Here is a 283,302-nt window from a genome sequence, read left to right as displayed (position 1 = left end):
TGGGGACATCGGGAGGAACATGCATGTTGAGGGTTGTGGTGGCCGCGTCGAGCTTGATAAGAATTTACAGAGAAGGTGCACCGTGATTTGAGGAATTGAACAGCATCTCTAGGGCTTGTAGAAGTTTGTGAAGCATGAAGGAGATATACGTACGGGTCTATATATATATTTATATATAGCTGGAAACCCTAGATTGTGGTGAGAAAGATCAACTTATGGGATTGGATCCATAATTTATAGTGTAAGAAAGGGGCACCCATAGTGGGCACCCCTTCACCTCCTCTTGGGGATTATGAAGTGGCTTTTAAGCCACTTCATGAGGCTTGATGGCTGCCTTAATGGCCAACCAGGAGGTTACACTAGAGAGACTATTTACATAGTCTCTCCCCCTCTTTGAATGATATATTGAGAAAAACAAGCTTTCTCTCAAAATGGTTCTCTCTAGTCACGACATCTAGGTTGTGGGATGTGTGAGTGTTGTTCTGGTATTACCATGTAGCACACTCCACCATCGATGTGAAGATCGTGGATGAACAACGATACTAGAGAATCTGTGGGACAACCGAACTAGATCCGAGATATTTTCTATGAGGTAATATCGCTTCCGTTGTACATTCTGATCTGGTATTTCTAACATTGGAATCAAAGCCTACTCGGTTGTTCCCGATTTGTGTTTTTGACGTGCACATTATAATTTTATTTTAATGAAATATTTCTGCACAATGAGAATTTCTTACCAACAAGATGGTTGCCGTTACGGTGGTAGTGCCGCTGTGGAATGGCTGCAACCACCCATTCGAATCAACAAGGACACGACCATATGTGGTAGCAGCGTTCACTAGAAAAGGTTTGCGCCCATGTTGCTTCGACCCCCAGCCGCAAGCAACATTGCACTGGGTGTTGCATCGCGTGGAGCCATGCACCAGGGTGGTGCCAAAGGCTGATCTGCAGTGGGCAGATCTGCATGTAGGGCCGCACGCAGAGCTATGTGCTCTGCTGCAGGATGCGGCACGGCACGGCTGAGAGTAGCACATCAGCTGTTGGAAGATAGGTGCAACGCAATGGTGAAGGCTGGATCAAATTGATCTACTACGCTTTTCAAATGAGGGGCTGTCCTCTGCGCACACCAAGGTGGCGCAGCAACTCGTACTGCCGTGCACAGTGCTGCGCATGAGAGCAGCGTAGCCAATGGCACTGCGCCTGCCCAGGGTGCTGTGGCAAACTCTGTCGCACATCAGGCCAAACGACTGTTTCACCATGGAGAGCACCACAGTTGGTGGCTGGCTCCTCGACGGAGGCGCTGTGTTCTATTGCGAGCAAAGCAACACGCACCATGGTGGTGCTACAAAGCTCTGCATTGCATAGAGCACGACAACTCCATTTTCCTAAGCTGCGCTGAGCAGAGGAGGCCAAGCCAATGAAGTGCTTACTGTCGTGTGCAGATCCAAGCCCAGTTGTGGGAAGAGCCGTTCTCATGGCCAAGCACAACACGTTGCCATAAGGGGCAGCGTTGGGTGGTGGCGAGCTGGAGGCTCTGCTGCTTGCAGAGGAGCACCACGAGTTTCTGCTGTGTTACTGAGCGCACCAAGAGCAGGGTGCTGCCAACTCTACTACAAGCAAAGGAGCACGGCAACTTCGCAGCTCCCCAACACGTGGTTGCGGCGCTTCTAACTGTCAGGATGTGGTGGTGATGCAGACGGGGCAGCCAAAAGCTGTTGTCTTCCATGGTGGACAGAGCTCTTTGGAGTGGAAGAGAGGGTGGCGGCAGTTACAAGTTGATGATCCATGTTTTTAATTTTTCTTCCATGACAAGAATAGTAACATGTGCTAAAGGAAGAGCCCAAAGATGAACAAGAAGTGAAGATCTAATTATTAGCGTTTTCAAATCTAGAGACTAATTGAGTAAAAGTTGAAATCCCAAAAAACCTTATAAAATATAGAGAAATGACATTTGTAATTATATAATGCACAAGTGCTATGTATTCTTTTTGAAAAAAATGAGAAAATATGAGAGTTATATAAAAAAAAATTAATTATAAATCTCATATTTTTTTTAAAAAGAGAGTGCATAATACTTTCAACCCATAACTATATAACGTTACTCGAAAAAAATAAGTGAGAATCCAACGATGAATCTTGCAATTAATACTTTTCTATTTTCGGAGCTGGTTGAATTTCTAGGACATAGAAGGAGAGCCCAGAGGCTGTTAGGCCAGAGTCCACCGATAACAGAACTAGCGAGCCCAACTTCAACTATCTACATTCGACAATTACAAAGCAGTCCGAATGGGGGGTTGGATATAAAAGGGATAAGGACTCGAAACTCCCTCTCACGAGCAGTCGAACCGACATGGCCGAGTCTTACTTCCTGTCCGAGTCCGGATCACCGATTTCTCTTGGGCGTATTTATGATCTTCTCGTCTCAGTCGGTTATGCCGACGCCGTAAAAACCGATATATCTGCCTCCGAAAAGCTCCGTTCTGGCATCGTCTGGTGCATCGCTGCCGTTAACGACGAAACCCTAACACACCTGGAGGAAATGCACGTAACCCTCTCCGAATCATCTTTACGCGCCACGATATGATTGCAATCAATGCCGTGAATAATTTTCATAACTGAATAAAAAAGTTCAAATCTCTCTTTGATGATTGATGTTGATGTTGCCTTTTGCGTTATTGGGGTGCAGTGAGATTGAAAATCGCATTGGGGAAGCTCTGAGGTTAATCGGTTGTCCACACCCTCTTGAAGCTTCTCAAATTGAAACTCTAGACTTCAAAGCCATTTTTCCCGTTGTACAGTGGCTTGTTAATCGTGTTAGGACCTTACAAGATGATGACAGGGATCATGAGGTAACTAACTCGTTGTAACCTAACGCTTTTGATTATTATTTTACACGACTGTCATGATTTATGTCTCTGTGTTATTTTTCATTCGAAACAGCAACAGGCTTTCCAAATATTCGGTTGATTTTGAACTGCTATTGTAATTACATTTTGTACGATTGAAGTTGCTTGGTCCTTGTAAGGATGTCTAAACTCCACAGGGTTAAGAGGCGATTTTGCTTATAATATCATAATTTGAGCGTGAGATTACTGCAATGCGGAAAGGTTTTTAAGAGACGTGCATAGGGATTTGGGAAATTATTTTTTAACAAGCTTTTAATTAGTACAAAAAAGACTATTTTTAAACAATTGAGGTTTCGGTGGGGTGGTCGGATTGATTTGATTTGCCTCTGGTCATTTTTACATTCTCATGTTTGTTCTTTTCTGTGCTCCAGAATCAAAAAGAGCTCGGGCTCGATATTATGAACAAAATTAAACTTCTACGAGAGAGAATAGATAAGGAGGGTGCTACTATTGCTGTACAGAAATTGATACCACTTTTGGGGTCGTTAAAGGTGGGGCTATGTTTCTGATCTGTGAATATATTCAGGCATCTTACTCAAGTAGGAACATTGTTTGTGTTTACATCTTAGTTCATGTTAATGCTAAAATTTGTTATTCACACACGTCTGAGAGAAGCCTTGCAAGAACTACATCACCCGTAGTTTCCTCCAATTTGAGAGGAACCTGATCCCCATCTCCCTCTCAGACTGCCTCTCTCATGAAATTTAAGAATGCTTTCCTAGATGGACTTCTGCTGTAACTCCACATCAACGTTGGTAGTTTTTCCTGTATATAAGATGCTGAGATTACAAGATGTTTCAGCATAGTTAAGACAAAAGGGAACTAATGCTACCGTAAAATCCTGAACAACAGATGGTACATACGGACATCACTTAGATATTTTGCCACTGATGTTGTGACCGGTCTGTCTTAAGCCAGTTGAAAAGAGAAATTCTATGTGTATTTTTTGTATCTTTCTCCATTAAGCTTCATTTATGCATTTTATTTAGTGATTGATGCGCATTAGTGGAATGTTTGTTCAGAATCTGGAATTGCAAGAATCTGAATTCCAGTCCAATTGTAATGTAAAACGCTCTGAACTGCAAGCTGATATTATTGAATTGGAGGGAAGAATAGCAAGTGACTGGGATGGCAAGATTCCCTCTGATTGTCTCAGTCATTCTTTGGTTGAATCTTTGGAGGAACTGCATTCAGCAAAAAAGGTAAATTGTAGTTAAGAATATTTATTTATTCATCTTCCTTTGTGGTGGAAGATTTAAGGCACCACAATGGGCACATCCTGCAGGAACATCATAATAAACAATCTGCATGAGATCTCTTCCAAATTGGCGGTAGTGAACAATTGATATTTAATACGCATGAACTAATTGAGCTGAGTTGCTTCATTTCCTTTCTTATAAGTACTTTTTACTCTAATCCCTAGAGGTTGGCTCAAGTGGTAAAGGTCTTAGGCTTGGGGGTATGCTCCCCCCAGGTCTAAGGTTTAAATCCGCTCGGATGCAAACAATCTCTAGGAGTCATCGTATTGAGGGATTTTTCCCTTGAATTACCTGAGGTGCATTTGCGGGAAACTCCTTGCCGATGGCCTGTGCACTCCCGGGATTAGTCAGGACGCTGTTCTTGGATACCCGGTGCCAATAAAAAAAGAAAAGAAAAAAAATTACTCTTCTGCCCACTTCCTTATTTGTATTCTAGAAAACAAGATGTTTGAATTGTCTCGAAAGTTTCTTGTTTCCATTTCTTAATGCTCACCGTTCAAGGAAAAAAATTTATCTCTACCAATCCAAGTGTTTTTTTAGTAAAGTAAAGCTTTCCTATACAATCACAGCAAATCACCCCTTTGCAGCAGACTTCCTGTTCAATTCTGACCTACCAAAGTTCAGTTTACTTGTTCTTTTGTTCGTTTGTTAATGTTGGCAGTCAAGGTAAGTGACCAATTATATGATACAATGATTGACTTTTGAGAAAGTAGATTTTTCTCTCTTGATCCCTATCTGCAAGTTTCCTTTTGCAAGAAAATCAGCCTGATGTTAGTTTTCCTTTGCATAAGAAATAGAGAGAGAGAGAGACCATTTTTTTTTATTTTGTACTGATCACTAATAAAAAATGCATGTATGCTTCTTGTAGGAACTTGCAGCTAGATGTAGGGCAATTATTGCTGTGAAGCGGCAGCTTGATGACGTGCCATCCCAATCAGAACTCATCCAGTATGTTGTTATTTTTTCCTGACATTATTTTTCATTTTGCTTACAATACATTATTACCCCTTACAATATATGGTTTTCTGCTACACTGAGACGGTCTCAAACTTGTATGGAGTTTTATAATCAGTTTCTCTTAAATACTACTGAAGGCATAGTATTCTTAGGGACTGACACTAATAAAATATTGAGTGTTTGATAAAGCAGAAGCTATTACCCACCATTTCCTCTTCATATCTAAATAATCAGATGAAACATTCAACACCTGACGAAAAAAAGTGATCGTAATCCTCCTGATACATTTCTTGCCTCTTATTGTTATTCAGCTTATATCCTCCTCATAAATTCTCAGGGTTTCAGTCCATTTCTCATTTTCTGTCATGAGAACATTTTGGAAAAGTTGGGAGCTAATGGCAACAGTGAAGTTGGCTTATAGTATCATTTATAGTCATTTGTCTTGCCATACTCAATATGGTTGCACTTGTTTTTTAACATTTTCTTTTTAATCTAAGAGGCCCATGAGATACTGTAAATCAATATCACTTATCTGCATCAACGTTTATGGCCCTCTTTTCAGCCTTTCATACCTTATAGCTTTAAGACAATCTCTTTTGGATAGTCTGCTTACTTTCTTGATAAATATGTTGCAGGTATGAACGCCGATTTTCGGAACTGTATGTTCATATCCAGGTTAAATAAGAATGGCTCTAGCGGTTGATTGGACTGCCTTTTTTATTCTCCTTTTCTCCTTTTACCCTGAATCTGTTTTTTTTTTTTTCCTTTCGATTAGCTCTTGTAGAGGTTTATGTGAGTCTTTCTGCTGTGCAGAAAAAGCATCGCCAAACTCGTCAATATTATGGTACCTATAATGCTCTTTTGGAGATAAAAGAACTGATGCTAAAGGAAACATCCTTATTGAATTCAATAAGTGCCCAGGTTGGTCAAATAAGTCGAGGAAATGTTCTATCTTTTATGAAAGTTCTATTGTATATGCTCTCTCTCTCACACATGCGTGCATGCGTACATTGGTGCTTGAACCAAATCGAGTGGTTTTTATTCTTCAAATTTGCTCATTATTTAAATGTCAGAAGCAGCAATTGTTGTTGGTTACACTGCCAATTTTGCTTTATAATCTCATAGATACAAAATCCAGACCACTGGGTCTTGCATGGTGCAGTTCTGCTTTTGATATGGCTATATGCTAATTAAACGGAAAGATTGGAAATAGTGAAGTTGTAATGCATGTTTTTCAGCCTCAGGTCTAGTATATTGACATATCACCATGCAAGATCCTACTTTTGAATCCTCAGTGACTGCAAAATCTTGGTCACTGGGTCGTTCATTGCCCTGCTTTAGATGTGGCTGTATGCTAAGCGAGCGGAAAGAGTAGATTGTAAAGTAGAGCTCACATTTTGATAGTGCATGTTATTCAGGCCTACTAGATTTACATGCTAAATTGCAAGATCGTTACTTTTGAGTTCTCAATGACAAAAATACCATATAACTAAATTTTTAGAAGGATCAAGTACAGTTTTTGACTTATGGATGTTTCATTATAACTGAATTGCTTAACTACTAAACAGTATTTAGAAAGAAAGAGTGGGAATCTATGGTCTGTTTTAGGTGATGCAGAGAACAACCAAAATAAAGGCTCAGGTTCAGCTGCATATCATTTTCATTTAGATGGGGTGTACTTCTTTTTTTTTTTTTAATTGCATGTCATTTGCCCACCAATGGGATTGCATGACTTGAGATCAACATTGTGTTGAGGCCAGGCAAGTGCCTCTAAAGGGATCTGCTGCTGTTTTCAGTTATTTAATTATGTGCTGAAGGTTACAGCCCTTTCTGTCACTGCTTAAATCTCACTACCATCTCCTTCTTACATGTGACTTTGTGAAGTTCCAAGAAGCCATTACTAATGCTGCTGGTCGCATGAAACTTATTGATTCCATGGAGGGAATTGTGAAGAGCAGTCAACAGGTACTTATCACTTCTTTCTCAAAGAAGATACAGGGTTTGATTAGGGTCTTGGGCAGATTTAAAGGAGGAACCACTGGCTTTATAATTTAGATATAAGAAGGCTGTCAAATTTTAAAATATCATCAAATTTACTTCCTACAGAGTGATTTATGCTGTTACTTGTTTGGTAACAGAACTCCTAATATAGATCTGTTGCTTGAATAATGGCCTTTGGAATGACTAAGGGGAGGGGAGATGATTAGAAAAATGGGTGGTGGGGAGGATATTTCTTTGGCCCAATTATAAAACTACATGATTTTTACAAAAAGACTTAAATGATATGTACTAAAAGGTGTAAAATGATACTCATATTTGTGCTTCTGTAGACTTTTTTTTTTTCTACTCATTGAAGTTCTTACTGCTGCATCCATTTTATAGAAACAAGAAAAGGTCCAACTTGGGTTTCAAGAAGAGCAGAAGGTTTGTGATGCTCTCAAACAGCGAAATGCTGCTGCTTCTGCAGAGCAAAGACGCTGTTACACTCTGTTAAAAGCTTTCCAGGTACCAGTGTGATAATCATGCAGCAATGTAGTAGTCATATTGTTAGCAACATCAAATACTATTAATGGATGTTTTTACGTAAAAAGAAAATGTGGTCTATTGTTTTTGCTTCCTAGTGTGGGTTCAGAATGGGTTTGTGAGACAGTAATGTCCACTTGTTACTTGTAATACTGAGGAACCCAAGACCTCCTGTTTTGACGGTTTGTGGATTGGTCCTTTCTATGCTCAACCTCTTTTGTCATTTTTGTGAGATTCAACCAAGGTTTGAGAATTTCTTTTCGGGAAAAAAGGGTGAATTGTTTGGTTGAAAATAAGGTTCAGCACAGCATCTAGCATAATCTATAACTTAATATTTTTTTGTGCATTGACTGGTAACAGTACTTCGTTAGCTATAGGTTAGATATTAACAGCTATGCACTATTGTTTTGTCACCATTAGTTCCTAGACTACTGACTGTTCGTTATTTTGGCTGGGCTCTGTTTTAATTGTCCTACTCCATGGCCAATCACTCGCATCACGTAACCTAATCTTTCGATTTCCAGGAGGAATGCTCAAAGAATGAAAAACTGCGCTGCCAAAGTTGTACATAGTGCTTACCTGTTGTGTCAAGGAAGAGGAGGTGATTAGTATTGCAGGTCAAATTTCTATGTGAGTTCTGTTTTTTTCTCCTGTTTTTGCTGTATATATCTGTAATTTTTATAAACAATCGATCAAGCTGGCTTCATTATTTATTAGTATATGTTGTCTTTTGCTCACTTGGAAATCAATAACTGGTATACCCATAAAAGAAAGATAATAATAATAATTAAGTTGTAATAAACAAAAATTTAATTCAGTAAAAAATTTTAACTTTTTTCTCGTATTGATCTCCGACTAGAGGGTGGGGATTCTTCCTCAACTCTTTTAACACCAAGACAATACAGCAACTATTGAATTTTGTTTGCATTCACGTATGCACGTGATTGCCGACTCCGTGCTGATTAAAAAAGACATTTGTTATAGATAATTTAAAAGTGGCAAAGCTGACAAAATGATCTTTATCTGAAGTTCTGAACTGCACTTTGTAGAGCACTGAAGCGAAGCGAAGATGAATGAGATGAGTTCAGAGTTGAATTTGAATTGTGAGTTGTGATAGTGGAGTAAGTTTTGTGGAATTTATTTAAGATGAATTTAGATGTGTTTGGATATTAAGATGAGTTTATATGTATTTATGAGAAGTTGAAAAAGATTACGAGTTTTGTGTGTAAAGAGGTGTTGAGTTAAAAATATTATAGATCTTAGGTGTAAAAAGATCTTGAGTTAAGTGATATTTAATGATTTAAAAGTTATGTATTTAAATGTTGAATTAGAAATAAATTTAAATGGAACTCAGATGAAGGTGTTTCCATGTTTCGAACGTAGAAATAATATTAGTGTGTATATTAAGAAGAGAAATTAGAAGCCTCTCTCACTCTCTCTCGCTTGGTATTAATTAAGTAGCGAAGGTCCTATAGGAATCCTGACAATTGAAACAAAAAGGACACGGAACTTTTTGAATTTAATATAAGAATTTGTCGTGTATATGATGAATAGGGAGAGGGCGCAACTAAATCCATACAAAAAGGAGATGATCTTATATATATATATATTTAAATTTCCATATGACAATTTGTCGTATATATGAACTGTCAAGAGAGCAACCAGCCAATGAACGGCACCCATACACACTCGGTGTTCGATGCCCAAACAATCCGTATAAGGACAATTTTAGATGGGCCATAGGAGTTGGCAATATAGGACCACCACCCATGTGTCCTGCATACTCTTATTAATCGGAAGGAAATTTTTAATTATGTGCACTAATTCGTATATTTATTTAATATAATTGATTAAAAAATAAATTTTATTAAAAATAATATTAATTTAAATTTAGAATATGAAAATAATAATATTAATATACAGATTGATATATAAACTTATATGTATATAACAAAACTGAGATTTTCAATCATTTTATACTCTATATTTTAAATTATTAAAATCGACATATTATATCATTTAACTACTAGAAATTTTGTGTGTAAAAAATATATTTATCCCTTCTTTTATATTTAGTTATCTTTTTCAAAATTTTATATTTCTATAAGTAGTTTAAATCTATATATACTATAAAATTTAAAACAAAGAGTAATATTAATAATGGCCTGTTTAAAATTTTCTATTAATGACAATTCCAATTAATGGTCGGACCCGTTTAGGATTTTTAATTTGCCCCAACACTTTGTTAATTTAATTGATTGCCTGGAAAATATAGTTGAATTAGATTGCTCCTTGGCTCCATTTCATTTCATTGGAAAACGGCAATTATCTATATGGACATAACGATATCTTTTTCAATTTTAAATATCCCTGTTCTTTTATTTATTTATTCTTTTTAAGATTCGTTTGCATTCTAAGCAAGAGATCTTCTTTGTACTCATTTGAGGGATTTGATGAACCCTTACGCAACCTACCGTATCTCTTCTCACTTTGTCTAAGCCTATAGTTGCAGTAGGCTGACGCAGACAGAGATTGATAACACAATCACATAATCAACTATATTCTAACTACTAGAATACAGTGTTCACTTACTTTCTAAGACGGTAATTTTCTTTCTTCTTTTTGTTTTAAAAACAAAAAAAAAAAAAACAAAGAGACACGAAGGAAAGATAAACATCATGCCAATGACAACCCATCACGATTATTTTTATAGCTTATCTAAAAGAGAAATTCTATAGATTAGCAACTGTAGTTGATCTCACGCCCCACACTTACACACCTCTATTAGGCCCTGAAACCTCTAGAAAGATGAAAGGTCGTCATTGTCCATGATCAGCTCTTTTCTATTGCAATCCAACAATGTTCTCTTCAACTCCGAAATCTCAGGCATCATTACCTTGACTTTCTTATCGCTCTCTTTTCTCTCATCCTCCATCCTCATCTTTAATCCTTCTAGTTTCATTCTCGACATCTGGTTCTCAATCTCCAAACACTCAATTTTGTTGGAGGCTCTTTGGAGCTCTGCATCCTTGGCAAATATCTCGTTCTCAAGGATAGGGACAATGGTGACAGACTCCTTCAAAAGCTTGTACTCGAGGAGTTGGGTCTTCAAGCGTGACTCTTTCTCACGAAGCTCCTCGACTAGACGAAGCAGCTCCATGACATCAGTTGGGCGAGGCTGGACCTGAGCTGACGAGCGTGGGAAGTAAACCCCAAAGGACCTGGAGAACACCGCTTTCTAGGGAACCTTAGCCTAGCTCGGTGATGGCAATGGTGGTTTTGGGGGCATCTCCTGTTTCGAGCAGGATGTGGAATTCTGCAGCCCCATGGATAGTCTCACCTTCCCAGCCACCAATGCAACTCACCCACTATATATCTCCAAAAGAATATAGATGAAGTGAAACCACTAGGTTCTGATTTTTCCCCAAAGGTTTTTCTTTGGGCTCTGTGTTTTTTTTCCAATTCTTTTAGTTTTCAATCCACTGGGATAGAGTGAAGCCTACAAAGACGACGTTGTCTAGGGGAGAGAGGATAGAGTTTGAACTTGAAGTTTCCAAGTGATGAGAAAATAATTGAAGTGAGTAAAGATAGAGAAAGTTGAAAGTGTATGCGCAATGAGGTTGGGGGCTTCGGGGTCACAGGGGGTGGGGGGGGGCTGAATGGGGGCTTCAGGAATGAGAAATCGCAGTAGAGGAGAGGGGGGAGGGACCAGAGGAGTTGAGGATAGGTGCATCGGTTCACTAAAAAGTGAACCGGTCTGCCACATGGGGTGTGGGGTGTGCACCCAACTACCGGTTGATATCAAAATTTTTTCTATGAAAAAACTTACCTTCAATAAAGCTCGCCATCCTAGGAAATTATCAAGAAATCATTTTCGTCCTTAAAAATTAAAAAAATATCAAATACAAGTTTATATAGATATTTTTATATTTGCGAGTTGGACGATAAATGAATGACATAGATTGATGATATAGTAAAATTTAATTTAAAAAATAAATTTAAAATTCAATTATTTTAAAACTGTGTATTGGCATGTCGGAGTATAAACGCATATCCTTTATACGCTTGTAAATATAATAATTTTTCCTAAAAAAAAGGCCACCATTGTTACAAATCCTTCCATATTTTTATGTGATTTTTGTGACGGCAGCACTTATATATAGTCGTTTGTTTATGCATAAAAATATATCTCAAGTAAAAACACGCTCGATCCCCTCAAAGATGGAAACTTTAGGTCCTTTTCCCTAAGACAGTTCCCTTTTACGTGACATGAACTTTTAAATTCCAAATTCATAGCCTTTAAGTACTATTTCTTGTTTTATTCTTTTGTTTGTCGTTACTGATTGTGCTGTTTATCCGAAAGAAAAATTCTATTCCTAAGCCTCATACATCACACACTATTTTTTTATAATTTTTTTAATTTTATTCTCTTACTAAATATGTGATATTTAGATTATGAGTAGAATAATTTAATTATTTTAAGAATAATAAAACCAAAAAAAATTTTAAAAAAATTTAAAAAAAATAAAAAAAATTTGGTATATGGTGTATGAGCTTATGAATAGCAATGCACTATCCGAAATCATGTAGTGAGAAATAGGTCTTAGGTTTCTACGAATTTACACGTGCCTATGCCGTGGTTGAGCGCAAAAGACGTGTTGTGTCTTTTGGACGGTTTTCTGCTTTATTTTTTCCTGCATGCTTACGCTGATTTTCTGGAGTTTTGTGGGTGCCTTAAATTTTGTCTGTCACGTATCCTGAATTCGGTGTTCTTCTTAGGTTTCCTACTTTCTATTTATGTGTCATTTCATGTAGAAAAATGTTCATTTTTTTTGGCATGAAATTGTTCGATCCAGCTATATATCTATATATATAGTAGTGTTACATGTACTTATAATTTTATTTTATGTTATTAATTTTCTTTTAAAATTTCAATTTTAAATTTTAAATTTTATTATTTTTAACGTATTAATAACTGATATATAAAATTTTTTTTTTATAAATTTTTAACATTTTCTATATATATATATATAATATTCCTTCCGGCCTAGCCTAGCTTCTTTTTATATCTTTGATTTTAGGACTACTGATCGGGATCGATACATGGTTGCGAAGTGTTGCATTGTATATACGTTGGATCAACATCTTTTTGCATGCGTATGGAGCCAAGATAGTTCTTTTCCCAATCGTAAATTAATTGAACTGACAGACATCCCATTTTCTCGGTTCTAAACAAGACTTGTGGCGTATCCCTCGGCCCATGTGTAGGATGACTCATTGACTTTAATACCGACGAATGCATGCCACGCATCTCGGAGTACCAGTGCTCACCACATTAATGCTTGTTGAATTTAAGATATCTTTATTCCTTGTGTCTTTTCTTTATAAGGATAGATTGACATGTAAAATAATAATTAAAACATTTTATATTTTTCTCTAAACGAATATTATATATGTAGATCATTTTTATACCACACAATATATATAGTTTTTTAATTTTTTAATTTTTTTCTTTGTGGTTTATGAATAATGAATAAAAGAACTAAATTATTTAATTTAAAAAGAATAAAACTAACAAATTTTTTAAAACAAATGTATGTTACGTGCAAGTGTGTGGGGATGATGAGTATTTAAACTCATATATATACACTTGATTCATTTCTAATTAATTGATTGAAGGGTTGCTTATCTTAGATATAGCATGAATATTATAGCATTTTATTAGATACGATGGCATAACAAAAACATAATGATAATATATTTTAAAAAGAATGAATTATAACAGAAAAAACAGATTTGCATCATGAGGAGAAGTACAACAAGAAGTTAACTAAAAGGAAGCGGAGGAGAGAAAAGAAGTTTTGAGCTAGCTAGCTTTCGGTGTATATAGATATATATGTGTGTGTGTGGATGTATTAATCATGAATTTGACATGGTCATTTGATGATGATCTAATTGCATGAATGGTAATTTCTCTTGATATGACCAATCACGTGTTGAGGAAATGACTACCACATGATAGCTAGCTGGTATACTGAGTGATTCAGCGTGTTAAGGACGTACCATTAATTTTATTTGTTGTCTGTTGCAACTTGCATGGGTTGCAGTGAGTATGTCGGGACATGAGAGGTTGTACGTACCTGATCTATGAGTTTGTCGTGGTGATCAATTATACATTGGAGGATTCCACGTGGTAAAAGAAGTAAGAATATCATAGGCAGGTACAATGGATCGATCAATCCAATCAAAGCATTGTCGACATCCAAGATACGATACATGAGGCAGTACTGGTACTGGTTCGATCGAGCATCGATACTAATATTACAGATCTTGAGAATTATTTGAAGGTGTAAACTTAATTCATCATGATGAATTGGCGTACTGGTGGCCGGCTCCAGAATGCTAGCTAGCTCGTAGCTAGACGTACACAACGCCGCTTGAGACTTGATCAGCCCCTGGGGCTCATGCGCCTATAAATTTGATGTACCTTGTTTCATTTTGATTTGTAGATTGATAGCCTAAAAAGTTGGTGGTGCGATGCTTGTATCAAGGAGATGATTGAATAATATTGATCATCACTCGTATAATCTTTAAGGAGAAGTTTAGATTTAGAGATGTGTTGAGATGAGTTGAGATAGTTTGTAAATAATAGAATAAAAGTTGAATTATTTATTATATTTGGTGTGAGAATTTGAAAATTTTGTTTTGAAATTTGAAAAAGTTGAATTGTTTATTATATTTTAAATGGAAATTTAAGAAAATTGTAATGATGAGATGAGATGAGTTAAGGTGGGTTTTGAATCCAAACCTCTCCTTAGTCTTAGCAAGCTGGAAGAGACCGCGCGTGCGGAAATGGTGGGTAAATGAAGATCAAGAGCTCCTCTCCCCTCACCGATTGGCACAAATTAGAGAGGTTAGGATCGATTGAGATCACAGAGAGATATTCTGATCAATTCAAGCGTCGATGCATCGTCTAAAATCTTGAACTACCCGTGGAAAATTAACTACTAAAAGGTTTTAACTGATATAATTAATCACACTACTGCAAAGACAGAACCAAGATCAGAACTACATATATTATATTTATCCAGGGATGGCCATGCAGTCTGATTGGCTCGAACGTCTATGGCCAGGGCAGGTGTTGGTGGGGGTGGCCCCCTCGATCGCTAGGTCCGACGTCCCTGTATATATGCATGGTCAAGTAATTAAACAGTTATATTATATGCATGATATCGATCTAACGATTTTTCATGAGTACACGAGTCAATAGAAAACACATAATTCGTAAGCATTTTTAATGCATCGAAATCATGAAGGCCGATAAGAAAACTTACTTTATATATATATTATATATATATATATATATTAGTATAAAGAAATGAATGGTTAATGAGTACTGCATCATGATTCTAATTATAAAAACCCTTTTCCATACATGAACTTTCTGTCTAAGCTTTTTGCAACTGAAATCACAATTATAAGCATATATATATATTACATGCATCACTTTGCCGGCCTAGCTTGACTTTTCATCCATCCTCTTCTTCTTTTATTCCTTTTTTTTTTTTTTTTTTAATTCTTCATTTAGTTTAATCAATTCTGATAATAGAAAGCGCATTCTCCATATGTTTGGCCTTCAGACTAACATAATCTTTCACTGCCACAGAGCGGTAAAGAGGTACTTGTCCTGAATTCAAACCCTTACACAGAGGCGACACGACAAACTCCGTTGGCGGACCATAAAAGTAGGCAACGGAAAATCTTTGCCGAGTGCCGTTCACAACCACGCGATGAAGAACGTTTGAAAATCGGGCATTGGAGATAAGGTGGAAGAGATCTCCCATGTTAACAAAAAGTGCACCAGGGAGTGGAGAAATAGGAAGCCATCCGACTCCATCCCTGGAAATTTGGAGGCCATTTATTGTTTGGCTTTGGTGGAGGATGGTCAAGAGGAAGGTGTCGGTATGGGGGGCTAGACCCATGGCCTGGTTTGGGTCCGGACAGGAAGGGTATGAATTTAGCTGTAAAGCTGTGGAAACATTGCAGCTTGAACCTAGCCAGCTTATCTCTTCTTCGGAATTAATGCTTAATGACCTGAAGATTAGACGGATTATTCGCTCTGCTAGAGACTTCATCTCCTTCTGATATCTTTCCATTGCATTGCTGTAATCAAACAGAGACCCAAAAAAAAAAAAAAAGAGAGAAGTTTGTGATCAGAATGGTATAAATTATGAATAACATGAATGATTATAAAAGATGTTTGAAATCATCATCTTTTTAAAGGCGCTGAGCTTCGAAAGTGAGATATATATATATATATATATATATATATATATATATAATATTGTTTAAAGGGATTGCAGCTAATTATTTTTTAGCTGATCTGAATTTATCAAACTAATTAAAGGGATTTATTCGTAAAGAATCACATGTAGCATGAATTTTTGGGTCAGTCGCCTGAGAAGGAATATTATAATATAATTGCAGCCTTTAATCTTACTTTTAGATTCTTAAAAACTATATTAACTATTATTCTCGAATTAATTACTACTGTTTGACACGAGATCATGAGGACAGCTAGATGATCATCGATGAGATCATGGGATACGTACGATTCAATCTCAACTTAAACAAATGAATGGTTATTGATCTAGAGTACTAGCTAGGAAAAAAATTACTTGTAAATAATTTTTTAGATTTCAAGTTCTAAGGCTAATTAATTAATATATATATATGTGTTATATATATAATATATATCGTGCTACTCACAAATAGAACGCAAACAGCTAGCTTATATAAGATATACATACATATATATATATATATATATATATATAAAGAATTATTCCTCAGTGGCCACTTCTACGTCTAGTACTAGTACTAGATAAAAGCTAAATTAATTGTCACTCTCTCTCCATGAGTACTACTTTTTCGATTGAACTAAATCGTATAAATATTTTTGAAGTCCGGGCCTTGGCCATGTACTTGTGAAAGGCCATCACCATTGAATACCTATATACCTCTATATATATATATATATATATATATATATATATATGCAGAAGAAAGGCAGAAACCAAACCTACTGGGTTTTTTGTCTGTAAAAAGTAGAAATAATAATAAAACATTGCTAGCTATATATAGCTGGCTGGCCAGTTCCAAACAAATCCGAAGTATAATTAATAAAATAATAGTAGAATTAAAAAGCTAGCTAGCTCTAATTAGTATATAATCTGTGCAAGTGTAAGGGCCACGTGCATGGAAGTGCATGGATATTGGATCAGTTACCAAAACCGTTGGTGATCATGGGGCCAAACTTCCCTTGCATGATCGAGTGGAGACCCCATGATGGTGAAGCCTTCATGCCACATATGCTTGGAGAAGAATGGCGTAATCCGAGCGACGCCGTATCCTGTGGCCCCACCGGGAGACCGTAGCGCCTTCAATTTCTGTTGAGCTGGAAGAGAAAAGAATCGTTCAGCCTCGTGCTCAACCTCTTCTATAAGCATCGGAGATATCCCATGGTTTATCAGCTGGAACACACCCCACGCCTCGCATGCCCGTCGGATATGCTCCGAGGCATTGGGATCTCTCAGGTCAATGACCGGCACCGACGACCGGTTGTACTCCTCCTCCGATGGTGAGAAATCGCCGGATCCAGGCCAGACATGGGAGTCCGGCATGAGAGATCCAACGGAGGCAAAGTCTAGGGGGATGATATGCTTGAGGTGGAGAGGCTGCTCTTTGTAGGCTTCAGAGAGAGTACTCATGATGATGATGGCGATCGATGATAATTATAAGGTAGCCTGGAAATTTGAAAGCGAAACAAAAATGAAGCAAGCTGCTAGAAAGCTTAAGGTTTAGATCAGGGATTTTGGATAGATGTCTGACGATGGAATACTGAATTATATTAACAAGAAAGAACATGTAATAATCTTGATCATGAATAATAATATATATATATATATAATATAATCCCAATGGGATTAGGTTAAAATATTGATACAGTTGGGAGAGGGTGGCTCTTGGAGGGACTTGTGTCTGTACGTGGATTTGGGATATATGGGTATTTAAGTGAATGGTTGAATGGGACAAAGGAAAGAACAAACAAAACGAGAAAGTTGTGGCATCTCAAAGACTGATCATCAAAAAAATATTACATGTTTCTTTGTTCCATGATAGGGGGTGGGGGGTCCTCTTTTTTTCTTTTTTCTTTTTTCTTTTGCGATCAAAAGGACTTGCCTAAAAGCTTGTTTGTCCGCATGCTAAGTTGGAAAATTGATCGGAGAAGATAGGGTTGAACGACGACTAGCTAGCGTATCCGGAACTTTTGCCCTTTAATTTGATGCTATTTGAGGAACACACCTAGCTCGAATGTATTAAATTAAGACGTCGACCGACCCATTTTTCAGATCAATCCCATATATATATATATATATATATATACACACACACTTTAATAATAATAATTAAAAAAAAATGGTACCCCAAGTTTAATATATATATATATATACACACACGCGCGTCTTATATAATAATAACTAATTAATTGTCAAGGCCAGTAGTCTAATTGGCATAACTTTCAACTTCTAAAATAGAGATTTGAAGTTCGAAACCCCCTCTCCAAAATTTTTTTAAAAAAAAAAAAAAAAAAAAAACTAGTTAATTTATTGATCTCAAGCGGTAAAATTTAAAAAATCGAATAATATGTACGTAGGGGATAAATTTAAAATTAATTAGAAATGATTTGTATTGCCAAATACATGAGAGTACTACTGTTGCTTCTATTATTTTTAATTTTATATTTGGATGAGCTAGCAATTCTAAATATATAATATTTGCTCATGATGCATGTGAGAACAAGAACAATAAGATTTTGACAACTTTTTTTCTTCTTTTTTCACTTTCGATGCATGCATCGATAATGTGGAACTTTAATTTGACATATTATTCAGAGTTTTTCACACATGCGGGCACGTTTAATTACATATATATATATATAAGATTTCTCTGTAGGCCAGAGACCCATGCATTAATTTGAATCTGGGTGGGTGCAGCATGAGGCCAATGGGAATTAGATCAATGGGAATTAAAGGCTAGACTATTGTATTTTCGTCATGATAATTTTGAATACCTATAATACTCGATCGGAAGTTGACATGAAAGTTTGACCATTTGCATAAAACAAAAAAAAGGAATTTTGATTTGAGAATTTCTTGTAATTAATGGACCCCATTCATTTTCAAAATCATAATTGGCCAACAACAATATTAAAAAGACATGTCTTTTAATTATTTTTCACGAAATCACGATTTTTTATTTGTGATGATAACAGACTCATTTTGACAGAAAATAATTATTTACGTTAAAAATAACTAATCACAAATAAGTAATTTTCTTACATTGATGTACGTCCAAGAATGATCCGTCTATTCTGACCAAACAGAAGTGAATTATATTATTAGACAGATAATTGGGGAGGCAGCTTCTTATAATTGGACGTCCAAAAAAGAGTCGGTGAAGTTGGGGAAACCTTTTAGTTAGACCAAGAAGAAACCCTTTAATATTAAGCTGTTTTCGTCTGAGGCAAAGAGCTGTTCCAAGTTGACGGTTTTTTCTGACTAAACCAAGTTAGATGGTATTATGCGAGGCTTGTAGATCTATTACGCCAATATCTACCCACAACATTATTAATATATACCTCTTATTTCCATCATTGATTATAGACTTCAATTTTATTTGGACGTAATTTTCACGATACCGATGAGAAAGTGTATAACAAAAATATACACCCTAAGATGTATACTAATAATACTCTTGTCGGACCAAAACAAAATACGCAAAACGACGTAATTTTAGTCAATAGTCTCGAGGAAAATATGTGATCGAGCTATATAGCTAGCTAGCTTGCTTGTTAGGCTGAAGTCAAGCAGCACATAATTATTAGGAGAAAGAAATTTAAGTTTTTTATGACCGAGTTTCAAAGGACCGGATCGAGGATCGATCGAGGAGTTAGACAATTCTAATTGAGTAGTACTACATGTATTTATAATTTTACTTATATTTTTATTTACAAGACTTATTTTGTTAGTTTTCTTTTGAAATTCAAATTTTAAATTTTGAATTTCATGATTTTCAGTATATCAATAACTGACATGTGGAGAAATAAATTTTTTTATAAATTTTTCTTAAGTATATTTTGCATTTTCCATTCCAATTTCTACTTAATTTAGAATATTATTATTAATTTTCCCTTAACTTAATCTCTTTAATTATCTATGGATTTCTTAAGTACCACCTTGAAGTTGACAACCTAATATTTTAATAAACATTAATGGTAGTTGAGAAAGAAAATTAATATTTCAGAATATCCCTTCTACTAACATGATATCATGATATGAATTTAAAAAGTGAAGACTTCGTACGTAGACATATATATATGCAAGGGATCGATCGAGATCATCAATATAGAGATAAACTTCAGTAGTATTAATTAATCTTATTCCCTTTGTTAGAATGAAGTCAAACATGATTGATCTTTTAGAGAATTTTAAAAAAAGGTTATAAGAATTCATATTATATATATATATATATATATATATAGGCCATTTAGCCTTTTCAACATAATCATGTAAATATTAATAATTATTAGATTTAATTTCTCTAACTTATATATGTGGAATTGCAGTGTCTATACAATTTTGGGTAATGAATTTTTCCCAACATATATAACACTATATATACATACATATATATATATATATCATATTGGTTGCTAGCTTGTACATTAATATGACTTAATCAAATATAAATATTCTTCAAAATTTCAAATTGCATCCACTGCAACCAAGTCATGTAAGCCGGTTAACAAGCGAGTGAGAAGACTAAAAAAAAAGTATATATATATACATATGGAATTAAGTCGCTGATCTCTCTCACCTAACCCATGAGGGTGGTGGCCGCGGAGGACTATAGAAACCAATAGAAGTATAGAGGGCAGTGATGAAATGGGATTCACCCTTTGAAAATCCTGCTTAAATGGGATTCACCCTTTGAAAAACCCCCTTATTGGGATTCACCGTTTGAAAATCCTACTTAGGACAATGATAATAGTAATATATCGGATTTTTTTATTTTCGAAGGTGGTGTGTGAGCGGGACACCAACTGAAGTGGGACAACCTTTTTATTTAGTATTTTTGTTTCTCTTTTCCTCATGGGGCATGTTTCAATGATTATGCCTTCTTTTTCTTTTTTCTTTTTCTTTTTTTGTCTTTTATCCAAGTCATTAGAGACGTACATACATTTTATATGGTTATTAATTTATGGTAATCAAAAACCTTATAATATATGTTATAAATCTATTTTTTATATATATATACAAGAATGGATTTCAGAATGACGAAAAAGAAAATGTATAGTGTTTTAATCATAATGGATCCCATAACAAGTCCAATGAGAAAAGTAGACGGGCCAAGGCTCATCAAGGCCATGCCGAATGATGATAAATAATCCATTTGATGTGCGTTCATTGTACATCACGCGAGAGAGACGGACCCCAAATCCGAAACATATCCAAGCAAGGCCCAGGGAGTACAGACACAAGAGGAAAACGTTTGAAAGGACATGAAAAACGAGGTTGTTGCAGACACTTTCTCCTACCTTCTACGCTTACACAAAGTGGCGAAGTGTCTGCATCTATGAATTTAATCGAAGAACACTAGATTTGATTTTATTACACACCAACTCTCGGTCTCAGAATGAGAAAAAGATAAACACATAAAGTAGATCCTACATTTTGAGTATTTAATGTTATCTAAGGGATTTACTCGGATAACTCTATATATTATAAGACACGCAATGTTTTTATCTCTCTCCCACGGTAAGCCCTAAGAATTTTATGAAATTCAAATCCTGCTGCTGAACAACATAACCAACTCCAGTCCTTGATAAAAAGTGGTAACAATATGTTCCATTGATAAGAGATAATATTATAAACTTGTACGTAAGGATTTGAAATGGTTTAATTTCCAAGATGCATCGAGCTAAAAGCAGATTATAGAATTGGCAAGTGCTGTATCTGATTATGAATCTGATAGCTCTATTGGATCCCCCTATAAACAATGAGAGTACCGTCCCACCACCAAAGAAGAAAAAGGTAGAAGCCCGAAAGATATCAGAGGAATAAAAAGCTCAATTACCCTATCCTGTATATTGATTATGGGAAAAAAGAAATTAACGCTAATTCCAGACTCAACCATCATAGCTCTCTTTTTGCTTCTGCAGCTTGAATAGGGTTGCTTGGATCTTTTGCTATGATGTTGTATTGATGTCCACCTACAACAACAGTTTTTAGCAATCAATAACGGTAAAATGGGCAGGTGATAAAAAGAGAGAGAGAGAGAGAGAACGAGGGATTTGGAAAAAGTTCTCATGCAGAACCTATAATGACCAAGTTTGCTGATATGATTCTTAAAAAAATAAAAAAATAAATAAAGGATAAGGATCAATACTTCACTTGGAAACTTCCCACTCGTAATCTGTCTACTTTCCTAATAAAAGACTCAGTCCTTCATGCCTGGACGACGGAATTAACTCATTCATGTAAACCAAACTGGATGTCGCATATTTCAATGTGTCAAACACAGCACCTCCAGTACATGTAACTAAATTAGAGGGTCACCTGGTGGCGTGGATATTTGATCCCCAGAGCCAACTCCGTGATTAGAAATGCCACTGGCAGATAACCTTCCGCGAAACTCACGTAATAGTGGCGTATTAACCGCCATACCTGTTTCATTGTCTCCACCAGGCTTGTTACTTTCACCACCTGGCCTCACAGATTTGGAGTAGGTTGTCGACCAAGATCCTCCATTGGATCCGGCTAAGGCCATTATAATGTCTGCCTGAAATATATGTGGTAATCAAATAGTGATCATGAATTTTCATGTCCATTGAATTATTTCTGGTACTCAACTGCATAAAATCTGATGACACGAGAACTGCCTAAAAATCCTAGGAAACTTAGAAGCAAGTGCCAAATATTCGTGTTCTTCAAATGTTCCTTTAAGTTTTGCTAGCTTTAACTTCAGCTGTCCCTTGAGAAGTGGACAAAATGTGCATTTTGGAATTTAATTTGTGCATCCAAAAACTACATAGTATTGCATACTCACTCTGAAGTAGGTATAAACTAAGGGCTTTATTTGGTAGAGCATATAAAAAGCTCAAGAAAACTGAAGTTTTTTCAATTTTTTTTATTTTCTTTAACAACCCAGTTTACTTCTGATTTTACAACAAGATCCTTGATGTTCCACATCAAATTATGGTAACAACGAACTACGCCCAACTTTTGTGTACTTGTGACAGAGGTGGAAAAAAGAAAAATTATCTTTCCAACAAAAAAAGAAAACAATTTAAGAAAGAATGATAAGTGGCATATGAATAAGCAATTCTTGGCCCTAAAAATGTCCAAAACCATGCCTCATAAACACCTTGATGACCTCAAGGCAGTAATTGCATGATTCTGGCGGTCATTGTCAAGGAAAGTCCACATCTTCCAGATAAACAATCTTCATAAAGCTTCATCAAAAGTTCTATTGTCACATATGCAGTGTCATTGCTGCGTAATGAATTCTTAGTAACAGCTGAGGCCCGATTCTCATGAGTCCAACAGCAGCACCAGGGTAATCTAATAAAATTAAGTTATGTATAACAGCCATGAGCTTATGGTGGCACCTAAGATATTAAAAAGATGTTCCAATTTGATACAACTGATGTGTACTGAGCAAGTCACACATGGTACACTAACACATGCTGAGAGAATGAAAGGCTAGTTTACCGACACCTGGGAACTCATTACAAGGAAATGTAAGCCAATATTTTTCAACGGAACAGTTGAGTACAAGGCCCTTTGCAAGTTATGGCACATGAAATTGATTCACCAACATAATCCAATTAGGTCAAGCAAGCACCATAAGCTTATTCAACTAGGAGACAGCAGAATAACATGTTAAAGATTTATTCATCTTCCTGACAGTAAAAAACCAATAATAGCAACCAGAGATGCCTCTGCTATTGGTAGAAAACCAGAATACAAACCTTGTTGGGATGAACATCATCAAAAACATGAGCTTGACCACCATAAAATATAGTCATCTGTCTACCAGCAGATGCCGACCCAAGTCGACTGCAATCACAACAGATGCAAATACCATCAAGTATGCCCCCCTCTTGAAATGAAAATGCAAATGAGATATGGCGGAGGATAAATAGTATTAACATTTACCTAGGAGGAGCAGAAGATTCTGGGTCTAACGTGTTAGTCCCAGACTTCTGTCTGCTGCCACTTGGCAGCACACCAGATGAGTTTCTCTCGGAGGCACCACTAGTGGCATTGATGGAACTCAAAACTACAGGGCCTTTAATCCCAGTTCTTGATCCCTCATCAGCAGCTGACTGAGAGATACTTGAAGGACCAGCAGTGCCATCCCTGAATCTGTTTGAAGGCACCTGATGCAGGATAGGTCCAAATTGACCCCCACGTGGGGGGTATTGTACAGCAGGGCCAACATTCATAGAGGCAGGCCTTTCCCATTTGGAAACATTAGCATCAGTTCTACTGCCAGCGGGAGGCTGAAACACAAGAGAAGCAGAAGTTGGCCTTAGTGGGTGCATTCCAAAGAATACTTCATCATCATTGGACCTTCTGTGTTGCTCCCCCCCAGTTCCATTTCGAAGTAACTACAGTAGAACATTATAACATTATTATAGAAGCACGAACCCCTTAAGGGTTTGTGGCTTGTTCTGAGAATGGGGAAACAAAAGTCATTACAATCCAAACCTTAATCAAATGCGAGTTCTCAAGGGGATCATGATCCAGGTTTATGATTCCATCCCTAAATGACCCCAAAAATGCAGAGTCGGGATTGCTTCGCTTACTTCCAACTATTCTGTTGCTTATTTCATGCCCAGAAATATCACTCCTTGGACCATAGAATGGAATACCCTCAAGATGATTTCCAGCCTGTCTTTCTACTAAAATTGATGAAGAAAATGAATCAAACTTTGATTCAGATGGGTAAAATCCCGAATATAGAAAATAATAATAATAATAATAACAAGCTTTCTTAAATGCCTGGCAGCTGAGCAAAACAACGAGAACTAAACCTTCAGATAAGTAATGCCCATTTAATGAGGTCTAAGATGGAAGAACCCACTTAAAAAGACAAAAAAGGAAAATAACAGAAACAAAACAAGGCATGCAAATCATATTATCATCAGAACGCATAGGCAAAGGAGCATAGCTGCATAAGAAGATGCTTAATTAGACTTCTTGCTTTCTAACGAGAAGAAGTTATCAGAGAAAAATAATAAATCGTCCATACTATACTTTCAACATTTTAATTCACCAGGATTAGCAAACAATAAATAAATAAAGAATCACACGAAACCACATTGAAAAGGGAACACTAAACACTACAAAATTAGACCCGTTCACAGCGAAAAAAAAAGGGGCATAGAATAATAAATCATTGTCCCAGAGAAAGGAAAAATAAAAAGTGAAAAGGTATAACAGATACAATCATACAACATATCCGTGTAAATAAAGCAAAGAGAGAGGACCTAGAAAGCAACCAAGCCCTGACTAACTTCACTTGAACCAACCTAAAACAAAGGCACCCACCACACTATGACTCCTATGAGAGAGAGAGAGAGAGAGAGAGAGAGAGAGAGAGAGTTTCCTACATCACCAGATGAACTCTCCACTTGATTATAGGGAGACACACACACACACACACACACACACAAGCACACGGTGTTGCCTCCAGAGAAACAAATAAATTTTCTACATTCCCCAGATGACTTAGTTAACAAGAGGGAAAAAAAACATCTTTTTAAAACATCAAAATAATAAGAAAGCCAAAACAAAACCACCCAAAAAATACAGAGGACGTGAGAACAAGCAGTTGTTGAAAATAAAAAAGCAGCCACTAATCAACAAAGAGGGGAGCGAGTTTGAGTGACTCACCGGAACCCAGATCAGAGGTGGTGGAGATGAGGCCACGGCCACCACCAGAGGAAGCCCCTAGAGAGGCCGAGGCAGAAGGCGACTCCGCAGCTTTGGGGGTTAGACCCACAGGCGAATCGGTGGGCTTCTTCATGCCCAGAAAGTCATGGAACATTGTCTTAGATAATTGTTCTTGTTGGGTGTGGCTTGTATTGTTACCACTAGTGTTGGTACTGGCATTGTTGGGCATAGTGTGCTGCTGAGCCATTATTTGCACGGCCATTTCTTCTCCATCCGGACCAACCCCATATTGCTATTCTGCATAACTTCTCTACAGAAGAGAGAGAAACAGAGAGAGAAAAGACCGCACGATTTTCTGAAAAGGATAAAAAAAAGACAGCGAAAAGCAGAGAGAATCAGGCTTTCTGAGAGAGAGAGAGAGAGCGCAATAAAAAGCAAAAGGTTCTCCTGTCTCTGACTCGCTCAGTCTCCCTCCCTCTGTGTCTCTCTCTCCCTCTCTGTTTGTAAACCATATAATCTCAAATCGGAGTAAAAAAATGTACTTGTTTGTTGATTAATAAAAATATATATAAATTTTGTAAAAGCATATAAATTGTTTGTTGAATAATAAAAATATATATTAATTTCGTAAAATCATGTAAATTATTAATTTTTCCTACTAACAAATCATTAGACAACGATACAATTTAACAACTATTAGAAGCTTGGATTATTATAAAATAGTTTAATTGAAAGTATTTAGACCGTTTTAACTCTCAAATCATCACATTTCTTTAGATTTGGAATTTTTTTTTTTTTTTTGTGAGCTTATGTTTCTGAAACACTTTGCTCTTAACATGATTTTTTAGCTCAGGTTTTTTTTCTAAAAAAATAGTTAAAAAATGGGAGTAATTTTCTCATGGAGGCCAGAGAATATAGTTTTCTTGATTATCATGTATAAACCAAAGAAAATAATTAAAAACCCTGTTTTAAAATGAAATGGGAAAGCGCTTCTTGAGGATGGTATTTCCATGTGTTGGTTCAGAGGCATACATCCCTTAGGACTTGGGAGTAGAGGATATCTACTAAAACAACTGCATCATATTGCATGAGCTCAATAATCCAAACAATCCCCTTGTTCAAGTTCTCATGACTCTTATGTGAGCTGTTTCTCCAAAGAGGAAATCACACAGATGCAAAAGCACTTCTGCTAAAAGCTTAATATAATACCAATTGAAGATATACCAATGGCGCTTGTGCCAGTTGCCATCTCCACTCATGGATGGTGCAAGACTAGTGGGTTTGGATATACAAAACATCTCATTTCATCATTATAATATTTTCAAATTCTCATATAAAAATATAATAAATAATTTAATTTTTTTAAATTCTAAAATAAAAATAATACTAAAAAATTATCAATATTTTATTTAATTTTTAATAAAACATCTCATCTGAACTGTCTATCCAAATTCACCCGAATCTTGGCATGGGTTTGATCCCTTGATCTTCCCAATTGACTACAAAAGAAATGCATAAAAATGACCCATAACCTCAATTCCAATATAAAAAAAACACGAGGATGGTTATGATGTTTTAGACTATATATAAATTGATCATCTTTATATCCTAATCTTAGAAAGATTGCAATAATGTGAGAGGACAAAGACTATATATATATATATATATATATCTTATCCTTGGAAAGTCGAGTATTAAATAATGAATGCCCTATAAACGAAGTGCTTGGAAAAGTAGAGGCGTGTAAGAGAGGAATTGGCGTTGGTACGATGTGGTTGTGATGCATTTGCATTTTGCATTAACAATTTGCAATTGCAAGTAGAAGTAATGGCCACTTTGGAATTTGGGTACACACACAGATTCTCTCAAGTACACTTGTTGACTGCTACCACTCCTTTCTCCAACTCCAACTCTTGGTGTGAAGCTAAGCTCATCAGCTGCCATATCTTTCAATTGGTTTTTTTTTTAACAAAACTGTCCTCGATTGTCTCCGTCAGAGTAATGTTATATACAATTATATAATGTATAAGTATAGAATAATCGTTTTGAAAAAAATAAAATTTATTATTAAAAAATTAATTATTTTTTTTCATATAGTTCCCGTATTTACTCATTTTTTTTAAAGAAATTACACGATACTTGCACAATTCACAACTGTAAATATCATTTTTCTTCGTTACATGATACCAACCCATGCAATTAATCGGACAGTTGGAAGAGGGGGATTATTATTAGCCATCAACATCTTGAAAATGAAAATGAGTTGAATGTGTTTCTGTTTCTTATACCCCCCCTCTTTACGAATTCCCCCAATGTGGACCATACGTTTGTTTCATCAGAGTTCTATCATTTGGATTGGATCGGATTCCCACCTCATGCACGCCATATTTGAAAGCGAATGAAGGTTACGCCGAATTGATACAAATCAATCATTCAATCTTAAGAATTTTAAGAAAATCCTTTCAAAAAAAAAATCGTTTTTACTGATGATTGACAAACTTGGTCGAGAATTTCCACAGAATCCATGACGCATCATCCATCCAAAAACCAGAACAGTTTGAATAGCGCAGTTTTCCTACCTCCATTATTTCAAAGTTATATTTATTCCAAAGTAGATTTCAATGGCTTAGATTTTTCTTGTTTCTTATGTCCCACGTACTTGGGGGCATAGGAGCGGGGGTAAAAACTAAAAGCACTTGAAGAAAAGTAAATGATTTGAAATCTAAAAAGGGTCCCAACAGATCTAAACAGTCAAAGCACTTGAAATAGAATTTTATTCAAATTTGAGAATTGAGAGGATGTTCAAATAAATATGGACATTCAAGTATTTAAGTATCAATATAAAGGATGATACGGATAATACCATACATCAACTTTACAGGAGCCAAAGACACAGCTAGACTTCAAAAGAATCAGATAGAAAAACATTTCATGCTCCACGGGCTAGACTTCAAAAGAATCATTTGGTTGAGATTTGTCTACATTCTAAGCTACATTTTCAACTTCTGCAACAGAACAAGCCCTTTTGCTCTAGATATCTCACAACTAAATAAGAACCATGGACTAGCCAACGTGCCCTTGTATTTTCTGCAGAATCCATCTTGTTTACAAAGCTTGGCGCTTGGATATAATCTATTCTTCTGGTTACACACCTCGTTCTTTGGAGTTGTACCAATTCCACATTTTCTAGATGCTAATAAGTAGAGCATTACAAAGCTAGAAAGATAAGAAGAAGAGTAAGCGTAGCAGAGATGGGCCTCCACGATACATGAAGTTCTGCAGCTTCCACCACCTCACAATTCAACACCAGTTGGATCCTGCCTCTACGATAGATGCTGCAAAATGTAAGCAAAGCTTCATTTTTAGAAATGCTTCAACCTGATGCTTTTCTCCTCAAATCCAAGTAGTTCTGTTTATGCTCCTCATGATACTGTCCCACTTGTAGTCTGTTTAGCCACGTAAATCTGATTCATCTTTGAAGGGGGAAAGCTTTTTTCTGCATCCAAAGACTGGTTCCTTGCTTGGAACACCATTCTGCGATGGGACCATTCGGCCCCCGAACTATTATTCTGAGAAACACCACCTTTTTTATATTTGATACATGTGCTTAACAATATAGAAATAAGCGACAAAATGTCAGTGAAACAAAAAAGCAAAAACGACATAAGCACCTGTCTGTATTATAGTTGTTGGCTTGATATGTTATGTGATTGTTTATTGGGATCTTGTGGGTAAATTCTATTAATTAAAGCTTTATGGAGGTTCTACTTTTTGCTTGTTTAAAAGGCATACATTAGCCGCCAATATTCCTGTTTATATATTCTAAAGGCCATTACAATCAAAGTTTTTATAAGTTCTTATGATCCCTACATTATCCTTGTGGTGTCGGTTTTTCAGATGTTTGTTGGCTATTATGAATCTATGATATGATTGCATATGACATTTGCTTGGTAGTTTTGGCAGTCTCTGGTTCATCTAATTGCAAAAGGCTCTGGAGTGGCGGTTTAGGTCGACTTTTTTTCTTGGATCGGATGATGCTCGAAAAATGGGTTCAGAGTCTGTTTTTGCTCGTTGTTGGCATTTTTACCCATAAATCAGGTAATTTAATCCAGTTCGGGTTTCTTTTGCCACACTCGTTTTGATGTTCAAGGTCAAATGTGTCAATTAAACCATGCTCATAATCCAACCATGAGCAAAATCTGGATTTTGAATTGGGACCTTGTCTTTTAGGTAAGAATTATATATAGATATCTTCTCTCTTATATAAGCAGCTATTGCCCAATGAGCATTGTTTTTTTTTGTTGTGATGGTCATTTTTACGTTTTGTCCCTCCGTCTGGCTGAGTGTTGTGTATTTTGTTTTGTCCCTGGCTGTCAAATGCTTCTTTCTCCAATAGAAACCAAATCCAGTAGAGAGAGAATGTGAGGCTTCTGAATGTATTCCTACGGCTCGACGGAAACCACCTCTCCACGGCCGACGACAGCTAGCTCGACATAAACTCTGCATTTTCAGTTAATCTAGACTCCGTTTTGGAAAAATTAGGAAAGTGAATTATGGGGAACAAAAAAAAAAAAAATCTATAATTAGTTGAGGTTATTTTGCCAGTTTGTATTATTAATTGCTTTTGGAACTTAGAGGTGATGTTATGAAAAAATAGCCACTAGCACACTCTCAATTAGTTTTTTAATAAACATATTTGCTCTTAATTTAGTCTAGGTTAATTTATAATAAGTCTCGATATGGTACTTTTGCAGCTTTCTATTAGTTTACACAACAGAAGTTCCAAGCTTGTAAACCAGTACTAACTGGGTAACTTCTCAAATACTATTATTTGCTTTTGGCTTTCATAATCTATTATTCATCCTAATATGTGTGCTTGTGGAGCTGAGAATCTCTTATGCTCGTCATTTTTATATTTCTATTGATGGGTACCATCTGCATCCCCATCGGCCTTGTTGCTCTTCATGCTTCCCAAAGTGTAAGCGCTCTCTGTAGTAAACTTATCGTGTTGCTGCCTGCATGCTCGTTTGTATCTTCATAAGTGCAATGATTATTTATTTGAAATTTAGCGTCTAGGTTGTTGAAGTTATGGACAGATATGATCTTGAATGCATACCAAAGCATTTAAAAGCAATAAGTTGGGATATATCGAAGACAGCTCAATTCTCAAAAACTGTTCTCACTTCTTAAAGGTGTTTTATTTTATTTTTAAAATTCTGTTTGCCACATCTCATGACAATTCATGTAAGTAGTTAATCTATGAGTTTCATAAAGCTTTTGAGGATTTCATCATCCAAAATTTTTCAATACTCATTCTCTAATATTTGCAAACATTTATCCTCAATATTCAGCCATTATAGAGTTAGCAGACTGCAAAGTACTGACATACATCTCTTTAGAATCCCAACCATCTTGTCGTTTTACCAAAAAAAAAAGGCTTTGATACCATTGAAATTTGTGGAGTGATTGCTTCCAGTTGTCCAATAAATTAAATTACATTGTCTAATAGGAGTGAGTAGAAGAGCTGGGAGATGGACTTCTATAATTCATCAAATCTGGGAAGAGAGATTTCTTGAAGAGGAAACTTCTTATTCGCTATTAGTATTGATTCAATAGCTCTTGAAGCTAACCCGATTTTATTGCTATTTTTCTTTACTACAAAAACAGTCATGCAGAAGCTTCTGAAAATGCCTCTTTCATTTGCTATTTTTTCTTGTCTCGTCTTTTTTGGTTTTTCTCAAGCTTCCAAATGTATTCCTAGGGCTTGACAGAAACAACCTCTTCAAGGTCGACGTTGGCCAGCTCAACGGAAACTCTGCTCAGAGGCTTCCGATTCTTCACCTAGGATTATTCACATTCGATAGAAACTAGCTTTAGAATCTTAACCGACCGAATCTTTGCCTAGGGTTTCTCTCTCACCATGCTATCTCTCTCTCTCTCATAGCTTGTGTTAAATATCATCCCAACGTGTGAATATGAATGTGAAATTGTCTTGTATAGCTGCCCCATAAATTAAGCTTGTCCTCAAGCATTTATGGTGTCTCCAAAATATCAGAAATATCTCTCAACAAGTGCCTCAAATTGTCAATGGCGGTGGCTGTAGATTAGTTTGTCCCCTGAGCTTTCTCCTATAAAAGGAGATCAGTTGTAAACGAAATGAGTGTGTGGAAATACAAAGAATGCAATGTAGAGATAGTTTTTGTTAGAGTTTGTATATTTTGAAGAAATTTCAAAATATATTGTTTTCGCTACAGTGGACGTAGGCAAGTTGCCGAACCACTTACATATTGTCTCTATCTTGTGTTTGAGTGTGTTTCTGGATGGTTTTGGTACAACAGCTTGTCTCCCCCCCCCCTCTCTCTCTCTCTCTCTCTTTTTTTTGTCTGATCCGCTTGTGATCTAATGATTTTTGTGACCTGATGGGTTTTTTGGTTTATGTGATTTGATGGTTTTTTTGTTTGGGGGATTAACCATGCATTTTACAAAGTTCCAACTGGGTTGGAGGATGATTTTAAGGGTCTTGCGCAACAAAAAGCATTTTATTTTGAGTAATGTTACATATAAGCAATGAATGATTAGTTCCTGTTTATTGCTGTAGCACACGTGACGTGTTTATCTTCTTCTTCTTTTTTCTTTTTTTTTTTAAATGCAAAACGTATCACTCAAATTTATCTACCCCCTCTCTCTCATCAGCTCTATCAATTCAACAAAAGCCTCCATCCGATTCTCCTTTAGCTCAGCCCAGCGTCGCGGCAGCCTCACCGCCACCATCGGCAACTCCCCTTCACGCCAGCGACCAAGCCAGCCGCTATCAATCTCCCCATGTGCAACCCTCTCTCTCCCCTGCGGTAACCCAACTGAAATGGGTTTTACCCATTTCTTTCCCCTTGCGCCGCCGTACGTTACCACCTGGACCACCGCACCTCCACCACCTCACACCGGCGACCACCTCTCGCAGACCCAGCTACCACGAACCTCCATCTCCCTCTCTGTCGCACACACGCAAGCTACCCATAAATGGTGGGTTTCATACGAGCTCGGGGTCAGCGACGGCCCTATCGCCACTGTGCGTTGATTCTAACCCCACCGAACACCTCCCCTGACCACCGCGACTCCTCCGAGCCAGCCAAACCCTCCACCTCTCTCTCGCTCTCTCTGTCTCGCCCTCCACCTCTCTCCTGCTCTCCTGCTCTCATCCATCAGCTCTCTCTCTCATAAGCTCTCTCACTCCCTCTCTCACTCCTTCATCAGCTCTCTCTCAAAGCCCGCTTGGTACTATTTTGAATTCGGGCAGTAGGGGTGGAAGGGAGGACTGGCGACGGGGGAGGAGAGAGAGGAATTTCAAAAATGAAATGTGTGAAATGAGAGGGAAGTGGGTTTTGTTGTAAGGATATTTTTGTCATTTTACTATGGTATGTTTTAGATGATCACAAACAATGGCTAATGCCAATATTATTTCTTTTATTTTCATGGTCCCAATGGATCAGATTCTAAGGATATGATATTTGTTTTGTTTTATCTTTATTTTTATTTTGTTTTTGTTCTTTTTAGACATGGTCTTACATTCAATGCAGGGGGCATACTAAGCTTTCTGGATCTAATCAAGTGAAGGTTTTCATTCCATTTCAAGATTTCAGTGGAAAAACAGGTACCTCAGATCCGATTCTATCGCATGTAGGGAGTTATTCTGTATTTAATGTTTTGGTAACACTTTCATAGAGGGATTTTATATTCTGGTAACACTCTTTTTCTTCCAACCGCGAAAATGTGCCTCACACCTAAAGCCATTACTATAGACTGTAACCTTGTATTTGTTCTTATATATGTTACTACAGTAGAATAATTTGTTCATTCACTTCTAAAAATTCCAAGCACGCTTGCTGCATAATTAAAGTTGATTCTTAAATCTTTGGTCTCTTTCTTTCCTTTTTCTCAAACAAACGAATATAATTTTATCATTATCATTTTTCCTACACTTTGTACATGATAACTCATTTTTCCCTCTTTCTCCTACTGCAGCATTAGGCTTACCACCTTTGACATTGTTAAACACCTAATCGAGGCCAGTGAAAGAGTTTCAGAGGATCGTGGAGGAAAATTGCAGCAAATTTAGCCAGGATGACAAATAGCTGAAGAAGCCTGGGTTTTATGTTTATAACCATTATTTTCCTGCACATTGTTCTTGTGGAGATCATGTCCCCTCATAGAAGTAGCCATTACTTTTGGAAATTGTATTTGCCAAAAGTTCCCGTATTATTGTAGTATGTAAGATTTTTTGAGATATGAGAATCCCAAGATTGTATTTTTACAGTAGTAAGGAATTAGGATGCCGGTTCTTTATGTGAAAATCATTTTCCACCAAGATACCAGTTTTTTGTGTGGATTTAACTATAATCTGTCAAGACTATTTAGCTATATAATATACATGGAAATCTGCCTGCAAGTGTACTAAAAATGAAGTAATTTGCTATGTTCTAAGCTATTACAGCTTTAATACCAATATGAACACATTTCTTAATTAATTTGTGCTATTATCTGCTTCTACAATTGGACTTCTATATTCTGGAAAATTTTGTTTTCTTCCAATCGGACAAACGTGCCTGTTAAGCCACTGCTAGTGTGTATGTATGTGTGTGTGTGTGTGTATATATATATATATATAAATTTACAACTCTTTTGTAATTATTTTGACATTTTTGTTCAAATAAAGAGTAATTATGTAAAATTGAGATTAATTTTGTTGAAGTTACACAATTATATCGATTTAATATGCATTGTAAAATAATTAAAAATATATAATTGTCTATTTTCTTCTTCCTCTACTTATCTTCCTATCTTCCAAACACGCTCTTCCTCTTATTAGGCACCAAATTATATAGAATTATTTTTGGGTTATAACCTCCATCTAAATAAAAGAAAATTTATATTAACAAGTTGACATTAAAGACACTCTCTACATTACTAAAAACATAAGAATTTAATTTATAAAATAATTTAATTTAAATTTGTTTTATAAATCAAATTATGTCGTCCCACTCTGTTTTATGTGATGCTATTTATTAATCCTTGTTTTTTTCCTAAAAAAAATAGGTGATGAACCAAAAATTAGGATAATGTCAGATCATCAAAATGAGATCTGGAATCTGGATTTTTTAATAAGGCATCAGTTGGTTACAGAATCTTATAATCAAAAGCATGGCCCTTCCCATAACCTTTTAGAGGAAGCAGCCTAAGTTCCTAACACCTCTTCCCCCACGGTAGCAATGGAAAATATAGGATCAAAACTAAAGTTACAGCTGGGCTGTCATTAAAAAAATAAATTCTTTTAACCCAAATAACAGCCGTTTTAGTACATTTCTGTTTAAGTCCCATTTCTTCTGGTTTCCTAGCAGTAACATCAGGAAAAGAGAAGAAAGGAAACCTTGAGAATGAGAAAATGGATTTGTAACGGCACTTAACAGGCAATTGAGGTTGCCAAAGGAGCTACCAGAACAGCAGCATTTCCGGTTATTGGCTGGATACTGGCTTTTTTCTCAAGTCGCTCCCATGCTTCCTTCCGCTTTTCAGCTTCCAAGCTTAGCTTTGCTTCTTGCTCCTTAAAGTGAGCATGACAGGAGGCAAAAAGCTCCTCGTCCATCTCCATGAACATCTTTCTAACATTTGAACTTAAGTTGAGCACTGCTTGGTTCCAGTGGGTCTGGGCATTCCTCTCTAAGGCTGGAAATACCACAGGAAGAATCACAATCCGGTTATGTGCAATCAAGTTGACAATGTGATCATTGTTCCACAAGAAAAGGGCCCTTTCCGCGACCTGAAAAAATTAGTTGGGGGAAAACGTTGTGATTTCTTTCCTTAGTCGATGAAATGACATGCTTGATCAAAAGCTATTAAAGGAAAACAAAATACATTTTTTTTTCCCAGTGGCTGGGTGGGGACAGTTGCTCAAATAAACCAACAGAAGGAAGGATGAAACCGCAGCACCCAACTTAGAATCTCATGTTTCATGTCACAAGGAAGAAAATCTGCATCATTATTGGCGGATGTAAAAACCCTTGAAACTGGAATCAACTAACTCCAAAAAACAGGAATAATCCGCATAAAATTTTGGCATTTGCAGTCCCGAAAGACCATTTCTGCTCAATGTGCCTAAACAGAGAAGACAATCCTCGATTATCGCTCAAAACTCCCACAAGACACAGAAATCACCACAATATAGTTTTCACAAGCTTTCCACTACTTGTATAAGTAACCCAGAAGATGGGGAGGGAGACAAGAAGAACGAGAAGTCCAATAATGATGGTCGTGTCTGACTATGTAAGATTGCAGCTCTTTTCTAATCACACAACTTTAATAAGTTCCTTCAGAACTTGACACTAAATCCCATAAAAAAACCAGTACAAAAAAGATGTACTTCCTTCCTCTAAAGACGAACCAAATTTTAGCTAAAGCTAAATATTTCATTAAAACCTTCCACTGAAGCCCTCTAAAGTGGTGTGACCTCAAAAAATGGTTTTTGAGGGAGCAGTTCCCATCTGCCGGTTATACCATATCATCTTTTGTAGGCAAATACGTAATTTTTTTATATATAAGATGTAAGCAATGCAGTCAAATAGGATTGGACCCGTGACCTCATCCTCCTTTATTTATGACAAGAGAGAAGCACATCTATTCGAGTGATGACCAAACTTGAAATAACAAATCATTATTAAAGGGAAGTACTATAAGTTTGTGGAACTACTGACAGTCTGACAGACAATTTTACAAGTAAATAGAGCCAGTAACTGGAGGCACCAAAAAACCTAATAAAGGTTTCTAATTTTCTTTCAATAATGGTGATCGAGAAGAGAATGGTGTTTATAAACAAAATATACCACTTTTTTATAGGTAAACAAGAGATTTTAATCATAATGCAATGGACATAGCCCAAGTGCACAGGACCTATATATGAGTAACACCTAACTAGGATAAATTATACCATCTTTAAACAATGAATGATATAATTAATAGTGATCCTATTCCAACCGACCAGGAAACCTTCTATCAAGTTTCTCATTTTGCATCTCAAGAATTTCAACCAAAATCCTGTCACCAAGGTGTCAAATTATGAAACTCTTCATGCAAGGAGTGACCGGAAGGCACATACACTTCTGCCCATAATACCCAGCCTTGTGCATTCGCCTCAATGACATGCCAAGCTAAACAAATAGACCTCATCCCACAACTAGCCACCTGTAATAGCCTATAACTCTAGTGTCATGCTAGGTCCTATGTACTTGCCAAATCATCAGAGTCTTTCGTCTCTGAGGCTCACCTGCACCATAGTGCAATATTGATTTCAGTTTTAAACACAAGTGAAATTTCGCTATGTGTGCACGTATAAACACCTTCAGTTGGTTAAGGTCAATCAATCTATCATAGGTACTTCTGTTTAGGTACTCTGGAGTCGAAGCTAAAATAATGTATTGATAGGTAAGTACTGAAATATTTTTTTTGATAGGTAAGGTAAGTAATGAAATATTTATAACTCTATTATAAATATTTTACATTCCATTTTATAATCAACCAATGTAACTGTGTCACTCCATTAAAAATATATTCAATTTTACATAACATTTGAAATAGAGTCGTAAAATAGTTATAAAAGAGTAGTAAGTTTATCTTTTTCATTGATAGGCGCCCACCCTCTAGTTGCCAAGATTATATCTTTCAAGCCCCATATACTTGAGTCAATCATGAGCTATAAGAGCTGTGAAAATTATTGTATCAAAGTATCTCATCTGTATAAGGAAGGCAAATTAACTGCTCCTAGATTATCTCAAGCAACAGGCAAGAGAAAGTTATGAAAGGAAATAATACCTGGAAGTGGAAACTGCTAATGCAGCATCCAATCCGCCAGAACAACGGCACCATGACTCTCTGGAATTCCACCATGTTGATTGCTTCCAAAATCTCCTCTATCTCACCCAAAAACATCACCTCCTTCTGACTGTTCGACACCGGCCAGTACTTCAACAATCCCCTTAGCACCATACTCGTCAACTTGGGGTCCTTCTCTATAAACTGAGTGACGCAGTAGGACAATTGATGAAAGTAAAGCCCCGCGTACTTCGGCTTGTGCAGCGGAACCAACACCCTCCGTATAAATATCTTATGCTCCTCTTTCAAAGGCAAAGCAAACCCACTAATTATGCTCCCAAAAATCTCTAACAACTCGGGAATCCCATTGTGTCTCTCGGTCTCAAACACAAATCTATAAAACACGTTGTTGATAGCCTTTCGAATGAAAGGTCTATGAGTCATGAATTTCCCATAAACCCTATGCAGAATGGTTTTCAGGCACTCCCTTTCTCTGGGATCCTCGGAATCAAGGAGCTCGAGCAACCTCAGTATAAATGAATGGTCTATGTACTTCTTCGCTACCTTGCTGTCGAGGCACGAGGAGGTGATGAATCTAAGCAGTAAATCGTACACCAAATGCAAATGCGGCCAGGCAGGGTCGAACATCGGCTCGTCGTCGTCGTTCTCGCCGCCGGTCAAGTTGGATCGGTAATTGGGCGGAAAAACCCTGAAGAGGTTGGCGGCGCACATTCTACACATGGCGAAGATGGCGGACTCTGTGAACCGGGTCGACCCGGATGCCACGAAGTCGACGAGCTCGATCAGGGTCTGTCTCTTCAAGTCCTTCTCGACCGAGTTCTTCGACGGGTCGGTGAAATCAAAGGTGACGCAGCAAAGGCTGACCTTGCTCACGAAGAGGTTCATCTTCTCGGCGTTGGGCACGTCCCCGAAGGGCACCAGGGGCTCGATACCGGCCACAACGCTGGCTGGGAACACCGCCGTGCGTTTCGTCGCGTTGTTGGATCTGACCGACGCGGATGAGGGGGACGAAGTCCCGCCGTTGGATCGCGGAGTACGAGCCGAGTTGGACCGGGGAGAGTCGGATTTCGACGATGACTTGTTCCGTGGGAGTTTACTGAGAATTTGCTTCAACATGATGGCGGTCTTGAGAATATCAACCAAAGACCCGGGGCTTTCAGATCAAACACCCATCAAGGGTTAAATTGATATAGACGACTACGAAAAATTCAAACGAGGTGAGCGGTAAAGAACCCGAGATCTTATAGTCATGAACCAGGAGGGAAAACGGAGCAATATGAGACACTCTAAATGATCCCCACGTCGTAGAAGTCTGGAGCAGGGTGGAAATTTTGGGATTGCATTGGGCAGTGACGAAAAAACAGATCTTGAACGTACGGGTGAGTTCGATATTTTCGGAAAACCCAGAATCAGACAAAAAAAGATTCTGACTTCCTTCGCTACAGAATGAGATTGAGAGGAACAACAAAAGTATAATATTTTAGGTTGTGATCGCAAGTTGCATCCTTATTCTTCCAATGTCCTAACAATATTAGTGAGAAAAAATTAATATGGAGACATAGAGAGCGAGAGAGAAATCACAGATATACATGGATATATAATGTATATATGCAGTTGCAGAAAGAGGGAAGAAAGTTCGAAAATAGAAGCGACGGAGATCTACGATGGTATATGGTTAAAGGGGATTGGGGGCAATATTGAAGGTTTTTGAGCTTTTGTGGGTTGTTTGATCTCCTGAAAATACAAAGAATAGACCAGGTTTCAGTTTTTTTTTTTTCACGGTTGACGAGAAAATTGTGGCTTTTCTCGGGAAAAAAAATGCAGGTACTTCTCAAGACATAATAAAAAATATATATATTATGTATTTTTAGTAAAAACTGTCTTTTTCGTTTTAGAAAGAGTTCCTAATGCGCTGGACGGTAAGGATGATAACCTGGTGACACGTATTATGGGCCGTCAGATGGGTCTGAAAAATATTTTTAAAATAAATTTATAAATGGATTAAATTCTATTTTTTGTGGATCTATTTATCATTGTAATATTCTTTTTTATATTATTTAGAATAACGAACCGGTGGCGAATGAAACAGATCAATTACGAGGTTTATCAAACTGTGACAGTTAAACTTCTACAACTGAAATTACACATATAACCTATTGTAATTAAATGGATAGATGCCCTTTTTATACGGATAAGGGAGCATCGAGATGGATGTTTTGATCGTTGGCGATCATACACTTTTTTAATATTACTTTCTTATATGAAAAATTAGTTTTATAAATCGGTATTTAGAACACAAATAAAACATGTTTATAAGATATAATTTAATTTACAAATTAAAATTAGAATCTTAAAGATCAAATATTATATTTAAATTATATAAATAATATATTTTATACACCGACTTAAAAATAAAATAATTTTTTTTTCTATTAGAGAGCTTTTTTTAAGTTATTAGTAATGTAGAGAGTCGTGTGTTCGTTCTATAAGACATCATATCCGGTTATACGTATTTTCACTGGAGTACAACATTAATAATATTAATGTCGTGTTTCGCATGCCTGAGCTACTTTACACCAACAATGCTCGGGCTCTTCCCTGGCTTCCCTGCAAGGAGGAGAACGGGGGAGGTTGGGAGTCGTGGTACATTCGACACTCAAGTTAGTCTAAAGTCGTGGAAGAGGAAAAATTAACAAATACTAAAATGAGATAGTAATAATGTTCAAGTCCGAGAGAGAGAGTGTAACCCCCTTATTGGCAGGAAGAGATGTATTTATACTTGAAAAAAGTATGTCCTGAAGTGGTTGTGAAGGGTGTGCGGATCCATATCGGATCGCGCATTCTTGTCAACTTCCTGCATCTAGTCAGACTTGTCAGATCCGCCCTAGGTTGTTGCTGACACCTAGGTGAGCGCGTCGTTCTATACTGACTCCAGGATGCTTGAATGCAACATGACCCTGCCATACGTGCTCATTCCAACATCATTAAATGCGACGTGGCCCAGACAGGCTCACCTGCCCACCTATGCCATCTTGATAGTTGTGTCAGAGATGTGGACGCCTCTGACTGTTTGTGCACTTGGGTGTTAGGCCGTTCCATTGTGTCAGGATTGGGGGCGCCTCTGTCAGGGGTGCCATGTGGCTCGATCTCTTGTCCTTTTGTTGGGACTCATATATTGGGCCATTATTATTGGGCTGTCTAGGTTATTGGGGACATCTTGAGCCGTCCCAAGTCCTGTGTGTGGGCTTGGGTCCTGGCCAAATCCTAGGCCCAGCTCCTGGGGTTTATCCCCTCACAACCAAGTTTCACTTGATTTTCATTAATTAGGTTCAACAAAATTTCTAACAGGAGGAATTGATTCAAAACTTGTCATAATTCTCATCTCGTCATTATACATTTTTCAAATTCTCATACAAAATATAATAAAGCAATTCAATTTTTTAAAATTCCAGCATAATAATAATAATAAAATATAATATTTTAAATTTCTAAATAAAATATAAAATTCTCATCTCACCTCTCGAACATGCCAGAGTTAAAATAACTAGTCAATATTATAGTTTAAATAATTTAAAATCATTATAAAAGCCAAACAATATAGCTCCAGTGTATCACCTTTCAATAGTTAAAGAAAACTACAAAAGACACAAAGTAATTACACACAAAAATTTATGCAAACTAACCTTGCTCTATTATCCTTAGATACAAGGAAAATCCAAATTACATATGGACCAATACTACAAAAAGATTAATAAAGATTATAATTGACATCTATTGAGATTATATTTACCTTTATTTGGTATTTAAGAACAGGTGAGAGAAAATTATTTTTTTATATTATTGTATTTAACATGTGTTTTTAGAATTTAATCCTATTGCTCGCAGTCAAGGGTGTACAAATCCTTTATTTTTTATTTTTTAAATAAGGGTGTAAAAATCCTATATAAATCTAAAAAAAAAACGATAATTTTGTAATAAAAAAATGATAATTTTTATTTTTATTTTTTACGAAATCTGAATGTCCTAAATTTATATTTAGCACGGTTATAGTATGACCCTAGTTCATCAGTAAATTGTGTTCCACGTGTCAAAAGCAGGCTCTGGAGAACCGCTGATGCTCTGGCGAATCTACGTTCAGGTACATATTTCTCAAATTATAAATTATAAATTATAAATAAGTTATCTCCCATTTTCTAGGGTTTACGATTCTCGCAGCAGGGAAGCTTTTAAGGCCAAGACTTATCTTTCTCTAGCCGGCTCTCTCTCTCTCTCTCTCTGAGTTCAGCTTTTGGACTAAGGGCTCGCTGATTCTCTGGCGAATCTACGTTCAGGTAACAATCGGGTCTAACCCACCGCCATAACAACATCCTAGGATCTTTCTTGAATCGAGCTCCACACACACACACACACACACACACACACACACACACTTTTAAGTCTGTTTGATTTCGTTTTTTGTAAAGGGCTAGTGTTTTCGATCTGGGTTTTTCTCGTTTCGTGTTTCTCATGACATTAGGGTTTTGTGGAAGCAAATTGATGGAAACTTGTCATTGAGGCGTGTGAAAAGCCAATATTTGCGTTCATAAATCGGGCTTTACTCCGTCCTCTTCTGGTATCTGGTGGGATTTCTGCGATTAGGTTTTCCTGCTATAAAATTGGTGAAATCTGATATATGTTCATTTTTCATATTTGAAATATATAGACGGCGTTTTGGTCTATTGGTTTTGGGCTTAATGGCTTATACTATTCTGATAGACCGACAGTTCGAAAATTAGGGCTTATACTATTTTATTGGTTTTGGATTTAAATACTTCACAATAGGTTTTACGACTCGGCTAGTAACTGGGGAAAACATAGCTTTAATTGGAATCTTTTAAGTTGGGCTTTGTTCAAATGTGGTTTATGCAAAATGGTATGCTGATAGAGACTTCCATTAATAAGCTAATGATTTTTGAAACTTAAAGGGTTTGGAGAGTTATTGATGTGATTTAAGGAAAAATTCATTGCAAGCATATTTTGAAAGAGGGTTTTTTTTTTTTTTTGGGGTGGCGTGTTCCTGTTGTGTGATCCCCCCCAGTTGCCCTTGAAAGTTCACAAACACTATCTGATTCAGGGTTGGTTGAAAGACACTGCATCTTCTTTGAAATGTTACAGGAGATGGTCACAAATGTAGTTAGATGGTGATTCATTAACTTGGTTTCATCACTTGGGAAATTTGGAAATTGATCTGTTGAATGTTATTCAAGATCCCTGGATTTTGCAATAAATCAGTCATAAGGGGGTAGAAAAAAGGAATATACTCCTTAAATGTCAGTGGGTAGATAGCTATCTCGCACTCTCAGGAGTATATGTGATTTAATACTTACCAAAGAGCATAGAAGATTCTGGCTTTAAGTGAATCCTGCCAGTTAATCTGATAGAATGATTGGATGAACAAAAGTTGAAATTGGATGAACAAATTCCATATTCTGTGTTCTGATTCCGTAAGCAGCCATCTCCTGTAATTTTGTCTGATAGATTTTCATTATAGGAGCTATATTTCACTTAAAAAGCTTTTTCTTCCAGCACTAATTGAATGTTATAAATTGAAATTGTGTAGCGGATATGGTGACAGCCTGTAATGTTCTTGTGATAGTTCTTGCATAGATCTGTTAAACCATATGCTCCTCTTAAAAACATTTGTTTGGTTCATCACTTATTTTATGCTAAGAAAAAGAGTACCCTGTTGCTGGGACTTGAATGCGGGTATCTTGGTTCAGTTCATATTAAGTTCATCACTAATAAAAAAGTAAACAGGTATTAAACTCATACACATTCATGTACACAAAATCCGTTTTGATAAAATTTTGCTTTTGCAGTATTTTATTCTGGTTGTTTCTGTGGTTGACTTTTTAGAAGTTTATCTGTGGAATTTAAGATCTCCATGTGTTATAGGTATTTTATTTTTCCAGTCTTGTTCAGTTTGTAGTTTTTTTAGGATCTTCAGCAAGTATTTATATTTTGAATGCAGATTCATGTCTTAAGGGTGCGCAGTCTTAGGAGCATGTTTTGAACTATAATGGATCAAGAAACTATTTGAAGATTCTTATTGTGGTTTATGGTAAATTATTCGTGCTGGTCATGTCAAACAATCTCGTGTCTCAGAATTTATCGATACCAAGCATGCAAATGGGTCAATTGGAACCCATTCTGAACAAGGTGGACTCATCAGTACAAGACATGCAAATGGGACTGATGGGATCTGTATCCAATGTTCCTGCAGCCCATCAGCATTCGATAACAAACAAGCCTGTGGGACTAATGGATCCCTTTTCAAGCAATCCTGGGTTTGAGAGGTTATCAATGACAAGCATACAGACAGTAGGTAGAGAACCAAATGCAAATAATCTAGGCTTAATGCAGTTTATCCCCAACAAGCAACCGGGACCAATGGAAACCATGCTAAATCATGCAGGATACCAGCAGTTGTCTGCATCAAATAAGCGGAAGGCACCAGTGGAACCTCTGCACAATAATATTTCTGTGCAGGAATTATTTCTTCCTAACAAACGGGTAGCTCAGTTGGAACACAGACCTTGGCTGCAGCAAGCATCAGGTCCAAATCAATCAGCTGTACAGACGCAGTACTTGTCCAACACTCCTGGATCACAACGTTCGCCGACACCAGTTAAGAAAGTGGTATACAGTAAATCTGGTTCACAGCGGTTTTCTATTCCAAAAAATCAAACAGCAGCATTGCAACCAACTTCTAAGGGTCAAACTGAATCTTTTGAGTCTGTTAGGTCCAAGATGAGGGAATCACTAGCTGGTGCGCTGGCATTGGTTTCTCAACAGAAAGACAAATCTTCAAGTCCAAAACAGAATTCTCATAGTGACTCTGCAAGTGTGTCAGGGCAGACTCAGAAGAATTCTCAACTGGCTGGATCTCTTTCTGCTGCTATTGATGCCCCTGATAGTGCATCTGTAGAGCCTAAAGTAACTTTGCTCTCCCGCGATGACCGGTCTGCACCAAAAAGCAACAATGGCGAAAGTGAGTCTGCAAGAATTTCTGCTGCTGAGGCCAATGGTGATTTTACACACACCCTTAAATCTGCTGCTGAGGCTAATTGTGATTTTACACACACCCTGAAATTCAATGGTCACGAAACTCGATCGAGTTATGTTTTGCCTGGTGAAGATGTTTCTTTTATTGATGACTTCTTTGCCAAAGACGAACTTTTGCAGGGAAATGGACTCTCTTGGGTACTGGATTCGGAAATGCAGGTGGCAGAAAAAGGGGAGTTCCATACCGCCCAAGAGCAAAAGCTGGTGTATGATGATATGGTGAGAGGTCAGAAAGAAGAAGCCTTTCAAAGTCCACAAATTGTGGCATTTAAAATTGAAGCTGAACTCTTCAAATTATTTGGTGGTGTGAATAAGAAGTACAAAGAGAAGGGAAGGTCTCTTCTGTTCAACTTGAAAGATCGCAATAATCCTGAACTGAGAGAAAGAGTCATGTCCGGAGATATTCCCCCAGAACGGCTATGTTCTATGACTGCAGAGGAACTTGCTTCTGAGGAGCTTTCCCAGTGGCGGATAGCAAAGGCAGAAGAGCTTGCCCAAATGGTTGTCTTGCCAGATGCTGAAGTTGATATTAGACGTTTGGTGAAGAAAACACACAAGGGCGAGTTTCAAGTAGAAATTGAACAAGATGATAGTGTTCCTACCGAGGTTTCTGTCGGTGCTAGTTCATTCACTCGAAGAGAATCAGATATCAAAGAGATGGACGCCCCTCACCCTTCTAAACGTGATGAAATCAAGGATGAGGTCGATACTTTAGGAGAAGAGAGTAATTTGGAAGTCCGGAACATCCCATATATGCTCTCTATTCCTTCCCGTGAGAGTACTGATTTAATGCAAGGGCTCGTTGTGGATGATGCATTGAAGGATGCAGAATTTCTTCCTCCTATTGTATCTCTAGATGAGTTCATGGAATCTCTTGATTCAGAGCCACCATTTGAAAATTTACCAGTGGATGCTGGAAAGATTACCCCCAATTCAGACAAGGATGGCTCAGAGCCAACTTTGGCATTGAAGTCATCCGAGTCTACTCTGAAAGATGATATTACCACAGACGAACCTGTAAAAGTTGATGTAAAATACTCCAAATCGGATGCTGGCCATAAATTCAATGAAGGTGATGCTGGTGTGAAATCTGGTGATGGTCATGCAGACATGAAACCAAGTGATTCTCATACTGATGTGAAATATAATGATGGTGAGTCTGTTATTAAGAGTAACACTAACACTGATGTAAATTCAAGTGTCAGACATGCTGAAGTGAAATCCTGTGAAAGTTATGCTGATTTCAGACCTAGAAACAGCCATGCAAAATCAGAAGTTGTACCTCCTACTGGTGTATCCAAAGGTGATCATGTCTGGGAAGGTTCACTTCAGCTGAACACCTCAGCCAAGGCCTCTGTGGTTAGCATCTTCAAAAGGTGTGTGTCTAGTCACTCAATCTTACATTTATTCAGTGTTCTGTGCTGTAAATATTTGTCTAATACTTATTTTACGAGAACAGCTCTATTGACCTATGACCTACATTTTTATCTTTCAAATTGTATGCTTTGTTCTAGCTTTGGATTATGTGCCTCATGCTTGCGAAAGTGCTTCATACTATATATGGATTTCATTTGCTTGATGTGGTTATCTATGGTTTTGGGGCCGGCGCATCTGTTGGATATTTATCTATTTTGACTCAAATTAAGAACTGAGTTTCTGTAACTACTCTTACCATTATGCATATATCGTGGCAGCACTACAAGTGCATGTAAGAATGTCCTAAGTTCTTCTCTTTGATCATAAGGCTGAAAATAAATTGGGAGTTAGAGTGGATACACTGGTAATAGTTTTCCAAATTAACATCTGAATATGTTAAAAAATGATGACCAATAGATTTCAAATTGCGGACTTTTTGTATCATTTAACTCCATTACTGTTTGGAGAGGTTGAAGGTACATTATCCGTGATGTTTGTGAACAGGTATACTAATTAAAAAAAGAAAAAAATATCATGCTTGGGGATGGATGACTGTGCTTTGTATCATTGTGATTGTCAATATGCATCTTTTTGGTGGATAATGTGAAAGTATTTGTACCGGTGACTGATTTACAAATGAGAAATTCTATACTGAATCATAACACAAACCTCTGTCGATGTCAGAAAACCTATACCCATTGATCATATCAGTCAATTCAATTAAATCATTATGGCCTATTTTATCTGTCGTAGCAGTTGATCTGATTCATTCTTATCTATAGAGAATGTAAGAGAATCATTAAATTTTGGTTTTTGAACTGATTATGAATCTTTATGCTTTAGTTCCTTGGTTGCTGATCTGTGTTTAATTGTTATAGTGGCGAAAGAACATCTGCAAAAGAATGGCCCAGTTCACTTGAGATCAAGGGGAGAGTAAGGCTTGATGCCTTTGAGAAGTTTCTCCAAGAGCTTTCACTATCTCGAAGTCGTGCTGTCATGGTATCTAATGTTTCTTTTCGTGGTATTGCTGTATCCTACTATTCTAAGCCAATAAAAAGAAAGACAAAATCCCGAATGAGAGTTGAGATGTTTTCATTTAGCCCTCCGATGGCACTCACATCGTGTACCGTCTTCTCATACACCAATGACTTTTGTTTCAGGCTAGTGAGACCCTGTATCAGATTTGTTAGGAGTAATTATATCCTAAACGAAAAAAAGAATTCTGTGGTTAAATGTTCGCATTTATATATATTGGAGTTTTTACTATGATCTGTCTATTGTGATGGGGTGGTTTGTGCATTGTTGGCTGTCCGGTAAGAGTTAATGGATATATTTCATCACCTGAATACAAATTGGCAGCTCAAGGCTTTGGGGAAACGCGGATGGCTAAAACAGCTGGGGTTGCATTCTTCATCATGTTGCTTGTTTTGTTTAGCAATAGTATTGATAAGTTGATGATGTCAATTCCAAGTACGGTAAAAAAAAAAAAAAATTCTGTAACTGACCGGACGTTGTTGGATAGTTGCAAAGTGACTCACAAGAACATAACACCTATCGAATGTGAAATTAAAAATGAAAAGAGTTGTTAACGTTGTATATAAGCTGTAACTCTAAATTGAACAGTGTAGGCTCTTTTTCTTCCTCTTGCTTACTCGTGAAAGTGTTACTCCCATTCATGTTGAAAAGACTCTTCAATACTCAGTTTGAGCTATTTTCTAGTAGAAAAGATAATGAGATTTCAATAGTGTCTTTTATCTTTTCAGGTAATGCATTTTGTTCTTGTGGAGGGGTCCTCTGAGAGCGAACATGCAGGTCTTCGTGAGGTAAGAACCGTCAGATGACTCTTCTAAATATTCTCTCTCAAATTTGGACTGGCAGTCGTTTTACGTACCTGGTGTTACCTCAACTGCAGGTAGCAGATTCTTATGTTTTGGATGAGAGAGTGGGTTTCTCGGAGCCTGCGCCTGGAGTGGAACTTTATTTTTGCCCACCACAAAAAAGAACACGTGAAATGCTCGGCAACATCCTCCCGGCAGAACACATTGAGGCACTTAATAATATTGATAATGGCCTAATTGGTGTTATTGTATGGAGAAAGGCTCAGTTAACTTCCCGGATATCACCCAATTCATCATCACACCATAAACATAAAAAGCAAAATCTCACTTCTAGGAGACAGCAAGAAACAAATATCGATTCCAGTTTCAAACCAAAGCCACCAAACCCACCTCGGGGCTTAACCCCTACCAATTTGACACCCTCCCCTGATGAGGACGATGATATTCCTCCTGGATTTGGTCCCCGGGATGAAGATGATCTTCCCGAGTTCAAATTTTCTGGTGGTTCAGTCTCATCTTCACAACGAATATTTATCCAAAATATTTCTGGGGCGAGTAATTCACTCTCCCAAACCCCAGCTTGCCCTGTGGACCAAAACCAAATGAGAGAACTTGTACACAAATATGGACAACCAAAAGCGGGCGGGCCCTCGGGAAACTGGCTGGACAATCGAGGTTATGGGGTTGCGGTTCAACCATGGAATGATGATGATGACGACATACCGGAGTGGCAGCCACAACAAGCCTCTCAAGGCCAACTTCCATCATCCCAACAGTCGTCAATTCACAGCTTTCACCAGCCAATGCTGAGAGCGCACTTGGTAGACCAACCACCTTTGGGATCAGCTCCTCAGCAGCCACCACATCAAGGCAGCACTTGGTGGGTTCCTCCTGTTCAGGGGAATAGCCAGCAACCAAGTAACTTAGGTTGTCAGCCCAATGTAGTAGGGCAGTTTTATGGGGTACCCGGACGAGGTGTTGGGCAGCAAGGCGTGGCCTGGCGACAAAATGCCCCCCAAAATGGTGGCTTCTGATATATATTTTGTCTCACTTGTATAGTTAAATGTCATTCCCCATTTACAAGTTCTGTGCAATTCTGTAAGCTCAAGTGTAATACAGGGTGGTTAGCTTTTGAGTTTCTGGAGTAAGCCGTCAACCGATTTTGCCATGCAATAGAAAAGGGCGCATCAAGATGGTAGTTAGGGAATGGGTTAGCTTAAGCTTGTGATGTAGGGCAAAAATTTCCAAATCCTGGAACCGTCAAGTTACCGAAGCATTTCCAAGAATAATGTGGAACATTGGATGTTAGTGAACGGGGGGCTCCCATTGTGTATGCTGCATGCTTTATTCACATAGAATGTTTATGTTCTGTCGATACAAACTGTACAACTCTTGTTTTTTGTTTTGTTAACGCGACAAAGGCTGACCAAAAAAGGGGAAGGGAGGGGGGGTGGGGGGTGTGTAGGGGGGTGGGGATACATAGAACTGCAGAGGAATCGAGGGATAAAAATAAGTAAAATACAGAAGATAGCTATTCAATTAGGCAGCTGATCAGTCATTCCTCGGTATGCCAGCATCTCTCCGAGTGTTCAAACGCCATTGTTGATATCTTAGGCAGAACGCTCAAGTGCGGCTCTTTGCTCGGGTGCCAACTCATGGGAAGTATATAGCTAGCTTAAATTTTATCCTCGAATCACCCCTGTTAGCAAGTTTTTTTACTAGTCACATTCCCTATCTGTCAACGACAAGCTCATAACCAGCGCTTACAATGCCAGTTCACTGGAAGTGATCAATTAGGGCCATCAGTGTGGTTAGATTACCCGTGTTCCCTCCCAGTCCCCCAGCCTAACGACACTTTGGCTCACAATTAGCTCTAGGACTGTTCACCCGACTCGATCCAACCCGAATTTCAATGTTCCGACCCGACCCGATCCCAAGACTATTACGATACCCGATTACCCGACCCGAATACTATTTTCGGAATACCCAATTACCCTTTTTTTTTTTTTTCAAATTTGAAAAATAGATATTTTAGTCTCTTATTCTTCTGAGTCCAAGAATTTACAAAAAATCTGTTTGTAAATATCCACATCAAGAAAAAACTAAAAAAGATGGGTATTGATCCAATTCCCCACAAACTGTTCAAAACAGCAACTACTAACCAAAACTCTAGTATAGTAAATGATCAACCCAGCAGGAACAAGAGCAAAAACAGAAACAAATTACTTCTCTATCTTTAGTACAGCAAATGATCAACCTCATCATCCTCTTCTTCTACTTCAAATTGTATGGTGATAGAACTCCATACTCATATCTTGCTGCCCATCCAAGGCAGTCAGCACTTGCACTTGAGGAGCTCATTGTTGACTGGTTTAGCACAAAACGATCAATATTCATCAATTTGTCCAAGGAATAAATAATTTAGATAGATGAAAGAGAAATATCACAGATGCTTGTTGGGCGATGTACATTGTAAATGGAACTGCCAACGATGAACTTCTTAATACAAGTTGGGATGTATTTCTTTAAGCACATACTTTGATGATGATATATTTCAATCCGATAAACTGTTTTAGTGAATCCTTTGTAGCTAGACGTCTGCCTATCACTTAAATGATCCAACAACAGAAGTTCTGATAATGTGATACTGAAATAATACTTTTAATTTTTTTTCTTTTATTTATTTATTTCAAAATACAGGCCAAGATGTTAATAAAGACAAGTTGATCAAAGGCATTCAGATCTGCACTAATATTATAAATAAAGGATTCTGGTTCATGCACTACCTCTACAGCAAACTCAACAATCAGAACCATTGCAATCTTCATTAAAAAGAAATACTTGTAGCATCTGGGGGATGACTGATCATCTTGGGTTACCATCTAAAGTCACAAACAGTGGATCCAAAAAGGGGGAGTGATTGATATGATCAAACCTGGCCTTAATACTTGCCCACTAGGAGAGGTGCCCCCACAATCGCATGAATATGCCCTTGACTAGAGTTTAGAAATAGGATTTAGCAAATAAAAGGAAACGCACTTGGAAACATATATAACACTCTCGTACTTTCCTATTATGAATTGAATCATTAGTAGCATCATCATCATCATAATTCATAAAGTGAAAAACAAGAGTTTCATCTGCCATCCAAAGGTCTCGACAATATGGTGGCCATGCAAGCTAAAAAGCGCCAAACCTCACATACATCAAAACAATATAAGCATAGATATGCATACAGCATAAATAAAAGTCCTCAACTTCAGCTAGCAAGGGATGTACATCAACACCAGAAGTAAAAACCTTGAGTTCAAGCGCCTATTTATCTATTATTCTAGGGGATGAGTGCTGATAAACAGACCACAGCTACTGGTATTAGCACTCCTGCCAATGCAGTTTCTATTCCTGCACCCCAAAAAAAAAAAAATGTATTATGGAAATATATATAAGTTGGAGGGTTGTCTGTTATGAATATAAAGTAACAATACTCTAAACATTAAAATAAAAGGGTCGCATGCACCAGATGACAACATTGCAGGTTACCGAGTTAAGTAAAGTTGTCATGAATCCATTCAATCCGGTGAGCTCAAAGTAAATGCAAAGTCATCAAAGTTAGTGCAAGGAATTATGGCTGAGAGTTTCATATTATCATCATAACTAGCCAATTCAGAAGCACAAACTACTAACTATCATTATAAGACCAATAGACTTATGGGTTTGTTACGTATTTGCCTACTAGATTTCCTGTTTTGAATTTTGACTAGAAAATTTTCAATGCGTGCATTGCAATTTGCAGATACATGTATCCAAATATTTCCATCCTACCTTTTCAATCTAGTCAGGGCACTTTTGGAAAGGATTTTCTGGTCATTTTAGATTCAGTGCAAATCTGAAATTTTTTTAACAATTTCATAGCGACTCTGCCTCTACAGAGACACATTTCATGCTCTCAGGCTGAGCAAACTTTCTGGAAATACTTGCATTGCTTTTCTAAAGCAAAATTGGACTAATTGTTTCCCTCAAAAAAGGCATTATTTTTCCTAAAGCCAACGAAACAGTGTGTGATTGGGTTCATTATCACACTGAAACCTCAACCAAAAAAATAAGAACAAACAAAACAAAATCGAAATCCGATTAAGCAATCAAGGAAAATAAAACAGATCTCAAATCTCACAACTAAAACCCTAAACACAAAATCATTTATGTTTATGCATTGCTACGAAAAGAAAAGGAGAAGAAAACCCTAAACCCACTAACCTTGATTCTGAGTTGCGATGGAGAGAGTGAGATCGGCGAGAGTGAGCTGCGATGGAGAGAGTGAGCTTGCGAGGAGGAGAGCGGCTGCGAGGGAGAGGGTGTCGAGCGGGTATTCGTGAGTTTTAGACGAAATAAAAACAAATTGGGTAACGGGTATTCCGTTTCCGCTTTAAAACAAAACCGGGTCGGGTAATTCGGGTCGGGTCGGGTTGGTCCGGTAATTCAGGCCGGGTCGGGTCTTCGGTCTTTTTGTTCACCCCTAATTAGGTCGTTGACATCTCTTTTGTATACATCATGGAATTTCTCATCACTCACAAACACCAGGTCTGCTGGGGGCTGTTTTTTGCCATCCAGGTTCTGGCACTAGTCGTTTGTAATTATAGCATACCTTGTGATGTCAGACCGAGCTCCATCAGTTGAATACGGAAAAAGACATGGATGGAAAAAGATTTAGAAGAAAACACATACCCATTATTGGCATCAACCACTCCTTGAAATCTTCATTTTCCTTGTTGATCCAGAGTACAGCTCGGCAAGCTTGCTCTCCACAGGTGGCGGTTTCTTTGGCATGTGAACGTGAACTTTATAAACCGGCCCATTGGTTTTATTCTCAAAACTATAAAAACATAATGATTAAACATTTTAAAAAGTAACACGATGAAAACCCCTACATCATAAAACACATATGGATGAAATGTCCTGCATACCTGATTAAAAGTTTGATCTTCTTGGCAATTCAGATAATGTGAGAGTAGTGAGCTCCAAGAGTATGATTAATGAAATTCTTATCATGCCATGCCGAGTTTCTTCCTTGAAATTATCTCATAATCACAATCCCTAGAAGCTTCCTGACTTCAGGATATTTCTTCATCCAACCTTTTAACATTGCTTGGTTCAGAATTCCAAGCGTTACCTCATTAGGTTGACACCCTTCCATTACCATAGTTTTCAATAACGAGATGAAGCCACAAACCTTACCGCTTTGGAGCATTGCTTTCAATAGGATACTGTAAATTGCAATACTTGGAGTAAGCCCATTCTCTCGCATCTGATCCATCATCTGGAGAGCAATTGATATCTTCCGTTCCCTACAAAGGCCATAAATGATGGACCCATAGGTATAGGCATCAGGCTTTAGCCCTTGGGTATACATTTCCTTGAACAATTGGTCCACCAGCATGTTAAGATCCTCCCTTATGGAAGCACGCATAAGAATATTATATGAAATCGTATCAGGAACATACCCGGAGTTCTTAAGATATTTAAAAATCCGGAGGGCAGTTCCTAGTAACCCACTCTTGCAGAGTTTGTCCATTAGCATATTAAAAGTGATTATAGTTGGAGTTTGGCCATTACAGATCATGTACTCCATTACATTCAACCATTCTGAAAATCTTCCCACCGTACAGAAATACTGAATCAAGCAAGTTAAACTAACAACATTAAGCTCAACCCCTTCATACTCCATATAAAACACCTTAGGACCACAAAACATTTCATTCTTGAGCTGTTCCGAACCAAACCAAGGTTTTTTTTTTTTTTTTTGTCTCATTAAAGGTGTTTAGTTGGACAAATACCCGAAAGCAAGATTCAAAATGCAACTATACAATGCTTGAATGGAAAAGAGGGCTTACTTCTTCAACTTGATGATAATCTAATATTTTTATCTTGTTCCCCTTAATTACGAATAATCCAACTCAACTGATTTACGTTTTTCACAAGAAAGCTACTTAAAAACATCATTCATAACTTGTGCAAATTGAAAAGAGTTTCAAGATAACCTGAAAGCGTTTCCCTAGCTGGACTTCAACCTCAGTACCGAATGAAATATTATTGGCCAGAGATTTGAGAGGATCAACTGTCGGATCGAAAGAGAGCAAACTAGGGATCTGTGGCGCATATACTAATCTCCACCTAGCCTGGCCAAATTCTCCTTTTCCTTCAATTCTTGGCATTAATGTTTCAAGTGTTGCAGTCGCAAGCTTTTCAAGTGCCAGCTGGCCATCACCTTCCAAGATGGACTCCGCCAATTGGCTCTCAAAGACTCTAGCAGCCTGTGAAGATTGATAAGATTTATGAGATCAAATCATGTAGATATGGTACATGAAAAAAATAAAATAAACCAGAAGGGTGAATGGATTCTCCAATTGCCAAGAGAAAAATTCGAGTGTGCGTGCGCACACACACAGAGGCACACCCCACCAAATTTAAGTACGTTTTTGCATCCCGAAAGAAAACTTCCAAAACATGAGAAATTTTGATAATCTAGCCTGATGATATGTTGGTGGTAGTGTATGACTTGATCTTTCATTTTTCCTCTATTGTTCATCGTTGGCCATAACATTTTAGATATTGTGCTTGTCGATTGGTGCTGTATGTGCATGAGGAATGGGGAACGATGGATTATCTACTACTTCACGCTAAGATAGCTAGTGCTCTGTGGAACACAATTTTTGGTTTATTTGGGCTCGAATGAATTATGCCATATATAGTGGTGGATCTTTTGTCAAGTTGGAAAAGGAAGTTTTCTAGTTCTGAGAGGGATACTCTTTTTATGGAAGCTGATCCTGTCGTGCATAATGCGGTGCTAACGGAAAGAAAGGAAAGATCGAAACTTTGAGAATTGTGAAAAGACTGGCCAAGCTCAATTCTGCCTAGCTTTTTTTAATCTTGTATATTCCCTGTGTACATGGATGGCAACTCTTCAATTATCAATAAATTTCTTATCTTGTTTACAAAAAAATATCCCATATGTTTTTCTTTTGTTTTGGTTTTTTCTATAGGCATCTTTTTCTTTTGTTTTTAACATCTGATGTATCATCTACGCCATATTTTGAACACTTTATAAGTGCATGTGTAATGTGGCATGAAACAATCTGTGGGAGAAAGGGTTTTAAAGCCAGAAAAGGCTGATTGTTTAACATAAAGGGAAAGAAACTGCAAATTCATAACCAACCAAAGTATCAGATGCTACCTCAGTAGGTGAAAGGACATCCTGTTCCACGGATCGTGTTGAGGTCACTACCAGTTTGTCTTGCCAATTGCTGGCCCGACTTTGAATTCTGAATTGCCACTCGGATCCAACCAAAGCTAAATCAAGCATTGGATCTAGCCCATACTCGGGCTCAAATTTTGCGACATTCAGATGCTCTCGCTTAAGCCTCACCTGAATTTGTATAGGCCAACATCACATTTTCAACAAAAAACAAAACCCAGACTATAGAAACACTAATAAGATAACAAGCAGTGCACAAGAAAATCTACACTACAAAGTTAACATGGGGCTCACCTGAGTCGCCACAAGATTCACGTCACCATTTTCAAATGTTAGAATACCTTTAGGTTTTATCAATTTGGGATGAGCCAGGCCATTTAGCTCAAGCTCTCCACTGACAGCAAAATTAAGAATCAAAGGGTAAATTATCCTCAATTCTGGTCCTAGAACAAGCTTTAAATCACTGAGGCGGATATCTAAATTTGGTTTGGCGTTCACTTGCTCCATTTCCTTTTCAGTTCCAGCTGATTTAACTGCCAAGGTGCGGAAACAATGTAAGCAAAACAGCTTTTGCTAAATAACGACATAGAATGTTGATTACTTTTTTGATAGGTAGATAATTAAGCCTATATTATTATATATGCCACGGCATGGATAGTCTTTCCTCATACAAGGAAAAAACCGAAACACACACTGGCATAAGTAAAGAATGTTGATTACTTTATATGTATTAATTCAAAACCCAAAAAAATAAAAAAATAAACTTCTCACAAAAACAACATTTCAAACCCTGCTGCTATTTTTATTTCATATCCATAGATTAAGCACAAATGTGAAAGAAAGAACACACAAGAACTGAAATATATATAGGTTTAACTTGGGTACCTTTTAAATATAAACTTCTCACATTTCAATTTACTTTGGTAAAATTACAAACAAAAGCCCAATTTCATATGAAGCAGCAGACAGATATCATTTTAACCCAATCACTAGTGTAGATAGAGAAAAGGTGGTGAGCTGGGTCAGGGAACAAACATTTTTCTTTTTGACAAGTAAAATAAAATTTTATTGATCAAGTAGGTAGGCACAGCCCAAGTACACAAGCATACAAGCGAGAACACCTAGTTACAAGTTAGGACAGTGAACAAACAGAATGGACAAGTATCGCGTAGGGCTATTTGCAAAAACTTGAGGCACGATTAAGCAGCCCATGGAAGAAAGCATTAAACTCATGAGTTCAGTGCAAGATCATTGATGCAAAAGTTCTACATATCACATTGAAACTTATGAAATACGAGTGTGCCACCTGGGGATTGGGTGAATTTGGCCCATGAAGTAGCAGGTTCTGAACTGAAAAACCGTGAAACATATCTCGAAGCAACTGCATGATTGAATTTGACGCCACTGCTAGGAAGCTGGGACTGGTTCGATGCCAATCTATTAAAATGAGCAGCTCCACTACCCTTATCATGTGGCAGATATGCTTCTCCATGGCTCAATTTTAGAATTCCAGAAATATTTGGTTCCAATATAGAGCCAGTTATTTGCATCTGAGTGTCAAGCTGACCACTGTAGTTTTAGTCAGAAGTGAGTTTAGCATGTGCAAGGTGAAGCCGGGGAAAGAAGTTAATAAAATTTATTTAAAAAAATATATATCTATGGATTATAAGCTCAAAAGGAAAATGAATAAATAAACAACATTATAGACAACAGATACTTTGTTTATATTTTTGGATGGAGATCACAAAACAAAAACCAATATATAGAAAGGAGCAACATTATCAAATGTGAAACATGAACAGAGGGACCATGCACATGTATGCCCATAATTAAGTTGCCATCAATGAGGTGGAACATATGCTTAGTGAATATCTTTATGTGAGAAATTGCAATTACAAACCTAAGTATATTCTTTGCCCGTACTTCCAGGACTTCACATTTCAGGTCAATTTTATCACCAAGGGAGACTTCACTGGTTCTGAGGGGCAGATTCCCTTTCAGAAAAATCTTTCCCCTTCTGCCCACCCTACTATCCAATGAAGTGATGCATAGTCTATTTGATTTCACATTGACAGTGCCACCAAAGTTTGTGAGCGGTTTTCGGAGTACTGGTGATGATATAGATGCCCTGTGGAATGAAGCAGATCCATCGAGCAATGGCTGTTCAACCGTACCTCTGACCTATTTATTGGAACACATCACAAACCTTAGGAAAGTAAGGCACGGGACTAATTACTTTAAGGTGAAATTTTACCATTTTTTGCAGTTGTAAGTTTTAAGTTAAAGATAAGCCCTTGCAGAATGCATGACTTTGCTCACCTGGAGCATAATTTCAGCATTGCCCTGAAGCCAGTTAGCATAAGGAGACAGAGCTGTTAACAACATCATACCCCCATCTTTAATATCTGCATCAACTCTAACTTCTCCAACATCTAAAATGTTCCAGTTTAGACCTTTCAGGCTTTCTGCTAATTGAGTATCCCAACCTTCTTCATTTCTATATCTAGAAACTTTATTGTCACTGGCTTCATCAGCAGAGCCCGTACCCCTTTCTTTCAGCCAACCGGGGAACCAAGCTGCTGCTCCTTTATCTGTTTCAATATCTTCTTCCAGTAGAATATTATTTGGAACGAAAGTGACAGGGACACTTCCTTGAATGTGTACGTGGCCATTTTGAATGATAGGTTCAAATTTTGCATTGAATAGAAAACGACCAGTTGAGGTTAGGGAAGCAACAATTTCAGCCCATCCAAGATCAATGCCCCCGATGGCACCACCTTACCTGTACGTCACATCCAGGTTTTGCAAGACTGCCTCTGAGATCTCCTTCCATGTGCAATATACCCCTAATTGGTGCTAATAATTGCCGCAACGAGCGGACAGCATCAGTAGCTGAAGATTCAATGACCTGAACCAGTGTAGGGACTAGACTCACGGGAAAATTTAGCACAGCAAAATGAAGATTGGTTTTCGGCCCTAACAAAGTCCCATCCACATGGATTGTGGCATTATCCTTCTGGATAAAAAGTCTGTCAAGGCGCAAACCATCATCATTGCTGTATATGCTGCATGCTTTATTCACATAGAATGTTTATGTTCTGTTGATACAAACTGTACAACTCTTATTTTTTGTTTTGTTAACGCGACAAAGGCTGACCAAAAAAGGGGAAGGGAGGGGGGGTGTGTAGGGGGGTGGGGATACATAGAACCGCAGAGGAACCGAGGGATAAAAATAAGTAAAAAACAGAAGAGAGCTATTCAATTAGGCAGCTAATCAGTCATTCCTCGGTATGCCAGCATCTCTCCGAGTGCTCAAACGCCATTGTTGATATCTTGGGCAGAACGCTCAAGTGCGGCTCTTTGCTCGGGTGCCAACTCGTGGGAAGTATATAGCTAGCTTAAATTTTATCCTCGAATCACCCCCGTTAGCAGGCTCTTTCACTAGTCACATTCCCTATCTGAAACAACAAGCTCATAACCAGCGCTTACAATGCCAGTTCATTGGAAGTGATCAATTAGGGCCATTGGTGTGGTTAGATTACCCGTGTTCCCTCCCAGTCCCCCAGCCTAACGACACTTTGGCTCACAATTAGGTCGTTGACATCTCTTTTGTATACATCATGGAGTTTCTCATCACTCACAAACACCAGGTCTGTTGGGAGCTATTTTTTTCCATCCAGGTTCTGGCACTAGTCGTTTGTAATTATAGCATACCCTGTGATGTCAGACCGAGCTCCATCAGTTGAATACGGAAAAAGACATGGATGGAAAAAGATTTAGAAGAAAACACATACCCATTTTTGGCATCAACCACTCCTTGAAATCTTCATTTTCCTTGTTGATCCAGAGTACAGCTCGGCAAGCTTGCTCTCCACAGGTGGCGGTTTGTTTGGCATGTGAATGTGAACTTTATAAACCGGTCCATTGGTTTTATTCTCAAAACTATAAAAACATAATGATTAAACATTTCAAAAAGTTACACGATGAAAACCCCTACATCATAAAACACATATGGATGAAGTGTGCTGCATACCTGATTAAACGTTTGATCTTCTTGGCAATTCAGATAATGTGAGAGTAGTGAGCTCCAAGAGTAAGATTAATGAAAGTCTTATCATGCCATGCCGAGTTTCTTCCTTGAAATTATCTCATAATCACAATCCCTAGAAGCTTCCTGACTTCAGGATATTTCTTCATCCAACCTTTTGACATTGCTTGGTTCAGAATTCCAAGCGTTACCTCATTAGGTTGACACCCTTCCATTACCATAGTTTTCAATAACGAGATGAAGCCACAAACCTTACCGCTTTGGAGCATTGCTTTCAATAGGATACTGTAAATTGCAATACTTGGAGTAAGCCCATTCTCTCGAATCTGATCCATCATCTGGAGAGCAATTGATATCTTCCGTTCCCTACAAAGGCCATAAATGATGGACCCATAGGTATAGGCATCAGGCTTTAGCCCTTGGGTATACATTTCCTTGAACAATTGGTCCACCAGCATGTTAAGATCCTCCCTTATGGAAGCACGCATAAGAATATTATATGAAATCGTATCAGGAACATACCCGGAGTTCTTAAGATATTTAAAAATCCGGAGGGCAGTTCCTAGTAACCCACTCTTGCAGAGTTTGTCCATTAGCATATTAAAAGTGATTATAGTTGGAGTTTGGCCATTACAGATCATGTACTCCATTACATTCAACCATTCTGAAAATCTTCCCACCGTACAGAAATACTGAATCAAGCAAGTTAAACTAACAACATTAAGCTCAACCCCTTCATGCTCCATACGAAACAATATCCTCTTAATCACCGAAGAGTTTTCCTGTTTGCATGCTGCAGACAAAATCGTATTGAAGGAAACTACATCTGGTCCATTTCTTTCCCACTCAAAACGATCCAAGAGCTCCAAAGCTTCTTCAGTGCTATTCTCTCTACAAAAACCTTTCAGAATTGTGTTATAAGACACATTACTTGGAATAAAACCACCTTCTGTCATACTCTTCAACAGAGATAACGCCTCTCTTGACCTATTCTCACAACATAAATAATGGAAGTATATATTATATACAGCAACATCCAGTGTATGGCTCCTTGAAATCACATCAAGCAATATTTTGTGAGCAACCCCTATTTTGCCTGCTTTTAACATGCCTCCAGCCAAGGCAGCATATGTGTGTGGATTGGGTGAAAATCCCTTTCTGTCAATCACCTGAATGAGCTCACAAATCTCTCCAACTCTATCTTGATGGCAAAGTTCACGGAGAACTACATTATATGTAATCATATCTGGATAACATCCTTCCCTTTCCATCCTACCCAAGTAGGCAAATGCCTCCTCAATCCTCCCAGCCTCACAAAGAAACTTAATTATGATAGTGTATGTCCTGATATTTGCCTTAAAACCATCAATTTGCATCACATTTAAACAATGAAAAAGATCTTCTCCTAAACCTTCTCTACCAAATCCATAGATTAAAGCAGTATAAGAGCATACATTCTGTACATTACCCTTCTTATTCATCAAACAAAATAATCCCAAAGCTCTATTGCTCTGACCAGACTTACACAAAGCCCATAGAATAAGATTATAACTATATACACTACAAAAATAACCCTTACCCAGGAGAACAGATAACACTGAACATGCCTCACCAATCATCCCAGCTTTGGTGAGCAGAGAAACCAACAAGTTCAAAGCGGGTTCGGTTGGCAAAAATTCCAACTTCACCATTAACTGAAACACACCAAGTGAACAATCCAAACTCCCCAACATAAGTGATTTTTTCAAAATTTTTGACAATGATGTAAATGACGGTTTAAACCCACTTCCACACATCTCTTTGGCAATAAACAATGCGTCTTTCAACTTACCAAGAGATAACATCCTATTAAGAAGCATATTGAAGGTTAAGGCATTAGGGGGTGGCCCAATTCTTTTCATCCCAATATAGACCTCAAGCAACTCTTCGAACAATTCGTTTCGTGATTTCAAATAGCAGTACATCAAAGCATTGCAATCATACACGGTAGGTTTCCCAGGTACATTTCCCATGGAAATCAAAATTTCCAGAGCTTTTCTAAAGTAGCCTGACGTGGCATAATTCTGCATTCTACGATGTAACTCGATGTAATCACTGTCACGGGCCTTGCTATCTTCAATGAAATCTACAGTTCTAAGAGCACAGTATGAAGAAAAATTCACGAAGAAACGAACAAATCTGCAAATTCTGTGCGTATAACTGACAGTGGGAATTATACAAAGCAGCATTGCAATGCAAAGAAGAAGTACAGCTTTGGAACCAAATAGCAGAAAGAAAGCTATACGGATAAACGGATTGCAATGGCACTGCATGTAGTGAAATTCATGGATTTCGTTTGGTCGCAGAGAAAAGCACTGAAAAGAAAAGAAACGAAAGTTCCAAAAAGCCTTCAATTTATTGCATCGATTTCTTAAACGAAAAGCTGAACGAGAAAATATCCTAACCTAATCCTGAGAGTTGGATTAGGCACAGTTGTGTGTGTAGAGGTTTTGAATTTTCATTCAGCTAAGTGTAAAAAATGAAAACTTATCTCTCTTTTCGTTACCTTTTCTCGGCAACCAAGAGGAGCCACGAAAATTTTCCATGGGAGAATGGAAATTATATCTTCGGACATGTAGGGTAGATAAGCCCTAGGATGCCGCCATTGAAGAACAAGAGCCTTCAAAGTTCAAGGTGAGGGTTTTAGATGAAGAACGGCGTCGTTGTAATTAGCAGGTCAGGCGGTAGGTCGAGTCTTCGACACCTTGTATTCGAGCCGCCCCGAAAAGGAAACCTTAATCGGGTAGGGCCGACCTACGCCTTGTCTACGATCACGCAAGATTGGGCCGACGGCTTGGACATTGAATTATGGGTAATGATATCCATCCTACCGGTTTATTCCTCCTTTACCATTTATGTTATATTTCAAATTTTTTTATTTTTTTTATTATTTTTTAAATATTTTTTTAACATTCTTAATCATTAAAAAAAATTTTAAAAATATATAATTTTACTAATAGTCACTTCTTTAATCATTAAGTAAAATAAAAAATTAAAAAAAAATCAAATATAAAAAGAGGAGTAAATTAATAGTAAATGGATCTTACCGTTTTTCTTGAATTATTTAGAGCTAGCCATTGTAAATCTAAGTTTTGACTAAATTCAAAATTTTTAAAGAGGTTAATTTATATTGGACATACTATTTTAAAGTTAAAATAATAATATAATATATATTTTTTTATATTGTATAAATATACTTCATATATTAATTAATAATTTAATTTTTACTGTTCAAACAAATTATTTAACAAGAAGAAAAACGTAAGAGAAAGAGAATACTTTTTAATAAAATATTTTTTTGGTTGGTGAATAATAACTCATCAAATATGACTTTTGTTTTTTATTTACTGTAGCTCATAATTTGATTTGAAGTGATTTGACTAGTCTAATGCAGTTGATTTTAAAAAAAATTAGGTGAAATTTAGATAGTGAGATGAGATGGTTTTAAATAAAAGTTGAAAATTGAATAAAATATTATTATACTATTATTTTTTAATATTATTATTATTTTGATAATTAAAAAAATTGAATTAATTATTATATTTTATATGAGAATTTAAAAAAATTATAATAATAAAATAAAATAAAATGAGATAAAATGATTCTTATATCCAATTCGAGAAATCAAAATTTTGACTTGACTGGCATTTGACTAATCTGATAACCATTGCTTTAGATAGTTTGTGTAAATGTCATAAAATTAATTTTTTTATGTAAATTTTTATTTATTCATTTATACTGAAATATCATTTATCTTTGTTAAGTTTTATTTTTTATTTTTATTTTTTTATACTGAAACAGACAAACTGCAGAGAACTAAACAGACGAACTGCAGAGAAAACCAAAGCTATCTACCAAATATCTCCACGGTCTGAGCAAGTGCGAAAACTAGGAGGGGTGCTCTTGCTCTTGCTCCTCCCCTGCGCAATCCTAGTGGATGAGCTGACAAAGTTACCAGAAAGAAAAAAGAGAGGATCCATGAAAATGGTTCTTCTCTCTCCTTCTCCTTCTCTCTTCACAACCAACCACCCTTTTCTTCCACACCACCTCTGTTTCAGGTACTTTCTTTCCCCGAGTTACTGGTGTGGATGCATGTATGTAGTGAAGTATGCATGTTTTGTGTGTATCAAATGTTTCTGTGTTGGCAATCAGAAACCAGACCAGAACTACGCTCGACCACAAGAAATGTAGAATACGCGAGAAACTACAGATTTGTGCGTGTGATACTTCTGAATCCACTACGGAAAATGGGTTCTCCAGACGGGATTTGGTGCTCTTCGGCCTCTCTTATTCATTATCTTTAGTTTTCCCGTCTCTAGGTACACTTTGTTTGCACTTAACGGGCTCTTTATTTCTTATTTTATTCAAGACTGGTTCTGTTTGTTTTTGGATGTTTTATATACATCGAGAAATACTGCTAAATCCTCGAAATTTGCTCTGTTCTCTTGCAGGTTCTCATGCAGAGGAGGAGTTGAAAATGGTTTCACTGGTCGATGATATAAATTCTTATTCTTATTTGTACCCAGTTGAGTTGCCATCTAAAAATTTCCTCTTCAAATGGTAGGTCTTCTGCATAAAAAGATTATAATTTTATACGTTGTTCATTCAAAAGACAATTATGCATCTCATTCATTATTTGATTTACAGGAACCTGACTCTTTTAAATGTATGTTAAAGGGTGGAATCTAGGAAGCCAGAACGCTATTCGTCAGCTGCACCACTATCTCGTAAGTTTGGCTATCTTACTCTGCAGTAGGATTGATGATAATCATTCTGCAGCAGCTCCAATGTCCAAGTTTTACCTGGCGCAATTGGATTTTTGGATCACTCGGGAACTGTTATACAGAATAACATGAAGCAATGAAGATCACCCATGTGGTACTAACCGGATATTGTTTTGATTGTGAAACAGCTGATGCCCGCCTACGCATTGTGTCAGAGCGTGTTGACATTATTGATAACCTCATCATATCTGTCTCGGTAACTTTTGATATAAGAATGTACTTTCTAAGTCGAATCCCTTTCAATTTTTTCTCAAGGTTTATGTTTTTATCCTTTGGTTCAGATAGGTCCCCCAAATTCACAGTTTATAAAAACGAAGGACAAGAGGACATGGACTGCAAAAGACGTTGCTGACTCTGTTTTGTCAGACAAGTCTGCCTTGGTAATTGACTCTGCCAGTCTCATATGGTCTCATATGTACTAGATCTTCAGTTTTAGGAAGAATATTTGGTGGGTTTTCTACTTTGTTGAGAACCATTATAAAACCTTGAAGTTTTATGGGCAACTTCAGTTCTTTTGGACGCATTTACTAGGCTAGATTTTGTCCCAACTATCAAATAGGATTCAAAACCTGAGAGATGAGAGATTACCGACCTGCCAACTTGAAAAGGAATTACATGCTAATTGACTATGGGCCTGACGATATGTGCATGCATAACAAGGTGTTTCAAGATATCAAAGGTAAAAAGCTGTAAAAATCACGAGGGAAACACACACACACACACTGCTTACAAGTTTCATTGGCTGGATGAAAAGAACAAGAAGGGAGATTATTCATTGCATTGGTGCTTCTGCTGTAGTATTCCCTTCTAAAAGCATGACTCCTTGGAAGTCAATTCTAATTTGAAGAAACTTGCTACTATACTTTGCAGCGAGTCACCTCAAGTCAGCGCATGGCTGAGAGCTCAGTTCTTGATGCACATTCTAGTGAAGTGATCTCTCAAACTTTACTTTTTTTATTCATCGATTATTGACCTCAACATAAGTAAAAACTCCAGTACTTACATGGCCAAAAGCATCATTGTATCTATTTTATGTACTTGTATACGTATAGGATACATCCATGCGCCCAATCAAACATGCACATGTGTTCATGTTTTTGTGACTTAATTTATTTATGTAGAACTTGATCACAGTTGCTTGTTCCAGATTGATGGGGAGCCATACTGGTACTATGACTACCTTGTTCGCAAATCGCCTACCAAAATTGTAAGTGATTATAGCTTCAGTAGCAATTTCAATGCAAAAATAGATACAAGCTGTCAGGTTTTTCAATGCTTCTATCAAATTTGCAGGCTCAAGAACCAAATCTTTATCGACGTTATGTTGCGTCAACAGCTGAACGAGATGGTATGACCCTATTACTTCTGTCTTTTCTACTAAGTAGCTTGCATGTTGCAATTTTTTTAGCTGTCTTTGCTGATCCTGCTCTTGAAGCTTTCTTGAAGTACATATATCAAGCACTTGAAAGCATTGTAGTGATTAAATTCATTAAAGAGAAAAAAAAACTCAGTCATTTATGAACTTGCTCATATCCAATTTCAAATTGGAGGGAAAAATAAGTTTGTGCATGGATGTCTTCTGTATGGCTATTTTTTGTCAGATTCAATGGGTAGGCTGATTTATTCAACATGGCAGATGTACTCGCTGTACTCCAGGATCTTGGTCTTATTCTTGTGATTTTAATTCTTGCACTTGAAAATGTTTTCACTGGACTTTTCCAAAACTGAATTGCAGGTTATTTGTATTCTCTAAATGCTTCAACCCTTAGCAAGCAGTGGAATAAGGTGACTCTTTCTCTCTCTCAGACACATACACATATATGTAGGCATATATGTATAAATGTCACACATACATTTGTTAGCATTATAATCGCAATCCATTGTACTTATGCAATGAGACCGTAATATAACTTGTTAAGACATCATTCAACCCAAAGTTTAAGCCTATAGGTTCTAATTGTGTTTGTGTTATATTGACCACTTGTGACATCTTTCTAATGTAAGACTTGACCTTTTTCACACTCACACATGTATACCAACCACCCTTAACCTCATATCTGTGCCCCCTAAATGCTTTAATCCTTAGCAAGCGTGGAACAAGGTGACTCTCTCTCTCTCTCTCTCGCGCGCACACACAAACAATCACGTGTGGGCATGCAGGTATACACATCACACACATTATGTTGATGGGAACAATAACACTTGGGGGGAGTCCTTCAATGAGACTACATTATTCAACAAGTTTACCCTAGGGAATATATATGATACTATGTATAGGGTATTCTCAATTTTTGGTGTGTTTAGAACTCAGAAATTAAGATAGATTGATATTGCAGTATATTAATTTTGATGAGAATTGAAACCTTTCTGTTGTTCTGCACGCTTGAAGATAATGTTGTACATATATATACACTCAGTCTCTGGGATCTATCTTGAATAATTAAAAGAAAATTGACTTTAACGTAATGCAGATGGGGCCTTTCTTGGAGAAAACAGTGGCATCTTTTCGCCTTAATCCTCCCACAGAAAACTATGTACCTCCTTACAAGGATCCGTGGAGATTTTGGTGAACTATTTTATAATTTTGATTGATATAAACTTTTGATCATTGATATTTTGGTTGATGTTCATTCTTTCGTCACTTTAATTTATGGTCTCTAAATTTCGTTTCTAAACAACGTTGTCTTGTCGATGGGGCTGTGTATGCCATGTGAGATGACAATCGTGTCAAGTTACAAGTTACAACAGCCTTTTGTTAGTCCTCCCCATTCACGACTGTAGATGGAAGGACCACATTGTTAAGTCTTAAAAAAACATTGTTAGTGTTAAAAGAGTCCTGCTACTCTGGACGTAACCCAATGCATATCGCAGCCCCGTAAAAAATACTTAACAGTCGACATGACTCTCTCAGTTGTTCGAAATATTATGAATCGCATTTTTTCGCAGGGCCAGGATAAAATTATAATTTTATCTCTTAGGAATGAAATTCAAGTCTAAGTCGATTTTCAAATGCAAAAGTCATATATATTAATGAAATATCAGGTACTATCGTGACGTTGTCCACGTCGACCTTATTACTTATTTTCGGAAGAACTTGAGTTCTAATATGTTCTGTCAATGTAAGATGAGTAGTGTGGTGTGTGACGAGTAGCTAAGCTCTCAGCCAAAAGGTCATATTTTTTTTTTTTAAATATATATTTTTTTTTATCAATTATCAAGGAAATCGATTTACGAGGGATGATCACGACTATTAAATGTAAACACTTTTCAAAAGCTCAAATGTGATAACCTAAACATTGTTCACAGATTGGGTTACTGTAGAAAAGACTTGCAAACAGGCGATTTAACTTGAAGAAGAGGACGACTGATTTGTAATTTACCTGTAACTGCGGAAGAAATTTTTTATTTGCCCAGAAGTTCAATCAAATCAGTATTGCTTTGCTGTCAAAGTCTGTACAAAGCAGCATTTCTAACTAAATATGAACAAGTTCTTTGAGCCAAGAACAATATCTAAAATTTGAAGAGAGAGAGAGAGAGAGAATGAGACGGGAGAACATGACCAGGGTGTTAATCTTGTGATGTGGTAGAATATTCAAAAAGAAGGCGTTTGGATGGAGCGGATTGTAGGAGCACTCGCAATCGGCTTGTAAGCTGGTAGATCAAGGTCCACTGCATTGCCATCTCTGAGTCTTTCATCTGCCTAACAATGGAGGCCTAGAAAGAAAACGGGGGGGAAAGAAAGATACGACAATATAACGGATGGTTTAAAAGGCAGTATACAAATTCAAAGAAAATAATAACAAATACCATATAAAACACCTTAGGACCACAACATTTCATTCTTGAGCTGTTCCGAACCAAACCAAGGTTTTTTTTTTTTTTGTCCCATTAAAGGTGTTTTGTTGGACAAATACCCGAAAGCAAGATTCAAAATGCAACTATACAATGCTTGAATGGAAAAGAGGGCTTACTTCTTCAACTTGAGGATAATCTAATATTTTTATTTTGTTCCCCTTTATTACGAATAATCCAACTCAACTGATTTACGTTTTTCACAAGAAAGCTACCTAAAAACATCATTCATAAGTTGTGCAAATTGAAAAGAGTTTCAAGATAACCTGAAGGCGTTTTCCTAGCTGGACTTCAACCTCAGTACCGAATGAAATATTATTGGCCAGAGATTTGAGAGGATCAACTGTCGGATCGAAAGAGAGCAAACTAGGGATCTGTGGTGCATATACTAATCTCCACCTAGCCTGGCCAAATTCTCCTTTTCCTTCAATTCTTGGCATTAATGTTTCAAGTGTTGCAGTCGCAAGCTTTTCAAGTGCCAGCTGGCCATCACCTTCCAAGATGGACTCCGCCAATTGGCTCTCAAAGACTCTAGCAGCCTGTGAGGATTGATAAGATTTATGAGATCAAATCATGTAGATATGGTGCATGAAAAAAATAAAATAAACCAGAAGGTGAATGGATTCTCCAATTGCAAAGAGAAAAATTCGAGCGTGCGTGCACACACACACAGAGGCACACCCCACCAAATTTAAGTACGTTTTTGCATCCCGAAAGAAAACTTCCAAAACATGAGAAATTTTGATAATCTAGCCTGATGATATGTTGGTGGTAGTGTATGACTTGATCTTTCATTTTTCCTCTATTGTTCATCGTTGGCCATACCATTTTAGATATTGTGCTTGTCGATTGGTGCTGTATGTGCATGAGGAATGGGGAACGATGGATTATCTACTACTTCACGCTAAGATAGCTAGTGCTCTGTGGAACACAATTTTTGGCTTATTTGGGCTCGAATGAATTATGCCATATATAGTGGTGGATCTTTTGTGAAGTTGGAAAAGGAAGTTTTCTAGTTCTGAGAGGGATACTCTTTTTATGGAAGCTGATCCTGTCGTGCATAATGCGGTGCTAACGGAAAGAAAGGAAAGATCGAAACTTTGAGAATTGTGAAAAGACTGGCCAAGCTCAATTCTGCCTAGCTTTTTTTAATCTTGTATATTCCCTGTGTACATGGATGGCAACTCTTCAATTATCAATAAATTTCTTATCTTGTTTACAAAAAAATATCCCATATGTTTTTCTTTTGTTTTGGTTTTTTCTATAGGCATGTTTTTCTTTTGTTTTTAACAGCTGATGTATCATCTACGCCATATTTTGAACACTTTATAAGTGCATGTGTAATGTGGCATGAAACAATCTGTGGGAGAAAGGGTTTTAAAGCCAGAAAAGGCTGATTGTTTAACATAAATGGAAAGAAACTGCAAATTCATAACCAACCAAAGTATCAGATGCTACCTCAGTAGGTGAAAGGACATCCTGTTCCACGGATCGTGTTGAGGTCACTACCAGTTTGTCTTGCCAATTGCTGGCCCGACTTTGAATTCTGAATTGCCACTCGGATCCAACCAAAGCTAAATCAAGCATTGGATCTAGCCCATACTCGGGCTCAAATTTTGCGACATTCAGATGCTCTCGCTTAAGCCTCACCTGAATTTGTATAGGCCAACATCACATTTTCAACATAAAACAAGACCCAGACTATAGAAACACTAATAAGATAACAAGCAGTGCACAAGAAAATCTACACTACAAAGTTAACATGGGGCTCACCTGAGTCGCCACAAGATTCACGTCACCATTTTCAAATGTTAGAATACCTTTAGGTTTTATCAATTTGGGATGAGCCAGGCCATTTAGCTCAAGCTCTCCACTGACAGCAAAATTAAGAATCAAAGGGTAAATTATCCTCAATTCTGGTCCTAGAACAAGCTTTAAATCACTGAGGCGGATATCTAAATTTGGTTTGGCGTTCACTTGCTCCATTTCCTTTTCAGTTCCAGCTGATTTAACTGCCAAGGTGCGGAAACAATGTAAGCAAAACAGCTTTTGCTAAATAACGACATAGAATGTTGATTACTTTTTTGATAGGTAGATAATTATGCCTATATTATTATATATGCCACAGCATGAATAGTCTTTCCTCATACAAGGAAAAAACCGAAACACACGGTGGCATAAGTAAAGAATGTTGATTACTTTATATGTATTAATTCAAAACCCAAAAAAATAAAAAAATAAACTTCTCACAAAAACAACATTTCAAACCCTACTGCTATTTTTATTTCATATCCATAGCTTAAGCACAAATGTGAAAGAAAGAACACACAAGAACTGAAATATATATAGGTTTAACTTGGGTACCTTTTAAATATAAACTTCTCACATTTCAATTTACTTTGGTAAAATTACAAACAAAAGCCCAATTTCATATGAAGCAGCAGACAGATATCATTTTAACCCAATCACTAGTGTAGATAGAGAAAAGGTGGTGAGCTGGGTCAGGGAACAAACATTTTTCTTTTTGACAAGTAAAATAAAATTTTATTGATCAAGTAGGTAGGCACAGCCCAAGTACACAAGCATACAAGCGAGAACACCTAGTTACAAGTTAGGACAGTGAACAAACAGAATGGACAAGTATCGCGTAGGGCTATTTGCAAAAACTTGAGGCACGATTAAGCAGCCCATGGAAGAAAGCATTAAACTCATGAGTTCAGTGCAAGATCATTGATGCAAAAGTTCTACATATCACATTGAAACTTATGAAATACGAGTGTGCCACCTGGGGATTGGGTGAATTTGGCCCATGAAGTAGCAGGTTCTGAACTGAAAAACCGTGAAACATATCTCGAAGCAACTGCATGATTGAATTTGACGCCACTGCTAGGAAGCTGGGACTGGTTCGATGCCAATCTATTAAAATGAGCAGCTCCACTACCCTTATCATGTGGCAGATATGCTTCTCCATGGCTCAATTTTAGAATTCCAGAAATATTTGGTTCCAATATAGAGCCAGTTATTTGCATCTGAGTGTCAAGCTGACCACTGTAGTTTTAGTCAGAAGTGAGTTTAGCATGTGCAAGGTGAAGCCGGGGAAAGAAGTTAATAAAATTTAATTAAAAAAAAATTATCTATGGATTATAAGCTCAAAGGAAAATGAATAAATAAACAACATTATAGACAACAGATACTTTGTTTATATTTTTGGATGGTGATCACAAAACAAAAACCAATATATAGAAAGGAGCAACATTATCAAATGTGAAACATGAACAGAGGGACCATGCACATGTACGCCCACAATTAAGTCGCCATCAATGAGGTGGAACATATGCTTAGTGAATATCTTTATGTGAGAAATTGCAATTACAAACCTAAGTATATTCTTTGCCCGTACTTCCAGGACTTCACATTTCAGGTCAATTTTATCACCAAGGGAGACTTCACTGGTTCTGAGGGGCAGATTCCCTTTCAGAAAAATCTTTCCCCTTCTGCCCACCCTACTATCCAATGAAGTGATGCATAGTCTATTTGATTTCACATTGACAGTGCCACCAAAGTTTGTGAGCGGTTTTCGAAGTACTGGTGATGATATAGATGCCCTGTGGAATGAAGCAGATCCATTGAGCAATGGCTGTTCAACCGTACCTCTGACCTATTTATTGGAACACATCACAAACCTTAGGAAAGTAAGGCACGGACTAATTACTTTAAGGTGAAATTTTACCCTTTTTTGCAGGTGTAAGTTTAAAGTTAAAGATAAGCCCTTGCAGAATGCATGACTTTGCTCACCTGGAGCATAATTTCAGCATTGCCCTGAAGCCAGTTAGCATAAGGAGACAAAGCTGTTAACAACATCATACCCCCATCTTTAATATCTGCATCAACTCTAACTTCTCCAACATCTAAAATGTTCCAGTTTAGACCTTTCAGGCTTTCTGCTAATTGAGTATCCCAACCTTCTTCATTTCTATCTCTAGAAACTTTATTGTCACTGGCTTCATCAGCAGAACCCATACCCCTTTCTTTCAGCCAACCGGGGAACCAAGCTGCTGCTCCTTTATCTGTTTCAATATCTTCTTCCAGTAGAATATTATTTGGAACGAAAGTGACAGGGACACTTCCTTGAATGTGTACGTGGCCATTTTGAATGATAGGTTCAAATTTTGCATTGAATAGAAAACGACTAGTTGAGGTTAGGGAAGCAACAATTTCAGCTCGTCCAAGATCAATGCCCCCGATGGCACCATCAAGGAGCCTTACCTGTACGTCACATTCAGGTTTTGCAAGACTGCCTCTGAGATCTCCTTCCATGTGCAATATACCCCTAATTGGTGCTAATAATTGCCGCAACGAGCGGACAGCATCAGTAGCTGAAGATTCAATGACCTGAACCAGCGTAGGGACTAGACTCACTGGAAAATTTAGCACAGCAAAATGAAGATTGGTTTTCGGCCCTAACAAAGTCCCATCCGCATGGATTGTGGCATTATCCTTCTGGATAAAAAGTCTGTCAAGGCGCAAACCATCATCATTGCTGTATGCACCAACTGCCAAAACACGCTGAGTTTTGTAGGTTCCCCATTCCCAGTCCTCCCCATGAAAGTCAAATTCAGCCTGACAATAAAAATAATAATAAATAAATTATCAGATGACAAAATTGGCAGTGAAGAAGTCCCAGGAACATTAATGGGAGTGATGAAATGACAATTATCTTCTCCAGAAAGTATAAATCATCACAACTGCCAAAAAGTCGAGTAAAAAAATAAAAGACTAAATCTTTCCTCCAAGTTAGATAAGTATAACTTTTTTTATAAGTAATAAGAGATTTTATTCCCAATAATAGGCATAAGCGCAAGTACACAGGACGTATACAAAGGAAAAACCTACTACTTTCTAATACCAAAAGGAAATCTAAAACAAATTCTGGAAATTATCAACCCTTACAAAAGTTTTAACCCACAAACTCAAAGTACTAAAGAAAAAATCCCCCAAGGTCTCCTAATGAACGTTCTCTATCTTTGAAGCATCTCCCATTCCTTTCAAGCCATAGACACCACATGAGAAAAGAATGAATCGTCTTTCAAATATCAACAGCATTCTTGCTACCCTTCAATCTCTTCCGCCCTACCAATAAATCCACCACTTCCTTAGGCATTACCCAAAGAAGACCAAACCGATTCAAAACCTCATTCCACAAGAACCTGGCCACTTCACAACGAAGAAAGAGATGATTAACAGATTCCCCATCCTTCTTGCACATGACACACCAATCAGCAATGTACATACCTCTCATTCTAAGATTTTCAGTTGTCAACACTTTGCCCAGGGAAGGGAATAGCACCTGTTTTATGAAGCCGAAAATTGTTTCTTGGAATGTGCGAGGGCTCAACGAGGCAAATAAATGTTTTCGAATAAAAAACTTGATGAATGGAGGGTGGATATTGTATGTTTACAGGAGACCAAACTGAAATATGTTACAAGAAGGATTGTTAGAAGTATATGGAGTTGCACATATGTGGATTGGGCTGACGGGGCGTCGGGGGGTGTGTTAATGATGTGGGATAGAAGAGTGGTGGAGAGAATGGATGACTTTATAGGGGAGCACACAGTGGCAGTGTCTTTTAGAGATGTGGAAGATAACTTTATGTGGGCCCTTGCTGGTATTTACAGGCCAAATTTGGACAGTAATAGAAGTATCTTATAGGAAGAATTAGCTGGAATAATCAGCTGGTGGGAATTACCATAGTGTATAGGAGGTGATTTCAATATTGTAAAATTTCCAAGCAAACGCTCAGGTGATAGTAGAATGAGACCAGCAATGCGAGAATTTTCAGATTTTATCTTTGAATTGAATTTGGTGGATATCCCTCTCACGAGAGGGGCATTCACGTGGTCTAATAACCACATGTGGTTGAGATTGGACAGATTTTTAGTATCTTCGGAGTGGGAAGATCATTATCCAGAGGTATGTCAAAGGAGGCTGTCTAGTTTGTGCTCGGATCATTTTCCAATCTTGCTTGATTGTGGAGGTATCCAAGGTGGGTGGCGGTACTTTAAATTCGAAAATATGTGGCTGAAGACTGAAGGTTTTGTGGATAGGGTTCAGCAATGGTGGTCCTCTTATCAGTTTGAAGGAACCCCTAATTTCATTCTTGCAGGTAAATTGAAAGCTTTAAAAAATGGCATGAAGCTTTGGAACACACTCTTTTGGCAATATAGGGGAACGAAAGAAGTCCATTTCGGTAGAGCTTCAAGAACTAGAGAGGACACAGGAGGGGCGGGCTCTTTCCTTGGAAGAAGTTTCCCGAAAGTCAGAGGTGGTTACTGAATTAGAGAGGGTCATCTTGTTAGAAGAGATTTTGTGGCGGCAAAAATCTAGCGCTTTGTGGTTGAAAGAGGGGGATCGAAGTGCAAAATTTTTTCATAAGATGGCAAATTCCCATAAGAGAAACAATACTATAGAGATGTTGAATATAGAGGGTGTAGCATGTACCGAGGCCCCTGTAATCAGAGATCACATTGCTGGTTTTTTTTAACACTTGCTTACAGAACAAAGGGGGTGGCGTCCTAAGATTGATGGGCTGACTTTTGACTCTATTGAACCACATGATGTTTTGAGATTGGAGAGGCCTTTTGGAGAGGTGGAGGTCCTTGATGTGGTGAGGAAGATGACCAAAGATAAAGCACCTGGGCCGAATGGGTTTTCTATGGGATTTTTCCAAACTTGTTGGAAAGTGGTGAAAGAGGACTTGATGAAGGTGTTTCAGGAACGGAAAATTTGAAAAAAGCCTAAACGCCACATTCATAGCTTTAATTCCTAAGAAGATAGGAGCATCGGATGTCAAAGATTTTCGGCCTATTAGTCTTGTGAGTGGGGTGTATAAGATTATTTATAAGGTGCTTGCAAACCGATTAGGGGAGGGGTTGGGGAAGATCATCACAAAATCCCAAAATGCATTTGTACAAGGAAGGCATACCCTAGATTCAGTCCTTATTGCTAATGAGTGCATAGATAGCAGACAAAAATTTGGTTAAATCTGGAATCCTTTGTAAGTTAGATATGGAGAAGGCTAATGATCATGTTAATTAGGATTTCTTAATCTACTTGCTTGGGAGATGTGGGTTTGGGGAGAAATGGTGCTCATGGATTAGATGGTGCATATCGACAGCGAAATTCTCGGTGTTAGTTAGTGGTAACCCAATTGGTTTCTTCAACAGTTCTCGAGGTCTGAGACAAGGAGATCCACTGTTCCCGCTCCTCTTTGTCATCGTTATGGAGGCCCTGAGCAGAATGATCTCGGCGTTGGTTTGCAATGGCTTCATGACTAGTTTCTCGGTGGGGGACCCCTCTAGGGGTATTATTAACATCTCTCACTTGTTATTTGCAGATGATACACTTATATTCTGTGAGGCAGAACAAAACCAATTGCGAATACTGAGAGCACTCTTACTTTGCTTTGAAGCAGCATCGGGGATGAAAGTAAACCTTGAAAAATCAGAATTGGTACCAATTGGTAATGTCCGTAATATCAGACAATTGGCTAACACTCTAGGATGCAAGGTGGCTGCCCTACCTTTGAAATACCTGGGCCTACCCATGGGTGCTGTCCCAAGGACTACAACAATATGGGATACGGTGATCGAGATGATTGAACGTAAATTGGCTGGGTGGAAGAGACTGTACTTGTCAAAAGGGGGTAGGATCACTTTAATCAAAAGTACTCTCTCTAATCTACCAACTTATTTTCTCTCTCTTTTCACAATTCCATCAAGCGTGGCGACCCGAATTTATAAACTGTATAGGGAATTCCTTTGGAGTTGAGTGGCATGGGGACCGAATTTAAATTTCACATTGTCAATTGGAATAAGGTATGTTCCCCACTTCCCATGGGAGGGTTTGGTATTAGAAACTTAAGATTTTCAATAGGCCATTACTTGGGAAATGGTTGTGGCGCTATAACACGGAACCGAAAGCCCCATGGAAATCAGTAATTGACCACAAATATGGAAGCGTGTTTTGTGGGGGGGGGGGGGGGGTTTGGTGTAGTAGAGAGGTAAACGGGCCCCACGGATTGGGGACTTGGAAGTACATCAATAGGGAATGGGAGGTGTTTGTTCGTCACACTAGAGTAGTGCTGGGAGATGGTTCTAGAATAAAATTCTGGAATGATGTATGGTGTGGAAACAATAGACTAAAAGATTTATTCCTCTCAGTTTTCAGGATTGCATGTGAGAAAGAAGCTTCAATGGCGGGCTTTATGGTGTTAACTGGAGATCTAGTACAGTGAAACATTGTTTTTAGTAGGGCGGTTCAAGACTAGGAAGTTGGTAGCATTGAAGAGTTCTTTCAATTGTTGTATTCCGTGAAACCGAGCATCCAAGGAAATGACAAATTGTGGTGGGTACCGGCAGGTAAAGGCATATTTTCAGTTCGCTTGTTCTATGAGTCTCTCACACAGGCCCAAAACATTCAGTTTCCATGGAAAAGGATCTGGCGGAATAAGACGCCTCCCAAAGCAACCTTCTTTGCATGGACAGCTTCATTGGGAAAGATCTTGACAACGGATAATCTGCGAAGATGTGGAGTGATCATACTAGATTGGTGTTGCATGTGTAAGAAGAGTGGTGAAACGGTGGATCATCTTCTATTACATTGTGATGTTGCTAGAGCGTTATGGGCTGAGGTGTTCAGCAGGATAGAGATAGCTTGGATTATGCCTGCCACAGTGGAGGCACTCCTGGCTTGCTGGACCACTATAGGAGGTTTATCACAAATCAAAGCGGTTTGGAAGATGATCCCTATTTGTATTCTATGGTACTTATGGCAAGAACGAAATAACAGGACGTTCGAAGACAAGGAGAGATCTTTTGGGGATCATAGATCTTTTTTTGGTTAGAATGTTATTTGTATGGTCCATAGCTATAGACTTTAATGGCTTAGACTTGGCTGAATTTCTTGTTTCCTCTTCTTCATCCTAGATAGGTGTTTTCTCTTTGTATACTATCTTTGTGTACTTAGGGCTATGCCTATTCTTTAATATAATCATTTACTTACAAAAAAAAAAAACACTTTGCCCAAGGATACCACCCAACAGAAGAAAACGACCTTGGAAGGAACTTTCACTTTCCATAAGTTTTTCCAGAGGAATTCACAGCTCCTGTGACTGGTTAATATGCCGCAAAAAGGGGAAACTGAGAACTTAGAACTTCCTGCAGGAACCCACAGCATGTTGTCCTCCCCACCTAGCATCAACTTTGAACTGTAAAGTCTTTCCAGAAAAGCCTTAACATCATCGACTTCCCAGTCATTAACATCCCTAAAAAAGTTAACATTCCACTGAATATTATTGTCAATGCAAAAGAAAAAATATCCCACAGCTGCATTATGATCCCTTGCAATTCTGAAAAGAAAGGGAAAATCCAATTTAAGTGTAGACTCCCCACACCACAAGTCATGCCAGCAAAGTATCCTCTTCCCATCTTCCACCTTTAATCTAATATGATTAGAAAATTCCCCCCATCCTTTCCTAATGAACTTCCACAAACTCACCCCACCTCTTGGGCACCAACCTCCCCACAAACTACCATATTTTACATCAATAACATTTCTCCATAAGGCATTTCTTTCCAAGTGGTATCTCCAAAGCCATTTCCCAAGTAATGCTCTATTAAAAAATCTCAAGTTTTTTTTTATCCCCAACCCACCACAATCAATCGGTTGACATACCTTCTTCCAACTAACCTTCTTCTCCTTTACCACCCCATAAAAAATTCCAAAATAAACTCTCAATTCTTCTTTCTACCCTTGCCGGCAACAGAAAAAGAGATAAGAAATAACTGGGAAGATTAGACAAAGTACTTTTTATTAGAGTTAATCTTTTTGCTTTAGAGAAGTTGATCATCTTCCAACCAGCTAACCTCCTTGTAATTTTCTCAATCACCCCATCCCAAATATTAACAGATTTATAAGAAGCCCCCAAAGGAAGCCTGAGGTACCTCAAAGGGAGTGAAGAAATTCTGCAACCCAGAATACTTGCCAAGACTGAAATATTCTGAACAGAATCCACAGGAATGACTTCAGATTTCGATAAATTAACTCTTAACCCTAATATGGCTTCAAAACACAGCAAAAGTGCTCTTAAAGCACGAAGACTGTCAGAATTGGGCTCACTCAAATCAATGTATCATCAGCAAACAATAAGTGTGAAACACTTAAACTACTCGGGTCCTCGTCACCCACCACAAAGCTGGACAGAAAATTACCATCCACCACCTTCTCAATCATTCTACTCAAGGCATCCATGATCATAACAAAAAGAAAGGGAGAGATGGGATCAGTTTGCCTCAAACCACGCGAGCTACTAAAGAATCCTACAGGTTCTCCATTCACCAAAATTGAAAATCTCGAAGTCGACACACAATGCTTTATCCACGAACACCATTTATCTCCAAAAGCATATCTTCTCAGCATATAAACAAGGAAATCTCAGCACACATGGTCATAAGCCTTTTCCGTGTCCAATTTGATTATAATACCAGCTTTCTCAATTTAATTCTACTCTCCAAGCATTCATTAGCAATTAAAACAGAATCTAAAATCTGTCTTCCCCTCACAAAGGCATTTTGCGATTTTAAAATAATCGTCTCCATCACCCTGCTCAAACGGTTGGCCAGCACCTTAGAAATGATTTTATACATTCCATTCACCAAACTAATAAGCCGAAAATCTCTTATCTCCACAGCCCCTACCTTTTTCAGAATAAGTGCAATGAAAGTCGCATTAAAACTCTTCTCAAACCTCATGTCGGCGAACACATTCATAATATCTTCTCTAACAACGTCCCAGCATGCTTGATAAAACGCCAAAGAAAACCCATCCGGACCTGGAGCCTTGTCCCTATCCATACCCTTAACCACATTAAGTACCTCATCTCCTTCAAACTCTCTCTCCAGCCAATCAACTTCAACCAGATCCATAGCATCAAAACAAAGTCTGTCCAGTTTTGGTCTCCAAGAAAAATCTTCTGAAAACAACTACTCATAAAAATTCACTATGTGAGCCTTAATATCTTCTTGATCCGTAATAAGTCTGTCCACATCTCGAAGAACCTCAATTACATTATTTCTTCTATGAGAGTTCGCCATTTGATGAAAGAATTTAGTGCACCTGTCTCCTTCCTTTAACCTCAACACCCTAGACTTTTGCCTCTACGAAATTTCCTCCATTATCGCTATATTTTCCAGTTCAGAAGCCACCCCTATTTTTCTTTTCTTGTCCACTCCCGAAATAACCCCTTGCAGCTCCTCCTCATCCAAACCTCTCAACTCTTCCATAAGAAGCTTCCTTTTGCTGTCCAAATTCTCAAACTCCTCTTTATTCCATCTCTTTATATCTTTCTTAAGAGATTTCAATTTTCCAGCCAAAACAAAACTAGGAGTACCTGAAAAATTCTAAGAATTCCACCACTTCTAACCCTGTCCACAAATCCCTCATCCTTCACCATCCTTCTCCCTCTTCCTCTGCACAGCAAATAGGACCCATTTGCAACTCAAAAATATTATTTTCAGAAGAAATAGCTCCATTCTCCAGCATCCCAACTACATTAAAAACCTGATTCTCCACCCCCTCATTCTCAACTACCTCATCCACCATCTTTACACCTTCCTCCCTTACTTCCCCTCCCTTTCTCACCTAATAGTGATGAACAGATAGAACTTCTTCATTCCTACCTTGCTCCTTACTCAACCCTTCCTGATCCCTATCTGAGACCGAGGATGAATGCACAATCTCAGTCTCCAGATGGCTTCCCACTCTCGAGGACCCACCAAAACACATTTCCTCCACCATCGAACCACTATGTGATGAAGAAACCACACAAATCATCGATCTCAGTCTATCTTGCAAACTGTCGGAATCCAAACTCTTCGATATATCCTGAGATGGCGTCGCCATTGTGTCATTCATCGTCGAGGAACACTCACCCTGCTCACCTCCCACCGTCGCTCCATTCTGTGAAGACAAATCCACCAACGGTGCCATCGAACAGCTGGATCGAGCTTCCTTCTCATTTATCGAGCCGATAGATCTCAGTACCACCCTCTCCTCCGAGCCCTTCCTCGTCGGAAAACTCCCATTAGGATTGCCTTCCTCCGTCGCACCCCTCTGTGAGATGACAAACGAGCCATCGACTCCAATGATGAGTTGGGTCGATGCTTCATTTCTCCTCTCGGGCCCAAAATAGCCACAGTGCTTTCCTTAGGCCTCCAACAACTCTACCCAACCCACTACCACAGCCTACCTCACTTGACCCACTCATCCCCTCCACCAGCCTCACTTTATTTTCTTGGGCATCCATTTTATGGCCGAAACCCATCAATAAACCCAGCCCTCCATCAACCTTATTCAATAAAAAGACAATTTTATCCTTCCATCCCATTAATTCAGAACGTAAATGCCAAAGTGTCCCTTCCACTTCTATGTTTTCCAACACCTCGTAACTCCTACCGTCACCATAATTACGCTTGAGTTCTGCCCCCCCTTCCTTCCTCCTTCCATCTTCCGGTGAGATAACCACCTTCCTACTCTTGGCACCTCCTAATCTCTCTGAGAATTGCACAGGTTTCATCAATGCTGCCACATAAGAACCTCCTCCAGCCTTATCATCACCAGCATGTAAAGAAGTAGCAGCCATCAAATTACTACTTGGATGATTTACAACCTGCCCAACCTTGGACATACCTCTATCAGCATGATATGTCGCAGCGGAAGAGGACCCAACCATTTCTCATAAGAATCTCACAAAACCAGCCCATCCACATCCACTCGTCCCTTCAGGGATGACTAAAATTCCTTTACCCAAACCTGTGCCATATTCTAACATCTTCAGAAATCTACCAGACTGATTATGGGCCCCCTGCAACATAAAAACTTTGTCTCCCTCCCTTCTAGTCTAATAATGAACCATCTTACCAAGATTCTTCCAACAAACCTCTATCTCCTTAGCAAACCAAACCACCATTCCGCCAGATAGATATAAAGACATAGTATGTTTTCTTCCCTTTTCTGTAATACAGAACACATTACCTCCTTTGCTCCTAATTCAAATACCTTGGATTCTATACGCAAACTCCTATCCATGTCTAAAATAACAACTGACAAACAACAGAATACAACCAAACTAAAGAAGACGATAAACAACAGGACGATTAGACGTCATTACCCGTGAATACATCAAGGAAGACTCTTAATAGCAAGCTGTCGTTGTCTTCCGAAGTTATTACAGCTTTTAGATGTATCTCGACTAAAAACTATGACTAAAAACTGCTTTGTTTTCAAAAGTAATATTTGCATTGGTTGTAAAATGAGACATGTAAAATGAACCCTCATAATTCCAAACACAGGTTTCTACACACCCAACATCTTGTGGTCCAGATGGTAATGTAATTTTGGCAGTCTACATATTTAACCATGAACTTCTTTCAACAAATACATCTATGACATTTGAACAAGCATATAAAGATATCTACCATTGTGTCTCCATTGCCTCCACCACTTGCATCAAGAGACCCATGCCAGCGACCCTTAAGTTCAGCCAAACCTGGAAGACTAACATCTTCAAGAATAACTTCATTGGAAGTGTAATGCCCCCGCATAACCTGAATATTGTACAGACGATATAATGAAAACATGAAACCTTGAGTCTTGGGTATCCTCTACACCATTCATCCTATTTCTAATGGGGGGAGCAATAGAAAAGAATTCTACAGGAGAACAATAGAAACAAAGTCTATCTGGTTTTGTGAGAACCAAGCCAGGTCATCAATAATGCAGTTTTGGATAAGAAGTCACATGGAGTACCTCAAGCAGTCCTTGAAGATTTTCAGCATATAATCCCACTGACTGCAAACTCTGAATAAAAAGGTCCTGCATGCAGGTGCCATAAACATGCATAGTCAGAATTCTCTTTTTCTTTTTAATACTGAAGAGTTATGATTTATAACAAGCAAAATTACATTTGTAATAGTGAAGGATATTAAAGACTTTAAAAACATAGTAGATCTAGTTACATATTAGGAAAAGAATCAGTAAACAATTAGCATCATGCATCCCAATTTGCATCCACAACCTCGGGGCAAATCATCTCAAACACAATGCTAAACATTAGTTTTGCTATGTTATGGAAGGGTGACTAATGTTTTGTTCATTTGATACTTCCACTCATGGAGGAAGGGTGTGTTGCAGAACAGAGGACATTGAAATAGATCAAAATGATGGAGAATAACAGTAGTCAGCCATGCTCTGTAAGATAACAACATTTAATGCTTTGTGCCAACATCAAAGCTTAGAAACTTGGAAGTCGATCTCAAACCTATGAGCAGATGATTATTATTATATGTATTCAATTACAACACATTTAAGTAGAATACAACCTTTGATCTGGAACGAACAGCAGGATCCGTGATTCGAGAAAGAAGTCTGGCAAGTGGAAGCACCTCAGCAACCTCAGCTGTAGGGACTTCGAGTCTCATTCTCCATCTTCCCATAGAAGATATGACACTACCCAGATGCCCGGCCATTGCCCTTTTCAGCAAGCCACCCCCTTCCTTGCCAGCAGGGGTACGGTCTCGGGTACCAGGCAAAACATATTCACCTTGAAGCTCGTAATGGCTGTTACTTAGTTCCAGAACAGTTTTCTCAACAGTGATCTAATCAACCAGTGCAACATTAGACAGGTCATTCATACTGCCATATATACACGAATAAATTAATTATATAGGAACTAACGCTCATAACAAATGAACATGATTCGATATAGTTACTTTGCAACCCTAACTTTGTTCCAGAACAATTTTATCATCAGTGTTATAAGAGTAATGTATCATCTTCCAATGTTATTATTGTAAGACAATACTAATAAGCAATTTTATTTTTGGAAAAACAAGAGTTCCTGAAAATTGTTTATAAATAGAACTATTACTCCTTGAGTTACATAATCTAGGATGATTTTGACACAGCATTAAAGATATCTACTGAGCTAAAGACAAAAAAACATAGCATGCATTATTTTCTGAAGGAAATCTCAGAAGAGTTGTCTTTAAACTGAAAATATAACAGCAAAGAAAAACAATCCTTAGCATCAGGGTGTAGAATGCAAAATCTTACCGACCAATGCGATGTAGGCTACTTTTGAAGCTTAAGATTTGAAATTGGACAGACATCTGATATCAACTACGTGAACAACAGCTTACTTCCTTAGCTTGTTTACTTTGTAGGATAGATATTTGAAAACAGGTGGACATCTAAAATTTTGATGTACTGTTTCACCTCTTAAGCAGTTTCTCTTTTGTAATTTTCATCTGTATTATCATATTTGCATTTGGAAGGGGTTAAAGGTGATTAAGGTAAATCCTACAAAATAAGATATCCAAGACTTTTTACATGATAATAGTTGGAGAAGAAGCTAAAGCCATTAGGAAGTGAACCAACAATGTATCCAGCTTACTACAGGACAATGACAATATTGAATTACCATCATCATCTATGGCAATAACAAAAGATCAAGAGGAAGATTCAAGGTAAGAGCAATAGCTCAAGTACTCACAACATCCCCACTCCATCTAGCAGCCACATCTAGGGCTTCTCCTAGAACACCACTGAATTTTGGCCGAAGCACAGATAATACACCATGACCTCTTCTTTTCTGAAGATTAAGCTGAATTTCTGCCTGAAAGTAAACAACCAGCTACTGGCTGAGTAACAATTTCAATTTCAAATTGCTACTGACAGAGTTAATTAAAATCTTCACCTATAATAGCGTGGAAAGAAGATAAAACACACCACCATTGATAACTACCAGAATCTCAAAACTTAAAAAAAAAAAAAAAAAAAAAGCACTTAGGTTATTTATTATCATATTTGCATTTGGAAGGGGTTAGAGATTATAAGTTCATAACCCTTATTAATGCTATATGATCTTGAATTTGGAATATGTTTGACTGGTAAACCCACCTCATTATGATCCGATGCACATTAAAGATGATAAAAGAACAGCAATTGACATAGAGAATAATTTTTTTTACAAGTCAAATAAAGCTTTAGACATAAAGAATAAAAATAAAATCAAGAGATAAAGGGGACAACTTACTCTTTGAATTGTTCCCCGTAGTGAAGCCAACTCCAATTCATCAAGTGGCAGATTCCGTACCTACAAACAGCTCACACAAAGTCATGAAAAATAAATAACTCATATTCTCATACAATTGTTGCTCTTATATACAAGCAAACCTAATAGCTTGGAAAACGGAAATAAATTAAATTGCTATAGAAATAACAAAAAGTAGAGGCACCTCCAAGTTAGCAGAATGAAGTGGTTGGAAACAAACATTGGCTCTTAGTTGTCCTTTTTGAAGGGAAAAAGACAGTAATTTTCCATTTTGAGAATTATTTTCACTACCACGCTGCAGTGGCCCTACAACCTCCACTGCAAGGCTTTCATCTGGCCTACCTGAGGCATCCAACTGCATTGCCAGATAGAGTTAAGATTTCAGTATGACTTAGTAAGCAGAGCAGCACAGAAACAAACAAAAATAGGTTTTTTTTATAAGTAATTTTTTTTTTCAACGAAGCATGACACACTAACAAATTAGCATATATTTGTGACTGATAATACCTGTCCTCTCACTCTAGCAAATTAGCATATAAACAAATTAACAGATGTGTCTACCTAGAACAAATTTCTTAGTGAATCGTTCATGTAGTCACAAAACAGTGGCATATAAGCAGTGTTTCTTCTGCCTTTTTCTCCTCAAGGAGATAAAGCTTACCAATACAAAAAATTAACATTTGCACATCAAGAGGAAAACTATATGGAAAGATGTTTGGATTCTGAAGATGCTCAAGTGTACATGATAATGGTGTGACAATAACAAACCAGTAGCACAAACATGATCAAAATAGTGCGATTAAGGGCTACTTGACATCCCACCATCTGTTAACACAGGCAGTGTCATGTCACCCGCAATAGAACATAACTATTTGCTTCCTACAGGCTTTTGATGTCCCTTGTGACATACCGCAAAACCCACAACTTTTGATGTTAGATAGCTATTAATTTCACACAGAAAGTCAAGAACCTCTTTCAGAAGATAAACTTGTTTATGATACATTACTGGTGTAAGTAACCCAAGGAATATAACATATTTCAACCAATAAAACTAATATGTGAGGCCCAATTTCTGAAAAGAAAAAACTTGTGTAAAAGTCTCTCTCTCCGTTTTTTTTTTTACATTACCTTGATACACCCGCGTGACATGCTCAACTGTCCCGCCAGCTGAGGTGCTAGAATCAGCTGATTCAGCTTGAGACCAGAAATTAAAATGTCACCAACAAGACTATCTGTTTTTCCATTATCTTGCATTTCCACAGGTTGCATATTTGTAATACTACTAGACTTGAAAACCTTTCCCTGAAACTTAATCTTTCCGGTTGCTTTCAAATGCATGGGTCTTGGAGAGTCAAAATTATAAGAAGATAGTAAACTAAAAAACTCAAAACCACGCATGCGTAAATCTAACTCAACCCCATCAATACTAAATGGCATGACACTATTTGCATGAAACTCTTTTCTGTTGAGCCAGTATTCATCAAGATAGGATGTCTGAATATTCGTGAACAAGTCAAAAGCAACAGATGAAGAATCAACTTTGATGTAGTTATGTGAAATTATGATATGTCCTCGAGCATCACTGAAGGAACCTTCAGCCGTTGGAGCAACCCATTTAATGTCAAACCTCCTGCATTAAAAAATAACAATGAACAAGCCAAGCTGAAGTATTATCAACATCCATAAAATGTAAACATTAGGTAAGCTAAAATTTGGTCCCTCTATGTTTAAATTTGTCATTAACTTGATGACTGCAATTTCAATTTTAAAAACGTCAACCCTGAAGTTCGGCATCATCAATTTGGTTTTCTTGTCAATTCCCACTAGCACAAGGGAAACGAGAAAAACAAAGATTTGCTTTTCTTTTTTTTTTGGTGGGGAGAAAGATATATATGCACTCTCTCAATCCTTCCCAATTTGAACTGGGTCAATGAAATAAATGACCAAATACATGGATTAAAGTGAAGAAATAGATGTAGTAATAGCACCTGTAAGAAATGACCCATTACTGCTTCTCTGTAATTATTTTATTTTTCTATTTCAAAACTTGTCTGCTCTCTATCCCCCGCCGCTTGTCATCTTACCCCATATCTACTCCTCCCTTCCCTGTGCTCTCCTTTTGTTCTCTTTTCCCTTTTTCTTTGTAAACAAATTTAAAGGCAGTAATTTAAGGGAAAATGACAAAAGAATCAGACTGACTGATTCCAAACTCTCCAGTTGGCATTGCTAAATTTGAAATTATTAGAACCAACTCGAAAAAAATCCCAAATTTAGAGGGACCGAGTTACAGTTTGGCTAAAAAACTAGTGCATAGAACTTATAGGCAACAGCACAGGATTGTTTTTAAAGAAAGATGGCATGGGAAAAATTTAATCAACAAACAATTAAAAGCCTAAGAATCTTACGGTCTCAAAAGAGATCCAGACAATTTCGTTTCTCCATTTAAATCCCCTAATTTGAGTGGCATCAGATGAAGATACCCAGGTATATAACGGTGCATGATATTATCGAAGGACATATTTCCAGAGAAATTCACATCTATTGCTGCATCATCCACCTCACCCTGCAAAAACAGAGTATTCTACATAAAAAAGAAATAAACTTAATTAAAGGAAAAAAAAAAACTCAAGTGAATAATCACCACAGATTCCAAACAACAATTTCCCAATAACTAGTCAGGTGACTTGACTAAAGTTAAGACATGTTACTTTACACCCATGTCTAGTAGGACTATTGAGAAATGACTTCCATCCAAAATGGGTCTAAAAAGGGTGTAGAAGCCATATAAAACACAGTATGATGGCGTAACAACCCAAGGAAAACCCAAGCAATGTCTAGGTCCATACTCCAAAAGGGCTAGTCAATGTTATAATTAAAGCCGCTTGAAATCATTATGAAGGGCATGAATTTCTCCTAGCCAATTAATGCGGGATCCCACTCAACCCCTTATAATCAATTCAAGGCAGTACAATTTCCCCTTTTAAATCCCTGACTTCCTCATCAGACTATTCCACCATAGGTGGTGGCTCAAGTCACACACTTCTAGTTGGGATTGACTTTGTACCATTTGTACGACTCAAGGAAGGCTAAAGTCATCTAGACCCATACTCCAATAGAACTAATCAGTGTCATAATTGGAGCCACTTAAAATCATTATAAAGGATGAACTCCTCCCCAAGCTATTTGGAGTCCCTTTCACCACCTTTCTTATAATCAATCCGGGACATTACAGATCGGATCACGATAAAGCCCTAGAGAAGATCCTCTTTTGAAACCCATTAAAGGGAAAAAATGAGTTGGCTTGCCAACCAAATATGACAATCAGAAGTAATGGCAAATAAATAAAATCAATCCATGGATAGGGAAAGCGGCGGACTGAGGAGAAACAGTTAGGTCTCTACACCTCATCAATTGGTGAAACTGACTGCAAATCCATGCATTTGTTAATTCATAAACAAGCACAATAGGCTATTTCTTGATAAGAAATATCCTATTGTACTTTTTGAACAAATACATGGATTTTTAAAAGACCTATTATCAGACTTGTTAATAGACAAGTTACTGCTGATTACTATATTACTGATCAAAAAAATTGACAAGTATTTGTACTTGTTAATTAATAAATGCATGAATTAACAAGTAGGCTATTTCATAAGCAGTCAGATACCTCTGGGCAAATCCATGCATTCCCTGCCCCTCGAATTTCACCTCCATCCACGAGGCTAGCTCTAATTCCATACAAGTCAGCAACCTATCATATGTGAAGAAATTTACAGGATCTATTATCATACTTGCATAGAAAAGAAGTTACTCCACTTTTGTAAATTCGCTTACCGTCCCTGACATTACTTACACAATTATCAGTGTTAAAAGTGAAATTGGCCGATAAATATGAAAATGGAACACGGTCAAAAGCTGCCACTGCACCAGCTTCTTTGCTTTTCAACATTACTTCATAGGCAGAGGATGCAGGAAAATCAGACACTGAATGAGATATCTTCCTAGAAACCATTCCACTTCCCACAAATATAGGAGCATCCAGTGGGCCTTGACAGTTGAATACAGCAGTTACCGAACCGGCCAACTGCAGCACATACAGAAAGAAATGGAGATGAAAACAAAGTTGACTGGTTAGGATGAACTAGTATACCTGTATTCCTTGCAAGATAAAAAGACAACAAAAACAAAAAATGCAAGCACTTAAGTTTGATTAAGAGAAAGATAAAATAGAGCATATACCATGGATATGGTACATACACCGTATATTTAAGCATTGGCACTTTTAGATATTAGACCAAATGGAAAATGAAATCACATTTACCGGGAACAATAAAGGCTTCATCTTGAAAGTTTTCATCAGGGCATTTACTTCAACACATGGAACCTGAACATAAAAGTACGCAGATTATTAGTTGGATACCATATTCATTAGAAAATGACAGAAAAATGAGCTATTTTAAGCTCAAGCAATGCCTTGATTTGGGAGTATGATTCTGTTACAATCGGCGAGTTCATGGATATGGGCCCTTGACCTAGAGATACCATCTTAACATAACATTTTAAGCTTAGGAAGAGATCCACCATATATCCATTGCTAGACATAAGAATGCATGCACACAAGCAAAAAGTAAACTTACGTGGACCTTCTTATGTTTTTCCACACTCCAATTCCATAAGGACCACTCACTTCATTAGAACACCCTCTACCCCATGTACTAACATACTTAACTTCCACCACCAATCACCATAAGTGCCATAGACATTTGCCCAACAAAGCATGATTGAATGCCAGCAAAGTTCTAACTCCCAACCCTCTTGAATAAACCGCAGTACAAATCTTGGGCCAGCTAACTATATGAAACTTGCATTTCTCACCAACTCCAACCCATAAGAAATCCCTCTGAAAATACTCTATTCGGTTGGCCACACCAACAGGATCAGGGAATAAATGCATAGCAAGTGGGCAAATTAGATAATGTCATTTCCACAGTACAAATCAACGTTCTAAGAATCAAAGTCCTAATAACCTTATTTTTTGTGTTATATAACATAGTAATTATCCTTTTGAGATTGGGACAGATGGCCGAGTGTGCTAAGAATATTTCTAGTAGAACGTCTTTCAAAATCCCTGGAGAGGTAATTGAACAAACATCGAATAAAATAATACCTGAGGGATCACAAGCAGCTGCATATTTATTCCATAAGGACCTAACCATTATCTTATCTTTACATCAAACAAACCGGTGGATATAAATACTTATTTTCAGAAGAGATCAGACAAAACTAAAAATAAAACCAGAACCATGAGCAAGAATTGTAAAGTTCAAGTTACAGCAGCAAGTATTGACCACCGAAAAGCCATAACAAGTTTCATGTCAACACAAAATTGCAGCATCTAATTATTCACCTGATATAATTACTTCACATATATTGAAACTGATTATTTATTAACTGAAGTATTAATATATATGCCAGAGCCTAAAGCAACATTAGATGTGAACAATGAACCAATGAATTTTTCTGGCATGAGTTTAATTTTAGACTAGGCGTTTAGGATGCTGAACTCTAGGCGTTTGAAGGTGGAATCGAAGACCATTGTTTTTTCAAAGGAGGAAGGAAATTATATTCAAATTTCCGAGAGGAGCAGAAGGATGGTTAAGTTTGTTTCTCTTAGAGTGCCGGTGTTGTCATGGGTGACAAAGGTGTTGGAGGATTGGTCGGCACACCCTTGGCGTGATGGGTTTTTCAGAAAGTTGCAGGAGGGTGATGGAGTTGTGATTATTCAGCGTCATGCTAATTCGAGAGGTGGATGAGTATGGGAATGGGAGCAAAAGGGGCTCTTTGTTTATTCCTTAAGGTTTACATGGTAGAGGTTGGGAAGAATTCGTGTTTTTCATGTGTTCGATGGCTGGTTCTGAAGTCTTTGTTCAAGAAGAAGAAAACAAAGTCCAATATGCTTAGGCTATCGATGTTCAAGAACAGCATGGGAAGGGGCCAAGCGGCACGTCGTCAGCAGGAAGGGTCTTCCTCCCAAACGGTGCATCATTTGCGTTGATCTTGAAGAAACCAGTATGTCCTCCGGCAGGTAATAGTTTTAATGGTACGGAGGGTGATGGTCGGAGGAAAGGAAAGGTGATCGGTGGTGAAGTTCAGAATGAACGGCAGTTCTTTTCACATGCTGACAAATGGCATCATAAGGAGGCTTGTGGGGTTGGCGGTTCGCATTTTGTGTGTATCCCGTCAGTGGGGGAAGTCGAAGGGATGTTGTGGGCAGCTAGAGCTGAGTTGTCGTGTGTTCTGGAAAAGATCATTGACTTGATGAATAAAATTGATTCGGGCTTGGGCTTGGTTATGGGCTTAAATAGCGTTTTGAAGGGCCCTAGTCACTTAAGTTCCTCCTCTAAAGCATATGGGCCTCAGACTGCAACTAGTTGGGGCGATGGGCCGCGTTTGAAAGACAATGTTGGTGGCAATGGGCTGGGCTTGAAGCCTGTTTCTCTATCGTGGTGGGTCAAAGGCAACTTTGGTCCTCTCCCTTGGACTCGATCGCAAATACAACTCAAATGTCGTCAGCAGTTGCTCCGGGGACCCCCCCACCCCCACCGATGACCCTCTTCCTTTTCCAACACTGATGGTCAATGTTCATCTTGGTCCCTCTTCCTTGGGCACCAACACATATTTGACTCGGACGTCATTGGTTGTTGCTCATGGGACCCTCCATCGTCACAGAACTTGTCGCCGACAACCGGTGACTCTCTTCCTATGCCAACACCGAAGGTCAATGCTCATCTTGGTGCCTCCTCCTCGGGCACAAACGTGTATTAATCTCAGACGTTGCCAGCGGTTGCTGAGGGGACCTCTCCGTCGTCACAGAATTTGTCGTCAGTCGCCGGTGTCCCTCTTCCTATGTCAGAGCCGATGTTAAAGCTCATCCCGATGCCTCTTCCTCGGGCACAAACGTATATAGGTCTCAGTCGTCGCCAGTGGTTGCTCAGGGAACCTCTTCGTTGTCACAGAACATGTTGCCGGTCGTCGGCAACCCCTAGCTCCTTCGCAAGCGTTGATCTCTGTTTTGCATGGCCTCTCATCTCACCCCGATTGTAACCAGCTGCACACCTGTCTCTGGTGTTGTCATGGAAGACGATTCTGAGAGGGTGTCTACTCAGATTATCGATGAAGAGGATTTTTCCTTTGTGTACAAATGAGGACGTAGATTTGGTGATTTTGGATGTTGAGTCTGATGATGAGCATGATTTGTAGTTGGTATGCAGGGGGTCTGGGGTGGGTGCTTCTACTAACGGGGTGGAAGATATGGGGGATGAGCCTAGTCCCACCTACTCTCTGCCGCCGGCTCACTCTTGGGCTGGTTTACATTCTGATTGGGTTTTACAGAAGGTGGATGAAATCCATGACTGTGTAGGGATTTCTTGTGAGGGTTTTGAAAAACAATTTAAAGCTCTTCTCATTACTATTGAGGCGGGACAGCCTCTTTTGGCTAGATCCTTTTCAAAAAAGAAAGAGAGCTTACGAGATTGTCATGCACTATCAATTATCATGTAAGAGAAGGTAGTGCAAGCAATGGTAGGCAAAAAGACGGGGCAATCAGCAATGATTTATGAAGCCGAAGATCCTTTCTTGGAATGTATGGGGGTTGAACCCCCCGTGCAAGCCTCTTCGAGTAAGAAATCTGATTCGGGAATGGAAAGTAAACATCATTTGTTTGCAGGAACCAAATTGAAGTTCATTAATAGAAACATTATCAGAAGTTTGTGGGAATGTTCATATTGTGGGAAAAATGAATCAATTGTATTATTATCAATTGTAGCCTTTACACAGACTATATGTACGATTACATGGCTGATTTACAGAGCTAATTACAAAGAAATAAAATAAGAAACTTTCTTTCCTAAAACAGATTTCTATATCAGTGGGATTCCTTAATGATTATCCCCTAATCCTAGGAAAGTCAAAGATACAAATATATAGGTTTCATAATATACCAAAGATTGAGGGAATCAATTATCTATTTTCCAACACTCCCCCTCAAGCTAGTGAATATACATCCTTCATTCCCAGCTTGAAGATAAGTCTTTGGAATGCTAAACTGCTAAGCCCTTTTGTGAGTACATCCGCGAGTTGGCCATTACTTGACACATATGGGGTACAAATTAATCCACTATCCAACTTTTCTTTTATGAAGTGCCTATCCACTTCAATGTGCTTTGTTCTATCATGTTGAACAGGATTGTGAGCAATGTTGATGGCTGACTTGTTGTCACAAAATAATTTCATTGGTCCTTCCCATCTAATTCTAAGGTCTTCCAGAATTATCTTGAGCCATAGTAATTCACACACTCCTTGAGCCATTGCCCTAAATTCTGCCTCCACACTTGATCTAGCTACCACATTCTGCTTCTTACTCTTCCAGGTCACAAGATTGCCTCCAAGGAAAGTGCAATAACCTGTAGTAGACCTCCTATCAACTGGTGAGCATGCATAATCAACATCGGTGTATGCTTCAAGAATCAATCCGGTGTTTCTTCTAAATAGAATTCCCTTGCCAGGATTGGCCTTTTGGTAATGTAGTACACGGTACACTACCTTTAGGTGAACTTCTCTCGAGCTGTGCATAAATTGGCTAACCATACTCACGGCATATGCAATGTCTGGCCGTGTGTGAGCAAGATATATAAGTTTTCCTACCAGTTTCTAGTACATTTCCTTGTCTACAGCTGGATCTTCATTTGCCTCTCCAAGTTTGTGGTTTGGCTCGATTGGTGTGGAGACGGGTCTACATGCCAACTTTCCTGTCTCCCTTAGAAGATTAGTTACATATTTTTGTTGTGAAATAAAGATGCCTTCTTTGAAATGAGCTACTTCAATTCCCAGAAAATACTTTAGTCTTCCAAGTTCTTTTATCTCAAATTCTCTGACAAGACACCTTCTCAAGGCTTCCTTCTCCTTCTCATCATTTCCTGTCACAATTATGTCATCAACATATACCAAAAGAGCTGTGACTCCCCCTGCATCTGAGTGCTTAACAAAGAGTTTATGATCTCCTTGACTTTGTCTGTATCCAGTGGCAAGCATTACTTTGGTAAACCTTCCAAACCAAGCCCTTGGTGATTGTTTAAGACCATAAAGTGCTTTCTTCAATCTGCACACTTTATTACTTTTCAGATTTCCCTTGAAGCCCGGAGGAACATCCATGTATATTTCTTCCTCCAACTCACCATGAAGAAATGCGTTTTTTACATCGAATTGCTCCAAGTACCAGTAAAAGTTAGCAGCTAGTGATAGCAACACTCTTACCGTACTCATCTTAGCCACTGGAGCAAATGTTTCTTGATAGTCAACCCCATAGGTCTGCATGTATCCTTTTGCCACTAGTCTGGCCTTGTATCTCTCCAAGGAACCATCTTACTTGTACTTCACTGTAAACACCCACTTGCATCCCACAACTTTCTTCCTGGGTGGTAAATCCGCAATTTCCTATGTCTGATTTTTTCTTAGTGCCTGCATCTCTTCATTCATAGCATTTCTCCAATTCTCATTAGATAATGCCTCAGATAAAGTATTAGGAATAGCAATGGTATTTATGCTGACTAGAAAACTCCTATGTGATTGTGAGAATTTTCTAAATGACACAAATTTTGATAAAGGGTCCAATGGGTGTTTAGTGCATTCTCTTGTGCCTTTCCTAATAGCAATAGGAAGATCGTGATCATGAGTTGATGGAGGAGAAATATCGGGACTTAACTCATTCTCAAGATCTGGAGTTGAAGCTGGAATTTGCTCAGGATTAGGGTCCGGATCTCTTCGTCTTGAGTAAACCTGCACAAATCTTCTAGAGTCACGAAATTCATCATTCTCTATCACAGTTTGAGATGGTTCAGCAGGTATGGAAGTGGATTGGACAGATTCATGGGCTGTAGAAGTGGGTTCGACAGATTCAAGGGCTAAGTTTGAGGTTTGAGAAATTGAAGGATTCGATGGTACCTCAAGTAAAAACAAATCTTTGTCCTTATCTTCAATGAATAACAAGGGCTCCCTTGAAGATAAGGCTGAGTAAAGTATGATTTTCGCTCCTCAAAGGTGACATCAATAGAAACAAAGAACTTCCTGGTAGGTGGATGATAACACTTGTACCCCTTTTGGGTTGATGAATACCCCAAAAAAATACACTTAACTGCTCTTGGATCCAGTTTTCCTCTTTGATGGCTATTGATATGAACAAAGGCCATGCAACCAAAAATTCGTGGAATGAGATGATTTGTAATCTTAGATCGGGATAAAACTGAGAAAGTGTCTCCATTGGTGTTTTAAACCCTAGCACCTTTGATGGCAGTCGGTTGATGATATATGTAGTTGTGAGTACAGCCTCCCCCCAATAAGTTTTTGGAATATTTTGATGGAAAAGGAAGGCTCGGGTTGTGGTTAGCAAATGACCATTCTTCCTCTCAGCAATGCCATTTTGCTGTAGGGTATTAATGCAAGAGGATTCATGGATAATACGTTCTTTTTGGAAGTAAGGAGATAAGATATGATTGAAATAACGTGCATTATCCGATCTAAATTTTTTTATTTTAACACCAAACTGGTTTTGAACCATGTTATGAAAATTTGGGAGCACACTACTTACATCAGATTTGGTTTTGAGGAGAAAGATCCAAGAGACTAGTGCAATCATCGATAAAAGAGACAAACCATCGTGAACCTGAAACATTTGGAACTGTGGAGGGTCCCCATATGTCACTATGAATCAAAGCAAATGGAACTAAACCTCTCTCATTACTTATTGGAAAGGGTACACGATTATGTTTCGCAAACTCACATACATCACAGAAAAAAGGTTCAGAATTCAGCCCTTTAAACAATGAAGGAAACATAGTTTTTAAAACTCCAAATGATGGGTGCCCTAGTCTAAAATGATGAAGCCAAATGGTGTCTCTATTGGATGATGATAACAGTGACAGAGATAATTTATTCCTGACAATATTTGATATGCCTGATTCCTCAAGATAGTAGAGCCCGTCCTTCTCCCTAGCAAGTCCAATCCTCTTCCCCGAATCCTAGTCCTGAAATACACAGTAAGAGGCATAGAAAACCACATTGCAATTAATATCTTGAGTTAGTTTTTGGATGGATACTAGGTTGGTGGATAATTTGGGGACATGAAGAACATTTTTTAGGATAAGAGATGGATTGACACGGATATCCCCTAAACCAGCTACTGTAGTGAGAGAACCATCGGCAACGGCTATTTTTCGATTGCTTGGGCATGGGGTATAAGTGTTAAAATGTAGTGAAGAGTGAGTCATATGATCTGTGGCTTCTGAGTCAATAACCCATAGATTCCTAATAGGTTCATCTGAGACATTTAATCCTTGAGAAATAGAGAACTCACCTGAGAGTGAAAGAGAACATGCACCAGTAGGCTTCTCCAATGATCCCAAAAGTCCCCTAAATTTCTCAATCTCTTCCTTATTGAGCTCAACCAGATTTTGGGAATTTTCTTGATGTTGCTGATTTGTGGGTTGAGTCATGGTGAAGTAGGCCTGGTTTGGATTCCTCTGCGATCCTCCTTGATAACCCCATTCTTTGCTTGGTGGTTTACCATTCAGCTTCCAACAATTTTGTTTAGTATGCCATGGTTTCTTGCAATAAGTGCACCAGAGGGCATCTTTGTTATCTCGTCCCGAGTTTCTCAATGGATCTCTCTTCATGTTCTCTTGTATTGGTTGTTGTTCTGTTTTAGTCACCATGGTTGAACCTTCCAGAACTTGGGGTTCCAACAAAACTCCCCTGCGACTTTCCTCAGCATGAATCAGAGAGATAATCTCATTGAGAGATAGTACCTCTTCTTTGCCGAGAATTTGGACCCTGACCTGATCGAATTCTACGTTGAGTCTTGCGAGGAAGTCGTAGACTCGATCCTTTTCAATAAAACCTTTTAAGATGGCAGCATCTGATGCACATTTAGTCTCTATGCACCGGTAATGATCAAGTTCCTGCCACAGATTTTTCAGCAAGTTGGCATATTCGGTTACAATTTTACTTCCTTGTCTAGTTGCACTGGTCTTGACCTTGATCTCGTATACTTGAGCTGCATCACGGGCCTTCAAGTACGTCTATCGAACCGCATCCCAGATTTCTTTAGTTGTGGATAAAAACATACAAGTGTCGCTAATCTTCGGGTTCATCGAATTCCATAACCATGGCATAATCATGGAATCTGCTTCATCCCACGCATCATACCATGGATCTCCTTCCTTTGGTCCAGTCCCTAGGAGATGGCTAAGCTTTCCTTTTCCCTTCAAATAGGTTCGAATAAATTGGGACCAATTCAAGTAGTTCTTTCCGTTCAGCCTATATGCTACCTGAATGTTTTGCAGGTCACCGGATGACTAATGTGAAAGGGCGTCCTCAGATTGTGCCATAGTATTGGATACTTTGATTTCAGACATTGATTCACAGCAATGAAGGCCAAGAATCCCATAAAAGAGCCTAAAGCTCTGATACCATGTGGAAAAAATGAATCAATTGTATTATTATCAATTGTAACCTTTACACAGATTATATGTACGATTACATGGCTGATTTACAGAGCTAATTACAAGGAAATAAAATAGGAAACTTTCCTTCCTAAAATAGATTTCTATATCAATGGGATTCCTTAATGGTTATCCCCTAATCCTAGGAAAGTCAAAGATACAAATATATAGGTTTCCTAATATACCAAAGATTGAGGGAATCAATTATCTATTTTCCAACACATATGTTGGATGGGTCTAGCTAGCCTCTCAAGGGGCTTCGGGGGGTATTATTTTGATGTGGGACAAAAGAGTTTAACTCCGGTGGATGAGTATGATGGAGAATTTCTTGTGGCTTGCTCTTTCTTGAATGTAAATGATGGTTTCAGGAGGGCTTTCGCTGGTGTGTAAGGGCCCAATGTTGACAAGGACAGGAGATTCCTTTGGGATGAGATTACTGGCTTGTGCAATTGGTGGGAGGGCCCGTGGTGTATTGGAGGGGATTTTAACATCACTCGGTTTCCGAGTGAAAGGTCAGGGGATTCCAACATTGGCCCGGCCATGGTTGATTTTTCTGATTTAATCTTTGATGTGGGCTTGGTTGATTTACCTTTGGCAGGAGGTGATTTCACTTGGTCGAATGGAAGGGCATGATCAAGGCTGGAAAGATTTCTTGTTTCTCCCTCTTGGGAGGCGCATTTTCCTGAATTATGTAAAAAACGCTTGCTTGGATTATGCTCTGATAATTTTTCCATCCTTCTTGATTGTGGGGGTATTCATAAGGGGCAGAGATATTTTAAATTCGAGAACATGTGGCTCAAAGTTGATGGTTTTTTAGATAAGGTGAGAGCATGATGGTCCTCTTATCAGTTGTCGGGTACACCCAGCTTTGTCTTAACTGGAAAACTCAAAGCTTTGTAGAATGACTTGAAGAAATGGAATGAGGAGGTGCTTGGGAACATTGGGGATCAAATAAAGTCTCTTTTCGAGGAGTTGCAAACATTTGTTGAAAAAGAGGCTGTAGGGGTTCTCTCGATTGATGGGTAAGTAAACTCAATGTTGCTTCTGATCTGGAAAAAAAAATTTACTCTTATGGAGGAGATTTCATGGCGACAAAAGTCTAGGGCTTTTTTTTTTTTTTATAAGTAATCTAGGGCTCTTTGGTTGAAGGAATGAGATAAGTGCACCAAATTCTTTCATAGATGCTAATTCTCAAAAAAGAAATAATACAATTGAGGTGCTCCACTCGGATGGTAGTATTCTTACAGGTCATTCAACTATTAGTATCACATTATCCTTTTTTATGAAAAACTTCTTACGGAGCAGTTTTCTTGGATACCCAAAGTTGATGGGCTTGTGTTTGATTCAATTGACCAGCGTAGTGCAGTTTGGTTGGAGAGAATGTTTGAAGAGGAGGAGGTGCTTAATACGATAAGAGGTTTGAACAAAGATAAAGCGGCGGGACCCGACAGCTTTTCCATGGCATTTTTCAGGCATGTTGGGACATCATCAGGGAGGACATCATGAAGGTTTTTCTTGAATTTCACTCTTTTTATGAAATTTGAGAAAAGCCTTAATGCTACCTTCATTGCGCTTATCCCTAAAAGAGTTGGGTCCGTAAAGGTGAAGGACTTTCGACCCATCAGTCCTGTTAGTGGTGTGTACAAGATTATCTCGAAGGTGCTTCCTAACCGTTTGAGTTTGGTTATGGGGAAGATCATCACAAAATCTCAAAATGCCTTTGTCAAGGGTAGACAAATCCTTGACTCCGTTCTCATTGCTAATGAATGCAAAGAGAGTAGAATTAGAGATGAAGTTCCAGGCATCCTTTGCAAATTGGATATGGAGAAGGCTTTTGACCATGTCAATTGGGATTTTTTTTATATAAATCCTTGGTAGGCATTGGTTTTGGGAAAAAATGGTGCAAGTGGATGAAGTATTGCATTTCTTCAGCTAGATTTTCAGTTTTGGTTAATGGCACTCCAGCTGGTTTTTTTAATAGCTCTCGGGGATTGACACAAGGGGATCCTTTGTCCCCCTTTCTCTTTGTTTTAATTATGGATGTGTTAAGTAGAATGTTGAAGGCGGCGGTGGATAGGGGTTTTATCTCGGGCTTCTCGGTGGGCAATTCCGTCCATGGCAGCATGCAGATGAACCTTGATCCTGTGTGAGCCAAATTCTGATCAGATCCATTCTTTGAGGGTTCTTCTGTTGTTATGTTTTGAAGCTGCATCTGGTTTAAAAGTCAATTTGTCCAAATCTGAAATGGTCCTCGTAGGCCTGGTCAATAATATAGGGGATTTGACTGATATATTGGGATGTAAGGTGTCTTTTTTGCCTATGAAATATCTGGGTCTTCCCTTAAGGAATTTGGGATGGGATTTTAGAGAAAATTGAAAGTAGGTTGGCTGGCTGGAAGAGGATCTACTTGTCCAAAGGTGGTAGAATCACCTTAATCAAGAGTTCTTTATCAAATATCCCAACCTATTTCCTATCTTTATTCCCTTTGCCTACAAGAGTGGCTAATAGAATAGAAAGGATATTCCATGACTTCTTGTGGGGTGGATTGGAGGATGAGAAGAAATTCCACTTGCTCAAGTGGGATAAGATTTGCTCTCATTTATATTCGGGAGGTTTGGGGATTAGAGAGCTGAAAACTTTCAATAAGGCACTTTTAGGGAAATGGTTGTGGAAGTATCACCAAGAAGGAGATGCTCTTTGGAGGATTGTTATTGATGCCAAATATGGGAGTATTTGGGGAGATTGGTGCTCAAATGAGGTTAGGGGGGCATATGGAGTGGGAGTGTGGAAATTCATTCGCAATGGATGGAGGGAGTTCTTCAGAAATTTCAGATTTGAAGTGGGTAGGGGTAATCGGATCAGCTCCTGACATGATTTATGTGTGGTGACATGGCCTTGAAGATTGTTTTCCCTTCCCTCTTTAGAATTGCTTTGGATAAAGGCGCCTCAGCAGCTGATTGCATGAGCAGCATTGCTGGTCTTATTCAGTGGTCAGGAGATGCCCAAGATTGGGAGGTGGGGGTTATCACTGATTTTTACAGTTTGCTCTTTGACTTAAATTTAAAATCTGGAGGAGAGGACAGATTAATTTGGAATCAGCTTGGTAATAAGAAATTTTTGGTTAGATCTTTATACAAAGTCTTGGTGCCACATTTTTCTAGTGATTTTTTCCCTTGGAAAAATATTTGGAGATGCAAGGTGCCTCTCAAGGTCCGATTCTTCGGGGGGTTGGCTGCTCATGGGAAAATACTTACTATTAATAAGCTGAGAAAGCGTGGAACCATTGTAATGGATTGGTGTTTTATGTGTAAAAGGTGTGGAGAATCGGTGGATCACCTTCTTCTTCATTGTGATGTGTCGAGGGCTTTGTGGGATAAGGTCTTTGTCAAGTCTGGAATTTCTTGGTTGATGCCTAAGAGTGTAGGGAATCTTTTGGCCTGTTGGAGAGGGATTCAAGGAAATCATCAAACAGTGGCTGTTTGGAAGATGATTCCTCTTTGTCTTATGTGGTGTATTTGGAATGAGAAGAATGGACGTTGTTTCGATAATAGAGAACACTTGGTGGATGGGATTAGGGCCTTCTTTTTTCATACTTTGTTGTTTTGGGCTTCGGTTTTGTAATAGATGGATTTAGTTCCATTGACTTTCGTGCAGCTTTTCAGCTTTAGTTTGTAATTAGGTTTTTTCTCTTGTAAACTTCTTGTGTACTTGGGCTATGCCTAATTTCATGGTTTTTAATAAATTTCTTACTTATAAAAAAAAAACAAGACGCAAGAATTACCTGGCACATTAGATGGAATTCTCCTTCCTCGGGATGAATGCCAAAATCTCCTGATGCTTCCAAAGGAACACTACCAAACCAACCACTTGCATCGTGTACAAATATTCGTTGACCGCGGAAACTTAAATTTGCTGCAATTTCCTGCATTAGAGAAATGAAGAATACATCATAATACTTTCAAGCTTGTAAAAGGAATTAGCTTTCAAAGTTCACACTCGGCATAGTACTATCAAATATATCGGTATAACCATGAAACCTGAGGTGGGAACAATCATAATGACAACCATGAAGCAATTAAACCAGACCAACTCAGATTAAAATGAAACAAATATAGGAAATCAATGTACTGTTGAAGCATAGTATGAAGATGGTCTGCAACAACTCAATAAAATAAATTGGGTTAGGTTAGACGAGCAGTAAGTCCGTTTATTTGTTAACCCAGAGCGATTATGCCTTTCCCAGCACCAGTCGAAAATCTTTCTGAGCTTCCTCCACTTTCAGCCAATTTCTTCACATTCTCTTAAATTACTGCACTTATGGCTTCTCCAGAACTGCATAAATGCCTTTCTCTAACCTTCATATAAAAGACAAGACACTAAACTAAAAGAAAATTTGAACCCAAAAACAAGCCCAACATCTGGTAAATAAGATTTTATTGATCGTGGGAATTGGCAAAAAAAAGCAAAAAATATTTATATTACCTTACAGAAAAGTGCAAAAAATTTCTACCAACCTGCTGATTTTTAAACAACGAAATCTTTAAAACTCCCATACAAGGCAAATTCCATAATCTAAAACCCAGCTATTAACCAACCAAGGACTCAAAAAGGGAAGTTTAACACTTCAAAGGACCGAACTATTTAGTCCATGATTTCCTTGTTTCTTTTTCCAGTTCCTGACATGTAATAGCTTCAGTTTTTGTATACTTCCTGTGTACTTGGCTTTGCCTTGTTACTTGTCTCAATAAAAATTTTCTCAAAAAAGGGACCGAACAATTTAATCAGAGAAGCAAAAGACGTAAAAAAAAATTTCTCTACGGACTGCATATATCTTATCTTCCAGCCCAAAATAAAGCACAATCTCTTTTGGCAGCTCAACCTTCATAGCAATAATTATGCCAATTCTGCTAAAAAAATTTGTTCAGCTGATCACAATTCCCCCTTTTATCAGTAGATGTGTTTAGGATGAAAGTATGGCATCTCAGTGAATCATCCTTAACAGATTTTTTCTGAACTTAAATCAACAAATATGAATGATGATGCAAGACAAGATGACCCTTAGGAGTTCCCTGCTGAGTACAAATTAACGGGCACTCATGAAAATCCCATCTATCAAAGTCAAAAGTTACAAACACGACCACAAAATACAAGCAGCATCATAAGAGATGTGAAATGACACCACATCTAAACTTCTCTACCTACTAAAAGGTTACACTTGATCCCAATCTTTGCTGATATAAAGAGCATCTATATATGCTTATGAAGTTCTAATGTTGTTCCGGAAGAGATGTTGCTTCATGCTACAACCTCTAACCTGAATGTCACCTCCAAGCACCCATGAAAGTCCTCACACCAACACTTCACTCAAAAAGCAAATTATCAATAGCATAAATTCTGTAGTTCACCTTGACAAAAGCCATAGGACAAGATATCCATAAAAAAAATGGTATCAACATCAAGAGCCTGCCACATATCAAATATAGTTGTCTGGCTAACAAGCAACAATGAGATGCTAAACATATGATACAGCGGTATTTTGCAAAAGTACTTCCAACAAGAAGAGATTACAACAAATTAAACTAGGACATACAGAAAATGATGATGGAGCATCAAATATATGAAAGGCCAATCCCGTCACGTCAAGTTGCCCGTAAAGATTTGGAAACGTTTCTCCTCTTGACATGCACAAGTGAACCTGAAAACAGAGATGTGATCCACATTGTAACTTAAATTGGACTAGCAAATGGGATAAGATGCAATCAAAGATTAACTCAAAGAACCAACTACATCAATTTATATTGAGAAAGAGAAAAGGATAACCAAACCAAATCCTCGTGCAAGTAAATATCAATATTCTTTTTTTTTTATACGTATAAAAAAATAAAAATAAAATAAAAAACACCTTAATCTTAGACACAGCCCAAGTACATGGACATATACAAGAGAGAACACCTAGTTAAGAAATAGAAGTAAGAACAAATACCAGTATTTTCAGTATAAGTTGAGGGCCAAATGGCAATCTCATGTCCTGTAAGTTCTTAGTACCGCCCAAGCAGAATGGACACGTTTATTAAACAATTCGTTGACTTGGTCTTACCAAAACCTGAACTACTAAACTGAAATGAGGCTTAACTCATGCAAGCATGCCTCTGAAAACCTATTGTATCTCTAGAAGACGAGATCAACCACAGTAGGAGGGAAAAACAAAAACTTTTCATATATCTAATAATGTATATACAGAAAGTTCTTGTTGGCAAGATAAAACTCCAAAGCTCACATTTTCCATATAACCAAAACTAAAGCTTATCCACTCCCCATCTCAAAATAGACAACATCCTTTCCTTTATTGCCCTCAAATTTGAAAACACTCTTTAAAGCCTCTTAAGGGCATTTAGAAAGATTCTTATGTTTATTTTGTTTCAATAAAATGCATATCATCTACAAACTCCCATTAATTTTCAGGGGGTAATGATTAGACTCTAGTAGATTAAAATGGTCCAAGAGATGGGTTACTAATTTAGCATAACACACATTTAAACACATCTCATCTCAAACTAAACAAAACAAGACAATGGCTTTTCATCTTTTGATACTGATTTTCTTGCAAGAAAGCATCTTTCTTTAACGATTTGAGCCAGTCATACCTATTAAAAATAAATGATTTGAGACAGTCATTTGACTCATTTTCTGTTCCAAAGAGTGTCTTCCACTATAAACCCAATTAAACAGAATTCGAATGTGGAACAATTCAATCATCAAACCCGTAACAGCATGCATTTGACAAGCAAACATATGAAGACAAGATTCCACATCTTTTCTATTTGAATTTTGATTAAAATCCAAGCACCACTTAGGAGTGTTAGAAAAGCATCAACAAGATTTTCTCAACATAACCCCTAGGGGTTGGCTCAAGTGGCAAAGGCCTTGGGCTTGGGGGTATGCTACCCCCAGGTCTAAGGTTCAAATCCCCTTGGGTGCAAACAATCTCTAGAGGCCATCGAACTGGGAGATTTTTCCTTTGAATTACCCGAGGTGTACTTGCGGGAAACTCCTCGTCGAGGACCTATGCACCCCTAGGATTAGTCGGGACGTTGTTCCTGGACACCTAATGCCAAAAATAATTTTAAAAAAAAAAATTCTCAACATACTACAGTCCAAATGAAATACAAGAGCATCTCTTAAATTTAAGAATGGAATGCAAGTAAAGAAATCCAAATAGGATATAATAAGAGGCCTAACATTAAGACATGTGACCAATAGATTTTTTGGAACACAGACAGGAGAATAATTAAAATGAAGTTGAAGAAGCACCTCACCACTTGCCCTTCCTTTGGACCACAAGATTGGAATTTCTAAAATCCGTTCAAAAAGCTGCACAGAAAGACAGGATGCAAAGCACATAAACAGCCCATTTAACCAAAAAACATACAGCTGACTGTGGGCAGTTTTAACCATATTGTATACCTTACCGGAGCAAAGAGGTTAGCAATTTTTAAATTGGCGTGCCATTTCTGCTCAACGGTGTCAACAAAAACATCTGCAGATAACCAACCACCATCTTCAGAAACTATATTTGATCTCCACATCTTACAGTTTCCATTTAGTTGTACGTGCACGCGACCATAGTGATTTTGAAACCTCACATGTCCATTGACATTCTCCATCTCCCTATATAAAAATATATGTGCTTCAATTATTGCATAGTAGTAGAGTTTTGTCATAATGTATAATCAATTGAATTTTCATTTTTCCAGCAGACTACATCATCCATCATCACTTCTATTCTAATAAGCAACGAACTTACAGAATGAACCACTGATTATAAGTTCAAAGATTTAATTCAGAATAAACCTCACTCAAATTCCATATACAAACAGCTTAAGCAAGATGCACAAGTTTAAAGGCCGTAATCAACTATTTTTGTGCTAGGAATTTGTGTTGAAGTAAAAGGAAAAAAGCCTAACAATGGGACTTGAAATGCATGAGGTGCAAGTAATACGTACAGATAGAACATTGACCCAATCCTCAGTTAGTGTAAAGCCAGCCATGAATAAATACATAAGCATAGCAACAAATTGTCGAAAGAGATATGCATGACCTCACATGACAGGCCCATAGCGCTAATTGTCTTCGATGCCCATTTGCAAATATTTCCAGACCTCAGCAGATTTTCCATCAACAGATATGAGGAGAATAATGAGTTCTCCCTTAGTTTGTTGGAAAGCAGATATCAACAGACTTTAGTCAATCTGTGGAGCATGCACCTCCTAAATATACCTACCAGAGTCAGGAAGGATGTCTGCACTAAAGCCTTAATCATCTAAGGATATTCCACTCTATGTGAAAAGCTATAAGCAATTTCAGTTAGTTACTCTGCTCTCCCGACTTATAATTATCATTTCAAAGTCCAAGCCAAAGAACAAGTATCACCCGAATTCAAGTGCCAAAAAATTTGTTCTGGCCATGCTTCAAGCTTGTTCTGGCCAGCATGATAAAGCACATGGATCTTCACTGGCAAAATTGGTTCCTTAATAAAAGGCACAGTTTCTAGCCATATATAATAATATCAAGTGGGAACTAATATTTGATCCAATTAGAGACTTTTACCATGACAGAGCTTGGCCAATGCAATAATTATCAATTATGCTTGTTATTCTACAAATTAATTCCAAATTGTTCGATTAAAGCTTTTCATTTAGTTTTCTTTTCAATTATAACTCCACTTTGCTGGCTGCCTTCATTTAACTCACTTCCTCATACACTCACTATTTTCATTGAATTCTTAAGAAGTTGATTTGTGAGTTGGACTGCTTTACCAGTGGCCCTACATAGACAGGCAGTTAAACAGGCAGTTAAACGGTAATATTAATTTGAGAACATATTAGTACTAAACACACAGAAGTAGCACCCACCTAGGCTCCCTGTCACCATATGCAAGTAGCATCAGCGTTCCACCGTTGAAATGGACAGAATCCAGTGTAACAGGAAGCAGATTCTGAATGCCTTCAGTCTGCACAACATCTACCCCATCAACAAGTTCTGCAACAATATCTTCAACCTTTGGACCCATGCCTAACTTGAAATTTTTCAAGGGACCAATGATAAAGCAATATAACAGCTCCTCCACATTCCTAGAGAAAGATGTCAAACGTGATTTTAGGCTCAGGGGCCAAATGGGAGCTGCATGGTACTTGGCAAGCCAAGGCTCAAGCATTCTCAACGTAAAATTTGCTGATCTATGACCTACTTGACTCTTGAATGCTCCATCACGAACACCTGAATACTCATTTTTAACCCTGCACATATTGGCGTCGGCACTGCCTGCAACATCTCCACTTAATGGGCAGCTTTCACCGACTCTCTGATCTCCTATAGTCGTGGGAGATAGATTGCAAGCAAAATTACCATTTTCATCTATAGTAAGGTCCTTGATTCCAACCTCCCCACATTGATTTCCATTTTGATTATCAACTGTTGAAGTTTCTTCACCACTTCCCATGATAGAAGTGCCAGAATGACTGTCAACCTCACCTTTCACCAAAATGGCGTCAAAGGTCATAACAGCATAATCTCGAGATGAATGTAAAAGTTCAGGGGACTTCACACATGATAGACCCTGGAAATATGCAAGAGCTGCTAATGCACTACGCTCAAGAATTCTTCGTTTTGCAGAAATACCAGTGGTAGAAATGTCACTTTCATTAGCCTTCCTTTTAAATTTGTGTTTTTTAGGCCCTTTTAACACTTTAGACCAGAATTTAAGCCCAGAACCCGGAATCTTTACACCAAATGATTTCTCCAAATCTGCATGCTTCATATCATAGTCAACACCTGTGTCCATACAATGATGATCCCTCCAGTGCATCTTCTCATCCATGCATAAAAAAGACTCGGGGAGTGTTAATTTTGTTGAATGAATTGCATCTTCTTTTAAAGCTTCACCTTCGGACGCACTCAGTTTTTTTTCAGAAACAATGTAACCCATCTCTGCAGCTTCCCTAGCTGTATCATCCCTGTCCCTTTCCCAGCAAGTAGCTGCTTCCTCTCTAGCAATCCTCCTGGTTTTTGTACGATAATCAATCCCTTCTTCAGTTGACAAGTGCCTCTGGAAACTACCTTCGGATGAAGGTATCCCCAACCAAGTGTAATCCTTCTTTTGCACAACAAAGAGACTTGGATTGGACAAAAGTGCATCAATTACAATCTTCCCTCTCCTCAGACTTGCAAAAGGACGAACACGAAGTTTCACTGTGGGGACCTCACCACAAGAAAATTCTTCCTTATGAGGTCCAAATGAACACGATTCCAAAGTAATGCTCAAAGGCGAAATTCTTCGGACTTTACCAAAAAAAAGCTCGCGCTGAATATGTTCACTGAGTGCTGAACAAACAGAGGGCAAAAGTCTGGTTTCTATAAAACCCCGCGCTTTTTGCTGCCCATACCATACCAATAGGCATGCTCCAAAAATCACAGCTACAAATACAGAGCCTCTAAATAAAAGTAACCCTTCTTCCTTCAATGGCGCCAATGACCTAATCAGAGCTTTGCTTCGAGAAAAGGGTTCCTTAACGCAATCTACCATCGATTCATTTCTCGACCTAAGTGCTCTCCTCAATAAGTCCACATTTTGCCCACAAAAATTCGAAAACCTAATCACCTGAGTTATCCAAGGATCCTGCTTTGCACACGTGCACCGGCGAAAGGCCCTTTCTCCTAAGTGGCCTGTACCGTCCAGATAAAAAAACTTGCCTTTGTTTCTACCACGTAGAGAGACATTAAGCGGAGTCCCAAGAAATAGGCAATGGAGTTTTATACTCATTGTCTTCCCTCAGAAATACACCTTCAGCCAGCAGCGACTCATCGGCCGGGGACCAAGAACCTGCTCTCAGCCCCCCTTAACAATTCATATCATTACAAAGCTTCCAAGCATTCAAATCCTAGAAAAGTAGGAAAACGCTTTCATAAGTGTCTTCAACTTGAAAAAACAAGCAAACAAACAAACACAGGGAAAGAAGATTAAGGAAAAAACAGAACATTGAATCTTAACGTATATTGTTCTTAGTGGTGGAATAACCCCGAATTTTATTAAAGAGAACCAAAAAAAAAACAACAACAGGAACGAAGCTCCAATTTTTCCTTTCTCAGCCAGCGCCTTAATGAATGTGAGGTGAGATCTTCAAATTTTCTCAGCAACCAGAAGTGTAGAGGAAAAAATAATTTTCGGCATGAGAAATTATACATAGATATACGAAGCGGAGCAGAGCGACGCATATGTGTGTGCGTTAGGCAGCAAAATGGCAATAAGAATTTGGGGGGGATTCGAAGGGGATAATTAGAACCTGAAGTGAAAGCAAGCATTTTCCCGAAGAAGGTATGCGAAAATAGGAAAGAACGAGACTTCGATTGCTTTTGAGAGACGATATCTTGACGTTAGAGGCTTTCGCGTGTGTGTGTGTGAGAGAGAGAGAGAGAGAGAGAGACGCTAATACGCTATTGGAATTTGGATTTGTCTCGCCAAATAATAGCCCGGAGATTTTTGTGTCTGGGTGGGAAAGAAAGAAGGAAGGAAAACGGGGAATATATCGCTGGCGGCCATTGACGAAAATACCACTAGAGAATGTTCCAAATGACAAAAACAAACTTATTCGGACTCCGCGGTGCAGAAGTCACGTATCTTCTGTGATATTTTCAGTCTTACATGTGCAAATTGTGTATTTTTTTTAAATACGAATAAATATAAAAATATTATTTTTTTAATAATAGACTTTATTTTTTAAAAAATATAATATGCAAAAATTACATATCCTAAAATTATATCTAACATTACTCCTCTATCGTAATATTATAAAATGGCTCATGTGAGTATGAATCACCAAGAATAAAATTGGGGATATTTTCTACATGACCCGCACTAGTTGAGCTTGGGACAAAACAATGAAGCCCAATTCAACTAGAACCTTACCCTTCGGCGGCACCAGAGTCACCCAAAGAGCCCGGACCTCTAAGTTACATTAGGCGAAGATGGACAAATGGGACGCGTCATCTCATAAGTCACGCCGCATTAAAAGCTTTATCTCATAACACCACATCGCATTAAATACTTAGGTTAAAACAATTACGGGTGGGATGACTAAATCTTGACATTGGGTACATAATGTTCCCCCTTGAAACATCATATAAAAGCTACGTCTCAAGTACAAATAACTCTCTCTAAACTCTGTTATTCTACAGGTGGTACTCTAAACATGTGATATTAACTTAAGCATCGGAGGTTTCTCGAACCATCCCTGACCCATCTTTAGTTTCTTGTTTGTAAGAAATGATCGTGGCCCAAGTTGCAAGAACCTTATCCATCATACAAAACACGATGTTAACGCATATACTCTACACACAACTTCTCTCTCTCATTTATAGTCAGGCCCTTGAGAACCAAAATACACCTAAAAATTGCTAAACATTCATATTCTTAAGAGTAATGTTAGATACAAGCCTCAAATAGATAAGTCTCATACAAGCCTTTTGTAAAAAAATGGGTTTCACAAATAATTAATAGTTTTTTTTTCACTTTTTTAAGGTGGGGTCTACTTTTTTACAAAGGTTTGTATGAGACTTGTCTATTTGGGAGTTGTACAAATCATTTATCTATTCCTAATGCATAAACTTGAAAGAGTAACAGATGCAAAATGAATCAGCAAAACCTTGCGAGCAATCCAACCTTGCCTCTTCTCAAACCAATAAACCCAAGACCACGCCAAATTAAACCTGTAGAAACTACAAGGTCTACCAAAACAATGCTACGGTACAATATATTCTGCACGAAAACATTATACAAAATAAAAAAATAAAGAATTCTCGCAAATATCCGTGATAGGATTTAGTTGAAAAAACATAAATGTAGTAGCCTACCATTCTCAAATTACATTAGGCATGCAACCCGACCAATCTGGCTTGGATTTGAGCCCGACCCGGTGACCAGGCCAACAAGAAAATAACTGACCCGACCTGAGTTGGGTCAATCCGTATGCTAGTTGAGTTAAAAGTCTAAACTCTCACATGCCCAATACCATTTCTTTTCCAAGACTTGAAGATTCGAATGAGGTCGCGTGATGTTTTTATTCAGGCTACCAAAATGTTTTAGCTAAGATGAGCTTTGTCGATTAATCAGCTATCTTGTGATGAATTCTTGGATGCTTGGTGGATGAGGGCTACAGCAAGTTGGATCGCGTGGTCTCGAGGAATGGTAAATCCTCACCTAGCAAAACTTATATTCTCGGATTCGACTCTGCCCCTATATCCTCATTTTCTTTACTCTTTCCTATGTGTACCTCTCTCTTTCTCTCTCTCCATATCTAATGCTTATATGTTATTGGGTCGTGGGGAAGTGAATGATGATTGTATTGTTTGAGTCGAAATGACCATGCGATTTTCCTTATTTTCCCTCTGTTTGAGGTTGTGCTTGTTACTTGTTAGAGTCGACGAATGGAGTCGACGGTGATGACGAACCGAGTTGATGGCGACGACAATGAAAAATGGGGAGGTATGGCAGCTAGGGTTTGAGATTTGGGGAGGGATGGCAAATGGTTTGAGATTTGGAGAGTTTTAATCGGATCAAAACCGACAATTAGCATGTTTAATTTGCAAGTTAGTTCAACCAGCTTTTATTGGTCAGGTCGGGTTGTACAGACGGTACGAGTTAGCAACTTTTCTGCACAGCCCTAGAATACATATTATTTTTTTTATGAATAATGACTCAAGAAATTAGATACCGTAACCAGTGGAAACAGCCCCATTTTTTTTTACTGAACTTCACCAATTTGCAGTGGTTTACAAAAGGCTGGGATTACTCTTTCAGCAAGAAGCAGAACAAGATTCCAAAGAACTGCCATAACTTTTCACAGTGCCAAAGATTTTCCATAAGACGAGCACAGGAACAAAAGAACAAAAAAAAAAAAGCAAACACGAGGAAGCACTACAGAAATACACAGCTACCAAGTTGAACTACTTTCCAGTTTCGAAGGAAGAATATTTAGGAACCAAAACTGCCACAATGAAATGTCCCATAACAAATGACCAACGATAAGATCCAAAAAGCCAAAAGAGAAGCCTCTATAAGTCCATGGCAATCAACTACAAGCCATCTTCCACAAAACCAGAGCCAAGTTTATTTCGGACTGTCCTCTGAACATTGAGAGATACATGTTCCTATATAGATGTTGAAGCTCTGTTTGTCAACAAATTCCTAGATTACCGCATTGGCTGTTGATTATAATGGTTCTTCTCTTTCTTCTTTGCTGCAGCAAGTCTTGCATTCCTTGCAGCAGCCTCTTGAGCAGCAGCTTTTGCAGCAGCGTCCAACTCTTTACTAGATTTCTTCTTCTTCACAGATGCCATCTTCTTTAGCCGCTCTTTCACATCAACAGCCGATGCATCCTCCTCTGTCTGTTCACTAACAGCAGCTTCATCTTGCCCATTGGTTGCATCCGTGTTGTTGGGATGTTCATGGGCTTCTTTCACCTCCTTGGAAGTTTTATCCTTCCTTTTCTTTTTCTTGGAACTTTTGGACTCTGCATTTTCCCTTTTCTCTCCATCTGCATTAGGCTCCCCATCTTTCTTATCTTGTGCAACATCTGAAGATGCAAGACAAGAAATACACTAATTTAGACAAATTTACCAACATTAATGCATGTGAAATGTTAAATGCTTACTGGCTGATATAAATCCCAGGGTGCCTAATTATCATCACATCAAAAATTAAAACAATTGCCAAATAATCAAAATCTAAAGCATCAAAAGGAGCAACTCCAGCACTATGCAAGATGCAAATAAGCTTGAGGTTTCATATTTCTAAAAATTGGCATATTAGAAATCAGAACCTGAAATTACGAAACAAATGTGGTGATCCAAGGACAGAACAAACAACAAACGTGCCTAAGCTTCAGAGATTGTGATTCGATGTGCATGTGCAATCACATGCATGCATCTGTGTTTCTCCGCCAGTGGTTGTGTTGTCTGTCTGTGTCTGCACACAAGCAGGTGAGATAGAGAGAGAGGGAGAGAGTAGAATCTATTGCATAAAACCCTAGAAGAGATGATAGTTAGACTCTTGGAACAAGATAACTTACAATTCAGCTTCTTGAAACTCCTTAAATCCCAAACTCAAAAGATAAAAGACAAAAATAAAGCATAGGTGTCTCTCTTGTATACATCATGTGTACATGGGCTATGCCTATTATTTTCATCAATAAAATCCTTCATTACTTATCAAAAGAATTCAAGAGATAAAAGAATAGCAGAATTTGGAAAGGGGAACTTCACTATTTTAATCAGGGAAACTGAACTAGGCACACAATTAAAAGCATTAAAGAGGGGGTCTCATTTACAATTAATGGGTAAAATTTACCACTGGACTCATCTTGACCATTGCTCTCTTTCTGGGTAACTCCAAAATCAGCCAAAAGGGCCTCAAGTTCTGCAAGTTCCTTCTTCTTCCTCTCCTTTTTTGAAAGCTGCCTCTCCGACTCCTTAGGTCGCTCAGAAACTTCAAGGGGTTTCTTCCCTAGTGCTTCAGGGTGCACAGGAACATCTGGTTCACGTTCATGCTCTTCCTCTTCCTCTACATCATCATCATCTTCATCAAGAATATCTTCTTCACTCTCACTATCCTGTAAAAGCAGATACACAAGCAATTAATGCCTTCCAGTACAGAAAACCAAACTGATTCTTGATGATTCCCATGGTCATAAATCATGAAATTAATAACATGAGCAAGGTCAATAGAAAAAACAGTAAAATCTTACCTCCCACTACAGACCCAAAACAAAAACCAAATAAAAAATACAAATCTAAAAAATTCATGTCACCATAGAAACCATCTTCTAACCCCTGCCGGCCCAACACTAGAGGGAAAGATCATACAATTTTCTATTACTAAGTAGATGATTCTATTCAAACAACTTCCATCAACGTAAAACCACTTTTGTGTGGCCATATTCAATCAAATTCTAAGTCACCAAAATCCCATCAATCTAAACTTCCTTTGAAACAACAGCAGCATAAGCCTTTCTCTTCTGCATACTAATGCTGCCATATCTAGTTAACAAAAGTTTGCATCTATCCATCAACCATGATCTTACTTTTGAAGTGTTCAAAAATTCATCAAACTTGTTACATCATCAACTGTGTTTCAGAGTTACTGTACACATGAGCCTCTTTACCAGTACATGCATAGATGTTAATTTCTTCATTTTGCAACACATACTTTCTCAAGTAAATTCCAGGATTCAAGCGGGGCCTTAAAGGCCTGGGGTAGGTTAGACCTACCTGTTTCACGCGATCAACCCTGATGTACACATGCTAGAAGACAAGACAAGACGGCAATGGTTGTCCAAAGATGCTTGAGGATTCATGAGAGCAATTACGCTTGGGTACGGCTATGAAGACATTTCTTTTCATAAACTTTTCATGCATGTTTGTATACATGACGATAGAGAATATGATTAGTAAAATAATAATAATCCCATCGTCCACACACCTCACATAGTTTTTTTTTTTTTTCCTTTTTTTTTTTCACCCCCAGCACGTTAGGTGTGCTGGGGCTTCTTCACACAGTAGAGTGTGAAGAAGATTTTCTCTTATTGCTAAGATGAAGACTTCAAAACGGACACAGGAAACGAGTCTCAAATATGACAAGATGGTTAAAGCTGTGAGCAAGCAACGAGAAAACTCTTAAAATAGTTTAAAATACCAACTAAAAGATAGAAACATAAATTATTGAGATCGGCAATCCATACTGTTTTCATCAGGCAATATTCCAAAAAGACACGTAATTTTTGTTTAAAAAAAAAAGCGAGAAAAGCAATAAAGAGAGAGAAAAAACAGTCACCAGCTAATGCAAAGAGTGCAATAAAAGAAAAAGAAATACGCCCACCTGTAGAGGGCTCTCCTGCTCCTGATTCTGCTGATCATGCTGATCCGCCGCTCTCCAGACCGCCTGGGGCGGGGCGGTCGTGGCGTAATAGTCATCGTCATCTTCATCGTCAACATCGGCCCACGATTTGGCATTCAAAGGGGCCGGGGCCCAATACACCTGCGGCTCGGGCTCCTTGGGCTGGGCCGCCGCTGATGCGGTTTGGGCCTTAGAGGAACCTTTACTGCTCTTGCGGTCCTTATCGGACTTCTTCTTCTTCCGCAGAGTCTCGAGCGCCGCAAACACGTTGGTATTGTTGATCACCATCGACCCCTCGTCTCTCCTGCTTCCACCGCCCACCATTTTTCCTCTGCTCCCAGATCGGCCCCAAGTGGCGATAATGGATATAAATTTAGGATAAAGAATTAAGGGAGAAATGTATAATTTCAGTGTATCTCTCGGGTCGAAGCGTAAATTCGCTGTGAATAATATCAAATCGGAGGATTTCCTTATTATTTAGGGTTCCGAGTACTCGAGATCAAACAAGATCCCATCCAAAAATACACTGCTATGTATTGTGAAGGCAAAAAAGAAACAGAAAACTTTATGCTTCTATATGAAACTTCCTTCGGTTGAGATGAGAGTCGCGAAAAATGGAGGGTCCTCCGGGAGATCAGATTCAGCGAAGATTAGGTATTCGGAGAGAGGAAGTTATGGAAAGAAAAATTTACAGAAGGAAAGCTCGCGAGAGGAACAGAGAGGGTGGGGGGAGAAGAAGAGGAAGAATAATAAATGAGAGAGAGAGAGAGAGAGAGATTCTGTTATGGTTGCAGAGAGTAGGGCTAAAATTGAGAGAGAAGATAACGTAATGAGAGATGCAATTAATTGGGAGGTTTTATAGGGGTCGGTTCTTTACCTAATGGTACTTAAAAAATCTTTAGAATTACGAGCTTGGTACAAGAAAATATTGCGAAAGGCGGTCCTTTATAGACTTTATTCTTTCCCCCCTTTTGTTTGTTCCCCCTTAATATCTACCACATTTATCATTTATTAAAATAAAATCTCAATTGTTTATTTTTTAAAAATAATTGTTGAGAATAAACTTTAATATTTATAATTTAAAATATCTAAAAATGGAGTTGCGATTAAGTATTTTTTTAGTATAGACAGGTGATAATTTTATCAAAATTAAAATTATGTTTATCTAAATAATTTTAATTATACGTAGTGGTAGAATGAAAGTAAATATAATTTATTTTCTGATTTTTTTTTTATAATCCTAAACATTTTTAAAAAGTTGAATTCCTAAAACATTGTGGCACCGCCTTTAGCAAATATTTATAACGGGACATTAAAAAAATTGTGGGAGTTGCTTAAAAATCTCGTGTAACTTCCGGTTAACTCTCTCTCTCTCTCTAACATCTAAAAGCATTATATTTGATAATCTGACACCATTTGATAAATAAATACAAAAAGTCTATGCATGTTAACAGGTTTATACTCCATTCGTTTAATTATGATACAATCATCTATCATTATATTTTCATTTAATTTTGTCCATTCGGAAAGAAATTCGATGAATCTGCATGGATAATAGCATCACAAGAGCTTGAAGTAGGAAGTTTATTTGGAAAGATTACAACAACCATTGCAACTTTTCAGGTTAATAGCTTGTTCAGTTTTTGAGGTGCATAGAGGCCAAATGAGTATGTCCATTCATGAAAAGCCATTGACATTCGAATTTTATGCACATATTTTTCTCAGATTAGTTGATTTCCCTAACTAACTACTGCCAAATAGAAACCTAATACACTCTACCAACTAAAACATCGCCAGAAAAAAAGTGAGAAAAATTTTCAAAATACCATTCCAAAGAAAAACTTGAACAGCTTTCATCTGACACCATGAAAGTGACCATTAAATGAAGAAAATCAACTTCCCAAGAGTGATCTATCTTGGAAATATGGCACCTCAGGAGTCTAAACCAAAAGCATGTGCCGAAAAGCTCAACAATAAACTCCCCTTGTTTACATTACACAGACTCGGAGTGAAGACAGCAAGTATAACAATACATCATAACATATCCCATAAAAGGATGAAGAAATAATTTTTGCAGTTCTCATTGTTTTCAACATGTATACTTGCATTTATCCATACATATGTATCACATTAGGCAAACTGGAAACTTAATTTATCTCTGCCTGCATGAATATTTGGTTAAAGCAAAACGGGGAAGGAAAAGATATAAACATCATCACAAGTGAAAAAACAACATTTTCTTCATTCTCTTCAATTCTGTATCTGCAGTGACTAGGCCACAAAAAATAGGAAAACCATTAGGAAAAAGATCAATACAAAGAATATCTTGATCATCAGCCACCTATTAGATGATATGCTGTTCAGATACTTGAGCAGCGCTCCTTGTGCTCCCTCCACATTTGCCAACGTGTCATCCATGTTCTCATCAATCCTGCAACAAAAACACCAAGATCAATTGTCAAAAAAAAATTTCAGGTCAGGAAGCAATGAATTCCTAGTATAAATGTAGCTCACGAAAGCCCTTTCACATTCTTAACTGTTGAGCATATGCATAATGCAAAAGATTGGAACAATTGATATGGATATCAATCATTGAATGAAATTACTATAAAATATTAGAAAAATTGATATAGATCTCCCAATAATAAGAATAGTTTTTTAACCGTGAGTTCGTGTAAGAGGGGGGGAGAGAGAGAGAGCCCATTTCAGCACCAATATTGTTATGAAGCAAAAATTGGCAAGATCTATTGTACAGTTCATACATAGGCTCTTAGATAATGATGACTCCAAATATATCTGTCAGAAATTAGATTTTAACTTGTCTGAAACTTAAATGTAATCTTTTATCCGGTGGAAATCTTATTACTGTCATAAATTAGCTTAGGCTACGATAATTGATATAATCATATAAAAAACAAACAAATCCAACCAAAATATAGTGAGGGATTTATGATGAACACGATTCACTAGTCTAGCAGCTGGTATTAATACTTTACGAATGAGATGCGTGACATATACTGAAATAAAGTGGTCAATGTTAGCCATAATTTATCTGACTTGTGCAGCGTAAATTATATTTATGAAGTTAGGTACTTCTCATGTATACTCCCCTGTGTACTTGGGCTTTGCCTACTTTTATGAAGAAAACTTCTTGATTACCTATTAAAAAAAAAATAAAAATAAAAAATTATGAAGTAAAACCTGATCGCAATCTCTCCTTGCTGAGAGACCAGTGTTGCCAGCTGGTTGAAAATGCTGCTGAGCTCGTGAATAGTGGATTCTACATTCTGAAGTGCCTCAGCTCTGCTCTGCATGTAAGTGTCTTGCAATGGAACCAGCTGCTGTTGTTGCTGCTGATGCTGTACCAATGGCTGACTCTCCCCATCCATCTGCTTTCTGTAAATTTAGAAACCAGGAATAAGGTTTCACGTGGATGTAAATAGAAAAGTTCAAGGCCCCAGGATCTTGGTTCAGGTGATAACTTGTCGTTGGGTAGGTCTTAGCTTCAAGTCTTGCAGAAACAGATAAAATAATGGCAATAACTAAAACAAAGTTTCCACTCCACATCAACCCCAAACACAGCAGAACTTGGCTTTACAAGAAAACTTACAATTCGTGACTGGAACCAAGATAAGTAACAAACATTGAAATCTCAAAAGACACAGCAAAAATTAGCCTCAAACCAACAAACTAACTCTTAAATAGATAATACTATCCCAGTACAAATATTGCCAAACCAACAAACTTACTCTTAGTCTTACCTAGGAAACGATTGGGATGAAGATGGTGACCCATTAGCCCATGGAGGAGGAGGGGCGTTTGAGGTACTAGCAGCAGACCTGGCAGCCAGCGGACGCTGACGCACAAAAGGATTTGTAGAGTCCTTCGACGCAGTAGAAGAAAACAACTGTCTTCTGTTCTCGTGAACCTTCAAGTTCTTCAGGAAGCCAATGAAATACCATTAGTCTTGGAGTAATAATTAAAAAGAGCCATGAAGCAACAATGGTGTAACAGAATCCCAATGAGATAATCAGCATAGCTGAAGAAGCAAGGATACCAAGCAACACTGTCCATACCTCTGTTCTCATGGTCAGAACTTCTTTGAACTCTTTTGTGGTGCTCATCAACTGATTCTTCAGGTCATCTACAACTGTAGTTGAGTGACTATTGGTGTCACTAGAGACATTCCCACTCTCGTTTCTAGAGTTGCAGAGAAGCTGAAGGTCTACAACTGCAGAGTTTAGTGCAGTAATATCTTGCTTGATAAGAGCTGTCAGTTCCTGGATTTCTTTGGTGGGGTCATCAAAAACTGAAGTCCTCTTTGCCACTACAAATCAACAAAAATACATTAAAGGGAAAAGTTGGCATCAACCTTCACACAATACATTTACAATGAGCTGGTAATAGGGGATAGTAAGGATTAATGATTTTGCAGTTAAATATTGGGTCGTAAAGTAGGACCATTACTATCCAGACCTTCTGACAAAGCTTACGTGGTGCGGAATGCAACTTTAGAAAAGATGTTGAGGAGGTCAATGGGATGGAAGAGCTAAGAAGTTATGGCTCTATAGGGTTATAACTCACGCAGGTGCTGATGCCTAGTGCAGTTATATAGGTGCTTGCTCCATGAAAGGGGAACTTTGACTATAAGAGGCAATGTCTGGAATGTGATCCCACTATAGATTATATAAACTCCATGGAAAAAAAGGAACGAAATCAATGGTGTTTACCCCACTTAAATTCCCCTAAGCCCATATTCTTAAAATATCTGTATGATTGGATGATTATTTAGGCAGCATACAGTTCTCTTCATCCGTTTACCTTCATTGATCTAACTTTTGAAAATCGAAAGAAAAAAAAATTCTCAAAAAAAAAACCTTTTCATATATTGTTGTAAATTAATTGTGTTTGAATGAATAACAACAAACAAAATCATCACAATCCAACCATTTGATTATAAGAATGCCCCCACGCTGTTTTCTTTCCGACATTTGTACCCACAGTAATTTTTGTTTTATAAGTAATCAATCAAGAAGTTTTATTCATAATATAGTAGGCATAACCGAGTACAGAGGACGTATAAATGAGTAATGCCTAACTAGGATTTACAACTGAAATAAGCAAACGTCTAGACTCTACAGTATATTTTATGACTGTTAATTTAACGCTTTAAGAAAAACTTTTCAATTCATTACTTACACTTTGCCAGCTTTGCCAGTTTCTGCGATGTCTGGTGTATCCCATACCCGATCTTAGAGGCCCTCTTGTTAAACTCGGACTGAATTGCAACTGCAGATCGTTGTTCCTCTGATTTTGAGCTACTGCTTGGTCCATTTGGCACAGACCCTGATGAAAATGACTTCTTAAGCTGATCAGCTATGCTCTGGAACTCCTGTGTCCGATCACGAAACGATTGTGCCGATTTGGCATGCATTTTCTACTCTCAACTTAAATGCAAATCCTACAATAACATAGCCACCTGACATCACATACATTCATTCAGATCTTTGGATTTGAACCCCCGTGACTTTAGAAACAGATAAAATATATTCAAATTTTAAATCTTATATGTTTCATGGACGATTATAAATCTTATATGTTTCATGGACCAGAACATGCCGGCAAGAACGACAAATAAATGGTAAACCCCAATTGAGCTAAAAAACAAGTGGGCTTAGTTGCTCCAATCTTTCAATACTAAATTCTCATCAATTTTCTCAGCAATATAACCCTCCTATATCTTCAAAACCATATACATCCATTCAATAAATAAATGTCCTCATTTTCTCATGGAAACAAAAAAAAAAAAAATGGGGGAAATTAGAGTTTCGTATCCTAGAATTCATGCTATGCTGGGGCCAACTATGAACTCAGTTAATCAGAAAATTACATTATGTCTAGTTGAATTGAAGTTTTTCCCTGAAACTAAACAGTACGGAATACGTTCTAACCGTTAGTGTCTTTTTTTTTTTCACCAAGACATTCCCTCATCAACGAATCAGGAACAGGAGTATAAGGCTAAGCGCAGCGAAAATCACCTTCAAGACGCGAGATCTGAAATCCTAGAGCCGCGGAGCCAATATTATCCTCATGAATCGCGTCTAATTTCAGGAACGAAGCGATGAAGTTCCTAGATCTGGATCAAGGTCAGCCTTCATAGAATCGCGAGCTTCTTCATGCGAATGGGATATCTGAGGTTTTCGTCGGGTTAGATCGGACGAATTCTCACACGATGTCAGATCCGGTGGGTAGAACAAAGGTAGACACGGACGAAAATCGAAGATTTGTGGAAACGAGAGGGCTCTGTATTAACGAAGGGGCGGAAATTTCGACGTCGTGTATAAATGTATAAAGCACAGGCTCGTCCCATTTCCTTTGCTATCTATGCTTACAATATTATTTACATAATCATAACTCTTGATGTGTCTAAAATATAATTATTTACAATTACTTTATTATTTTCTCCATATAATATTTACAATATTATTTAAAATAATATTTATAATATAATTTTATTAATTAATATATCAAATCAAACCACGTCAATATGTATATTTATTTTTATAAAATCTCTTTATGATTAAAATATTTCCTTCATATAATATTTTTAATATAAAATTATACGTTCGCATGGCACTACTAAAAAAAAATTATAATATACTATAATTTAACAAATAAATTTTTTACAGAAAAATTTTTAGTTTATAAAGATGTATCAATATTTTACGCCGAAGGTAATACATTGGTTGGATGCAACAAATACTTTATAGGTAACGTTTAAGAATAAATCTATACTCACCGAGGATCAATCCCGATGATGGGTCCTGATGCAATTTTTTTTTATTAATTGATTTAAGAAAATATTTTTTAAATAATATTATGATTTTTTTTGTTAAAAACAATTATTTAAGGATATGAAAAAAATGAATAAAATAAATCCAAAAAAATAAATTTTTTTTATAACTTGTCGGTAGCCATCCTTCGTGTAGAATGTGTTTGAGAAATCTCAATAAAAAGAATCAATCGAGTCACTCCTCCAGAGAATATACCAACAAACAATCCATTGTGGGGGTTTAATATAGATTTGGATTTTACAACGACAAATAAAAATAAAAAATAAATCACTAGTTTCAATTTGGTCATTTCTTCAACTCCAACCATTTTTTTTTTATCGGTATTTCTTCAATTCCAACTTGACAGTGAGTGTTTCTTAACACCTTCAAATATGTGATAAAAGAAACAAAAATGTTACTTTATCCACTTAACTTATCATTCATTTTAATACTTCGTATATTTTATTTTTTTTACTTAATAATTAAAAAAGTGATTTTTTAAGAATATCTTCCCATAAGTACATTTGATTTACTCAGAGCACTCACAATGAGCTTTGTAAAATCAATTTTTATGTAAAATTTGAAGAAAAGTAGCTTGAAACTACCTCTAATGGATCCTTTATTTTCAAATGTATTTTACATTTTACTACAGTGTTCAGCTAAATGTAGAGTGAACTGTTTACAAATGTAAAAATATTTTATTTATTTATTGTCTTTTCATATATTTTATCTCTCACAATAGTTTCTTTATCTTTGTACTTTTTTTTCCAACAAATTATTAAATAATATAATATAAAAAAATAGATAAATTGATGTATGGTATATTGTAAAAGTTAATATATAAAATAGAAAAAGTGAATTTTGATGATATATTTTAAAAAATAAGATACATAAATAATTGGAAATGCTCTTATGGCGGTCACGTATATCCCACATTTTCTTAATGGTAGATTGCACTGCAGAGGAAGGTAAAAAAAAAAATTATCCCCCACTTTTGTCCTCCCTCCCCCCCTCTCCCTCTCTCTCCTCCATCCGATGTTGAGTAGCTGCAAGCCGCAAAGGGAGTACCTTGAATCAATGGCCTGCTTGATGAGTCTCTCCATTCTGTATAGAGATGGATAGCTTCATTTTTCTTAGTTGTAGAGTTCGTACAACCCCACCAAAATTTTGAAGTGAGGTCAAAATTTATATCCAATTTTTCCGAGTTCAAACACAACCTCCAAAAGAAGAGCAAAAACACACAATAAAATCACAGTGAGCCGAAGATTAAACTTTTCAACGAAAATTTGACAAATCCCATTTCCAAAGCTACCAAAAGCTCACTTTAACATTACTTAATGCGAAATCAAAGAATCATTATTTTCCACGAACCTTGACCATGTGGTTTTGATAGGAGGAAAATAGAACCACCTTTTGCACAAAAGACCCACTTAACGATAAAACTTGGCTCAGAGAAAAGGAAAAGATCCAAATGATAAAAATGAGAGGAAATTGTAAGACCTCCTTTCACACACTGCTCAGAGACTGAAACAGAAGATTGATTATTTTCATGAAAGACAGTGAAATAGAGCATGCAAAAAATGTAGCAAGGGAGAAGATAATAAAATGGGAGCCATCATCACAAACTTGGAATAGACTGAAAGGGATTAATTGAAGAAAATGAGCGTATCCACTTCCATACACGGGTGGGAGAGAGTTTTGTTTTGATACGATGTGATGTGATGTAGTGCTTAAGTTTATTATAAGGGAGTCTGATGTGTCAAAATATTATTGGTTGCCGTTAAACCCACAACGTAAGAATTTCCGTTCTAAAAAGTAACTCTTAATGTATTGATATTTTTTTTAAAAAAGTTTTAAAATGATAAAAAAAAACATGAATAAAAAAATTGAAAAAAATAAAAATGTGATTTTGAACTAGCAGTCATTTGCAGCAGGCTACTCTGAGCGGCATAATAGCACCGCTCAAAAATACTACTTTGCCCACTCAACTTGCTCTCTCATTTTGACACCTCATATATATATATATATATATTTTTGCGCATTCCTAAGGAAAATACTGTTCAATTTAGAATGCTCAACATAACAGTTTGGCAAATTCTCGAGAATCATTTGTATAGATCGATATCAAATTCAATCAAAATTTCCTCGCGTCAGAGGTAATTCACTAAATGCAGGAAAAAAAAAAGGAAACAAAGAACGAAAAACACAAATTGCTCTACGAAATGTGTACAACAGTATAAAATTAGGGCAAACCGAGGCATTCCTGCAAAAAGGAAGATTAAATACAATATACAAATTATATGCACAGAAGGCCAAAAAGTGCTACTACTTCATAGCTCTGCTACCGCATCAAAGGTTGCAATGACATCGGGCTGAGTAAATAGCAACTCCATACCATACAGATCTACCGGAGGCAACTGCCCTTAATTGAACTCTGGCTCTCGTTCCATTTACAATGTAAGGTGAAAGATGTCGACACATATTTCACTTTTATCCTTTTTTTCTTTTTCTCCCTACAGATGTTCAATTGCGCCACTTTTAAGTCTCTCCATCCGAGCTTGAAGCCCAGACAATGCTTTCTCATCCATAGGAAGAACCCCACTCTGCACTGCATTCTCTGAGCCAATGCGGTCTGATGCATGGGAAACGTGAACAGAAAGTGCATGGTTTAAGTTATCATTCATGGACATAAGTGGCCTGCTTCCAGTGTCAGGATTCCCAGCAGCTGCTGCTAATTGCATGCTCCTCATCCTTTCTCGAATTGCATCTAATGTCCCACTGGTTACTGCAATTTCCATGTGGACTTCACTCTTAAGTCCCTATTACAGAAAAAATCAAAATTAAAAACACAACCTGAATCGCTGGCATAGATTACCTCCAGTTACAAATCTCTCGTTTCTTTGGTCACCCAATGAGTTCTCAGAGGTGAATCCCCTATAAGTGAGGGGATCTATGGCCCTGTTGTCTTCGGCATACGATGGTGGCAGATTAAAGTTTGTTGGATCAGATTTCACATTCAATGCTTTTCCATCATTTAAAGCATTTGTATGCAAAGGGGAAAGAGGCGCAAATTCGGGGGAAGAAATAGTTAAGGCTGCTGGAGGAGGGGTTGGCATTGGTAAACTCGAGGGAGTCCTTCCAGCAGCTGCATTCTTCTCCATCTGCAAAAAGGCAAAACCAACAGCTTATTGATAATTTCAATTGTTTGTCTATGTATGTGTGCAAATGTTGGTGTTCACTTTACTTTTACTGGAGTAGAAAAATTCACTGGTAAGGACGAAGCTACAAAACCTGAGCTAAACCATCCCTAATATAAGTGCGAAATGCCTCACTCGCATTTTGGAGCTGAGAAAATATATCAACCTGAAATAGGAAAGACAAATACTTCAACCAGGTAAGCAAACAGATGGACCTAAGTAAGTGACTTTGTAACTAACTTGTTTCCATCCCACTTATAACTGGATAATCAAACATGAATGTCGAAATAGAATCAACAAATTGAGTACTTACCTTTGGGTATAATTGAGTAATGCGGTATAGCTCATATAGACCAATGCTGCAAGTTTGCTTGTCACCAATTTTCTTGAATATAGCAGCGAGTTCTTGCTGTAAGTAGGGGGAGGGGGAACCAAATGAATCATTATTTAGTTACAACAAGAAAATGGAAAAGCTCAGGAAAAAGAAAAAGAGAGAATGAAAAATAAAATCAATGTAAGAGGGATAACCCCAAATAAATAATTGTATGGTAAGCACTAAATTTCCGGTAAATGGAAACCTTCAACTGGGCATCAGAAGAATGTGTGCCAGATGATGGATTGTTGGCAGCTGAATCACCCCAATGAGTTTGGCCCCCAGGCCCCGATGAGGTCAACATTCTCGCAGCAGCTAATGTCTGCAAAGTTAAAAGAGTATGATTATAGGCAAGATGAAGAGATCAAGAGAAGCAGATCATCTAACTAGATAAATACCTCAAGATTAAGATCAATGTAGGCAAGAATAATTGGCTGAGGTTTCATATCTATAGGAACCATAGAAAGGTGACCCTTTATTGCAGCTCCACGAAGCTTCACAAGTTCATGTAGTACAGTTTTGACCATACGTAATGGTTTGTCATCAGCACCAGCTCTATCGTGGATTTATATTTGGCAGGAAAAGAACAAAAGAGATTAACTCAAATCCGGTAGGAGACAAGAATGAAAGTTGTAACTGCAGGGTAAATATTCAAGAAACATACAAAAATATATTAAAAGCAGATACCTCCTCCTGATTTCCTCCATCCCCAAATCTTGCAGGTATAAATGGATGCTTTGAAGGATACGATCGAGATCAACATCGTATATGGTGCTTTGTAGAACCTGTACCGTACCAAATGGAAGCAGAATTATTGCATATCCATGTATATATGTGAACATAATCAGACAAATAAGAATATAAAAAACATACAACAATAATACTTCATCCATAGGGAACAGGTTACCCCAATTACCTCTTGCCGCATCCATATAGTTTCAATACCCAGGCTCTTTTAACAATTTTGGTAGTCATGGTTTCTTAAAAGTTATAAATGAACATCACTCTTGGAGAAAGTGACTGTCTTCCAAAACTAGAATTAATATTCATAAAAAATATCAGATAAAACTTCATTTGGGAAATTCCAAGAAGCAATAATGATACATAGTTAGAACCGAGGACAAGCATTTGGTAATTTTAACCACATACAGAGTCTAGCAACCCTCTGTCATCAGCGGTTTCCTCTTTTTTTGATGGGTTAAAATAAATTTATTAATAAGAATGAAATAGGTGTTGCCCACATACACAGGGAGTAAACAAAATAAAATCGTCAGTGGTTTCCTAAAAGGAGGTGCAGTCCATAAACATAACCCTAGCATTTTAACATTAACTACGAAGTCTTTGATCTTTTTTCTGGGTATTTTTTTTTTTTTTTTGGGGATGAGAGGGGGTGGTCAAGTCATTAACTGCAAAGTAATCTGTCCAGTTTAAGAAATTCTGGAACCACCATTGTTGACCTCTTGCATATGTGCAGACCAGATTACTAAGAAAACTCATGAAAAAGATTCTGAAAAAACTAACTGAGCATTGAAGATGAAAAATTACCTTCGTAAGTTTGATTAAGCATTTGACAACCAAATCAGAGAACTTCTGATTTCTGGAAGCAAATGACTCATTTGATGCCAGTGAAGGCCACCTTGATGGATCCAATGGACGTAAGAGATTAATCAGAACAACAAAGGATGAAGTTCGATCTGCATTATCCTGTAAATACAATTGCCTATTAAGCTAATATAACAGATACGTAAATCTTACTGCAACAGCAATGAGTTTTCAAATTTAAAGTAAGGCTAACCAGAATCTTAAGCATCAAGACATTTAAAGCTTTTAAAAGTTGGCTTCCATCGTCCATGTGGGGAACCCTTTCATCTAAAAGCCAGAGCAAAAGCTCAGTGATGAGACCGTCAAGAGTACCCTCCTTGACAGCATGAGCGAGTCTTTTATTTTGAAAGGTCTGCAGGAAAGTCTATATCATTAGTAAGGTGCAACAAAATAATTATTAGATGCAGAGTCTGATTGCTGAGAAGACACAGAAGAGAAAACTGAGATTCCAACAAAACCAAAACATACATAAAGGTGACGATAAAACACAAGGAAATGCCAGTTATATGGTAAACTTACCTGCATGAGTGTGTTCAGGACATATTTACAAGACCGTGACGATGCTCCAGTCAGACTGAAGTCAAAAGTAGTAGCCACCTATTATAAAGGAAAAAGAGATAGGGATAGATAAGATTTTCAAGACGATAATACTTTATTAACAATACTAATTATTATTTGCAAGGATGAAAGAAAGGGGGGAGTGTGATACCCCCATATGATATGGATATGAGTAGGTGGTGTATGGAATCCCACATTGCTTGGGAAGGAGAAGTTTTTGCTCTTTATAAGGTTTTAATGGGACTCTAATTGTATCATTGACTAGTCTTTTTGGAGTATAGGCCATGTGGTTTGGGTCTTCCATTGAGGCGTTACAAATAGTATAAGAGCCTATTCCAACCAGAAATGTGGAACTTGAGTCGTGCCACCTACAATGGACAGGCCCGACGAGGACGTCGGGAATTTAAGGGGGGTAGATTGTGATATCTCCATATGATATAGATATGAGTAGGTAGTGTATGGGATCCCACATTGCTTGGGAAAGAGAAGTTCTTGCTCTTTATAAGGTTCTAATGGGGCTCTAATTGTATCATTGACTAGTCCTTTTGGAGCATAGGCCATGTAGTTTGGGTCTTCCATTGGGGCGTTACATGGAGTGATCATCAAAAGAGACATAAATGTAATTGCCTTATTTGCCAAGCATGAAACAAGACTATCTGCATCCTTCACAAGTTCATCCATTGCACTGCCATCTGGATCACTAGTGGCCTGTGCTAACTCATGACACACAACTTTCATTCCTTCAACAGACTGCAAAAGACATATTTCAGGATTAGAACTTCGCTGACACTACAATTACATGCATATATATAAACAGATTGCGTATGTGAGTTTTTTTTACGAGAATGGGCCCATGAATGACCTTAGTTTACAAGGTCTTGTTTGGGACCACAAACCATCTCATCTCATCTTATAATTTCTTTCCCAAAAATCACTCAAACACAAACACTTTCAATTTCAAATCCTGAACTTTTTCATCTGATCATTACAACTTTCCCAAACTTCCATACAAAACAATAAAACAATTCAACTTTGTCAAATTTCAAAACAAAAATTATATTCTAACAATATTTGAACTTTATAATATTTTTATTCAAAATTTTCTCTCTTCTTTCCCAAAATCCAATAAAACATCTTAACTCAATTTATTTAACTACTTTTCACAAACCATTTTACTACTAATCACAGATTTCTCATCTCACTGCATTGCCCAAACGAGGCCTAAACCTTGTTGCAGAAATACAGCTTTAAATTAGACAGACAGTAGACTAAACAATAGTCATAATCAATAATATGATTATATTATACAAGTATCACCGCGATACTTTTGAACGACATTTATTTTCAATGGAGAAAACATTTTCGATTTTCCAACTCAAAATCATAATGACAACTTCCAAAAATGAATAAATCAATCAACACATCTGTAACAAGCTTATCATAACATGCGTGTCAACATGTACAAAAATCAAATATATTGGTTTGGTGGATGATGATTTTCCCCACTGAAGAAGTAAAAATGTCAACACACAAGATAAGCCGCACACCTGCTCAGGAGTACCAAAGGAAATAATGTCCAAAGCTTCATTCCAGTCCGTGGGACCATTGGCACTTGCAAGAGCATGGGGTGCCAGATGTCTGTCCATGTGAAGTTCAGTATGACCGTAGTTTTTCCTGGAACTAAGAGATATTAAGACCATGACGGAAATACACTGTACATAACAAAATAGAATTTAAAGAATTTAGAAGTCAAGTATCTATTGTACCCTGTATGTATTGTTCCTGAAACGGATCGCGAAACTTCCCCATTTTGTTCTGCTACATCAGACCTGGTAATCAACAGAGGAAACGTATTGAGAATTTGAAAGAATCTCCTAGGCAGCAACAAAAATATTACAACTACGTATTGAATCCATGGTCAGATATAGTTCATGCGCTTTACAAGAGAGTTTCCTTTCGGTTAAGGAAAAATTTCCTAGTTTGCTTCTGCACCTTCTTTCTAATGGAATAAGTATTTGATTACACAGGTTGTTTACAGATGGAAGAACTATGACCAAAAATTCGCAAATAGTGACCACATACTTGTTTTAATTATATTATTTTGTCTCATTTAAAAACAAGAAATAGATATTCAGCATAATTAAATTTCATGCAAGCTTCATGAGGTATTGACTATGGACATTTAAGGGTTCCTATAGAAAAACTGTGAACACCATATATAAATACCCAAATAATCACGTCACATTCAAAAATTGACTATCATGATGCAAAACATGTGAGATCAGAAGCAAGAAAAAGCAAAGAAAAATTACAGAAAAATGTGTATGACAAGCATTAAGAGCAGAACAAACCCATTTTCCATGACAGAACGCCTTAGAGCAGTTCTAGCTTCGCCAGGCCTGCCTTCCTTCTTCTTCTCCATCTCTCGGACCTAACAAAATGTATCTTGGTAAATGGACAGTAACACTAAAAGGACACAGCACCAATAATACCCACCTTCCACTTAAATCTATCATCTAACATGCTTTTCTGAGCATCTGTTAGCTTCCCAAGGTATCTCCATATATCCTCACCTAAAAAAATTTGGAAAAAAAGAGTTTTCAGCAACAGCCAGGCAGGATGCACAGAGGAGAGGGGGACACTGAAATCCTTAAGGTGTGAGCTGTATACAAAATCAAAACCTCATGCCAAATCACAACAAGGATTCCAGTGGTAAATCATGACATACCAAGAATCTTATAACCCATAGCTAGAGTATTTAACGCAGCTTTCCTAATTTCACCATCTCGTTCTGCTGTCAAGCTCGCAACAACTTGTAATGATTTAAATTGTCCGCTAATCTGTTGAAATGAGAATAGACAAGTATGCTAACACTCAAAATCATGCAGCAGCAGCAGCAGCAATGTAATATTGCAACACTTGATATAAGTAACAAACAAAAAACCTTTTCTTGATTTCTTTGTTTACTTATAAAAAAAAAACCTCAACTTTTACCTCAGCTCCGTGATGATCGATGATGAATCCGATGAGATCAACACACTCTATCCGAGTACGGTTGTTCTTTGATCGCAGACCCTCCAAAATATAAGGGAAACATTTTGATGCAGAACATAAGTTGACAATTTGTTTGGTCAACTCCCGCATTTTTTCTCGTACCTTCTCAATGTTATGCCCTGACTGCAGCACAACATAAAGGTTAGTCTTTTCCACAGTAACCAATTTGAACTTTACATAGCAGATGATAAGCATACATCATATCACGTCGAATTACCTCTAAACTAGCATCATGAGACCCAATGACAGGCAAAAATAATGCACAAATTTTGAAGCAAAAAAAAAAAAAAAAAAAAGAATGACATTATATGCATCCCAACTCATGCAATCCAAAATATAAATAACCTTCTCGATTAAGCATGGAAGAAATATAGCTGCTTCAGACTCGCTCAAAGAGTAGGTCTCATCCCTCAAAATGTCGAAAAGCTTGGAAAGAAATTCCAGTACCTGTCCATTTCAATAGAAAGTTATATTTACATAATAGAGTCAACAAATCTACAGATCCGAAGAAACAGACACTGAACAGGAAAAAAAAGCACTAATAAATAAATTAGAAAATGCTCCACCTTCAACAGGCATGTTGTGTTTGATTTACAGAACTGCAACACAAACCACCTCAGAAGTATATCCAGAACCTCAATAATTTCCTTTGCTGTGGATGGAAGTGCCTGAAACGTTCATAGAAGATTCATATAAGGCAGCTTCATACACTCAAATTAAATTTGTTTAACCAAAGATGTGAGAAAAAGCAAAACACCTTCTGCAGCATCTCAAGGCCATCCACTTGCTTCTTAAAATCTGTACTTAGAAGCCGCCTATGCAAATCCTCTCTGAAGTACTTCATCATATCATTCTACATCAAAGGCATGTATCAAAGATCACTAGCAACTTTTTAATCGGTAAAAAAAAAAAAAAAAAAAAAGAAGGAAAAAAAAAAAGAAGATCACTAGCAACTTGGTGGTTATACAACTAGACAAGTACAAACCTCAAGATCTTGAATCTGTTCTAGCCGTGGCTCCTCAAACTTGAACCTCCGAACAACCATTCTCTCCCGATCCTCCTGGCATATAATTCATTCCAAAGGACACCTAATTTATAAATATTTTTAGGTAATAAAAAAATTTATACTAAAATTTCAGCTGAAATACCTTATTTGAGTCCTTAACATTTAATAATGCCTGTGACTGGACAGCTATATCTTGAACAGATATTACTGACTCCATCCTTGAGCCCTTCATTACGACTCTCTTTCCAGACCATGAAAAATATTATCAATATAATCTTTAAACTTTAAAACGAATATGTAACTGAAAGACAGCGTAACATACCGAAGACATAGTTCTGTTCCCATGCTTAATCACACCATTTGAAGTGGATTTTCCTACCCTTGAGCTGTTTTTTGATGTTGGTCCCATGGGCATTCCTCTTGCTGATTCAAATGGTTCTAAAAGAAAACAGGTCACATTAGCATGGTTCATAACCAATAAAAAATAAAGTTAGCCAATTTACTGGAAAATCCACCTTGAAAAGTCCCATAAAGTTTTAGTCGTTCATGAATGAGAGCCAGAGCGGGTCCATGTATATCTTTAAGAATCTTTTCAATCTGAACAAACAATAATATTGAGAAAATGTTCAGGCACGAACCATATCTAAGATGAATTAGAACAAAGCACCAGAATCTTATTTAGCAGACATACTGTTTCTTGTCCAGTAACTCTCAAAAGTTCATGAATGCAAGCCTCTGCCGCCTTTCGAACATCTGACGATTTATCCTAAGAAAGAGTGAACGCATACTGGTGACTTCTAGGGAGAAAAGGAAACAGAAAAACATGAATGCACAAGTTGTAATAAGAAGTTTGGCACAAAATTACCGCCATAGCAGAACTAGCAGGTTTCAACAGATGCACTGCATCTGCATAATCACTTAATCCAGAGAGTTGCCTTGACAACCAATCAAAAAGATCTTTACGCCCCTCTGCCCCAATCTTAGTGTCGGTCAATGCTGCTGTAATGTAAGGAACCTACAAAAAAATATTAATGTCATGTAACCTGACACCAAAACTACAAACTTCCAAAACACCAGATAACATAAACAGTTACCATTTTATCAAGATGAACAGCACCAAGCCAAGAATCTAAAGTAGTCAAGGTGCATTCTCTCATATGCTTCTTATTGTCACCAAGACACTTCAAAACATCAGACAAAATGCCCTGTAAAAAAACCAGAATAACTTTCAAGTCTCAAAAAAGATATAAACATAAATAGAATTTTGGTAATTATTGAATACGGGTCAACAGACCTTGCTAGACTTTTCAACAGCTGGTCCCATTGCAGAGGCAATGCTGCCAATAGTTGTTAGGGTTGCCATGACTAAATTTTTGTTGCTGTCACATAGGCGTCCCTTTAGTGCCCCAAATAATTCAACTGGCAGTCAGACCAAACAGAACTTTTTAAAAAATTGAGTATCTTTGCATGCAAAAAAGTTAAATACACGGTGCTTATTGTAAAGGCACGATGAACAACATCAACAGACTCTGACAAAAGAAGGAAGGGAGAGTGAGGAAAAATAGAGCGAGCTGTGGCCACATTTATTTTAAAGGGCTTGATCAGGATCCACAATGGTATTGCACCTGTTCCAGCTGGCTGAATTCGCTTATTAGCGTCTTCCAAAATCTTATTGACAGCTTCGATTGATTCCAAACGAACCTGAAATACAGAAAAGTTTCAGAATCCAAATAATTCCAAGTAACGGATGCTTTCTTAAATCAGTTCCCAAACATTCACAGCAACCAGGACAATAATAGAAACCAAACTGGCGTTATCATATTCAACAATCAAACCTTCCAATCAGTACTTTCCAAGCTCTTCAACAGAGTAGGGGTGAGTTTTCCGCTAATATCTTCACGTGGAAGGCCATCTAACCCGCCAGCTGTAATAGATGAATTTGAATCTGATTCCCTGACAGTTCTCTTTGCAACTGCAGAAGCACCCTGAAGGATGATATATGAGGACAATCAGTAAACCACAAACAATAAAAATAGAGGTGAAACTATAAAACAAAGAAAAAATTGCACTCCCCCCAGTCCTCCAAAACCAGCTATCTTTTAGCAATATGACCTTCATACTACCAAAGTTGTTGCTTAGCCCAAATTCAAAATATAACTTACAGCGTATGCCCTCCTTAAGATCTGACCATTACGAAGGACAAAAACATAGCTAACATGGTATGACTTTAACCGGATCATAACATAGTGAGAGAATTGCAATTATGTTTCAAATTCGGCAGAGACAAGTGACAATTTTAGCAGTTTGGTAGTCATCTGTCATACTGCAAAAAGATTGGTAATTTGGGGGAATACAGTAAAATTTCCCCATAAAATGCTACGAAAAAAGTCCCCATAAAAAATACTTAATATACCTCAAACGGATTCTTTTCATACTCAGTATCAAGTGCACTAAGCAGTGCAGGTTTCACATCGGCAAGGAATCCTTTAATATCTGAAAAAGAAAACGACTTATAGCCTTCAAACTAAACATAAGCAGATGGACAGTTGCAACAAGATAATTAGTCACCTGGACCAACAAATTTATGCACAACACCCAAAAGCTTAATTGTAGCATTTCTAGTAGCAGCTGCACTAGACTGCAGTCCAGTTTCTTTGCAGAAATCAATTAAATCCTGTAAAATTGAAGTTAACTTCACTTAAACAACAACATTATTGGAGTTTATAATAGAAAAACCACGAGAAAAAACAAGACAGCACATGATCTTAATGTTCTAAAAGAAATGAACACCTTAAGTTTCAAATGTGATACACCAAAGTCCTCAACAGCCGAAACCATCCATAATATTCCCTCACTAAGAACCTTAGGATTCTTGTGCTCCTTCATGATTTTGTAAAGCTATAAATTGAAATTTTATTAGTTAAGACAAATGTCAAGAGAACTTACATGTAATTCAACACAGGGCATCCTTAAGTTTGCTACAGTAGACTCTTGAGATGCATACTTACACACAAACAGAAACTACACAAACTAGAAATACACTTACTCTTTCAAAAACAAATCCAGGACCCACTGCTTCAGAGAAGGTAGTAAGGCATTTCATAGCATGAGAACGGGTCTTAATATCTGCAACTCGTTCGCTTATTCCTGTAAGTTGGGCATAATAAATTCAGCTAAGGCTGAAGTTGACTTAACAATCATTCATTTGGATAAGTAATAGAATATTATTTTTTTGATTGGCAATAAAAAAGAGAGAATTTTATTAATAGAATCTAGGCAAAGCCGGACTTGCAAGCATTCATTTAACCAGAGGAAAGAAGAAAAAGAAAAAACAGCATATTCGGCACAAAAGTTGACATCAGGTCCACCTTAGCAAAAACACAGCAAATCCAAAGACAAAGCAAGCTGTTCAAGATATAAGAACAATACCCACCCAACAAGCAAAGCACTACGCATTTCTTTTGAAATCTTGTCACTGTAGAAGCTATGTACGTAATAACTTCAATAACCTGTTGCTGAACCTGCATTGTTCATATTAAAAGCTATAATATATTTTTATCAGAGAGAATAAAGGAATAAAACTTAAAATAGATGGATGAACCAGTCAAGACACCAAAAGTAGAACCCTTAAATACCTGAACATTTTTTTCACTCCAACCAGGCACAGCACAGAGTAAACGAACCAAAATTTCCGCTGACGGACCAAGTTCTTGTAAACCTTCTACTTGTTGTTTCAATGAAGAAATTGCTGCAAGAAAATTTAAATTTTTGTAACCTTAAACACAATCAAGACCTTCATCAGGCAAAGAAAATTTGAAACATAATTGATCCTTCATCATCACTAATAGATCTCTGCCCTCAACTTCCCATATAAGAGAGCATTACAAGAGCTTCCAAAATCAACATCCATAGGACCATATATATGTTATAAAAACTGATGAAAGAAAACCTAACAAATATTAACACCTAATTTTCACCTTTCACAATCACAAAATAACAAAAAAAAAACCCCAGGGCCTAAGAACCATCTGGAATTTTTTTTTATAGGTAATCAAGAAGTTTTATTCAAGATATAGTCAAAGCCCACGTACACAGAACTATCTGGATTTTTTTTAAAAGTAAGTAAATGTAAATTTCATTGACGACAATAGGCATTTCACAATAGATAAAGTTTATGAGTTTTAAACAAAATTTGTATTATATATATTCAACCTGTTCCCTTTTTATAAAGAAGACCACCCAAACTGATCTTTTATCTTTCAATTTGAGAAGGATAGGATCTGACTAGCCCAAAGAAACATCACAAAGGATGTCCCAGGTAAACATTAAATAAGCAAAACGAGAGAGTTGGAAAAAGAGATCAACCCTCTAGCCGTTCTTTCCAAACAGTACTCCTCAATTGAGAAACAGTCTCTGCCTGTAGAAGAGAACCTAATCTGCTTTCAATCTCTTCAAGACTCATTTCTGATGGCTGATAAGTTTAAACATTTAAAGGTGGTTAGCAAAGAGCTAGCAAAAGCAAACAAAAAATGAAGTAGAGCTTTCAAAAAGCAATCATTAATTTACCTCAATGTCTTCAGACGGCTCAACTAGCTTTGAAGATTTCAGCTGTCCAGTTCCATCACCTTTCTTGATGGCACCCGATTTTACAGTGGCCCCCTTTTTTATAGTGGACTGATAAGAATCATAACCAATCAAAAATGAAACACATGGAAATTCAACATAAATTAAGTACAAAGAACATGAAGAAGCAGAGAAACTCACAGCTGCCTGCACAGGCCTCTTCCCACTAAGCATGCTAGCTGCCGACTTTCTCACAAACACGTCCTCTTGAGTCTGTAGCGTAATCAAGTATGACAAGTAAAGCTTGAAATCTAAAATAGGAAAATAATAAACTTTAATGATGCACTACGGAAATGTTTGGGAACAAACAGTTTTTAAAAATTTTCTCACTCTCAATCCAAACATCTTTACACCAAAACAACCTCCATTGCAATAACAAACCAAAACCAAAACTTTTACAAAACACCAAAAAAAAAAAACTCAAAAATTTCTTGGCACACAAAATTTCAATGGGTCCAGCCACTTTTTCAAACCCCAATGAAAACATTTCTGAAATACGTTCTCCATTCAAACCTATTTTTAATGAGTCTCACCACTTTCACAAAGCCCCATAAAACCCATCTTTAAAATGTTTTCTAATAGAGCTGGTATTACTTGGGTGATATCCAAGAGGGTGGTTGATTTGTTTGCTTATTGGCAAGGGTGTAAGGCCAATTCACTTATTGCGGATGTATGGAGAATGATTCCTCTATGTATCATGTGGTGTCTTTGGATTGAAAGGAATGGTCGAAGTTTTGAAGATAAGGAGAGTTCTCTGGATGAGCTTAGAAGTTTCTTCTTCCATACTTTATTTCTTTGGGCCTCATCTTGTGTTTTTAATGGAGATTACTTGAATGATTATTTTCTTGTGTCACTTTCTAGCTCCTAATTTTGTAACTAGGTGTATGCTGTTTGTATACCTCTTGTGTACTCGCCTTCGTTCAATAAATTGTTATTTTACTTATAAAAAAATCTACAAATATTCTAGAAAATCTTGCATCGAAGCATCCCCTACAATTGGATCTGATCAATACATCAGGCACCTAGAACCTCATAACCAATTATTTAATTGATAAACATCGAAGTGCCAAAAAGCAAAAGTGGATCACAGTCTATATTCATATAGGAACGTACATAACCAAGGAAGGGACTGCTGCATAAATTACAAAGAAATCTGTAAAACAGAGAGCTAAATATATATACATACATACATTTGTGGTGTGGAGTGGGAGAGGAGTTCAAGTTTCACCTAGTCAAGTGGGAGACGATATGCCGCCCTATTTCTAATGGTGGTTTGGGCATCAGAAGTATGAGGACCTTTAATCGGGCGTTACTTGGCAAGTGGTTAAGGATATATCATAAGGAACCAGAAGCTCTATATAAATTGGTGATTGAGTGCAAATATGGGGATTTATTGGGGGGACGGTGCACTAATGAAGTAAGGGGGGCGTATGGAGTGGATTTGTGGAAACACATTAGAAGAGGATGGGAGGCCTTGAGTAGACATACTAGACTTCTTCTAGGAGAGGGCTCTAGGATCAAATTTTGGAGAGATATCTGGTGTGGTAATAGTACTCTACAAGAGATATTTCCCTCAATGTTCAATATTGCTAGTGCTAAAGATGTATTAGTGGCGGAAGTTATGGAGATATCTGGGGAGAATATCTATTGGAACATCACCTTTAGTAGAGCAACACAAGACTGGGAAATGAGCAGCTTTGCAAATTTTTACAGTCTTCTATACACTATATTACCAAACACTCAACAGGAAGATTTAGTGTGGTGGATACCAGATGGTAAAGGGATATTCTCAATTCGCTCTTTTTACAAGGTTCTCACACAAGAACTCCAAACTCAGTTTCCATGGAGAAGGCTTTTGAGACATAAGGCGTCTCCCAAAGCAGCGTTATTTGTATGGACAACTTCGTTGGGGAAGATTCTCACAATCGACAACTTGAGGAAACGAAGGGTAATCATTGTAAATTGGTTTTGCATGTGTAGAGAAGGGGGAGAGTCTGTAAACTATCTCCTACTACATTGTAAGACCGCTCGGGTATTATGGAATGGGGTGTTTAGTAGATTAGACTTGTCTTGGGTTATGTCGGAGACAGTGGTGGCATTGTTGGCCAGCTGGACCAATCTAAGAGGCATGCAACAGATTAAAGCCATATGTAAAATGATCCCTATATGTATTATGTAGTGTATATGGCAGGAAGGGAATGACAAGACATTTGAAGATATTGAAGCACCAGACTCCTCAGAATTACAAAAAGACTATGCCCGCACTACATCAACACACAACGCTGCCTCTGTACAAGAATAATGAATTCCCACTCACGGAAGGCTCTGGAATTTGTCATGCACAACAGAAATCTGATGAGGTGTACAGTGGAGATTTAATCTTGTAATTGTTGGGCATGTACTATTGGATATAAATAGCTCACTTCTCGAGCACTATTGTATTAAGGAGATATACAATATACAAATATATTCCTAAGAATATTCTTCTTCTCTCTGTCCTTTTGTCGAGCACATTCTGTGTCTTCTTCTTTACTTCATTAGAAGACAACGAGAGATCGCAAGAGGAGCTGAAAGTTTTTTTCTTTAGAACACTTTGTACTTGGGCCATTGCTATTGATTTCAATGGCATGGACCTATATGATTTGCTTGTCTATAATGTGCCTACGTAGCTTAAGGCATTTTTTTCTGTTTTAGACCTACGTATATGGCTTTGCTGATTCTTTGATCAATAAAATTTGTTTTTTTTTTTTACTTATAAAATATATATATATATATGCCAGGGCTCTTTCCAAATCGTAAAAAGAGTATCAGAAACATAAACAAAACTATGAAAATTCCTGCAGTTCATAAATTCAAGACAGCCAATATAGAGCTAGAATTAATTCTAGGTATACATTACACTAGGAATTTCCATTCTGATTTATATTTAACATTTATTAACCATATAATTAAAGGCATGTTGATATTTGTTCCATACAGTATAACAATGAGGTGATCCCAAAATTTCCAAAACCAATGTTGGCATGCATCATTGAGGCCACCATGAAACCTACAGTTGATCACAACCTCAGTAGTATCAAGGGAGAAAATAATAAAAATTTCGGTCGGTTCAGATTAGCTTGACACACCTATTTAAAAAAAAAAAAAAAAGATTTTGTTTGGCATGGAGTGTATAATAGCCCATGGAACTAACTAGGGTTTTCTTATGTAAGTTGTTTCTTCCACTGTAGTCCATTACATTTTTATTTATGTGATGATACATTCTCTTACTAGTGAGAGTTGAATAAATTTCCTTTTTTTGGGTCATTAAGACCGAAATAAAAATCTAATAGATGAAACTCTTTATAGGCCTTGGTGAGGTTCCAAGGTTTGTTATTTCTTTATTTTTTCTTCTTTTAATTCCATTTCAATTCTTGATAGGTATTATGATCTTTTAATTCCATTTATTGTCCGCAACAATTACATTAATCATCCTTGTTCCAAAACCCCAAATTTAGAGCCTTAAACATATACCAATGATGACCTATGTTGATCGTAGGAAGCTTAAATATCCAAACTCGGGGGCATCCCATGAGTTCCTCTGTTTTTTTATCTTCTCACTAAGCTTTCAATGCAATACAGTCAACATGTCTCCAAGGTGTGATAAGCAACGTAAAGCAAATGAAATGGCAAAACAACAAAGACATGACTATTGATCACAATTGAAAATCATCAATGTACCACATGTGAAAAGCATATGCTATGCAGTGCTAGAAAATTAAATTGAGAAACAAGTATCAACTCACCTCCAAAGAAGGCACATTCCTACCAGAAGTTTGGACAGTGACTGGCATACCATAATGATGTAAGAAACATACATATAAAAAATCCAGTGCGTTATATCAGTATGAACTCAGAGTACAATTATTTACAAACCTGAACTTGAAGCAGTGGACATAGCAACTTCAGAACCCATAATCATTTCAGAGAGCTTCTTTCTCCGAACATCGTCGAGCTTCTCCAATAACCGCTCCAAAGGCCTCATGCCTACCAACTAAAAAAGAATGAACAAAAATCAAGTTGAAAATGTAACAATAGTTTGTAAAATTCATTCATTATCTGTTTATTTGATAAGTTCTCTGTTCACGCATAAATAACTATCAAAGGTTGCAAGTGCTACCTTAGCTACTGCTGCCAAGGCCAAAAAGGCTGCATCCCTCACTTCAGGTGTCCCATCATTGAGGCACTGCATGAACCAAATAGTTCCATCTTCAGACAAACATAAAGGAGGGACTAAAATATAGCAGTATACGGGTCTCAAACGAGCCAATTGTCCACAACTATACATTGCATAAACTCAGAAAGACATTAGCAGGGGGCATAAACCATGTAATTAAAAAATAACAACCCATATCATGCTCCAAGCCAAGAACCAGTTCATGTAATAAACAACAATACTTTCATATTTTTAGTGACAATCTATTTTTCCTCAAGATCCACTAAGATATTGTTATAACTTAACAAATAGGATTTTAATGTCAGATGAAGTAAGCCACTATGTTAGAATACGGTAAAACAAACAACTTAACATGTAGTCGATCTATTGGTCTCAAAATTTTCATTCTATGGGTCGGATGGTGGAGGCCGCTGTTGGGGGAGGATTTCTTTCAGGTGTCTCGGTTGGTAATGCTATTAATGGATCTATTACTCTTTCTGACTTCCTTTTTGCAGATGACACTCATTTTTTGTGATGCGGATTGTGGCCAAATTCAAGCTTTAAAGGTTGTGTTATTATGCTTTGAAGCTGTTTTGGGCCTCAAGGTGAACCTTGGAAAGTTGGAGTTGGTTTCGTGGGGGTGGTGCGTAACATCAATAGTTTGGCATGTTTGTTGGGCTGCAAAATCGCTTCTTTACCTATGAAATACTTGGGTCTCCCCCCGTTGGGGGCGCCTTTTAAGGCTAGTGCTATTTGGGATGGAGTTATTGAGAAAGCCGAGAAAAGGTTGGCTGGTTGGAAGCGGCTATACTAAAGGGGGCAGGGTTACTCTTATCAAGAGTACCCTCTTCAATCTTCCCACTTATTTTCTTTCAACGTTTAAATTGCCTGCAGGGGTGGCCAACCGGATTTATAAGTTGTTTCGTGCTTTTTTTATGGGGTGGTATGGGAGAGAAAACTAAATTTCATCTTGTTAGTTGGAATAAGTTTGTTCTCCTATCCCAGTTGAAGGATTGGGGGCTAGGGGTGGGCAAAACTTCCACCCTCCATCCGAGTTCTGACGGAGTTTGTGGAATTCGGAGTCGGAGTCGGAGGAACCTAGTAGTCTAAGTTCAGAGTTGGAGTCGGAGCCCGCATGGGATCCGAACTCCAAACTCTAACTTTTTTTTTTTTAAAAGACACATGATCAAAACGACGTCGTTTCGCTTGGCCTGCGTCGTTTTGTCTTAATGAGGTAGATAAACAACATCGTTCTTGAAGTGGAACAACGTCGTTTCGTGAAGGAAGGGGGTCCAAAACGCAGGACCCCCTTCTTCCCCCCTCACTTTCAGTTTCGCACACAGCAAGTCATCACTTTCGCATGAGGAAGTTGAGCTCCGAACACTGTCTGCCATCATGTTAGACCCCCACGTAAAGATGCCTCTAGACATGCCGCCCATGCCTTAGTAATGACGGGGACATAGCCCTTGGCCAGCCCACAAGCATGTGTTGGCCCATGTCGTGACACGCACGGGGCGCCCAACATGCATGCATGCCTTGGCCTGCACGTTGACACGCACGAGGCGCCCAACATGCGGGCCAGCGAGGTTAGTGACCCTGGCATGCGCATGCCCATGGGCATGCCCAGGCGCGCAGCATTGCGCCGCACGCACATGTGCGAGACAATATGCATGCCCCTTCGCATTCCTTGGCGCCGCGTGGCCCTGCGCGAGCCCAGGTGCCGCAGGCGCCACACAACAAACATGCCCCAACCCACCTGCTGCACACTAGCGAGGTTAGTGGCATGCCCCCACAGGCATGCCATCCAACGCACGGCTCCAGCCCGTGCCTTGCAGGCAAGGCCAGTGGCATGCCCACCAGACATGCCATCCAGCGCAAGGCTCCAGCCCATGCCTTGCAGCTTCAACGCCCAGGCCACCAGCTTGGGCCATGCAAAGCCAACGCCCAGGCCACCTGCTTGGGCCATGCGGCACGCACACATGGACCTTGGCTCAGGCCATCAGCAAGCCATACCAAACCACCTAGCCATGGACTAGACCAAAGGCCACCATACACATCCTAGCCCACCATGGGCTCATGCATGCCACGGCCAACATGGCCCATGCCACTATGACTATTTCTTTTATTTATTTTATTTTTAATTATTTATTTCCAATGGACCTATTGGGGGTTCCAATTTGTATTACTTATAAATAGGACATCTTTCAATTTCTTTAGAATCTTTTGGCAAATTCTCTAGAGGGAAGATTATTGTTTGAGAGATCACAAACTGGTGCCATAACAGTTGGGCTTTTTGGGTGAAATTCGTGAATCCCAAATAGAGAATCACATCTTGCAATTCTCTAAATATGTGTGATTCATTTATCTTGTTCTTGCAACTTGGTGCAATTCGTGAATTCAAGTTGTGTTATTATCAATATATGAGGTTTATTCAACTATTATGCAATCCGTAAATCATTAGTTGAATTGTTATCTTTGTTCATTCAAGTTCTTAAATATTTTTACTTTGTTCTTGAGTGTTCATCTTTGTGTTCTTGGTGTTCATAATTTTATTGCTCTTCCAATCCATCCAACCCTAAAAGTTGACCAACACTGGTGTTTGTCAACTTTCCATAAATTGTTTGCTCCATCCAATTTACCCTAGCCGAAACACACTTTCCTTATTTGTCTCAATTCAAATTCGGCTACCACTTGCCTTATTTGAATTAACCCTAGCCGCCAACCTCACTTTCCATATTAGTGTTCCTACATTTTAGGAACCCTAATTGCTCCATATCATTCCCTATAGCCGGCCATACACTTAACATATTGAGTCACAAGATTTTAGAAACCTTCCTAAAATCACTCAATCATCCAATCAAACCTTATCTCTTTCTCACCCGTCCAACCCTAACCGCCCATCACTAAACCCTAATTCCAAAACCCTAGCCTTCATCTTTCAAACCCTAAGTGGCGCCAACCCTAATTCCCCACCATTGTTGTGTGCCCCTTTCATCCATTGGAGTCCATATACTTCATCCTCTTTTCCATTTTTCCATACATCAATTCAAGCCTAAACACATAACCTCACCTTACCAAAGTTGTCATCTTTGCTACCATTGTTCAAGAATCAAGCAAGAGAGGAACGGGCATTCGGTCATCACAAGGAGAACCTAGACGTGGAGATCATAGTGTTTAGGGACTTGACCGAGATTCCTAACACATCACTTGAGGTCGCCGTCTGCGACTCTGCCGTCACCGAAGTAATTGTAAGAATGATTTCTAACTTTCTCCTCCAATAGATTTGTTGTTCCTCCGTGTAATTGTAAAGTGTGAAATGTGTATGATTTGTTGTTCATTTCAACTTTTTTGTTGTTTTCATTTCAATGATTTCGATTAGGTTGTTAAATTTAAGAATTGAGAGATTTAGATTTTGTAAAAATCGGATTTTTTGTTCCATGTGACGTTTGCTCGAGTGGCTACTCGAGCGAACGTCACACAGATTGTTCGCTCGAGTGTAGCTCGAGCGAACGTCACACAGATTGTTTGATCGAGCCTTCACTCGAGTGTGGCTCGAGCGAACGTCACACAGATTGTTCGATCGAGCCTTCGCTCGAGTGTGGTTTAAGCGAACATCACAAAGATTGTTCGCTCGAGCCTTTGCTCGAGTGTGGCTCGATTGGACATTCATTTTTTTGTATTTTATTTATTTTTAAAACCACAAATACGACTAGACACATATGTTTTTTTCCTTTTCAATGTGTTTCCAATTTGTAGATAATTCTCATAACATTTTAAATTATAGTTGTTTGTTAATTGTTTTAGATTATTTGCTCAAATTCTGGATGTTACACCATCTCATTCTCATCGCGAGTCTCCACAAAAGGATGACGCACAGCTGTTGACTTCACCAACTAGTACTTCAGGCCGTAGACCCCCATCTAGAACAGCTACCTCATGTGCAAGTAGTCGAGTCCCAATAGATCTAGAAGATGTTGATATACTTAATGAGTAGGAGGAGTTTATGAATGTTGAGACCGATCCACCAGCACGACCTAGTAAATAAAGGTCGTGGACATGGAAAAATTTCACCAAAGTTCCCGATAATTGTAAGTGAGAACCCATAGGCTCGATGCCACTATTGTGGGCAACTATACGGTTTGAAGAAGCAAGGCATGTTAGTATTAATAACACATCTTACGGGCTACTAATGGTGTAAGATACACAAAGGGCTGGTAGTAACTGATCAAACGAAGCTGAGTTACGAGACTTCTACGACCATTGATGGCACACAAATTCAGAAGTTATCAATCCCTCAATACAGTGAGAAGATGTTGATGGATGTTCTTGCGAAGATAATCATTATCGATGAGATGCCTTTTACCACGATTGACAAGGTAGCCTTCCGCAAATTTGTGCACACTTTAGAGCCACGATTTCTCATGCCTTCACGGTATATTGTGATGTGCGACTGTTTGAAAAGACATACCAATGAGAAGGTAGCGATGAAGGAAATGTTTGTCGCCATTAGCCAGAGAGTATCATTTACGACTGATACATGGACCTCCGTACAGAACGTGGGCTACATGTGTATCACAGCCTACTTTATTGATAATGAGTGAACGCTGCAAAAGCAAATTATTGACTTCTAAGATATTGTTGATTACAAGGGTTCATCCATTGGCAAAGAGATGAATGGTTGTATAAAGGATTGGGGGATCATAAAAGTACTTTGTATCACAATTGACAATGCCAGTACAAATGACACTATCATTGATTGGTTCAAGCAAAATACAACGGTAAAGGAGGATATCATTCGTTTGAACCAGTTTATTCAAGTTAGATGTTGTGCCCATATCATCAACCTCATAGTTTCTGAAGAGTTCAACGAGGTTGATGAATCCATTATCAAAGTCTGAAACCTAGTGAGACATGTGAGGGCTTCCCCCCAAAGGCTCTGCCAGTTTAAGGCAACAGCCGAACAACTTGAGATCCTATCTTCCAGTATATTGCAACTGGACGTTCCAACTCGATGGAATTATACATGCATGATGTTGGATGTAGTGCAAAAGCATCACACAGCGTTCGAGCAGATGGAGGTCAAGGATGGGGGCATGAGGTATGCTTTACTGGAGTCAGTTGGGGGGAAAAGGGGGCACGGTGCGCTGGACATAATTAATTGGACCATTGTCAGGTATTTTGTTCAATTTTTAAAGTTACTTTATAACATAACTATACGGATATCTGGAACAAAATATCCTACTATGAACATGTACTTCGAGGAACTCTCGAGACTTTATGACCACTTGCAAGAGAGTTGTGCTGACAGTGTGGGTTTGTTGAATGCAATGACTATGAGGATGAAATTCAAATATAATAAATATTGAGGGATGTGGAGAAGATAAATATATTATTATTTGTGGCTGCGATCCTTGACCCCCAATATAAGTTTGCAATTGTAAAAGATTGGATTGAGGACATCCTCATCACTTGAATGCAATGGCTACGAGGATGAAATTCAAATATAATAAATATTGGGAAATGTGGAGATGATAAATAGATTATTATTTGTGGCTATAATCCTTGATCCCCGATATAAGTTTACGATTGTAGAAGATTGGATTGGGGACGTTCTCAGTGATGAGGACGCTGAAAAGTTTATTAGAGCGCTTAAATGTGATATTGATGATTTATATAATCATTACAACAGCAATGGTCAGTCTTCAACCGAAGGTGGTAGATCTTCTCGCCTGACCGGCTCGACATCTTCGTGGGATGACACACATGCACAAAGTTCAAATTTATTGCAGCTACGACGATATCATCAAAACCGTGCATCGAGGAATATTATGCAGCGTAAGTCTGAGGTTGAACGTTACTTTATGGAAGATGTCGAGACACCTAGTGATACATTCCATATATTAACTTGGTGGAAGGTGAATTCTAGCAAGTTTCAAATCCTTTCCCGAATAGCCAGGGATGTACTAGACATTCTTATCACTATGGTTGCCTCTGAGTCGGCGTTTAGCACCAAAGGTCGTGTCTTGGATGCTTATCAGAATTCATTGTCTTCAACCACCGTCAAGGTCCTTGTTTGCACACAGAACTGGTTAAGTTCAATACCTATTGGAGTAGATACCGTTGATGATGAGAGTTATAGGCTTGAATCAGGTAACTTTATGGTTTTAAAATGATTATTTACATAATTTTGATGTTTTCATTATTTAATTTATAATTTATATGATTTTGTAGATCTAGTTGTGAACCCCAAACTAATTGTGGATGACTGAGAGTCTAAGACCGACGCACTATGGGATGATTACCATCATGCCAAACTCGTCAAAATTAAAGGTGGAGGTGAGTTCATAATATCTGTTGGTTGATGGTTTAGAAGTCTATAGTTAAATGACTAAAGAAAAGATAGTGCATCTGATCAATAAAAATTAAAACTTCACGCAAGAAAATTGGAAATCACTATCTAGTCATCGACTCAAATGCATGGACTGTCCAAGACTGATGAGAGGCATTGTGGCTATTTCACATTTGAATGAAATCTATGACATTATTAAATATTTAGGTGCTGTAAAATTAAATTTATTGCAACTTGTCATTTTAAATTTAAATTTATGGTTTGCGATTTGTAGTTTGATTTAGTTATTGTTTTGAAATTTTAACTTTTTAACTTATTTTTTTACAATATTTTAGATTTTTTTAATTATTTTTTTACATTATTAAACAGGGGTTAATATTGAGCCGATCGAAACCCATTTTCTCAGTAGGGCAACTAGGCTTGAAAAAGCTCATTTGCTACTCCGATCAGAGCTCCGAACTCCATTTGTCGAAGTCAGAGTCAGAGGGGAACCCCAGTCGAAGTCGAAGCCCACCCCTAGTTGGGGAATCGTACTTAGGGATCTTTTTTTTTATATATAATTAAACGATTGTATTAATAAAAATAAGCATAGCCCAAGTACACAAGAGGTAACACCTATCTAGGAGGGGGAATGGAAATAAGAAAATCATGAAGATCAAGGCCATTAAAAACAACTTTGGCCCATAAAAGCAAAGTTCTTACAAAAAATAATCTTAGTTCTCCTCTAGTGTGCACTCATTGTCCTCAAACATTCGGTCAACAACTTTGGCCCATAAAAGCAACTTTAATCCACAGTCTCACCACTGTTTTTACACATACAACACCAGTCCACTATAATCACCCCGTGTTTTCACAAATTGTTCATTGTCAAAATCTTGCCCAAAGAAGCTATCCAAGCAAAAAACGCCGCTTTGTGAGGCACTTTATTTCTCCAAATCGTTCTCCATGGAAAGTAGTTGTTCAGCAATTGTGTGAGAAACTTCTAGAAAGAGTGAATCGAGAATATACATTTTCCTGCGGGCACCCACCACAGTGTGATAGCTCTTTGAGGGCTTGGTTTTATGGAAGACGAGTTGAAAGAAGTCCTCAAAGCTATCAACTTCCCAATCTAGGGCAGCCCTAGTAAAAAGCTCACATTCCATTGGACTAGGCCCCTAGACATCTCCATGAGTTCCGCCACTAAAGCTTATTTCTCACCTGCAATCCTGAAGACTGAAGGGAATGAGTTCTTGAGGGCATTTTCTCCACACCACAAGCCATGCCAGAATTTTAGTCTAGAGACATCCCCAGCACAAGTCTAGTGTGGCGGGCAAACACCCCCCATCCTCGTACATAGGGATCTTTAATAACGCTTTATTGGAAAAGTGGCTATGGAGATATCAATCGAAGGAGTCACTTTGGAGAGAGGTCATTGATTGGAAGTATGGAAGTGCTTTTTTTTTCTTTTTCTTTTTTGGGGGGGTGGGGGGGGTGCTAATGAAGTTCGGGGGGTTTATGGTGTAGGACTTTGGAAATTCATTAGAAAGGGATGGGAGAGTTTTGTCAATCATGTTAGTTTTGATGTTGGAGAGGGAGCTAAGATTCGTTTCTGGTTTAAAACTTGGTATGGTGATCGAGCCCTCAATAGCTTCCGGTTATCTTTCCATTGGCTTCTGATCGTTATGCTGCAGTTTCTGATTTGCTTTGTCATTCTAATGGCTCAATCCAGTGGGATATCTGTTTAATTAGAGCTGTTCATGATTGAGAGATTGACGCATTTTCAGCATTTTATACTCTTTGAGGCTTGGTGGTAATGATGAGGACAAGATGTTGTGGAAGTCTACTTATATCCTCTGGATTGAGCCATTAGAATGACAAAGCACTTACTTTTTTGGCTCCAGACAAAGTGTTATAAAAAAACTTCCTGTTTTTTTTACTCTTTTTTTTATTTGTCTTATTACCTATCAACCAGTACAAGTGTTATGATATTTTTTTATTTGTCTTTGGAGCCAAAATTTTAAAACATATCATAACACTTCAGACAAAGTTTTTTGATAGGTAATAAGACTTCAGACAAAATGAAAAACTTACTTTTTTCCATACTTTTTTTTTTACAAGTAAGAAGATATTTTATTGATATAAAGATACTTTTTTCCATACAGTTTATATTCAACCCAATATATTGCTAACTAAGCCCAAACATTAAGAATGCAGAATAAAACTGCTTGTTCATTAGCACGTTCAGGCATTACTCTTGTATATGTCCTGTATACTTGGGCTCTTGCCAATAAATTTTGTTTACCGATAAAAAAAAATTACTGCTTGTTCATAGATCTCAAGTTAGAACAACAAAAACTCTATTTAGTTTACTGCAGTTTTTCTTTTTAAAAGAAGTCTGAAAATATCATAGAAGAAACCAAAGGCACCTACCTCCATAAAAATGTGTACAAAATCCTTATGCACTTTTAGCACAACAGCCTTGTTGCTCGATTCAATACAAAATGTAACCCAATTCAAAGTCAAAGAGCGAACAAGAGGAACTTTGTTTTTCACTGCATTCTTAATATCTGCAAATAGATAGCATTCATTACAATGAGTACTAACAAACAAGTAATACCTACCTTGTGCCAAGTATGAAACATAGACTTCAATTTTTTCCTGAACAAGTTTAAGGCCACATTTGTTTTCACAACTCCTCTCAACTCATCTCATCTCATCTAATCGTTACAATTTTCCTAAATTCCCACACAAAATAAAATAAATAATTCAACTTTTTCAAATCTCAAAACAAAAATAATATTAAAAAAATATATTGTAACAATATTTTATTTAACTTTTAACTTTAAATTTTAATCTCAACTCATCTCATCTGCGAAAACAAACGAGGCCTAAAGGTTTAATCAATACTGACAAGCAATTTTTTACTGAACAGTTTCCATTAGCTCCATGCACAATGGAGATAATGGAAGCATTTTTTAAAGACAGAGAAAGAAAACCTGCCTTCAACAATATCAACAAGATTTAAGCATCCAGCCCTGTGCATTGCTTGGAGAGTTTGAGTAAGTGATTCTGTCAATGTAGGTTTTTTCTCCTTCAATTTTTCCTATTCAATAAGAAACATTGTTATACAAGCCGAATTCAAACTTCAATAACCACATGAACCTTAATATACAATCAGCATAAAATAATCAATTTGGTGTTTCTATTGCATAGTCCTCGTGTGCTCTTGTATATGTCCCGTGTACTTGGCTTTGGCTTTTTCAATACAATTCGTATTTACCCATAAAAAAAAAAAGTCCTCGTCTACTTTTTTTTTTTTTTTAAAGGACAAGACCTCGGCAATGTTAAAACTAGAATCAAGTGCATACAAACCAGATAAGATTGCAATTTTGTTTTTTTATAAATAAGAAATCTTTAGGCTCGAAAGGCGCAACCCCAAGTACACATGATGAATATAAGAAAGACTCTCTTAGAAGGAGAAAAAAGAAACAAGAAAAGGAACCAAAAACATAGCGCAAAACGCATTTACAATTGCATGGGAGCATTTTATGGACTCAAGGCTAGGGATAACACAAGAACCAACCCAACCCTCAAATCACTTACAGTTAAGCTTCATAATATCAGGGATGTTTAGTTCCAAACTATATAGCCAATACCAAGCATGGTTTAATCTGGGGCCTCCCTTTCATTACTCCTTCCACAATAGGTGAAATTGCGTCCTCTTGGACAAAGTGGTGGAACACCCTCCTAGCTCAGAAGAGCTTCTGCACTTGAGACATTTTTTCATACTTGTTTTTCCAAGGAAATTTGAAAATTACAAGTCACTTTTTTCACTTTCCACCCCTCGTTTCATCTCGTTTTTTGAACAAAAACAATTTTCATTTTCAAAACCCAAAAAAGAAATCAACAAAAAAAATCATAACCAAAGACACCCTTTGCTTTCCCTCACCAACAGGCACGCTATCACAAGATGACACATGGAACCATAGACAAATAAGAAGGTATCAAAGAAATTAGCAAACATACTATAATCCATTCCTATCAATTTTATTAATCCCATTGTAAATAATGCCTAATTGTACTCACAAGTAAAACTGGCAATAAGAACCTTGAACTCCCAGAAAAATGCAATCTTAGACCACTGGCAAGATTGCCAATTGCTTGGATGGCTTCAACTGCAACAGCAATGTTCACATCTGTAATAAGCTGCATGCAGAAATGATCAGTGAAACTCTCAGATAGAAATTTAGCTGCATCGGCAGAACTCAGCAACTAGAATACATAGATCAGAAACTATAAAAGAGCAAATGCAGAGCCTATCAACATGCCAACTTTGACCACCCAAATGAAACATTCAAAAACATATGCTACCCAAACTAATGGAAAACATATAGATACTTGCATGCGTAAAAGAATCTTGAGGAAAAGGCTTGTTAAATCTTTACTCATATAGTCTTGCATACACAACAAATGTCACCTGAATCTTCACAAAATGAAAGCTGTAACCCCATCCTAACCACCAAAAAAAAGAGTAGAAGATAAGGGGCTCCAGAATGTGAGCATCCAAGATGCTTCTCAAACTGTCATGCCATCATTAATTTTAACTTCATTTCTCTGGGCCAGAAGGTTAAGCATGAAATAATTTGGCCATAATGTCATTTACTCAAGACTTAACACCATGCATCCTACGAAAAACAAAATACATAAACTTTAAAATCGTGGTTAAATTTCATTATTAAGACTTACCCATATTTCAATCCAAAAGAGAATACAGGAAGCAATCTCAAACAGTAAAGTGGAAGACTTGGTTCAGCAAAATGATATTAACACACCTTCTTCAATGTCCGACAAACTTCTGTAAAATCACCAGGCACTATTTTTTTTGTAGAGGCAAGCTTGGTTAGCTCTGCTACAGCCTCCTTTCGTTCTGACCATTTGGTAGCTTTCTGAAAAATAGATACCATGTTACGTTCATAATTTGATAATAAAATAAAAAACTCAAGCCCACCAAATAGCCCAACAAAATAACCGTTTACTTGTTACCCAAAAAGATAAAAGGTATATAACACTGACCACTCCATCCCAAAATCCAGACTTTTCAAGAGGAGTCAATATATCAACAGGATCAACAAGCTCATACTCATCAATTTCCTGAGGAGCTGCTAATCAAGATACATCAGGAATGAGGATAGATTAGTAATATAGCTATGGCCTTAGCATGTGTATCGAAAGCATGTTCAAGAATCCTGCAGAATCAATTGCATACCCTCAACTGAGGATTCTGCAGTAGCAACAGGACCCACAACTTCAGACACGGCTTCTTGTTCTGGCTCTTTGTCTTGCTCAGACCTAATAAGCACGCCACCATTAATTCCATCCATAAAATGGAACCACCAAAAATACAAGCTCTATTCATGTAGAAGATCATTTCTTGTAAAGATTAATACTCAGATTAGACAGCGATTGGCAAGCACTCACAAGGTGCATTAGTTATAAACAAAAAGTGAATTGAAATGAAAATTCATTATATTTCCCTATTTTTTTCTTTTAATTCACTCCTGGTTCCAAGGAAATGATAACAAAACTACTACAGCACAAAGGGAAATACACTGTTACAGCTTAATAGACAGCGATTTTAACCTAGGGTGTGAAAGAAGGAAAATGGAAATGCCACAGTCCAAGAAACTGATTGTTCAAAAACTGAAATTTTAACTTCTTGAAGGATCTAACAACATAAATATCAGACCATGATCAGAACCAGCTCATGAGCAATTTGTTGACCAAAAAGGAAGAAGAAAAAGAACAAATGCTATGCAAAAGTTAATTTTGAGCTGCTGACATGAATTCAATATAAAGACAGAATGTAATACATGAAGGTAAAAAAAAAATCAGTGCTACAAAAAAATTGAAGTCCAGGGAGTAAAAATAAACTGCACTTTAACATGTTAAATATTGCCAAAGAACTGATTGGATCATGAAGCGAGTACACAAAATCTACAATGCTTCTTCACAAAAGGACATTCACCTTATTTTGCGAGATGGCTTAGCCATTCCTGTAACATTTACAAGCTCAGCCTCCAGCTCTTTTTTCTTCCAGCCCAAAAACAAACAAAACAAAAATTATTTGATTGATTTGCAGACAATAGGAGAAACATAGACAAGCCAATGATATAAATGAAAAGAAAAATAAATTCGAGCCACGCATCTAAAGAAAGAAGAAAGGTGCACAAAGCCATAGAAATAGATATTTAACATATGATACCATTGTATCCCGCATTTTCTCAAAGAGTATTGACTTTACAGGGTCCTTCCCAATCCAGCGACAAAGTTCCAGAGTCAATCCTTTAGAAGATGCACGAACATTTTGATCTTGATGGTCAAAGAGTTCAGGAAGCACCTTCAAAATTCTTTTCGGAGGAACAATTTTTGCTCCAAACTCACTGGTGCAATCAGAGCAATGAAAGTAAAATAAGTATTAAAAAATGGAGGACCTCATGCAATTCCATGAAAGTAACTGTAATGCCCCAATGGAAGGCCCAAACCACATGGTCTATACTCCAAAAGGACTAGTCAATGATACAATTGGAGCCCCATTGGAACCTTATAAAGAGCAAGAACTTCTCCTTCCCAAGCAATGTGGGATCTCATACACCACTTACCCTTATCCATATCATATGGGGTATCACAGTAACTGTAGAATCACAATACATCATTGGATAGAACAAATGACCTCACTCTCAATCAATCTCTTGATAAGGGGAGGAAATGCCAAAAAACTAATACATAATTTGTAAAATGAAACCTTAAGGCTTGAAACATGACATCAATTGCAGGCACAACCGCTTTGGCAACTTTGTTCTTTATTGCTTTCTCCATTGCATCCTACAATTACCATGAGCCACAAGTCTAAGAAGAAAAGTTGACCAATTGTAGCAAAGCCAAACCATGTAGCTATACAATAAAACAGATACCATATTTTTTTTTAATCGGTAGGATACCGTATATATCAAATGCATGCAAAGAACAAGGGGTAGCTACTCTCATTAGGTGTACTTGTTGTATATGTACTTTGATGATGCCTATATCTCTAATTATTTATTATTAAAACTCATCTTACTTGTTTTAAAAGATCAAGGGGCAGCTATGTGTCGTTAAGCATGAGATTACCAATTATGAAGAATATGTGAAAGATACAATTAAGGGGAAATTATACTTTACCCCCTCAAACTGCCACTTGAAATAACCTCCAAACTATCGTAGTTGTCATTTAACTTGGCAAGGCACGATTTTAACAGTCAGATCTTGAAGAATGGGACAAATTGTGATTATGTTTCAAATTTGGGGGTAAGTGACAACTTTATTAGTTTGGAAGTCATATTACAAAAGAAGTGACTGATCAAAAAAAATATTACAAAAGAAGTGATCATTTATAGGTTTAAAATGTAATTTTCCTAACATTTAATGTATATGCAACATTCATTAACAAACTAAGATCATTTCCCCGCCTTACATCCCGCCCAAGAAAAACAAAAAACAAAAAAAAATGTTAGGACATATCTTCAACTTTTTTTTAAGTAAAAGGACATATATTCAAATTATACATGGCCAGCTTAACAAAATCTCTCATATTTCAAGTGCAAGAGCACCTCCAAAGCATCAAGAAACAAACATACAAACTATAATAGGTATTATTTAACTAACACTTATATGTACGTACAAATATAAAGTTATGAACCCATGATGGATATAGACTTAATTCAGTCAGTAGGTATAGATTCAAGCAGAAACAAGATGCAATTGAATTACATATACAAGTCTTCTTCCGTAAGATTTCTTAAAGGGGATGAATGATGAGTTTAAGTTTCACTTGGTAAAATGGGCCACAATATGCTCCCCAATCACAGAAGGAGGCTTGGGTATTAGGAATTTGCAGGCTGAGGAGATATCATCAAGAACGGGGGTCCTTGCGGAGAGATATCATCAAGAACGCTCTTCTATATGTCTTAAGGATTGAAGGTGAATAATTTTATCAAATGTTGTTTTATATTATTATAAAATTTCTTATTGTTATTATTAATATTATCAATTTTATCGAATTCTATGACAATAATAGGTTGTTTATATTTTAAATACGGATTTTATTATAGCTATTATTTTAGTTATAATTGTTAATATTTTCATCTTTATTAATAATAATATTTCCTAATTACGCTTTAATATTTTGGGATTTTCTATCGTCCCCTTCACCCTCTCGGACGTTCGACATTAATTTCAACGTCATGTTGTCAACGGAATGCAAGCGCCGAAATCCTCATTTTTATACATATCTTTCCTTCACATTATTTTTCCTTCCATCTTCTTAGAATAAATTTCTTAGTCATTTCATATTTTGTAACCGACTTAGGCCCGCATCTCTCAGCTTGAGTTGAAACACTTTTCTTTGGGTAACCGACGTACTCACACAAAGGAAAACCCTACACAACTTCTATATATACCCACGTAGCCATGCACATGCCGCCACTCCCTCAGCCACAACCAACCTCAAGCTCACTGCAGTGTTCTCCCCACTGTGCGTCGAAAAAAAGGCAATCACCACGCACCAAGCCACAGCCAACAGAAGACTCCAGTCTCCAGCCACCCGAGATCAAGCCACTGCACTTACGTGTTCCTCGTCACACAATAAGTAGTGAAGCACCCCCATCCTCACAGCCAACAACCAATCACACAGCTCAACACCCTTGCGGTATATCAGCCATGGCCAGCCACTGCACCAGGTAGCACAGTGAAGGGAATTTCGCCACCACCCGACGCACAGAACCAACCACCCAAAGGACACAGCAAACCAAAAAACCCACTCACCCAACCACCGTCGAGGGATGCCTGGAATCACTACAACTGCCAAGAACAGCAAGAGACCAACGTGAATGCAGCCCCTGTTCTTCCTCGTCAAAACAGAGCACAACTGTGAAGGCCAAAGCTTTGATTTGACCACCACATTCAAGAGTATGCCGACGCCCTAAACAACCACCATAAGCCAACGGCCAGCCACGTCTCTTCCACCCAGTGCCAACCTCCACTCCAAAAACCACCATAGAAGGACCCAAACGCGGGAACCCAAGATACCCACAACTCCTCGTCGAAAACCACCCAGAAAGCCACAGAAACTGTTGGTCAGTTCACTACAGTTAGCCTTTCGCCGCCTCAATAAGCCCATGCCCGATCTTCCTCTTTATCTTCTTTGTCGCTTCTCTCTCTAAACCAGCGGCACTGATATCTCTCTCTCTCTCTCTCTCTCTCTCTCTCTCTCTCTCTCTCTCTCTCTCTCTCTCTCTCTCGTTGCACTCACCACCTTCGCCTCAGCCCCAGCTCCATCGCGTCTCCTTCTCTCTCGGCAAGTTTTGGAATTTCCCCTGTCGCACGATGCTGCCCCCTCCCGTAAGCCACTGTCTTCCTTCTTGTATTGTTTTGGTTTTCAGTCCTTCCCAAAAAGTGCATGCAAGTTTTCCATTATTACTAAAATGCATTTAAAGCCCTTGTTAAGTTGTTGTGTAGCCTTCTATGAAGAACCTTTTAATTAAATTATGCCAATGCCCTTAGTTGTAAGGAATGGTAGATTGCTTTATACTTATTTTCACATGGGCTTTTATGTTGGGTTGGGCTAACATTTAAGTTGGGCTTAATTTTAAATTAAATAAGTCTATTATCCCAGAAATTCTGTTTTTAAGAATATATTTAAGGAACTAAATTATATTATTAAGTACTAATTTTTACAACTAAATTTTAGTACTAAACAATAAGAGTTTAATTTTATTTTAAATGATAAGTCTGATTAAGTATATTTTATGAAACGAGCTTCCAGTGTTATTTAATAGATTTAAATCAAATATAATTTCCTACCAAATTATAATATGCTATTAGTGTTAAATTATTGCTAGTTATAATTATAGTTTTGCCGGTATTTGAATTGTAAATATCAATAAGCTAATTATCGAAACAAATTTCCGTTGTTATTTTGTCAGCTTCAATAAAATTGTTCTATTATAATTATAACTAAAAAATAAAGAAATATGTTAAGAATATTTAAATGATATTAGTATTTATTAGTATTTAAATGATATTAGTATTTATTAGTATTTAAATCATTTAAGATATTAGCATTCATTAATTTTAGTATTAAACAGAATATTTATTTGATTATTTTCTATAGTATGAATTTAATTAAATCGGATATTAGGACACATTTCCGAGACAAATTTAGTGACATTTAATGCTTCGTATAGGTGACGAGCTACGAAATGAGATTCCGAAAGCAACGTGAGGTAAGTAATTGATCACGAATTAGGATCATCACATGTCAATTTAGATAAAGTATTACTAAAGCCAATTCTTGAAAGCCAATGTTTATGTATCTCGCATGTCATGATTATGCAAATTTGTCATCCAGTATAGCATACGATCATATCATTATACATCATGTTCAGATTCAAAAATTATAATTATGTACGTATTATGTCTTGCATCTCACGTCGCATAAGACACGTAAGCTATCTTAAGTTCAAGTGCAAGATCAGATCAGTTTAATCAAACGGTCATTCAGATGCATAGTACCAATGCAATTTCAAGATGGATGTGCAAGTCACGGACGCAAGCGTGGTCCACCATAATATGCCAGAATACTATCAGTGGCTCCCCTTGAGACCGCAGGATATGGGGCATGTGCACACCCTCGCACACAGGGTTAAGAGTATTGGCCAGTTAGCTCAGTCAGTTAAATCAAATCATTCGGTTAATTCAAATAAATTAAGACACGTCATGCATAACATAAGCATCAATATGATCAGTCCTAATTTTAAGCTCAACATGTAAAATTGTTATGAAAACCTTATATTTATTATGTTTACGTTGTGATGGTTTCTTACTGAGTTTTCGACTCATTTTAGTTTTATTTCATGTTTTTTACCACTCAAGTGAGGATGATCAGTACGAGCAGCGAGCTAGGCATAGGTGGAGCAGTTGGATTTAATTTTAGGCTTTAATAAATTATTTAGTTAGATTTATTAAATTATGAAATCTCTTGCTTGGCTTTAATGACGTAAGCACACGACATCTCTAACCTTATGGAAAGGGTGTTACAAACAGCTTCTACTCTATGCTAGAGACCATTACATTATAACAAAGTAAAAATTAACCAAACATATTTAGCCAGACAAACTAAAAGAATCAATCAAATTATGAAATTTATGGGGACTCCAGTAACATTATTATTAAGAAATATTATTTTTTAATATTATTATTATTTTGTGATTTGAAAAAGTTGAATTGTTTATTATATTTTGTGTTGGAATTTGAAAAAATTATAATGATTAGATGAGATGAGTTTAGGATCCAAACTGACTCTTAATCTCTCAAATTCAGAATTGGTGCCTAAAGTAGATAATTTCACCTCTGTCTTGGGATGCAAGGTATCGTCTCTACCTCTGAAGTATCTTGGCTTACCATTGGGTGTTTCCTTTAAATCAAAGAGGATTTGGAATGTTGTGATTGAAAAGGTGGAGTGCATATTAGATTCTTGGAAGATGTTGTATTTGTTGAAAAGTGGTAGATTCACTTTGATTAAAAATACTCTCCTACCCACCTATTTTTTGTCCTTGCTCCTGTTCCCCACAAAGGTTGCTAACTGTATTGAGAAGCTATAACGGGACTTCTTATAGAGTGGATTGGGGGAAAAGTTCAAATTTCATCTTGTTAATTGATCAATTGTCTGTACTCCAATTTCTGGAGGTGGATTATGGATTCACAATTTGATGAAATTCAATCAAGCCTTGTTGAGTAAATGTTGTGGAGGTACCAACACAAAAGGAGGGCCCTTTGGAAGTTCATTATAGAGTCACAGTTTGGGGAGGATGGTACTCGAATGAGGTATGCGGTCCATATGGGGTGGTGGGTTTGTGGAAATACATTAGAAGACGTTGGACGATCTTCTGAAGACATGAACATATTGTGGTGGACGACGGCTCTCGTGTCAGGTTTTGGTATGACAAATGGTGTGGAGAACGAAGCCTTCAAGACACATTCCCTACCATTTTTAAGCTCGCACGAGAAAAAGATGCAATTATAGCTGATCTCTTGGTCTTTTCTAGTGGCTCCCCACAAAGGAATGTTGAATTCATAAGGACAACCCAAGATTGGGAGTTGAAGACTACCATAGAGTTCTAGGCGGCATTGTATTCCGTAAGAATGACAGAGGGTACCATCAATAAGATGAACTGGAGCCCCTCCAAGAAAGGTAGATTCACTGTTGGATCGTTTTATCAAATTCTAACGAGCCCTAAAATAACCATGTTCCCATGGAATAGTATATGGCAGACGAAAACTTCTTCAAAAGTAACTTTCGTATGGACAGCATCATTGGACAAGATCCTCACCACATATATTTTAAGGAAACGCCAAGTGATGATGTTGGACTGGTGTTTTATGTGTAAGAAGAATGGTGGATCAGTAGATCATTTGCTTTTACATTACAAGGTGGTCAAGACCATGTGGGATATTTTTTTGCGAGAATTGGATTGTCATGAGTCATGCCTACGTTTGGGTAGCAAAGATATCTTAACACTTTCCAAGTATTCTCGTACGGATAAAAATACTCCACATGCCAAACACAGTGAACCATCTTCATACCAAGGTTTCTCCAAAGTCTCTCCACTGTGTTTCTGAGCCAAGAGTTCACTGCTCGCCGAATGCCAGTGTGCGACGAAGAGGGAGGTTCGTGGTGGCTGGGTCTGCGAGAGGTGGTGGAGGTGCGGTGGTCTGGGTGGCTGCATACGGCGGCGCAAGTGGAGAGAAATGGGTTTCACCCATTTCGGTTGGGTTACCGCAGGGGAGAGAGAGAGAGAGAGAGAGAGAGAGAGAGAGAGAGAGAGAGAGAGAGAGAGAGCTGCACGTGGTGGCTGGCTTGGTCGCAGGCATGAGGGGGAGTCGCCGGTGGTGGCGGTGAGGCTGGGCGGCGCATGGCGACGCCGGGCTGGGCTGGGCTGAAGGAGAATCAGGCGTGGGGGAGAATCGGGCCAGAGGAAGGAGAGAGAGAGAGATAGATATATATATCACTATAATATTTATCACTATTAAATATAAATAAAAAATAAAATCATTATAATATTTATCACTATTATATATAAAAAAATAAATAAAATCATTAAAATATTTATCATTATTATATATAAAAAAAATCATCATTAAAAAAAAATAATCATTGATGGAACTCACACATTTTTCAATTATCTATCTAAAAGCCAACAACTCAACATATTTCATACATTCAAACAACTCAAAATACTCTTAATGAGACCCACAAACCCACTTCAATCTCTACTCATAACTATTCACAAACATTCTCAACACTTCTCAAGTATTCTCACTACCCAAACGTAGGACTAGTGGACTTCCTTACAAGTTGGAAAGGCCTTCGAGTTAACTCACAAGTGGCAACCATCTGGAGAATGGTTCCTATATGTGTGTGTTGGTGTATTTGGCAGGAGAAAAATGATTGAAACTTCAAAGATTGTAAGAGGACAATGGATGGGCTTAAAGTTTTCTTTTTAAAATCATTGTTCTTATGGGCAGGGGTCATTGTTTGTAATGGGCTAAATAAATGTCCATGATTTTCTCCTTTCGATTGTAAACTCTAACTAGATAATTCTCATTTATACTTCAAGTGTACATGGGTTTTACCTATTTTTATGAATAAAACTTCTTGATCACATATCAAAAAAATAATGAAATAAATTTCGATTTCAAGAAAGAGAGAATACCAAGAAAACATCAACAGCCTCCAATTCTACCCATAGCATAAATGCAGCCTGGGCCTTTTCCACGGTCTTAGGCCTTCCAGTGAGGCACTTGGCCACAATTGCATCACATACTTCTTTAGCATGCCTGTAACGTTAACAATCAAGATTTTCATATTCAAGTAACCAGAAAGAAGAAAATGAAATGCAAGAAAATCGATACTAAAAGAAAGTGCGTTAAAAATATAAACTCATGCTCGACCTTGCGGCGTCCGCGTCGGCAGCGCGTAAGTAGGCAATCAAAGCATCGAGCGCCTTCTCCTGCACTGGCATATTCGAATCCGCCACCGTCTTCTTGAAAAGCGGACCTGTTTGAAAATAAAAGTCGAATCCAAGAATTAGCCAAGATCCACGCAACAAAGCAGAACCACACCGTATCATCACGCCATTGCAATGACAAAGAAAGAAACGCACGGATCGACCACCAGAATAAAGAAACACGGATCTGCGCCGTAAAATTTGAAACCCTAAAGAAAATCAGAAAAAGAGCGCGAGAAACGTACCAAATTCACGAAGACGGGGATCTTTCGGATCTGTTATGGAGTCGCATACGGCGATCAAGTCAATGTTGGCCTCGTTCCTCACCTTCCAGTTCTTGTGTAACAGCCGATCGTCCCACGGCAATTTCTTCGCATCCCTCAACAATTTTTCCTCCTCCGACATCTTCTACTTGAACAGAAAAACAAACGCGACACTTCTGCCCGTACCTATCAACCAATGCAAATGCAGAGAAGAAAGAATGAGGAGTCCCTGCCTCTTGTTCCTTGTACCTTTTCTTTTTTGTTTTCCTTCTCTGCCGGATGCCGGCGAGGGACGTAGAAAGGACAGGACAAACGAAAAGAGGGTGGGTCGAGCGTGCCTTTTAGCACAAATGCCAGAGTGAGATTTTCTTTTCCCCCCTTTTTTTTATTTTTTTTGTGCCCGTGTGAAGGACATAGGTGGTATTTCGGTACTAGCTAAACGGAGTGTACTCTGCACCAGTTTGAAAATTAAGAATTTTTCGATCGGAAGCTGACCGGACTCGGGGCACGATTTTAGATTTTTTTATCAAATTATTATTTAAATATAAAAAATAATAAAATTTTTATAATCTTTAAAATAAAATACAAAAATTAATATAATTTTTATAAATTTAAACAAAATTATATTCAAATAAACTTTTAACTTTATTTATCCAATTTCACAAATTCTAATAAAATACTTATTTTAAAATATATTTTTATTCAATTATTTTCTAAAACTCACAAAAATATCTTCACTCAAATTATTTCATTATTATTCACAAAATTTTGAGATGTTTCAAGCATCCAAACATGCATTTAATCTAGTTATATATTTTATTAGAAAATTTCTATTATCAAATCAATACGTAGAACACACTTATTGAATACGTGACATAATTTGATTTTAAGTATAAATTTTAGAATTTTAATTTTGCAAATCAAATATTACCACTTAAATAATGTAGATGGTGTGCTCGATCCACTGATTTGAGAATAAAGTAACTTATTTTCTTATTAAAAATAAGTTGTATAATATTAAAATTATAAATTAATATAATTATACATTATATGTTAGACGTGCTTTCCAAAAAATAAAACTTTTTAAAATCTGGAGTATTGCTACAAATTATATCCAATTGTTAATCTTAATTTGGTGGGATTTCATTGTAAATCAAATATTTATCTTAAAAATAATATATATAATGACAAATTATATATAAATGAGTGAGGAATGCATGCCATCAATTAGGGGTGAACAAAATAGTCGGTGGTCGACTCTAACCAGAAATCCAGACTTGATCCGAAAACATTAGGATTGGAATTTGGAACCTTCCATAACTGTTATGGAAAGATGGTTTGGAATTAGATTATTGATCGATTTCTGTTTTTGTTTTACACCACAAGTGGGGCTAGACAAGAGCAGCAGCGGCGGTGGTTGGAGTTGTTGTGTTATTAGCACTGGCGGTGGTGGTGTGCTTGGAAGAATGGTAGACTCTATCTGTCATATTGAGTTTTATACTCCAAATGAAAGATTTTTAAAAATTTGTTCAAAAAACAAACAAACGAGAAAGACGAATGGAAAAAGAGAATTCAAAAAATTGATTGCATACTTGCTTTGGTAGAAATCTCAATGAACCAATCGTGCAAACTAGACAAAACATGGAAGGAATACTCTCTCTCTCCCTTCAAATGTAACAGTCTTGTACAAGTCTTTGGTAAAAATGTGAATTCTATTGAGAAAATTAAAATTTGTTACACTTTTTCTATAACGAGATCTATTTTTTTATAAAAGAATTGTGCGAATCTCGTGTACGGCTTCATGTGTCTAGATAAAACTAAATAAACTAAATATGATAAAATTAAATAAGTTAAATATGATAAAATAGGGGTGCTACCCGCCCTGCATAGGGCGGGGGGTGAGTGCAGGGGCAGGGTGAAGGCAGTTTCTCAATCCGTTTCGCTTACATCTACTTTAAAAACAACACTACATTTTACTTGGTTTAAAAATTATTTCTAAGTGTAAAAGTAATCAAAAATACATTTTTAGACTCAAATTATAAATTTAAATTTTTTAAATATGACTATAATTTAAAAACTATATAATTTATAAATTTGGTAATGTATATTTATGGTAAATTGTAGTATATTAACTTATAAATTATATAGTTTTTAAATTTACCAGTATATATTTTGTGAACAAGTCTAAAAAATTGTAATATATATTTATATATACATAATTTATAAAATATAAATATATATTTATATTTATATATAATATATATATAAATGTAGGTGGGGGCGAGGCAGGGGAAATGCGGGGCGGGGTTCGGCCCTGCCTGCCACCCGCCCCCACTAGGTGCCCTTGATGCAGGGCAAAGGGCCCTGCCCCTACATAGGCGGGGTTGCTCGCCCATCCATGCGAAGGCAGGACGAACGGGGACAGGGCAGCGTGGTGTAGGTTCCCGCTGCTCACTCCTATGATAAAATTAAATAAATTAAAAATTAAAAAAATTAAAATTTTTTTAAATATATATTATTTTATTATTATATAATGAATAAATAGATAATCAAATATAGAGATTTATGTAAATGAAATAGTCAAGACTAAATTCATTTCATATTATTTTATTACTATATATTAAAAAAAATAACTACTCTAACATGAAAATTTAATCTGAATCGAATAATTAAAGCTAAATTTATCACATATTATCTGAAAGTGTACTTTAATTTTGGTTAATCAGAATGTTCTTACGAATCGGACGGTGAGCAGTGAACCACGTAGCACAATGTCACCCTCCAAACACTTCATTATATTTGTTCACTCTCTCCCTCTTTTTTTCCCCTTTTATGTGATAAGATTCTATTTTCGTTTTCATTAACTTTATTTTACTTTGTTGTCTTTAATTTTCTGGTCATGTTGGATCTAAACCCTCTCCCACGAAAACATAAGAAACCCTAGCTCTCGTCCGTTTCCCAAGGAAACAAATTATAAGGGAAAAAATTGCCGAAAAAATTAACATGGAAAATCGACGAATCTAGTAGCGTTTCAAGTTAGAAGGCTCAGATTCGAACTTCAATTCACGCGTATTGTTCGTGATCTTCGTGAATACCACGAGGATTCGGTTTTTTAACGTCATGTCGATTGAGGTAGGTATATGAATTTTACTTCCTTTTTACAAATTCATGGTTAATTCGTTCCATTTGGCTTGAATATTTACCTGTATACCTTGGGGAGGGGTTTTGATTGTTGATTTTAGCGTATTCTGGAGGATTTTTGGTGATTTTGATGACGGTTCTGGTGTAACAGATCTGAAAAAAACGTAGGGGGCATATATGATGGAATGTGAAAATTGGGGGGTTTCGGGGCGTTTGGATTGAGGAAAAGTTGATGGAAAATAGAGAAGAAAACTCACACGGTGCTGCAATTCGGGAGAAATCTAGATCGTTGGATCTCAAGTGCTTGCATAAACCTAGGGCGACGAAAGAGCTTCAGAATAATAATTTGAAGAGGAATAATAGTAGTTCCGAGGATGCCGACTGGACGAGGAACAAGAAGAAGACTAGGAAAGAGGTGTCTCTGAGTAGTTTTGGAAATGTTAATGATAGCAGTAAAAAGAGCGTGGATGAAGTGTGTAGTGGTCAATTAAGTTCTGGTTCCCGTGATACAAAGGACTTGAAGTCAGGTTTAAGTCAGAAGTCGAATGGTAGTAGCGGGTTTGATACTGTTTCTCTTAGTTTGAATGATAATTTCATTTGGATCCCAAAGCGTAAGCGGGGTTTTGCAGGGCGAAAGAAGTTTGAAGGCAGTCAAGTGTTGAAGCCTGTGGACAAATCTAATAGTAAGGTGGCTCTTGTTGATCAGATAGACAATTCAAGTCCCAATGATTCAGGCACCCAGGTTGAGTCTTCAAAAGTAAAACAAAAGAAGGCTTTTGATGAGTTTAAGGAAAATAGAAATAGTGAGTTGAATTTGGTTAGGCACTCGAAGGAGGAAGGGCATGCGGGTCTTTTGGTTGTAAACAATGGTGATTTGTCTTTGACAAACCCTCAGAGGAATTGTAGAAAAAAGAGGGATTTGACGCCAGATTGTAAAAGTGTAGTGAAGGAGGCTGTGCCTTTGGTTGATAATTCTATTAGGATATCTGATGAGTTGCGAGAAGACGATGAGGAGAATCTTGAAGAGAATGCAGCGAGGATGCTATCATCTCGGTTTAATCCAAGCTGTACTGGGTTTTCTTCAAGCAGCAAGGCTTCTGCATTCCAATCCATGAATGGGTTGTCTTTTCTGTCATCTCCAGATCGAGATTTTGTTGGTTGTGTGTCTAAGTCATTATCTGGGTCAGAATCTGCATCAGTTGATACTGCTTTTAGAGTATTGAGACCAAGGAAGCAGCACAAAGAGAAGGGACATTTAAGGAAGAGGCGCCACTTCTATGAACTTTTTTTTGGGGACTTGGATCCATATTGGGTATTGAACCGGCGAATAAAGGTCTTTTGGCCTTTGGACCAGAGTTGGTATTATGGCCTTGTGAATGACTATGATAAAGAAAGAAAGCTTCATCATGTTAAATATGATGACCGGGATGAGGAATGGATTAACCTCAAGAATGAGAGGTTCAAACTTTTGCTGCTGCCTAGTGAAGTACCTGGTAAGGCGGGGCAGAAAAAATCATTTATGAGAAATAGAAGTTCTCATGAGGGAAAAAGACACTTGAAGGGTAAACAAAAAGAAAAGAAAGATTTGACCACAGAGGATGATGGTTGCATAGGCAGCTTTATGGACTCGGAGCCCATCATCTCATGGTTGGCTCGATCCACTCGTCGGATCAAAATTTCTCCTTCACGTGCTGCAAAGAAACAGAAGACATCCAGTCCATCTTTGCAGCCTGTGTCTGTTGGTTCATCTGATGAAGCTGTAAATCTGCATTGTTGTTTGGACGGGGTTTCGTCGAGAAGAGATCACGATAAAAGTAAAATGCCTGCTAATTCTGAATCACCAGACAGGTTACCTGACACTGTAAGGCTTGAGGGGCCTACCATGGCCACCACTTGCCCCAAAGACAGCAAAACGCCGATTGTTTATTTTAGGCGACGGATCCACAAGTCAGGCCCGGACTTGTTTTATACCTCTGAGGACACTCCTGTCTCTAGAACTGCACCTGGTTCTATTGCATCGTTTTGTCATTTTGATGACAAAATCGAGGATTTCAAAGAACCTGCTGTTTCAATTGGAAGGTTGGACACCGGTTTGTTTGACAATATAGGGTTGTTAGATTTCTCTTTAACACCGCTAGAATCATGGAGGTTTGAATTAAGCTTCCCAGTGCAGTTGGTCCTGAATGACTCATTTGGAGCAGATAACTTTTGGTTCTTTCAAGCTATATTACTACTTCAGCATGGAATAGTGATGACCATGTGGCAAAAGGTTCAGTTGGAGATGCTTTTTGTTGATAATGTAGTTGGACTGAGGTTTCTCTTGTTTGAAGGTTGCATCAAGCAGGTTGTAGACTTTGTTTTTCTGGTCCTGAGAGTATTTCATGAACCAAAGGAACAGGGGAAGTATGTAGACTCTCAACTGCCAGTAACTTCAATTAGGTTCAGATTCTCATCTGTTCATGATGTTAGAAAGCAGCTTGTATTTGCAATCTACAACTTCTCCCAACTGAAGAAGTCGAAGTGGTTGCATCTAGACCGTAAACTCAAGAGCTATTGTTTGCTTACCAGGCAACTACCTCTGTCAGAATGTACTTATGATAATATTCATGCATTTCAAAATGGAGGAAATCAGTTGCCTATAACTTCGGGTTGTGGGCGGCCCTCCTCTATCAAGGTATTCCTTTTATTCTTCCTACTTTTCCTGGGTGTGATTCATGGGTTATGCATATTTCTTCAAAATTACATTACTTTACCCTTCGTTAGATATTTAGATGTTATGTAGTGTCTTTTCTCTTTGTGGAATGAATTTATTACTAAAGAGACTAGATACTTCTGTTGTCATGGCCTTGTTAGGCATGGAAACGTGGGTATTTTCTTTAATCTGGTTTATGATATGAATTAACTCTTAAATTTTTTCCACCTACCAGGGCTTACGGAAGAGGTCTAATCAAGGTATAAGTGTCATGGGTTTGGCCAGAGATTGCACCTATGTTAATATCAGTGAACCTTCATCTAATTCCAATGAGATGTCCTGGAAACTCACTCCATTTGCTCTTTGTTTTGCTGCTGCGCCTACTTTTTTTCTTAGCTTGCATCTGAAGCTGCTTATGGAACGTCGTGTGGCTCATATCAGTCTCCAGGGCGATGATTTAGTAGGGCATCCAGAAAACTCTGGTTTTGTGGTGGATGACTGTTCTGTTATGGAGGACTGCTCTAAGGATACTGGTGCAAATAATTTGAAGGCTTTGTCAAAGGACACTGCTTGTGATGGATGGCTTTCTTGTGGTAAATCAGTGGATAGGGATTGCATAAAGTTCTCTTGGAAGTGCAAAAATGTCAATCGTGATGTGGCTGGAACCTCTGCTGCTGGTTCCCAAGATTCTGAAAAGGTTGGAACTGATGCCATTGTTCAGCTGCAGAAGTGGCAAAGCCACCATTCAGAGCCAGAACTTTGTGCTTTATTGCCGAGACCTTTGTTTGAGAGGGATAAGTCTGATACTAGTTCCCATTCCTTTTTGAATGGTCTGAGTGTTGAAATTCCACTGTTTAATCAAATTGAGAAGCCTGAGGAAGGTGAATTGAACAGTGCTCAGCATTCTACAGATCTGTCTTGGAGTATGAATGGTGGCGTTATTCCTAGTCCCAACCCCACTGCTCCCAGGAGTACATGGCATCGAAATAAAAATAATTTGTCATCATTCGGGTACCTTTCAAATGGATGGTCAGAGGGGAAGGCTGACATCTTCCAAAATGGTTTTGGCAATGGGCCTAAAAGGCCACGAACGCAAGTTTCATACCCATCGCCTCTTGGAGGTTTTGATGTTAACTTGAAGCATAGAAGTCATCACCATAAAGTGCTTCCTCACAAACGAATTAGGAGGGGTAATGAGAAGAGATCGTTTGATATTCCTAGAGGTTCTCAAAGAAACATGGAATTGTTATCTTGTGATGTAAACGTGTTAATCACACTTGGTGACAGAGGGTGGAGAGAATGCGGGGCACAAGTTGTACTAGAGCTTTTTGATCATAATGAGTGGAGGCTTGCTGTAAAACTTTCTGGGACTACGAAGTATTCATACAAAGCACATCAGTTTTTGCAGCCTGGGTCAACAAACCGCTACACTCATGCCATGATGTGGAAAGGAGGAAAAGATTGGATCTTGGAGTTTCCAGATAGGAGTCAATGGGCTCTTTTCAAGGAAATGCATGAAGAATGTTACAATCGTAATATTCGTGCTGCTTTAATTAAAAACATTCCCATTCCTGGGGTTCGATTGATAGAGGAAAACGATGATAGTGGAACAGAAATAGCATTTGTTCGCAGTTCTTCCAAGTACTTGCGGCAGGTTGAAACAGATGTTGAGCTGGCTTTGGATCCATCGCATGTCTTTTATGACATGGATAGTGATGATGAGCAGTGGATTTTGAACAATCCACCTTCTCCTGAAACTGACAACTGCATCTTGGGAAAGATCACTGAGGAGATGTTTGAAAAAACAATGGACAGGTTTGAGAAGGCTGCATATGCCCAAGAGTGTGATCAGTTCACACCTGATGAAGTTGAGGACCTCACGCATGGAGTTGGAGCCATGGATATAACCAAATCCATTTATGAGCATTGGCGGCAAAAAAGGCAGAAGAAAGGGATGCCTTTAATCCGACATCTTCAGGTATCTTATAAATCTCTTTTCTATCATTCAATAATAATTATCTTTTGGTAGATGCTATAGGCTAATTTAGTGGGATTTCATCCCCTAGTGATGAAATCACTTGGCTTTTCTGAAATAATATTAAATTCAGTTGATAACTGTTCTCTTATTCGTACCAAAAAAAACTTTCCTGTTATTCTTGCCTCCTCTCTGGTTTGTACACAGGTAGATATGTAACACAAGTAGAGTACACCCACACCCACAGCTGCACACTCATATATACACATGTTTGTGTATGTGGAGTGACCAACAGACAAAATATAGAAGCCACCAATACTGATCACAAAAAGTTCCAAAAACAAATTTATTCCTAAGATCTGCGGTAAGTTTAGCAAGTATTCCTTTGGCACTAAATCATATAAGTAGTTTTTGGATTTAAACGCTCTTGGAAACTAAGGGAAATGTTTTTTGTCAGATGGGCATGAAATTTGCTGAGTACATTAATAAGAGGAGAGAGGAAATTTGATTAGTACATCTATGGAAACTTGCTGAGGAATACATTTTTCTGAGTTGATATTGATATGCAATTTGAAAAAGAAGTAATTAGATCTAACTTTTACTGCTTGCTATTCCTTACCCATGTGTTGTCTAGTAGACCTTGCTTTCACATCCATTATCCTTGTGTTTACACAATTGAGTGGTGGTGATATATAGTCGATGTTGGGTCATCTATTATGATAATTCTTAACTTTGTAATTTCGTTCTCTGCCTGTTTATGTTGCTTCTATTTGACGTATTTCAAAGCTCAATATCAGTGTGTTTTATTCAGCCGCCTCTATGGGAAAAGTATCAACAACAAGTGGATGAGTGGGAACTAGCTATGACCAAAGTCAATACCAACCTCCCCAATGGATGTCAGGAGAAGGCTGCACCAATTGAAAAGCCACCCATGTTTGCTTTCTGTTTAAAACCACGGGGTTTGGAAGTCCCCAACAAGGGGTCAAAGCAAAGGTCGCAGAGGAAGTTTTCTGTTGCTGGGCACAGCAATGCCATATTAGGAGATCAGGATGGTGTCCTTGCTTTTGGTAACCGTCTTACACTTCTACACATGTACTGTTATTATTTTGAGCTTTTTCCTTAATTTGGTTTGATCTCTTTCCTCAGGAAAAAGATTAAATGGGTTTGCTTTTGCCGATGACAAGGCTGTATATCCGGGTCATTACCATGAAGCTTTAGACGATTCCCCTTTTCCTCTGGCGTCGCCAAGGATATTTTCACCACAGAATGCAGGCAACACAGGGTTATTCTCTACAAACAAAGATGGCTTTGATAGGAACCAAATCCCAAGACTTCAGAGGAACAAGTCAAAGAAATTTGGGACATTTGTTTCTCTGAATGACCAGCAGATGGTGATGTTATACAATCAGAGAATGATGGACAAGATAAATGGGGTTCCCATATGGAATAGGGGATCACCAGAGCGGCCAAGACAGCAGCATTATCACTTGGATGGGTCTCAGAGACATGGTGTTGAACGGTTGGATGGTTCCGATCTTGATGAGTTCAGATTGCGTGATGCATCTGGTGCTGCCCAGCATGCTGTTAACATGGCTAAGCTCAAGAGAGAGAAGGCTCAGAGGTTGCTTTACAGAGCAGATCTAACTATTCATAAAGCTGTGGTTGCTCTAATGACTGCTGAAGCGATCAAAGCTTCTGCCAAGGACGTAAATGGAGATGGGTAGAGTCACCAAATGAAGAGTGAGATGAAAAGCTGGAAATTCACCAATTCCTTCAGCCACCTGTTTACATTGTTTCTTCAATGGTGGTGGTGTGGCCTTTTGTCATGATTCATAGATTACATAATGGTCTTTTAACGTGAAGCTCTGAGCGGTGAAAGAGGAGAAATAATTGTTGCTTCAACAGTATTTTGCAACTTCCATCAGTTTTTTGGCCAGCATAAAGTGCAATTGCTGTACCGATCCTGCAGGGTTTAGGGCTTTTGGCTGCAATCTTTGTACAGAAAAATTTTCCCCATTTAATTTTTGGTTCTTTTCGTCCCTTGACCTCAGTTTTTAAGTGTTTGATAATTAAAGAAGCACCCGGTGCTAATAATACAACGCGACATGATTAGAATCGCTATCTCATCTCATGTGTAATTAAATATTGGCATTTACAATATATAGTGAAACTGCAAAACCTCCAGAACCATTCGATCGATGTGTTTATTGTATTCTATGCGGCATAAATGGACGTCATATCAGTAACGTATCAAGAAGGGCAGGAGAAAGAAAATTACTAAAATGCAGATTGCAGCGCATGCTCTATTCTTTTCCTATTTGTTTTTTCTCTAAAATTCACCACAAATTTTGCACAACTCGTGCAAGGATTTTTTTCGAAGCGGGAGCCCCACTCTACATATAGACCGTACAATACAATCCAGCTAAAGCCCAACGCCCCCCAAAACCGCTCGCCTTACCGTTATTTCTGCCAACTTTCCCTCCCTCCCCTGCCCCTGTTTTATCGTAAACATGTCCGTCTCAAATCCCTCCAAAAACTCTGCAAATCTCTGCAATCCGGCTCGGCTATTCTTCTTTCTTATTATTCTTCTTCAAAATTTGTATTCAGAGTTACCGATTTATAGGGTTTCTCTTCCAATGCGGTTCGTATATATGCACAAACTATCCATCAAATAACCAGGTCTATTCCCGAATTTCACCCCCTTTTTCCCTTTGTTTACTGAGAAAATTTAAAACAAGTTCTTAATCCTTCTATTTTACTGATAAAGTTAATCAATAAAATGAGAAGGCTCTTTTTAGAAAATGGAAAGGAAATTTTTTGGGTGTTCAAGAACTTATCCTCTGTTCGGACGCTGACAGAATTTCGGAAAAGTGGAGACTTAAAAAAGCTAAAATCTAATGATTTACTACCTGGCTCTGATTGACATTTTACAAGACTTTTCTCCTCTTCTTAATTTGTTCGAAGAATAAATTGAAAATTACTAGCTTGGCTCTGATTGACCATAAATGTGTCGATTTCAAATAGAAATGTTTCTAAGTATTGAGTTTTGGTAGTTTTCTGGATAAAGGAGGCGTAAATTTTGGACCAATGGCAAATCGGATGAAGGAAGGCGATAGAATTGAAAGGACTATCCGCAGTCTTTTGAGGCTTCCTGAGAATAAAAGATGTATCAATTGCAACAGTTTGGTACGAAATTTCTTCTTTAGCTATTTCTCTTCTTGTTACGTGCTTTTACATATGAGAATCTGGCAGGGCAAGTGTACACTGATATTCTCTAAATATGCACTTTTTGTATGCTGCAATATTCCAACATTACCGGGAAAACGCCTAATTGTTACATTCTTATTTATTAGAGAAATAGTAGTTGCAGTCATGAATATGCAAGCGCCGTGCAATCATTTTGAAAAAAATGAATAAATACGGGATCCACATAAAAAATTAATTTTTTAATAGTAGACTTTACTCTTTTTTAAAGCGACTGCATGACGCTTGCGTACTCCATGACTATACGTAGCATTACTTTATTTATTATATATGGTTTTTGCATATTAAGAAGGGCGTAATTAGAATGATTCACGAGTTAAATAGGATAGGAGGTTTCGCTAATCAATAATGACTCAATGTTTAGTTTTAAATCCAGATAGGATGCGTGACCTTATGAAAATTTATACAATTTATTATATTTGCTGGTTGATTTTACTCTTCAAGGCTTTTATTTTTCTGAACCACTCTTTCTATCTCGTATTTAGGACCATTGCTTGGTCGTTTCATGCCTTCCCTCTTCCACAATTTTATCTGAAATGTTTGTGTTAATTAATATTAGTCATGGATTTGAAAGACAATTGTCTTTTTGCATGCATTGTCATTTTCTTGAAAGTAAATTTGGTTTGAAATGTTGTTGTGATTCAATCTCTTTCATAAAACGATGCGATGACTAACAGCTTTCCTTTTAGCAGGGGCCACAATATGTTTGCACAACTTTCTTGACATTTGTTTGCACGAATTGCAGTGGAGTGCAGTAAGTATTTATAGATAATACAAATCTAAATTCTACATGACGTCATTGGGTATATTGTTGGCCATGTACATTCTGTATTAAATTATATGACTCTAGTTACTTAAAGGCATCTATTTTGAAGTGAAAAATAATCATTTTAAGTGTTCCAGTCGAGAATTCACTCACCGAGTAAAATCAGTATCAATGGCTAACTTCAGTGCAGAAGAAGTTAGTGCCCTTCAAGCGGGGGGAAATGAGGTATGCATTCATATTAAGTTGTAATTTATCCATTTAGTTCTCCTTCTCATCCTTAATTATACTTATTTTCCTTCTATTGTTAATTAAATCATTTCATAGCGAGCAAGGCAAATTTATTTTAAAGCCTGGGATAATCAGCGTCATCCTTACCCTGATGCAAGGTTGTTATCCACTTCTTTATGCTGATCTTATTTATATTTGAATGTTTCTGATTGACATATTTCCCTCCAGCAATGTTCAAAGACTCCGAGAGTTTATTAAGCATGTCTATGTGGATAAAAAATATACCGGAGTGAAGAGTTTGGACAAGCTCCCAAGACTGAGATTGGTAAGTTCCCGGTTATTATATTATATCTTTATTTTATAATAACCAATTTTGTTCTGTGGAAAGCTTGTCCAACAACAATCTATTTATAATATCAATGCTAGCAAGCTCAACAACTTTGGACCTCATCAATTTGGATATGATTGAACATCAGAAGTTCTGTCGAGCTCTCTGAAGTCAAAGCTGCCCTCATCTAATTTCTTTTTCTTTATCTTATACAGAATGAAAAGGATTCGTCTTATGAAAGTAGGAAGGTTAGTGCATATCGTGATGGATCTAGAAGCTCAGGTTATGAGGACAGATACACATGGCATTATAGAGAAAGATCTAGTCCTGGTCGAAGAAGTGAGGATGGAAATTCCAAATATCCTTATGATGACAGGATAAACCCTCGATATGCCCAAGAAAATTCAACATATGGAGGTCTTAGGAGAAGTCCTTCCAGCTTTGTGGTTGTGGATGACAGGTTTCGAGATGGTGAGTATGGAAGCCGTAGGGCCTCAAAAACAGAATCTAAGATGGGAAGCAAGCCACCTAACTTTGAAAAGAACACGGATAGGTCCCATTCTCCGGTGGTACACAGTGCTAGAGTTAGTTTGGGAGACACTGTTTCTCCTCTACAGGTTGGTGAGCTTTCTATGGCAATTGATGGGAAGGATGCTGATGGTTCTGCCAATACTCAGGTGCCCTAAGTTCTACAGGAAATATACGTTTTTGTATGAATAAACTTTTATTTCCTTTAGACATCATTTGCTCAATGAGTTTTCATTCAGAGGACCATTATTGTTAAATGCCCCCATTCATTCCAGAATGTAATTATGTCTTTTTAACTGGATGCACCTGCCATATATTCACCTGAGGAATTATACAATGTAGCCTACACAGGGAAGACACTTCGGCAGAAATTCTCCTGCAGAAGTAATGTTTCACCAGTGGAATGTTAGACGCAGTCTTTTATTTTAGTGCACTCTCTCTTACGTCTCTCTCTCACGAAAGAAATATTGACAACATGATTATATTATTCTGCATCTAATTTAGGTTGTTAATTTTCTATACTTGTTTGACTGTTATATATATCTTGTTTGACCATGTGAGGTCAAAGGAGGTAGTTTGTTAGGACATGACTTTTCCTGTGCAAGAGTTATGATTATGAGCTATTCTTGAATTTTGCAGATTGAATCTGTTTTTCTGTTGGCTTAGGAGTCTAAACTGTATATTTTTTATAAGTTTCTAATCAATTATGAATTGCAGAAAATTGCTTCTTCCAGTGACCTATGTTCCACTGATAGGAGTCCAGCAGAACATAAACAGAGAAGCTCAGGAAGCTTGATTGATTGGAGCCCTGATCCTAATCCTCTTGATGCTGAAACCATATCCCAGACACATCAGATGCCTCCCTCGGATAGTGGTGGCAACTGGGCCTCATATCAGCATCCTGAAAAGAGGGCATTTCAAACTCCAACAAACACCTTGGAATCCTTATTATTCGAATTGTCAGCACCCTCAGTTGTACCTGCTAGTGACACGTCTGAAGGGCCTAGCAATGATGATTCACTGTCAGCTGCAGCCAGAGGCACCATCCCTGCAGGTGTACAGCTGATGTCAGCATTACCCATTAGTGTCAGCTCTTTTACAACTGCATCAACTAGTCACTGTAAGCCAGCAGAACCTTTTAATGGGGGTCCTCCACAAGTTGCACCTAGTGGCAATTGTGACTCTACTAAAATACCTGAGGAACAGAAACTATCCAACATGCAGCAATGTCATCATACTGCATCCCCTACGGCAGATGGTAACCCTATCAGGCAACAGACTAACCCACCCGTTGGACCTCCGAATAATCAGGTGAGACACATGAAGAGACTCCATTGAAGCCTTGAAGGGATTTAAATTACATTTTCACTTTCAATCTTGATGGTCAAATCGAATGAGGGAATCTCAAATTTTTATCAAACACCAGCACACTAGCATGAAGTGGTGAGAGAAGGTCAAATTTTCAGCAGAGAAAAATTTAGTGTTGGGTGGTAATGACAGAATGTGCAAATATTCTCTAGTTGAAAAACTACTTGGCCGTGTAAGGATAAAATTTGTTTGTTTTGAGTTTATTTATTTGCTGATCATCTTGCTTCTCTGCATATCTCCAGCTATGGATTTCCTCAATTCCACCTAATGAACATGGCCCTTTGAGCGTCCCTGCAGAACAATCTTCTCAAGCTGATTCAAAATCAGCTCAAGACATCAGTCCTGGAGTTGGATCTGAACCTCTTTCAGTGGAAACTAATGGAAGAAAAGAACTTCCTGCTGTAATAAAATTACCTTAAACTATTTCAATTTTCCCTTCAATAGTTTCCATGGTGATGTGCATTATATTTTCATGTGTAGGACCTTTTTACTGCAAGCTATACAACAGTCACTGCACCAGTCGCAGGTTGGCAAAATGGTTCCCCTTATGGCATGGGATTCAGTATGCAGTATTATTCTAATGCAACGGTACATTAAGCACCAAGATTATCAACTAAAATAAATCTACATAATATAAACAGACTGTTGATCTGCTAATATGGTTTTCGTTTTTGGTACAGCCCATTCCAGCATTTCCCAACCCTGCAAGATCAACAAACCCATTTGACCTTGATAGCGAAAGATCTCAAGTGAAGGCACCACCAGTATGCACAACACATTCAAACTGATACAATTCACTACGATCACTGTTTATATTTTTCTTCATCCAAGTGTTCTTTTGGACATTTGACTACTTCTTAAATTTTAATTTGTGCTTATTTAGTCCGTGTAGGAAGTCTTTTATCTTGTTTCTATAGCCAGCTAAGAAGTGCTGGGGTAGAGAAGCCAAAAACTAGTGCAGGATGTGCGTCTGGGAAATCGACTGATATTGAAATTGAGATTCCTATAAAATACACACCAAATAACAATTCTGATTATTCTGAATAACGAAAAAAACATTATTATCTCATATTATGTCCTCTAGGTGATTAGACTGGAATGTGATCAACCACTTGCAACGTGGTGTCTCCCACTGCATTTTTGTTATTCATATTCTTGAGAATCTGTTCACCACTTAAAAGAATGGTTTGTATACATTAATTTTGGAGACAAGTGGCTGTGCTAATATATCTATTGGTTTTCCATAAACATGTAGATGATAGCTATATTGCATATGGCATTAAAAAAAGGCTATATCACATGCAAATTTAATGCTATGGCACAAATTATCGAGACTCTTGACAGTATGATGACAATGTTTACTTACTGGTGTGAGTAGAAACAGGCGAACTGTAAAGTGAAGCAGAAGTTGATCCTTCTAGTATTAAGCCCGAGGCTTTTCTATTTACTGAAGACTTTTCTGTGAAAACATGAAACTCACATGTATGAAGTACTTTATCCCAGTTGATTATCAGCAAATTAGTGATGACATGTTCTTGTTTAAATGGCATTTTTTAAAATGTATTTTTTTGGTACGCATGCAAGGATTTTGTTTAAAAATTTCCAATTAATGCAGATAAAATTTGTATTAACCTCAAAAAAAAAAAAATTGCGTTACTTGTGATGTAGTTTCCTTCCATGGCATCCGTGCAAGGTGCACTGCCAAATGTGACACCTGCTAGTGGCTTATTGTATACTCCCAGCCTTGGTATCCAGTCTTCGGGTTTGATGGCACCTCAATCACCATCTTATGCATCTGCAATGCCACCACATTCACCTTCTTTTGTATCAGCCATGCCTCCAGGTAAATGCATATTTTTTCAGATCGTTATTTCCTTTGGACTTCCAATCTTTGTTGGCCCTAGTTTTAGTTATGTCCAATTTAATAGTCTCAGGTGCGTACATGGGGATGCAAAAACATGATAATACACCACGTTCCAGGTTGGTTGCCACAGTTCTTGTTTTTCTTTCAATTTAAAGAGAAGATATGCTCGAAATGGGACCATCTTTAACAATAATCACTTCATCCTCTCTTATTACTCTCCAATGATGATATTATCTCCTTGATTGAAAAAATGAAAAATTATTCAGAGTTGTCTTGAGTGTCATTGCAGATCACAAGGACTCGGTACGTTTGGCTGTGATGATGTGTTCGGGTCCTTAAACACGATTCAACAATTGACTGGAAAATACTCAGCACCAAGCACCTCAAATCATTTCTCTTCAATTGGAGGAAACCCTTTTGGATAAATAAGAGAACCAATTCTTATGTGCCATTTTCTGTCATTTACTTTAGGCCCCTAAAATCTTCAGGGTGACGACTAGTTTCCTGCTGACTTGGGGTTGCCATCCTTATCCGATTGCTTTGTGTTCACAGCTATGGAAATATAACAGTTCCTGTATGCTGTCACCATGTATGATACTGGACTGTAGAACTTGAAGTGCTTGAAGGACTGTATCCCTTTTTCTTCCTTTGGCCCCCTTCAAGGCATGATGGGAACTTCAAATTAGATTGTGATGGACTAAGATTGAATCTGGCATGAGGAACAATCCAGGGGAAGAGCAATAACTCCAAAATATTCGGCTATAGATCTTAACATGTCACCTCCCACCATGACTTGAAGTTATAATCTTGCTTAATTGTTCATGCACTGCAAAGCAGTGACAGCACTTCCCTTTGCAAACTGATTGGTACAAATCAATGCCCCCTTCCCTTTTTTCTCTGTTTTTCTTTTACTACTTCGTAGCGAATCTTGGATCTGAAGTGGGAAGCTGCGTAACAAAACTACTCTTTTTAAGGCCTGCCAGATCAATTGTATTAGTGCCTCTTAACTCTACCCAAGTGGGAGGAGGGATACCTATTTCCGATCCAAGTTTTATATATAAGGAACAAAATTGGGTAATAATGGTCCGTCTCTGATTCATATCATTAGCATATACTCGAGAACATATACAATGAACCATTGGGTTGTTATCATTTTTTTTAGAGTAATGCTATATACAGTAGTGAAATGCGTAAACGCCGTGCAATCTCTTTGAAAAAGAGTGGGGTCTACTATTAAAAAATTAATTTCTTTTTATGTGGATTTCATATTTATTCATTTTTTTCAGAGCGACTGTACGGTATTTATACACCCACAACTGCAAGTATAATTTCTCATCACTTAAAAGGGTCTACAACTTGGGAATGTCTCGTGGGAATGTCTCATTTTGTTCGTTATTCGCATTCTTTACCGAGCTCTTTATTGGTAAAGCAACAAGCTTGTTTCAAGGAACAAAAGAAATCAAGTGAGGGAGTTAAAAGAGAGCTAGAAGTCGTACAGATGGGAATGTCTCACGGGCTAAACTTATTTTCTCGAGTCATTGCCCATTGCTGTACATGGACATGTCGCTAGACATTTAGGTAGCGAGAAATATTGAGAAGTATTGAAAATGTTTGTGAATAATAGTAAAAAATAATGAAAAAATAATAATAAAATATTAAATAGTAGTAAAAAGTAGGTGAAAAGTAATGAATAGTAGAAAAGTAAGTAAAAAGTAATAATAAAATAAAAAATAATAGTGATTACTCTCACTTGCCAAACATACCTTAATGTTTTTTAGGTTGCGTTTAGGTAAAGGAGTGTTTATTTTGAATTTAAATTCCAAGCAAATAATGCCATGATTTCAAATTCATTTTTAATGCAATTTAAATTCTAGTGCAAATTAGTGCAAGCAATCAAGAACGTCAATCGCAAGAAGATTCGTATATAGGACTTGAAATATAGTTGGGAAGGAAAAGCTAGCAGCAACTGAGCTCAGCCCTCTATTTCATGGTCACAACATAGACATCAGAAACACAAGTTCAGCCATTACAATAGTAAATTCAAGAACATATAAATCCTTAACCACAAACCACTTGGAAAAGCTTAGGTAATGATAACTGCGATGGCTGGCTCATGAGTACGTCCCATGCGTATGGGACGTATCTATACTCATGGAAGAACAGCTAGCGTTGCTACTGATCAGATTTCTTAGCTTTAGAAGCACATGCAAAAGCATACCAGACACAAAGCCAAGCGCTGCACTTGAACCCACGAGTGAAACCGCTGTGCAAATAAGCATCACAAAGGACTCCTCTTTGGAATTCATGTCCCTGCAAGCCATGGCCAGCTCGATCCCAGCAAATAAGAGTAGAACCCCCAAGACCCCAACGGGAAATTGATACAAAATCTTCACCAAAGACCTCCCTAACAGTAATCCCAAAACCAATTTGGTTGCACCAAGAACGGCCACACACCCACCACTTCTGCCACCAAACTTGTACTGCCCTGCTAGCCCACCTGCACCATGGCAACTTGGCATGGCTCCAAACCAACAGCCTATCACGTTCATTAACCCTACCGTCACCGAGACTGAAGTGGCTGAGAATTCTCTTCCGGGAAAAAGATCGGATGACAACTTGCACACAGCGATCACTGAGTTTAGAATTGATAGGGGTAGTTGAGGAATTGCACCCTTAATGAAACCTTCCTTCCATGCATGTTTAGATATCTTTACTACTACAATAGAAGATGGCCCGAATCTAATATCGTCCCCTACCTTAGTTCTTCTTATAAAGGCGATAACCACACCCAACAGAAATATAATAAGAGCTGAAGGAAGCGAGAAGATAATTTTCCTAAATTTTCTTCCTTTTCTCATAGTCTGTTCTTCGTCACCCATATCGCCATTGAGTTCTTCTCTAGGCCTTTCTTCATCACCGAAGTCGCCATTGGTTTCTTCATTTGTTTCCTCCCTTCGTTCCTCGCCGGCACCATTAACGATAACGATAAAACAAGCACAAACAATAGCCAAGATCAACCCGTCCAACCCAAGCCAAGGCCTTTCCCCCTTGGACTTCGATTGAGAAAAATCCTGACTTTTTCTGATGTATTTAACCGCGGTTAGTGCAAATGACAATCCCTGCGCCAGCTGAATTCCCCTGACAACAGAAAGAGGAATTAGCTTATACACTAGCTGCATCAACCCCGTGACACCCAGTACAAGCAGGATCCCTCCGGTCAAAATTCCGGCAGCCATGATTTCCGGAACCCCAAATTCAGACCCAGATATCGCCGCGGCCGCAATGGCCTTCATGGGCTGGACCGGCATAGGGACGCCATAAATGGAACCGGTGACAATGTTGTAGATCCCGGTAAATATTAGTGTCGTGCCAAGGTTAAGATCATTAGCTAATGTCAAGGCCAAAACTATGGGTATGTACGTGCCCAAATCTCCCATTGCCCCATTCAACTCGGTCCATTTCGATCGGAAATCCAAGTTGGTTTTCACTTTGTGTATGAAGTTGGCCGGAGAGAAGGACGTGGGTTTGTGGGGAACATTTGTTTCGAAGGTTGAAGTGTGTTGGAATTGGGGGTTTTGGGACTCCATGCATGGAAGTGCAGTAGCTGAGATATGTGAATCCAAATATGGGGTTCGAGCTTTCTGAAGAATGTCTGCTCACAGTCCACGACCACTCATATTCCAGAATAAATATTGCATACGGTGGAAATAATGAATAGATATCCAATGCAATCTTGAATGGAGTTGGAAAAGAGAAATGCTGATTGTAATTATGAAAAACTCTTAAAAAAATTTAATTTTCAACGTATAGTTTTTGATATATTAAAAACTATAAAATTAAAAATTAAAAAAAACTGATAAAATAAGTCGTATATATAAAATTATAAATACGTGTGACACTATTAATTATCAAAATATCTTGACTCGTTGGTGTATAAGTTTAATAGTACTATTGTTTTTTCTTTCTCACGGGAGTATATAAGTTTGATGCTCAAAATAAATTAAATAAACCTCAACATTATGTTTTTATTTTGTTAGACTTGTTTTATCTAAAGAATTTAAGATTTGAATAAAGTTAAGAAAATCACGATAGAGGTGGTAGAATTTGAATTGGTCAAAATACTTTGCTTAATTAGTTCTCACTTTGTTGTCAGATAGATTGTGGTAGTTATGACAATATCTGATACTTTTATCAGGGGCTGCCTCAATATAAATTGAGGCCGAAGTAAAATTTAAATGACTTATTCGTAATTATAATATAATAAAATATAAATTATTGTATAAAATATTTTTTAATTTTTTAATAAAATGAGATTTTATTTAAAATTTTTAAATACAATTTTTGTAAATTTATATTTACAACAATAATTTAAAATGAGGTCTCAATATAGATTTTGTGTCCTTAATTTAACAAAATCTTTAAAAAACTATTTAAAATATAAATAGATTCATTGTATTAAATATTAAAAGATTCATTGTATTACTTATAAAAAGATTCATTGTATTAAATATTAAATTTAGTATTATGGTGCCTTGAACACATTGAAAACTATAAAAAATATCTAAAATTTTATTTAATGAAATGGTTTTTACTTTTTATTTTTTTTAAAAAAATCTCATTTTTATTTTTGAAGGCCTTATATAAGATGAGGCCTTAGATAATGGCCTTACCATTGAACCGCCATGCTATTTATGATTTTTTAAGATAATTGAATAACGAATTAGATCTTAAAATTGATTTTAAGAATTATTTTAACGTGATTTATTCGAGTTTTTTCTAGGTGTGGATTGATATCACGATGAGTATGAGAGGCAAACACTGGGAGCCAAAATCCTTTACTCTCTTAAAAATGAAAAATATATGCTCTATTTGCGCCAGACTAATAATTAAGGATAATGCTAAGGTGCAAACTAAATGTGCATTCTAAATATGCACACCAATGTAAATGTTTTTTTTTAAGTATCTTTAATTATTAAAAAATAAAAAATATATATAATTTTATTAATAGTCACTTTCTTAATTATCAAAAAAAAATATATATATAAAGTTAAAATATATATATGAATATATTTAGTAGATATATTTAAAAATCATCCAATCATTTTTCAACAATTAATGACCCTGTTTTGATAAGAATTAAACAAAAAGGGGTTTTCACTTTTCAGGTTCTTTATTAGTTATTACATCACAACTCCTCAAATTCGCAAATAAAGTCCTGATGATGAATTGGGCTACGATAGAGGTCCGAATCCACAGAAAATAGCTTCAAAGCCCAAAACACTCTTTAACTGGCCCCAGCCGCCCCAAGTGCAGAATTTTGGGCCCTTTACACTTTCTTTTAAGTCTTGTTTAGATTTTAAAAAAAATTTATTATAATTTTTTTAAATTTTTACATAAAATATAATAAATAATTTAATTTTTTCAAATATCAAAATAATAATAATATTAAAATTTTATATTTTAATAATAATTTTTTAACTTTCATATAAAATTAACTAATCTCATCTCTCAACACCAACTTATTTTTTCATGCAAAAGGTCACAATGTCCGATATTTTGCAATTTTTTTTAAACCAGCATGCATATCCATCTACCTAGGTGGCGCATCCCCACGCTTAGCGGATAAGTATTGAAGTAAACAAATTAATTTCGTGAACAAATGAACAACTGACAATCTATCTCACAAAATAAAAAAAGAATTAAAAGAAAAAGAAAACACTACTTTGACCAGAATTTCTGACAGATCATGCTGACCAGAATTTCTTAATCAATTAATATCATTCTAACTCTTCCGACGTCATTTTCCGTGATTTCAGAACCAAAAATCTTCTGTCTAATCGGATAGGACACGTGGTAAATAATAACAGCCTCAGCCGAAATTAGTAACACGCGTCAGCCTTCCACTTGAGGCAATGGTCAGCGTGAAGAATGGATACACTTTCTTTATACTTCCTTTACGCGTCAGATTCATTTTCATCCAAAAACAAAACAAAAACGTGAGAGATATTTTCGGGGTTTTTAAATAATTTTTTAGTACAACCTGTCAGCGACAAATGGTTGGTTGGGAGCTTTTGCTTCGAAGGCTCTCGAAGCTATAAATAAGAGACAGTTTCGAAATTTCTATCGTCGTCTTTTGCCTGTCAGTTTCTCAACTCTCCCTTAAGCATACTCTAACGTTAACGAGGCAAGCGAACTTGAAATTGGATCTCCGGAAGCTATAATTGGATCTACTCGGATATCCTGTATCCGAACTCGCGACCGAGACGTCTCTCGGTGGATTGAAAGTTCGTTATCCTGTTGTTAATTTTGTAGAATTTATAGTTTCTCTTTTAATCAATCGCGTTTGGTAAATTGGCGGCCCTGTCTTTGATATGTTACTCCTTATTTAGGTAATGTAGAGACAGACTTTGGTTTAAAATTGGAGTATATTCTGCTTTCTGAGAAATTTGTTCAGTTGACGAGGTATTGTTTGAAATGTTGCATTGTCTGATTTAGTTGGTGAGGTTGTGAAATATCAAATTTCGCTTTCTCGCTGGCCAAACATTTCGCTAGGCTTGTTTCATTGATTCTTTCGTTTGTGCGCGTACGTGTGTGGTGCCTTTTATGTTTTAAGAAAATCGCTTAAGTAAATGAATTCGCCAGGTTCGGGGATATTGAATTCGCTTTGAGCGACGATTATCTATCAATTCGGCTGTTTTCTTACCGTGCAAAATCTGCAATGTGTGAACTGCGGCGAATGAGATTCTTGGTTGAATTTGATGACGCCGAAGTTTCATTCTCGTCCTGTATAGGACAATGGCTCGCGATTGATTTCTGTGTTCGATTCAATTTTTGGTTGAATCTAGTTGTTTATTTTCATTAGAGTATGGCGATGGCTGTGCTGGAATCGTAGCAAATATGCTACTTATTGTACGATTACGCTTTTGTACGTTGATTTTATGAGTACATTTTTGCTTAAAATTATAAAATATGCGCGAGGCTAGTGTAATGAGAGTGATTTTGCATGTTTGATGAATGTGGTGGTGTCTTTGCTTCGGTAGATTTTCTCATCATCAACTACAAGGTTTTTTGTAGTCGACACTTTCATGCGGTCATTTGTGGTTTTCAAGCATATCAGGAACTTCTTGGATGATATGCATTGTGCTTGAAAGTTGAAAAAGTTACCAACAAAGAGTTTTCCTAAGCTAAATATTATTGAAAAAAAAAAGCATACGAGTTGAGATTATGACTGGTTGCGCTTGATTGAAGCATATAGCAGCTGCAACGGTTTTCCTGTAAGCTGTTTTCAAGGAATTACATTTCATCAATGGAAGTACGCTCATTTACATGAAATTATTTTCATATTTCTAGCAGTATTCGTAGCTTTTTCATCCATGTTTTAGGTATTTTAATACTTCCGGTTGCAGGTGATGATGCTTGGTTCCTTATCTAGGTCAATGACATCTATAGCTTTTTATGCTATAGTCATTGGAAAAGTTAGCTGAGTTGGCTAGGATAGATGGTTATCTAGGTCAATGACATCTATGGCTTTTTATGCTAAAGTCATTGAAAAAGTTAGTTGAGTTGGCTAGGATAGATGGTTATCTAGGTCAATGACATCTATGGCTTTTTATGCTAAAGTCATTGAAAAAGTTAGTTGAGGCTAGGATAGATGGTTATCCTTTTTTTCCCTATCTCTTTTTGGTTCTTTTCTCTAGAAAGTTCAACTTCGGCTGACTGACTGAAGAAAGGCCATTGTTCTGGAGCGCCATTTCTTCTTTTATTCCCCATGGCCTGTTCTAGGTCCTTATTATCTCCTTTTACCCCTACCTCTTTATGACTTCAACATCTTTGCGACCCTCCAAGATTAAAAATTGTGCTGAAGAAATAATCAGTATTTGTCAACAACCATACCTTTGAGTATGACAATTCTTGCAGTTCAAGACTTGACTAGTTAGATAATGAGAGAATTTGCTGAGCAAAATTATGATTGGAGAAAAGCCTGTCAAGTCTTTTGACATAAGATTTTTGGTAAGTTCCGTTGTGGATGGAGACTTGGAGCAGCATTGCAGATTGAGGTAGGCTTGTCCTTGTCGGCCAACCAACATGACACATTTATTCAAGCTCACACTCTTGCCCGTTATTGGTTATTGTTCATTTTAACTTTTCAGAATGCATTTGATCGTGTGATGCATTGATTTTACCTTAGGTTGGGGCGTCTATTGGCCATCCAGTATACTGGATTTGGTTCTGATACCTCTTCAAGGAATCAAGTGATCGTGAGATGCTATTGGTTACTATTCACAGCTGGAGGCTTGGGAGTTCCATAATATGGGACTCTTATAGATCTACTTGTTTTGATGAACCCTTCTCTCCAAGTATTGCTGATTGGAGCCGTTCAACCTTACTTGGGTTATGTGTTGCTGATTCCGTTGTTCAGCAGCTGTCTAGAAGAAAGCAACGGTGCCATGCGGTGTTTGCCTGGCATGGTTGGGTGGATGGACATGCCTTTCAAAGTTTCAGAATGGTTTCTAAACTTGTTCTTATATGCAGGTGCTTTAGGCTTACCGCCAGCTTCTAGATAGTTCAAAGTTTCATCCAAAGTATTGGTGGGGAAAGTGGTTATGGCAACTAAGCATTGTGAGTCTCAACAAATTGTGCTGGAAGACATGCAACATATAACTTTTAAAAGGAATGCAATGGAGGCTGTGTGCTCTGAACAGTCAACTCAAGAATGCATCCTTGCAGAGGAGTCAACAGATTCTATAAAAACTGCCGAAGTATCAGAGAAAGGATTTATGCAATACGGGTAAAGTCTTGCCTGTTTATCTGCCACTTTTACTTGCATCGTGATTTTCCTAAATTTTGGTAACTGAGGTCATAAATGTTATTTACAGATGTTCACATTATAGGAGAAGGTGCAGCATTAGAGCTCCTTGTTGCAATGAAATGTTCGATTGTCGCCTTTGTCATAATGAGGCAAAGGTGAGTTATCTGTTCATCTTTGCATAATCTTTTTTTGTATTTGAGTTTTAAGTATCGATTGATTTTTACTTCTTCTTTGTTGTGCAGAATAGCATCAATATTGATCAAAAGCAAAGGCATGACATTCCCCGCCATCTAGTGAGACAGGTCCATTCAGGAATTTCACTCTCTTTGTTTTTTGGGCTTTTGATGCACTCTTTGTGGTTGTAGTACCCCTTTAGACTGACAAAATTACCCCTTGTTAAACATTTTCAGGTGATATGTTCACTCTGTGGCACCGAACAAGAGGTGAGTATAGAGTATTAACACGTATTGAGTTCCATCAAGCATTTAATAGCCAGGGCAAAAAACAGTGTGTTATAATAGAGCTTATGCATCTTATGCTTGTAGAAGTGGCTTGCTAATCAAACATTCTGTACCAAAGGTTGATTAATCATAGCTAGGATGTGATTGCAAATCAAGGACAAAATAATATGTTCGGCTCATAAATTTTGTTCCCTTCTAAACTTCTATTCATGTTGACCTCTCGGAAGTAACTATTTTCACCCAACTTAAGTTGCTTGTTATGTTTGTTGCTGCTATTACAGGTTCGGCAAGTATGTGGTAATTGCGGTGTATGTATGGGGAAATACTTCTGCGAGACTTGCAAGTTGTTTGATGATGATGTGAGTAGCAATCTTTTTCTCCACCCCAAATCCTCCTCCCACCCCCTCCCCCAAAAGACTTCAAAAAATAAAAAAAAGAGTAACAAGGATCTCAATTTCATGCATCTTTTCAGCGTCACGCAGTGTATTTTTTATAAGTATTCATGAATGTTGGTGACAAAAAAGGTGCACCACAGAGACGTGTATTTTGTCCTTGTTATGTGGTCTTATTTTACCCCGATTTGCAAATTTTAGGATGTCTTTAAACTAATAATTTAATTTAACAGAATTGATTTGATTGTTTCTGTTTTCGTTTTGCTGCAGACGTCTAAGAAACAGTATCATTGCAATGGCTGCGGAATTTGCAGGTACGATTGATCATGTCGCTTATTCGGTAGTCTTCAGAGCATATTAAGGGAAGACCTACCACAGATCATAAAATCTGGTTCACGTGCACATACACACACCTATATGTTATATACCCATGTATAAAAACATACAAACAAATGTGTATGTCAAGGGCCCGTGTAAGGGGAAACGGCAACCCTGCTATCAAGGGATTGCTTATTCATCATTGCATCTATAGAAGTTATAGAAGATTTTGCCCCTCTTAAGCCACCATCAGCGAACACTGTCTTTAATTTTTGTTATTTATGTGAAGTTTTTTTATTTTTTATTTTAGGGGCCTCTTTACACATTTTTTTAATTTACTTTGTTGCAGAATCGGAGGGCGTGAGAATTTCTTCCACTGCTACAAGTGTGGTAAGCTACTCTTCTCTTATCCTCTTGTCATTTTGTATTACCTAATATTCTGTACTTGGGGAGCTTGGAAGTAATTAGTCCAAGTGATCTGTTAAATATCTTTGCTTATTATATATCTGATCATGATGAAGGTTGTTGCTACTCAATTCTTTTGAAGAACAGCCACCCTTGTGTAGAAGGAGCTATGCATCATGATTGCCCTATTTGCTTTGAGGTAATACACGCTACCCTTTGTTCAATTTTTGGTTGATGTAACATTTGATCCGGATGATTGAAGCCTAATTCATCACAAAATGGTGATCTTCAGTACTTGTTTGATTCAACAAATGATGTGACTGTTCTGCCATGTGGACACACTATCCACAAAAACTGCTTGAAGGAGATGCAGGATCATCTTCAGTGAGTGCTGGCAATTTCCTTTTTCTCCCCTTTCAATATTACAATATTTTGCATTCAACCCTACTGACTTGCTCCTTATCATGTTGACGATCAAACAGATATGCTTGCCCTCTGTGCTCCAAGTCTGTTTGTGATATGTCCAAGGTATGGGAGAAATTTGACATGGAGATTGCAGCTACGCCAATCCCAGAACCTTATCAAAATAAAATGGTCAGCCTCTGTCTCTCTCGTTTGGTTCAATTTGTCTCTGCTAAGAGAATTCAATTGTACTACACTTTTGATTAGGAAGTTCTAAAATTTGAACTGTGGAGTTCGGTATCCTTATGGAAACCCTTGTTTAACCTCTCGTGTTCTTAGTCTACTGTCCAGAAACCTTCCGTACACAGTTGTTACAGATGGTGGTTATCGTTTAAGAAAATCTGACGGAAATACTGTTTTGCAGGTTTGGATCCTTTGCAACGACTGTGGGAAAACATCAAAAGTGCAGTACCATGTGGTGGCTCAGAAATGCATGAACTGTAAATCCTACAACACTCGCCAAACAAGAGGCTGATCAAGTGCAATGGCTAGAGCCATGACTGTTACATGCGTACTCCAATGTATGCACAAGTAATTGGGGGGGTTTTTTCCTCGACCTTTCCAGCCAGAACCTCTTGGTCATCGGGATCCTTCTTGATCATGCATCTTGTTCCCGGCCAGGAGATCTGTCAAGGTCCACCATATTCTGCCACCTGTTCTCCACCAGGAGATCGATCTGCCACGATTTCCTGTTTCCTACCTTGTTTTTTTTGTCCACATACCTTTTTTCCTTGTACCCTTTTTTGCTTGCACTCATAGAGACTAGTCTCATCTGTGGCGATCATGCAGACAGCATGTGTATGATTCGTGTCCTTTCTGAGACTTGTGATACAATATAGTAGTGTCTCTCTTGTACTTTCTGGGAATTATCACCCCATGGTTAACACTGTAGGGGTGTGCATGTGACCCGAGCATCCGATGGATCCGATTAAGCTGACCCGAACCGACTTTTATCGGGTTATTGCTTGAGTGGGTCTCCAACCCGACTAAATAACGTGTTTGTTAATTGGTGTCAACCTGTCCGACTAAATAACTCAGTCCTCAAACAGAAGCAGCCCACTCAGTCTTCTTCGCTCACTCAGCCTCAAGCCCTTTGGTGAGTAGCTCCACATCCTTCTGGCCAACATGGACGCCAATGGTATGCAGAGAATAAATTCACAAAAAGGAAAACGCAACGAAATATAAAATAGTAAAAAAAAAGTTTTGGGTTTGCTATAAAAGAAAAGAGGAGGAAAACGAAAAAAAAAAAAGAAAACGCAAGATTTGAACTAGATCTGAGTCCCAAATTGAGAGAGAAGCAAAAAACGATGAACTTTTTTTAGTTTTCTATGTAGAGAAGAGAAGAGAACTGCCAAGGACCTCTCTGAAATGTACACAACCGGTATGTTATGGCCCATGCGTATGCATTGGTTGTTTCAAAGCCTGGTCTTGGTGCTGCAAAGATGACATGAGGTTTTTTCTTGGAGACTTATGGACAAGGATGACGGTCGGTGATACGGAAATGAAAAGGCAAGCCTTGGTTAATCTGTACGAGGTTGTGGTCGAAGACGGAAATGGCTGGAAACTGAGGGTTTTTTCTTGGCATGTTGTCTAATGAATGGCTGGAAACCAAGGGCTTGATGTACAGATTGATGAATGGCTGAAAATGTTGGCCAAACCCACTTGTATCATCATCAGCTCAAGATCTCCTTCGACCCCAAGAGTCCAAGACTACTTCTCTCTCTTTAGAGAAATATAGAGAGAGTTGGGATGTTGTCTGGAGGAAAAACGGAAGAGAAGAAAAAAATAACAGTGGTTACCTACATTTCTCTGCATCGAAGACTGTTCTAGTGTTAATACGGGTACATTTGTCTCTCGAGATTTTTTGTTTGAATGCCTCTTCAAATGAAGTTCCCTTTCATTTTCTTTCTCTATTTCTTTCTCTTTCCATGACTTTTAAGGAAGTGAATATGTAATGGGCTTTTGCAGAAATTGCGTGGGGAACTCAATAAGCTTCTGAATAAAAAAAATCAAGGAACCAAGGTTTGACATTTCTTTGGAGGGAAAAGGGGTGGTTGCTGCTGCGGTTGAATTATTGCACAGTCACAACGTACAATCCTAAAATTCGGATATTTTTCCAAAACTAATATCGTTAAATCTGAGTCATGTTATTCTTCTATTGAAACTACGAAGTGAAGGTTAGGGATGAATTTTGAGAAACTCCAAACACAACATGTAGATGATGGGGATGGTGATGTTTCTATTCCCTTTTTCTCTCTTTATTTATTTTTTCCTTCTTTTTTCTTATGCAAGTGGCTCTTCCTTGCAAATATTTTTTGGGTCTATTCTTGAATTTGAGGATGATTGTAGATTTGAGATTCAGATGAAGAGATTTTGTATATCAACATGCAGAAGCATGGATTTTTTTTTTTCCCTTTTCCAGGTTGTACGGGTTCGACCCGACTTTACGTTGTCCAGATCGGATCGGATCGGTTTGGCACCTTAAATGGTTACTTTCGGGTTGGGTCGGGTAGGACACAAACCCGGTTGCATTAGGTCGGGTTGCAGGCCTAGTTAACAGCCTGACGAGAAGATTTAGGGCTCGCAAGCATACTGTATATAGTGATATTTAAAGATACAACACCTCTTATGGGTCAGATCCCAAGGCAATTCTGTTAGAAAGGGTATTTCCTCCAGCACCTCTTGTTGTAACACCTTCGACTACCATGCGGAGGAATTTGTATAAACAAAGATCTTTGGTATGAAAGTGAGACGTAAAGTCTCGAGAAGGAAATATACAACGGATTCTCCCCCTACTGACTATATTTCGTAGGCACTGCAATGCCTAAAAATGCTGTCTGCTCAGATCATAGCACCCATGCAAGAATTTAAGGTGTTGCTTTATTTCCTTGCATAAGGGTTTCTCCATGGGCACCTAATTTAACATCATTAATAGATCATAGCAATAACAGATTCTCCCTGTGGTAACTATAACGAAATATGTATAAAGACATTGATAAACGAGATGAACCAATTTCGTATTTTACAAAGTCAAAATTTTACCCGTGAGAGGGAATACATATATGTATGTGCATATCATGCCGATTTTCGTTTCTTCTCTTTCATTTTCTATACATTGGCACGCAAATCAACTCTAGCTGTGGCAGAACTGTTACCCTTTACATCCAAATGGAGTCAGATTCAGGATCTCGGGATGATTCATGACTTGCTGCAATTTCTATTGGGCCACGTGACTGATTTTTTTCTCCATATATCCTCCCCAACAGCAAGTTACAACATATTACATAAGATGAGGCCAACCCAAAATTCCTGACGATTTGAAAGTAGCCTCAACAATGCCAGATAGCAGGTAAAGAAAGGCAACGGAACCAAAACAATGGCACATAGGAAAACGAATGACGGTATAAGCCCTTGTTTTCAACATCTCAGGGGTCATCGATTTTAAGAAAGCACTTTCAAGTAACCTCACTGCGATCCACTTTATTGAAAACCGTGGCCGTTGAAATTCCAATGCCCTCAAATTCATCTTGGCCAAAAATAAAATTCTTCTCCCTATAATTTCTCTCTAGCAGCATATTACATGTACTGAGCCAACCATTGTTTACACATATCGAACACAGGGAGTGCATTTGAATGTAATGCCTGCAAAACAACAATTGGCACAAGGATAAGAAAATTTCCACTCTGATCCAATGGGATAAATATCAGGAACAAAAAAAAAAAAAAAAACAAAGTCGTCAGATTGGACAGTGCGGATGGTTCATGTCAATGCAATTTGGAAAGAATGGCATGCCACATGCCATTAATAACCTGCTGGGTCATGCGATACAGACAAAAGAATGGCATCAAAGTGGACCAAACCCTCCGAGGCACAAGCCATATGTACCATTATATAATCTAACATCTTCAGGCAGCACTCAAACGCAGCCTGCTCATAGGAAGATGCTTGATTTTGACTCTTGACACCAGCTTGGGTCAGGAGCGGGGCCTGTTAAAACTCCTTTGGCTTGATGTTGCCATTAATATATATTTTTTGATCAGATGTTGCCATTAATATACGCACACAGAAGAAGCTAATACACTTCATCAGTCACTTTTTATTTTCCATATTTTTACCCCACAATTATACATGCACATGATCTTTCTAGTTTCAAAAGGGGCATCGTATACGGCAATATTAACTACATTTAATGTATTGTAATTGAAGGACCAAAACAGAATCTCAAAATGAGGAGCACCACAATCCAACTAAAACTTAAAATAACTTTAAGTTCCCAGAGAGGAAGTTAGATGAAGGTTAACCTGATGAGCTACATATTGAACATCAGCTACACTTCCACTTCGAGAAGCAATTTGGAAAGCACTTTTTAAACGACCACAAACCACACAAGCCAGAACCTTCCTGCATGCACAAGTCAAGATAAAACATGTTGGATGTCTCGCATAGAAACATAGAAGAAAATAATGGGGTATAGACAGAAAAATGGTCATATTAGTTATGAACTATGATATCATTATTATGGTGTAAACTAAAGCACCTATTTGATGCAACCATTCTCACATGTTCATAAAAAATTACTTGTCAGAAAATTTTTAATAACTTACCCGTTAGAAAGTAAAATAATAGAATGAAATAAACAGAAATACTTTGTATTTGTTAACAAAAGCAGTATTAATTCATCATTGCTAAATGCATTGCCCCTCCCCAATTCAAAGCTTCACACTACTTAGTAAACTACTGAGAGACATACACAGAGGACACAATGCAAGTATACACTAGGGTAAAAGCCAAACAAAGTGGGTGGCAATGACTCTCCATGTATTTGTCTACCAAGCATGTCTGTCCCAATAGTAATTTCAGTCCATTACTTTGGACTTGAACAAGAGTTGGTCCTCTTGATTTTTTTCAGAACCTGTTTTACGTGCCCATGAAAAATAGTTAAAAGTCAACCTTTCTTTTTTAAAGTGTGTGTGTGTGTGTCTGTGTGTAGAAGTCAGTAAGACTAAACTTTTTGGGAGACAAAATCATAAATGTTCCAAAAATGCTAAAATAGGTCCAGAGACCTAACCTGAGAACAACCTACCACAATCGGTTTTCATGCTGATGTCAAATAGGCAACGTATACAAGTGCATTAATGACAGACTGTCACATACATTTAAGTTCACTAAAAAATAATTATGGGCAGTACAAGACTCAATATGTGCGAGATAACCAAAAGTATATAACGTAGCTGAAGAAACAATTACCTGTGGCTGCTGGTTAACATGTCTATGAGACGGTCAGGGCGTTCTTTGTGTTTATTAGCATAAACATTTATTGCAGCCCCCAAGACCTACAATGTCACACAACATTTTTTTTTTTTGTATTTTATTAGACAAAGAGGGTATATTGCGGGTAGAGCAAAAGATTAAAATTTTCCAAGCTTGCAGAACAAGTGAGGCGATTGATGTAAGTATGAAGACTCTGGTAACACGTTTTTTTAGAAGTATCTCTGTGAACAATTTAACGTGACAAGCAGGTACAACTTCCCAGATAAACTGACAAGTTCGTACATGTGTTGGCATAACCAGCATGATTAATCGTTCTGAGCATTTTAATCCAGCATCGTGCTCAATTATTCTGCTCTAAGCTATTAGTTTAATCCCCCCGCATTTCAAATTTTCAAACACTTGTGCTCGTCCAACTATATTATACAAAATGCATGGATGATTATGGTGCTATCTTTTTATGAGTAAGATAAATCTTATTGACGATCAAAAGGTACTTTCCAAGTACATGAGAAGGATGCATCAGATATATCTAACTAGAAAAAGTTAAGAAATCAAGAAAGTTCTGAAAGGCTAAAAGCTAAAGCTATGAGCAGCCATCAAGTGGTTGATGGCAATACTATTACCTTCTTCTGTCATTGATGATGATGACCCACATATTATGCCTATTTGCATGTGCAATGCTAGGCAAGCAAGATTAAACTAAACATAATTGGGAGAGTAATAATAAAAAGAAAAAAAAAAAAAACTGCATGCCCAATAAAACATAATTTTAGCATTAGAAAGGCACAGAATTATTATTTTTTTCTGTCAACATGATTCAGTTTTTGAGAATCCTTCATACAGATTCACAATCTAATTCTGGATGCAAATATAAATTACAAATTGTAAATATTTTGAGCAGGCCATCAGAATTTATCCAAGTTAGACTTAAGTCACATGCATGGCTACCTAATGGCTGATCGACCCACACAGGTTTGACTTGTTGCATTTCTCAAAGTAAAAAAAAAAATGTCTTCATCATTCTAAAAGCATGCTCAGAATCCACCAACAAGCAGACCCCATTAATGATACATTACCCCAAATCTAAAATGTTTACTATCATTTCAGTTCTTCAGCCAACTGAACATATCATTGACAATATAAATGGTATGTATCAACAGCTGCAAGATATGAAGAGAATACATTATATATATATATATAATCTCATTACCTGGTCCCAATCATCATCTTCAATTGTGCCTTTTATGTTTCTGAAAAATTCTGTCAATTGACTGCCCTTTTTCCTCTCAGCAAGTGATGCAGCAACTCCAGCGTATATATCAACAGCTGCAAGATATGAGAAGAATATATGGATTTATATTTATATATATATAGTACAACCAAAATTTTCTCTCCATACAACCAAAACTTAGATGAGAAAGTATTCATTTTTTCTCTCCAATGATGGTCTACGGTCTGTGATGGCGAGATTTCAGCAAGCTTGGAATTGTTGGGTGAATAGAATGGGTTTTCCTAAACACTTGCTGATAGAATCGAAGGCTCTTTCATTTTCAAGGGATGTTCTTTGCTCATTACTGAGAGAAGCTGGAAGCTGATGAATACGGTGAGAATGGGGCTATCCACAGTGCAATGGCTTGCCAAAGCACTAGAGGATTGCTTGAAGGGTGCAACAAAGAAATTCTATACCACGGTACAGGAAGGGAATCGCAGCTTCCTAGCGCAAAGGTGCTCTAATATTCGCGGTTGGTACATGGCAATAGTGGTAGCAGGCGCAGCTTCATCTTTGTACCAAAGGAGGTGGAGGGGAAGGGATAGAGGAGGATGATGGAGGCGTTGTGGGATTTCGTAAATGAAGACGTAACAGGGGTAGTGCACCTATGGTGGTGGTGCTTCAGCCACAACATCGCTCCTATAGGGAGGTTCTGGAGGCATCATTGAAGACGGTGCAACACAGTGACAGGGGTGGAGGTAGCGGCGTTAGGGAAGTTCAGAGAGGAGCCTTTGCAAGTCTGGGTAGTGGATAGGGGTATGGCAGAGATCCTCACACCATAGGGACATGCACTGTGCAGTGTAAGGGTGGTGATGGCAGGCCTGCTGTTGGCCTGGCAGAGGGGAGCGTACACACTACACTGCTGGACGTGAAGGAGCAACTTTGTCTGCTTCAGGACAGAGTGGACTTTTTAATACGGTGTGAAGAGGAAAAAGGAGCTGTGGGTGTGGGCTTGGAGAAAAGGGGCTTTGAAACGGGCTTCAATGTGGAGGAACATGGCCTTATTAGAGAAAGGCAGCTTACAAAGGGTCATACGGGCCTGGGCCCATTCAATGCTGGTCCTAGTAGTGAGACAGCAGCCCATGAGAATTGTAACCAGCATGGAACAACAATGCATGTGGGCCGATCCGTTGGGTCTTAGCCCATGGGGCAAGATAGAAGGAAGGAAAAGGGGACCCAACCCGTATGGAGAGTTCGTGAAGGAGGAGATCCACGGTCTTCCATCGGCCGGAGTCTGGTATCCTCACTGGAGAAGGCTCCGACTTTGTTGTGAAGGGAGGAGGAACATGCAACAGTGACCCAGGTGGTGACGGCATCGGAAGCCCAGAAAAAGATTTGGTTGTCTCTCTACCTCCGTGCACCGGATCTTAGCCGTATCTCAGCCAGAAAATGCCAATAAGCAATAGGGATGAAGTTCTCCCCCTGGCAGAGGTTCTTAAGCAAACTGTGGTGGGGCGATATTTTTCCTCCGACGAGTTCTCTCTCTTGGGAAGCGATGTAGGAGATGTTGAACCTCCACAGACGATTATTCCATTGCAGGGACTCTCTGAATGGGAAGGTGGGATTAATTTTGAGGAGGAGGAAATGGGGACGCCAATGGGCTTGCAGTGGGCTACTAGAGACGGGGTGCCCGTACCACTTAACTGTTTGTTACCTACCCAGTCTAGTGTTTCTGATTGGGTTCTACACAAGGTAAAGGAAATTCAATGTTGTGTGGGGATGGAGTGTGAGGGATTTGAAGAACAATTCATGGCGTTGCTCACTGCCATTGAAGTAGGCCATAACCAACTTAAAAAATCTGGGTCCAAAAAACAGAGGGAGCTAAAGAGACTAACGTGGTCTCTTAACTATGAGGGCAACTCTAGTTGCAAAAGATCCAAATGGAAGGGGTTAGCTTCTTCTTTATGAAGCCAAAAATTGTGTCTTGGAATGTCCGAGGACTCAACGAGGCCAATAAGCATCTTCGTATAAAAAATGTGCTTCATGAGTGGAAGGTGGATATAGTATGTTTGCAAGAAACAAAGCTGAAATTTATTACAAGAAGACTTATTCGAAGTACCTGGAGTTGTCCATATGTGGATTGGGCTTACCTAACATCGGATGACACTTCTGAAGGTGTTTTAGTGATGTGGGATAGAGTGGTGGAGAAAATAGAGGAATTCATTGGGGAGTTCATGGTGGCATGTTCCTTTAAGAGTGTGGAAGAGAATTTCTTGTGGGCTTTTGCTGGTATACCAAAAGGTTCTTATGGGAAGAATTAGCTGGAGTTCATAGCTGGTGGGATCTCCCATGGTGCATAGATGGGGATTTTAATGTTACAAGGTTTCCAAGTAAACGTTCCAGAGAAAATAGCTTGCAGCCAACAATGTTAGAATTTTCGAAGTGTATTTTCGACTTGAGTTTGGTGGATATTCCTCTCATGGGGGGAACATTCAAGTGGTCCAATAATCAGTCATGGTCTAGATTGGACAAATTTTTAGTCTCACCGGAATGGAAAATCCATTATCTCGACATATGTCCAAAGAGGTTGCCTCGTCTTTATTCGGATAATTTTCCTATATTGTTGGATTGTGGGGGTATCCAAGAAGGGCGTTTGTAGGGCTGTAAAGAATTCGTTCCGGACTGGCAAAACCGACCAGACTTGAACGAATTCTGGACCGGTCGGTCTCGATCCCAAAATATGTGGACCGATGAAATTCGGTCCGGTCCCAGGGTCTACAAATTTTGGACAAGACCGGACCGAACCCCTAAATATATATTTTTAAAAATATTTTTAATAATTTAATATATTATTTTTATATAGTAATTATATAAGTTAATGATGTAATTTTCATATAATTTATTATCATTGACCATATAAAATATAAAATAATATATGCTATCAATTAATAATAAATCATAAATCATGTGATAATTTATGTCATTATATGTAAATAGTTAATACATCATACATTCATAGAATCATACATACTCTACTATTTACACTTAATTCAAATAATTAAGTAATTTTTTTTAAATACCTAAGTTGCAAGCAAGCATGAATAATCTATGTACAATGAAATTATTTGATACTTATTAACATTGGCTTGAGCGGGGTGTCGAGCGTGGCTCGAACGAACACTAGAATTTGTGTCTCACTCGAGCCCGCTGTCGCGCGATACTCGAGCAAACTCACGGGTTGAACTCTGTTCTAGTCCACTCGACAATGCACCTCGAGCAAACTCACAGGTTGAACTTTGCTCGAGCGCTAGGTCGAACGACAGTCAAGCGAACTCACTGTTTCTCGATTTTTCAACTCCAAAATCAGTCTCCACCTCAACAATTAATAATTATGCATACTAAAGAGTAAAGTCTAATTTAGTAAGTAGTAACTATCAACATCATAAATATAATTATAGTAAAATATGTTTTAATGAGTTAGTTACATAATTCACATTAATAATTCACTTAATTTTAATTTAGTAATTTAAATTTTTTTTTGTATTAATGTATTTGAAAAAAAAGATGAAAAAAATAATAGAATAATTAGGCCAGACCGAACCGATAGCTACTGGTCTGGTTTGGTCCCTATGGATGTTCGGTCCGATCCAATCCAGGGAAAATCCATCACCGGACCGGACCGGACCGGACCGATTTACACCCCTAGGTGTCGGTACTTCAAGTTCGAAAAATGTGATTGAAAATTGCAAGTAAACTAAAAACTTTAAAAAATGATTTAAGGGTTTGAAACTCTCTTTCCTTTGGTGACATAGGTGAACGGAAGAAATCCATGTTGGTGGAGTTACATGAGTTAGAGAGGTTACAGGAGGACCAGGTTCTATTCTCATATGAGTTATCTCGGAAGACAGAGCTGATATCAGAATTAGAGAGGGTTTTCCTATTATCCGCCGCTAGAAGCAATCGGTAATGGAATAAAAGGAGCAGCCAAAGGGTGCACCTATTTGCATATGAAAAGCGGTATAGTTTGACCCTCCCTTGCTGCATCAGCAAGCAACAACTAATGTAATGCTATTTTTATATATATGTATACAGGCTAGGCCTTTTCTTTCGTATCAAGAAAGCCGCTTCAGAAAATAAAGCAGAGGCTGCTATGGACGTCTTTGATTGGATGGAGATATATATATATATATATATTTATAGAAAGTGTGCAGTGAGCTTATTGGAGGAAATTTCTTGGCACCAGAAATCAAGAGTTTTGTGGTTAAAATAAGGGGATCAAAGTACGAAGTTCTTCCATAGAGTGGCTAACTTCCATAGGAGAACAAATAACATTGAGATGCTAAATATAGATGATGTGGCTTGTATGGTGTCCCCTCTGATTCGAGAACATGTTTATGATTTTTTTGAACATTTGCTTACCGAACAAGAAGGGTGGCGGCGAAAGCCAGATGGACAAAGTTGTGAGTCAATTGAGCCACATACTGTCTCTTGGTTGAAGAGGCCCTTCGAGGAGGCGAAGGGTCATGGAGTGGTGAGGAAAATGGTAAAAGACAAAGCACCAGGTCTAGACGGTTTTTCTATGGGATTCTTTCAATCATGTTGGGAGGTGGTAAAGGATAATCTAATGAAGGTATTCCAGGAACTTTTCTCGGTGGGGAAATTTGAGGAAAGCCTTAACACCACATATATTGCACTGATTCCTAAGAAGATTGGGGCATCGAAGGTTAAGGATTTTCGGCCTATTAGTTTGGTGAATGGGGTCTACAAGATAATTTCTAAGGTGTTTGCAAATCGGACTCGGTTCTCCTCGCCAATGAATGCATAGATAGTAGACTAAAATCCGCCAATACAGGTATCCTATGACAAGCTAGATATGGAGAAGACATATGACCGCATTAATTGAGACTTTCTACTCTACCTACTTGGGAGGTGTGGTTTTGGGGAGAGATTGTGTTCGTGGATCAGTTGGTGCATTTCAACAGTAAATTTTCAGTTTTGGTGAATGGTAGTCCATTTGGTTTCTTCAATAACTTCTAAGGCCTAAGACAAGGAGATTCGTTGTTCCCACTCCTCTTCGTTATGGTTATGGAGGCGCTTAGTAGAATGATCTCGACTGTGGTCCTTAATGGCTTTGTGACTGGATTCTTGGTTGCTGACCCCAATAGGGGTACTCTTACCATTTCTCATTTTCTGTTTACAGATGACACTAATATTTTGTGAGGCAGACCAGAACCAAGTTCGGGCATTTAGGGCACTTCTACTTTGTTTTGAAGCGGCGTCAGGTTTGAAAGTGAACTTTGACAAGTCATAGCTGGTGCCAGCTAGCAATGTTCGTAACATCCACTACCTGGCTAACACTCTTGGATGTAAGGTTTCCTCTCTCCCTATGGATTACCTTGATCTCCCATTGAGGGCTACCTCAAGGGCCAAATCTATATGGGATACAGTGATCAAGAAAATAGAATGTAGATTGGTTGGTTGAAAGAAACTGTACTTATCCAAAGGTGGCAGGATCACCTCAATCAAGAACACATTGTCTAATTTACCAACGTATTTCCTTTCTCTATTCCTAATTCCAGCAAGTGTGGCGAACCGGATTGAGAAACTTTATCGTGATTTCTTATGCAGTGGCATGAGAGAAGAACTCAAATTCCATCTAGTCAATTGGGATAAGATATGCTCCCCAATCTCATATGGTGGTTTGGGAATAAGAAATCTAAGGACTTTTAATTAGGCCTTACTTGGGAAATAGTTGTGGCGATATAATATGGAACCGGAAGCCCTATGGAAGTTGGTGATTGATTGCAAATATGGAGGTGTGTGGTGGGATTGGTGCACAAAAGAGGTAAGTGGAGCTTATGGAGTGGGAGTGTGGAAACACATTTGATGAGGGTGGGGGATTTTTACTCGTCACACTAGACTTGTGTTGAGAGATAGCTCTAGAATAAAATTATGGAGCAACCTTTGGTGTGGGAATAATGTCTTAAAGGAATCCTTCCCTTCAGTTTTCCGTGTTGCAAGTGAGAAAGAAGCTTAAGTGGTTGATCTAATGGTGATATATGGGGACCAGGTCCAATGGAACATTAACTTTAACAAGGCGACCCAAGACTGGGAAGTTGGTAGCTTTGAGGAATATTTTAGTCTCTTGTATTCCGTGTTGCAATCAAGCACTCTAGTTGTTGACTCGTTGTGGTGGGTACCCGCAGGCAAAGACACATTTTCGGTTCACTCTTCTATAAGTCTCTCACACAGCTGCAAAACATGCAGTTTCCATGGCGAAAGGTTTGGCAAAACAAGGCACCTCCTAAAGCGGCATATTTTGCTTGGACAACATCTCTGGGTAAGATTTTGACGATGGATAATTTGCAGGAGCGCGGGGTGATCATAATAGATTGTTGCTACATGTGTAAGAAAATTGGCGAGACCTTAGATCATCTCTTACTGCATTGTGAGCTTGCTAGAGTGCTATGGGATGAAGTTTTTTGCATATTAGACTTGGCTTGGGTTATGCCTGCCTCAATGATAGCGCTGGGAGGTATCCCACAAATCAAAGTTATGTGGAAGATGGTTTCTATCTGTATTATGTGGTGTTTGTGGCAAGAGCGGAATGATCAGATGTTCGAAGACAAGGAGCGCACAATAGAGGAACTTAGATCTCTTTTTATTAGAACTTTATTTCTATGGGCCTTAGCTGTAGATTTTAATGGCCGTGATGTTCATGACTTTCTTGTACCCTCTGTTTCTTCCTAGATAGATGTTATCTCTTGTATACCATCTTGTGTACTTGGACTATGCCTATTATTAGTAATACAATCGTTTACTTATAATATATATATATATATATATATATATATATATATATAAGCACAAAACAGAAATCCCAAAAGCTATGCTACTATGATGAAGTATGAGAGTGAACTGGAAATCATAATGTAATGGCTACCAGGAAGGCTGAATTCATATATCACTTGGAAAGCTAAATCAAAATTCTTCTCCACGAGAGTCTCAGCAATTTGGCATCTTCTCCTGCACAGCAGCAGCAAATAAGTCTCTCTTAGTATATGAATACATTTCTGGAGATAGTATTCCACAAAAGAAGAATGTACAAATGCCAAGCCTTTTTTGCCGACTTAAATTATAATCCCCATAAGATTTCATAGTTTGGAATCCATGTACATTCATAGAAAAAACGTACCATTTTAGCCATGAAGATTACCAACAGGTTTGTCTTAGAGAGATGGATAAATAGATTTTGAGGAGAGAGAGAGGGAAGGGGGATTACATCCATGTTCAATAGCTATGTCCAGGAGGCCCCCATTCCCAATCAAATTGCCTTATTTATTAATAGCAAGCAATTTATTCAAATATTCAAGTCAAAAAATCCATTGAACATATTGTTTATTAGTAAACAAGTTTTATTGATAGAAATAGGACATAATCCAGGTACAAGGGAAAAAATCCATTGAACATTCATAACACTAAAACACAAATAATTAAAACACGTCCCTACGAAACAAATTTGGGAAGCTCTAACGTGGCACTCTATGCTCTCCATTTAATAGTTTTGCCATCCATCATCAAAAAATAACATTTTGGTTATGCCTTTTGCTTTTTCTAATAAAATTTTCAATTAATTAATAAAAAATAATTAAAAAATAAAATATTTAAATACCACAAAGAGTTGGAACTATACTGATTAAAACCGACATTTTCTTTCTGTATGTACTGATTGAGACTGGCTTTCATAGACACAAACCTGAATGTTTCAGGGTCATTTGGATTCCCAAAAAGTGAATATTTCCACTGTGGCCCATCTGAATCATTAAAGGATTTCACAACTTCCACCTATAACATATAAAAAATCAAAAGGATGTTCGTGAGAACTTGACCAATGAAATTTTCAAGAAGAGTAAACGTTGATAGATCACATTCATATATATTATCATGTTTTGGGAATTTCGTAACCAATCAGTTTATTAGGCAATGCGCCTTAGTAGATCAATGTCCACACGCACATACAGCTATGATGACTAGCACACAAAAATCATCATTATGCGTGTAGTTAAGAAGCATGTAACTTTGGTTACTCAAATTTTGACAATGCTTGCATGAAAGAAGAATGTACATATCATTGACAATATAAATGGTAAATGTTGATAGATCACATTCATACATACTATCATGTTTTGGGAATTTGTAACCAATCGGTTTATTAGGCAATGCGCATAAGTAGATCAATGTCCACACGCACATACAGCTATGATGACTAGCACAAAAAAATCATCATTATGCATGTAGTTAAGAAGCATGTAACTTCAGTTACTCAAATTTTGACAATGCTTGCATGAACTTCAGCTGAGGAAAACTATTTTTGCTCAAGTGAAAAGGTAATCTTCCAAAATATATTTTTTAAAAGTTTTGATTACATATTCTACCCTTCAACCACCAATGTCCTCACCGAATATTCGAACATTGTCTTCTGGGATTGCTATCAGCTTACAAGTAATAAATTTTGCTCCATATCCAATAGATGTCATTACCTGAATTGAAACCCGAGCAGAAAACTTCACAAGTCCTTCTTCAGTAAGCTTCTCAGAAGCACTTTTTCCTCTAGCACCCTTTGTGACAAGCTTAGTAGAATCCCCTCCTCTATGTCGGGCGGACAAACCTTCATCAAAATGCATCTATAACCAGAGGGAAAAAAATCAATGACAGAAGGAAAAGATCTATAATAAAAACGGAGAAACTACATACAAACTCATGAAGCACGTATTACCAAATTATACATGTTATTGGGCAAAGTTGTATTATCTAAGTATATTGTTAAATTAGCAAGAAAAAAAGCATGCAAAGATGCTTTGAATAAGGGATGTCAACCTTGAATTCCAAAGAAAGAGCATTGTGATGCAAACAAAATAAGATCCCCTTGTGTCTGACCCCAAAGGGAGGAGGGGGAAGGGGAGAACTTTTGGCCTGGCCTAGCGAACCTTTGCTAGTTGTCTATTTTTCAATAGCGTTAAGCATGTGTTTCGACTAGTAAGGCTTCTTATATCTGTGACTAAAGATCAGAAGAGTCCATTTTTTTCTCTTTTTTCCCCCTTTTTAGTGCTTAACAAGGATTCTAATCACGGCATTGCCGTAATCTTGAACTACTGTCCACATAAGGTTTGTACCTTTACTATTCTTGTCACAGTACCAAATAATTTGTACTAATATTCAAGAGATGCGTCTATAGCAAGTCAGTGCTTCTTGGAATGATATTTACACATTGAGCCCTTTAAAACAAACCATGTGTTAGAGAAGCCCCCTTTCTGCACTTTTCAATAAATTTATCGCACATCAAATGTGTCTATTGTACTTGCAAAGAAAGAGAGATTTGTGAAGTTCTCTTTCTTCTGCTAAGAGAAAAAAAAGTTTACTTTCTACTTCCCCCCTCCCATTCATCAATTTTAACCTGTTGCTATTCCATCTATAAGATCTGGGAAAGTCCTCATACATAGCATATTCTCCTCACTTGCGTTCCAAACCATTACTCCATCGGTCCCAAACTCACCCAAACACAATCTCCAACAACTGTAACCATATTTCTTAAGCAATGGTGCTGAGATTCCCAAGCTATCCAACTAATGCCATCGTTCTAATCTAAATTAGACCAACTGAGGGCGTTTCTGATCAAATAATAAAGGACATACCTTAGCATGTTCCAAATATTTCACAGCTTCCTCTTGTGTAGAGGAGTTCATAAACAACTGAATACAACAAAGTCCAGCAGCAACGTGGTCCTTTTTAATAACCTGGACCATTAAATAACTTGGATCAGTGACTAAATCCAAGAAGACCTCAGATTAATCCAGCTAAAATGAATCTGAAGCAAGAAAATAGTTTCAATCAAAATTCAGCCAAAAACAATCTTTTGGAAATAATAGGAATTCAACTAACTCAATCAATGAAAGAATTCTGGTTTTTTTTTTAGCATAATAGTGAAAAAAGAAAAAGAACAAGAATAATAACGTGCAACTCATGTTTGACCAAAAATGACTGCTGCTAAAAGGAGAAAGAAAATATAAACTCTCTTACTACTTCATATACAAACCTACAATATAGGAAGGACAACCACGGAGGAATTACTGCTGAAACAATGTCAAATGAACATGTTCAAAACAGTTCAAAACGAATATAGGACCATTCCATTTGCCTAACATCCCTCCACTCAGACTAGACTAGCTCAACCCCATATCTGTACGAATTCTTTAACAATATATCCAAAAAGATAAATGCTTTAGCCACAAAGCGATCCCATAAAAGTAAACCCACAAACTGGCATGATTTCATATGATACGTTAGATCTACTTTACAATAAAAGTAGTTTTACAATTTAACGTATCACATCAAGCCACGTCAGTTTGTGGGTTTACTTTTGTGGGCTCTCTTTGTGGCTGTAGCATTTCACATCCAAAAAAGCTTATTGAATCACTTGGCAGCTTTGCTCTAGCAAATGTTAGTACCTCAGAGTAAACATAAGGGAGGAGAGAGAGAGAGTAAATGATCTGTGCTATATGAAGTCAGCAATATGCCCGAAGGAAAATGTCAAAAGATGAATAATTAAACAGACTTAAACTGTCGATTCCACCCAAACCTACATCTTTATTAGGGGAAGGGGAAGGGGAAGGGAGAAGGACAAGAGGAATGTTATAACAGCCATCAAAGCAGTAGAAATACTTATATTTTCAGCCTAAATTTAAAAAATATGACCTCAAAAAATTACCTGAAACTTGTATAAATAATTGAAATGTTTGTGTGTTTCACAATAGGTGCAAATTCTGACAAGGGCTGCAGCTGTATACTGATTTACTGCCACATCCTGCAGATTTGCCGAGGACATTCTTGTTGAAACCACTTCCTCAAGAACAGGCATCGCACCATAACCAACACACAACTCACACAAATCATCAATTGTCCCATAATCAGTCACTGAAGGATCAGGTCTTTGAGGAGATGAAGATGAAGTTGCTACTACCCCCATCATTGATGGTTGGGGAGGGGGAGGAACGGCATTTGGAGGAAAAAACAACATACAAGCATCATTGTAGTAACCATTCCTAAACATAAAATACAGCAAATGCTGGCGTGCATACTGCAAAGATTAGAAGATGGCATATTTAGAACCAGACCACCATGAATAAAACTAGAAAATTAATATTAAAATACTATGCTGGTGAGAGATACTGAAAACAGTGATAACCATACTGCCCGCAGAAGTCAACAACATATGGGGAAAGACTAAAGGGTCAAAGAAAAATATTGAAAAGATTTAACAGAATTCTAGATACCAGGTCAAAATAAATAGCACAACAAACTTTACGCCAGAATCGTTCTTTTTTATGTACTCAATATTTTGTGAACAAAGCAGAGTCGAATCTGTGGATTCTCGGATATGAAGATACCAAATTGGCTATATCAAAATGGCATGTCCAGTAAGCAGTATTTGAAATTTCTTCATAGTTATATTGCGAATTTTCTAGATAAACCTCTTAAAAACGCAAGTCTTTAACAGATCTATTGACTTCTCTGTGTAAAAGCATGTCCATGTGTGCTCAGAATAAGAACTAAATTTGCTAAACTAATTCATGAGATATCTGCTAGCCTAAATCCAGAAGAAAAAGAAAAGAACTGGTATCTAAGTGCCAGACATAAAAAGATAAGCTTGGTCATGAAAAGTTGAAGTTTACTTCTTGTAAATAGTTAACACATTCAACATATCGAATGCTGTCCAGATTGCTGCGAGGTCCATCTTCAAAGTCAGAACTCTGGGAGGAATTATTATCCGTGGACAGCTGAGACCGCCGGGATCTCTCTGAGCGTGGAAAGGTAGATGGCATGTATAAAACATTGAGATATGAATCAGCAGAAAGAGAATCATCCAGGATTGTAGGTGCACTTTTGGCCAAATGCTCATACCTGCAGTATATGTTTCATTGGTCAGAATGTAAGCAACAAACAGAATCTGACAACTGTATTTACATTTGTCTTGGTTATAGAAAATTTGTTTTGAATAGTTTAAATGTACTTGTACTTATTCACAACCAAAAAGCGACTGAATTATATCAGCATAGAAGGTCATAGAGAAACACAACCGAAAGGATTCAACTGGTCTAACAAGGTACAAGACAAGAAGAACATGAATCTATAACAGCAATGTTGCCAAGAGATGTAGTTAATTTTGATGCAGTTGACTACAGATCTCACTTAGAATGCAAATATACTATGCAGATCTTTGGAAAACCTGAGCTTTTTTTGTAGGAATACCAAAAGATTCCTCACTTCACATATCACAATGGCAATGAGGATTTCATGTAACCCACCCCAAGTGGGCTGGTGATGCAAGAATTTTCACCTAACGTCTAGTTGGACTTAATACTTGGTAAGTTAGTTATCTGTTCTTTACTTTTTATCTAATGGTCTTCTTTGATGAAAAGATCTCATCCAAGAAGACAAAATAAATCAACTTGATTATAGTCTAAAGTGTCAGAGTACATGATAATTGGCAGCCAATGGCAGTAGTTCTAGGTGTGCAATTATGCTAATTCAAATTAATTATATGTTCTTCTACAGTATTAGGAAGTATTGCAATATACAAGATACAAAGCTTTCAGCAAATATCAAGCCAACGTTGTAACTAGCAGGGGCCAAGATCTCCTATAAATTAAAACTTAGCCTGGCATGGATCTAGGGACATGGCTCAGCTACAAGTTCGACACCAACACCAACACCAACAGAAGCTTAAAGCAGTAATAAATATAGGAATTCTGATGTAAAAGCTGCCTGATATCTTACATGGAACGAACTGCTGAAACATCAACTGGTGGACCACCTTCTATTGTATTAATAATCTCTAAAATGACAGGTGCAGGATCACCCTTATACAATTGAAGGGCTTGCCTGAAAACCATTGGAAGGGAAACAAATATGAAGACCATCTACATTTCCACTTGATAATGAGAGAGAACATGTATCTCATTAATTTATTAAGCAACTCATCTAAAATATTACTGGGATTTTACATACTTAAACTTCACACGAGCTTGTGCATAACGCTCCATCCGAATTAAAGCATGTCCCCATGCATTCCAGACAGGAACAACATCAATCTGTCAGAAGCCCCAAATATTAAACTCAATATCACCATTGATCAGCAACATTGATTACAAAAATGTCTACGCATTATGTTTACCTTACACTTTTTGCAAGTATACACAGCCATGCTGTATCGCTCCTCTACAATTAACCTGTCACGGAGATGTGCAGATGACTCCTTATCAGCAATGTCATCAAGAGAAGCAGCAATTCCTGATCCCAAGAGGCTTTGAAGCAGCTCAGAACGTCCAAGCCAGATTTCTACCAGTGTAAGAAGTTCAGATAACTCATCCGTAGACTGGCTACCCACACTGGAGCTACCAGCATCAGAAGATGCATCATCAGCATCCCTACTTCTTTCAGAATTACTAGACATGTCACTACTCCCTGTAAGCTTTCTCAGCAAGGATTTACAATAGAGTAGTCCCTGGCATGCAACACAGCAAATATATCTCAAGCATTAAAAACTAAACATGTAAAGGAAATTGGATAACAAGGCCATATGGCCATCAGTAATGAAAGAAAAAATGCATGTCCTTGCCTACTTTAACTTTTGGTTTCTAATGACTGCACATAACACAATCATATGAAAAATCGATTGCTTCTCCTGACATGCATTCTAAGGGCTAGGCAAATGTAATACCTGTACAATGGTCTCTGTGGCATGATATGCTCGACCAATTGTTTCCATGGATGCATTCTCAGGCAACTGTTGGGAGCTCAACACATTCTTCATCTGATTGATACACAAGTCCATGGCACTTTTGGCAGACACCGACTCATCAGAACACAGAGAAAGCAGTGCCTAGAAATAAAACACCCAAACCTTCAACAGACTCAGAGCAGCAGCATAAAAAAAAATTATTCTACGCACAAGTCACAAATCTAAAAGAAATTATAATAAAGACTTTTGAAACAACATATGCATAAACTCCAAGGCCAAAAGTGGCCACTTACTACATTACATATACGAGTTGTATTGCTTTCAAAGGAAAAATTTATCAACATATCTAAATTTTCAACAGATACATAATCTGCAACTTCTCATAACTCTGGTCTCTATTTTTCTTTTAATAACTACAACTTCTCATAATTCTCTTCTAGGATATCTAGGATCTAAATTCTGGTTTTAAAAAAAACTCGTGATGTAAGCAAAAACTTGTGTGATTAACCCAAAATTGCACTTGCACAACCTCACATACCAACAATTACGCCATCTTTGTTTGCTAGTTTGTGTTGCACCAATAGTATAAAACAAGCACTTAATACTACACTCCACACTCGAGCATGGTGAGGCCCTGAGATGAACTCCAAGATTGGACCAGTAACAAGTGTTCCTCTTTGAGCTTGAGACAAACAATCTCCACTCACAATGAGTCATAGGCACCAACAATCATTCTCTCTTATTTCGACCAACACTTGTCCCATTCTAGGTTCATAGTAATTGGCTACCCTACCTACAGCAGTACCAGTACTCAAATGGTGATTTTTTATAATTTTTTATAGGAAAAATTAGAATTTTATTAATAGAAGAGAGTAAGCAAAACCCAAGTACACAGAGTCATTTAATATAATTTACACAGTGCTGAGCTTCCAACATATGAACAAGACATATTTCAGCTGTTTCACTAGAATACCTTAAAGAGAGTAATGTCAGGGGCACTTTCATATCTGTGAGATGCACGAATAGCTTCATCCTTAACAGCATCACCTGTCAGCATCCATTCCTCAGCAATTGAAACTGAGGGGAGCCGTTCTTGCCCATCTCCAGGATATGATGAAACACGATCCTCTTGAATTCCAGTCATAGCCTCCCAAGCAACCCTTTCAGATGAAGTCAAACCAGAACTCTTTCTTTTCCGATAAACATCTTTTGGAGCAGCCTTGTCTCCAGTATTTCGTGGAGCCCAAGAAAAAGCTCTGCGAGCCTCTTTTTGCAAGTTACTTAGACTGCTGGTGAAAGATGACCGTGCAGGAATACCTGCTCTTGTTTTCTGCCTTGGTCTTGTTCCAGAAACAGATATCCGATGTTCTCTAGGTTGGGAGCTAATACTGACAGTAATAGCTTTTGCTGCATATGCAATAACTATGTTGTTGTCTCTCAATGACGGAAATTCTTTAAGGATCTGTAGACAAATATAATCCAAACATAATGTTCATGATGTCAATACCCAAACATAGGAAGATTGTTTTTTTAAGAAGGCGTGATCAATGGGCGTCCAAAATGATTTATTAATTTTTAAGAAAAATGCATGTTAGTTTAAGCATCTAAAACGTTCTCCTGCAGTACCAGGGCCGCAGATTGCAGTTGTTTCCTCATCAGAAGCACCTCCAGTATCAAATGAGGGTGTTCATGTAGTGAAGAACATCTTTGCTGCCATGGCAAAGGCAAGGCAGCCAAAACACGAAGACCTAAGGCCCAGGAGTTAAGCCGTGAAACCTCAACATCTGAGAGATTTCCTTCTCTTCGCTTGAGAAAGAAGTGAACCTTTGAAAAGGCAGAAAGAAAGTCATAATTAAAACACCCATTAAGACAACGAGTGTAATCGAATCACATCTCCAAGAAAGAGGACAAGTAATTACAAGAAGTTGCTTTGACCGTAAATTAGGTAACAACTGCATTGCACCCATGGCAACTGGTAGAGCATCATCTGAGTCACGTAATGAAGAAAGAAACCGTGAAGCTTCTGCTGGACCTCCACCATTGAGAGGATCAGCTGTGAGAAGTTTCACAAGTTGCCGGCCCTGCAGTTCTCTCCGCAAATCTATAGATAATCCTGCACTTTCTGCCACTTCTAATGCAGCAGAAACAGCTCCTTTTCCCGCTAATCTAAGTGCTAAGCCCTCAGGATCTTCCTTACATTCTGCTTCAACCTGAAAATAAAGAGCATTGCGGAGAAATAATTCCTAGCAGCAAATCGACTTAGAGTACTTTTTCTATGCGAAGCTTTTTATCTTAATCCAGATATAGGACAGAATAAAAACCTCTTGCCAGCTACTATAATGATCATCTGCACTTAATATGTGGCTGTACCTCTGCAAAGCTTGTTTCATTTGCAAGACCTAAGCAGCTAAAAAAATTATGTCATCAAGGAAAAATAATAGACTAAAGCAGAGTTACAAATTCAACAATACAAAGGAAATATGTCAAGCTTCAAACAAAAGAATCAACACATCAAATTACAACAAAAATATAATGAAGCAAAACAATTAATAAAACCAGCACCTCATTTCTAAGTGGATCACTATGTGGCAGGTGACAGCTGCACATTGTCAGAACATCCAAAGCAGCATCAAGTTCCCATCTGTGCATATACCTGGAATAAAATGTGAGTTTAAATATTACAGCCTACAGGTATAAGCATACCAATATTCCCCATAAACATCAATAAAACGTATATAGCTCCATTTTCTATTTTGATAAGAAATATTTATTAATAAGTGATGTATAGCTAGCTCCTCCATTAATGGCGCTGAACAAAAGATATTGTAAGATTGAAAAATAATGAGAAGGGCTATGATGATTGAAAGACGTGGTTAAATATCACAGTAAAAAAAAAGGACTAGAAGCTGACAAAAGAAAAAAGGATTAATACTTCTAAATTTTTCTTATGGTGATCAGACAATGGACGTGCAGTTTATGTTATCCACCCAAAAGCTTTTTAACTGTCAGGAAGTGGACTAAATACCTCTCCCTCGCCCAAAACTGCAAATCGACATGAGGAAAAGGAAACACTAGAAATAAAAACTTGAAACTACTGGGGTTCCAAACCCAGGGTTCAACCATGACCTTTAAAAGAACCAAGTGGACCAACAATTCATATAAAGCAAATACTAACATTGTAACAATTTTAAAATCGTAGATATCAGATAGCATGGACTAACAAGGAGAAGAAAAAACTGCTTCACATTTGGGGAAAAGAAGAATCAAAGGAGAAGCTGGTCATAAAAAAATATTGTGTCTCAAGTATCAGCAAGCATTCACTTAATATGAAAAAAGTATAAGCAAGCATTTGCCAGTATCAAAATAACTAAAAATGCCCACACATACTTGAGGGCAAGTTTAGCAGCCAGCTGCTTATCTTTCAACCGCAGGCAATACTGCCAGCTATTGCTCCAGATGTTATGGCTGCCATACCCTTGAGGTTGTCCAGAGATTGAATTATTCTCTTCCCCACGCTCGATGAGTAGCTGAAGTAACCGGTCTGATACTCCATTACTTAGAAAGCGATCCGAAAGTGCAAGAGCATCCATTAATTTTCCTTCATCAATCAACCTATTAGAAGGAAGAAAGTGTGCAAAAAATATTAAGTCGTGGGGAGAAAATAAGAACTGCAAACCACTAAAACCTAAAACTTTCAAAACATGAAGAAAATGGCCCACTAAACCTTTCAAAACAAAACCCCAGAAAGAAAAAGAGAAGGGAAAATAGTGGTGATGAAAACTTAGTAAGATAGGCACTGATTCTGTTAATGTTGTCATGTGTTGAAACATGTTTTCTGACCAATACGCCATTAGAAAACGGGAAACTTCTTCCTAAAAACTTCTTAAAGTCTTAAATGCAATTCACAATTTATATAGAGAAAACTGTTACTGGTTAAGATTCAGTACATCTGTCTTTGTTCCTTTTTTTTTTCTTCCATCTCAAGAACCATTTACAATTCTTATTAATCCTTCTTATACAAGTTACAAACTTACCAGATACACAGCTGAACAAGAAAGTGACAAAAACAAGCCCCATGGTGATAACAATTCAAACCAGGATAATTGGATGTGGCAACTCAAAAAATTGGAAGTACTGATCCAAAAAAAATTATGTTTCAATCATATAAAACATGAAAACAAAGATGACTAAAGAATACAACCGAGAAAACTAAACAAGTTAACCAGTGATTTATATTAAGGGATACTGACGCGAGAGACGATAAGCAGTGATACCGTTCAATGGCTTTTGCATAGGGTTCTTCATTCTCCCAATCAAAAGAAAGGAAAACTGTGGCATCAAGTTCATCAACCTCAGATTTCAAGGAATCGTGCCAAGGATCAAGAGCCGAAACCCCTTGACTGCTGGGGTCTTGCAAAGCTGCTGAAATATTACTGCTGTTAATAGCGTCATCCATTTCTGACTCTGTATCATTGTCTTGCTCCCGGAGTCTTTTAATAGCATATCTTGATTCAGGTTTAAGCTTGGCATCATCAGCTCTTTCCTTTGTTGCGACAGCAAATTCTGAGACTCGATGAAGGTTAGTTTGCATTTGTATCCATCGATTTAAAGTTGGGAACCTGTACAGCAAAACACAAGGTTAAACTTGAAAACCATAATGTAAATCAGCTTCATGTGAAAAATACTCCTTGGGGAAGTATCTTACCGCTCAGATTGATCAAGCGCGAATTCATAAAACAACCTGTCAGCATCAGGTGCCTGAAGAAATCCATCATTGAAGGAGCCTGATATAGAAGAGTCACTGCCAGAGTACAATATACTGCTCCCAAAAACACAAGCTAAGACAGCCCTCACTGGAGATATTTTAACCAAATGTTTTACTACATCCAACTGGAGAGGGTATAGTGGGATTCCAGGTGTTGCTGAGGAACGGGTGTAACTATTAGGTTTAGCTTCTTTAGAACTGGGGGAGAGTACTTTATTTTCAGAGTCACTCTGAGAGCAGGTAGGAATGACAGGAATGCATGCCCATCCATGCCCAGATCGTGGAGGATAAACTGGAGGTACACATGCAGAGATCACTTCATGCACAAAATCAGCACCCATAATTTCAGCAACCTTTCCGGCTGCATCGGTGCTACCTCGGTCAAAGACCAGACGAGTTAAAAGCTGCAAGATACAATAATGATACACGAACATATTTATGATCCTGTCGGAAAGGAAGATATGCTTACTCCGTAAAGCATTAACTTGTAATTGAGGCTTGCTGAAAACTTGTATTGTACTTTAGAACCCTAGTTCCTACATCTCCTTGATAAAGTTCAAGCCAGACTGATCATTTATATATAGTCATCTATGGGGCATTTGGCGGTAGCATTTCAACAGTAGTATAACATAGAAAGAAATAAATGCAGATACCTTCTGTAGTTAAAAGATACTATTATTTCCAGATTAATGTAACTAATAGTAAACTCTATTTGACTAACGGTTATATTTAAGCAACATGTTAATCATATTTATTGGGAACATTAAGCTCAACCTATCATTCAATAAGAAAAGGGGACATTTTCCCACATATATCTCTATCATCATTATTTTTTATAAGCCAATCATGGGTTTTAGAGAAAAATGTAATCCAATAACTTTGGAGCACATCTCCATGGACTGAAAAAAATCTCTACCATCATTATTCAAAACCAAATTCCTCGCAATTATGTTTTCTTGATCATTATTCATGACATGGAAAAATTTCATCAATAGGCGTAGATGCAACTCATAAAATATACACAATAAGCTATTCAACAGGTATGAATCAAATAATTGTAATTTCTTTTGCATGCTTTGCCATTCCTCATCACATAAACATATTGTAAAATCATGTATCTTGACTAGTGTTTACACAAGGTACTGTTGGACAAACACACATGGGATAAATTCCCCAATCCTAAAGTGATGTGGTAAATTTGTGGTCTCAAAACATGCTAATGATGTATTTTTCATCTAAATTATTTCTCCCTAATATTTTTTAGAACTCCAAATTTATTCTATACGATTCTTCTTAGTAGTAAATAACTATATGGACTCTGGAAGCATTAGCATTTTTTCAAAAAATTGCCCTACAATGAAATTGAAAGGAGAAATACTTGAAAGCAAACAAAAAAGGATAATCTTCAATATAGAAAATAAAATATCTTACATCCTTAGGCCATTCAAACACAAGCGAGAAGAAGTTGAAATCATGAGTTGTATCAGTCCCATCAACTATGTCACCAATTGCAGCAATATGGAGAATAAATTGAGAAAGATACGTTGTGGGCTTGGTACTTAATGGACCAAATAATCTCTTCCCAGAATCTTTCGTGTCATAATCAACAGGCTGTGCACCAGTTTCCGCAGCCATTGAGCTTAAGGGTATTTGTTTGGCAGATCTTAACCCAAGCCCAAGAACCCCATCCTTGTCAAAATTGGAGAGAGCCTTTCGATCAGAATGTGGGCCTTCCCCTTGAGGGAAATTGAGTTCTGTTTCTTCATCAGCAACAGCTCTTGCAAGATTATGAAGCTTACCTACAATTTTACAGGATAAAAACACATTAAACAACTCTGAAAAAATGGAAGTCCAAAAAGAAGTATAGAGAGTCTGTAACATAAACTCCCAAAAGAGAAGTAAAAAGAAAAGTACCACTTAAAAACTGACGCTTGCCCCTGTGAGCATCTTCAATCATCTGATGTAGCATAGCAAGAGCACGTTCCCTTTGTCCCTGTCGGTGGGTCTCCTTAGAAGAAGAGATGATTATTTCCCCAGATAACAAGGCCTGAAGTGTAGGAGGGTTATCCTGGAGTAGACCATAGAACAGGATCAATAGCCACATATTATCTTCTTGTAGACCGTTCTTTAAAATTTTTATGAGACAACTAACAGCTCAAATTTTTTAAGAAGCCCCCACTCCATGGACTCATTACCACACCAAAATTAGATGGGTTAACAATAACTCCATACCCAACCATATAAATATATAAGATTGTACCTGTTCCAAGAACTCAAGTAAACGCTTGAGGACCCGCCGTGAAACAGAAATCACTCCAACTTCAAGGATTTGATCCCAGTAAGTGGATCCCATCTTTGGAGAACCTCCAGGATATATCTCAGATAACATAACTTGTGCCTGCATATGATACAAGTTAATGAATAATGTATAACCATACCACAGGGCAACATCTCACTAGGAGGATGGAAGGAAACTGTGGCTAAAAAATTCAAAACATGAAGCAAAAGAAAATCATTCTGAAAAATTATTGATACACTGGGGAACTGATAAAGCTGAGGATGTAGCAAATGCAGTTGATCCAAAAGTATTGTGTTCTCTACAGGTAAAAAAAGTCATTACGGACAAATGATAACAATGAAGGTAGGTCATTTTCTTTCTAAAGCAAATTTTCTTGCATATCACTTCCACATCAAGAATTGAAAGATGGCATCTTCAAAAGTTTATGAAATAGGCTGTGTAAGAAAATTAGTAACACTGAAGGTAAAGAAAACTTTGGTATCATTTAATATGAGTCACTAAGTACTTAGAAAAAAGGATTTCCACTATATCTTCCACAACAGTAACATAAAAAACTAAATATGATACTGGTGTCATTGCCATTACATTTTAAAAAAATAGTGAAAATTCCTTAACATTTTCAAGATCTCTCCTTTCTTATTTGCTGGGGAACTAGAAAATTTAAATATTGTTAAAAAACCAGTATAAAATTGTTAAAAGAAAAGGAGATGTCACTCATTTGACTACAGCCACACCAAAGAAGAACATTATATTTGTAGTGGATAAGTAACCAATACCTGATTCAAAAGTGTTTGTGACATCTTTGCTGACCTCGCAGAAGTAGCGGCAACGTCAATACAAAGGAGAATCTGGAGAATATGTAATATTCACTATTTACCGAAATGGAGAATAGGGGAACAGAGAATTAATAATGTGGGCACTTACTGAAGCCAAAGGACCTAATTGCGAGCGCAAAGAAGCAAAATCTAGATCTTGTACTGCACTGTCATCAGCACGCGACACTACATTGTCTACCTGGAAAAAAATAAATTAAACAAAACAAAAAGATCCCCTTTTGTAATGGACAGAAAAATTATAGGCAAAAATCACAAGTTCCCAAGTTAACAGAAAATTGCAATGAAAACAAGATTTATTCAGAAGCAAGTATGAGTACTAAACATAAAGACATCAAATATCACAACACAAAATCTTCTGGGCAATATTTGAACTATATACTCATCAAAATGTTTGGAGCAGCATGGTGTTCTGAACTTCTTACCGCCTCAAAGATTAAAGGACCAGAGTTAAAATGATGGATGAAAGATACTCAACATGGAGTACAGACTGAATTTTTACTAACGAAATTATAAAATGCAAGATTTTTTTTTATAAGTTCCTTGACATAACACGTTTCTTCTGCTTTCTTTTTCCTTGTTTTCTTAGGTTTATGGGCAAGAATAACATTTTTGATACCAAGACCTGAGTGCTAGACGGTGAAATAAATCAAATTAAATCCCTAGTTGGCATGATCATCCTCCGAGATTTTAAGGCTGCATCATCTTCATTATGCTTGATGTACAACGACAAAATTTCCCTCAACTTAAAAGCCACTGCTTCACCAAAGAACCATCAAAGCTAGGGAATAACAACCCAGAAATTGCATCTTTTGCTTCTTCAGTCACAACCTTTCCGCCAAAACCAACTATTTTTTTTTTTTCGACAAATACATAAAGAAGCCTAAAATTTCACCTGAAATTTTCTTTGAGAAAACCCAACATTTTAAGACAAACCTCAAACCAGGCCTACAACTAGAACTGATACTGCAGACCAGAATCCTATACTGTTAGAGGATGACCTGAATCTTCTTCTTTTTTCAGTGAGGTAAGTTTTATTAAAAACCATGAAAATAAATTACACGGTACACAGGCATCAAAAGCTCCCAGTTTGAGAAAGTAAAAAGAGCCAGAAAATTCAAGAAACAAGATTGTTTGGGTGTCAAGAACCCTTTGGGATTTTTCATATTTTAGACAATTTTTTTACCAAACCCTCTATGGTGCAAAAACTCACTGGTCAGATGGATTTCCAAAAACAGCCAAAAGATCAAATAAAACTCTCCCAGATAAAAAATAATATTTTAAAAAAAACGAATAGAAAAATAACAAAAATAATTGAACAAGAATGGAGGAACCACCCCATGGTGGCCAGAACTCAGCCACTACTTGTGGCCCAATCTAGTCCACCCTGTGGTCACCATGAGGTGGATGTTCTTCTTTAAAAAAAAAGTCTTTTAATTACTTATTACACCGTTCATAAAAACTCCACTAAAAAACTTTTCCATCCAAACATATTCTCAATGGGTCTCACCACTTCCACAAAACTTAATTAGAAATTCCTTTCAAAAAGCTTTCACAACTATTAATGAAATTTTTAAAAACTTCAAACCTACCCTACAAAGATGGGATACCAGAAACTCATGCTCCTTGTCACTTACGTTCTCCTAGGAAATTCCATGTAACCATGCCTCATGCCCCATGTTCAATAATAATAGAAACTACTATATACCCTTCTATTTAGTCTAAGATGGGACTGCTTAGACGACTCTAAGACAAATGTAACAATCAATCACGAACTCTAATTTGTAAACTAAAACGTCATATTAGAAGTCACAGGACCCAAATTTTCAGTGTTTGGCAAATCCAGTCCATGGCTGCAGTGTCAATAATATGCTCTAACTTCCAACCAAGGGAGGCACCATCAAACCCTTCATCTAGAGCCGCGAATGTGATCAACACGTTAGATACTATTAAAGCCTCTAACGCATACATATATGGCTCAAATGAAGTAGAGTAGTAGGCATAGACTAGTTAAAGTAGAAAAGCAAAAGAAAGAGCTGCCGGTGGCCAACTCGAATCGAATAAACAATTTTATTGAGATGCTCCCAGTTGATGGCTCAATCCCTACCGATCAAAATAAGATTAGGAGTCATGTCGTGCAGTTCATTACGGAATTGTTATCTGAACAGTTTGCTTGGAGGCCCAAACTGGATGACCTAACTCTCGAGTCCATGTGGGGAGGAGTCCACGAGGCTTGAAAGGCATTTTAAGGAGACAAAGGTTCTCAAAGTCTTTTTTTTTTTATCGGTAAACAAATTTTTATTGATCAAAAGAGAGACAGAGAATGCCCAAGTATACGGGACATATACATGAACAAGTTTATGTCTAGCTTAGAGATACAAGGAAATCATGAAAAGATCTGCCATGAAAATCAATTACAATCGACCAATGGAGTAAAGTATTGAAAAACAAAATTCTAAGCTCTTCACTTCCATTGATCTCTCTTGGTCTTCAAAGCATCTTGCATTCCGCTCCCTCCAAATGCACCACCATAGACAAATAGGTAACATCTTCCATATGGATGCAATTTGAGAGTTGCCCCTAATACCTCTCCATGAGGCTAAAAAATCACATATCCTTTCCGGTATCACCCACGCTAACCCCAACCGTGCTAAGACTTCGGTCCATAAGGTCATGGCAATCTCACAATGTAGTAATAGATGGTCAGTGGACTCACCACTTTTCTTACACATGTAACACCAATTCATAGCTATAATGCCACGTTTCCTTAGGTTATCTATAGTAAGAATCTTCCTAAAAGAGGCTGCCCATACAAAAAAAGCTGCCTTTAGAGGTGTCTTTGTCTTCCAAATACTCTTCCTTGGGAACGGGACTGAGTTGTGCATGTTTAAGGAATGATAGAAAGAACGGGTCATAAAAACTCCCTTCTTAGAGGGACGCCAATATATCTTGTCTTCACCTTCCCTTGACACGCGAGTGGAGTACACAAGGTCAAAAAAGGCCGAAATGTCATCCATCTCCCAATCTTGTGCATCTCTATGGAAAGTGAGGTTCCATTGGGAAGAGCCATTGGAAAAGATAATTAAATCTGTGATAGATGCTTCTTTCCTTCTTGCTAAGCTATAAACTTGTGGATAAACATCCTTGAGTGCCCGATCACCACACCATAAGTCATGCCAAAATTTTCCCTTAACTTCGTTGCCTACTTTGAAGCAAGTATGTGCTACATAGATGTCCCACCCTCTTCTAATATGTTTCCAAAACCCAACTCTATGAGGTCCACTCACCTCATTAGAACACCACCCTCCTCATGATTCCCCGTGCTTCAAAGCAATGACAGTTCGCCACAAGGCCTCCCGTTCTTGGTGATATCTCCATAACCATTTGCCAAGCAAGGCTTGGTTGAAAGATCTCAAATTCCATATACCCAAGCCTCTTTCTTTGATGGGGGAGCAGATTGTGGCCCATTTCATCAAATGAAATTTAAACTCATCTTTGATCCCTCCCTAAAGGAAATCACGTTGAATTTTCTCCATGCGATGAGCCACCTTAGCAGGGAGCGGAAATAATGAGGAAATATGTTGGTAAGTTAGAGAGAGTGCTTTTTATGAGAGTTACCCAACCCCCTTTGGATAAGTACATCATCTTCCAACCAGCTAGTTTCCTCTCCATTTTTTCTATTTACATCATCCCATATAGATTTCGATTTGAACGCCACACCCAGCAGAATGTCGAGATATTTCATGGGCAACTGCGTTATCTTGCACTCCAAGATGGACGCCAAACTCTCCACATTGGGTACATGTCCCACTGGCACTACCTCTGATTTAGCCAAATTGACCTTCAAGCCTAACACGGCTTCAAAGCATAATAAAAGAGCCCTCAAAGCTCGAACTAGCTCATGTCTAGCCTCACAAAAGATTAGTGAATCATCAGCAAACAATAGGTGAGAAATGTTAAGCGAACCTGAACTTGCCTCTCCCATTGAGAATCCTGATATGAACCCTCCCTCTACCGCCCCTGAAATCATCATGCTAAAAGCTTCCATCACAAAAACAAAGAGAAGAGGAGAAAGAGGGTCTCCTTGTTGCAAACCTCGGGAGATTTTGAAAAAATCTTTGGACGTACCATTCACCAATACAGAGAAACATGCCAAAGAAATACAATGAAGGATCCAGGAACACCATTTAGAGCCAAAGCTGCATCTCTCCAGCATGTAAATTAAGAAACTCCAATTGACGTGATCGTAAACTTTCTCCATGTCTAACTTACATAGGAGTCCCGGCTCTCCCAATTTAATACCGACTCTCTAGACATTCGTTAGCTATAAGTACCGAGTCAAGGATTTGCCTACCTTGAACAAAGGCATTTTGAGGCTTCAAGATCAAACTTTCCATCACCTTACTCAATTTGTTCGCCAAAACTTTGGATAAATTTTTGTATAGCCCACTCACCAAACTAATCTACAACACCGGGCTTTTTGGGAATGAGTGCTGAGAAAGTAGCATTAAGACTCTTCTCGAACCGCCCGCTTCCATGAAATTCATGGAAAACCTCCATGATATCATCTTTAAGTACATCCCAACAAGTCTGAACAAAAAAAGCCATGGAGAAGCCATCGGGACCTGGAGCTTTATCACCCGCTATACCCTTGATCACCGACCTGACCTCTACCTCCTCAAAAAGCCTTTCGAGTCATTCCGCAACCTGCAGGTCAAGAACATCAAACACCAACCCGTCAAGTCTCGGCCTCCACTCAAATTGTTCCGAAAACAACTTATCATAGTAATTGACAATGTGGTCTAAGATCTCGATATAGTTGGATGAGACCGCCCCATCTATCAACAGAGTATCTATAACATTGTTCCACCTATGTGAGTTGGCCACTTCATGAAAAAACTTGGTGCATCTATCCCCTTCCTTCAATCATAAAGCTCGTGATTTTTGACCCCACGATATTTCTTCCGAAAGAGACAGTCATTCAATGTCCACTAGCACTTGGGATTTGCGGGCCCGCTCGGATTCAGAAAAAAACCTCTCCTCTTCTACACCCTCTAAGTCCTTAAGCTCCTCCATTAGAACAAATTTCTGGCTTTCCACATTACCAAACTCTTGTGTATTCCACTCCTTCAAGTCCTTTTTCAAAGACTTTAATTTGCAAGCCATCATATAGCTAGCATTACCATGGAAATGGTAAGAAGACCACCATTGTCTTATTCTGTCCAGAAAACCCTTTGACTTGGCATCCTTCAAGTGAAACACGACAGTCTAGCATACTGGACCATTTCCAATTCAAAACTAGACCAAAACCAAGCAAGGTTGATGTTGTACCTGATATGTTGGTGTCTGGATCAAATGTGTCGCCTTCTTATGCAGAGGACCATAGGGATTGCACTCAAGAGTTAGAAATTGGAACAAATTGGGAGAAGAAAGTTGTCAGTCTCTTGCAAAATCATTTTGGTTATTCATCTCTAAAGAATTTCCAAAAGGAAGCATTGGCTGCCTAGTTTGCTCACCAAGATTGCCTTGTTCTTGCTACAATAGGGTCTGGTAAGATGGTGGCTATGGCTTCTTGACGTTGCTGGTGGTATATTGTTTGGAAGGAAGATGCCTTCCATGAAACGTATTGTCATTGAATCGAAGATATTCGAAGTGAGTAGAGAGGGACGTGAGGTGCTTCTTACAGAGAAAGGTTGGAAGGTTGTGAAAAGTTTGAGCTTGGGTGTAGATTCTATACGATGGTTTTCGAGAACTCTGGAGGGATGTGCGAAAACTGAAAGCAAGGGGTTTTATTCCGCTCACCGTGAAGGAGGCAAAGCTTTCATTGCACAACGGTGTTCAAACGCTCGCGGCGTTTACATGGCTTTGGTGGAGTACGGTGGGGGAGGCTGTCGCAACTTCATTTTTATCCCGGAGGACAGGGATGGAGCGGGGTGGAGAAATATTGCAGTAGCGTTACAGGAGGCTGGTAGAGAAGGGGGGAAATCTTTCCTTCCACCTCCACCTCGGTCGTACGGGGAGGCTTTGGAGTGGTCTCGAGCCGTGCGAAAACAAGAGAAATCATGTTTTCAAAAGTTAGACGGCAACACTCTTTCGGCAAGTAACCAATACGATGAAAGGAGTTGGCAGTGCATGGTTGGGGCAGAAAGGGTGCTAAAGGAACTAAATGATATGCAGTGGAGGATGAAGGAGATGTCTGACCATTTAGTTAAGTTGATACGCTGCGTTGAAGGAATCTCTGAAGGGGAGTGGTGCATGGGCTCGGGCCCTGTTCCGTTTCAGGGAATGAAAGTGGGAGAGGTTCAGTTCAGTGGGCTTGTAGCCCAAGGCATGGGCGGGTCCAAAGGCAAGGCTAAGGTGGGTAGTTTGGAACTGGGCTTCAGCCCAAGAAGACATATATGACGGGCTTCTCATGGCGCAAGAAGATATTGCACGGTGAAGGCCCATCGGAATCCAGACCCAAGGCACCAACACCGACGAAGTCTCAGACGTCGCCGCCGAAGGCCTTGGAGGTGTCGGCGGTAGCAGGGCCGTCGTCTGAAGCCATATTGGGGCAAAATGGAGCCGAGTCGAGTATTGTTGCTACTGTAGTCATCACAGGACCTACGCAGAACAAGTCGAAGGCAGTCTCTGTCCTAGTTCTGACGACCGCAGCTGTTTTCCCTCCAACAATGGTGGCTGGGCTTACACAGACGATGTCGGATGATAATGAGTAGGTCTTGACGTCGCTCTCTGTAGCATTTATCGACTCGGGACTTGCACAGAACGGGTCGCAAACTTCACAAGAGGCATCTGGAGATGTTTTAGCTTCAAACAGTGGTGTTATGGTGGTATCTGGAGTTGTGGAACAAGATGTGCTTTCTGTGACGGAGCTAGATGGGGTAGATTTGCAGTTAGCTATCTGTGAATAGGAGTGTTTTAACGGGGTGGACGCAGATCCAATACGCATGGTTCCTCCAAATCCAAATTCAGACCAGTTCATCTCGGATTGGGTGTTTAAAAAAGTGGAAGAACTGCAATTTGTTCTTGGGGTGTCTTGTTCGGGATTTGAAGAACAATTCAGGGCTCTTCTTGTTGCCATTGAAGATAGTTGTTCGAAGTCTGCCACTAAGAGAGATAGGGAACTTAAAAGGCTTGAATCCTCTATAAATTATGAAGTGAAGGAGGGGAGTAGCGGAAGGGATAGAATGAAAGGGAGGGGAGTTTCTATTGTCCATGAAACCTAAGATCCTCTCATAGAACATGCGGGGGCTTAATGATCGCAATAAGCGCCTTCGCATTAAATCTTTATTGCAATCGTGGAAGGTTGATGTGGTATGTATTCAAGAAACAAAATTGAAGACCGTTGATAGAAGACTAATTCGCAACTTGTGGGGATGTTTGTATGTAGGTTGGTCTTATTTGCCTTCGGAAGGAGCGGCCGGGGACGTTCTCTTAATGTGGGATAAAATGGTTGTGGAGGTGACTGAGGAATGCATTGAGACTTAATTGATTGCTAATCTTTTTAAAAATGTAGTAGATGGGTGGGAATGGGCTTATGTAGGCATTTATGGCCTAATTCGGATAGTGAGAGGAGAAGACTTTGGGAGGAGTTGGCAGACGTACATTGTCTATGGGACGTGTCGTGGTGTATGGGTGGAGATTTTAACATCACTCGCTTTCCAAGTGAGAGATCAAGCAACTCTCGCATTTCTACAGCTATGGAGGAGTTTTCTGAGTTTATGTTTGATTTGGATCTTATGGATCTTCCCCTTATTGGGGGTGAGTTCACATGGTCCAATAGCAAGGGATGGTCGAGACTTGACAGGTTTATTATTTCTTCTTCTTGGGAAGCTCACTTTCCGGAACTGAGGCAGAAGTGGTTGGCCCAGGTCTGTTCGGATCATTTCCATATCTTGTTAGATTGTGGAGGAGTTCATAGGGGCCGCCAGTATTTCAAGTTCGAAAATATGTGGTTAACAACAGAAGGATTTGGTGAAAAAGTTCGTTCTTGGTGGTCTTCTTACCAGCTCACAGGTACACCTAGCTTCATTCTTGCAGGCAAGCTTAAAGCTTTAAAGCAAGATTTAAAGAGGTGGAACATGGACATCTTTGGCAGTATTGACAACCAAAAGACTACCCTTATGGAGGAATTATAGGAGTTGGAGGGGCAGGTATCGAGGGTAGATACTTCCGAAGAGTCTCTGTTGACTGTTGAGGAAGAATGTGGTGGAGACTCAGCTCGAGAGAGTGTTGTTGATGGAGGAGACCTCGTGGTGACAAAAATCCAGGGCTCTTTGGTTAAAAGAAGAAGATAAATGTACAAAATTCTTCCATAGAGTGGCTAACTCACATAGGCGCAACAACACTATTGAGACACTCAGGACAGGTAAAATAGTTCTCTCTTCCCCTATTGAACTAGAGGATCAAATTGTGAATTACTATGAGAATTTGCTTACGGAACCGGCTAGCTGGAGGCCGAAGCTCGATTTGCCTTTTGAGTCAATTGACATACAGAGTGTGAATTGGCTGGAAAGATCTTTTGAAGAGGATGAGGTGTATAAGGTCATTAGCAGTATGGCTAAAGACAAAGCGCCTGGACCAGATGGTTTTTCGATGGATTTTTTCCAACATTGCTGGGAGATTGTGAAAGGTGATGTAATGCAGATTTTCTTAAATTCCATGCTTTCAAAAAATTTGAGAAATGCCTTAATGCGACGTTCCTAACTCTCATACCGAAGAAACATGGGGCGATGGAAGTGGAGGATTTCCGTCCTATAAGCCTGGTGAGTGGGGTTTACAAAATTATTTCGAAGGTTCTTGCTAATCGGTTAAGCGTGGTGATGGTGCAAATTATTTCAAAACCCCAAAATGCATTTGCTCAGGGGCGGCAAATCCTTGATTCGGTTCTTATTGCCAATGAGTGTTTGGATCATAGGTTGAAGGAGGGCACATCGGGTATCCTATGTAAGCTTGATATGGAGAAAGCATATGACCACGTAAATTGGGATTTCCTCCTATACTCTCTTGGGAGATGCGGTTTTGGTGATAGGTGGATTTCATGGATTCTCCATTGTATTACTACTGCTCGATTCTCAGTGTTAGTTAATGGTACCCATGCAGGCTTCTTTAATAGTTCGCATGGACTGAGGCAAGGGGACCCTTTGTCTCCATTCCTTTTCGTTATTGTCATGGAGGCACTTGGCCGGATGGTGAAGGCTGCGGTTGAGGGTGGTTTCTTTTCTGGATTTTCTGTGGGTAATGAAACAAATGGTTCTATTTGTCAATGGACAGCTTTGCTGTCCATCATCAATCTTCTTTCCTTCTATTCTTCTTTCCTTATTTTATCTTTACTTCCATTACTTAGGCTTGTACAGAATATATAGTTTCCTTATAAGGCTAAGAATGCTAGAATCACTCCGCTCAGTCCATGTGGAATTACTTCCGTTATTTTTCAAAGGACTTGCGGGCTCATCGCTCCGCTCAGTCCATGTGGAATTACTTGAAGAAGGTTTATCATCAAGATAATGATGCTCGTCGCTTTCAGTTGGAACATGCGATTGCCATGTTTTAACACGGTAGTCTTTCCATCCAAGACTACTACTCGGCATTTTTGACTCTGTGGCATGAATATACTGATTTGGTTATAGCGGATGTTCCTGTTGCCGCACTTTCGACTATTCAGAAGCTTCATGCAACTAGCCAGCCTGATCAGTTTCTGATGAAACTACGCCCAGAATATGAATCTGTTCGCTCTTCTTTGCTGAACAGATCTCCTTTTCCCTCTCTGGATATTTGTTTTAGTGAGTTACTTCGTGAAAAACAACGTCTTAGTACTCAAGCTGTTCTGGAGCAATCTCATGGTAGTTCCGGGCCGGCAACTGTGGCTTATGCTGCCCAAGGACAAAGATCACCTATGACTTCTAAAAATTTGCAATGTTTCTGCTGCAAGGCATATGGGCATATTGCTGCCAATTGTCCTAAAAAATATTGTTCTTATTGTAAGAAAAATGGTCATATTATCAAAGAATGTCGTATCCGCCCCCAGAATCGTCAGGCTCAAGCATTTCAGACTTCTGTGTCTGTTTCTCCCACAGCGACTTCTACAGCACATGACTCTTCCTCAGGTGTTTCCTCTGATCTTGCATCTCCTACAGCAACTTATTGTACCCCTAAAATGGTGCAACAGATGCTAATTTCAGCATTATCTGCGATGGGGTTTCAAGGTAAACATTCTACTAAACTCTGGTACGTAGACTCGGGAGCTTCTAATCACATGACAAATACGCCCACTACTCTGTGTCATGTTCGGCCCTATGCTGGCCAATCTGCTATTCAAACTGCCAATGATAATTCTTTACCAATAGTTGCTGTCGGAGATGCCTCTTCTACATTTACTGATGTGTTTCTTGCTCCTCAAATTTCCACGAATCTTATTTCTGTTGGTCAATTAATGGATAACAATTGCGCTGTTAATTTTGCAGGACCAGGTAACGGGGGAGCCGATCGCGAAGGGACCTAAAGTGGGGCGTTTGTTTCCACTATTTTTACCTGTTCCAGCACTTTCTCCGGTTTCTTCTATTACGTCTTTTGCTTGTAATAATGTTCCTAATCTGAGTATGGTGTGGCATCGTCGTTTAGGCCATCTCAATACTCAGATCCTATCTCATGTATTGAATTCTGGTTTTCTTGGTAATAAAGAACGTTCGTCTTTATCTCTTAAGTGTGATTCTTGTAAACTTGGTAAAAGCAAAACTCTTCCATTTCCTTTGCATGCTAGTAGAGCTACTCACTGCTTTGATCTTATTCATAGTGATGTTTGGGGACCTTCCCCCGTTAGTTCACATAAGAAATTTAAATACTATGTGACTTTCATTGATGATCATAGCAGATTTACTTGGGTTTATTTTTTTAGTTCTAAATCTGAGGTTTTTCGTACTTTCACTACTTTTTTAGCGTATGTTGACAATCAATTTTTTGCAACTATTAAGACATTATGCACAGATTCTGGTAGTGAATATTTGTCTAATGAGTTTCAGGCTTTTTTGGCTTCTAAAGGTATTATTCATCAACGTTCATGTCCCGCTACTCCCCAACAGAATGGAGTAGCCGAACGCAAAAATCGCACTCTTCTTGACGTGGTTCGTACTCTCTTGTTAGAGTCCTCTGTTCCATCCATGTTCTGGGTCGAGGCTCTGAAAACTGCTACTCATTTGATTAATCGTTTACCTTCCCAAGTCTTACACATGGAGTCTCCCTATTTCCGCTTATTTGGTAAGCAACCTAGTTATGATAATCTCCGTACATTTGGGTGTGTATGCTTTGTTCATTTACCTCCTCATGAGCGACATAAATTATCTGCTCAATCTGTTAGATGTGCATTCTTGGGATATAATGTGTGTCAAAAGGGATTTGTTTGCTATGATCCTACTTTACATCGCACACGTATTTCTAGGAATGTTATTTTCTTTGAAAATCAACATTTCTTTCCTGTGTCTTCTGTGTCCTTTCCTTCCACTGTGGTCCTCCCCTTCTTTGAGCAGCAATCCTCAAATCTTCCTCAAGTCAGCTCTCGCTTTAAACCAGGTATTGTGTATACAAGACGCTCCCGCCCACAATCTCTTCCCGTGGCTCACTCGATATCTGATCCTAACATGCTCCAGAACCAGTCAGTTGCAGCACCTCCAGAGCCCTTGGTACGATGCTCTCCTCGAGTGTCTGTACCTCCAGATAGGTATGGTTTTCCTTATGGGCCCTCTATTTCAACTCTTACTGCTGCATTATCCAATTTTGATATTCCCACATGCTACTCACAAGCTGCCAAGCATGACTGTTGGCAACAAGTTATGCAGGAAGAAATTGCCGCTCTAGAGGCCAATCATACCTGGGACATTGAGCCATGTCCTCCAACAATTGTTCCTCTGAGTTGCAAATGGGTTTACTCAGTCAAGGTTCGGTCTGATGGAAGTTTGGATCGTTACAAAGCTCGGCTTGTTGCTCTTGGGAATAATCAGGAATATGGTGTCAATTATGAAGAGACCTTTGCTCCTGTGGCTAAGATGACTATTGTTCGTACAATTCTAGCTCTTGCTGCTTCCAATGATTGGCCACTACATCAGATGGATGTCAAGAATGATTTTCTTCACAGAGATCTTAAAGAGTGTATTTATATGAAACCACCACCGGGATTGTTTTCTCCTTCGACTTCGCATGTGTGTAAGCTTCGTCGCTCTCTTTATGGTCTTAAACAAGCTCCAAGGGCTTGGTTTGATAAATTTCGAACTGCTTTATTACAATTCTCATTCCAGCAGAGCAAGTATGACACTTCCTTGTTTCTTCGAAAATCAGACGTGGGTATTATTGTTCTGTTGGTTTATGTTGATGATATTGTGATTACTGGTTCCGATTCTATTTTACTTGGCCTGCTCAAAACTCATCTCTCTGAGTCATTTCATATGAAAGACCTTGGGTCTCTCACATATTTTCTTGGTTTCGAGGTGCATCGTAGTTCATCTGGTATTTCATTCAATCAACATAAGTATGCTAGTGACCTGGTTGCTACAGTTGGCCTACAGGAGGCCACTCCTATTGATACTCCCATGAAATTGAATGTCAAGCTTCGCAAAGAGGAGGGTGATTTACCTGCTGATCCCAGTTTATACCGGAAGTTGGTGGGTAGTCTTGTCTATCTCACCATTACTAGACCGGACATTTCCTTTACAGTACAACAAGTCAGCCAGTTTCTTCAGACCCCACGTCATCTTCATTTGGCTGCTATCCGTAGGATCATACGCTATGTTCAGGGCACTTCTGCCCGTGGCTTATTCTTTCCTACAGGCAATTATCCTCAACTTATTGCTTATAGCGATGCTGATTGGGCCGGTTGTGCTGATACACGTCGATCCATTACTGGTTGGTGTGTGTTCTTAGGTAATGCATTGATCTCCTGGAAGAGTAAGAAGTAAGACAGAGTATCTAAGTCATCTACAGAATCCAAGTATCGGGCAATGTCTCTTGCTTGTTCCGAAATAATTTGGCTTCGAGGTTTGCTTGCTGAGCTAGATTTTTCTGAGACCGATCATACACCTCTACATGCTGATAATACGAGTGCTATTCAAATCACGGCCAATCCTGTCTATCATGAGCGCACGAAACATATTGAAGTCGACTGTCACTCTATCCGTGAAGCATTTGAAGCTCGTGTTATCACACTCCCACATGTTCCCACTGAACTACAAATTGCTGATATCTTCACCAAAGCTCTCACTCGCTATCGACATTGTTTCTTAAGTGGCAAATTGATGCTTGTTGATCAACCCGCATCAATTTGAGGGGGGTTGTCAATGGACAGTTTTGCTATCCATCATCAATCTTCTTTCCTTCTATTCTTCTTTCCTTATTTTATCTTTACTTCCGTTACTTAGGCTTGTACAGAATATATAGTTTCCTTATAAGGCTAAGAATGTTAGAATCACTCGACAATTAGTTTCTTCCCATGTATAGTTCTCTTGTAAAGTTTCTATATAATATACAGATCACTCAAAGGCCAATTGATTCGGCCATTCATACATGGTGTTTTGAGTTATCTTGACACTATTATGATCTCACATCTTCTCTTTGCAGATGATACACTCCTTTTTTGTGATGCGGAGTTGCGTCAAATTCAAGCTCTACGAGCACTTTTGTTATGCTTTGAAGCCGTGTCGGGGCTCAAGGTCAACCTTGGCAAATCTGAGATGGTGGCGGTGGGTGAGGTGCCTCAAATAAGCAATCTAGCAGCTCTCTTGGAGTGCAATGTGTCTTCTCTGCCCATGAAATATTTGGGCCTCCCTTTGGGGGCGCCTTTCAAAGCAAGAGCTATTTTGGAAGGGGTTATTGAGAAAGTGGAGAAAAGGTTGGCTGGGTGGAAATGGTTGTATCTTTTTAAGGGAGGGCGGATTACACTAATCACAAGCACTTTATCTAATCTTCCGACCTATTTCCTATCTTTATTTCCGTTGCCTGCTGGGGTGGCTAACAGGATCGAGAAGTTATTTCGGGCTTTTTTGTGGGGTGGGGTGGGTTGGGGGAGGAAAACAAATTTCATCTTGTCAATTGGAATAAAGTTTGTTCCCCAATAGCGAGTGGAGGTTTGGGTGTGCATAATCTAAAGACTTTCAACAAAGCGTTATTGGGAAAATGGTTATGGAGGTATCATTTGGAGGGTGAGTCTTTGTGAAAGGAAGTTGTTAACTCTAGACATGGAGGTGCTTGGGGTGGTTGGTGCACTAATTTAGTGAGGGGGCGGTATGGTGTGGGTTTGCGAAGATATATTAGGGGGGGTTGGCAGTGTTTCGAAAACAACATCCGTTATTTGGTTGGCCAGGGTACTAGAATCAGGTTTTTGCAGGATGTTTGGTGTGAACTCTCTTTGGAGAGGGCCTTCCCAGCGCTCTATAGTATTGCAGCTAATAGGGAGGCTACGGTGGCAGATGTGTTAGTGTTTGCTCATGGTATCTATCAGTGGAACATTCTATTCACTCGGGATAATCATGACTAGGAGCTGTCTACCATTGCAGAATTTTTCAGCTTACTACATTCCTCAAGAGATCTCACAAGAAGTTCTATGGCATAGGTTGATAGAATACAATGGAGAACCAATAGTAGCAAGAAGTTCATAGTGAATGCATACTATAAAAGGCTGGCTTCACAAGGTAATGTACCTTTCCTATGGAAGAGCATTTGGAGATCACGCGTACCCTCCAAAGTAGCTTTCTTTGTGTGGACTGCAGCCCTAGGGAATATTTTAACCACGAAAAACTTGCGGAGGAGGGTCCTCATTGTGATGGATTGGTGTTATATGTGCAAAAAACAAGGGGAATTAGTAGACCACCTTTTATTGCATTGTGAGGTGACAAGAGAGTTGTGGGATGGGATATTTAGTAGAATGAATGTTGCTTGGGTTAATGCCATCAAATGTGACTGATATGCTTGCCTGCTGGAAGGATATTCAAGGCTGTCCCCAGGTGGCCGTAGTTTGGAAGATGATACCTTTATGCATTTTGTGGTGTATTTGGATGGAGAGGAACGCAAGGTGTTTTGAAGATAGAGAGAGAACAATAGGGGAGCTCCAGATTTTTTTCTACACACTTTACTTCTATGGTTTTCAGCTATTGTCCTTAATGGAAACAATGTGCATAATTTCTTATCTTTAATGTAGTTCTTTTAGACTGTATTTAGGCATTTTCTTTTGTATACTCTCTGTGTACTTGGACTATGCTTATCTTTCATTCATATCAATGAAACTTACTTCTTATTTATCAAAAAAAAAAAAAAAAACCCTATCACTTCAACCACATGTTCTCAAATTTGAAGTACCTTGGGCCTCTTCTAATGCCCCCACAATTCAAAAGAATGGGAAAGTGATCTGAACACAACCCGGGTAGTCTCTTCTGAATGAGATTCGGATAGTGTGCCTCCCATTCCGGTGAGATTAGAAATCTGTCTATCCTTGACCAAGATGGAAGATCTCGGTTGCTAGACCAAGTGAAGGAACCACCTGCAAGAGGAATATCCTGTAAATTTTGTTCAGAAGTTAGAAAAATCTACCATGGGTGGGTTGAAGCCCGAACCACCCGATCTCTCACTCGGGAAACGGGTGACGTTGAAATCACCTCCAATACACTAAGGTAAGTCCCATATACTGCTAATACCGGCCAACTCATCCCATAGTAAGCTTCGAGACCAGTCAAGATTAGGGCCATAGACGCCTGCAAAAAGCCCACTGATAGCTATCCTTGACATTCTTAAACGAACATGACACCACATAATCCCCAGGAAATCTTCCATATTTTCCACCACTCTTTTATCCCACATAACTAGTATACCCCTGGATGCTCCATTGGACGGTAAATAATGTCATCCCACTTGCAAACAACCCCACAAACTCCTAATGATACGAAGAGAAATAATTGTCAGTTTAGTTTCTTGTAGGCAAACAATGTCAACTTTCCAACTTCAGAGAAATGATATAATACATAGTCGATTATTCACGTCATTGATCCCTATCACATTCCAAGACAGTATTTTAGGCTTCATTAACAAAAGAAACGACCCTCCCTTTTGCTCTATCTCTCTCCGAATTTTCCTCATTATTATCATAGTTAATGGAGCATTGCAATCATTTCAACTCTCTCTCCTTTTTAACGGCTGACTTCATTACCGTAGATCGACCAGCTTCCATGGTTACTAGGAGAGCCATGAATTGATCTTCATACCCATCGCAGGAAATTCCCACCCAACCATTAAGCTCCTCTACTTTTTTTAATACCCAATCTGATGCTTGAGGTGCAATATGAGGTGGGAGCATATGTAAGGGTGGCGGGCTTCACATCTCCTCCTCCTCACTGCCCACAGAACCCACAAAAGGCTCAGCTGACTGGTACTCATCTCCTTTCCATTGACAGAATCCCCTCCCGCCAAAACAGAAACCACTTCCTCCACTCCCGGCACCAAAAACATCTCATTTGACCCACCCATAGCTTCCTCATCATCAATCAGGACTATCTATGTCTGGTTAGAAGGCACTGACTCGACAACGGTAATCGGAGCAGCCTCGCCTATTTGTCCCAAAACTTCCCCTTCCTCTAAGGAAATGCTCACGACCTTACCACTGCTCGCAGATGTCTCCATTGACATCAGCGTAGTTGTCTGTGCGCCGATACCCTCCGTCGTGGTGGTCTGTGCAACTATCGAGCCTTCGTGAGCAATAGAAACTTTAGAAATCCCTCCTCCATGCTCTGGTATTGTAACCTCCGGCGACGGGACATCCATCGGAGTCTCTGCAACCTTTGGCGGGGTACACTGCATCTTCGCCAGTGACGGTGGCTCAAGCCCACTCGTCGACGGGCCACCAACAATCTTTGTTTTCTTCCTCCAGAACGGGCCTCCTTGCTGTGCTCTCATCTTGGGTTGGATCCCAGTAACCGCAGAAGCATGGCCCTTCCCAAAAGCTTGGCCCTTCTCATAAAGCCCACCTTTCGCGTCCCCTAAGCCCAATTGGCAGCCTGAGCCCACGCCCTCCATCACATAACCCTCAGCGCACCGTATCTCCCCTACGCTATTAGTTAGCTCCCCCAACGAAATCTACACTTCACGTAACTCCATCAAGATTTTTTCTTCTTTCAGCCCAACCAACCCTCTGCCATCTCCTCCTCCACTCTGAGCAGCTACCGAAAAGGGAGGTGAGCCCTTTTGCAAGTCTGCCATCACAGTGGGTTGCGCGGCTCGAGGAACCTCCAGAGCCTCCATGTACGACCTCAACTGCAAAGCTACCGCCATTGCTTGCAGTGGGTTTCTCCCCTGAACACCTCCTCTAACCATGTCCTTCAGAACTGCCACCATCTTCCTCCACCCCATTCCAGCCTTGTCTTCAGGTATAAGTATGTAACTCCGGCAACCTCCCCCACCATACACAGCCAAAGCCATGTATGAGCCACGAGAGTTTGAGCATCGCTAGACAGTGAGGCCTCTGTCACCTTCCCATCGAGCTGAGTAGTAACCTTTGATCCCAGACTTCAGACAAGCCTCCAGAGAGTTAGCCACCCAATGGATAGTCTCTAAACCCAACCATATGCAGCTCACGCCTTTCCATCCTTTCTCAGTAATGCACACCCTACCCCCAACCCTTCTCACCTCAAAAACCTTTGACTCTATAACTAAACAACTGAAAGAGCTCATAGCCATGCTTTGATAACAAATAGCCCCCCGTCAACAACCCACAACCACCATTGACAACAAGAAAAAGTCTAAAGCGCACACACACACACACACAGAGAGAGAATGTTTTGCTGCTAACCAAGTGTTAACCCTTGTAAACCCCTGGTTCTCAAAGTCTTAAACCCACATTATATGTGTATATGGTCTACACATATGTATATCATGGAATAGGCTTCGTGCAAAGAACAATTTTTTCTTTTTATAAGTAAAAGAACAAATTTACATGTAATGTTCAAGACTTCCTTTTCATTATTTTACTCCATGGGACTTTAATGGGCTAAACTTGCATGATTTTCTTGTATCTTTTCCTCTTTCTAGATACGTATCTCTCTTGTATACAACATGTGTACATGGAATATGCATTTTTGACCTTTTTAATGAAACTTCATTACTTATAAATATATATATATACACATATATATACACATTTTGAACTCAATAGTAATAATTCTGGGAAAGCATAAAATCTAAAGTTAAAAATAGACCTACTGGAACCATACCAATGCTCTTTTGAAGGCACTATCAACCCATTCAACTAATTCAAGTGTAGCTTTATCTTCAGCAGATAATGCAAATCGCTGGACCGCCTCTTCTCCAATGTCATACTTTGCTCTTTGCATGCAACTGCAAAATAGAATAACATAACAATATTCACCTTAGGTACTGATGCAAGTTGCCCAGCTAGGGGTCTCATCAATGCCTATGATAATAGCAACAAGACAGGCACAAATCAGGAGCAGTCATTAAAAAAAGAAACATTTCGCCCCTACCCTGACCCTCAGCTTTACGAATTTCAATCAAATCTGCCCCTAACCAAGCATGTATGTTCTGGATCAATCAGAGAGGTGGACAGAGCAAAACACCCAACTAAAAGTACTAAAAGAATTTACATGTAAAGGACACAACCAAAACTGAAGTCAAGAATATTTTGACCTTATAATGAATCATATATTGGGGGGGGAGAGAGAGAGAGAGAGAGAGTTAGGCTCATTTGAATGCTGAGATGAGGTGAGATGAAAGATTTGTGAATGGTAGTGAAATAGTTTGTGAATAGTAGTGTGGTTTGAGTGAAGATGTTTTATGGGGTTTTGGGAAATGGCCCAATGGGAGAGAAAAGGTTGAATAAAAAAATTAGTTAAAATACTGTTAGAATATAATTTTTTAATATTATTTTTGTTTTGGGATTTTAAAAGTTGAATTGTTTTTTGTGTTTTGTTCAGAAGTTTGGGAAAGTTGTAATGATTAGATGAAAAAGTTATAAATTTGAAATTGAAAAGTGTTTGTGTTTGAGTGGTGTTTGGATGTTGAGATGAGATGGGATGGGATAGGTTGAGACCATCTCAACATCCAAATGGGGCCTTAAAGTGTCGAACACTACAGCTCCAATCTTGCTTGCTGAGGATTACTGAACACTCCACAATCAACCATCATAGATGAGCTTACTTTTTATAAGTAAAACAATCTCATTAAAAGCTCATAGGAGCACAACCAGGTGCATGGGAAATATACAAAAGACCATACCCTACTAAATAGAAGAAGAAAAAGAACAAAGAACCATGAATTATAGAGAAGCGGCAGCTGTTGGGAGAAACTATCCAAATATAAAGGAATTTGAACATAATGACTTTGAACTCTACGATGGTTCACATATGTACCGTGTACTTGGCTCCACCTATTTTAATAAAATTCTTATTTACTGATAAAATAAAAAATAAAAACTCTATGATGGTTCACCTAATGGGTTGAGAAATCTCTTTTCTTTATAACTTAACAACGAAGATTAAAAACTTTTATATTCACCATATTTTATAATCAAGTTTATCAGCAACCAAAGAAGCGGAAATCTGGTCTGCAAAAATTATTGGAACTAATTAATAACAGATGTGTAGCATACATATAGCGAGCAAGAAATAGTTACTCATCTTATAAAATTCCTATTTACTGATCAAAAAAAAGAAATAGTTACTCATCTTATGAATTTCAGAAAGACTTCATTAAACTCACAGGTTGAGTAGTTTGGATGGGGCTGCACGTAATACAGTCAATGCTTCCTTCCAGCCCCACTGGCGTTCAGATAATGGTAAAAGGCGCTGCAAGATTGACAAACGCCATTCCCACTCTTCAATGAAACTTTTAGCAACAGAGATTCTCCACTCCAAGGCCTGTCTTCCACCTGTTCTTACACCCTCACTCAGTCCTTGCTCTAGCTCAATTACAGCTGAAGGAAGATTGCGACGTAATATATCAAGTATTCTCTCCGTGAAATATATAACCACTTTGTTTCCTTCATCACATGGAGAGAGATCATTATTTTCCCAAGCACAGGTGTAACCGGATTCAGAGTCTCTCTCTGGGGAGACACAATGTGCCATATTCCGAGAGAGATCATCCATATGTAAAAGCGAAATTATAACATTCACCATTAATATCTGCAACATTGAATACAATTAACATGAATTGATATGGGAAAAATAACGAAAACAGAAAACAATAAATCTATGATCCCAAAACTTGTAAACTAAATGAATTAGTGGTAATAAAAGTTTATCAGGGTTGTATACTACAACCTCACAAAAGGTCAAGTTAGAAAATTTAAAAGAGCAATAAACCCAAGAAAGAATCACTTCAGATGCTGCCTATAAAATGCAGCTAGTCTTTGATACAATGATGGGATGCACGACAGCTAATGGTGAAGATAAAACATTTAATATGATGAATCAGTAATAGTTATAATTAATTCTTTTTCCTAAAAGCTGAGAGTCCTAAGAAAAATAACAGGCTAGACTTTCAACAAAAAGTAACACTCTGTTTGTGCTTGTTTGAAGATCATAAATTGGACTGGCCATGCAAGTTTACGAAGATAACAACAGCCCAACACACACGATGCAAAAGGTTCATTAAAATAAGCAGTTGACCTTGCGGGCAATATTACTAATGGCTCCCAAATGGTTCTGCAGGTCCTTCAAATGGCATAATACCAACTGGTGATGGGTTTCTCTTTCATTTGCCATGCCCCTTTCCATTGTTCCTAGTGCAAGAACTGCTGATTCTAGAGCATAGCGCATGTGCATAAGTTCCACATCTTGCTTTCTGCCAACCACCCCCCCCCCCCCAAAAAAAAAAAAGGGGACAAAAACAAAATATATGAGCATATTGGAAGTCAAAAAGGCAAACCGAACAGAGAAGGTTAAAAAAAAAGCTTGAATAGCAACACCTATGACACACACACAGACATCAGGTGTAAATCTCAGTATTGGTACCAAATAGAGATGCCCCAAAATTAATAATGCATGGGCACTGCCAAATATCTTGTATGTCCAATTCTATTTTTCTAATGCTTTAAATTAATGTTCCTCCATCACACAAATTAGGGTTACTTTCCATTTGTTCTGTCACATAATGTGTTCCTATATTGAATTTTCAAGCTTAGATTTTTATTTCCGCATCCCTCACTTGGAGGAAACAAGTGTCCATGAAAATCCCAAAGTATCAATCCTATAGACCATCCCTCACTCTGAAACATGGGTAATTGGAAGAAGGTATATAATAAAATAACCATGTCAAGGCATCAAATATTCCCGATGCATTTTTTTAGCAGAAGATAATCACATGTTGAGGAGGAAGTATAAACCATCATCAACATAAACTGCATTTTTTTTAGCAGAAGATAATCACATGTTGAGGAGGAAGTATAAACCATCATCAACATAAACTGGACTCATTGAATAGACCATCTTCAACATTTATAATGACTCATTTGAAAACAAGTCTAATGAGATCTGTAGGGTTAACAATCTCTTAAAGCTCTGGTCCATAACAGGACATACCTGTTGGCTATTGTGACATGCACAGCACAATCAGAATACCCATATCATTACCTTGTTACGTCTTAGAAAGACAATGACACTTTCACATGTTCTTGAAAAACATTAAAATGTATTATTATTCGTGTGATGGGCAGCAATAGATTTTATCAGAAAAAGGAAAGACCTTGGATTATATTTGATAAGATTGGATTGTTGCTAGAAGTGATTTCTAAAGCTGTAACGGCCCAAATCTATAGGAGGGGGGGTTAATGGAAACTTGGAAAACGGGACCTCACATTGCTTTTGAGGAGGTTCTTAGCTTTATATGATTCCAGAGGCTCCAACTGTGTAAGCTTGACGAGTCCTCTTAGAGAATGAATTTAAAAGTGACTAAGGTTTTCTTTGGGTCATTAGAAATGGTTTTAAAGTCGATCACAATTAAAAGTGTGGGGATTGATTCGTGTTAAATCTTGAACCGTGCCACAATATTATGGCCTAATGAGGGTGTCAAGAATTTGAGTGGGAGAGATTGTGATGCCCCAATTTACAAACAGTGAGTGGAAGCTTGGTGAATGTGATCCCACATTTCCTAGAAGAGAAAAAAAAATTGTTGAACTTTATAATGATTCCAAGTAGCTCTAAACAAAGTAGCTAAAGTTCAGAAGGGAATTTGCCTATACACCTCTTCCAGGCATCTGCGGTTGAAGCAATTGGCTGCAGGCTGATCAATTCCATAGTTTCGTGAAATTTAATATCCCGAACAACATCAAACAATACCTACGGAAAAGATAGTGTTTCACATGTCAATGCTTCAAAAAGAAATTAATAATAACCAAAAAAAAATAAGAACAAAAGGCAGTACATAAAATGCATACCGTGTAAAATTCCACTAACACGTTGGCGAGAATTCAAACCACTTATGCTTTCAAAGGAATGAATTACGAGAATTTAGCTCTAAAACATCTAACCTGATTACTGTCCAATAAACTTTTCTACTGGCAACTGGTCAGAAATGCCACATAAGAGTCTTTTTCATTAGATGCAACAACAAAAGACCTTGTTACCAATTCAACTCACTAAGGTCTCGTTTGGATAGTCATGAGATGAGAAATTTGTAAATAGTAGTGAGATAGTTTGTGAATAGTAGTGAAATAGTTTGAGTTAAGATTTTTATTGGGTTTTGGAAAATGAGAGAGAAAGAATTGAATAAAAAATATTATAAAGTTAAAATATTGTTAAAATATAATTTTTTTAATATTATTTTTATTTTGGGATTTGAAAAAATTGAATTGTTTTTTGTGTTTTATATGGAAGTTTGGGGAAGTTGTAATAATTAGTAAAAATTAGATGAAAATGTATGAAAGAGAAATTAAAAATTGTTTGTGTTTGAGTAGTGTTTGGATGTTGAGATGAGACCAAATGCATATCCAAACAGGGCCTAAGTCTTTTGTGACAATAGAAGTTTTATCCTAGAAGCCAAAGCAAGAAGAAACATTGGTAAGTTCTCATGCAACGGTAAAGTGATTAAAAAAGAAAGTCTTGAGGTCCACCAAGTCTTTGTGCTATTCACGAAGCACCGATCATCTCTCCCCATATGCACCATATCAAATAAATCGTGATCAATTTCCACAGGGTCTCACTGTGGTTACTATCAAACCATCCTTTCCAACATGCTAACAAGTCTACCACTTATCCCTTAGTTTAAGCCCAAATAGACTAAAAACAGCTATCAATAAGTTCTTTATTATTAACGTATTTTAGTAACAGTGCAAAGGGGTGCGATCCAAGTGACAAAGAATGTACAAAGAAAATATATTTTTTTTATCGGTAAACAAAATTTTAATGAGAATAAGAATAGGCAAGGCCCAAGTACACGGGACATAACAAACAAGAAGAAGAAAAAGAACAAGAGTCTTTGAAGTCTAGAGAACAAGGAGATTGGAAGTTGTGGTAAGCAGCCACCAAACATAAGAGTGCTAAATATTGTAGCTTTTAACTCTACAACTGTCCTTCTCAGACAGCAAAAGTTTGGGCATTGCATCCGTGCAAAATACTCCACATTAAGCATATGGGAACCATCCATGAAAACCTTATATCCAAACATCCCTTTACCATGAGCATTGAATCAAATTGGCCAAGGTAAGATCTGTCTCTGACATGGGAGGATTTCACAAACTTTGGCTGTCCTTTTGCCCATGTCGCCGCTTCCACTGTAGCCACAAACCACCCTCATTTTGCCCAACGACAATTTCACCACCCTAATGCTCTTCCCAACATTTCTCAGAACAGAAATACCTGCCTTTGGTGAGAGCTCAAAGACAATCGAGTCCACCCCAAGGCTGCACCCTATGAGTAATCTCTCTCTATCTTATAACAAAGGATTAGAACATTCAACTAGTTTAGAAGGCATTTACTCACTAAGTCTTTTGTTTAATAAGTAATAAGAAATTTTATTAATGCAAGTAAATAGGCATTGCCCAGGTACACAAGAAGTATACAAGTGGAAACACCTAAATACAAGTTAGGGACTAGGAACTAGTAAAGTCTGAAAGAAAAACATTTAAACTATCCCCATTCAAAACAAGAACCTTCGCCCAAAGACAAGACTTCGAAAGAAAAACTCTCCAAGTTCTCCCAACGATCGTTCTCTGTCATCAAAACAGCCTTCCTTCCTTTCCAGCCATAGACACCACATTAAGCACAAAGGAATCATCTTCCAAATATCAGCAATGCGATGATTGCCCATAAATCCTTTACAACAAGCCAAGAGATCCACCACCCTCTTGGGCATCATCCAAGCAATAGCCGACCTGCTGAAAATCCCATCCCAAAAAGTCGTTGCCACCTCACAATGCAGAAACAAATGATCAACCAATTCCACATTTAGTCACTAAGTCCTAATACCAACTAATTGGAATAGGCTCAGCAAGCAATGTCAGCTACATGTATCTTTTTTCAATCTTTATCTAACTTCATACTATTCTCATTGGCCTTCAAACTTGATCACCATCACTTACCTATTTTTTAATAATAGTCTGCAAAACAAATCAAGCAGGACTCAACAGCTCATCTCCGGTATTATTATGCTGGTTTGAGTTCATTCATTAATTAAAGGAACCACACTCAGCACAAATTTGAAGTTCCATTACTTGGTCATCTGTGAATACTAAAGGTTATAACTTTTACCACTAATATATGTAATTTTAAATGAAGCAAATACCAAAAATATGACGTTTTATTTTATGTTTTAGGACAATTTATTACTTTGAATCATTGATAAGTCACTGCCGAACATTGGCTCCTAATTCTAATTAGGTGTATCTCCTATGTATACAACCTATGTACTTGGCCTATGTTTATTGGTATTACCAATAAAACTTACAATTAACTATCAAAAAAATGAGTCACTGATGAACAAAAAAAAGTACACTAGTCATTGGTATTCTTAAAAAAAAATCTATAGCATGGTAAAGATGCAGTTCAGGTAGGCAGACAATACCTAGCCTTTCTTAACAAACTGCATCCATTCTTACCCGAAGAGGACTTTGTACAGAGAGTCTTTCCAACACAAGATTTTCAACAAAATCGTCTGACTGGGCACCTTCATGTCCTAATGTTGTTTGCTCTTTTCCAGACAACAGCGAGAATTTTGAGTTCCATGCTCGACCAGAATTGACACAGGCAACAAAAGAGGCAACATCAAGCTGATAACATAAATTATCACATAGATGTTCCAAACAAGATATCTGCCAAGATCAAAACAGGCATTATTTCTACTGATTTTTAGTAAATGCGAGATCATGCTGTGCCAAAGAAATTAATATCATAAACTTTTAAAACTTGTTACCTCCTTCGATTGATTACCATAGAGCAGAGACTCTTCCAATTGCAGTACCTGAAACTTACTTATCCATAGCAGTTGCATTAAATTCCTTCGTGCTGTTGTTTTACCAGATAATAAATCCCAACCCATGGAAGCTACCAAGGGCTGAAGCCGGGGAAATAACATAAGAACCTGCCACATATACAGACCAACAAGGTTTGTAAGGTTAAAGATACAATCAATTCGACAATGAAAAATGTAACTTCAGTAAACTTTTTCCCAAAAAAAACACCATCAATTACACGCTCACATATTCAATTGAGAGCTTTGCTACTCATCATCCCCACACACCACACTTATTCCTCCTAAACTAATTGAATTCTTCTACTCATCATCCATACACCACACATTTGGTAAGGGAAAAAAATTAAAAATTAAAAATTAAAAATTAAAAATTAAAAAATCATGTGTGGTGTGTGGTGTGTGGTGTGGGGATGATAAGTATAATTTTTCTTCAATTAAAACATAAAACTGGACACATACATTGCTAGCTTCTTGAAGTTGCTCCCTCTTCACAGCAGATAGGGCACTTTCCATGACACAATCAAGTACATGTAATCCAGAAACACGAGCATAATGGTACATATCTCTAGTACAATAAGTGACAGCCATATTCAAGGATGAAGACTTGTCATATCTATCTTCATTAGATTCCAACTCCACAAGATATCTTTGAAAGCGCTCAAGTGGAGGTGGAAACTGGCTATTATTAAGAGCTCCATTCATCCCAATCTCCTCAGAGAGCGACTCGTCTTGAATAAACTGCATGAAATAAAGTCAAATCCTTCGTTGAGGATGAAATTTTGACAATATGCATGTACTTAACTGATAATGTCGAACTCAACCCTTGGGGCACCCACAAGGATGATAAAATATGAAGTATTTCATTGGCAATCTTTGAACTACTATCTCAAAGAATTTGATCAGTGACTACATTCTTGGAATGAACAAGAATGGCCAAATAATAACTATTATAAATTTTCACTAAATTGTAAATCTTTAGCTTCCCATGTCAAATAACAAGATCATGCACATATTTGTGCCGATGGATAATTCCGTGCCTTCATAAAGGGCACCTTAGCATAAACCAATTCACAGTAATTCCAAGTTAAACTCAATTTAATCCAATGCTTATTAGGCAATATTTCATCAAAGAATTTGGCATACTGTACACAAAATAAACTAAAAACCAGACAAATAATACTCAGTTACTCAGAACTTGGTGTTTACCACACGGCCCCCATACCTCTTAGCTAACTGGATTCACATGTTTAACTCATATACTAAAAAGGAGCATGGTCAAAAGTTTTGACAACATGCCAGCTGTAGCTGATAAAGAATAAGCTACTGATGAGATCCCTTCCAAGAAAAGGGAAAAGTTATCACCTGAATCATTTGAACAAGATGTCTGCAATTTGATGAAATTGCTTGTTCATAAATCCATAGCAATTTTTCTCTCATGGCATGCCATGAGTCTCCAAAACCCTCCCTTCTCGACAAAATGCTCTTGATTAGATCTTGCAAAACCATGCTGAAAGGTACAACAAATGACTTCAAATAGACATCTAGAAGAGAATAAGAGAACAGAAACAAAATATATAGACAAGTTTCTTAATTGTTGGGACATGAAAGCATAAAACTAGACTCTGACCTCAATGAAAAATAAGTAAAAATGTATAAAGATTATTGCAACATGATCTCCTTACAAAATGAGAAACTGAGCACAGATAAATTAAAACAGTTTTCGAGGGCCTGATTCCATTAGAAAAACAGCAGGGGTCACTCCAAGAAAACCAAAGCTCTCCAAGTTTTAGCAGAATGAATTACTCTTACAACAAAAAACAATATTCAATACATGATCCATGAACTATAACTGTCATTTCATGAATTTATAATTTCAATTAAAAATGCCCTTAGTTTAAATGGAAACTCATGATATTAAATACAGTTTTATATAACTAAATTTGACAAGGGACAATGAAACTGAATTTTTTTTTTCCTTTCATTTCTTTACTTTCTTTACAAACAAGGGGACCCTTTTTAGTGACAAACATGGAACCTTGTTCTAAAAACAATCTCCCAACCCCATAAAATCTTTAAAGTCGTGTGATATTTTCGAAGGCTCCCACACAAACCCAAGAGCTCTTAAGCAGGTCTATAAGCTGAGGCAGTAACTATGGCCATTCTAGCCTAGTTTCAGAACACTGTTAGGGTTCCATATTCATAAGGGATGTAGCAACCTAAGGCAGCACTTCTCATTTATGTTTGAAAGCAATCGAGACAACAAAGCCTAGCTTTTAAAGCTCTAAACTATGTGTCAATAACCGCTATCAGCAACACCCAAAGCAACCATGAAAAGAATAAGATAGAGATTAATTGCAGTTATTGACAACACGAAGCAGTGTAAGAGTACAACAACTGATTTTGCACTGGGAGTAGTAAAGTCATGTAAAACATTATCAGTCCAACCTAACAAGAAACGTAGCCGGTACTTCCAAGAGATACACGTCAAAAAAATTAAAAACATAAATACCGATACTCGGCCTCTTCCACTCCGTAATCAATGTGAAGAAAACGAATTCGAGAAATCGCTCCTTCTACATCGCCCTCCTTCATGCATTCCTTCATAGCGTTCAGATGAGCGGACTGAACAATCCTCTGTATCAAACCAAGAACCTTCAAATCCTTCTCCTCCACTGAGAATTCCTCTTTTTTTGCATTCTCACCCCCCTGGACCGTGATTGCTAAACCCGAGTCATAACTCTCCCACCCCCTGACTTGCCGCTGTATATTCCAACACAGCGCATCAAAAACATCCGAATGATCCAATATCACCCTGCTCAAACACATCAATCCACCTTCATCAATTGGCATGGCACCTGGACTTACCCAAGTCTCGCTCCGGTCATTTTCGTCCCCTTCAACATCTGGCTTCAACCTCTCAGCGCCTAATTCTAAAACCCTATCCAAGACCCGCACGCAATCATCCAATTCACCATTTGCATCTCTCAAATCCTCGCTCTTATCTAATACCACGGCTCGCTCCTCCAAACCCTCACTCTCAGCCAAAAAATCTTTCTCCATGTTTTCAAAATCAAAGTTCTTTCGCATACTCTCCGATACACGGTCGATCAGTTGCTGAACTAAAAGCAAGAACTCGGCCCGTAATCGCAGTGTTTCAGGATCGAAGCTCCAAGCCGATGAGGCATTATCGAATTGCAAGAGTTCGAGAGTGGACAGGTATGCGAGGAGAGGTGGGGATGGGCAAGAAGGTGACCAGAGAATGTTTTCGAATCGGTCAGAATGGGCGACGATGGTTTGGAGGATGGCGACAGCGACGTCGGAGTTCCGAGATCGGAGAGCGAGAATAATGGCTCGGAGGGGCTCGAATTGAGCTAGGCGTAGGTGGTTCGCAGCGAGGCGAGAGAGGATTTGAACCTCTTTGTCCATCGATGTACCGGGGGGGGGGGAAACGTTAGGGTTTGGGGTTTCGGAGCATGGCGGTGATGGGAGTGGTATTATATTTGGATCTTCTTGAGTTGGGAAACGGTTAAAATTTGAAGTTTCTTGGACAGCAAGCTTCTTGGCAGAACGGTTTCCGGGTCCTCCAGACTGGAAAGAAAATTTGTTCGAGATTGGTTTCGTATAGAAAACCGTTATGTCTGAAAAAACAGTGCGTGTTTGCCTCTCCGGAACGAGTCGGAGAACCAGAGAAAGCGACTGTCGTTTTCGTTTTCGTTTCCTCTTTTCCTGGTTACGTAGAAGGGACCAATCCAAGACATTCCAAGTTGATATAGGGCTTAAACGATGACGTGTCTTTTTGTTTTTTCTTTTTTAAAAATATAAAATACAATCCCCTTCTGTCGTATAAAAATTACTAGTGTCCTTCCTCGATTAACTTATATTACGATTGCGTTTGGATGTTGAGTTGAGTTGAGTTGAGTTGAGATAATAAAATATTGTTAAAATATTATTTATTATTATTATTATTTTAGGATTTAAAAAAGTTGAATTATTTATTATATTTTATGTTGAGATTTAAAAAAATTATAATGATGAGTTGAGATGAATTGAGAGAAGTTTTAATTCCAAACGTACCATGTACTTATGAAATAATTTAAACAATAGTTTTATTTATTCTTACGGCCACTTTTCTTACCTTCCATCACTTCTACTTTTTCAACACTCCTGCTTGCTTAACTATACTTATCTACTTAAAAAATAGTTTTTTTTTTATTTGTTGCAAGTATTGGATGAGAAAATAGCACTGTATGATTGAAAAATATTATTGTGATTGACTTAGAGTCGTTTGAATATTTATAATATTTTAATATATCTGTAAATAATTATAAAATTGTTTGAGTTAAAATATTTTATTAAATTTTAAAAAATGAGAAATAATAAATTGAATAAAATTATTATAAAGTTACGAAATTGTTTGAATCTAATTTTTTAATATTATTTTTATTTTAAATTTTGAAAAATAATTATTATTTTTTATGTTTTATTTGATAGTTTGATAAAATTGTAATGATTAAATAAACATTTTAAAATTTTAAAATTAAATAATATTTTTATATTTAAGTAATACTTAAGAACAAAATATACGAGAATACTTGATAATAGTTATATTGTCAAATGGATCTTAAATCTATTTAATGATAGCGAATCCAATTTCTAATGAAGAGTATTTAGTAAACTTGCGTTATGCTAGATTTAGGGTAATATCGTATTTAGTAAACTCGCGTTATGTTAGATTTAGGATGATATCTATAAATGTTAATAACAGTATTATATGAATAGTATTAGGTACAAATTTTAAATACACATATTTTATGCATGCAATTTATAAAAAATGGATCTCACAGCAAAAATAATATATTTTTTTACACTATTAGAGATGGAGTCTACTTATTTATAAATGAACTGTGTGTAACTTATCAATCCGAAACTTATACAAATTATTATTCGAGTTATATATTGTTTGTAGGTTTTCCAACAGCCATAATCATCTTTTGAGATGTCGGTCAAAGCTTGCAAGATGGGAAAATTACAACAAAATGCCCTCGTGGGAGACTTCAATACCCAAGTTAGACCTGAGAGGATAAAAGTTTAGAGCTTAATATAGAGAGAATTAGCTTTTCATATAAGTGATTTTATATGATATATTATATTTATTCTATAATAAAAATATTTTTACAATTGAACATATCGTATCAAACCATATTAGTTCAAGAATTTATTTTTATAACTTTTTTGTGTATAAATCATTTATCTATAAAAGAGTCATTAAAGATGATACATGTAGCCAATAAGTTACTTGCACGGATTCACCTAGTTTTATTTTCTATGGCAAAGTTTATCATTTGTTAAGTCATGGAGTGTGGTTAATACGTACAGGTCCTTTGATGCAATTAATGTCTTTTTAGCAGAGTATGACGCCACGTCGTTTAAGAGTAATAGCACAAACTCTAAATATATAAGTATTGTACAAACTTTTTATAAGAATGTAGGCCTGATCAATAAAAAATGACTTCTTCGCACTTTTTTTTCTTATATTTTTTCTTTTATGGTGAAGTCAACTTTTTTTAAGAATGGCTTAGTACGATATTTGTATATTTGGTATATATATATTTTTTTTAGCTTATTGGACATGGACTATTAATGCATCTCACTTTATCCCATTTGGATTTAGAGTTTATCTCAATTCGTTTCATCTCATATAATCATTTCAATTTTTTCAAATTATCATACAATATATAATTAATTAATTAATTTTTTAAAATTTTAAAATAATAATAATATTAAAAAATAATATTTTATTTAACTTTCATCTTAACTTATCTCATCTGAACTCACTATCCAAACATTATCTTACTTTTGCGGGTTACCTCCCTTCGTTGAGTCGCAAGCATTCCTCGTTGGGTGATGGGCGATTCCCTGCCTTTCAGGTCTTCATGTCTCGCCTATCTAATTTTTTAAAGTTATGTTTAGTTGTTAGAATGATATCAATTCATCTAAAATCAATTATCAATGAGACTCCTTATTTTTTTAACTTTCCATTAAAATGTATGTCTGGTTTATATAGTGAGATGAAATGAGATGATCAATAGATAATATTGAAATTATTTGTGAATAGTTATGAAATGGTCTGAGTTAACATGTTTTATAAGAGGTTTTGGAAAATGAGCGAGAAAAAAATATTAAAAAGTTACAAAATTATTATAATATAATTTTTATTTTGAGTATTTGAAAATTTTAAATTGTGTTTTGTGTTTTATTTAAAAGTTTAGAAAATTTATAATGATTAAGTAATTATTAAATGAAAAAATTTGAAAATTTAAAATTGAAAAATATTTATAGTATTTGAATATCGATATGCAATGAAACGAGATTCCATTAATTAGGAGGATTTTGTTATCCAAACCAGGCCTTAAACCTATCTCAATTTAATTCATACATTTAAATATATATATTAATTTATTTATATTCAAATACATCTTAATAAAATTCATAAAATATTTGAAATTATCACGTTCATTATACTCCACCTTACTTTTCTCAAACGTGGTGCTCAAACTTCTTGTCCACCTAGACATGTGCTCACAGGCCTTCAGCTACCTCGGATTGGATTTTGTACTCAACACATCTTAACCATTTTACGGGTTTGATAAATAATTTATTAACTTTGATATTATTTGCGGCCAATTAATTTATACAATGGTATATTCAAAATAGATTAATTTAAATAGCAATATACACTTCAAGTGATGAAGAAAGTAACCCAATTGAAGGTGGCAATGGTGGATAATCATAATTAATTGCCTTCTAAATTGAAAAGTTAAATAAATATAAGAAGAAAAACTAAAAGTTTGGAAAGTTCTGTCTTGAAATAAAAAATAAATTTTATTATTATATGCATTTGCTTGAATTATGCATTTATTAGTTGAAGTTTTTTATTTTTTAAATCTGGATACATACTTTTATTCATTGAAAACTCTTGAGTTCAACTCACATAAAATGTTTGATTCTTGCCAAATATTATTGCTGCACCCAATCAATTGTACTTATAAAACATTATTGCCAAACACTAGCACTTGCATTTGCAAGCATACAATAGATTATTTTGGGTGATATTGAATCTAATATGCATATTTTCTATGACTGCCCTTTAACTAGTTATGACTGTTTGGGTGCATTTCTTGATAATAAATTTGATGTATCGTCATTAATTTTAAAACCATTTTGAGGTGATGCAATCTTTATACATAAAACCATAAAAATTTATACTCATTTCCTATACTCTTTTTTAATATTATATTTGAATATAATATGCAAAACTAGTTAATGATCTTTTTGATTTTTTGGGTGCAAGAATTGATAATGGACTATTATTTGGTGTGAGATTAAATCACTTATGAGAATACTGTGCTGCTGATTTTATAACTCATTTATTGTAATTTTGTGTTTGGTAATGTAATTTATAAATACCATTAGTGTAATTTATAAATACCATTATTATAATATATAGTGGATTGCATTGTAATGCATATATAGATGAATATTTATTTTTATTTTTTTGTTGTTTCACATGCATTTAGTATTTGTAGAACACAAATATTATGTGATTCATGAACTTGATTTATTATAACTTTTTTTAATAAAATAAAGGCTTTTACTTAAAAAAAAAAATTGGGTATAACCCGAATTTTCGGATTTAAAAAATAGGATCAATCCGGGTTCCCGCCTTGGCCTGACCCGGACCAACCCAGTCCGGATTTAAAATATAAGTTTCAGTATGGATATACCTGTGTTCTCAAGTCGGAATCTAATGAACACCCCTATATACTTGCAAGTGCTCATAGACTTTGCTTTGTTAAAGAGTTATAATTTAATCACGGCGGACCCAAAATCAAATGGACACTGTCTACTTATCCTCAAAATAATGTATTATTCGTATCAAAGACGACGAGTAACTAGCCGTAATAAAGTTGTGATGCCTAAACATATATGTGATTTTTTGATAAATACTAGTGGATTGTCTTTTTAAATTACAAGTTTTTTGTTATGAAATATTTTAAGAATTGTCATATTTTTTTAGATTGTCTTTTGACTTTTGACCAGGAGGGAAAATTTTCGAATTTTTTTCTAAAATAATTTTATATTAGAATTAGTTAAAGTAGATAAATAAAATTAAAAAGTTTTTTGGATTATTTGAATATAATTTGCTATGAGTATTTTTATTTTAAAACTTGTAAAAATTGTATTAATTATGGTATCCGGAAGTTGAAAACTTAAAAATAATTTTGTTTCTTTTAATTTTAAAGATGTTTGACACGTATTTTTAAAAAAAAAAACTCATTAAACCAAACATACCCATCAGATTTTTGAAAAAAGAAATTATTGGAACTAAAAAATTAGATGATATGTAAATAGTAAAGGAATTGTTTTTTGAAATTGTTTGAATTAAAATATTTTATAGAATTTTAAAAAATAGTAAAAAAAGTTGAATAAAAATATTATAAAGTTAAAATATTGTTAGAATATAATTTTTTTAATATAATTTTTATTTTAAGATTTTAAAAAGTTAATTATTTGTTATGTTTTACTTAAAATTTTAAAAAAATTGTAATGATTAGATTAAAAAATTAAAAATTAAAAATTAAAAATATTTGAATATTACGATAAAATAAAATGAAATGAGATTAAAATATATTGCCATCCAAATGAAGTCTTAGGTAAGATTTGGATAGTGAGTTGAGATAAAAGTTAAATAAAATATTATTAAAATATAATTTTTTAATATTTTTAATATTTATTATTTAAAAAAATAAATTATTTATTATATTTTATATAAAAATTTATAAAGATAATAATGATCAGATGAGTCCGAGCATTAACCGCGATCTCCAACCCGAGGTAAATCTTATTCAGGCGGGAAAGTCCCAAAAACTTGCAGAGCATAGTCTCCTTCAACTTCCAATCTCCATCCATCTGGTTGAGAACAACTATCGTCCTCTTTGTTTCTATTTCTAAAAGCTCTACATCGTTGAATCTATAAGCAGCAGTCGCCGGACCCGTGCTTAGACGACGAGAGAGGCTGCTGAGCAAGAAATTCTGCCAATGGCGAAAGAAGGAAGCGCGGAGGAGCCGGTGGTGGTTCCGGACGAGTATTTTTTCCAATCGGAGCTTGTGCATTATACTATTGTTCATTGTGTCTGGTAGCGTACCGTGCACTGCATTCCATTTTTTGAATCAAATTTCCCATTATATTATTATGTGTACTTATTAGATTCTAAATTATATTTCTCACTAAAACCGTGATTTCACATGGGTTTCTTCAGAATCTGTCCCAAGATTCAGTTGACAACATGGTCCCAAATGCAATTTTGCTTTAGCGATTTCAAGCCGTGCCTTCTGATGCTACGGGACGACGCAAAACTTCTGTCAGCTATGGTAGCTGAATTGAATCCGGCGACGCCGTCAGATAAATTTCCTGCATATTTGGTCATCATATCTGTTGATTCTCATTGTTGTGTTTTTTAACTGCTGTAGAGAAAGTCATAATGAATGATTGAAGTTACTCAAAGATTTTAAGTATGGATCTAGAAACTGAGATCATACTTCTACGTACACAAACAATCAGAAGAAGTGAATTAATTCCAAAACGTACTAAAATCCAAAACACTTTCGGTTTTGCTTTCAAGTTCTAACGTTCTATTGCAAACTTACAAACTCATCGATTTTGTCGTTCAAGCGTTCTTCTATAGATTGTTACATCCCTTTAATCTGACGTAGAAGGCCTGAATTATTTTCAGGGAACACAGCCTGCAAGTCATCGAATGATTCTGATGCACGGTTGACTGCACTTTGTAAGAAACTTGCTATGTGGTGGTCATGGACTTATGGGTTAGTTGTCAAGGCAAGCAGTCTTCCCTGTACTCGATATTATTTTATCCCCTTCATAAATTAAACAGGATGAGCTAACAATTAGGACTTAAAAAAAGGGACTTTTCTCCCCTTTTACTGCAGGTAGCTGAAGGGAATATTCAACTAATGGCAGCTAAGGGGTATTTAACCATGAACTGCTCATTTTTAAGATGACAATGTTTATGTGATACACTCTCAAAAGGGAAGATTCCCCACTTTTTTGTGATACTTCCTCGTTATATGAATGATGCCAGCGCTTTAAAACCAGCAAATCAAATGTATTGCTATCGCAAAGTTGAGATAGGAGGAGAAGGAAATGGGACTTCCTCTTGGTAAGTTTTGAATGTACTAGGAAAGTAACATAACAGTAGCGAGATGCTTATGCTCTTAAGTTTCAGTTTTCAAGTATTTTTAGACCTGTTTACTCTTTATCGCTCTACATTCGCCTGAAAATCCCACTATATGTGAGGAAGTTATCATTGTTGATCGTGACTTCAATTTATAATTCAGAAAGGGTGAAACTACTACAGAGAGAAGTCACGAAAGGAAGGTGGTGAACGGGGGAAGAAGGAATGACACTGCCTCTAAAGTCTAATATAGAGGCCAAGAGAAGGACACCGACCGAAAAGGAAGTTCTGCTAAACGAGGAGGTGACTCAGGGTTAGTTGCACTGAAAGTGTGATGTGATTCGAGACGTGAGGTATTGACGATGAGGATGAGAACGATGAATGCTGTGACCTGAGATTAACCGCATATATATTACTCGTACTTCCCTCCAACTTCAAAAAATAAGGATATGATTATTAGTTGCCTCAATTTCTCATCAGCAAATTGTTCAGTTTGCCACAAACATAGTCACAGAACACCATCATAGAGATTTTCGAAGCATTACAAGCCACATAACATAACCCAAATCCGCAAGTAATTGAGATTTCCATTTCGATTTCCAATTCCTCATGCATGCATCAAAGACCAAAAGAAAGAACATTAAAACCGAGTCGCATTTTTATTACCCAGTGATCATAGTTCCGGCCCCTTTATCTGTCATAATCTCCAAGAGCAACGAGTGCGGCACCCTCCCGTCGATGATACTCGCAGTCCTCACACCTTGGGCGAGCGATCGAACGCAGCAATTCACCTTGGGAATCATCCCACCACCGACCTTCCCCTCCTCAATCATCTCCTTCACCCGGCTAATATTTATTACTTTCACCAAGCTGGTCGGATCCTCGCGGTCCCTCAAAATCCCCGGCACGTCGGTCAGAAGGATCAACTTCTCGGCCCCCAATGCCGCGGCCAATTCTCCAGCCACCGTGTCCGCGTTTATGTTGTACGGTTGTCCCGACTCGTCCGCCGCCACCGAAGTCACCACTGGGATGTGGCCACTGTCGACTAGTGGCCGCAGGACGTTGGGATCCACGCGGGCCACCTCGCCGACGAATCCCAATTGGGCGGAGTTCGGGCTGGGCCGGGCAGTCAGGAGTTGGCCATCCATGCCTGAGAGACCGACCGCGGTGGCGCCGGCCCTGTTGATCAGGGACACCAAATGTTTGTTGACTTTCCCGACCAACACCATGGAGACGATCTCCATGGTTTCGGAGTCCGTAACCCGAAGACCGTCGCGGAAGACGGCCTCGATGTTGAGGCGCTTGAGCCAGAGGTTGATCTCGGGGCCACCGCCGTGGACCAGGACTGGGCGGAGGCCCACGCAGGCGAGGAGGACGAGGTCGTTGACGACGGAGGCCTGTAGGGCCTGGGACTTCATGGCTGCGCCCCCGTATTTGACCACGATGGTCTTGCCCCGGAATTTCTGGATGAAGGGTAGGGCTTCCGACAGAATGTCGACTCGGAACTGACCTGGGGTGACCGACTCAGCATGGCGGTGCTCTTCGGCCGAGTTTGTGATTGAGAAAGAGCGTGCTTTGGGAGATTGAGAGTGGAGAAATGGGAAGGCCAAGATAGGGTTTTTGGGTTTTGGTGTTGCTATTCGCGGTTTTGAGGAGAACGAGGAAGATGAGCAGTGGTTTATTAGGGATTTTGCCGTCAACATCTTCACAAGGACGTGAGGGAGGGAGTGATGGCAAATAAGAGGAGGGTTCTCTCTGTGTCTCTCTTTTGGCCAGACAAAGCAAGACTGGAATCTAATACCGATCAGTGGAAAATTAATAGGTCTTTAGAAGTATCATAATCTCTTTTTATATTTAATTCGCATATATGCTCGTTAGTCGTTTTCCAACTTCAGACGCAAAGATTTTTGTGACCCGAAGTATGTTTTTGGTTAATTCTATCTTTGAGTTGTGATATATTCCGTAGTACGTATTTTTAATGCTCTTTACTGATTTAATTGGTTGTTTCAAAATTTTTTAATATAAAATAATTATTTTAATCAATCATATCAAGAAATTATACAAAAAATACGTAAAAATAATTATACATAAAATTTTTATTAAATTCTTAGATATAAGAATAGACTAATGTTACGTACAATTATAGAATATACAAATATTGTTCAAAAGTAAAATTTATTATTAAAAAATTATATTTTTAATACAAATTTTATATTTATTTTTTTAAAAAAAATTATACAATATTTGTGTATTGACTGTAAATGTTATTTTTAATAAGGATATAGTATTTTTTTCTTCATCGGTATTCGGTAAAGATGCAAGAATACAGTACTCGAAGCTTTATCCCTCAAATCCAGCCTGTCGCACTCGCAGCGGTTTTTGCAAATTTTGTTTTCTCAGCACAGTGGTTTTACAAGTTGCATTTTAAAGGCTTCCTCCTGTCAAATTTTCAAAAAATAGAAAATCATCCTGTCCAATTTATTAAACTCAAATGCCTCCTCGAAGCTTGTCAAAGGCACATATTATAAGAGACCCTCATTATTACTATATCAATGGGATTGAATTAAGGTGTTCAAATCAATAGAGACAAACTTTTAGATGTTAGATAAAAAAAAACTAATTAATGGTAAACTAATATATTAATTTTATTAAAAATATCTATTTTATGTGCCTAAACAATCAATTTTGAAGAAAAACGTTTGTTTTTTAGTAAATTTTATCTTCATATATATATATATATATATATATATATATATATATACTAGTGGTGATAAACGTGCAAAGCACGTTTGCCACATCTATCAAATTAAAAAAAAAAAATATATATAACTTTGAATATTAAAATATTTTAATGTATACAAATAAAATTATTATTTATTTATGTTCATCATTTATTATGAAATTTAAATTATATTAAAAATTCAAATTAATTAGATAATTTTTTTCTTAAAAATGTACAGTAAAATTTTATTATTTATTTAATGATAAAAAATTAGTATTTTAATTATCTATTTTATGTTAGTTTAAATCAATATTTAAACTTCTATCTTTAGATTAAATCTGAAAATTAAAGATGAAGAGTTGTAATTTAAAACCTATAAATCAATATTTTTCCCCACCTTTCATTTCTCTCTCTCTTTCATTCCCCACGCATAATTGTGGTATTACGTCGCACATTGACATTCACACAGACGAACCTAAAAAGAAACAAAAAAACAAAACAAACATGAAAAAAAAAAAAAAAACCTCTTTACTGTTCATAACAGTAATGAACAGTATATGAATATGCGAAAAAAAAAACCACACAGCTTATTTACTATTCATTACTGTTGATTAACAGTAATAGGATAGCCTCTTTTAAGATATCGACAAATAAATATATATATATATAAATTGAAGTTAATTTTAAGTGTATGATAGAATATTTATATTTTAATTATCTATTTTATGTTAGTTTAAATCAATATTTAAACTTCTACCGTTAGATTAAATCTGAAAATTAAAAACGATATATCACTTTTAGTATTACTCTATAAAAGTCTAAATAACTTAAATAAAAATCTAAAAAATACTTATCACACAAATTTGATCCAATCAATTCAATTATATATACTTGCTTTTACAAATTCTAATATAATCACTAAAAATTCAAGAATTATAAATAACAATTACATAACAATTCGACTATAAAGCAAGCATTTGACAGAAGTAATAATTTATTTTACTCTTTAGATAAATACAAAAAAAAGTCTATTTAAAGAGAAAGAGATAATATAAACATTTGCGGAAAAAAACATGCGAAAAAAAAAAAAAAAAACTTTACACTGTTCATTATTGTTGATGAACGGTAATAAAGGTAATATAAACAATTGTAGAAAAAAAAAAAAAAAAAACTCTACACTGTTCATTACTGTTGATGAACAGTAATATCAACAGTAATGAACAGTACCTGCATAGCCACTTTTAAGTTATAGCGCAACATCAACAGTAATAAACAGTACCTGCATAGCCACTTTTAAGTTATAGCGCAAGGCGCAGATATCTATTCAGAATGATGTTACTATAATTCAATTATCATCATAGCTCGAAAAACGAAAGACAAAGCCCGGCATACTAAAAACAATGAATATTAAGAAAAATGAATTTCTTCATATAATATTCATATGTACAAAAATACAAAAGACAAAATGAATTTTAAGAAAAAGGTATTTCATTTTGTACAATAATACTTAGGCCCCGTTTGAATACAGAAACAGTTTCATTTTATATTATTTTATCATTATAAATTTTTAAATTTTTATACAAAATATAATAAACAATTCAACTTTTTAAAATATTAAAATATTAATAATATTAAAAAATAATATTTTAACAATATTTTATTCAACTTTTAACTTTTATCTAAAATCATTTTATTTAATTTTACTATCCAAACGGAGCTTTAATCTCATTTTATCATTGAAATCTATGTATTAATTGGTTTTTAGCTTTGTAAACGCGACATACTTTTTTATATGAAAAATTCTAAACATAAGCCCCACACTTTGCAAATTCAATATGAAATATGAGGATAAAAAAGTAAAATCACATATTTTTAAGTGGGTGTGCAGGGTGTGGGGCTTCTGTATAGCACAACTCTTTTTATATTATCCAATTTTGTCGATATACAATTTTTGTAATGTTGTAGTTAACAGACTCGCATTTGGTATATTGTTGCCGATATTAAAATTCATTTTATATTTAACCAATATAATTATATTATTTCATTAAAAACGTTATTTTAATTTTCAAAGTGATGATGATTTCAATTTTTACAATATTATAAATCACAAAAAAATAATACTATACACTAGTCTTATCTTATTTTGATCATATTAAATAATATATAATATATTTATCACGAAAAAGTATGTAATAAATAATTATTTAATAATAATAAATATACTATATTATATTTAATAAAATAATAATATGATGTATAAAATTTTTTATCACGAAAAACATGGGGTTATACTTGTACCAAAAACATGGGATTTTGTAGGAAATGATGAAATTTTGAGAGGACGAAAATTGGAATTAGGATCTGGAATCTGTAACGAGCAAATTGCATTTTTAAGAAGAGTTTTGCTATACAACTTTTATTATACTCTATATTTCATATTTTTTTAAATTTTTAATATTTTTTTAATATTTTTTTAGAATTTATTTTTTTTAAATTATTTCAAATTTTCTATTCTTTATTTATGTAATAAATATTTGATAAAATTAAAAAAATATATAATATATAGAGTGTGAAGAAGTTGTGAAGATTTATTTTTCGAAAAAATCATGCATATTTTTTATAAGAATAAATATAGATATAAGTCATTATTAAAAACATCTATTTTACATACATAATATGACATTATATAGATCATATATATTTTCAAATAAATATTAAAAACAATTAATTAAAAATAATCATATAATAAATATAAAATATACACTATTATAATAGCCTCTAGCATTCCTAATTACCACCATTCACGCTGCACTTTACAAAGAGAAAATATACTTACAATTGTGAATTGCGTAACCGTCGCGTAATCGCTTTGAAAAAAATGAATAAAATATAGGATCCACATGAAAAAAATTAATTTTTTAATAATGAACCCCACTCTTTTTCAAAGCGATTACGCGGCAGTTACGCACTTCACAGTTGTACGTAGAATTACTCATTTACAAAACCCTGACCGCGTTCTTCATAGTTCCTTCTGTAAAGCGTCACAAGCAGAGAGACCTAGGAATCTTTCTACTCGTTCAACCATGTCCTCCGCCGAATCTCAATCTCCGTCATCCGGCGCCGTGCCAGAGCAGCCGCCGCCGCCTCACAACCAGCAACAACAAGAAGAAGACGAATCTTCCAAATCTCAGAGCAAGAAAGCCGCCAAGAAGGAAGCCGCCAAACAGGAGAAGCTCCGCCGCCGCCAGGAAGCCGCATTGGAATCCGCCGCGCAGTCACTCTCCGTCGAGGACGACCCGCTCTCCTCCAACTACGGCGATGTCCCGCTCCAGGAGCTCCAATCGAAGGTTGCCGCCGACGTCCAGGAATGGACAGAGGTCGGTACGCTGACCGAGGCGCTGAGGGACCGGTACGTCCTAGTGCGTGGGCGCGCGCAGGCGATCCGCGCCGTCGGGAAGAACATGGCCTTTCTGGTCGTCAGAGAGAAGGGGTTCACCGTCCAGTGCGTCGTTACGGCGCAGCCTGACTCCGTGAGCCGCCAGATGGTGAAGTACGCCGCCGGGCTGAGCCGCGAGTCGATCGTGGACATCGAAGGGGTAGTCTCCGTGCCCACTGTTCCCATTAAAGGCGCCAGTCAGCAGGTTAGCTATCGATGCTCCGGGTTTATATATGAATGCTCTCATACTTGTGAATGCACAGAGGTATGTTGTGATTCATACGATTCCCCTGGAAGAGTGCGTTATACTGTTTTTCATTCAAAACGAACGAGGAATATAGCATGCATATTTTTTTTATAGGTAGCATACACTTGCACAAAATTTGCACATCTATTCACTCAATTTTCAGATATACGAAGTTGATCATGTGAAGCACAGAAGAAATGGGTTCATGTTTGATTCTTAAGCTGCGGTTGGCCATGTGTGGATAAAGTAGCAAACTTGAACTGTTGGCGATCAATGACCTTAACTTGGTTTGCATTTATCATGTATAAATTGGTCGAAGTAGGTAGAATGCAGATCGTCTGTGAAAAAGATTGAAGGAAGTTTTCCATTTAAGTAGTTAGGACTGAGGTGGTTTCACAAATATTTTTAATATATATATATATATATATTTTTATTATATTGATGGATAAGAGTTTTATATATCCCTGAAGGTTGAAGTTCAAGTGCGGAAAATATTTTGTGTTAACAAGGCTATGCCAACCTTACCCATCAATATTGAAGATGCTGCTCGCAGTGAAACTGAAATTGAAAAGGCTTTGCAGGTACACTCACATATAATGCGCCCTCTCTCTCTCTCTCTCTCTCTCTCTCTCTCTCTCTCTCTCCTGTGCATTTCAACTATTTTTTTGTACTGAGCTTTGCTTAAAGCTATTTTCCTTGACTATTAAAACTTATTGGCCATTTCTATGTATAAGTTTTTACAAAGTGAGAAATAGTGCAAAAGGCACAACACAAGTACTTCTATGTATAATTTGTTAATTGATTACATGATGGGTGCAGGCTGGAGAACAACTCGTTCGGGTTAACCAGGATACTCGTTTGAACTACAGAGTTCTTGACATGCGAACACCTGCCAATCAAGGAATTTTTCGCATTCAGTGTCAAGTTGGAAATGCAAGTTCCTGCCCTTTCTGGATCATGTTCTTTAAAAAAAAAAATCAGCCAGTCATACTTGATGGATTTTTTGTCACAACATTATGCGGCATGCTAAGTATGATAGGCAATGCTATTTATTGTGGCAAAGTTTTCCACAACTTGCTTGATGCATAATTCTAGTTTCCCCCGATAATTTTTCCTACTCTGTGTGTGATTACAAGTTGCCATTGGCTGGAAAATAAGGGAAGGAGGAAAGGCATGAGAGAATCAATTGGTTTGTGAATGAAAGAAGATTATTCTTGTCTCACATTCCCTCCAGTCCCAACATAAATTAATGGCAGATTGTGAGTTGTATTTTGTCTCATATTTTTTATTGACTTATAGTAACTTTCTCAAGAAAGATTAGTTAATAAATGATTTTTTTGAAAGATTAAGTAGTAATTGATGATGCTATAAATCACTCGAATTGGGGAAGTTTTTGATGATTACCTTATTGGGGTGTCAGGACTCAAAAGGGCAAACCTTATTTTGTAGCTCTATGTCTACCCATGCTCCTTTGTGTAGTAATGCTTTTTGTTACTTTCTTCTTTATTTAGTATGGGAAAATTAAGTACCAAGAAAGGGTATTGAAACCTTCAGTTTATGCCTCCAGAAACAAACCAAGCCTTTTGGTTTTTTAAAAGAGCTTGGTGAGTATATATATTCTGTCCAAATTCCGTGTGTGCTTTAGAAGACTCTGCTATATTTGACCTACTTATCATCCCCCTCCTTTCTCTCCCTAAAGTTTTGGCAAATTTGATCGCTGGTTTTCATTTTTATGAGAATACTCCTAAGCTGAACAATGCTTAATTAGTTACAATACCATGCAGGTATTTAGACAATTCTTATTATCTGAAGACTTTGTTGAAATCCACACTCCAAAATTAATTGCTGGCTCAAGTGAAGGTGGTGCTTCTGTCTTTAAATTGGACTATAAAGGGCAACCTGCATGCCTGGCTCAATCACCTCAGCTTCACAAGCAAATGGCAATTTGTGGTGATTTTGGACGTGTTTTTGAGATTGGTCCAGTTTTCAGAGCGGAGGATTCATATACTCATCGGCATCTATGCGAGTTTACAGGTCTTGATGTTGAAATGGAGATTAAGAAGCACTATTTTGAGGTAGAATCGAATTTTGAGTTTGTTTCTAATCAGCATCTAAGTGTAGTGATTCCCTGTAATTTGCTGTGCAGGTTATGGATATTGTGGACCACTTATTTGTTACTATGTTTGACACATTGAACAAGAATTGCGCGAAGGAGCTTGAAGCAGTGGGGAGACAATATCCATTTGAGCCTTTGAAGGTCGTCATTCATTATTAGTTTTGAATACTTGGAATACCCTGATTTTAACATTTTGTGTGCTATTGAAGTCTTAACTCTTGTCTCTATCTTGAATCTGGTTGTTAACATTTACATTGCAGTACCTGCGAAGTACTCTGCGGCTTACTTTTGAAGAAGGCATCCAGATGCTTAAGGTGATGATTGTTTTTTTATAGCATTGTGTCACCTCTATGTAGAAACTAATAAGATGATCAAGGCATCCGTGACTTTAAACAATAATGAAATCATTGAATTGGGGTTAATGTGCATGTGTCTGGGTGTTTCGTTGATGTGTAGGAGTCCAGGGTTTGTAACAGTTGGGGGAAATCCCCACTGGATCTACTGTGTTACTTACATGTTTGAACATTTTGATCGATAAATTAGACATGAATCCTCTCATTAGAATAGAGTTAAACCCTTATTTCCATGTGTTTTCCGTAAGTTTATCCTCCTATATACAGTAGCAAATAACATGGTGTTTAGCAGTTTCACAAACAATTATGTTAACGGTACCTTCTCGGTGCAGAAATTAATAGGATTTGCAGATTCTCTTTTAAGTCCATATCCATGGTTCTTCTTTTAAACAATATACGAGAAGAAGTGTCAACTTTATGGTATGTCTTATCAAACCATCTTTTTAACTGGTGAGTTAACTATCTGGCCCTTGGAGTCACATTGTGCTCTTGAGTGGTAGTTCTCTGATGCGGTTAATATTTTCCCCACCTCAACTCTTAGGACTTGAAGAATGGGCCATGGAGGACTCTTTATGGGTTAAAATGCTGTTCTTTCTTATGATTTATTTTTGGCCGTAAATTTTCCTGTTTAATTAGAAATTTCAAAACATGAAAGCAAAAGGTGGGAATGAGTGACAGAAAAACAGTTATAGTATCTTCTGCTTCCAGTAATTGGAAACTTGTGGTGCTTATGCTTAATAACTCTAGTGCATGGCTTGCTTCTAGTTGAAAGTTCTGGGCTTGTATGATTTTTTAATAAACAAAAAAGGCAATGCTGATTGCCGAACTTTGTCTTGTCTACACAGGAGGCTGGAGTAGAAGTTGATCCTCTTGGCGACCTAAATACTGAGGCAGAAAGAAAGTTGGGACAGCTTGTTTTGGAGAAGTAATCGTTCTTGAATTTCCATCCTGCCCCTACTGTTTATGTTGTTCTTTTGTTGTCTTTCTTAAAGAAATTCTATTATTGATGATGTAGCTCTGTAAGTTACAAGCAGATTTTGTTTATCATTATAGGTATGGCACTGAGTTCTACATCCTTCATCGTTACCCTTTGGCTGTTAGGCCCTTCTATACGATGCCTTGCTTTGATAATCCAACTTACAGTAACTCATTTGATGTCTTCATTCGAGGTAAATTATCGACTATTAGATCAGAACTATTGTTGCACTTCTATTTTAAACTTTTGCTGGTTTGTTTTTAGTATTTTGTGCTATTGATGGTATGTCATATCATTTGTTTGTATAGCATGGATACTCTGTGTGTGTGGGCGCACGTGTGTAGCAGCAGTTTGGTAACCTTTCAATCTCACCGCACCAGTTTGGTAGCAGCAGTTTTGAACATTGGGCATGCTTAGACTCTTACCACACCTTGCTCTTATCTTAGAGATGAGGACATAATGATGCGTGTAACAGCAATTAGAATAACCCTTCTAGTAGTTGGTTCAGATCTGAACCTAAGACATACCATAGCCCACTGCACACTCCAAAAAAACCTTTCAATGGATCATGAGTTTAACTAAAACACTTCTTAGTAAATTGTGTTATAAAGTCATATACCAATTGTGTTATAAAGTCGTATACTTTTGGGTGAAACAATGTGAATTGGGATGTGGTGAAGAAATAGTTAAGTGGAATGCCTCAATTTGAAATTTTGTACATCAGATGTTATGGAGGAAGCTTGAAGAGAGCATTTTCAATGGTGGAGCCTCAAATTAGGATTTTGCTTTGCCACAATTAGGCCTCTTTCTATAAAAGGATTCATATTCTTTCATGATAAATTAGAGCAAGACGAGTAGGAAAGCCAAATTCGCAATTGCCAAAGTAGCAGCTGCTATCATTTTTTTTATATGAGCAACTGCTGTCATTTACTCATCTCAATTAAGTTTCTTCTTTTGTTTCATTATATCAATTTACTTTTTTTCCTTGTCCCCTAGGTGAGGAAATAATTTCGGGAGCTCAGCGTGTACATGTACCTGAATTCTTAGTGGAACGTGCACAGGCATGTGGAATTGATGTTAAGACAATATCAACATATATTGATTCTTTTAGGTAATATTCTGCTTCTCATTGATCTTTAGTTTTCCATAATTGCAGGTTTAGTTAACGCAGTCACTTTCCATTGGTGTCCATTCTAATAAAATCAGCTACTTTATACGTATAAAAACCATACAGAATTCTGTGTAGCTCCCAGAATTCTTCTGCCCTGTGTGCATATGAAAGGGGCAAAACCAGATAAAATATTTTGACCTGTAATAGGGCCGTGCACTTAATTTGCTTCTCGAGTTTGTTAATTCAGAAGCTTTTTTTCCCCCAAGGTGTTTGTGGGAATATTCTGCTTAATATTTTGGAAACAAAGTGTTCGGACTGACTGAAATATCATAATGTTGGTCTTTACAGATATGGCGCACCTCCACATGGTGGGTTTGGAGTAGGGTTGGAACGCGTGGTGATGCTTTTCTGTGGTTTGAATAACATCCGGAAAACTTCTCTTTTCCCTCGTGACCCACTTAGGATCGCTCCGTAATAGTCTATTGCAGCTGTGGTGGACACCCTGAATTTACATATTGCCTTTCTTTATTTGCAGCTTTTTGTAACAATTAAAGTGTTTGTAATCGGTCAGTACATTCAGAAACATGTTGCATTTTTATTGGAGAATTTCAATCGGATTTTTGCAACGATCATTTTTTAAAATAATAATTAAAAAATTGGTCTGACGATGATGGTAGGTTACCTTAAACGAGAGAGAGAGAGAGAGAGTACAATTCCTGGAGAACTGTTTCGGATGGTTTCCTTCTTTGCATTAATCTCACAAGGCTGTGAAAATAAACTGGAGAACTGGAAAATCCATGTGGATCGGTTTGTTTGCTCTAATTTTGGATCCGTTCGGTTTAGGATCCATTCTTCTATTTTAAAAATCATAACGGGTCTAGTCTTGGTTTTATTTTTTCTAACATCGGATTGGATCGGTTCACATTATATATAATAGTTTTTATATTATATATAAATTTTATACATAATAATTATATATGAAATAATTATATATTATAATTTATAACATAAAATTTTAATATTAAACAGAACATTTATTTGATTATATTTTTTAAATATAAAATATCTGTTAATTGCATTTTATGACTTAATAAATTTTCAAAATATTCATTTTTATAAATATATTAGTAAGACTAATATATATTAGTATATTAATTACCATATTATCATAACATATAGTAATAGTACTATACCAATAGTATTATTATATACTAATAGTATTAGTGTATTACTAATATTCATATATATTAATATACATATATATAAGTATAAGAAATTAGAGAATTAATATATATTAAAAACCAGAAAACTGGAACCGAAACTGGTAAAATCGAAAGTACCAACTTAGGAGGGCAACCGGTGTGATGCAAAACCGGTATATACTGATTTGGTCTCAAAATTTGTCTAAAACTAGATTGGTTACACCCCTACTCACCGTATTATAATTTATTAATCCTCTTGGCTATTATTTTCCTCTCTCACTCGGAGTATCTGATATCTTGAATCGTAACAAGGTAGAAAAGGATGTCACTTCGGCAACAAAGCTATTTACAAATGACTTTCTGGTCTCTGTACATTTCCAATCTCACATTGTCACGCTATCAACTAAACCATGGATTCCATCCTCCAACTTCTAACAGCATAATTACATTATCCGAGCTACAATTAAAACCAATATGATAATTATGTAACATTTAATAACCAAAACCATTACCCACAAAATCATCCTCATCATCACTACTGAAAGATTCAAGCAATTCACTATCCTCATCATCCTCATCACCCTCTGTCACAATCTCTAGTAATCCCGTTCCACCCTCCAGCATGAAATCCCCATCATCATCATCATCATCGTCGTCATCAATCAGCTCGCTAACACTATCATCGTTACTCAAATCATCTGCATCACTTTCACCATCCCCATCAAGATCTGGGCCTAGAATAGGGTCTACATCAGCATCATCATCATCCTCATCTTCCTCCTCACTCTCAGCATCATCAGGATCCGAATCGTCATCCGTTGGCCTTCTGCGACCAATTTCATAAACTCTTCCTGAAGAGTACATCTCTTCTTGATCATCCATTGTAATCAACCCTACAAAGGAATCTGTCGATTCTGTTGCGAAGTCAAGGACACAACGATCTACAGGTATAGTGGCAATGTCAGAGTAGTTGACTGCATCCACCGTGCGAAAAGCAGCAAAGAGAGGATGCTTGACTCGACGTGTGTGAACAGCAGACATTACATCCTCAAGATTTCTCCGAAGGATCGCATAAATCACATCACCGCGTGCATTAAAAGTTACTGTCATTTGATCCAATGAAGGTACACTACGGAGGAGCCTAAACTTCCGGAGATCCCAGACCTCCGAGTTTATAATTACCTGTAAAAAAGAAAATTCTCTATATAAAAGCAGTCATGGGGAAGACAGGAGGGGGGAATTTTAAACTACAAGCTTTTGAACAGAAGTTTATGCAGTGATGTATAACAACAGCAGGAAGTGGTCGATGCCAGTTTTGAATTCTGGAAGTTCTTCTGAAGGGGAAATGGTAATTAATTAGCTTCAAGACAACTTCTATTTTTTTTTTTTTAAAAATTTTTAGTTTCAAGGCACTAACAAAATCCCATCAAACCTGCCTTATTCACCAAACCTCTACTGATCCTGTCTGAAACTTGACATACGTAACTTAAATACCCAAACAAAGTAATCATAACTGACAAAGAAAAACTAAGTGTTGAAATTTGGTGCTTAAAACGCTTTCTACTAAAAGCCTACTGTTCAGACAGAAATGACAGGGTATTGATCACTACCATTTTTCTAGATAATTTTGTATTTGTTTATTTGTTTGTTTGTTTGTTTATTTTCTTTTTCATGTTTTGAACATAGGATGAAGTACATAAAAGGAAGAGAAGAAAATTTAGCTTTAGTGATGAAAGTTCAACAGGTGGCAACAAATGATAATCATACGAGAGATGCACTATAACTGTTGTAGTAGGGACAGGGTGCTGCTGCTTCAGCATACCTCATTCCCAGCTGGATGAAAGCCACCACCTCCATAATCTGTAAATTGATCAAAGCGATGAACGGGGCCAGAAACCCGCCGATCCCACAATACCCCATTCCATAGCAACATAGCATCTGAAGGGCTGAAGTGTATGAGAGAATAAACATGCCCCCGACCTGTAGAACTTGCAGACGTGTCTGACAGCTTTGATTCCAGCTGGCAGGTTTGGATATTGTAGAGGAGAATTTCTCGTGGTGCAGGCTCTACTGTCAGGGCTGCAAAAATGCTTCCAGAATTGCTAAAACTTGCAGCCTTACACCCTTCAAATGGATGCATTGGTCCACCTGAGATTGAAGTTGCGTCCCACAACCTTACATCCTGGGAGCTCGATGAAAGCACCAGCTGTGTCTCACCAGAAATATATGATTGAACAGATGTCAAAGGAGACTGGTGGCTTGTGCAACTCTCCAGCACATTGTTGCTGTTGGAATCAAAAATTTTGAGCTCTCCAGAGTGGCTGCCAACTGCAAGACGAGAGGAGTCCCCAAGAAAATCAATGCATGTCAAAAGTGCCCCAGCATCATCCCGACAAGTTCTCCAAGGTCTGAATCTGCTGTAAACAAACTGGCGATCCCTGCGATTTCCATGTACCCCACCATATATACTTTTGAACTCACGTGTACCAAGTCTGCCTGTTACATTTGATGGGGCATCAAGACTTCGTTTAGGTTCAGGACAAACATGTGGATGCAAGAGAGAGAGTGGCGGAAGAGTGGTTATAGGGGCCGGGCATTGGCGATGCTGGTGCTTCAGATATTGAACAACAATAGAGTCTAGAGTTAACTGCTCTGTGCTGCTGGGCTGAGGATCATTTAAAATCCCAAGTTGAGAGGATGGTGTCGCCTGACCCATATGGGTGTTGCCATGTTGGTTATCATCCATATAACCTGCCAAGCCACCAATTGGCATTGATTGCCAATGCTGATCTCTTACAATAGAACTTGGGGTAGACAGTCCAATATTATCAATTAGCAGGTTGCTTTTACGGCCACTACTGGGTGTTGGACAAACTGGAGACCGGAGTCCTTGCTCACCCGTGTTAAGTCGCTTTCCGGGGGATGAAACCAAACCCACATCCTTCAACTCTGATAATTTTCGCTTCATCGGCAATACAACTGGAGTCTTACATTGAGATTCTGTATCAAAATTAGGTCTTGGCAAGGACTCTGATGAAGTTTCTGATGCAATTGCAGGTACAGAAGGTTGCTTTGATGTACTGAAGATTCTCCTGACAGATACCGATTGGCAATCATGGGATTGCAACTGATTTCTTGAGTGTATACCAAAAATTGGTGAGAAAGCCAATGGATTTTTCTTTGAAGAAGATACAGTTGAATCGCACTTCAGGCTTGTATCCTCATTCTGTGCAGTGAGTTTAGATTTTTCAGTGAGAAATCCACAAGTGGCTCGACCAGAGGGCCAATGGAGCTGTATAGAGGGGACTTCTGGTGCAGAGGTTTGGTGCACAAGAGATGATGGAGCCGCCAAGAACAGCAAAGGAGTCAACTGAGCCTCTTTTAATAGTGTAGCAGCAGTTGCACCCAAACCAGACGCCTGTAGGTGTTCATGGATTAGAAGTAAAAGTTCCCTGGGATTTTCATATACATAGACAACAAGAAGAAGAGCCAAAAGGTGAGAAGAAAAGGAATTACTAGAAAGAAGTGGGTGGTGAATATATACAATAGCACTACACAAGAAATTAACAAGTACCTGGAATGGTAAGTAATCGGAGTAGCAGCAGCTATAGCTGCTCTTTCTATGCGCCTCAAAGTAGGGGTAGCAGCATCAGTAGCTGCTAATGTACTTGCACGCCCTGAATTTGTCACAATCTGCATATCAATGGTGCAAGCATATATTTCAGTTACTTATGCGATGAGAGAGGGGGGATCATTCAACAATGTTGAATGACATTTTTACTTACGAGAGGGGGGATTATAATTGTTAAATAACATTTTTGCTTATAAGGAAACCCGACTGAACTCCAGACCTCTAAGCTACCTCTATTTTTTTTTTTTTTTTTTGGGGGGGGGGGGGGGGGCAGGGAGACTTACTGCAATCAGTTCAATTGCTGCCTGGGAAAGTTCAGCTTGCCACCTGCCTTGCTCAGTTCCACATGTCTGGCCTCCTGAATCTCGAATTAGTTCTGATAGCTTTTTTCCAACCTAGAATGTCAAGTTGCACTTAGTAACACCGACAGTTTTAGTTAACATATCCAGACAGTTATGACTTAACGTCAGAATCACAGCAACCTATTTGAATGCACAAAGCATAACATGTTTTAATTACCAAAAAAATTTGGATGTCTTCTTTTTAAAATCCTCAAATGGAATTTTTTCCTCGCCTTGAAGATTCTGATAACTTTACAGTTTACTCCCATATTCCTTCTTTTGCAACTAGAACTAAATGTTGACGAAAACACGGGGTAAACTAAAAAGTGGGAAGACAATGTGTTTTGCAAATGGCAGTAGTATGTTGTCTCTTTAGAAGACCACCAATAAGATTGGTTTTTTTTTTGATAAGTAATAATTTTATTCAAAGAAATAGGCATAAGCCCAAGTACACGACGTATACAAAGGAAACACCAATGAACCCATCTCTGAGAAAAGTGAATCATGAGTATGAGAAGACCTCTGAGGAACATCTAATAATGGAGCAGTATACAACTGGGTATGAAGTATGAGCTGAAGCAGCCTAGGATGGGTTCAATTGGTTGGGGCGGGACTTGATACTTGTGGTAAAAAGATGTAAACTAATATTTCATTTCACCTAAAACTATTAAATTAATTAGATGAAACGATCATTTACCTGAAGCTTTGTCAATATATGTGCAATTGTATCATCTCTGGCTAGACCAAGCAGAACACGGCAAGCTAGAGCGCGAAGACAATCAAGGGCAGCAGGAGGTGAATATACACGTGGCTGGAGGAGATGAAGTAGGACCTTTATACCATTGTTTGCACGTACAGCCTCTCTTGCTTGACGATATCCTAGTTCCAATTGGGTAGCAAGGCCAGCACAACCTGCACCAGCACCTAAAGATATTCTACGATCTCCAACCAGTCCTGAAGTAGCTGTGGGAACAGGAGTTTGTGAAGTGCTACTGATGTACTGGGTACTAACTCCTGTGGCATTTCCCCTATCTACCACACTAGATTCCCCATTCCGCTCCCTTGGATCACTCTGGCTAGACATGTTAACAGCTCGATCAGAGACATTACGTTCTGTGTTTCTGTCTCTATTCTCCATCCCAGAACCATACGAGGTTGGAGCAGAAACAGAATGCAGACCTTGTGCAAGTATAGGTGGTTTATTGCTGATTGCAGGCGGAGGACAAACAAGATTTACTAACACATTTAGTGCTGGTTGGATGATCTGCAAAGGTATCAGCAAACAATTAGAGAATATGATACAATGCCGAATGAAAAGGCAAGCATGATACTTTTTTTGATAATTAAAAGACAAGTATGATACTAGTCTCAGAATCTGCATCCAGCATCAAGAAATGTTACAGGAGAATAATAAAATAGGAGAATACGTCTTACCTCTGGGTCCACATAACTACTAGCACTATTTGCTGCATCCAAAATGACTGCTATACCAACACGATTATTGCTTAATGTGGCATTTACAATCATCTTGCGGCTGTTGGGTACTAATGTAACAATATGCAACACACCCAATGCATATTGAAGCAAATCGTGCAAATAGCGCTCAACAGGGAGGGCCTGCATACAACCAAAATCAGATATAACAGGAGAACACAAGAAGTGAAAAAGAAACAAAAGCTGGGATATCAAATACCTGACACAATTCCAACAAGGTAAAGTGTCCATTAGAGCTCAAGAACTTCTCAACCGCAGGCCAACGAGTTCTTACAAATGCAGGACCCAGCTTTCGATCCTTTTGTAACTGCAGAAACACTGCATCCATAGCTTCATTACTGATATCAAGTGGCTTGTAGGCTGCCCTTACACTTGGAGTATTCCGCGCCGTACTTCGATTGTTTTTATTTGGACGGATTGAATCCACCAGCAGAAGAAGGTGAGCTCTAAAATATTGCCGCAAAGCAACACAGGTATGATAAGCTATCTGCTTCTCTGATGATGTCAGAACTTCTGCAGGTGAACGATCATTTCGAAATGATCCTGAACTGGACAAACTTAACGCCCCAGTATTTACTCCAGACCTAACTAAGGCAGCATCATTTAGAAGCCCAAGTAATTTTTGTAAACAGTCCTGAGCATCAAAGGCATCAAGAACTGCTCGGAAAACAAATGCAGCAGCAAAAAACAAGGCAGCATTTTTTCTAGCTTGGTCTTGAGGGCACTCAAGAAGTTGAATAGCTAACTCAACCACCTGGTGTACAACATCTGAGGGAAGAGCGCACACACGTTCCATTATTCCCTGAAAGGAATTCTTAAAAAGTAAGAGCCCAATGGACTGACTAGATAAAGGTGATTCTAATGGGAAAAACTAGTAAAAAAAGGTTTCAAACAATTAGACATTACAAGCAATTACCTGGAGAGAACCAATAGTAAACAGGCAGGAAGAAAGACCAAAAAAGGTTTGAGCAACTCTAGGGACAGCAATCAGTTTCTGCATGCCACCCCGATCCACAAATAATGCAGCGAATTTTCGGTGAGCTGCCAACGCACAGATTAGCTTCATTACATCAGGCAAAAGAATTGCAGCCTTTGATTCCTCCTTGTTTCTGGAACTCCGTTGCAACAATGCAAGGCAGACATCAACACCCTTCTCGTGAAGTACAGGCCCAAGAACTTCAACATATTCTCCAAGTATCTCAAGGCATTGAATACAGTATTTTTCCCTCAGCTGTGCAAGAGATTCAGAGTCCAGGATGAAATATTCTTCCACATCCTCACTAATTTCTGTCTCTGTGTAATTTAGATTCAGTGAATTATTATTGATGCTACTAGAGCTCCTGAAACCAACGTATGGAAGTGTTATTAATCTGTTAGTCAAATTAACAAAACTAGGATGTTAGCAATTTCAAGCTGTACATTGTGATTCAATCTCTTTATTATATTCTTAAACATAAAATTACCTACCTTGAAACCTCGATTGAATTAGCAGCATCAATAACAGTGGATGCAGTTCTGGAAGCAGCCAAGACTGCAGCTTCTTCATCTTTAGTAGTTTTAAATTCCTTAACATATAGAGCAGCAAACCATTAAGTAAAAGAATTCACATAATCTATGCTATGCGAGATAAAAAGAGCAAGCAATGCTGCATACCTCGAAAGCCGCACTTTTGACAACTTCAGCAGCAGCATCACCTGCTGCTTTGATAGCTTCTGCAGGTGCATTGGCTGTCCTTGCTTCATCTTCGGCAGCCCTAACTGCTTTCTTTACTAGATCGGAGATATCTTTACTTCCAACTCTGCATTCCTGAAAGCAGTCATCGTTATCGTCCCTTTCGACAACCAAAGCATCAGAAGTAATCCTGCCAAAAGTCTTTCTAGCATCTGGTAATTTTTTCACATCTGAATGCCTTGAGACACTCCTCTCTCTTGTACTCCGCCCCTGTCCCAATCGACTACCAGATCCTGGTGAGGTTAAAGCCTGTTCATTCTCAGGGCCACCTTCATTGAACCTTCCCTTGCATCTTGATCTTGCCAATCCACGATTTGCTCTGCGCCTTGAAGAGTCATCTCTACCATTCTCATCAAAATCTTCCAATTTTGCCTTCCCATCCCGTAATTCTCGACTATGCCTCCTATTGTCGCCATCAGCATCTATCTCATAGGCATCAACCCTTTCATCCATTGCATCAGGTCTTTCTCCATCATTTATCCTGCATTCTTCTCCATGTCCTTGCAGGACAATGTTTCTATCCTGATCCCTTTCAAGACTTTGGTCATCTAAGGATCTCTCATCCGCTATCCTTGAACCATCTAAATAAGTTGTTTCCGGAGCCTGCCGAACCCTAACCTTGCCTTCGTCCCTACCTCTTATGCAAGTAGCACCGGATGCAATCTTACCATTTGTTAAATGAGCAGCATCTTTCTGGCTTGTACTCATCTCTCCAAGGACACGCACCCGAAGATAGCGCATAAGCTTGGCAGACAATCCAGATGTCAACACATCTTCGACTACATGACCACCACTGGAATCAACCCAAATGGTTAAGATGTAATATAATATTATGTTATGTCATATCATATTATAGTACATTATTCAAAATGATGCAAACTGGAAAATAAGCACAAACTATATTTACTCCTGGAGCATACCTAGACAAACAAACGGCAAGAATTCCTGTGGAATAAGTCTTCAACATTTCATAATCAGATGCCTCCTTGCCCTTGCAGTTGTGGTCTTCACGGGGAAATCTTGCAGTGTCATCAATCACCCAATTTTTTATGTTCTCTAAGACGGCTTCTTCAAAAACATGAGGATACTGCAAAACAGATCATCAAATTTATAATAAACCATGAAATTAAGGAATAAGAAAATCAATCTAACAGGTGTAATAAAACAATAAGCTTACAGTCCAAGTCAGTGAGCAGCTTAAAAGAAGCCTTGCAGCAGCTGCCTGGATGGAGGGTGGGTATCTTGTTTCTGATAAAAACTTTGAAGATATCAATTCAAAGAAATCATCATTTTCCTGAGAATAAGAGGTAGAAAAAATTATGATAAAGAACTTTATTTAAGTACTCTAAATGAAGTAGGTGTTCTGGATGATGTTGCTAAGGTGCACTGTCCAGGGGAAGACGTGTTGTGGAAGAGAAGGGCGGAAAAAAAAAAAAAATAATAACAACAGATAAAAAAACGACAAAGCAGGTTCACACAGGCCAAATTTAAATACCCGGACTAGGTTCCCAAGCCGTCCAACGTTATGTGAAGCACGACCGTTAGTGGATGAATGACCATTCTCTTCCATGTATCTGCATTCGAAACAGACATATACGTAAAGATTCAAGAAAAAGGTTCGAGACTTATCAAGAACCGAGCAAAGATGAGGGAATAGGAGGAAGTACCAACGGCGAGCGCCAATTCACCATCAATGATAGTCAGAATTGGTTCCTTTTTTTTTTTTTTTTTCCTTTTAATACACAGCAAATAAGAAGTTACGTGTTAAAATATAAATGAATTGCTCCGTCAACATCCCTCAACCAACTAAAAAAACACGCGCAAACACGTAAAGTCACGTCGATACCCACACATTTGGCAAGGAACTATTAGAACTATACCTCCAGAACCCACTAATGGGACATGCTAAAAACGAAATTAACATTTGAATGATCCAAAGCGCATAAACGGGGCTATAAAAATGTTATGCTTGCGCGCACGCACACAGACACACGCAAGACGAAAAAAACCCACGCCTATTGTTTGACTCCTCGTAATTTAATCAAAAACCTGTTAAAGTAGGCTAAACAAAACCAACTAAAGAGGCAAAAAGAAATGGGAGGGCGCATACTGGGATTCTTGTGTTTCAAGAAGGGAGGCGAGGGCATGGAGGACGAAGGAGCTAGGTTTTTCAGGCGAAAAAGTGATCTTCTCCATCAGCTTCTGAGCCTTCGCGATCAACTCATCATCTTCGTTCCTTGCTTCCTCTTCTATGTCTTCTTCTCCTTGAGACTCAGGCTGAGATTCTGCGGTGGGAGCCCGAGCTTCTGCTTGCGGTTGGTCGTCCACGGTCGCCTCCATAGATTATCAGATAAAGGTGCTTGCTATATTATATGTGGGTGTGTGTGTGTGTCTATAAACGAAGAAATGGCAATAGTAATGAAAGGAATTTGGATGGAGGCCAATTTCGAATGAAATTTTGTTTGCAAAATTATCTATATTTTTCGCATGCGGTGGCACTTGGCTATGAAGTTGGGAGTTGCAGAGCTGAAAGAGAACCAAAAAGAAAAGAAAATGAAGGGCAAGTGCGTTTCGTCAATTTATAGTGGGAGGAGAGAGAGGGAACGCGAGAAAATGGATCAGAATGTTCCGGGTAGAAGGAGACCCGACTCGGTTCTAAATTATGTAACCCTAGCCTAGCCTAGCCTCTTTAGTTTTGACTCTCCGAGCCGCCCGTTCCAATAATAAGTACCGGATCCAATTTTATGCGTCGCCCCGAGCTCCAGTGTTAATAATATTAATAATTGAAGAGAACAACGTGAAGTTTGATAATTTGACTATTTGAGTTGTAATTGTAAAGCCTAAAACAATGTACGTTATATAGTACTCTTTCGAGAGAGGTTAGGCCTAAGTTACGCAGTTAAAGAAGTATTATTAAAATATTATTTTAATTTTAAAATTTAATGAATTTAAATTAAATATTATATTTTGTGTGATAGTGAGAAATTGTATCCGGCCTAGAAAGAGGCTAGAATTTTTGTATCGGGCCTAGAATTTTTCTTTAATAAATCTCGAGAGAGTTTTAACGGCGAAAGAAAAGTCGGCGCATTAGGAACGAGAGGAATGTCCCGTGCGTTACAAAGCAAAGCACATTCCTGGGAATCCCGTGATGCTAAGGATTCCGTGTACCGATTTCGCAAGTTAGCGCAGGATTTGATCCATCGTCTTTAGCTTTCTCTGTTTCTCTTGGCTAAATACCGTATCGAATTGGGTACTGCCTTCAGCAGCATCGTAGACGACTCTTATACCCACTGTTAGGTTGCTCGGATGGTCCCAATCTGATCATGGAAAAACTATTCGAAACGGAAGCCGAAGAAGCATCATCTTCCTCACAAGATCATAAGCGGTGGATCGAGTTTGTAAAATATAAAATCATCTCATTTGTGAGAAATAATTACACAACGAATCTTTAATAACGGGTGTTTTTATAGGGCTCAGGATACGCTCAGGACAAGATTGATCACAAAGGATGATTTCGCGTGGAAATTACCAAAAACAACGTCCAGAGAGAAAGCGGAGGAACTGGAAGAGGTGGAGATGTTGAGGTATGTTGGTGGGGTAGACGTGAGCTTCTCAAAGGAGGACCCAACGGTCGCTTGTGGGACACTTGTGGTGTTGGACATTCAAAACCTCCAAGTCGTCTATGAAGATTTCGCAATTGTCACCATTGCTGTCCCTTATGTTCCTGGCTTCCTCGCCTTCAGAGAGGTTTTCCTTCTATCAAAAATCCTTTCGCTATCTCATCGTTCGTTCTTTTCCTGTTCGATGCATTTGACTTTTTTTGTTCTTTTCCTTTTTTAGGCTCCGATTCTTCTAGAACTTTTGCAGCGAATGAAGAAAAAAGATGCCAGCCCTTTCTACCCACAGGTAGATTCATGTATCTGCGCTTGAAGTTTTCATTGACCTGGAAAAGAAAAGACGAACATTTTGCTAAATTATTATGGTGATACTTGGGATTTGTAACACTGGTGCATTATTAAATGAACAGTTGTTAATGGTTGATGGAAATGGAATACTTCATCCTCGAGGCAAGTGCTTCGTCACAATTCTGTTTGGAATTTATATTTCTTCCTGAGCATTGTACACTAAACCCGATGAGGCATTATTCTGAGCTTGGATTCGCAAGTCATCTCAGCTCATCTCAACTCATCTCACTACTATTCATTACTATTCAGCAACTTTAACTCACAAATCTCACTACTATTCACAACTCATCTCATTACTATTCACAATCCATCTCAACTCATCTCAACTCATCTCAAGTCATTTCAAGTCATCTTCGAATCCAAACATCTCTAAAACCCAGCTTGTGACTGGATGTAGTAGTCACGGCTTGGCCTCCAGCAATCTTCTGCTGTGAAGGAAACCCTTAGATGGAAGTATTCACTAGTTGGATGAGTTGCGGCAGGAGTAAACATAACATTCCTTTTTGGTTTATGTATATTTTCCTTTTCCATCTAAATTTGGTTCTTGTTTTAGTAACAAACTAGAAATGACTAAACGTTTTGCTCATTCCCTACCAGAGGATTGCTATACTGTTTAAAATAAGTTTGAAATATTTAGTTTACCTCACATAATTTAGAACATTGATTTTATTTATTGCTGTGTGAAAGGTGAATTATGATTGACTTGCATCAGCCATTGATTACATAGCTTGTTACCCATCCTTGCTTTAACCGGAGAAAAAATCTAAACCATAAAGTTTCGTGTAGGTTTTGGCTTGGCTTGCCATCTAGGTGTTTTGGCTGACCTCCCTACAATTGGGATTGGAAAGAATGTGAGTTCTGACTGTATTAACGTTAATTTTTCTTGTAGATTCATCTCCATAACTCCCAATATATTCATATTGGGATAAACATGAATTTATTAAATAGACATCTATACATCATTTTAGTTACCCTTGAATTACCTATCCTCATTTTGACTCGAAATTTGATCCTGATTTCGTGCTCTTTTGGTTAAGCTATGACAATGTTTGTACTTACATATCTCAGCTGCATCATGTGGATGGTCTTACTTATTCGAGAGTGAGACAACTTCTTGAAGCCAAAGAAAACAGTACTAGAGATTTTATTACTTTGACGGGATGCTCTGGCCACATATGGGGAGCGGTAAGAAACTTGAGTATGAACTCTATTTCTTGAAGTGATATTTGAATCTATTGGCATATCATTAATGGATAGAATACTTGATTACATCATTTAGAGTGTATCTTACAAACTGAAGTGAAATGCAAAAGATTGGCTAACTCAGATAAAGCACAATAATACTGCAAACTGTATCTGACAAGCTAGAGCAAATTGGTTTGTTTGTAGCTATTGCTGGAAGCCTTCAACCATGGGTGAAAACAAAACATGTATCCTACACTTGGTTGCTTTTGCACTATAAACGAAATAGGCATTATCATTAGTGCTTGATTTTTTACCTTGAAACTGCATCCTAGCTGTGGACCATGTAATGTCTAAGTGAATAGGGTGAGCATATATGGGGAGGCAACCAACACCGTCCTATGTGGGATGCACTCTTTATAATCAAGCTCAGGTATAGATGCTCCAGGATCATTTCAGCTCTTGAAAGTTTTCATGGAAGGTTCCTATAGGGAAATTTTAAATAACTACCTATGCACTGGTTGGCATATGCTACAATCTAAGGCCAAAGACTAAACATTGAATCCGTTGTTCCTAAGTTTTGATTTACAGCATTGTAATTCAGGTTCTTTCTCTATCTACAGGCAATGAGATCTACACAGGACTCCTTGAAGCCTATGTTTATTTCAGTTGGTCACCGTGTATCACTTTATACTGCCATAATAATCGTTAAAATGACTTGCAAGTATCGTGTGCCAGAGCCTATCCGACAGGTAAGCTTTAGAAGCGGCTGAGTGTAAGCAAGCTACCTTTATTCAACAGATTTATGGTTGAGTAAAATTATTTATTTTACATGGGCCCTTTCTATTTAATACCCACTATTGACTTCGAATATGGAGCTAAGTACAAATATTATGACTGTATTATGGAAGCTTTATCCTGTTCACTAATGCTCTGGCTTAGGTCTTCAATTTGCATCAAATGTTAAATGCTTTGCATATTAAACTAGTGTCCGACCAAGATAATGTTGGAGGCTTGTCACTTTAAGTTGCATGATGCCTACTCTGGTGGAGAGACATTGTATGATACTACAATGCCAGAAATTCTCTTCTCTAATATTGATTTTTATATGATAGCAAGTATCAAACCAAAGATTTATGGAATTCTCTCAACATATTTTCCATGGTTCATCCTAAAAATTGCCGTGCATCGGATTTTAATGTTCATATCAAGTTGATCCTTTTTTTTTTCTGGAAGTCCATTTTTTTTTTGTTATTGGTGAAATTTCGGGGTACCCCAAACTGGAAGTAACACATGGTTGAGAATATCAGCAACAAGAATTCATCTTAATCTAACCCAGTCACAATTTTTCAATTTCTCAACCTACTGAAGATACAAGTGTGTGGGTGCCCGCATGTATTGAATCTTCACTGAATATTAAATATCATGTTGGATGGAAATCTGCTGTGATTCCATTTATTACTTACTTTATTAAACAACAGGCTGATATTAGGTCGAGGGAATACCTGCAGAAGCGTCAAAAGGGAGCGTCAGAATGATTCAACTTCATGGATCTGGTTGGTTCACTTATTTCTCTCTTCTTCAACATATATATTTTCAGAAACACAAAACAGCTGAAGGGATGAGATCTGAGAATATAAGGGAAGTACATAGCTGCTACAAGCAAGCACGTAAAGTTCAATGACATTAGAGAGAGTTTGTAGTATTGGCCCTGAGTTGGGGGTTCCAAAGAAGTAATGTCTACTATTTAACCAAACGAATAATTCTCTCTAGGTCTCAACACCTGCCTCGATTGTAGGCATCTCCTTGGCCAATGAAACAAGATCCAAGTTTCAAATGCTTAGTGATAGTGACAGGGAATTGCCAGTTGAGACAACAAACTGGCCATGTATGTTTTTTAAGGTACCCCAATTAACCATGAATTACAATCTTTTATTCATACTCTGTGTAGAAATTTGTGGTTATTTCAAAGTTTAATGAATATATGCTTTTAAGGTTTAGATCATTTATCGTGCATGAATTTTTCAGGATTTTTTTTACAATGGACAAGAGTTTGTTTAAACAAAGAGCTGTTTGAGGTAGTAACTTTTGGCAAAGAATGGTGGCTTCTTAGTGAGTTTTAGGTCAACTTATGTCTCTTGGTTAAGGTTATGAGTTTTCACAAGAAATATTAAGAACCGATTGATGGGTTTTCGCAGAAGTCAATTGCGCTTGAAGGGTTTTAAATCGTATCGTCAATGTGGCTAGGAAGTTACCCAAAACCTGATAAAATGAAAAGATATGGTCATATTGTCAAAATGTATCAGATCAAAGCACTCTGTAGACAGCGTGTGTGGTATAGAAACATCAGGCTCAAATTGAAATGATATGAGAAGGCAGATTTGTAGACATTAAACATCCGTATTTTCCGTTTATCTTGAGCAACCTGATTTGTCAACTCTTAGGAGGATAAAATGCAAAGGGCCTTCTTTAATATGGGTTTTGTATGATTGCATCATGTTGTTGCAAGTCAAATTTATTAGAATTCCAAAACGACATCCAATCAGCTCCAAGTTAATACGCATTTCTCCCCACACATTAGTCTCAATGCAAGAACGAACTTCGAAGCATAAACTTGAAATCAGATACTTAGAACATTTGGGCATGTAAACAAAGTTCATGCCCGACTTAAGAAACGTCTTTAATCGGGCACCATATAGATTTCGTGGACCACGTAGATATATATATCCAACTTTGGTTGGCACAAACCTTAGTGGTTTAATATCTCTCATCCGCTAACCGTAAGATATGAATCTCAAACATCTCGGATAAAGTTTCAATATATACAAATAAAACAAATTGAAGCCAGTAGTGTGCTACATATCCGCAAAATCACATAATTGTAGAGACAAACAAGAACAGAAACAGCAAAAAACTAACAGACTTTTGAAGTGATCCAACGCTAGTCCCCACTACCACAGGCGTATCAATCATGATCATAAATTTGCAATCACCAGATGATGGTGATGGATCTGTATGTGTGACAACCGAAAGGTTTGGAAACTTGCAGGCGGTCTCAAGCTGATTCTGCATCTGATAGTAACTGTTAAATGCATAAGAGATGTTTCCCCGAGCATCCAAATTTCCACATGAAGTCCCATATCCAAGACTAGTGCAATCAGCATTTTCACAAGCGTAGGTGACACTAGGGCCAACTTGCGGGTCATCAAGACTAGCAGAGGATGACAGGACACACCATTGCTGGGCCAGATATTTTACATTACTTGCTGCTACCAATCCGTTCGAGTTGGCCGTAAGATTAAGCTGGTATTTGGGTTTTCCATCGAAGAAAAACAGCCCCCAATGGCGTTCAAAATTTCCTGGCTCAGTGCTTTTGCCATCTTCATCTATGAGGCCGAATATGTATGCATCTAGGGGGCCGGATCTCATCGGAGTTCCCTGCCCAGATATATAACGAGACATGAAGCCTTGGTTGAACCTCTGAGCATTCTGTATGTTTGCATTTTGATCTCCATCAGTAGGCCATCCAATTTCTCCAACTATTATAGACATGTTTCCAAAGCCATTTTTCTGTAAGGTCCATACCAGGGTATCATAATTGGCACTGAACATGTCTTGATAGATTTTTTCGTTATCAGTTATGGGAGATGAATAGCCGTTGAAGAAAGCATAGTCAAAAGGGAAATCGGTATGGCCATAGAGGCTGATAAAGGGGTATATGTTGACAGTAAAAGGAGATCCATTGTCGTTCAAGAACTTAATGATTTGCACCATGTTATCACGGATGTTTGCACGAAGGTCACCTTGAGAAGGGATATTTGTTGAACTCTCGTATACATCAGCATTTAGGGGCACAGTGACTTTAACCTGACTGCTCAAACCAGCTTTTACAAGGGCAGCCTGGATATTTTGAAGGGCCGGAAGGGTTAATCCTTCAAAGCTTCCATTGTAGGTTGACAAGAATGGCTCATTCCCAACTGCAACGTACCTTGCAGAGAAAATATGAAAAAGTAAATTCAACAGAAAAATATAGACCGCACACAAAATGAAACGAAACTAGACAAGCCGATAGAAGAACGAAGATAACAAGAAATGGGTTGCCTTTGCCTCTGACTTCTCTTGATGCTTTTACAGTTTTGTAGAGGTAATTTACGAAACTACACTGTTTGCAATGTTGAGGAATAATCCCACATTGACTGTGGACAAGGTCTTGGGCATGTTTATAAGCAATGAGCAATCTTCTCTTATACAACCGGTTTTATGAGATGAGTTAGGCCCATAAATTTCATCATAGTATCAGAGCCTGCCATAGGACGAATGTGGGCCTACACTACTTACCCCGTGACAAGGACCAGAAAAAATACTGGCCTGCACGTGAGGGATGGTGTTGAGGAATAATCCCACATTGATTGTGGACAAGGTTTTGGGCATGTTTATAAGCAATGAGCAATCCTCTCTTATACAACCGGTTTTATGAGATGAGTTAGGTCCATAAATTTCATCATGCAAATCCTATTCTTATAAGAGTGCGTTTCTCCAAAGTTCTATACTGACTTTCATAAAAGTTATCCGGCGCCTCTATCAGATGGGCATATATACATTATTACAACATTAGGCAAAATAGCTGAATGATGTTATGTAAAATCAGGCATATATAATCACGCCTTCACAATGACTTGAGGAGGAGAGAATTTACTCTATCATGACAACAATTTTAAAACCAAGTGATAGAAATCTTGCAGTAAGGATGGTTATGTGGTTGGCATTTGGAAGCACACTCAAAATCATTTGGATGTATGTCACATCTGCGAATATAAATCCAAATTTTTCAGCAACAAGTCCAAAATGAGAGCCATTTATTCATGTTGGGGTAAGAAAATGTAGGTAATCCTCATCACAAGCAATTTGTTCACCAATTGACAAAGGAAAACAAAAGAAAGGTGGCCACTGACAAGTAATTAGGATCAAAACCCTGTAACCTATTAAAATGTAGCCACCCATTAGTGTCAGGTCACATAGTTAGTTCTTTTTGTTCGGTGTAAAGGTCCTACAAAAGGCTGTTGAGACGCAAAATAAAGGTACATAAATCTTCTTTAAACAGTAAAGTGACATTCTTTTTGTTTAGATGAAATACCTACGGATGGTGGTTTGTTAAATATAAGGTCAAAACTACTTCAAAAAATAATACTAGCTAAGGGGAAATTGGAGTGAAAGAGGAACGAACCAAAGCACACTAGCATCCGGTGTGAATAAAATGAGATTTTATGAACTTAGGCAACAGAAGGCAGTTGGTCAACCCAGTCAGCCCCTGCATTGCCTGCTTGTGCCTGAGTCTGAATAATTCTATTCATCATCTTAATTTTCGTCATCCCATAATATGATATTAGTTAATTAAAAATTATTTATTATATTTTATTTATGAATCTGTCATTTAATAACACATTATGAAATAATAAAAAAATAAATGATGAATAAATTTTTTCTTTGTTAGAAGTGAGGATGAATGCACTCCACGCTTAACGGGAATCTTAAGAGCACATGGGCTTACTAGCAGGAGCCAAGAGCTTTACAAAATTGTGTGCTCAGCTGTTTGTTTCATTGTTTGGTTCAGGAAAAAGCAGGACACAGAAACAGACGCTTACAAGATGTTTTCTGTTATTCTCGTGTGTTTACGGATTAAAAGTTTGAAACTACTAAGGGCGAAACTACTAAGAGCAAAGCCCCTCAAAATTTTCAAAATTTGATGAAAATTAAATTTTAAAAAACGTTTTTATAAAATAAATTATATAAAAATTAGTGTTTAACCCTCCAAAATTATTTTTTTTAACTTGCCCCCAAACCTCCGCCCCTGCTTACTGCTTACTACTTCCTCTTTACTACTCTCTTTATTATTATTGTTATTTTTTATTTAGTGGTTAAAAAAATTATTATTATATATTTTTTTAATTTTATTTTAATGATTAAAGATATTAAAAAAATATTTAAAATAAAATAATAATAATAAATAAAAAATTTAAAATAAGAGTAGTAAATGGGTGACATCATTATCCTTAAAGTTTTTAGCAATCTGACCACAGTACGTGGACTTTGTAGATCTGCAATATCTTTTATGTTCGCGAATTACAATTTCTTCTGCAACACGAATTCTGGATTATTAAAGCACTTTTCAAGCATTTTGTCGCTTCCCCCAGAAGATTAGGCAAATAGTAGAAATAGTATTACAGCCATCAGACCCAGTTCTGCATTCCACAAGGGAAATGATCAGAATCCATTATTAAGTAAGAGAACAATAAAGAACTGCAACCTCGTCAAGTGTGCACATAGCTGCAGTTTAGATTCCAAGTTATTCTTTTTGGATAACTATGGCAGAAGTTTAAAAGTGGGAAAGGATTCACCTGATATCTACGTTGGAAGAGACATGTGCCGACACATTCTTGGCAACCCATTTCTCAGCTGATTGCACACTATGAGCCAAAGTAGAAAGCATGTCGTTTGGAATACCCACCATCACCTGAATCCCTGAATTTCTCAGGGCATTCAAAATTGTGGAATCGGCATCGAAGAGCTTAACCTTCTGAAAACCATTTTCCTTGAGCATCTTCACCACGGTTGCAGCTGGCAGAGGGCGCTTTACCTGGGTTCCCCAATTAACTCCAATTCCACTTGCTGAATCCATCAAAAGCACAGCAAATAACAAGAAAACGGCAGCAGCGAAATCCGCACCTTTCAACCACCTCATAATCCCTTCGCGGATATGCTCTCTAGATTATGCTTGAATGCCGTCAAAACAACTCAAGGATAAATGGGTCTAATCTAATGAATAGATACTGAATTTAAAGAATGGGGTCAGTTTTTTTTTTTTTTTAAATCAGTTAAAGCATGGGGTCAGCTTTAATGCGTGGATTTGAGAACAAAGCTTGGTTTTATCCAACCACTAGTCAGAGAGGTGGAGAGCTGGGGAATAAGGCAGAAAGATGCCAAAGCAGAATTAAAAATTATGTCGAAAAGGGTTTATATTCATTACTGTGTAATAAAGCTTTCGACCAAGTAGCTAGAGAGTGATCAATACGGAAATCAAGAAACAGAAACCTAGAAAGAAAAAGTTCAATAAAGCAAAATGAGGAACTTGGGAAAAGTTGCAAAGGAAACAAAATAAAGTCATATACTAACTAAAGCAAGCCTTCATAATCAGAGCCAGTCAAAAAGTAAAAAGCGGCAGAGCCCATATATGAGATAACCTCAAGAGTCAGAAATCAGAAGCGAAACAATTAATACTGTTCTGAAAAGAAAAGCAAGAGAGTTGCGATACCTCAATAATAAGAATAATTCTAGCCGAAATGATTTGCGCAAATTTTATGTAAATTATTGTAAAAAAGTGGGATGATGAGATCTTACCTTCTCTTTTTTTTTTTAATTTTATTTATTATCTTCAAACATTAAACATCACATTTATTTTTAATTTTTTTATATAATAAATATATAGTATATGAATAATAAATAAAACAATTCAATTAGTTTAATAAGAAAACAAATTTTAAATATAACTCTCTCACATCACTTAAAAATATATAATCTTATTTTTTTACAATCCAAGAATGAACACATATGAATGTCATATCTAGAAAGATTTTTTGAAGTATAAAAAAAAGATATTATCAATATATTTATCAATTAGAAATTTATGACGTGCAATAATTGAAGATATATAAGAGTTCCTCTTTTTTAACAAAAATTTAATATATAAAATAAAAAGATAAAAAAATAAATCACATATTTTAAATAGTGTGTAAAAATATAAAACTTATATATAGTATGTTTAATAAAATAAAATATAATAAAAATAAAAATAATTTTAAAATATATAAAATATGTGGCTTGAAATTTGTCACCTTCAATAACAACCCCAGTAGCTCTTAACTGGAACAGGTGCTGACTGAGTACGACCAATGGACTAGGGGGGGGCAGGCATGGAGGAAGACATGCTATGAAGTTTATGCATAGTATTAGCTTAGCTCATAAATAAACAGACTCCACTACCAAACCATGCCTTCTGTATCATGGCTGTCCTTCCTTCAGTCTGTCCCATGGCCATGAGTACATTGAGTAATGGCTATCGATTTGATCGAACAACCGCAAAAAACTCTTTGACCAAAATCAATTCACCAAATCTGCCACGTGAATGATAAAAGCATTTTGTTTCCACTTTTATCTTAAAAAGGGCAAAAGAATAACCCT

At 37.7% G+C, this 283,302-nt stretch overlaps 23 protein-coding genes across 47 annotated transcripts; 8 read left to right on the top strand and 15 right to left on the bottom strand.

Annotated features, from left to right (window-relative positions):
* The first annotated feature begins 2,308 nt into the window (after positions 1–2,308).
* On the top strand, positions 2,309–8,965 carry LOC109009628 (coiled-coil domain-containing protein 93). 2 transcript variants are annotated; one of them, XR_001999084.2, is made up of 11 exons: positions 2,309–2,541; positions 2,687–2,849; positions 3,278–3,397; positions 3,929–4,108; positions 5,034–5,113; positions 5,758–5,797; positions 5,936–6,043; positions 7,007–7,087; positions 7,505–7,627; positions 8,170–8,275; positions 8,695–8,965. XR_001999084.2 is itself a non-coding variant. In XM_018990209.2 (10 exons), exons 1-10 carry the CDS (start codon positions 2,351–2,353, stop codon positions 8,215–8,217), a joined length of 1,134 nt encoding a protein of 377 aa, XP_018845754.2. In that variant the 5' UTR covers positions 2,309–2,350; the 3' UTR covers positions 8,218–8,482. The 2 variants fall into 2 exon arrangements, 1 of the variants encoding a protein (XP_018845754.2); XM_018990209.2 differs by lacking the exon at positions 8,695–8,965 and having other exon boundaries at positions 8,170–8,482.
* Positions 8,966–15,201: 6,236 nt separating this feature from the next.
* On the bottom strand, positions 15,202–17,688 carry LOC109009627 (gibberellin 3-beta-dioxygenase 1-like). Its single transcript, XM_018990207.2, has 2 exons — positions 16,934–17,688; positions 15,202–15,808 (listed from the first exon to the last, which is right to left on the bottom strand). Exons 1-2 carry the CDS (start codon positions 17,413–17,415, stop codon positions 15,235–15,237), a joined length of 1,056 nt encoding a protein of 351 aa, XP_018845752.2. The 5' UTR covers positions 17,416–17,688; the 3' UTR covers positions 15,202–15,234.
* A 3,923-nt stretch (positions 17,689–21,611) lies between these two features.
* LOC109009626 (protein TIFY 8-like) lies at positions 21,612–26,211 on the bottom strand. Of its 2 annotated transcripts, none has more exons than XM_018990206.2 (6): positions 25,672–26,211; positions 24,484–24,674; positions 23,929–24,383; positions 23,742–23,829; positions 22,327–22,549; positions 21,612–21,980 (listed from the first exon to the last, which is right to left on the bottom strand). In XM_018990206.2, the coding sequence occupies exons 1-6, from the start codon at positions 25,931–25,933 to the stop codon at positions 21,904–21,906; spliced, it is 1,296 nt and encodes a 431-aa protein (XP_018845751.1). In that variant the 5' UTR covers positions 25,934–26,211; the 3' UTR covers positions 21,612–21,903. The 2 variants fall into 2 exon arrangements, with proteins under 2 accessions (XP_018845751.1, XP_018845750.1); XM_018990205.2 differs by having other exon boundaries at positions 24,484–24,677; positions 25,672–26,168.
* An 8,565-nt stretch (positions 26,212–34,776) lies between these two features.
* On the bottom strand, positions 34,777–39,349 carry LOC109009625 (serine/threonine protein phosphatase 2A 57 kDa regulatory subunit B' kappa isoform-like). Its single transcript, XM_018990204.2, has 2 exons — positions 37,528–39,349; positions 34,777–35,482 (listed from the first exon to the last, which is right to left on the bottom strand). Exons 1-2 carry the CDS (start codon positions 38,662–38,664, stop codon positions 35,126–35,128), a joined length of 1,494 nt encoding a protein of 497 aa, XP_018845749.1. The 5' UTR covers positions 38,665–39,349; the 3' UTR covers positions 34,777–35,125.
* Positions 39,350–41,734: 2,385 nt separating this feature from the next.
* Positions 41,735–49,283, top strand: LOC109009624. 4 transcript variants are annotated; one of them, XM_018990203.2, is made up of 6 exons: positions 41,735–41,879; positions 43,559–43,912; positions 44,003–46,028; positions 46,947–47,067; positions 47,832–47,891; positions 47,981–49,283. In XM_018990203.2, exons 2-6 carry the CDS (start codon positions 43,669–43,671, stop codon positions 48,938–48,940), a joined length of 3,411 nt encoding a protein of 1,136 aa, XP_018845748.2. In that variant the 5' UTR covers positions 41,735–41,879; positions 43,559–43,668; the 3' UTR covers positions 48,941–49,283. The 4 variants fall into 4 exon arrangements, with proteins under 4 accessions (XP_018845748.2, XP_018845747.2, XP_018845746.2 ...); XM_018990202.2 differs by adding an exon at positions 42,065–42,167 and having other exon boundaries at positions 43,559–46,028; XM_035695442.1 differs by having other exon boundaries at positions 41,736–41,879; positions 43,559–44,614; positions 44,759–46,028.
* A 1,673-nt stretch (positions 49,284–50,956) lies between these two features.
* Positions 50,957–58,953, bottom strand: LOC118343808 (protein TIC236, chloroplastic-like). Its single transcript, XM_035682611.1, has 13 exons — positions 58,950–58,953; positions 58,000–58,227; positions 57,475–57,932; positions 57,056–57,336; positions 56,462–56,724; positions 55,450–55,688; positions 55,135–55,326; positions 53,942–54,214; positions 53,139–53,574; positions 52,868–53,036; positions 52,629–52,776; positions 52,161–52,548; positions 50,957–51,308 (listed from the first exon to the last, which is right to left on the bottom strand). Exons 1-10 carry the CDS (start codon positions 58,951–58,953, stop codon positions 52,978–52,980), a joined length of 2,433 nt encoding a protein of 810 aa, XP_035538504.1. The 3' UTR covers positions 50,957–51,308; positions 52,161–52,548; positions 52,629–52,776; positions 52,868–52,977.
* Positions 58,207–61,928, bottom strand: LOC109009621 (pentatricopeptide repeat-containing protein At1g09900-like). The gene is made up of 4 exons (XM_018990198.2): positions 61,749–61,928; positions 59,189–61,557; positions 58,950–59,097; positions 58,207–58,870 (listed from the first exon to the last, which is right to left on the bottom strand). The coding sequence occupies exons 1-2, from the start codon at positions 61,815–61,817 to the stop codon at positions 59,299–59,301; spliced, it is 2,328 nt and encodes a 775-aa protein (XP_018845743.2). The 5' UTR covers positions 61,818–61,928; the 3' UTR covers positions 58,207–58,870; positions 58,950–59,097; positions 59,189–59,298.
* A 1,160-nt stretch (positions 61,929–63,088) lies between these two features.
* On the top strand, positions 63,089–66,701 carry LOC109009623 (psbP domain-containing protein 5, chloroplastic-like). Its single transcript, XM_018990200.2, has 11 exons — positions 63,089–63,300; positions 63,395–63,561; positions 63,694–63,802; positions 63,920–63,969; positions 64,155–64,222; positions 64,308–64,406; positions 64,897–64,956; positions 65,174–65,233; positions 65,320–65,374; positions 65,762–65,811; positions 66,498–66,701. The coding sequence occupies exons 1-11, from the start codon at positions 63,221–63,223 to the stop codon at positions 66,594–66,596; spliced, it is 897 nt and encodes a 298-aa protein (XP_018845745.1). The 5' UTR covers positions 63,089–63,220; the 3' UTR covers positions 66,597–66,701.
* A 673-nt stretch (positions 66,702–67,374) lies between these two features.
* On the bottom strand, positions 67,375–108,132 carry LOC109009620 (protein TIC236, chloroplastic). Of its 2 annotated transcripts, none has more exons than XM_035695636.1 (24): positions 107,941–108,132; positions 105,514–107,538; positions 104,071–104,269; positions 103,913–103,972; positions 102,192–102,296; positions 100,383–100,523; positions 88,369–88,431; positions 87,901–88,131; positions 87,715–87,798; positions 86,453–86,610; positions 85,176–85,677; positions 84,232–84,402; positions 84,030–84,089; positions 83,487–83,609; positions 82,315–82,590; positions 81,743–81,808; positions 81,412–81,540; positions 71,674–72,498; positions 71,256–71,536; positions 70,664–70,926; positions 69,652–69,890; positions 69,337–69,528; positions 68,145–68,417; positions 67,375–67,740 (listed from the first exon to the last, which is right to left on the bottom strand). In XM_035695636.1, exons 2-24 carry the CDS (start codon positions 107,418–107,420, stop codon positions 67,594–67,596), a joined length of 6,495 nt encoding a protein of 2,164 aa, XP_035551529.1. In that variant the 5' UTR covers positions 107,421–107,538; positions 107,941–108,132; the 3' UTR covers positions 67,375–67,593. The 2 variants fall into 2 exon arrangements, with proteins under 2 accessions (XP_035551529.1, XP_035551530.1); XM_035695637.1 differs by lacking the exon at positions 107,941–108,132 and adding an exon at positions 107,841–107,896.
* LOC118349859 lies at positions 94,603–96,434 on the bottom strand. Its single transcript, XM_035695638.1, has 2 exons — positions 95,455–96,434; positions 94,603–95,125 (listed from the first exon to the last, which is right to left on the bottom strand). Exons 1-2 carry the CDS (start codon positions 95,810–95,812, stop codon positions 95,091–95,093), a joined length of 393 nt encoding a protein of 130 aa, XP_035551531.1. The 5' UTR covers positions 95,813–96,434; the 3' UTR covers positions 94,603–95,090.
* A 2,323-nt stretch (positions 108,133–110,455) lies between the features above and the next one.
* LOC109009618 (probable serine/threonine-protein kinase kinX) lies at positions 110,456–114,382 on the bottom strand. The gene is made up of 3 exons (XM_018990189.2): positions 113,529–114,382; positions 112,002–112,263; positions 110,456–111,228 (listed from the first exon to the last, which is right to left on the bottom strand). Exons 1-3 carry the CDS (start codon positions 113,868–113,870, stop codon positions 110,846–110,848), a joined length of 987 nt encoding a protein of 328 aa, XP_018845734.1. The 5' UTR covers positions 113,871–114,382; the 3' UTR covers positions 110,456–110,845.
* Positions 114,383–115,568: 1,186 nt separating this feature from the next.
* Positions 115,569–119,914, bottom strand: LOC109009619 (syntaxin-32-like). Of its 2 annotated transcripts, none has more exons than XM_035682732.1 (6): positions 119,585–119,914; positions 118,746–119,025; positions 117,623–117,873; positions 117,308–117,483; positions 116,748–116,942; positions 115,569–115,977 (listed from the first exon to the last, which is right to left on the bottom strand). In XM_035682732.1, the coding sequence occupies exons 2-6, from the start codon at positions 118,978–118,980 to the stop codon at positions 115,818–115,820; spliced, it is 1,017 nt and encodes a 338-aa protein (XP_035538625.1). In that variant the 5' UTR covers positions 118,981–119,025; positions 119,585–119,914; the 3' UTR covers positions 115,569–115,817. The 2 variants fall into 2 exon arrangements, with proteins under 2 accessions (XP_035538625.1, XP_035538626.1); XM_035682733.1 differs by having other exon boundaries at positions 118,746–119,007.
* A 2,536-nt stretch (positions 119,915–122,450) lies between these two features.
* Positions 122,451–160,041, bottom strand: LOC109009616 (protein MOR1-like). Of its 4 annotated transcripts, none has more exons than XM_018990183.2 (54): positions 159,663–160,041; positions 159,362–159,467; positions 159,124–159,247; positions 152,118–152,197; positions 151,578–151,755; positions 151,341–151,405; positions 150,582–150,664; positions 150,389–150,477; positions 150,148–150,261; positions 149,402–149,521; positions 148,316–148,418; positions 147,746–147,882; positions 138,952–139,017; positions 138,708–138,825; positions 138,578–138,618; positions 134,934–135,005; positions 134,736–134,843; positions 134,535–134,640; positions 133,805–133,917; positions 133,603–133,690; positions 133,216–133,316; positions 132,960–133,067; positions 132,738–132,843; positions 132,583–132,662; positions 132,005–132,154; positions 131,795–131,870; positions 131,464–131,588; positions 131,264–131,374; positions 131,035–131,184; positions 130,861–130,935; positions 130,685–130,766; positions 130,492–130,607; positions 130,312–130,410; positions 130,149–130,223; positions 129,921–130,016; positions 129,730–129,831; positions 129,509–129,610; positions 129,104–129,286; positions 128,838–128,949; positions 128,606–128,682; positions 128,461–128,540; positions 127,876–127,938; positions 127,657–127,789; positions 126,737–126,859; positions 126,071–126,148; positions 125,745–125,903; positions 125,495–125,653; positions 124,637–124,734; positions 124,348–124,504; positions 124,155–124,271; positions 123,890–123,985; positions 123,671–123,742; positions 123,255–123,540; positions 122,451–123,164 (listed from the first exon to the last, which is right to left on the bottom strand). In XM_018990183.2, exons 1-54 carry the CDS (start codon positions 159,820–159,822, stop codon positions 122,893–122,895), a joined length of 6,090 nt encoding a protein of 2,029 aa, XP_018845728.2. In that variant the 5' UTR covers positions 159,823–160,041; the 3' UTR covers positions 122,451–122,892. The 4 variants fall into 4 exon arrangements, with proteins under 4 accessions (XP_018845728.2, XP_018845732.2, XP_018845729.2 ...); XM_018990187.2 differs by having other exon boundaries at positions 150,389–150,474; XM_018990184.2 differs by having other exon boundaries at positions 122,893–123,164; positions 127,657–127,783.
* Positions 160,042–162,539: 2,498 nt separating this feature from the next.
* LOC109009615 lies at positions 162,540–169,614 on the top strand. Of its 3 annotated transcripts, XM_018990177.2 has the most exons (5): positions 162,544–162,812; positions 162,973–165,495; positions 165,749–167,491; positions 168,300–168,555; positions 168,635–169,614. In XM_018990177.2, exons 2-5 carry the CDS (start codon positions 163,054–163,056, stop codon positions 169,210–169,212), a joined length of 5,019 nt encoding a protein of 1,672 aa, XP_018845722.2. In that variant the 5' UTR covers positions 162,544–162,812; positions 162,973–163,053; the 3' UTR covers positions 169,213–169,614. The 3 variants fall into 3 exon arrangements, with proteins under 3 accessions (XP_018845724.1, XP_018845722.2, XP_018845723.2); XM_018990179.2 differs by lacking the exon at positions 168,635–169,614 and having other exon boundaries at positions 162,540–162,812; positions 168,286–168,459; XM_018990178.2 differs by having other exon boundaries at positions 162,544–165,495.
* A 340-nt stretch (positions 169,615–169,954) lies between these two features.
* LOC109009614 (probable ADP-ribosylation factor GTPase-activating protein AGD14) lies at positions 169,955–176,586 on the top strand. Of its 2 annotated transcripts, XM_018990173.2 has the most exons (14): positions 169,955–170,167; positions 170,556–170,674; positions 171,445–171,506; positions 171,656–171,743; positions 171,843–171,904; positions 171,975–172,071; positions 172,290–172,751; positions 173,320–173,913; positions 174,213–174,371; positions 174,451–174,558; positions 174,651–174,734; positions 175,639–175,813; positions 175,899–175,950; positions 176,124–176,586. In XM_018990173.2, the coding sequence occupies exons 2-14, from the start codon at positions 170,576–170,578 to the stop codon at positions 176,257–176,259; spliced, it is 2,178 nt and encodes a 725-aa protein (XP_018845718.2). In that variant the 5' UTR covers positions 169,955–170,167; positions 170,556–170,575; the 3' UTR covers positions 176,260–176,586. The 2 variants fall into 2 exon arrangements, with proteins under 2 accessions (XP_018845718.2, XP_035538624.1); XM_035682731.1 differs by lacking the exon at positions 171,843–171,904.
* Positions 176,587–177,781: 1,195 nt separating this feature from the next.
* On the bottom strand, positions 177,782–179,498 carry LOC109009613 (molybdate transporter 1-like). The gene has a single exon (XM_018990171.2). The coding sequence runs from the start codon at positions 179,419–179,421 to the stop codon at positions 177,946–177,948; it is 1,476 nt and encodes a 491-aa protein (XP_018845716.2). The 5' UTR covers positions 179,422–179,498; the 3' UTR covers positions 177,782–177,945.
* A 2,457-nt stretch (positions 179,499–181,955) lies between these two features.
* Positions 181,956–189,456, top strand: LOC109009611 (probable E3 ubiquitin-protein ligase RZFP34). Of its 2 annotated transcripts, XM_018990170.2 has the most exons (13): positions 181,956–183,891; positions 184,023–184,622; positions 184,711–184,798; positions 184,886–184,945; positions 185,054–185,086; positions 185,386–185,463; positions 185,767–185,810; positions 186,164–186,204; positions 186,336–186,418; positions 186,512–186,603; positions 186,702–186,813; positions 187,046–188,522; positions 188,650–189,456. In XM_018990170.2, exons 2-12 carry the CDS (start codon positions 184,438–184,440, stop codon positions 187,154–187,156), a joined length of 927 nt encoding a protein of 308 aa, XP_018845715.1. In that variant the 5' UTR covers positions 181,956–183,891; positions 184,023–184,437; the 3' UTR covers positions 187,157–188,522; positions 188,650–189,456. The 2 variants fall into 2 exon arrangements, with proteins under 2 accessions (XP_018845715.1, XP_035538623.1); XM_035682730.1 differs by having other exon boundaries at positions 181,956–184,622.
* Positions 189,457–189,639: 183 nt separating this feature from the next.
* On the bottom strand, positions 189,640–244,028 carry LOC109009610. Its single transcript, XM_018990167.2, has 36 exons — positions 242,817–244,028; positions 241,670–241,814; positions 240,767–241,045; positions 240,248–240,415; positions 239,934–240,146; positions 237,083–237,177; positions 235,510–235,684; positions 234,599–235,023; positions 233,095–233,218; positions 214,950–215,039; positions 214,802–214,873; positions 213,987–214,124; positions 213,641–213,794; positions 213,158–213,525; positions 211,667–212,130; positions 211,236–211,580; positions 210,349–210,573; positions 209,524–209,614; positions 209,283–209,360; positions 208,881–209,171; positions 208,588–208,785; positions 207,935–208,423; positions 206,941–207,102; positions 206,395–206,724; positions 206,229–206,311; positions 205,998–206,102; positions 204,893–205,121; positions 203,929–204,297; positions 202,856–202,957; positions 201,704–201,847; positions 200,920–201,008; positions 200,107–200,189; positions 193,164–193,279; positions 191,930–192,015; positions 190,984–191,083; positions 189,640–190,323 (listed from the first exon to the last, which is right to left on the bottom strand). Exons 1-36 carry the CDS (start codon positions 243,731–243,733, stop codon positions 190,258–190,260), a joined length of 7,608 nt encoding a protein of 2,535 aa, XP_018845712.1. The 5' UTR covers positions 243,734–244,028; the 3' UTR covers positions 189,640–190,257.
* A 6,965-nt stretch (positions 244,029–250,993) lies between these two features.
* Positions 250,994–252,382, bottom strand: LOC109009609 (acetylglutamate kinase). Its single transcript, XM_018990166.2, has one exon. It carries the CDS (start codon positions 252,261–252,263, stop codon positions 251,223–251,225), a length of 1,041 nt encoding a protein of 346 aa, XP_018845711.2. The 5' UTR covers positions 252,264–252,382; the 3' UTR covers positions 250,994–251,222.
* Positions 252,383–256,294: 3,912 nt separating this feature from the next.
* LOC109009608 (aspartate--tRNA ligase 2, cytoplasmic) lies at positions 256,295–262,183 on the top strand. Its single transcript, XM_018990165.2, has 10 exons — positions 256,295–256,923; positions 257,436–257,546; positions 257,785–257,898; positions 258,750–259,040; positions 259,112–259,222; positions 259,342–259,395; positions 260,280–260,359; positions 260,488–260,603; positions 261,407–261,521; positions 261,870–262,183. The coding sequence occupies exons 1-10, from the start codon at positions 256,366–256,368 to the stop codon at positions 261,994–261,996; spliced, it is 1,677 nt and encodes a 558-aa protein (XP_018845710.1). The 5' UTR covers positions 256,295–256,365; the 3' UTR covers positions 261,997–262,183.
* An 842-nt stretch (positions 262,184–263,025) lies between these two features.
* On the bottom strand, positions 263,026–272,449 carry LOC109009607 (DDB1- and CUL4-associated factor homolog 1). 2 transcript variants are annotated; one of them, XM_018990164.2, is made up of 14 exons: positions 272,031–272,449; positions 271,416–271,494; positions 271,098–271,214; positions 270,841–271,007; positions 269,843–270,713; positions 269,657–269,754; positions 269,106–269,529; positions 268,389–268,991; positions 268,130–268,312; positions 267,393–267,959; positions 266,639–266,749; positions 266,298–266,416; positions 264,546–266,175; positions 263,026–263,905 (listed from the first exon to the last, which is right to left on the bottom strand). In XM_018990164.2, exons 1-14 carry the CDS (start codon positions 272,258–272,260, stop codon positions 263,216–263,218), a joined length of 5,889 nt encoding a protein of 1,962 aa, XP_018845709.2. In that variant the 5' UTR covers positions 272,261–272,449; the 3' UTR covers positions 263,026–263,215. The 2 variants fall into 2 exon arrangements, with proteins under 2 accessions (XP_018845709.2, XP_035538622.1); XM_035682729.1 differs by lacking the exon at positions 272,031–272,449 and adding an exon at positions 271,588–271,606.
* A 514-nt stretch (positions 272,450–272,963) lies between these two features.
* Positions 272,964–277,072, top strand: LOC109009605 (endonuclease V). 10 transcript variants are annotated; one of them, XM_035682728.1, is made up of 9 exons: positions 272,966–273,142; positions 273,199–273,314; positions 273,391–273,667; positions 273,761–273,826; positions 273,948–273,987; positions 274,672–274,736; positions 274,954–275,070; positions 275,691–275,819; positions 276,560–277,072. In XM_035682728.1, the coding sequence occupies exons 2-9, from the start codon at positions 273,244–273,246 to the stop codon at positions 276,749–276,751; spliced, it is 957 nt and encodes a 318-aa protein (XP_035538621.1). In that variant the 5' UTR covers positions 272,966–273,142; positions 273,199–273,243; the 3' UTR covers positions 276,752–277,072. The 10 variants fall into 10 exon arrangements, 9 of the variants coding, with proteins under 9 accessions (XP_018845707.2, XP_035538621.1, XP_018845701.2 ...); XR_001999082.2 differs by lacking the exon at positions 276,560–277,072 and adding an exon at positions 275,275–275,500 and having other exon boundaries at positions 272,964–273,314; positions 275,691–275,765; XM_018990156.2 differs by having other exon boundaries at positions 272,966–273,305.
* An 803-nt stretch (positions 277,073–277,875) lies between these two features.
* On the bottom strand, positions 277,876–282,252 carry LOC109009604 (glucan endo-1,3-beta-glucosidase 5-like). Its single transcript, XM_018990153.2, has 2 exons — positions 281,463–282,252; positions 277,876–279,055 (listed from the first exon to the last, which is right to left on the bottom strand). Exons 1-2 carry the CDS (start codon positions 281,804–281,806, stop codon positions 277,939–277,941), a joined length of 1,461 nt encoding a protein of 486 aa, XP_018845698.1. The 5' UTR covers positions 281,807–282,252; the 3' UTR covers positions 277,876–277,938.
* Positions 282,253–283,302: the final 1,050 nt, after the last annotated feature.

This window comes from Juglans regia, chromosome 11 (assembly GCF_001411555.2).
Source record: "Juglans regia cultivar Chandler chromosome 11, Walnut 2.0, whole genome shotgun sequence".
Taxonomy (NCBI): domain Eukaryota; kingdom Viridiplantae; phylum Streptophyta; class Magnoliopsida; order Fagales; family Juglandaceae; genus Juglans; species Juglans regia.
This window is presented reverse-complemented; position numbering and strand designations above follow the sequence as displayed.

Excerpts from the sequence above, each read along its gene's own strand:
- LOC109009628 (XM_018990209.2), top strand. The coding sequence starts at position 2,351 with ATGGCCGAGTCTTACTTCCTGTCCGAGTCCGGATCACCGATTTCTCTT. Across the intron at positions 3,398-3,928 it reads CACTTTTGGGGTCGTTAAAG|AATCTGGAATTGCAAGAATC; the intron begins GTGGGGCTATGT and ends ATGTTTGTTCAG. Across the intron at positions 4,109-5,033 it reads AACTGCATTCAGCAAAAAAG|GAACTTGCAGCTAGATGTAG; the intron begins GTAAATTGTAGT and ends TGCTTCTTGTAG.
- LOC109009627 (XM_018990207.2), bottom strand. The coding sequence starts at position 17,415 with ATGAGTACTCTCTCTGAAGCCTACAAAGAGCAGCCTCTCCACCTCAAG. Across the intron at positions 15,809-16,933 it reads CATGATCACCAACGGTTTTG|CAATGCAATGGAAAGATATC; the intron begins GTAACTGATCCA and ends GTTTGATTACAG.
- LOC109009626 (XM_018990205.2), bottom strand. The coding sequence starts at position 25,933 with ATGGCCGTGCAAATAATGGCTCAGCAGCACACTATGCCCAACAATGCC. Across the intron at positions 24,384-24,483 it reads AGAACTCGCATTTGATTAAG|TTACTTCGAAATGGAACTGG; the intron begins GTTTGGATTGTA and ends GTTCTACTGTAG. Across the intron at positions 21,981-22,326 it reads TCAAATATCCACGCCACCAG|GTGGACATCAATACAACATC; the intron begins GTGACCCTCTAA and ends CTGTTGTTGTAG.
- LOC109009625 (XM_018990204.2), bottom strand. The coding sequence starts at position 38,664 with ATGTTGAAGCAAATTCTCAGTAAACTCCCACGGAACAAGTCATCGTCG. Across the intron at positions 35,483-37,527 it reads TTAGCAGTTTCCACTTCCAG|GTCGCGGAAAGGGCCCTTTT; the intron begins GTATTATTTCCT and ends TAATTTTTTCAG.
- LOC109009624 (XM_018990201.2), top strand. The coding sequence starts at position 43,669 with ATGTCAAACAATCTCGTGTCTCAGAATTTATCGATACCAAGCATGCAA. Across the intron at positions 46,029-46,946 it reads GTGGTTAGCATCTTCAAAAG|TGGCGAAAGAACATCTGCAA; the intron begins GTGTGTGTCTAG and ends TAATTGTTATAG. Across the intron at positions 47,892-47,980 it reads AACATGCAGGTCTTCGTGAG|GTAGCAGATTCTTATGTTTT; the intron begins GTAAGAACCGTC and ends CCTCAACTGCAG.
- LOC118343808 (XM_035682611.1), bottom strand. Across the intron at positions 55,689-56,461 it reads CAAATTCACCCAATCCCCAG|TTAAATCAGCTGGAACTGAA; the intron begins GTGGCACACTCG and ends GCACCTTGGCAG. Across the intron at positions 53,575-53,941 it reads AGCTAGGGAAACGCTTTCAG|TATTTCTGTACGGTGGGAAG; the intron begins GTTATCTTGAAA and ends TGCTTGATTCAG.
- LOC109009621 (XM_018990198.2), bottom strand. The coding sequence starts at position 61,817 with ATGTCCGAAGATATAATTTCCATTCTCCCATGGAAAATTTTCGTGGCT. Across the intron at positions 61,558-61,748 it reads CTCTTGGTTGCCGAGAAAAG|TGCTTTTCTCTGCGACCAAA; the intron begins GTAACGAAAAGA and ends TTTTCTTTTCAG.
- LOC109009623 (XM_018990200.2), top strand. The coding sequence starts at position 63,221 with ATGAAAATGGTTCTTCTCTCTCCTTCTCCTTCTCTCTTCACAACCAAC. Across the intron at positions 63,301-63,394 it reads CCACACCACCTCTGTTTCAG|AAACCAGACCAGAACTACGC; the intron begins GTACTTTCTTTC and ends GTTGGCAATCAG. Across the intron at positions 63,970-64,154 it reads GTCAGCTGCACCACTATCTC|CTGATGCCCGCCTACGCATT; the intron begins GTAAGTTTGGCT and ends ATTGTGAAACAG.
- LOC118349859 (XM_035695638.1), bottom strand. The coding sequence starts at position 95,812 with ATGGTGACTAAAACAGAACAACAACCAATACAAGAGAACATGAAGAGA. Across the intron at positions 95,126-95,454 it reads ATGTTCTCTTTCACTCTCAG|GACTAGGATTCGGGGAAGAG; the intron begins GTGAGTTCTCTA and ends TGTGTATTTCAG.
- LOC109009620 (XM_035695636.1), bottom strand. The coding sequence starts at position 107,420 with ATGAGTATAAAACTCCATTGCCTATTTCTTGGGACTCCGCTTAATGTC. Across the intron at positions 104,270-105,513 it reads TATGGTGACAGGGAGCCTAG|GGAGATGGAGAATGTCAATG; the intron begins GTGGGTGCTACT and ends ATTTTTATATAG. Across the intron at positions 88,132-88,368 it reads TGAAGCCTTTATTGTTCCCG|TTGGCCGGTTCGGTAACTGC; the intron begins GTAAATGTGATT and ends TATGTGCTGCAG.
- LOC109009618 (XM_018990189.2), bottom strand. The coding sequence starts at position 113,870 with ATGGTGGGCGGTGGAAGCAGGAGAGACGAGGGGTCGATGGTGATCAAC. Across the intron at positions 112,264-113,528 it reads AGCAGGAGAGCCCTCTACAG|GATAGTGAGAGTGAAGAAGA; the intron begins GTGGGCGTATTT and ends CTGCTTTTACAG. Across the intron at positions 111,229-112,001 it reads TGGTCAAGATGAGTCCAGTG|ATGTTGCACAAGATAAGAAA; the intron begins GTAAATTTTACC and ends TTGCATCTTCAG.
- LOC109009619 (XM_035682732.1), bottom strand. The coding sequence starts at position 118,980 with ATGCATGCCAAATCGGCACAATCGTTTCGTGATCGGACACAGGAGTTC. Across the intron at positions 117,874-118,745 it reads ACTGGCAAAGCTGGCAAAGT|TGGCAAAGAGGACTTCAGTT; the intron begins GTAAGTAATGAA and ends GTTGATTTGTAG. Across the intron at positions 117,484-117,622 it reads TTCTGACCATGAGAACAGAG|AACTTGAAGGTTCACGAGAA; the intron begins GTATGGACAGTG and ends GGCTTCCTGAAG.
- LOC109009616 (XM_018990183.2), bottom strand. The coding sequence starts at position 159,822 with ATGTCGGAGGAGGAAAAATTGTTGAGGGATGCGAAGAAATTGCCGTGG. Across the intron at positions 130,017-130,148 it reads AACAGATTCAAGATCTTGAG|AATGATATGATGAAGTACTT; the intron begins GTTTGTACTTGT and ends CCTTTGATGTAG. Across the intron at positions 123,541-123,670 it reads TTAGGGATGGTTTAGCTCAG|ATGGAGAAGAATGCAGCTGC; the intron begins GTTTTGTAGCTT and ends GCCTTTTTGCAG.
- LOC109009615 (XM_018990177.2), top strand. The coding sequence starts at position 163,054 with ATGGAAAATAGAGAAGAAAACTCACACGGTGCTGCAATTCGGGAGAAA. Across the intron at positions 165,496-165,748 it reads GGCGGCCCTCCTCTATCAAG|GGCTTACGGAAGAGGTCTAA; the intron begins GTATTCCTTTTA and ends TCCACCTACCAG. Across the intron at positions 167,492-168,299 it reads CTTTAATCCGACATCTTCAG|CCGCCTCTATGGGAAAAGTA; the intron begins GTATCTTATAAA and ends TGTTTTATTCAG.
- LOC109009614 (XM_018990173.2), top strand. The coding sequence starts at position 170,576 with ATGGCAAATCGGATGAAGGAAGGCGATAGAATTGAAAGGACTATCCGC. Across the intron at positions 171,744-171,842 it reads TTCAAGCGGGGGGAAATGAG|CGAGCAAGGCAAATTTATTT; the intron begins GTATGCATTCAT and ends ATCATTTCATAG. Across the intron at positions 174,559-174,650 it reads AGTATTATTCTAATGCAACG|CCCATTCCAGCATTTCCCAA; the intron begins GTACATTAAGCA and ends TTTTTGGTACAG.
- LOC109009613 (XM_018990171.2), bottom strand. The coding sequence starts at position 179,421 with ATGGAGTCCCAAAACCCCCAATTCCAACACACTTCAACCTTCGAAACA.
- LOC109009611 (XM_018990170.2), top strand. The coding sequence starts at position 184,438 with ATGGCAACTAAGCATTGTGAGTCTCAACAAATTGTGCTGGAAGACATG. Across the intron at positions 185,811-186,163 it reads AATGGCTGCGGAATTTGCAG|AATCGGAGGGCGTGAGAATT; the intron begins GTACGATTGATC and ends ACTTTGTTGCAG. Across the intron at positions 186,604-186,701 it reads GAGATGCAGGATCATCTTCA|ATATGCTTGCCCTCTGTGCT; the intron begins GTGAGTGCTGGC and ends ACGATCAAACAG.
- LOC109009610 (XM_018990167.2), bottom strand. The coding sequence starts at position 243,733 with ATGGACAAAGAGGTTCAAATCCTCTCTCGCCTCGCTGCGAACCACCTA. Across the intron at positions 211,581-211,666 it reads GCGCTTGATCAATCTGAGCG|GTTCCCAACTTTAAATCGAT; the intron begins GTAAGATACTTC and ends TTTGCTGTACAG. Across the intron at positions 206,103-206,228 it reads CAAGCTCGTGTGAAGTTTAA|GCAAGCCCTTCAATTGTATA; the intron begins GTATGTAAAATC and ends AATGGTTTTCAG.
- LOC109009609 (XM_018990166.2), bottom strand. The coding sequence starts at position 252,263 with ATGTTGACGGCAAAATCCCTAATAAACCACTGCTCATCTTCCTCGTTC.
- LOC109009608 (XM_018990165.2), top strand. The coding sequence starts at position 256,366 with ATGTCCTCCGCCGAATCTCAATCTCCGTCATCCGGCGCCGTGCCAGAG. Across the intron at positions 257,899-258,749 it reads TTCAGTGTCAAGTTGGAAAT|GTATTTAGACAATTCTTATT; the intron begins GCAAGTTCCTGC and ends AATACCATGCAG. Across the intron at positions 259,396-260,279 it reads AAGGCATCCAGATGCTTAAG|GAGGCTGGAGTAGAAGTTGA; the intron begins GTGATGATTGTT and ends TTGTCTACACAG.
- LOC109009607 (XM_018990164.2), bottom strand. The coding sequence starts at position 272,260 with ATGGAGGCGACCGTGGACGACCAACCGCAAGCAGAAGCTCGGGCTCCC. Across the intron at positions 271,008-271,097 it reads GCTGCTCACTGACTTGGACT|TATCCTCATGTTTTTGAAGA; the intron begins GTAAGCTTATTG and ends TCTGTTTTGCAG. Across the intron at positions 269,530-269,656 it reads AATTCAATCGAGGTTTCAAG|GAGCTCTAGTAGCATCAATA; the intron begins GTAGGTAATTTT and ends CGTTGGTTTCAG.
- LOC109009605 (XM_035682728.1), top strand. The coding sequence starts at position 273,244 with ATGGAAAAACTATTCGAAACGGAAGCCGAAGAAGCATCATCTTCCTCA. Across the intron at positions 273,315-273,390 it reads GATCATAAGCGGTGGATCGA|GGCTCAGGATACGCTCAGGA; the intron begins GTTTGTAAAATA and ends GTGTTTTTATAG. Across the intron at positions 273,668-273,760 it reads GCTTCCTCGCCTTCAGAGAG|GCTCCGATTCTTCTAGAACT; the intron begins GTTTTCCTTCTA and ends TTCCTTTTTTAG.
- LOC109009604 (XM_018990153.2), bottom strand. The coding sequence starts at position 281,806 with ATGAGGTGGTTGAAAGGTGCGGATTTCGCTGCTGCCGTTTTCTTGTTA. Across the intron at positions 279,056-281,462 it reads TCTTCCAACGTAGATATCAG|GTACGTTGCAGTTGGGAATG; the intron begins GTGAATCCTTTC and ends TTTCTCTGCAAG.